The sequence below is a fragment of the Somniosus microcephalus genome, chromosome 1 (genome assembly GCF_052327205.1).
Source record: "Somniosus microcephalus isolate GS21.2 chromosome 1, FLI_Smic_1.0, whole genome shotgun sequence".
Taxonomy (NCBI): Eukaryota; Metazoa; Chordata; class Chondrichthyes; order Squaliformes; family Somniosidae; genus Somniosus; species Somniosus microcephalus.
The window spans coordinates 60,960,633-61,193,584 of record NC_140987.1 but is presented as its reverse complement, the minus strand read 5'-3'; the positions used below and the strand labels follow the sequence as shown (position 1 = coordinate 61,193,584).

General features: G+C 46.1%; 1 protein-coding gene across 1 annotated transcript; it reads right to left on the bottom strand.

Moving 5' to 3' along the window:
- Positions 1-110,627: 110,627 nt before the first annotated feature.
- On the bottom strand, positions 110,628-232,678 carry arsb (arylsulfatase B). The gene is made up of 8 exons (XM_085982326.1): positions 232,369-232,678; positions 212,144-212,330; positions 210,435-210,625; positions 206,701-206,908; positions 169,658-169,901; positions 162,441-162,511; positions 115,788-115,916; positions 110,628-115,021 (listed from the first exon to the last, which is right to left on the bottom strand). Exons 1-8 carry the CDS (start codon positions 232,615-232,617, stop codon positions 114,756-114,758), a joined length of 1,545 nt encoding a protein of 514 aa, XP_085838452.1. The 5' UTR covers positions 232,618-232,678; the 3' UTR covers positions 110,628-114,755.
- Between the last annotated feature and the right edge of the window lie 274 nt (positions 232,679-232,952).

Sequence of the window (232,952 nt, the reverse complement as noted above, 5' to 3'; positions counted from 1 at the left end):
AGCGGGGGCAGGTGCTAGCAGGCGGCCAGCAACAAAAATGGCCGCCCGGCACCTTCCCTTTAATTTGCGCCCCGGCCGCAGGTAGGTCCCCCTGACCCCATCGGACATAGCGTCCGGCAGTAAGTTAGGGGGCGCTACCGAAGATCCCGACGGGGTCGCGAGCGGGACGCTGCGCACGGCGATGACGTCATTGCTTGCAGCGCAGCGCCGCGGGGCGCTAAGGGTTACCGCCGCCACTAACCCCCAATGAATTTCACAGGAGGCATTGGCAGCACCGTGCCCAGGCGCTAATTGCTTTGTGCCCCATTAACGCCCTCTTTGGGTGCTAATGGGAGGCGCAAAGCAACCGAATTTTTAGGCCATAGAGTTATACAGCACAGAAAGAGGCCCTTTGGCCCATCGTGTCCGCGCCGGCCATCAAGCCCTGTCTATTCTAATCCCATTTTCCAGCACTGGGTCCGTAGCCTTGTATGCTATGGCATTTCAAGTGCTCATCTAAATGCTTCTTGAATGTTGTGAGGGTTCCTGCCTCTACCACCCTTTCAGGCAGTGAGTTCCAGATTCCAACCACCCTCTGAGTGAAAAAGTTTTTCCTCAAATCCCCTCTAAACCTCCTGCCCCTTACCTTGAAACTATGCCCCCTGGTTATTGACCCCTCTACTAAGGGGAAAAGTTCCTTTCTATCTACCCTATCTATGCCCCTCATAATTTTGTACACCTCAATCAGGTCCCCCTTCAGCCTTCTCTGCTCTAAGGAAAACAACTCCAGCTTGTCCAGTCTCTCTTCATAGCTGAAGCGCTCCAGCCCAGGTAACATCCTGGTGAATCTCCTCTGCACCCTCTCCAATGCAATCACATCCTTCCTATAGTGTGGCGACCAGAACTGCACACAGTATTCCAGCTGTGGCCTAACTAACGTTTTGTACAGCTCCATCATAACCTCCCTGCTCTTATATTCTATGCCTCGGCTAATGAAGGCAAGTATCCCATATGCCTTTTTAACCACCTTATCTACCTGTCCTGCTGCCTTCACCAAGGTCCCTCTGATCCTCTGCCCTTCCTAGGGTCCTACCATTCATTGTGTATTCCCTTGCCTTGTTAGTCCTCCCAAAATGCATCACCTCACACTTTTCAGGGTTAAATTTCATTTGCCACTGTTCTGCCCATCTGACCAACCGTCTATATCGTCCTGTAGCCTGAGGCTTCCCTCTTCGCTATTTACCACTCCACCAATTTGCGTGTCATCTGCGAACTTACTGATCATACCTCCTACGTTCATATCTAAATCATTAATGTACACTACAAACAGCAAAGGACCCAGCACCGATCCCTGCGGTACACCACTGGACACAGGCTTCCAGTTACAAAAACAACCTTTGACCATCACCCTCTGCCTCCTGTCACTAAGCCAATTTTGGATCCAATGTGCCAAATTGCCCTGGATCCCATGGGCTCTTACCTTCTTGACCAGTCTCCCATGCGGGACTACATCAAATGCACTACCCTCATCCACACACCTAGTCACCCCCTCGAAAAATTCAATCAAATTGGTTAGACATGCTCTCACCCTGACAAAGCCATGCTGACTATCCTTGATTAACCCTTGCCTCTCCAAGTGAAGACTAATTCTGTCCCTCAGAATTTTTTCAAATAATTTCCCTACCACTGATGTTAGGCTCACTGGCCTGTAATTCCCTGGTTTATCCCTACTACCCTTCTTGAATGATGGTACTACGTTAGCTGTTCTCCAGTCCTCTGGCACCTCCCCTGTGGCCAGAGAGGTTCTGAAAATTTGTGTTAGAGCCCCTGCAATCACCTCCCTTGCCTCACAGCAGACTGGGATACATCCAGTCAGGGCCTGGGGATTTATCCACTTTTAAGCCCGCTAAAACCGCTAGTACCTTTGTGCTAGGCATGACTCCAGCCAGTCGAGTGTTCCCCCCCACCCCGCCCTGATTTCCATTGTGTTGTGTATGTAACCTGTTCCACCTTAAGAGAGCTTAAGCCTGTTCCACCTTAAGAGATGTACTACTTTCTCAGGCTGCTGTAGACGTAATACCGGGGGTGAACACACCGGTACATAAGCACTGTGCAGTAATCTTGTATTCAGTGTAGTCCCTACCTCCAACCAGTAAAGACCTGTTTTATTGTTACTGATTAAGTCTGAGTATTAATTACTTGAACAACTCACAGACTTAACACTGGCGACGAGTCAGGTTCTTACCCTGCGGCAGTTATTCCACGGCGGCTTCGTCCACAGACAGGACGTTGAAGAGAGGTTTCAAATCTCACCACCCCACTGGAAGCGACAGGCATTAGGACCCTGAAGCCTCCATCAGCGACTGAAAAACTGGAGGACAGAAGACATCCTGCAGCTTCTTTTTCAACCTCGGTGGTGGGTAAGCCAAGCAGCGTTGGCTGCAAAGACAGGGCTGGGGGAAGTCGGAGGTATAAGGGCCATCGATCGAAATCCCTGATAAGGGCCGCACTCGGGCTGAAAGGCGCAGCATCGGCAGACACTGAAGGCGCGAGAGCCGCGGTGAAAAGCGCGGGCCATCGATCGCGGCGGAGATAAGGGCCGCACTCGGGCGTCGGGGGACGGGTGAAGACCGCCAAGCGCGGGAAAACCGCCATTTTGTGGGCGGAGGACGACGGCAAGAGCGGGAAGCCGCCATCTTGGATAGCAGTAAAAAAAAAAAAATCTGAGAAATTGCAAATCTGATAAAGTACTACAATGCCTAAACACGGGAATATTAGCAACTTTGATAGTGACATCGAAGATTGGGCCATATATGTTGAACGAGTTAAAAATTATTGTAAGGCCAATAAAATTCGTGAGGCTGATAAAGCACTAACATTATTAAATTTAATGGGTGCGAAGACATACGGGCAATTGAAACACCTGTTATCACCAGATGAACCGGCGGATAAGACGTTCGATGAGATTGTTACTGTCCTGAAAGATCATCTAAACCCCACGCCGCTGATGCTAGCAGAACGATTTAAATTTTACGACAGAAGGCAGCTACAGCATGAAAGCAATGCTGAATATTTGCTGGAATTGCGTAAATTAGCGAAATATTGCCAGTTTGGAACGGGACTGACAGATGCACTACGAGACAAATTTGTGTGTGGTTTATTTAAACAGGATACACAAAAGCGACTGTTCGAGGAGAATGAGCTGACGCTTGAGAAGGCGGTCACTATGGCAGCAGCACACGAAGCCGCAGCGAGAGGCACGGCAGTAATGCAGCTACGGTCACCGGAGCTCAGTGCACACAAATTGGGTGTGAGTTTTGGCAAATGTTATCGTTGTGGAAAGACAACGCATGATCAGAACCAGTGTTGGTTTAAAAACCAAGAATGTAGAACTTGTGGTAGGCTTGGACATATAGCTAGAGTATGCAGGTCAGGGAAGAAGACCAGCAACAAGAAGTCACCGCAAGGAAAATACGCAAAAGTACACAAGGTGGCCGAACAGGAGTCCGATTCAGACGCTAGCAGTAATGAACTGGCTGGCTTAAGCAGTATTGAACTGGCTAGCTTAAGGGTACTCAACGTTGGTAAGGGTGCAGACCTCCAGACAATTTGGGTTACTCTTCAGATAGAAGGAGTCCAAGTAAAAATGGAATTGGACACTGGATCGGCATTGTCGGTCATGAATAAGAAAGATTACAGAAGGTTATTCCAACATATTCCCCTACAGGATACGGAGATTATATTGACAACCTACACGGGGCAGAGAGTGTACCCCATCGGGACAATAAAGGTTGCAGTGGCCAACAAGGGCGAAGGAAGTCAAATAATGGACTTATATGTGCTACCGGAGGGAGGTCCACCACTACTAGGCCGGGAGTGGTTTAGAAACATAAATATGGACTGGCATTCGCTAAAAGCCATAAAGAGTGAGAACTCGGTGCAGATAATCAGCCCAGACTCTAGAACTGATGATGATAAGACCAACCCATGTGCAAAAGACAAAGTTTCAGCACAGAATTCCACTGAGCAACAACAACATAGTTTAACAGAGAATTCTGAGTCTGTCAAGTCTACTGATATGCACATTCTTGAGGGACACTGGGCTCGAACTCAACTCCATTTCAAACTACAACAGCAATTAGAACAAATGATTCGCCGTTTTGAGCAAGAGATGAATGAAATAAAAAAGTTCTTTGTTACAGAGTGGGAGAATCTGGAAAGGCAACAGAAGCAACTGATGGAGAAAATGGAGCAGGAGCACACCAACCATCTGCGCGAGGAGGCCGAACGAATCAAAGCTGATTCAGGTTCTGAAGGTGCGTGCCATAATCTGGTGTCAGAAGAGTTAACGGTCAGCCAACTCCTTCATATGCTGAGGGACAAGACTCTGAAATGGGAAAAACTTGAACACGAGCTGCGATCTTCAAAGGAAAAGGGTTCGGAGCTCTCAAAAGTCATTGAGATGGCTGATGTGACGACACAGACTGAAACGACTGCAACAGAGCAGCCATTGGATGCCAAAAGTACGCTGACTCATGTCAATGTAGAACAACAGACCGCTGAAACAGCTGCTCCGGTAGAGGGATTGCATAGTCCGATCAATCAATCTCCAAAGGAAGTTGAAGTATTAAAATCACAAATGAGGTCACTAGTAAACGACTTGCTGAAAGCCCAGAAAAAGCTGGATGCAGAGGTACACATGAAGAAGTCTCTTCAGGAAAGATGTCTGGATTTGGAACAAGAGCTGGCTAACGTCCAGCTGGGTATGGAGGAAATAGACGACCCTCTCGCTGACCTGTCGGACGACTCCGAATATTACTATGTCCTGTCCTGCCCAACTTGTAACTTCGACTCCCACCATACAGAAATCATGGAGGAGCACCGAAAGTCTACGGAACATCGGGAGAAGGTGGCTCTACTACGAAAAAAGGAGGAAGAGAAGGAGGAACTGCGCATGCAGCTGGCAGCTGTGGCAGCTGACAATGGAGCCCAGAGAGTCTCCAAGAAGCAGAAAAGGAAAAGTAAAAACAGAAGATGACCCATCTGAACCATTATCACCTCTACCAGATCACACACGTGGTCCCTCCGAACGGAGCCAAATCAGTTCGGAAGTTCAAGCTGTTAAATCCATGAAAGGACTATTGAATGAGTAACGTGAACCGACTACACCACAGAGATTGAATCTGTGAACTGTTTTCCGCAGAGACTGAATCTGTGATATGTTACGTTAAACATGAAGTTATATACGGGGGAATATATAATGGGAAATAAGGAAATGGCAGATCAACTAAATGCATACTTTGGGTCAGTCTTTACGAAGGAAGACACAAAAAACCTCCCTGGGATATCGGGAAAAATAGGGACATTGGCAAAGGAGGAACTGACGCAAATCAATATCTCTAAGGATATGGTGTTAAGGAAGCTAAAGGGATTGAAGGTGGACAAATCCCCAGGGCCTGATAACATGCATCCTAGGGTACTGAAGGAGGTGGCCCTAGAGATAGCGGATGCACTAAGGATGATTTTTCAGAATTCATTAGACTCGGGAACAGTGCCGATGGATTGGAGGGTAGCTAACGTTACCCCACTATTCAAAAAGGGGGGTAGGGAAAAAGCAGGTAATTACAGACCTGTAAGCCTTACATCAGTTGTGGGCAAAATGCTGGAGTCCATCATTAAGGATGAAATAGCGGAGCACTTAGCAAATGGGGACAGGATAGGACAGAGTCAACATGGATTTACAAAGGGTAAATCGTGCTTGACTAATCTATTGGAATTTTTTGAGGGAGTAACTGGTAGAATAGATGGGGGAGAGCCAGTAGATGTGGTGTACCTGGACTTCCAAAAGGCCTTCGATAAGGTCCCACATAAAAGATTAGCATGGAAAATTGAGGCTCATGGGATAAAGGGGAAAGTTTTGGCGTGGATAGGGAACTGGCTGTCAGATAGAAAACAGAGAGTTGGAATAAACGGCTCATTTTCTGAATGGCAGGCAGTAACAAGTGGGGTACCACAGGGATCTGTCCTGGGCCCCCAGCTGTTCACAATTTACATTAATGACCTGGATCAGGGAGTCGGATGCAGCATTTCCAAATTTGCAGACGACACTAAACTAGGAGGTGGGGTGGGCTCAGAGGAAGAGACCAGGAAGCTCCAGAGCGATTTGGACAGACTGGGCGATTGGGCGGATAAATGGCAGATGCACTATAATGTGGACAAGTGCGAAGTTATCCACCTTGGGTGCAGGAACGGGAGGGCAAATTATTATTTAAATGGCAATAGATTGGGAGAGGGGGAAGTACAGAGAGACCTGGGTGTTCTTGTACACCAGTCACTGAAGGCGAGCATGCAGGTGCAACAGGCGGTCAAGAAGGCAAACGGTATGCTGGCCTTCATAGCAAAAGGGTTAGAATACAGGAACAGGGATACCTTGCTGCAGCTGTACAGGGCACTGGTGAGACCACACCTCGAGTACTGTGTACAGTTTTGGTCGCCTCATCTGAGGAAGGATGTTCTTGCCATGGAGGGGGTGCAGCGGCGATTCACCAGGCTGATACCAGGAATGGCGGGAATGACCTATGAGGAGAGACTATGTAGTTTAGGGATGTACACACTGGAGTTTAGAAGATTGAGAGGGGACCTCATAGAAGTGTATAAAATTCTGACAGGTCTAGACAGACTGGATGCAGAAGGAATGTTTCCCTTGGTGGGTGAGAACAGAACTAGAGGACATAATTTAAGGATAAGGGCTAAACCATTTAGGACAGAGATGAGGGGGAATTTCTTCACTCAGAGAGTGGTGAACCTGTGGAACTCATTGCCACAGAGGGCAGTGTACGCCAGCTCATTAAATATATTTAAGAGGGAATTAGATATATTTCTACGGGCAAAAGGGGTTAAGGGTTACGGAGAGAAGGCGGGGACGGGATACTGAATTAAAGGATCAGCCATGATCTCATTAAATGGCGGAGCAGGCACGAAGGGCCGAATGGCCTACTCCTGCTCCTATCTTCTATGTATCTATGTATCTATGTATATATGTATATATGTTATTACGCTATGTTAAATGGGGGGGTGACTATAAAGCTAAGAAGGGAGGAGTGTTGTGTATGTAACCTGTTCCACCTTAAGAGAGCTTAAGCCTGTTCCACCTTAAGAGATGTACTACTTTCTCAGGCTGCTGTAGACGTAATACCGGGGGTGAACGCACCGGTATATAAGCACTGTGCAGTAATCTTGTATTCAGTGTAGTCCCTACCTCCAACCAGTAAAGACCTGTTTTATTGTTACTGATTAAGTCTGAGTATTAATTACTTGAACAACTCACAGACTTAACACATTGACTTCAGTTTTACTAGGGCTCCTTCATGCCACGTTCGGTCAAATGTTGCCTTAATGTCAAGGGCAGTCACTCTCGCCTCACCTCTGGAATTCAGCTCCTTTGTCCATGTTTGGACCAAGGCTGTAATGAGGTCGGGAGCCGAGTGGTCTTCGCGGAACCTAAACTGAGCATCAGTGAGCAGGTTATTGGTGAGTCAGTGCCGCTTGATAGCACTGTCGATGACACCTTCCATCACTTTGCTGATGATTGAAAGTAGACTGATGGGGCGGTAATTGGACTGATTGGATTTGTCCTGCTTTTTGTGGACAGGACACACTGGGCAGTTTTTCACATTGTCGGATAGATGCCAGTGTTGTAGCTGTACTGGAACAATTGGGCCGAATGGCCTGCTGTTAATTCTATGTGTTGTGCAATGTCCTGTCTATACATGTATCAAATGCCAGTCAGCATGGTTGGCACTTTCATTTCTTTTCCTGCTGAAAAGCATGACATGTCCTCCAATGGCATTGCAATGCACCATTTCCCAAAGTACAGGGTGCCATTGATGGCTGCTACGTGTCCTACCTGAAGCCTATCCTACGTGTCAGTAAACAACCATGGCTGGCAATTTCCTGGGAGCTGCTCCCACTCCACTGCTGTGAATTCACCAGAAGTATGGTGGGAAGTCCACTTACACGCGTAAACTGGGTCATGGTGACAGAGCGGGAGCAGCCCCTTGGGAAATTTAATCCCAATGTTTTTGTTGCAATAGTTAAATATTTGAAGTCCTTGGAAAGTGTGAGTGCAGCAAAGCTTTTAATTGTATGTTGCCCCTTCACTGTGTCCGCTAATGAGGTATGTGTGAGAAGCCAATGAAAAAAAGAGAAGTTGTGCGAGAGCTTGGCACGGGAAACAGTGAACCTGGAACAGGATGGCAGGCAACTCTTTGTGACAGGGAATCTCAGATCATCTACTTGATACGTGGTACAGTTGGACAGTCTTGCTGGATTCTTTAAAGTGGGTCACCTTCTCCCACATCTGTTCTCAGGCCCTGCAAGTACCACAGGCGGTATTGAAATAAAAAACAGAAAATGCTGGAAATACTCAGCAGGTCAGGCACCATCTGTGGAGAGAGAAACAGAGTTAAGATTTCAGGTCGATGACCTTTCATCAGAACTGGAAAAGGTTTTAAAGCAAGTACAGAGGCAGGAAAAGGGGGGTGGAGGGGAAGAAATAAAAGGGAAGGTCTGTGATAGGATTGGCTAAATGACAAAAGGGATGATGGTGCAAGGCAAATGACGGTGGTAATGGGACAAGTAAAGAAACAATTCAATTCAATTCAATTCAAATCGCTTTATTGGCATGATAAGGTACATCTTATGTTGCCAAAGCATCGAAAAACATTTATGGTTGAACACATAAACGCAGATCTATTCATACAGTGTATAAACAGATATATCCCTGAGTGTATAAATATACATTCGTATAATTTGTATATACTCTTTTCTTAGGTTTACTGGTTGTCCCTCTGTTTATGGCAAGCTGTAACATAGTGTGCCGCTAAGGTTACACAGTTTCTCTGTTCCCCTAGTAGGTATGGGAGTTTTTGGCCGTCATTCAAATTTCTGAATTCAGGGCATATTTGTGAGAATTTTTGGTAGAAATTCTCCCTGATGCCCTGATATTTTCCACAAGCTGTGAGGAAGTGCATCTCTGTCTCCACCACTCCCTGACTGCAGTGAGAGCATATCCTGTCCTCTCTTGACAGCCTGGTCTGTCTGTGTCTGCCTTTTTCGATCGCCAGGCTATGTTCACTAAGTCTGTACCTTGTCAAGGTTTTTCTCAGTTTGCTATCCTTTACCATGGTCAGGTATTCAGCCATGTTGTATTGTCTGTTTAGGGCCAAGTAGCAATTGAGTTTGTTTTGGGTTTTTGTTGTTTCTGCCCAATATGACAGGTATTTTTCCTTTTGCTTAGTGACAATTGTGTTGGGTCGAATTCTCAGTGCTACGATGTCACTGTCCTGGGGCTGGTTATTGTTAGTAGTGTTAGTGGTTGCTTCACTGAGTCCCAGGACTAGTTGACTGAGGGTATTCTTCTTTATGGTCCTCTCTTGGCATTTCAAGGCTTCGTAATGATAGCAGTGGGGGTTGCTCATTTTTAGGTGTTTCCAAAATTTGGTGGCTCTTTTTTGGATAGTAATTATTAGTGGATATTGGCCTAGTTCTGCCCTGCATGCATTGTTTACAGTTTTCCTTTGAGTCCGGAGGATACTTTTACAGAATTCTGAGGAGCTGAAAATGGAAAAAAAGCAGAACCATTACAAGCAACTGCTGTCCGAAAAAATGGAAGCAGTGGTTATGATCTGAAATTGTTGAACTCAATGTTAAGTCCGGAAGGTTGTGAAGTGTCTAATTGAGCCTGGCCACCACTTCCTGCCAGGCATCATGCACTGCCATCTTGTGGGAGGAATGCAGAACAGGGTAATCCTCCATGCACTCACTTCAAACAGCAGCTCGGCCACCTTGCCAACCAAAGAACAAAAGGCTGCCACTCTGTCACTTGCCCACCGGCTTCATTTCCTGCCTCTGCATTGGGGTTTTCACCCTTTCATTCTTGCCTGTTACTTCTTCTCCTTCCCCCATTCAGCCTTTGCAAAGGCCAAAAACCTTTCAACATTCTTAATGAGTCTTTAAAAAGCTGCAAAAATTGTGAACCATATTGTCTGCAACCCTTGCATCCTATTCAATCTTCTCCATCACATAGACTGCCTACTTCCACTTCCGTAACATCGTCTGCCTCCGTCCCTACCTCGGCCCATCCACTGCTGAAACCCTCATCCATACATTTGTCCCCTTGGATGATGTTGCTGTTGTGGAAGAGCATTCCCTATTATTACATAGACAATTACAGTGACCAATTTGTGCACAAGTCCCACACACTGTAATAAGATGAATGACCAGTTAATCTGTTTTGGTGGTGTTTCAATTAAATTAAATTAAATTAAATACCTTTACTGCCCAATAGATAGCAATAGTGTGACTTGGAGATTGTAACAGAGACCCCTTGTTGCATCGACTGGATACTTTGATTTCTCATGTGCTGCCACATGCATTCTTCTGTCTTTTGGCAGGCGATATCATAATCTTGACCATGCTTGTGTAACCTGAATTTCCTCTGTATCCATTCACATGTGCTGCTCCGGACCTGAGTCCATTACTTCTAGCTCCCTTTTTTTCCTCTTGGGCTCTTTTCTCCTGTCTCCTACCTTTTCTACTGCCCAGTCATGCCACAGGTACTTTGCCCTCCCAATCCTCACCCCCAACCTATCTCTACTCCTCTGCCTTCCTACTCTCCTGCTGCCATCCCAGGTATGCAACTGCTTTGAATAAGCCCATAGCTACCCTCTGTGCTCACCTTTACCCACTATTGTTCCCTTGGACTCTGTCAGTGCATCAATAATCACCACCACTTTCCACATTTCCCTCCAGAATGTTCATTCACTCATGAACAAGGCCCTCGCCATCCATGATCTGATTGTGGACAATTGCATTGACATCATGGCTTTGATTGAAACCTTCCCTCATGGCTATACTTTCTACCACCTGCCACAGTGGCAGTGTGGTCATTATCACCAAATCTCAGCTTGGTCTGTCCCAGTGCTCCTCTGTTACCTTCTCCTCCTCACCTTATATACTGAGGACACCCATCTCTACCTCTGCACCATCTCTCTCAACCTCTCGACTGCCTCTGTGTTTCAGACTGTTTGCCGACATCCTGTCTTGGAAGAGTCACAAGTCATACATTGGGAAGAGCGATGTTATTGTGTTCAGCCCCTAACACAAACTCTGTACCATTGCCACCAATTCCATACCCCCTCCCTGGCCACTGTCTCCAGTTGAATCAGACTGTTTACAACCTTGGTGTCCTAGTTGACTCTGAGCTGAGCTTCCAACCCTAAATTGTCTCCATCACATAGATTGCCTAGTTCAATCTCTGCAACATTACCCACTCCCACTCCAACCTCAGCCAGCCTGCTCCTTACACTCTTACCTGTGCCTTTGTCACCTCCATACTCGACTATTCCAATGCTCACCTGACTAGCCTGCAATTGGCAACACTCTGTAAACTTCAGCTCATCCAAAATTCTTCTGCCCGTATCCTATCCTGGACTAAGTCCCATTAACCCATCACTCTTGTTTTTGCTGACCTACATTGGCACCCAGTCCCCCAACATCTCCAATTTAAAATTCGCATCCTCAAGTTTAATTCTTTTCAATGACTTGTTCCTCTCTATCTCTGTAAGCTTCTACAACCCTCAACCACCCCACCCCCCAGAATTCTCCATTCCTACTTTTCTGGCCTCTTGTGCAACCCCTCTCCCTTCACCACACTATTAGTGGCCGAGCCTTCAGTCATCTAGGAACCACGCTTTGGATTCCCCCCCTAAATCTTTCTGCCTCTCTCCTCTCTTTTAAGACACTCCTATAAACCCACCTCCTTGACCATACATTTGGCCACCTCTCTTAATAGCATCCATTCTTGTCTGCTGTCGCCTCTGTGAAGCACCTTGGGATGTTTTTCTACTTTAAAAGCGCTATAAATATCTCAGTGCCAGCACTAATTATATTGCTGTACCCACAAGTTAGCTGTCTCTTAATTAACTGGTATTAACTATGGTTCCAAGCGGTATGGATTCATGCTGCTATTTTTGTGCCTGTGTGTGTGTTTCTGACCGACTCACACTGACTGCCCAGAGAGATCTCTCTGTCTCTGTGTGTTTCAGACTGCCTCTCCAGGGGAAGAGAGAGAGACCAAAGACTGGCCCCATTCCTCAATGCTGTGTATCAAAGATTTGTCCGCAGCGCTACCAATTAAAGTTTACACTTTGGAAAAAAAGCCATCCCCTTGGTGTGAAAACTTGCAGCACCTGTTTGTCTCATTCAGCCAAGTTGCCTGCTGGGCAGATTCCGTCTACCACAATAATTAGAAATACCTAGGTCAAAACATTAACGAGCCAAGTGATCTTAAAGCTAATGTAGCATGCAAAAGTAAACAAAGTAACTTCTATGCTGAAATAACAACAGAAAATGCTGGAAAAACTTAGCAGGCCAGGCAACATCCGTGGAGAGAAAATAAAGTCAACGTTTCGGGTGAAAACCCTTTGTCAAGAAGCACAGGAAATGAAATTTCTATGCTGACTGGTCTTGTAAGAGGTTTTAACCCTCGAACTTAATGATTCAGACGTGACTCCATATTGGTACAGCAGATGTTTGATTGGTATACAGTAGAAGTTAATACAGCCGCCACAAACTAATATTAAGGGACAGTCATTTACAGTTCCGAAGTCTATTACCAAATTCAGTTACTGGACAGCCTAGTATGCTATGTCTCCGTTGTTTCTTTAATCCGGTCCGGTGATTGTCTTACTAGCAAAGAACAGCATTAGGCGTTGGACTGCTCCTCAATACCAGCGTACCAGAGAGACGTTAAGCACATTTGGCTAGCATGGATCTGTCTCTACAGGTACCGTCAGCCTTCTCGCTACATCTGTGCATCTCAGGTTAAACAATCTCTTCTTATCCCTCTCTGCTGAGGTCAGTTGACGCCTCTTATCCAATCATCTGGGGCTGATGCAAGACTTCTAGAAGTCAGAAAACATATTTGAAAGTTCTTTATCTGAATGCACGCAGCATTCGTAACAAAATTGATGAGTTGACGGTACAAATAACTACACATGGGTATGATCTGGTGGCCATTACGGAAACATGGCTGCAAGATAATCATGACTGGGAACTAAACATACAAGGGTATTTGACAATTAGGAAGGACAGACAGGAAGGAAAGGGAGATGGGGTTGCTATGTTAATCAAGGATGGAATCACTGCAATAGTCAGAAATGATATTGGGTCAAAGGATCAGGATAGTGAAATAGTTTGGGTGGAGATAAGGAATAATAAGGGGAAAAAGTCACTAGTGGGCGTAGTCTATAGGCCTCCTAACAGTTGCAACTCTGTTGGTCGGAGTATAAATCAGGAAATAGTTGGGGCTTGTAATAAGGGAACAGCTATAATCATGGAGGATTTTAACTTTCATATTGACTGGACTAATCAAATTGGGCATGGCAGCCGTGAGGAAGAGTTCATAGAGTGTATTAGGGATGGGTTCCTTGAGCAGTATGTAACTGAACCAACCAGGGGGCAGGCAATCTTAGATCTGGTCCTGTGTAATGAGACAGGATTAATAAAAAATGTCCAATAAAGGATCCCCTTGGAATGAGTGACCATAATATGGTTGAATTCCAAATTCAGTTTGAGGATGAGAGAGTTGGATCTGAAACCAGCGTACTGAGCTTAAATAAAGGAGACTATGAAGGTATGAGAGTAGAATTGACTAAAGTGGACTGGGAAAACAGATTAAAGTGTAAGATGGTACAAGAGCAGTGGTCTACATTCAAGGAGATATTTCACATCTTTCAAGATAAATATATTCCACTGAGGAAAAAGGGGAATAAAAGAAAAGACAGCCATCCGTGGCTTAGTAAAGTAATAAAGGATAGTATCCGACTGAAAACAAGGGCATATAAAGTAGCCAAATCTAGTGGGAGGATAGAAGATTGGGAAGCATTTAAAAGCCAGCAAACAATAACTAAAAGATTAATTAAGAAAGGGAAGATAGATTATGAAAGTAAACTAGCAAAAAATATAAAAACAGATAGCAAGAGTTTCTACAGCTATATAAAAAGAAAAAGGGTGGCTAAAGTGAACGTTGGTCCCTTAGAGGATGGGACCGGGAAACTAGTGGTGGGGAACATGGAGATGGCAAAGACGCTGAACAAATATTTTGTATCAGTCTTTACAGTAGAGGACACTAAAAATATCCCAACACTGGACAAACAGGGGGCAATGGGGGGGGGGGGGGAGGAGCTAAACACGATTAAAATCACTAAGGAGATGGTACTCAGTAAAATAATGGGACTTAAGGTGGATAAATCCCCCGGACCTGATGGCCTACATCCTAGGGTCTGGAGAGAAGTGGCGGTAGGGATTGTGGATGCATTGGTGATTATTTTCCAGAACTCCCTGGACTCAGGAAAGGTCCCGACAGATTGGAAAACTGCTAATGTAACACCCTTATTTAAGAAGGGAAGTAGACAAAAAGCTGGAAACTATAGACCAGTTAGCCTAACATCTGTGGTTGGCAAAATGTTGGAGTCCATTATTAAGGAAACAGTAACAGAGCATTTGGATAAACATAATTTAATAGGACAGAGTCAGCATGGTTTTATGAAGGGGAAGTCATGTTTGACAAATTTGCTCGAATTCTTTGAGGGTGGATAAAGGGGAACCAGTGGATTTAGTGTATTTGGACTTCCAAAAGGCATTTGACAAGGTTCCACACAAAAGATTACTGATCAAGATAAGAAATCACGGGATTGGGGGTAATATACTGGCATGGGTGGAAGATTGGCTATCTAACAGAAAACAAAGAGTTGGGATAAATGGTTCATTCTCGGGCTGGCAATCAGTAACTAGTGGTGTTCCGCAGGGGTCAGTGCTGGGACCCCAACTCTTTACAATCTATATTAACGATTTGGAGGAAGGGACCGAGTGCAACATATCCAAGTTTGCCAACGATACAAAGATGGGAGGGAAAGCAGTGAGTGAGGAGGACATAAAAAACCTGCAAAAGGACATAGACAGGCTAAGTGAGTGGGCAGAGATTTGGCAGATGCAATATAATGTTGGAAAGTGTGAGGTGTGGTAAACCACTTTTATCGTTCACTATCGTTACACTATAGTTATCACTGTTATATCGTTACTCTATGGTTATCACTGTTCACACTGTTGTATCACTATACGAGGTCGCCTCTTGTCACGCTGTTATACCTGGGCTGACCACTGCTGACTCCGCCCATGGCTCCACCTACCTGCCCAGGTATAAAGGTGGTCGACTGGCTGGCATTCCTCCTTGTTGGATCCGATCACCCACGAAGGTGGGCTCTGTTATTTAGCCAATAAAAACCTATAGTTACTTTCTTAACTCGTCGCTTTTCATTGGATGAATTGATAGGTATATCAATTTTATTGGCTAAATTTTAAAATGTCGTTACTTGAGCAGCCAAACGACCAGCCAAACGACCAGCCAGACGCCCAGCTACAACAGCCACAGCAGCCGGCCTGTCTGCGAGCCCTCCGACCACCGTACCTGGATTTAAACCCACAGGCAGCAAACTCAGCCCTCGACTTCGAACACTGGCTGAGCTGTTTCGAATCCTATCTGGGAGAATCCGGCGTGCCTCAGAAATCCAAGCTAAGAGTTCTGACCGCCCAAGTGAGCCCTAAAGTATTCGCACTCATCCGGGACCTTACTACATATGAGGCCGCCATCAACCTGCTGAAACAACAGTACCAGAGCCCGGTAAATTCCATGTATGCCAGACATCTCCTAAGATCCCGCCCGCAACAGCCAGGAGAGTCTGTAGATGAATTTTTACGGGCACTACAAACACTCGGCAGGGACTGTGACTTTAAAGCGGTAACGGCGGCAGAAAATACTGAAGATAATATCCGCGATGCCTTCGTGAAAGGCCTGCGGTCCGACTACTCACGGCAAAGACTGCTTGAAGCAAAGGACCTCGACCTGAACACAGCTGCAGCCCTCGCTCGCTCCCTAGAAGTGGCCCATCGGGACCTCGAGGCGTACTCCAGGTACTGTAATTCGCGACCCTGGGACTCGGGACCGACCCCGACCGCAATACCCCTCGCAGCGCCGCCCCTGGGACCTACCTCAGCGTCGGCGTCCCGGACCCGATCGGGACCGCCACCCCCGGTACCGGCTGCAACATCGGAGCCCCGCGATCGGGCCGCCGGCTGCTTCTTCTGCGGCCAGGCGAAACACCCGAAGGTGCGCTGCCCAGCGAGAAATGCGACGTGCTCAAGCTGCCTGAAGAAAGGCCACTTTGCTAAGGCCTGCAGAGGGAGATCAACAGAGGCCAGCAGTGCCTCATGCGAGTTGTGGGGGCGGCCATCTTCCATCAAGGCCACAGATGCCAGCATCCCCACGTGTGAGTTATGGGGGCGGCCATCTTTGATCCAGGCAACCGACACCAGCAGTGCCTCATGTGAGTTGTGGGGGCAGCCATCTTCTCCGCCATTTTGTCCAACCTCGTGGGCGCCGCCATTTTACCCACCACACTCGACCGCCACCTTGCCTCCAGACCCGACCACCGCCTCACCCGCAGACTACAGCAGCTCGCTCAGCCATACACTAGCCTCCGTCACACTGGACCAAGCCCGCCCGCATCACCTGTCCAAGTCCATGATGGACATCAAAGTAAACGGCCGCGCCACGACCTGCCTGTTCGACAGCGGAAGCACGGAGAGTTTCATCCACCCAGACACGGTGAGCCACTACTCCCTCACTGTCCGGCCAACGCGCAACCGGATCTCGATGGCATCGAGGTCCCACGCCACAGACATCAGCGGTTACTGTGTTGTGACCCTGTCGGTTAAGGGCACGGAGTATAAAAATTTTAAACTCCTCGTCCTGCCCCAGCTCAGTGCTGCCGTCCTACTAGGGCTGGACTTCCAATCCCACCTCCAAAGTGTCACTCTAGCATACGGTGGACCCCTCCCCCCACTCACAGTCGACAACCAGCAGCTTTTAAACCGCCCACCGCGTAACACCTGCGGCCTATCCACCCTCAAGATCCCGCCACCTTCCCTGTTCGCTAACCTCACCCCCGACTGCAAACCCGTCGCTACCAAGAGCAGGCGGTACAGCGCCGGGGACAGAGCTTTCATTAGCTCTGAGGTGCAGCGTCTCCTGAAGGAGGGCATCATCGAGGGGAGCACCAGCCCCTGGCGTGCCCAGGTCGTAGTCGTTAAGACCGGCAATAAAAACCGCCTGGTCATTGACTGCAGCCAAACCATAAACCGGTACACCCAGCTGGACGCATACCCCCTTCCCCGCATATCTGATATGGTCAATCAGATTGCACAATACCGAGTATTCTCTACCATCGACCTTAAGTCGGCCTACCACCAACTCCCTATCCGCCCTGAGGACCGCCAGTATACCGCCTTCGAGGCGAATGGCCGCCTCTACCACTTCCTTAGGGTTCCCTTCGGCGTCACCAACGGGGTTTCGGTCTTCCAAAGGGAGATGGACCGGATGGTTGACCAGAACGGGCTGCACGCCACGTTCCCCTATCTAGATAACGTCACCATCTGCGGCCGCGACCGGCAGGACCATGATGTTAATCTGGAAAGATTCCTCCGTACGGCCCAACGGCTGAACCTCACCTACAATAAGGAGAAATGTGTGTTTAACACCTCGCGCCTTGCCATCCTCGGCTGCGTAGTAGAGAACGGAGTCATTGGCCCCGATCCCGAAAGAATGCGACCCCTCATGGAGTTACCCCTCCCCCACTGTCCAAAGGCGCTGAAGAGAACCCTGGGGCTCTTCGCCTACTATGCCCAATGGGTGCCCAATTATGCGGACAAAGCCAGACCCCTCATGAAGTCCACATCCTTCCCCCTTACGGAGGAAGCGTGCGCAGCCTTCTCCCTCATTAAGGGAGACATTGCTAAGGCCACAATGCACGCGGTGGATGAGTCCATCCCTTTCCAAGTGGAGAGCGATGCATCCGACTTCGCCCTAGCCGCTACCCTTAACCAGGAGGGGAGACCGGTGGCCTTCTTCTCAAGGACCCTACAGGGCCCTGAGATCCGACACTCGTCGGTCGAGAAGGAGGCCCAGGCGATCGTGGAGGCTGTACGACGCTGGAGGCATTACCTGGCAGGCAAACGATTTACCCTCCTCACCGACCAGCGTTCGGTCGCTTTTATGTTTAATAACAAGCTGAGGGGCAAAATCAAGAACGACAAGATTTTGAGGTGGAGAATCGAGCTCTCCACCTACGATTATGATATCTTGTACCGGCCAGGTAAGCTGAACGAACCCCCTGATGCTCTATCACGAATTACATGCGCCAACGCGCAAATTGATAGACTTCAGACCCTCCACAACGACCTCTGCCACCCCGGGGTCACCAGACTTTACCACTTCATTAAGGCCCGCAACCTGCCCTACTCCATCGAGGAGGTCAGGACCATGACCAGGAACTGCCAGACCTGTGCCGAGTGCAAACCGCATTTCTTTAGGCCGGACAGAGCAAGCCTGATCAAGGCCACCCGCCCCTTCGAGCGCTTGAGCATCGATTTTAAGGGGCCCCTCCCGTCCTCTGACCGTAATGTGTACTTCCTCAACATTGTTGATGAGTACTCCTGTTTCCCCTTTGCCTTCCCCTGCCCAGACATGACCAGTACCACGGTCATTAAATGCCTGAACGACCTCTTCGCCTTGTTCGGGTTCCCAAACTATATACATAGCGACCGGGGCTCCTCCTTCATGAGCGAGGAACTCCATCAGTTCCTACTAGCGAGAGGTATTGCTGCAAGCAGGACCACCAGCTACAACCCCCGAGGGAACGGCCAGGTGGAAAGAGAGAATGCGACTGTATGGAAGGCCGTCCTCTTAGCCTTAAAGTCTAAGGGCCTCCCAACCTCCCGCTGGCAGGAAGTCCTCCCGGCAGCGCTGCATTCCATCCGGTCACTACTTTGCACTGCCATTAACGCCACCCCCCATGAACGAATGTTTGTTTTCCCCAGGAAGTCAACTACGGGAACCACGCTACCAACCTGGCTGACCTCTCCGGGGCCCGTCTTGCTGCGAAAGCACGTGAGGGCCCATAAAATGGACCCCCTGGTCGAGAGGGTGAACCTCCTGCACGCCAACCCCCAGTACACCTATGTGGCATACCCAGACGGGCGGGAGGACACAGTCTCCTTACGAGACCTCGCACCCTCGGGCATTCCGGAGACACCACCTTTACACCCCCCCACCACCCCCCCAATTCCAGCCCAGATAGGCGGCATGCCAGAACCCCACGAGCCTTCGCCGACCACGCAGACACCAGCATTAACACCGGATAACGCAACACCGCCGCTGCGACGATCAGAAAGGCTTACGAGGCCTCCGGACAGACTGACATACCAGAACTGGTAGTACACTTCACCCCGCCGGACTCAAATCTAAACAAGGGGTGAATGTGGTAAACCACTTTTATCGTTCACTATCGTTACACTATAGTTATCACTGTTATATCGTTACTCTATGGTTATCACTGGTCACACTGTTGTATCACTATACAAGGTCGCCTCTTGTCACGCTGTTATACCTGGGCTGACCACTGCTGACTCCGCCCATGGCTCCACCTACCTGCCCACGTATAAAGGTGGTCGACTGGCTGGCATTCCTCCTTGTTGGATCCGATCACCCACGAAGGTGGGCTCTGTTATTTAGCCAATAAAAACCTATAGTTACTTTCTTAACTCGTCGCTTTTCATTGGATGAATTGATAGGTATATCATGAGGTTATGCACTTCGGCAGAAAAAATCAAAGAGCAAGTTATTATCTAAATGGAGAGAAACTGCAAAGTGGTACAGTACAAAGGGATCTGGGGGTCCTGGTGCAAGAAACACAAAATGTTAGTATGCAGGTGCAGCAGGTGATCAGGAAGGCCAATGGAATCTTGGCTTTTATTGCGAGGGGGATGGAGTATAAAAACAGGGAAGTATTGCTGCAGTTATACAGGGTATTGGTGAGGCCACACCTGGAATACTGCGTGCAGTTTTGGTTTCCATATTTAAGAAAAGATATACTTGCTCTCGAGGCGGTTCAGAGAAGGTTCACTCGGTTGATTCCGGAGATGAGGGGGTTGACGTATGAGGAAAGGTTGAGTAGGTTGGGACTCTACTCATTGGAGTTCAGAAGAATGAAAGGCGATCTTATCGAAACATATAAGATTGTGAGGGGGCTTGATCGGGTGGATGCGGTGAGGATGTTTCCACTGATGGGTGAGACTAGAACTAGGGGGCATAATCTAAGAATAAGGGGCTGCCCTTTCAAAACTCAGATGAGGAGAAACTTCTTCACTCAGAGGGTAGTAAATCTATGGAATTTGCTACCCCAGAGAGCTGCGGAAGCTGCAACATTAAATAAATTTAAAATGGAGATAGACAGTTTCCTAGCAGATAAGGGAATTAGGGGTTACGGGGAGAGGGCAGGGAAGTGGACGTGAGTCTAGATTCGGATCAGCTATGATCCTATTGAATGGCGGAGCAGGCCCGAGGGGCCGTATGGCCTACTCCTGCTCCTACTTCTTATGTTCTTATGTTCTCTTATCACGGGGACAGTTCCATATTGGGTTAATCCAAAAGGGGTCTCTCTTATGTTGTCTTTGCAGGTTCAATTACGTGGCCATTACCTCATCTTGACCTGTGACATTTCTTTACAATAACAGGACACATCTGTAGGCCTAACCTTTGCAAAGTCTCATTCCCACTTGTCCAAAAAACCAGTTGAACCTTGCACAGTTTCACGATTCTATAAAAACTTGTCTTAAAGCCTTACTCAGTCTGACCACTTCCGTAAACCTTGTCTGGACTTTGCACAAGCTGGTAACCAGCAACAGTAATGTCTCCTCAGTAAGAAGGGTGATCTTACAATTCAAAAGGAATACTTATACGGCATGATATATTTTATAATCTCACAATAGCAAGGTTCACAAACCTTAATACATTTTATAATCTCACAATCCCCACCTTGAGACGGAGGAATCCTTTCCGACTCCTCAAAATTACACAATTATTTCTTAATTAATGCAGCAAGCTCTAAATGATTTGCTCTTCTATTTAAGCATTTTGTTGAGCATAGAAAATGTTATGTTTGACACGCATTTGACACAGATTTGGTGGCATGTGTACTGCTGACAAATTGTTTATCACAGCAACAAGTAATCATAGACTCAAAAGGTTCTCCAGCCCTCCTTACCATTAACATCTTGTGGATGTTCTTGCAAAGTATCATTTCCCACTAGCTTTTAGTTATTCCAATTCCATTGTGATCTCCACCCTGAATTTTAGAAATCCAAATTCGATGGCCCCGATTTTCGGCTTGTGTGGGGAATGGGCGGATTTCCCCGAATGTGGGGTTTCTGACACACATAAAAAAGTGTCAGCCAGCCCCACGCAATTTTCCCTCAATTGGCCAATTAATTCCCAGCATGTGGGAAGCCTTGCTAATTGTCTAAATCGAGTCAGAAATCCCCACAGTATGATGTCATCATTCGTGGTGCTTTCAAGGTCCATGGCAAGCAATGCATCCTCTGAAGGCTTCCAAATGAACCATACAGGATGGCAGAGGAGCCTGCAGCAGCTGTGGACAGTGCCAGACCCCGAGCTGCCTTCAAATTCGACGAGGCTTCACTGCAGGCATTATTGGATGGGGTTAGGGCCCACAGGGAGGTCCTCTTCCCTAGGTCAGGGAGGAAGAGGCCTCCCACTGAGACCAATGCTGCATGGATGCAGGTGTCAGCAGATGCCAACTCGCTGGGAGTCTCCAGAGGAACCTTGGCAATACATCTGTAACTCCTTCCTTTACTCCCCCACAGTACCATCCAGAGCCCCCGTCCTCACTGTGGAGGAGGAAGAGGCTGTGCAGCCAGACTCCTCAGAGGAAGCTCCAACCTCTGAGGGCGCAGCGTCAGCAGAAGTAAGCGCACCCAGCACCAGCGCAGACACTCACACCTCGGGGGGACCTTCGGGACATAGAGTAGTGTTGTCACCTGGTGTTTCACAGCTGACAAGTGAGCCTCAGCAGATTCTGGAGACGGGACAGCAGTGGAGAGTCCTCGTCGGAGGGCGCAGGGCTCTGCCAGCTCAGCTCAGCTGCGCTGCATGTCGACCCTCTACCTCTGGGTCCATCCGCAAGAGAAGAGGTGATGGATCTCCATGCACAGATGCAGGAGTCTCTGGCAGGTTTTGTCTCCATGGTCGCTGCGAGTGTGGAGCGAATGGAGGAGTCCATAGCGACCATGAGCAGAGCCTTTGTGGAGTCATTGGTGCATGAACGCAGCACCATGGAAAGGTTGGCAACCTCCATGGAGGAGATAACTCGCCAGCATACGGAAAACATGGTGAGTGCTCATAAGAGAATGACATCTCTTGAGGAGCGTTGGCCATCTGTTGAACAGAGAAACCAGATCTTCATGGAAGTCCTTCTGAGTAGGACTGCCAGTGCAGAAACGGGTCCCACTGGCCCCCTAAAGCGCAGCAAGGTGCTCTCAAGCCACTTCCAAACGTTGGCCCCTTCTGGCCTGTGCAGCTTCAGGTGAGTGAGCAGCAGCCTGGTGCTCCTGGTAATCATCCTGCTGTTCCTGGTTCTGCTGCTGCCACCTCTGCTGTTGGAGATCCTCTAATGCCAGGAAGGGAAGGTGCCAAAGGCCTCCCATGCTTCTGGCAGATGCCTCGGTTGAGGAGGTCCTGAGTTAGGGTAGTGAGAGGGGCTTCTCAGGAGCTCACACTGAAGAAGTGTGTGAGGCTCCAACTTTCTGCAGCTGCTCCTAAGGCTTCAAATAGTTCCCCCAAGTCTTGATCAACAAGGTCCTGCAGCCTGCAAATGCTGCCTCTTTAAATCGCTTCAGCCCTCAGCGACCTGCTGCTGCAAGCAAGCAAGCCAGCTGTTTTCACGCCAGCTCTCATCGGCGGGGTTCCCCGCAGGCGGGTTTCAGGTGGGGAAAGCCCCAAAGTCGCAACGGCACGGGAAAATTGTCCTTAACAAGGTGATCATTGGTGATTAGTGCTCCGACGAGCAGTCCTGCCAGCGGCGGGCGGGACTGAAGCGGGGCGCGTGGAAACGGCGGTCCGAAAGTCGGACGGGGTGGGGAATCAGGCGGGGGGGGGGGGTCCCGACCCGCTTTTTCCGCGATTTTCGGACCACGGCCGCATGAAAAGCCGCCCGACAGCTGCCCGAAAATCGGGGCCGATGTCCCTCTTTACTTTAATTTCAATCCCTCTGGTAGGTACCAGTGCGTTTAACCGTAAATTGTTTCATTAAAAGTCTGTCAGTTTCGCTATGGAGTATGCCAGCGCCTTGAATAAAGGTTGCCTCACTCTCCTGAGCCATATTACCCATTTCATGTCAGGCCGTGGTCAAGCAACTGAGCATGCCTGAGACCTGTTCTTTAGTGCATCTTCATCATGCATTGCCGCATGCTAGTTGCCTCATGCGCAACATATCACATTTGCACACACGTATCCCAATATCGTACCACACTTGACATCAGATACAAGCCATTCCTGGGCTTTTAAATTACCTTATGAAAAGATCGAAGGCCTTTTCTCATCTTTCTCGGCATGGTCCCAATGTCTAGGGTAGTGGCCAGGCTATCAAATACATTTTCCTCATTGTTCAGTATAAGCAAAGACACAAACATCGCCAAGAGAAACATATCAATCTAATGATTCTCACCTACACTTTCCTGACTTTCTACTTAAACTCTTATTGGACTTTTTATTCCTCAAAATATGCCAGAGAGGAATTTAGTCTGCAGATGAGGGATGTTAGTTACCTTTAATACAAGAGTCGTCACCCCCCACCCCCCCGCAAACTTTTTTTAACACACAGTTTGGACGGAACCACGTAGACTGGACCTTTTCAAAAACAAAATTTGATTATCCCCTTAATTTTAGATAAATTTTCCTTCTCGAGTGCTTGAACAATAAGTCGTATCAATTTATCTAATCGGTTTTAATTTCGCAAACAAATTATAGAAAACATAGAAAACATAGAAAAATAGGAGCAGGAGTAGGCCATTCGGCCCTTCGAGCCTGCTCTGCCATTCAATATGATCATGGTTGATCCTCTATCTCAATACCATGTTCCCGCTCTCTCCCCATACCCCTTGATGCCTTTTGTGTCTAGAAATCTATCTATCTCCTTCTTAAATATATTCAGTGACTTGGCCTCCACAGCCTTCTGTGGTAGAGAATTCCACAGGTTCACCACCCTCTGAGTGAAGAAATGTCTCCTCATCTCAGTCCTAAATGTCCTACCCCGTATCCTGAGACTGTGACCCCTCGTTCTAGACCCCCCAGCCAGAGGAAACATCCTCCCCGCATCCAGTCTGTCTAGCCCTGTCAGAATTTTATACGTTTCAATGAGATTTCCTCCCATTCTTCTAAACTCTAGAGAATACAGGCCTAATCGACCCAATCGACAGTCCTGCCATCCCAGGAATCAGTCTGGTGAACCTTCGCTGCACTCCTCTATGGCAAGTATATCCTTTCTTAGGCAAAGATTATGTCCAGGCTTGTGATTTTACAAAAGAAAACAAAAATAACAATTGTGTTTGGATACATGTCGTTTATCTTCCCCTCGAGCAATGTGTCTTGGAAGATATCAATTGGAAAGGCAAAGTCTTAAGTTCAATTTTGTTGTCACACGTTGAAGTAATTTCTATACCAAAGAACCCCTCTTTGTAATCTTGCACCATCACAACTCATATGGGCCTCTACTTAAAAGAAAAACAGAAAATCCATTGTGGCTTTCCTGCGAGCCCAATGGGTTAATTTGTCATTTGTCAATTTCTGATTCCCTTCCGTCAGTGTGAGGAAACATTCATTCAAATTAAAAACTCAAAATTTAAAAATGTCCACAAAACACACAACTGCTTGTGGAGTTAACTTCCCTTTTTTCAAAAGAAGACAAACCCACACATTAATGTTAGCTTGTGTTACACAACTTCTTACAAACTCTCAAAACCTTTCATGATTTTAAAGACCTCTATTAGGTCACCTTCTTATTTCAAGAGAAAAAAGACCCAGCCTGTTCATCCTTTCCTGATATGTATACCCTCGCATTTCTGGTATCATCCTTGTAAATCTTCTCTGCACCCTCTCCAGTACCTCTATATCCTTTTTATAATATGGCGACCAGAATTGCACACAGTCTCCAAGTGTGGTCTAACCAAGGTTCAATACAGGTTTAGCATAACTTCCCTAATTTTCAATTCTATCCCTCTAGAAATAAACCCTAGTGCTTGGTTTGCTTTTTTTATGGCCTTGCTAACCTGTGTCGCAACTTTAGTGATTTGTGTATTTGTACTCCTAGATCCTGTAAGGGGTCGTTTTAACGAGCTTATGGTGTGCTAGATCAGTTTTGATTTCGCACTGCTCGTGAGCGGTTCCGAAGCGCTCCCCCCTCACTGGTTCTAGCACTGGGCTTATTGCCAGACAACCTTGATGTGTGGCCCAACTTGTGACTCGGAAGACAAATGGATCAGGTGAGACAAGGTGAGTTTTAAATCAGAAATATCTTTATTTTCAAGGAGAATAAACACAGAGAATGCAAGAATCAATTTAGACAAAAATCATTAGCACGTCTCCCAATGGGAACTAAAATTTAACACACAAGGAATAACTTTGACTATCTTAAATCATACAACAATTCTTAATCAGCGGTATACTAAAACGGGGGTGGGAAAAGCGCACGGACACATCGAGGGATAAATCACACTCCTGAATTACAAACCCTTAATGTTACAAACCCTCCCGTTGCTAAAATATACCTCAACTATGTCAGTTAGGTAGAGTTGGGCCTTTATGCTCACCAGAGTTTTAAAACCGTCCTTAATCTTGGTACTCCTGTGATGTCCGGGATCTCCGATCTTCCTCATGGGACCGGCTCCTGAACCCGCTCTCCTGCACAATCTTGAAAGTCCTCCGAACTCCTCGAACCGTCTCCTCTCCACTCGGCCTTCGAACTCCTGATGGTCTTGGATCTGGACTGAACTTCTGAATCTGCTCTCCTGCACAATCTTGAAAGTCCTCCAAACTCCTCGAACCGTCTCCTCTCCACTCGGCCTTCGAACTCCTGATGGTCTTGGATCTGGACTGAACTTCTGAATCTGCTCTCCTGCACAATCTTGAAAGTCCTCCGAACTCCTCGAATCGTCTCCTCTCCACTCGGCCTTCGAACTCCTGATGGTCTCTGGACTTGGACTTCACTGCTTCTGGTGAATCTTGTGGATCTGTCTGAGTCTGGCTGAATCTCTCCTCCTGCACAATCTTGTGGGTCCTCCTCGCTCTGTCCTTGACCTTGTGTCTGTGTGAATCTGTGATGGATCTGTCTGAATCTCACTGAATGAATCTCTCTCCTGCACAAACTTGTAGGCCCTCCGTGCTCCTCGAACCTCACCAGGGTTTTTAAAACTGTCCTTGACCTTGGTGCTCCTGTATGAAACTGTTTTTTTCTTTCAACAGTTATACTGTTTTCTTGCTCTTACCTTGGCGCCAAATCAGGGGTTTTCTTTTGTTAAAGTAATGGGCAGGCTGCTTTGACAAAAGCGGGTACTTTATTTTAATGTCTTGTAAATGAAACTAATGGGATCTGTCCTGTGTCCCTCTGAGTTTGGTACAGATAATGGGTCTTGTCTGTGCTCTGTGATTTCAGTGATGGGTTTACGTTTAGCTAGCAATTAACACACCTTGAGGTGTAAATACTTTTGTTTTGACTTCGTTACTACTGTAACCATTTTTATCATATCAATTGCAGTCAGTTCTGGAATCTTCTAATCGGTGGCGACTCAGGTTTCTTTAAGATACTGCAGTGGTATGTCCTTCTGAAATGAGTCATGTGATCTGCCAACTCCATCTTGTGTTCATAAAATGTGGCCATTTCAGGGGTTTTACAATGTAGACTGTATTTTCCTGGATTTTTGCGAATCCTACAGTCCGCCCTGTGATACAATGGACATCTCAAATCGTCTTTTGTATCATGAATGTTTGTGGGTGAGCATAAATCCATTCCCTCCCCAACTGACCTTCCCCGTAGTTTACCTTACTATGGAGTGTACCTCGCCCACGCACTTTCCTCATTCCGACAATGAAGTTGAGTAAACATCTCCTGTCGGAGAAAACATTCAAACAATGTACAGACTCGCCTAGAGTCGTAACATAATCTTATTTCAATAATACAAAACCATCCAATGTACAAAACAATCCAATGGAATACCTTATACATTCATTCTAAAATAACAATAACTAAACCTTATTCTCCAAAACTATATATATCTATGTACATCTGCCGCCCGTCTCCGGACGGCCAGCTTATAATCTGCGGGGACTGTCGCAGGCCTCCCCCTGCGGCGTTCCCACATCAGTCTCAGCTGCTAGTCCCAGGCAGCCCGTGGCTGCTGGCTGTGGACTGTTTAAACTTCCCGCAGCTTTCTTACAGGGGTTTCCTTTTGCGAAAACCGGTGACCAGACCTTCTTCGGTTGCGGTTTTCTATCTGACCGTCTGACGGTCACCACATATGAGGTTTCCTCATGGGTCGGACCCTTGGCTGGAGTTTCAGCCCTGGCTGCAGTCCGTGGCTTCCCCACGACTGCCGGTTGTGGGCTTCCTCCCGCAGGCTCCGCCTCCCTAGGCTCTGGGTCAGCGGCAGGCACCTCCCCGCTACCTGGGACTCCAGGTTGAGAGTCTCCGCCCCCAGACGCCACCTCTCTAATGCTGCACTCAGGGGCAAGACCTAAGACCTCCGGCTCCTCCCCTTCACCGCAGTCGGGGGCGGGACCTTCGTCCTCCGACTCGGCTTCATTATGACTAGGGACAGGACCTGGGACTTTCGGCTCCTCCCCTTCTGGGTGATCGGGGACAGGACCTGGGACCTCCGGCTCCTCCCCTTCTGGGTAACCAGGGACAGGACCTAAGACCTCCGGCTCCTCCCCTTCTGGGTCCCAGAACAATGGGGGAGTCTCCCGTTTAGATGAGACCACTCCTCCCCTCACGCAGGCTGCACGTCCAGCCTGTGTGACCTGTGGCTGCAGCTCCCCTACAGCGTTTAACTCTTTACTGGCCTTTTCAGCCCCTGCTGTCTGTTTCCCTGCCTCCGGCTTAAACAGCTTGCACTGTTTAATATACCTGGCAGCTAGCCAGTAATCTAGTTTTATCTCCTCTTCCCTACCCACTCCTGTACTGGGGGCAGCTATCCCCTCACCACCCGCTGCTGGTGGCTGAAAATCTTCATGAACCATTTAAAAAACCTTTAGCTGACCCTCTAAACTGCCAGCCCTCGCTGTTAACCTAGCGTTCTCCTCCCTTAAAGCCTGCTCAACTAACTTAGCCTCCGCAACCTGGCACCGCAGGTATTCCTCCATTTTACTGGAGGTCTTTTCCTGTGCATGTCTTTCTGGGGGACACAGGTCGACAGGCTGCGCTGGCTCTAGTCATTGTGGGGGGGCAGAGGTGGGGGAGGGAACTACAGCAGCTGTACTTCCCTGGCCAGTCAGAAGAGACCGCATGGCCTCTAAAAATGACTCGATCCCAGCGGGAGCAATTTCTGTCTCTGCCTTTTGGACTGGGGCTGTGGGAACCTTTTCCCTTGTGTCCTTCCAGGGATTCTTACAGTCCCTTTGCCAATGCCCCTCCTTCCCGCAGCCGTAGCACGTTTGTCGGCTTTGGTTGGGACGGCGCCCTTCCTGGCGCCACTCTTTACGGGGCTGGTCACCAGGCCTGACCTCACAAACCTTCCCGTTTTGCTGGGGTGTCTCACTATCCCTCCCATTTCTAAAGGTGACAGTGAGTTGGCGGATTACCATCGCCTCCGTGGTCAGAGGGTTTCGGGGGTCGAACCAGGCCATTGCCTGCATTCGAACGCGGGGCAGGGAGTTGTTCATAAGGCACCTTAGCCAGTGAACTAACTGTTCCCCGTTCAGGCGCGCTCGCACCGGCATTCCCGGGCACGCATCCTGATAGACTGGCCACAGCCTGTCCGCGAACGCCTGCGGGAATTCCCCGGGGAGCTGGACTGTTTTCTCTACCCGGGAGAATGGACTCCCCTCGTTCATCCCCATGGCCTCCAGGATCTCTTCCTTGAGCTTGCCATAATTCTCCTGACCCCTCTTACACTCATCGGGTAGCGTCTGGAGGAGATCGCTACCCAGGGAGAACAGCATCATTTTGGCCTTTTCTGCCTCGTTGCAGTCATTCACACAGGCCGCCTGCTCTATCTCCCTAAAGTGCAGAGAAGGGTCCCCCTTCATGGTGAGCTTGGGGATGTAGCTCACCATGGAACGCAATTGTTGCGTACCGTGTGGCACCAGGAATTGGTTCTGGATGTCCCCAGGTTCCCCGTCGTCACCGGGTGGTCCGTACCTCCGTTGTGTCACGGGGTACACCGGTCCCGGTCCCTGATTCTCTCTCGGGCTACCCTGGTCTACCTTGGGTTCTTCATCCTCCACCCCCTCCTGGTCCCAGACCTCTGGAAAACTAGGGGCTAGGGGTGGTGGCTGTGAAAACTCTGGTTCCCTAACTCGTTTTGTTCTGGGGGCTGCCTGCGGGACTTCCCTGCTTGGGTTACCGTTGAACTCAGCCTGGCCGACCTTGGGGCTAATGAGGCATATCATCCCCTTTGCCCTGGCCAATGCCAGATTCAGGCTTTCTATTTCCTGCCTACAGGGGCCGTGGTCTGCCTCCTCAAACCCTTGAGCGCAGGCCAGCTTATAGGCTGCTTTTACTTCGCCTACCTTTTCCTCCTGTGCCTTCAGTTCCCCTGTAAGGTGGCTAATCTCTGTTTTTAATCTCCTCTCTTTCTCCCTGGATTCTCTTGCCTGATACTCTACGTGTTCTACCCTGAACCTAGCGCTCCCCTCCAGCTCAGCTATCTTGCCCTCCAAACTTTCTACCTTCCCCCGATGGTCCCGGACCATCGCTGCCCTCTCTTGGCTTATGGCCTCCAGAGCCACTAACACTTTCCCTTCCGCTGCAACCTTTTCCTGCAGCTCTTGGGACAAATGCTTAATCTTGGTTTCTTCACTGGCCACCGCGTGGTCCAGTACCAGAACCTGCTTTTTATAGCACATAAGCCACACCGCTTTCTCAATGCCCTTGCGGTGCTCTTTACTAGCCGTCCACTGGGCGGCTGCCTTTAGGGGACGCTCGGCTCCTAACAGGTCATACACCCATTTTTTCGCGACATTTACTTTACCACACACGTAGGAGGCTAACCTATCTTCCATAACATCTGTCTCACCCGAGTCTTTGTCCACCACACAAGGTTTCTGTAGCCAGTGTCCCATTTGGGTCGCCATTCTGTAAGGGGTCGTTTTAACGAGCTTATGGTGTGCTAGATCGGTTTTGATTTCGCACTGCTCGTGAGCGGTTCCGAAGCGCTCCCCCCTCACCGGTTCTATACACTGGGCTTATTGCCAGACAACCTTGATGTGTGGCCCAACTTGTGACTCGGAAGACAAATGGATCAGGTGAGACAAGGTGAGTTTTAAATCAGAAATATCTTTATTTTCAAGGAGAATAAACACAGAGAATGCAAGAATCAATTTAGACAAAAATCATTAGCACGTCTCCCAATGGGAACTAAAATTTAACACACAAGGAATAACTTTGACTATCTTAAATCATACAACAATTCTTAATCAGCGGTATACTAAAACGGGGGTGGGAAAAGCGCACAGACACATCGAGGGATAAATCACACTCCTGAATTACAAACCCTTAATGTTACAAACCCTCCCGTTGCTAAAATATACCTCAACTATGTCAGTTAGGTAGAGTTGGGCCTTTATGCTCACCAGAGTTTTAAAACCGTCCTTAATCTTGGTACTCCTGTGATGTCCGGGATCTCCGATCTTCCTCATGGGACCGGCTCCTGAACCCGCTCTCCTGCACAATCTTGAAAGTCCTCCGAACTCCTCGAACCGTCTCCTCTCCACTCGGCCTTCGAACTCCTGATGGTCTTGGATCTGGACTGAACTTCTGAATCTGCTCTCCTGCACAATCTTGAAAGTCCTCCAAACTCCTCGAACCGTCTCCTCTCCACTCGGCCTTCGAACTCCTGATGGTCTTGGATCTGGACTGAACTTCTGAATCTGCTCTCCTGCACAATCTTGAAAGTCCTCCGAACTCCTCGAATCGTCTCCACTCCACTCGGCCTTCGAACTCCTGATGGTCTCTGGACTTGGACTTCACTGCTTCTGGTGAATCTTGTGGATCTGTCTGAGTCTGGCTGAATCTCTCCTCCTGCACAATCTTGTGGGTCCTCCTCGCTCTGTCCTTGACCTTGTGTCTGTGTGAATCTGTGATGGATCTGTCTGAATCTCACTGAATGAATCTCTCTCCTGCACAAACTTGTAGGCCCTCCGTGCTCCTCGAACCTCACCAGGGTTTTTAAAACTGTCCTTGACCTTGGTGCTCCTGTATGAAACTGTTTTTTTCTTTCAACAGTTATACTGTTTTCTTGCTCTTATCTTGGCGCCAAATCAGGGGTTTTCTTTTGTTAAAGTAATGGGCAGGCTGCTTTGACAAAAGCGGGTACTTTATTTTAATGTCTTGTAAATGAAACTAATGGGATCTGTCCTGTGTCCCTCTGAGTTTGGTACAGATAATGGGTCTTGTCTGTGCTCTGTGATTTCAGTGATGGGTTTACGTTTAGCTAGCAATTAACACACCTTGAGGTGTAAATACTTTTGTTTTGACTTCGTTACTACTGTAACCATTTTATCATATCAATTGCAGTCAGTTCTGGAATCTAATCGGTGGCGACTCAGGTTTCTTTAAGATACTGCAGTGGTATGTCCTTCTGAAATGAGTCATGTGATCTGCCAACTCCATCTTGTGTTCATAAAATGTGGCCATTTCAGGGGTTTTACAATGTAGACTGTATTTTCCTGGATTTTTGCGAATCCTACAATCCCTTTATTCTTCTACCCCACCTAGACTCGCACCGTCCAAGTGATAAGTGTCCTCCCTATTCTTCCTACCAAAATGTAATACCTCACATTTATCTGTGTTGAACTTCATTTGCCCATATGCCCATTCTACAAGGTAATGTCCTCCTGTAATTTGTTGCAGTCCTCCTCAGTATTGACTATCCCCCCCAAATTGGTGTCATCTGCAAATTTAGAAATTGTGTTTTTGATTCCAAAGTCTAAATCGTTAATGTAAATTGTGAACAACAGTGGCCCAGCACTTATCCTTGTGGAACACCACTACCCACCTTCTGCCACTGAATAGCTACCCTTTACCCCTACTCTCTGCTTTCTGTCTTGAAGCCAGCCAGCTATCCATTCTGCTACTTGTCTCCTGACTCCGTATTCTCTGACCTTGTTCTTCAGTCTATTATGAGGTACCTTATTGAAGGCCTTTGGAAAATCTAGATAAATTACATCTACTGCATTACCATTGTCTACTCTCTCTGTTACCTTTTCAAAAAATTCAATGAGATTGGTCAAGCAAGACTTTCCCTTTTGAAATCCATGCTGACTATTCCTTATTATATTTTTCGTTTCTAGATGTTCTTCTATTTTCTCCTTTAGTAGGGATTCCATTATTTTTCCTACCACCGATGTTAAGCTGACTGGCCTATAATTCCCTGGACATGTTCTATCCCCCTACTTGAATATAGGTATTACATTAGCTATCCGCCAGTCTTCTGGCATGACACCTTTTTCTAACAAATTATTACATTTAATTTTGCTTTCAACCCAATTGACAATTTCTGGTTATTTCTTGTCAAAATCTTAGAGGGTGGGGGTCTCGGACTTTCAGTCACCAAATTAAGAAAACAGTGCGTTGTCCACAGCAGCGTCTTTAACTTAAAATGTAGATTACAAAGTTTTCATCACTTCCAGGTGTACAATCTTAAATTGAAATGAACATACTCGACATATTCACACTTTCTTAAAACTTCCAACATTCAAGACAAGGCAAGAAAGGGTTAAACGGCTTTTAGTTCCATGCACAGAAAAGTGGGTGGAACTAAAACAAACATAACAGACACTTTCTCCCAAAGACAAACTTTCAGACAAAAGGAATACTGTCATTTCTTAATCATTCATAGTCAGGAAAACTTTTACACTTGAACACACTCTTCTGCACAAACTGAAATTCCATCATCCTTTAAGGTTCGTTTCACTCTGCAAACTTGAGTTTTATTTTACTCAGTACAGAAGTTGGTAACTCCAGTGTCAGTTTCAACTTTAAATTTCTTTTTTTGACTTTTAAATTGTCGACTCAGCAGCTTTTCCTGCCTCCCCTATTTTTTTCTTTCCTTTGCTGAGTTTTCATGTGGGTTAGCCTGCATCTTAGATCTTTTTCCCTCTTTATCTCCCAGTCTCTCCTGCTCTTTATACTTCTTCTCTCTCAGTTCACTTTTACTACAACGTTCATCTACACCTTGTGGTGATTATTCTTGTTTTATAAGAAGCATTGTAATTGGTTGCCTGTTTTCCTGCCTTGAGATATATGCTGTAAACTTATTGGTTAGTTGATTCCATGTGACCTGTGGTGGCCATCTTAAATTCAGTTTTCTACAGTTTGGTTGAGACTGGGTGCTCAACATGTACTTGCTGGTTTTTTTAAGGTTAATAAAGCCTAGCTTTTGAAAGGCAATCTACTCTTTATTTCAATTTATTAACCTTTTGCTATAATGGAACGATATCTTCGACCGGAACGATTTAATGCTGACCCTAATTCTGCAGGAGTGGATGATCAATGGAAACATTGGTATCGTACATTTAAAAACTTTTTGGGTGTGTTGGATCAGCAATCTCTAAATAAGTTGGATATACTAATCAACTACATTGCTCCGGATGTGTATAAGTATATTTTGGACTGTGAAACTTATGAATTGGCTATTGCTACGTTGGAAATTTTTTTTGTTAAACCCAAAAATGAGGTATTTGCACGTCACCTTTTATCTGCCCGTAGGCAGCAGGCGGGAGAGTCCTTGGATGCTTATTTACAAGCACTCCGGCGCCTTGGTGCTAACTGTAATTATAAGGCCGTGTCTGCAGAAGAACATAGGGAAGAGTCGGTACGGGATGCATTTATTAATGGATTACTGTCTAGATCAATTTGTCAGCGGTTATTAGAAAATAAGATCTTGGATCTTAAGAGTGCTTTCGAGCAAGCCTCTACATTGGATTTGGCTCAGAGAAGTTCGGATTCTTATGCTCTTTTTGATCGGCCTGCGACCGTGGTTTCGGCAGTTCCGGATGAAAGGGAGTTACGTGGATTTAATAGGAGTGGTTTGCCAGATTCTGAAACAGTTTCTACTTCAGCAGCTGTTGCCTCTAGGATTCAGAAGTGTTATTTTTGCGGGAACGCCCGGCACCCCCGTCTGAAGTGCCCTGCCCGGGAGGCTGTGTGTAGTAAATGCGGCAAGGGAGGTCATTACGCACGTGTTTGCAAATCGGTTGCCTCCTCTGCGACCATTCAGCCTTTAGATAGGGTGTTTATTGCATCAGTTCCTGCTGCCTTTTCCCATGGCCTAAACAAAGCTATAGTTATGGCCCAAGTTAATGGGTTAGAAGTGAAGGCCCTTATAGATACGGGCAGTACTGAGAGCTTTATAAGTCTTCAGTTTGTGAGGGAGAAGTGTTTGAAAATTTCACCTGTTTCCTATCAGGTGTGTATGGCTCAGACGACTCTCACCTCACAAGTAGCTGGTTGTTGCCTTGTGAAATTAATTCTCCTAGGTAATACGTATACTGATATACGCCTATCCGTTCTGCCTAATCTCTGTGCGGACATTTTGATTGGTCATGATGTGCTTCAATTACATGAGTCCCTCAGTCTTTCTTTCGGAGGAACCAAGCCACCTTTGTCTATTTGTGGATTAACTTCTTTATTCACCCCTCCTTTTAAAATATTGATAGCTTCCCTGCAGAAGATATTTCTGTGTCTCCTGGTGTGGGAGGGCAAGGAACTCCACCAAGGCTAAGAAGGTCGACACGAACAAGATATCCGGTCGACCGATTAAAAATGGACTTTTAAAATAATTAATAATTTAATAGTAAAATTTTAAAATTGTTGAAGGCATTATACATGTATTGCTCTAGTCATAAATAACTAATTGTAAACTGTAAAGGCTACCTAGGTTGAAGTATATTTTAAAAGGAGGGGTGAATGTGGTGATTATTCTTGTTTTATAAGAAGCATTGTAATTGGTTGCCTGTTTTCCTGCCTTGAGATATATGCTGTAAACTTATTGGTTAGTTGATTCCATGTGACCTGTGGTGGCCATCTTAAATTCAGTTTTCTACAGTTTGGTTGAGACTGGGTGCTCAACATGTACTGCTGGTTTTTTAAGGTTAATAAAGCCTAGCTTTTGAAAGGCAATCTATTCTTTATTTCACACCTCTTGCGCAGAACTGGGGCACATAAACAAATAATCTCTTTACTCTCTCTAACTTAATTTTCTTCTCGTCTACTTGTCCCTGAATATACTTCATTGCCTCTTCATAAGACAGTGTCTCACTCATCAGACACACTGACACTAACGTTTGAGTATCCTTAACACTCCACTTACTTAACTCTTGGTCTAATGCTTCTTGAACGCTAACCCTTTTTGACATCTTTATGCACCTTTGATTACTGGTGGGTGATTAGATCTCCCACGCTCCCATTAGGTACCTCCTTTAATAAGATCTGTGGTTGAATCTCCTGACAGACAAAGGTCTACTGTACACCAAAATAACCATTAGTCACGTCCCATCTGGGTCACCAAATTCTGTAAGAGGTTTTAACTCTCAAACTTAATGATTTGGACGTGACTCCATATTGGCACGGTAGATGTTTTATTGGTATATAGTAGAAGTTAATACAGCCGCCACAGACTAATATTAAGGGACAGTAATGGTATTCCAGCTAGGAACTATCCTAATCAACATACTAAATGATTGTGGGGTTAACCCTTTGAAAACTGGTTCTGACCTAACAACATGAATTAAAACAAAATCCCTTCAAGACCATATAGGTAAACTTCCCATAATGTTAATACAGCTCAACATGTCACAATGTAACATCAGTGTCACAAAGCAAAGCACACGTGCTTCAGCATAATTCCAACTAAAGTTGACATCGCCCACTATTGATCATTCCTTGGACTTTCAGGATATAATTCGTCAGGGGCTAAATTAGGCTGTACAGCACCTGTTTTTAGGCGCTGCGCGGCCACCTAAATATCAAAAATGGGGTATAGGCTGCGCACACACAGGAAGTGTGCAGGATGGCATCTTGGTTAAAGGGGTTTGCGCACGCGCACCTAATGCTCGCCGGCAGCATGCAGAGCAGCTAGATCATGATGCGCATCATGATTTGACACCAGCGTTGCCATTTTCCTCCCACCAGCGCTATTTAAAGGGATCATGAACTACTTACAACATCTCACAGTTTGCAGTGGACTACTGCATAAGGGACATCACGGATGCTCTCTATACACAGAGAAACAGTTTACTCTCATTCTGTCTTGCCAGGGACAAGTAGACGGAGTGAGCATGAGGATTTGCATGGATTGCAGGCTTTCCCATGGTGCAGGGTGCTATTGATTGCATGCACACTGCCTTGTGTGCGCCTCATGTGAACTCGCCATTTTCATGAACCGAAAGGGATTCCACTCCCTCAATGTGCAGCTGGTGTGCGACCACAGGCAGCGCATCATGCAGGTGAATGCCCGGTATCCTGGCAGCAGTCATGATTCCTTGATTCTGAGGCAGTCTTCTGTGCCAGCTATATTTGACCCACCACGGCGAGTCAAAGGCTGGCTACTGGGTGACGAGTGTTATCTACTCATGACATGGCTCATGACTCCGGTCCGGACCCCACACGCATGTGCACAGCAGGACTACAATGAGAGCCATGCTGCACACCATCTGTGTCCTCAAGCAATGCTTCCGCTGCCTGGACTGCTCTGAAAGAGCCCTACAGTATACAGCTGAGAGGGTATCAAGATTTGTAGAAGTTTGCTGCATGCTGCACAACCTGGCCGTTATGAGGGAACAGCCCTTGTCACCACCTATCAGGCAAGACGCTGAGGAGCAGAAGCACGTGGAAGAGGAGAAAGTGGAGGTTGAGGAAGTGCAAAAGGAAGTGTAGGAACAGGAAGAGAAAGGGAGGCTACAGCGTAGATAGCCCCCTTCTGCCTGGGGTCTGCATGATCAAATAATTCAAGAACGATATCAGTAACCTTAACCACACCTCCCCATTCAACAACAGTCCCACACTCCTTACCTTTCCTCTACCACTGACCATCACATCATGCTCTTTCCACCAGAAAATGCATATTCCATCAAAGGTCTGAATGCTGTAGTGAATTAAATAGTGGATGAGGCTAATGGTGCAATTGGTTGGATATGCCAACTTGTGTCAAATCGTTAAACTTCTGCCTGCACTGCATCCATGTTCTTGAAGCTACTCTCCTAGCATTGACCTCTGCTGCTATCTGTTCCCACTGCCTCATGAGCATATGTCTGGAGGGCCTCCTGATCTCTTGTGGATACAGGACATCTCTCCTTCTCTCCACGTCTTGTACCAAGACCTCCAGTGCATTGTCTGAAAACCTTGGTGCTTGGTCTCTCGCATATTCAGCCATTGCTCAAAGTATTACAGCCCAGATTTACTTTTCAAAACACTTCCACCACTTCTTGCAGCCGCAATACACCTCCCCTTTAAGATGTGCAGGCTGCTTTTAAGTAGCGTTAGCCACTCGCTATATCGGGCTCCCTGCTGATGCCTGCAGCGGGTAGCACTGGCTGCATGTGGCAATCATGTAAAACAGCAGCAAGAATTTAATGTACTGCCTACAATGCAATGAACAGGAAGGGTTAATCACGTACAGCGATCCCCACGCCCATTTTTGGGTGTTAGCCAATTTAACCGCTGTCAGGTCTGAAATCTTCTATAGTGTAACAGTTCCTATGTTGCTATGCAGCAGTCCTTCGACTTTTAGTTCAGTGCTACCCAGAAACAGTTACACTGGAGTCATCTTGAGTACTAAAGATATAAATCACACTAAGTTGTCACATTAATTTCACATCATTGGTAATATCCACTTTTGGCCAGAATGTTGTAATGCCTTGATTTTCATCAATGAACCTGAGCCAAAACTAATTTGTCACCTGAATAGCTGGAAAAGATTGAATGACTTCAGAGAAGAGCTTTAATAATTATCCTTCCAAACAGCTCCTATCAATATGCCCTACAGCGCAATACTTACCCTCAGCTGGCAATTCTTTGAGCAGACATGTCCCCTCACATAAATTACACCATAGTGTAATTACAGCAGTGATGTTTGGCATAGTTCTTCATGCCACAAATTGGGATATAATTAGTGCTGGCACTGAGATATTTATTTATTTTTTGCCCTGGTGTTTGAACAGCTATTAGTGCGTTGATGTAATGTTGTGCCTTTCTCCACTCTTCTTCTTTATAGAATCATAGAAACTTACAGCACAGATGGAGTCCATTCGGCCCGTCGTGCCTGTGCTGTCGAGTTTAGTCCCACAACCCTGCTTTTTGTCTGTAACCCTTTAAGTTCCTCATCCTCAAGCACAATGTTCCCGCTAATTTTTTTGGGTGCGCAGCCCATTCAAATTATAATTTCTCCCATTTTAAAGCCATTGAGTGGCATGCACAGGACCTCCAGATCGCTACACGGCCGCGCAGCTTAATGGAACCATTGCTCAAGGACTTGTCCAACTCCCTTTTAAAATGATTTATGGAATCAGCTTCCACCACCTTTTCAGGTAGAGCGTTCCAGATCCCGACAACTCTGAGTGAAAACATTTCTCCTCATCTCCCCTCTAGATCTTTTGCCAATGATTTTAAATCTATGACCTCTGGTTATTGAGCCACTCGCCAGAAGAAACAGTTTTTCTCTACCTACTCTATCAAAACCTCTCAACATCTTGAAAACCTCTATTAGGTCAGCTCTTAACCTTCTCTGTTCCAAGGAGAACAGTCCTAACTTTTCCAACCTCTCCTCATATCTGAAGTCCCTCATCCCTGGTAACATCCTGGTAAACCTCCTCTGCACCCTTTCTAAGGCCTTTACATCTTTCCTGAAGTGTGGTGCCCAGAATTGTCCATAATACTCCAGCTTATCTATCAGTTTTCTCCTCTCTGCATTTAAAAACCACAATCTTCCGCATATCTCTTGCTTATTTGCATTGCACTGCAGTTTTTTACAGCATTTCTGGAACAATAAGTGCACTTTTTCCTCTCTTCCCCTCCTGAAAATGGTGACGATTAGATTTTGAGATATTTCCCTTACGCTCAGCACAAACATGCCAACGTACAGAACTCGGCAACATTGACGAGCAGCTTCAAAAACCCCACAATTAAAGAAAAAGAATGTGCAGCTGAGAAACAGCCCTGCATAAAGACCAATGACCAAGAATGCTGTTCCAAGGCAACTGAAAAAGTTCAATGCTGTATATTTTCACTGCATTGGATTTCAGGATTTTTATTAGTATTTTGTGTCACATTCCACAATTCAGTTGTTGTTTTCTGTGGAAACTGAAACCCAATAGACTCACTTATGATATATGTAAAAGAAATAGATATAATGAGTAAGGTAGTGTAATAGTAATAGACTTTCAACCTAGTGGTGGTAAGTTCAAATCCCAACTTGCCAAGCTATGAGATTAAATTTAATAAGTCTGGCAATTTGTGGGCTGATACTAGAAACGATAACCATGAAAGCTGTTTTGTTCTAAAAACCCAACTGATCCATGAATGTCTTTCAGGAAAGGGAACCTGCCACTCCTGTCTGGTCTGGCCTACATGTGACTCCAATCCTGCACCACATGGTTGACTCTTAATGGCCTTTTGAAGCAAGTCATTTAGTTGTAACAATAATTGCTACTACAAGATCCACAGCCACCTTCTCAGTGTAACTAGAACCGGGCAGTAAACGCAGCCTAGCCAGCATTAGCCAACATCCCGACAGCACATTTTTAAACAGTACATGGGATTTTCAAACTCTGCGCAAAATGGGCGTGAAGTCGTTGGAATGACTGCACCACCTGCCCAAAGCCAGTGTCAAGAGGCCTGAACCATTTCCAGGTTTGGACCTCATTGGCATAATTCAGGTGAACTGCCAAGGGCTTACTGAGCACTAGTGAGCAGCGTGGCAGGGATAGTGAATGACGGACGCAGAGCGAGAATCACAGAGACTGAGTTAGAGAGACAGAGAAAAACAGACTGAGACAGTCACAAAAAATGACATGGACTGACACAGAGAGAAAATGATAGGAACTGAGATAGACACCTTGACAAAATATGATAAAGACTGTGATAGGCACATAGACAGGGAATGATAGAATGAAAAAAAAAGCCGAAATATAGACAGAGAGAATGACAGTGATAGTGAATGACAGAGGCAAAGACAAAGACAGAATAACAGGACAAAGATAACAATTGAAGGGCAGACACAGAAAAAGACAGAGACAAAGAATGACAGAGACAGGCTTAAGAATGACAGGGCTAGGGCAGACACAGAGAATGGTAGAGACTGGTATAGGCAATAGTAGGGACCGGTATAGGCAATGGTAAGGACAGACACAGAGAATGGTAGAGACTGGTATAGGCAATGGTAGGGACAGGTATAGGCAATGGTAAGGGCAGACACAGAGAATGGTAGGGACTGGTATAGGCAATGGTAGGGACAGGTATAGGCAATGGTAAGGGCAGACACAGAGAATGGTAGGGACTGGTATAGGCAATGGTAGGGACTGGTATAGGCAATGGTAGGGACAGGGCTAGGCAATGGTAAGGACAGATACAGAGAATGGTAGGGACTGGTATAGGCAATGGTAGGGACTGGTATAGGCAATGGTAGGGACAGGGCTAGGCAATGGTAAGGACAGATAGAGAGAATGGTAGGGACAGGTATAGGCAATGGTAAGGGCAGACACCGAGAATGGCAAGGACCAGTATAGGCAATGGTAAGGGCAGACACCGAGAATGGCAAGGACCGGTATAGGCAATGGTAAGGGCAGACACCGAGAATGGCAAGGACCAGTATAGGCAATGGTAAGGGCAGACACCGAGAATGGCAAGGACCGGTATAGGCAATGGTAAGGACAGACACCGAGAATGGCAAGGACCGGTATAGGCAATGGTAAGGGCAGACACCGAGAATGGCAAGGACCGGTATAGGCAATGGTAAGAGCAGACACCGAGAATGGCAAGGATCGGTATAGGCAATGGTAAGAGCAGACACCGAGAATGGCAAGGACCGGTATAGGCAATGGTAAGGGCAGACACCGAGAATGGCAAGGACCGGTATAGGCAATGGTAAGGGCAGACACCGAGAATGGCAAGGACCGGTATAGGCAATGGTAAGGGCAGACACCGAGAATGGCAAGGACCGGTATAGGCAATGGTAAGGGCAGACACCGAGAATGGCAAGGACCAGTATAGGCAATGGTAAGGGCAGACACCGAGAATGGCAATTACAGGTATAGGCAATGGTAAGGGCAGACACCAAGAATGGCAAGGACCGGTATAGGCAATGGTAAGGGCAGACACCGAGAATGGCAAGGACCGGTATAGGCAATGGTAAGGGCAGACACCGAGAATGGCAATTACAGGTATAGGCAATGGTAAGAGCAGACACCGAGACTGGCAGTGTCAGGTATAGGCAATGGTAAGGGCAGACACCGAGAATGGCAAGGACCGGTATAGGCAATGGTAAGGGCAGACACCGAGAATGGCAAGGACCGGTATAGGCAATGGTAAGGGCAGACACCGAGAATGGCAAGGACCGGTATAGGCAATGGTAAGGGCAGACACCGAGAATGGCAAGGACCGGTATAGGCAATGGTAAGAGCAGACACCGAGAATGGCAAGGACCGGTATAGGCAATGGTAAGGGCAGACACCGAGAATGGCAAGGACCGGTATAGGCAATGGTAAGGGCAGACACCGAGAATGGCAAGGACCGGTATAGGCAATGGTAAGGGCAGACACCGAGAATGGCATGGACCGGTATAGGCAATGGTAAGGGCAGACACCGAGAATGGCAAGGACCAGTATAGGCAATGGTAAGGGCAGACACCGAGAATGGCAATTACAGGTATAGGCAATGGTAAGGGCAGACACCGAGAATGGCAAGGACCAGTATAGGCAATGGTAAGGGCAGACACCGAGAATGGCAAGGACCAGTATAGGCAATGGTAAGGGCAGACACCGAGAATGGCAAGGACTGGTATAGGCAATGGCAAGGGCAGACACCGAGAATGGCAAGGACTGGTACAGGCAATGGTAAGAGCAGACACCGAGAATGGCAAGGACCGGTACAGGCAATGGTTGGAGCAGACACCGAGAATGGCAAGGACCAGTATAGGCAATGGTTAGGGCAGACACCGAGAATGGCAAGGACCAGTATAGGCAATGGTAAGGGCAGACACCGAGAATGGCAAGGACCGGTATAGGCAATGGTAAGGGCAGACACCGAGAATGGCAAGGACCGGTATAGGCAATGGTAAGGGCAGACACAGAGAATGGCAAGGACCGGTATAGGCAATGGTAAGGGCAGACACCGAGAATGGCAAGGACCGGTATAGGCAATGGTAAGGGCAGACACCGAGAATGGCAAGGACCGGTGTAGGCAATGGTAAGGGCAGACACCGAGAATGGCAGTGTCAGCTGTGGCTCAGTTGGTAGCACTCTCGCCTCTGAGTCATAAGGTTGTGGGTTCCTCAGAGACACGAGCACAAAAGTCTAGACTGACACTCCAGTGCACTACTGAAGGAGTGCTGCACTGTTGGAGGCGCTGTCTTTCGGATGAGACATTAAACCGAGGCCGAACCTGCTCTCTCAGGTGGACATAAAAGATCCCATGGCACTATTTTGAAGAAGAGCAGGCGAGTTCGCCCCGGTTTCCTGGCCAATATTTATCCCTCAATCAGCATCACTAAAAAACAGATAATCTGGTCATTATCACATTGCTGTGTGTGGGAACTCGCTGAGCGCAAATTGGCTGTTGCGTTTCCTACATTACAACAATGACTACACTTCAAAAAGTACTTCATTGGCTGTAAAGCGCTTTGGGACGTCTGGTGGTCATGAAAGGCGCTATATAAATGCAAGTCTTTCTTTCTGTCTTTCTATTGCAGAGACTGATATAGGCAATGGTAGGGACAGGAAAAGGCAATGATAAGGGCCGACACAGAGAATGACAGGGATGATGGAGCTGTACAAAATGCTAGTTTGGCCACAGCTGGAAGACTGTGTGCAGTTCTGATCATCACACTATCGGAAGGATGTGATTGCATTGGAGAGGGTGCAGAGGAGATTCACCAGAATGTTACCTGGGCTGGCGCGCTTCAGCTATGAAGAGAGGCTGGACAGGCTGGGGTTGTTTTCCTTGGAGCAGAGAAGGCTGAGGGGGGACCTGATTGAGACGTACAAAATTATGAGGGGCATAGATAGGGTAGCTGGAAAGGAACTTTTCCCCTTAGTAGAGGGGTCATAGTTTCAAGATAAGAGGCAGGAGGTTTAGAGGGGATTTGAGGAAAACCTTTTTCACCCAGAGGGTGGTTGGAATCTGGAACTCACTGCCTGAAAGAGTGGTAGAGGCAGGAACCCTCACAACATTCAAGAAGCATTTAGATGAGCACTTGAAACGCCATAGCATACAAGGCTACGAACCAAGTGCTGGAAAATGGGATTAGAATAGACAGGGCTTGATGACTGGCGTGGACACGATGGGCCGAAGGGCCTCTTTCTGTGCTGTATAACTCTATGACTCTAAGACAGAACACGACAGGCGTAGTGTTAAAGGGCAATGGCCAGAAGCTACAAAATATTTAAGGTGAGGCAATCGCACTGGCAGCTGGGCAAGCCGACCACCAGCGTGGAAAGAGGGAATGAATGAGAATAAACAAGCAGTGCTGGGCTGCCGGGAAAGCAGCACAGTCCCGGGACCCTGCAGCGTGGAGCCTGCCTGCAAAACTGCCCTGAGCCCAGAGCTGGGACTGCTCTTTCTGCAGCTACAGCAACAAAGCATCAGAAGGGTCTGAGCTCAACCAAATTAATGCCAACTCAGCAATCTGCAGATACAAAGCAGCAGTTTTATAGAATCATTTTTTTCCTACTTTCTTTTCTGACATTGATTTACTGAAAAATCCAGATTTGCTACTTAGTCAAGTGGTGCTTTACCATTGCATTGTTGGATTGAAGATGTCCCAAAATAAGCTGATTTTTGGGCCCCTTCGTGAACCACGCAAACAGAGGGCAGAAAATTGAATTCCGCACGAAAAGCAGATGGTCGGAAACAATGGATCACCTTAGCCCTTGTTCCCTGCATGACACCGTTCCCTGTTCCCAGCTTTTCCTACGCCACCGAGCAGGGATTCCATTCAGGGTCATAACCCTATCTGCCTCTTTAAAGTTCACACCAGGGCAAAGGAAGTCAAAATGTTACTTTCCACAATTAAGCAAAGCTGTCATAGAATGCTAGAAATTTACGGCACAGAAGGAGGCCAATCGGCCCATCGTGTCTGTGCCGGCCGAAAAAGAGCGATCCAGCCTAGTCCTACTTTCCAGCTCTTGGTCCATAGCCCTTTAGGTTAGGGCACTTCAAGTACATATCCAAGTACTTTTTAAATGCGATGAGGGATTCTGCCTCTACCACCCTTTCAGGCAGTGAGTTCCAGACCCCCACCACCCTCTGGGTGAAGAAAGTTCACCTCTTCTCCCTGTCAATCATCTGAAGGATTTTAAAAGACAAGAGATCGCAGGTTGTCATGGATTCACAACTGTTAGTGTGTCAGCAGACTCAAAATTGATTTTCTTTGTCTCCTTCCTGCGATCATATACAACTGTTTCTAACATCTGGATGGACTATGAGACGTTGCCTCATTTGCTGGGCAATTACTTTAAGTGACTAGTTTCAGACAAAGCAGGCAGCCTACCTTCACAGAATCTATAGGAAGGCTAAATTCTGCTTGTAGGAATCAATGTTAAAGTGACTATCGACCTCCTGGAAAAAGATATTGGGCAACTTTGACTTGAGAATGAGGTCTGCAGCTGTAATTGAAACTACAGTATACTGTATTGTGTAAAGCTTAACTTTCGAACAGTGAGCTCATGTTTCCCGCCCCCCACCCCCCGGTGTGTCCGAGTCAGCTGAATTAAGATAGTTCAGTTCTCAGTCTGCACTCCCTCCAGTGTACACCCACACATTCTATTAGCAGCTTTCAAAGATCAGCAGGAATCCCCCAGTCAATACTATAAACGTCTTTCAAGCTCACTAATCTGTGTCCAAGTACTGAGTAATAACCCCTGATGTCTGCATTAAAATATTATATCAACTCTTAAGGAAGTAGCGGTCCTTGTATATGCAGATGAAAATATTCCCAAGTGGATCTATCACACAGGAGGCAGTCATTTACTGTCTGACAAAATTCTGAGCAATTTCTATCCACCTCGAACTAAAGACTACAGGGTCCATTTTCAAATGTGCTGGGCATTTTGCTCACATATCAGGAATATTCACTGGGACATCTTTGCCCATACTGTGGAATTTGTGTTCATGCTGTCCAACTTTGGGGTGGTGGGGGGAAATATCAACTCCAGCGGGAGTTCAAAACAGGTGGTAGAAGATCGCCTGCCCGTTATACACCACGCCTGATTTTTCTTTCCATTGAAGTCAATGTAGAGGCAAATCGTGCAGGGTGTATAGCGGGTGGGCGATCCACTATCGCCTGTTTTTCTCCTCCGCCAAAGTTGAATTTTACTCCCATTTGGTTTTAGAAATGTACAAAACCAGCATTGTCACAAATTTTTCAACATTTTAAAAATTGTACAGTTATGATACTGTTCCTACTGACTCACATTATGCCTATTCCTAGTAAAACATTTCTTGGCAAATGAATTATGCATTTTTCTGTGTTCAGCTATATAATGGGGGAAGATTCCTCTCCCCCATTTATACCAAACCATAACAAGTGGTTTAAGATCTCATTTATTATTTCATTACAAATAGCAAACAGAGGAATCTGTTTCCTACTGCGTGGCTCTCCAACATTTAGCAGGTCATTTATATTTTGGGAGTCGGAATGGCAGGTGTGGATTCTATGTGCTGTGTGGATAAAGCAGCCTGGTTTTCATTTTTTTCCATGGAGCAATTTGGCAAAGTAAGTGGTGTCATTTCTCAGTTTTTGTTAGCTGCACCCGTATGTGTAATTCGAATTTGGACACCAAAGATTCCTACATCAGAATTGTTGTGCGTGATCTTGACACACACTGAATTCTATGGTGAGAGACTCACCTGGTCAGACTCATAGGGGTCGATTTTAACTCAGGTGCGGGGAATTGTCGGGTTCCCCGAATTTGGTGTTTCCCACACGAATCCAAATGGGTGTGTGAGATTGATGCAATTTTAACTCAATTGGCCAATTGATTTCCAACGTGTGGGAACCCTTGGCAAATGAGTATTTCCAGTCAGAAAGTCGCATAATATGACGTCATTATTCCTGCTGCATTTAGGGTCTGCAACAAGCCTTGCTTCTTCTGCAGGCTGCCAACCTTTTGGCATTTGCTGATTCACTGAGCTGGAAGCAGAATGGCAAGAGAAAGACCGAGGTCTGCACCCCGTTTTGACGACGTTGCCCTGCAGGCTTTAGTGGAGGGAGCAAGAGCTCACAAGGAGGTGCTCTTCCCTTCATCAGGGAGGAAGATGTCTCCCCAGCAGACAAAGGCTGCGTGGCTGCAAGTGGCAGAGGAGGTCAACTCCTTATCGGCTACCCGCAGAACCTGGATACAGTGCAGGAAGAGATTTCATGACCTTCAGCACACTGGAAAAGTGAGTATGAAGTTCCCATCACTCTCAATCTGATCTCCATTGCCTCTCCTCAACCAGCACTCAGCTTTAGCAATCTCTTCCTCCACATCCCACTTGACACTGACATCCATGCACCCTTACCCATTCCCTCTCTCTCTATGCTCACATTCACCTAACTATTCGACTATGCAGCCCTCACACTCCCTATCACTGTGATGCTATGAAAACAACTGACAACACACAGGGAGGGTCCTTGGTCTTGCCACCTCACTCCATCTTTGTCTCCTTCTAAGCATCTATGCTATGGATTCTCTACACTCACTCCTTCATTCTCACTCAAACTCCACTTGTCTCCCTCATTGCAGGAAAAGAGAGCTCACAATAAAAGAGAATGAGCGAGGACAGGAGGAGGGCCACCATCAGTAGCCCACCTCACCCCCTGGGAGGAGGCGGTCCTGGAGATCGTAGGACTGGAGGATGAGGCGCAAGTGGGGGACGGACAGATGGGTGCATCACAGCAAGCTGGTGACAGAATAGTTTTCCATCTCTCTCATTGACATTGCATGAGTCGCTGATAATGATTCTGAAGCTATAACAGATGGACCTATGATCATCTGCAATATGCAATGTGCATGTAACCTTGGCCTCACATCTCTGACTCTTTCCTTCACTCCCCCACAGGATCATCGAGAGGCCCCATCCCCACTGTCCAGGAGGAAGAGCCTGAGCTTCCAGACTCCTCAGAGGAATCTGCAACCTCTGAGGGCGCAGCGTCAGCAGAATTCAGCGCACCCAGCACCAGTGCAGACACTCACACCTCGGTGGGACCTTCGGGACATAGAGTAGTGTTGTCACCTGGTGTATCACAGCTCACAAGTGAGCATCAGCAGATTGTGGAGACGGGGACAGCAGTGGAGAGTGCTAGTCGGAGGGCGCAGGACTCTGCCAGCTCGGCTTAGCTGCATGTCGACCCTCTGCCTCTGGGTCCATCCATAAGATCAGCGGGGCTGGAACTCCAGGAACAGATGCAGGAGTCTCTGGCAGGTTTTGTCTCCAGGGTCGATGTGAGTGTGGAGCGAATGGAGCAGTCCATAGCGAACATGAGCAGAGCCTTTGTGGAGTCATTGGCACATGGATGCATCACCATGGCAAGGATCGCAACCTCCATGGAGGAGATAAGTCACCAGGGTATGGAAAACATGGTGAGTGTTCATAATAGAATGACATTTCTTGAGGAGCGATGGGCATCTATTGAACAGAGAAACCAGACCTTCATGGAAGTCCTTCTGAGTAGGACTGCCAGTGCAGATACGGGTCCCCATGGCCCCCTGATGTGCAGCAAGGTGCTCTCAAGCCACTTCCAAGCGCTGGCCCCTTCTGGCCTGTGCAGCTTCAGGTGGGTGAGCAGCAGCCTTGTGCTCCTGTTGCTGCTGCTGTTGTTCCTGGTTCTGCTGGTGCCACGGCTGGTGTAAGAGCTCATCTAATGCCCAGAAGGGAAGAAAATAAATGGCTCCTATGCTTCTGGTATATGTCTCCGTTGAGGAAGTTCTGAGTGAAGGTGGCGAGCGGGGTTTCCCAGGAGGTCACACTGGAGATGTGTGTGAGGCTCCAACTTTCCACAGGTGTGGTTAAGCCTGGTAAAAGTTGCCCCAGGCCTGAAACAACAAAGTCCTGCCACCTGCAAATGATGACTGATCAAATCTCCTCTTTAATGGTTGACCTGCAGCTGATAGTCAGCAAGCCAATAGTGCTCACGCCAGGTTTCACAGGCATGATCCCCACCAGGTGTCTTTTACATGGGAAAAGGCTTAAAAATGCAAGGGCCTGTTAAAATGGGATTATAAAGGCCAATTATTGCTGATTAAGGGCCTTAAAGACCAGTCCCGCCTGTTGGAGGCGGGACTGATTCGGGACCATCAGACACACCTGGGTTAAAATGGCTCCGGGTCGGGAACCAGGCCGGGGGGGGGGGGGGGGGCCCGACCCCCAGTTTTTGCGATTTTTAACCCCCCACACGCCTTAAAGCCCGCCTCATGGCTGAGTTAAAATCGAGGCCATAATTTCCACATTTTTACTGTTCACATTTCGCAGCTACAATTGTCATTTTATGTCGCTATGGTTATCGTGAGACAGCATCATTGTCATAATTTCCAGTATTGAATTAGCTTCGTTTGAAAGGACGTATGGAGAAGCTTTATTATTTCGGCCCTTTCACCTGCTGTTCAAGCAATTGAACATCCACTTCTCTTTGATAGTGGCCAAATGTATGAATTGTGGCCACATACAAACATATAACAGTATCAGATAGGAAAAGACCAGCTGCTCCATCTAGCTTGTCCCATGCGATCGTGATGCCTTATGCATCATGATTCCGACTCTCCCTGCCTATCAGGTGCCAGGGAATCGCCTGGGAGAGGCACAAAGATGGAGGGAAGGTCATTAATGAAATGGCTGAAGGTGGCTGGGCTGAGGACACTTCTCTGAGGAACTCCTGTAGTGATATCCGAGGGCTGTGAAACTCTGACAAACATGACTCTCTTCAAAACAATGAAGATGCAGAGAGGAGGATGGCATACTTGCCACTTAGGAAGAACAAGAGCAATAATTCAGAGAGGCACTAACCATAGTTGTATCAAATAAATAGAGAGAAGCAGAGCTGCGGGATAAAGGGATAATTGTGAATATCAAGAAATCTTTTAAAGCAAATATATATGAAAATGTTCCAAGCCACCAATCAAATATTTAACAAAGTTATTTTCTGAGCCTTGTGGGATTGTGGTTGCTCTTATAGAACATAAGAATTAGGAGCAGGAGTAGGCCATACGAGCCCTTGAGCCTGCTCCGTCATTCAATAAGATCATGACTGATCTTCGACCTCAACTCCACTTTCCTGCCCTATCCCCATTTCCCTTAATTCCTCTGGAGTCCAAAAATCTATCTATCTCAACCTTGAATATACTCAACGACTGAATAATCACCTTAACCTTCAGGTCCCACCTTAACCTTCTCTACTCTAAGGAGAATAATCCCAGCTTCTCCAATCTCTTCACATAACTGAAATCCGTCATCCCTGGTATCATCCTGTTAAACATCCTCTGTACCCTCTCCAAGGCCTTGACATCCTTCCTAAAATTTGGTGCCCAGAATTGTCACAATACTCCAGCTGCGGCCTACCCAGTGACTTGTAAAGGTTTAGCATGACTTCCTTATTTTACAAAGCCAAGTATCCCATATACTTTCTTAACCGTCTTATCAACTTGCCCGGCTACCTTCAAAGATTTGTGAATATGCACCCCTGGGTCCCTCTGCACTTGCACCCCCCTTCCCCTCAAAATAGTACCATTTAGATTATACTGCCTCTCCATGTTGTCTCCCAAAGTGCATCACTTCACACTTATCCACATTAAATTGCATCGGCCATGAGTCTGCCCATTTCACCGATCTATGTACTCCTGAAGTCTGCTACTACCCTGCTCACTATTTACTACGTTGCCAAGTTTTGTATCATCCACAAACTTTGAAATTATACTCCTTATACCCAAGTCCAGGTCATTATATATAACAAGAAAAGCAATGGTCCTAATACTGACCCCTGGGGGACTCCACTGCATAATTCTCTCCATTCAGAAAAACATCCATTCACCACTACTCTGCCTCCTGTCCCTTAGCCAATTATGTACCCAAGTTACCGCTGTCCTTTAATCCCATCTGCTTCTATTTTCCGAATAAGTCTGTTATGTGGAACTTTATCAAATGCCTTTTGAAAGTCCATATATACATCTACTGCACTATCTTCATTAACCCTTTCTGTTACTTCATCAAAGAACTCAATCAGGTTAGTCAGACACAATTTGCCTTTAACAAATCCATGCTGCCTGTCCTTTATTAGCCCATGCTTAGAGTCATAGAGTCATAGAGTTATACAGCACGGATAGAGGCCCTTCGGCCCATCGTGTCCGCGCCGGCCATCAAGCCCTGTCTGATCTAATCCCATATTCCAGCATTTGGTCTGTAGCCTTGTATGCTATGGCATTTCAAGTGCTCATCCAAATGCTTCTTAAATGTTGTGAGGGTTCCTGCCTCCATAACCCTTTCAGGCAGTGAGTTCCAGACTCCAACCACCCTCTGGGTGAAAAAGTTCTTCCTCAAATCCCCTCTAAACCTCCCGCCCTTTACCTTGAATCTATGCCCCCTAGTTATTGACCCCTCTACTAAGGGAAAAAGCTCCTCAGCATCCATCCTATCTATGCCCCTCATAATTTTGTACACCTCAATCATGTCCCCCCTCAGCCTCCTCTGCTCCAAGGAAAACAAACCCAATCTGCCCAGTCTCTCTTCATAGCTGAAGCGCTCCAGCCCCGGTAACATCCTGGTGAACCTCCTCTGCACCCTCTCCAACGCGATCACATCCTTCCTGTAGTGTGGCGACCAGAACTGCACACAGTATTCCAGCTGTGGCCTAACCAGTGTTTTATACAGTTTCATCATAACCTCCTTGCTCTTATATTCAATGCCTCGGCTAATGAAGGCAAGTATCCCATATGCCTTTTTTACCACCTTATCCACCTGTTCCGCCGCCTTCAGGGATCTGTGTACTTGCACACCCAGATCCCTCTGACCCTCCGTCTTGCCTAGGGTCTTACCATTCATTGTGTATTCCCTTGCCTTGTTAGTCCCCCCAAAGTGCATCACCTCGCACTTTTCCGGGTTAAATTCCATTTGCCACTGTTCCGCCCATCTGACCAACCCATCTATATCGTCCTGCAGACTGAGGCTACCCTCCTCGCTATTTACCACCCTACCAATTTTTGTATCATCCGCGAACTTACTGATCATACCTTTTACATTCATATCCAAGTCATTAATGTAGACCACAAACAGCAAGGGACCCAGCACCGATCCCTGTGGTACCCCACTGGCCACAGGCTTCCAGTCACAAAAACAACCTTCGACCATCACCCTCTGCCTTCTGTCACTAAGCCAGTTTTGTATCCAATGTGCCAAGGCACCCTGGATTCCATGGGCTCTTACCTTCTTGACCAGTCTCCTGTGCGGGACGTTATCGAAGGCCTTACTGAAATCCATATATACCACATCCACTGCGTTACCCTCATCCACACACCTAGTCACCCCCTCAAAAAATTCAATCAAATTAGTCAGACATGATCTTCCCTTGACAAAGCCATGTTGACTATCCCTGATTAATCCTTGCCTCTCCAAGTGGAGACTGATTTTGTCCCTCAGAATTTTTTCCAATAATTTTCCTACCACTGATGTTAGGCTCACTGGCCTGTAGTTCCCCGGTTTTTCCCTACTTCCCTTCTTGAATAATGGTACTACATTAGCGGTTCTCCAGTCCTCTGGCACATCCCCTGTGGCCAGAGAGGTCCTGAATATATGTGTTAGAGCCCCCGCAATCTCTTCCTTTGCCTCACACAGCAGCCTGGGATACATTTCATCCGGGCCTGGGGATTTATCCATTTTTAGGCCAGCTAAAACCGCCAATACCTCCTCCCTCTCGATGTGAATATGTTCGAGCATATCACAGTCCCCCCGCCCTATTTCTATGTCTACATTGTCCTTCTCCATAGTGAAAACAGATGCAAAAAATTCATTTAGAACCCCTCCTACATCTTCCGGCTCCACACAGATTGCCACTTTTGTCCCTAATGGGCCCTATTTTTTCCCTAGTTATCCTCTTACCCTTAATATACTTATAAAACATCTTAGGATTTTCCTTTATTTTGCTCGCCAGTGTTATTTCATGGCCCCTCCTTGATCTCCTAATTTCTTTTTTAAGTATCCCCCTGCACTTTTTGTACTCCTCTAGGGCTTCCTCCGTCTTTAGCCTTTTGTATCTGCCAAAAGCCCTCCTTTTTTTCCTAATCCATTCTCGTATATCCCCTGACATCCAAGGTTCCCTGTGGTTTTTGGAACCACCCTTGACCTTTACGGGAACATGTTGCCATTGTATGATCCCAATCTCCCTTCTGAAAGCCTCCCATTGCTCTGATGCGGATTTTCCTACAAGTAGCTGATCCCAGTCCATTTTGGCCAGATCCTGCCTTATCCTATTAAAATCGGCCTTCCCCCAATTTAGAACCTTTATTTCCGGCCCATCCCTGTCCTTTTCCATGACCACCTTAAATCTTACCATATTATGGTCACTGTCACCAAAGTGCTCACCTACTAGCACTTTTTCCACTTGGCCGGCCACATTCCCTAGAATTAGGTCCAGTACCGCCCCCTCTCTTGTAGGACTTTCTACATGCTGGCTCAAAAAGCTCTCCTGGATGCACTTTAAGAATTCTACACCCTCTGAGCCTTTCACACTCTGACTATCCCAGTTAATATTGGGGAAGTTGAAATCCCCCATTATTATTACCCTATTTTTTGCACATTCCTCTTAGATTTGCCTACATATCTGTTCCTCTATCTCCCCCTGACTGTTTGGAGGCCTATAGTACACTCCCAGCAAAGTGCTTGCCCCCTTTTTGTTTTTAAGCTCCACCCATATGGCCTCATTAGAGGAACCTGCTAATATATCATCCCTCCTTACTGCAGTAATTGACTCCTTAATTAATATTGCGACACCCCCTCCTCTTATACCTCCCCCTCTGTCTCGCCTGAAGATTCTGTACCCCGGAATATTGAGCTGCCAGTCTTGCCCCTCCCTCAACCATGTCTCCGTGATAGCAACAATATCATACTCCCATGTGTTTATCAACACCTTCAGTTCATCCACCTTACTTGCAAGACTCCTTGCATTAAAATAGATGCCATCCAGCCTTGCCCTTATATATTTGCCCTGTCTACCAAGCTGACTTGTTTTTTTCTCTATAATTGGCAGCACATCACCCCCTATTTCAGCTCCCCTCTGTATCCCATCCCCCTGCCAAGTTAGTTTAAACCCCCCCCAACAGTGCTAGCAAACCTCCCCGCAAGGATATTTGTCCCACTCTGGTTCAGGTGCAACCCGTCCGACTTGTACAAGTCCCACCTTTCCCAGAAGCAGGCCCAGTGATCCAGGAAAGTAAAACCCTCCCCCCTACACCAACTCTTTAGCCACGCATTCATCTGCTCTATCCTCCCATTCCTATACTCACTAGCACATGGCACTGGGAGTAATCCAGAGATTACAACCTTTGAGGTCCTGCTCTTTAATCTGTTACCTAGCTCCCTAAATTCTTGATGCAGGACCTCATCCCCCTTCCTACCTATGTCGTTGGTCCCAATGTGGACCACGACCTCTGCCTGCTCACCCTCCCCCTTAAGAATGCCCTGTAGCCGCTCAGTGACATCCCTGACCCTGGCCCCAGGGAAGCAAAAAAACCATCCTGGAGTCACGTTTGCGGCCACAGAAACGCCTATCTGTTCCCCTTACGATAGAATCCCCTACCACTATTGCTCTCCCACTCTTTTTCCTCCCTTCCTGAGCAGCAGAAGCGTCCCTGGTGCCAGGAAGCTGGCTGCTGCTGCCTTCCCCTGGTGAGTCATCCCCCTCAACAGTATCCAACTTGGTATACCTGTTTGAAAGGGGGATGTCCGCAGGGGTTCCCTGCACTACCTGCCTGCCTTTGTTGCTCTGCCTGATGGTCACCCCCTGTGCTGCCCTACCCTGAGGCGTGAACAACTCGCTAAACGTGCTATCCACGACCCTCTCAGCATCGCGCATGCTCCAAAATTCATCCACCCGCAGCTCGAGCGCCGCAATGCGGTCTACAAGTAGCTGCAGCTGGATGCATTTCCCGCACACATGGTCGTCAGGGACACTGGCAGCGTCCCTGACTTCCCACATGGAGCAAGAGGAGCAGAACACTGGTCTGAACTCTCCTGCCATGACTTACTCCTTTAATTAATTAAAAAATTTATTCAATACCCCAGTTACAGGTATACTCTAGGGCGCTTTATTTACCAACTATCCCCACTACACCACAGAAATTTAACACCACAGAATTCAAGCTTGTATTGAAAAGAGAGAAATACTCACCAACCAATCACTTACCTGCTCCCTGGTGACGTCATACTTGGATTACTTTTTACCTCTCTCCTGGAACCTGGATTGGTATGCCTCTGACTGCTCCCTTTTAACCTCCGCCGCCTCGGGCTGCTCCCACGCAGGTCCGCTGCTTCTCCGGTCTCGGGGCTGTGGGCCTCGGTGCCTCTGACTGCTCCCTTTTAACCTCCGCCGCCTCGGGCTGCTCCCGCGCAGGTCCGCTGCTTCTCCGGTCTCGGGGCTGTGGGCCTCGGTGCCTCTGACTGCTCCCTTTTAAGCCTTCAAGCTCTCCCGCCTCGGGCTGCTCCCGCGCAGGTCCGCTGCTTCTCCGGTCTCGGGGCTGTGGGCCTCGGTGCCTCTGACTGCTCCCTTTTAAGCCTTTAAGCTCTCCCGCCTCGGGCTGCTCCCGCGCAGGTCCGCTGCTTCTCCGGTCTCGGGGCTGTGGGCCTCGGTGCCTCTGACTGCTCCCTTTTAAGCCTTCAAGCTCTCCCGCCTCGGGCTGCTCCCGCGCAGGTCCGCTGCTTCTCCGGTCTCGGGGCTTCTCCAAGTAAGAATTAATTTTGACCATGACAATGGTCTTTAGTAGTTTTCCCACCACTGATATTAGACGGACTGGCCTGTAGTTACCAGGTTTATCCCTCTCCCTGTTTTTGAACAGGGGTGTAACATTTGCAATCCTCCAGTCCTCTGGCACCACTCCTATATCCAAGATTGCGGTCAGAGATTCTGCTATCTCCACCCTTCCTTCCCTTAGCAATTTAGGATGAATCCCATCTGGACTGGGTGACTTGTTAACTTTGAGTGATGCCAACCTATTTAGCACCTCCTCTCTATCTATTTTTATCCAATCCAATTTCTCTACTCCCCTCTCCTCTACTGCAATATTAACTTCCATCCTCTCCTTTTGTGAAGACGGATGCAAAGTACTCATTCAATACCTTAGTCATGCCCTCTGCTTCCACAAGAAGATTTCATTTTTTGCCCCTAATCAGCCTCACCATTCCTTTAACTACCCTTTTACTTTTTAGATGTTTATAAAAGATTTTCAGGTTCCCTTTTATGTTACCTGCTAATCTTTTCTCATACTCTCTCTTTACCCTTCTTATATTCTTTTTGAATTTCCTCCTGCACTCTCTGTATTCTGCCTGGTTTTTCCTGTATTCTGTCCCTGACAGTTGTCATGGACCTCCTTTGCTGTTTTATTTTAATCTCTATTTCCTTTGTCATCCAGGGAGCTTCAGCTTTGGATGCCCCATCTTTCCTCCTCATGGGAATATGTTTGGTTTGTACCCAAACTATCTCCACTTTGAATCATAGAATCATAGAATGGTTACAGCACAGAAGGAGGCCACCCCTTTTCTTTTTCCCTTTTCTATCCTTCCTGAATACTTTTTTTCCTGGACAATCTTTGTTTCCAGTCCACCTGTGCTAAATCCCTTCTTAAATCACTGAAATTGTCTCTCTTTCAAATGTAGAAGAAAAATTGTAGCCAGGAATGTTTAATTCCCATTCCTGTCCACGTTAAAGCCAGATCTCCGTTATAGCCACAATACCATAACCATTCAGGACCCATGTGGCAACTTGTGCCTGCAGCTGATCAACCTTATTTGTAACACTCCTCGCATTAACACATATGCATTCCAACACCATGCTAATCGGCTTTGCTTTTCTCCTCCATCTAATTCCTGCTCTTTCTGCACTATTCTTTATTCTGTTGCTGTTTGTCCCTCCTAGTTTTCTATGCACCTCGTCTCTCCTCTCTGCTGCTATGTCCTGGTTTCCCTCCCCCTGCCAAATTAGTTTAAATCCTCCCCCACAACACTAGCTAATTTTCCCATGAGGACTTTGGTCCCAGCTCTGTTCTGGTGCAACCCATCCAGTTAGTACAGGTCCCTCCTGCCCCAGAACTGGTCCCAATGCCCCAGGAATCTGAAGCCCTCCCTCATGCACCACTTCTTCAGCCACACAGTCACCTGCATTATCTTTCTGTTTCTATACTCACTCACACGTGATGCTGGGAGTAATCCAGAGATTACCACGTATGAGGTCCTGTTCTTTAATCTTTTTTCCTAGCTCCTGAAACTGCCTGTAGGACCTCAACCCTTTTCCTACCTATGTCATTGAGTCCAATGTGGACCACAACTTCTGGCTGTTCCCCTCGCAGAATGTCCTGCACCCGTTCAGTGATATCCTTTAACCTGGGACTCACGCCTGAGGTTGTAGAAACACCTGTCTATCCCCCTGTCTATCGAATCCCCTATACCAACTGCAGATTCATTTGTTATCAATCTGCTCGTGTTTTCTGCCACTGGAATCTAATCAAACAAATGCTTCACAAATTACCCATGGTGTTTTGAACCCGTAAAATGGTTAGAACTACTCTCAGAGAATTGTTGTTGTCAAGCTGTATAAAGTTAGTGAAAGCACAGCCTTAAATTGGCTTAATGCATGTGCCCTGCGGTACTTAATTATTCAGACATGAAGCAGGAGAAAAACACATCAGCCTGATGTAATATGCTCAAGAAAGGAGAAAATGCTGGAAAAATTCAGCAGGTCAGCCAGCATCTGTGGTGACAACAGCTGTTCCTGGTGTGCACCCTTCATCAAAATTGGTGGTTATTATAGATGAAAAGAATTTTAAAATGAATAGAACAAAGAGCAGGGAGAGGGAAAAACCACACACACACACACACAAGAAGAAATAGAACAATCTGCCGCTCCGGACCCGAGCCATTCCACTTTTTCCCCCTATTTTCCTTTTCTCTCTATCCCTCCCTGACCGCACTCTCCTGTCGTCAGGCCTCCATTCATCTCTCCTCTCTCAGATACTCAACCCTCCCAAATCCCTACCCCAATCCTTCATTATTCGTCGACGTTCCTACTCTCCTGCCGCCATCCCAGGCTTGACTCCCTCTTAGATAAGCCCACAGCTTCTCTCTGGGCATCCTACGAAGGGCCCATCGAGGCACTCGTCGCTGCCACCTTACAAGCTGTAACTGTCCCATCATACTCTCTCGCCGACCTTCCCGCCCAGCGCACCCACTGGGGGCAAATCTTGCCAGTCTCCTCCCCATCCAACTCATCCCCCCCAATGCTGGCAGTGGGGCAGCCATCACCAACCCTCTCCGCATTTCCCTCCAGAATGTCCGTTCACTTGCGAACAAGGCCCTTGCCAACCATGAGCTTATCGTGGATGACTGCATTGATATCATAGCCCTGACGGAAACTTGGTTGAGAGGTGATAACACCTTACCCTTAAATGAAGCCCCCCCACCTGGCTATACCTTCCACCACTTGCCCCGCACAGACCACCGTGGGGGTGGTGTAGCTCTCATCACCAAATCACACCTTGGTCTGTCCCCCTATTCCTCCAGCAGTTTCTCCTCCTTTGAGCATCTCACCTTATTCCACCCCTCTCACCTCTCATTTAAAATTCTTGTTCTCTACCACCCACCCAAGTACCATAAACATTTTATTACTGAAATATCTTCACTGTTCTCCTCCCTCAGCCTCTGCACTGAATGACTTCTCATCCTCGGTGATTTCAAACTCCATCTCATTTCATCATGCTCTCTCTCCTCTGAGTTCACTAACCTCCTATCCTCCCTTAATAAGAACATAAGAACATAAGAACATAAGAAATAGGAGCAGGAGTAGGCCAATCGGCCCCTCGAGCCTGCTCCACCATTCAATAAGATCATGGCTGATCTGATCCTAACCTCAAATCTTCTATCACTCTGCATCCACCCGAACCCATGTGATCTCCCGGGAGAGGCGAAAAACCAGATAAAGACCCAATGGCCAATTTGGGAGAAAAAAATCTGGGAAATTCCTCTCCGACCCATCTAGGCGATCGAAATTCTTCCAGGAGATCACTCTGTCCCTATATTTTCTACAGTACTTACCTTCTGTAAAGGCGATCTCCACCCCAGCCAGGAACAGGAATAAAACCATCTCCTGAAATCTAACAGAATTAGAACACAGTAGGAGCAGAACAAGGCTACACGGCCCCTGGGCCCGCTCCACTACCCACAGGGCCATGACCATTCCGAACCCAGACTCATGTCCAATTTCCTGCCCGCTCCCCGTAACCCTTTATTCCCTTTACTTCTAGGAAACTCTCTATTTCTGTTTTAAATTTATTTAATGATGTAGCTTCCACAGCTTTCTGGGGCAGCAAATTCCACAAACCTACCACCCTCTGAGTGAAGAAGTTTCTCCTCATCTCAGTTTTGAATGAGCAGCCCCTTATTTTAAGATTATGCCCCCTAGTTCTAGTTTCACCCATCATTGGGAACATCCTCACCGCATCCACCCGATCAAGCCCCTTCACAATCTTATATGTTTCAATAAGATCGCCTCTCATTCTTCTGAACTCCAATGAGTAGAGTCCCAATCTACTCAACCTCTCCTCATATGACCACCCCCTCATCCCCGGGATTAACCGAGTGAACCTTCTTTGTACTGACTCGAGAGCAAGTATGTCTTTTCTTAAGTATGGACACCAAAACTGTATGCAGTATTCCAGGTGCGGCCTCACCAATACCTTGTACAACTGCAGCAATACCTCCCTGTTTTTATATTCCAACCCCCTAGCAATAAAAGCCAACATTCCATTGGCCTTCTTGATCACTTGCTGCACCTGCATACTAACTTTTTGAGTTTCGTGCACCAGGACCCCCAGATCCCTTTGTACTACAGTACTTTCCAGTTTCTTGCCATTAAGATAATAACTTGCTCTATGATTTTTCCTGCCAAAGTGCATAACTTCACACTTTCCAGTATTGTATTCCATCTGCCAAATCTCTGCCCACTTACTTAGCCTGTCTATGTCCCTTTGCAGGTTTTTTATGTCCTCCTCACTCACTACTTTCCGTCCCATCTTTGTATCATCTGCAAACTTTGATATGTTACACTCGGTCCCCTCCTCCAAATCGTTAATATAGATTGTAAAGAGTTGGGGACCCAGCACTGACCCCTGCGGAACACCACTAGTTACTGGTTGCCAATCTGAGAACGAACCATTTATCCCAACTCTCTGCTTTCTGTTAGAGAGCCAATCCTCCACCCATGCCAGAATATTACCCCCAATCCCGTGATTTTTTATCTTGAGCAATAATCTTTTGTGTGGCACCTTGTCAAATGCCTTTTGGAAGTCTAAATACACTACGTCCACTGGTTCCCCTTTATCCACCCTGTATGTTACTTCCTCAAAAAACTCAAGCAAATTTGTTAAACATGACTTCCCCTTCATGAAACCATGCTGAGTTTGCCCTATTAAATTGTGTTTATCCAAATGTCCCGTTACTGTCTCCTTAATAATGGACTCTAACATTTTACCAACCACAGATGTTAGGCTAACAGGTCTATAGTTTCCAGCCTTCTGCCTACTACCCTTTTTAAATAATGGTGTTACATTAGCAGTTTTCCAATCTGCCGGGACCTTTGCCGAGTCCAGGGAGTTTTGGAAAATTATTACCAATGCATCCACAATCCCTACCGCTACTTCCCTCAAGACCCTGGGATGCAAGCCATCAGGTCCAGGGGATTTATCCGCCTTGAGTCCCATTATTTTACCAAGTACCACTTCCTTAGTGATTTTAATTGTATTTAGTTCCTCCCCCCCTAGAGCCCCCTGTTTGTCCAGTGTTGGGATATTCTTAGTGTCCTCTACTGTAAAGACTGATACAAAATAATTGTTCAGTGTTTTTGCCATCTCCATGTTTCCCACCATTAATTTCCCGGTCTCATCCTCTAAGGGACCAACATTTACTTTAGCCACCCTTTTTCTTTTTATATAACTATAGAAACTTTTACTGTCTGTTTTTATATTTTTTGCTAATTTACTTTCATAATCTATCTTCCCTTTCTTAATCAATCTTTTTGTTATTTTTTGCTGTCTTTTAAAGACTTCCCAATCTTCCATCCTCCCACTAGATTTGGCTACCTTATATGCCCTTGTTTTTAGTCGGATACTATCCTTAATTACTTTACTTAGCCACGGATGGCTATCTTTTCTTTTACACCCTTTTTTCCTCAGTGGAATATATTTTTTTTGGAAGTTGTAAAATAACTCCTTAAATGTACACCACTGGTCATGTACCGTCTTACCCTTTAATCTATTTTCCCAGTCCACTCTCATTAATTCCGCTCTCATACCTTCATAGTCTCCTTTATTCAAGCTCAGCACGCTTGTTTGAGATCCAACCTTCTCACCCTCTAATTGAATATGGAACTCAACCATGTTATGGTCACTCATTCCAAGGGGATCCTTTACTAGGACATTTTTAATTAATCCTGTCTCATTACACAGGACCAAATCTAAGGTTGCTTGCCCCCTGGTCGGTTCAGTTACATACTGCTCAAGAAACCCATCCCTAATACACTCAATGAACTCTTCCTCAAGGCTGCTCTGCCCAATTTGATTTGTCCAGTTAATATGATAATTAAAATCCCCCATAATTATAGCTGTTCCCTTATTACAAGCCTCAACTATTTCCTGATTAATACTCCGTCCAACAGAGTTGCAACTGTTCGGAGGCCTATAGACTACACCCACTAGTGTTTTTTTCCCCTTATTATTCCTTACCTCCACCCAAACTGTTTCACTATCGTGCTCCTTTGACCCAATATCATTTCTCTGTATTATAGTGATTCCTTCCTTTATTAACATAGCCACCCCACCTCCTCTCCCTTCCTGCCTGTCCTTCCTGATTGTTAAATAACCTGGTATGTTTAATTCCCAGTCATGGTCACCCTGCAGCCATGTTTCTGTAATGGCCACAAGATCATACCCATATGTCATTATTTGTGCCGTTAACTCATTCATTTTGTTACGAATGCTACGTGCATTCAGATAAAGAACTTTCAAATATGTTTTGTAACACTTAGTTCCTGTTTTTTCCCTTTTTAGTACTTTACTTTTTACTCCATACCTTCTGTCCCTTCCTGACACATTCTGTTTTTTAATTCCCCCACTGCTACCTAAGTCTATGACCTTCTCTGTTGTCATTTCTATGATTTGCTCTCTAGAAACCTCCCCCCCACTAATTAGTTTAAAGCCCTCTCTACAGCCCTAGTTATATGATTCGCCAGGACTCTAGTCCCAGCACTGGCCAAGTGGAGTCCGTCCCAACAGAACAGCTCCCTCCTGTCCCAGTACTGGTGCCAGTGTCCCAAGAAGCAAAACCCATTTCTCCCACACCAGTCTTTGAGCCACGCATTTAACTCTTTAATTTTATTTATCCTAGCCAAATTCGCTCGTGGCTCAGGTAATAACCCAGAGATTATTACCCTTGAGGTTCTGTTTTTTAATTTGACCCCTAGCTGCTCATACTCCTTTAACAGAACCGTCTTCCTTGTCCTATCTACGTCGTTTGTACCAACATGGACCACGACAACTGGATCCTCCCCCTCCCACTGCAAGTTTCTTTCCAGCCCAGAAGAGATGTCCTTAACCCTGGCACCAGGCAGGCAACACAGCCTTCGGGACTCCCGCTCTTGACTGCAGAGAACCCTATCTATCCCCCTAATGATACTATCCCCTACCACTACAACATTTCTTTTTACTCCCTCCACTTGAATGGCCCCCTGTACCACGGTGCTGTGGCCAGGTTGCTCATCCTCCCTGCAGTCCCCGCTCCCGCCCTCACAGGGAGTAAGAACCTCGATCCTGCTGGACAAGAACAAGGGCTGCCTCTCCCTCCATGTAAACTCCCCAACCTATATTCACTGCCACCTCCTTGACCTTGCCATCTCTCGTGGCCTCGCTACTCCCATCATGTCAATTGCAGATAAAGCCATTGTGCTGTCTCTCTGTAGCAATTTATGTTAGTTTTCCAGTTAATTCAGGGGTTTGAGTAAGTTGGGTCGATTCCCATTGTGTGCTGCCACCTAGTGGCTATTTGGTACCTAGCAACTGCAGTAAAAGTGCAGTAAAGCACAGTAAGTGCAGTAAAGTAAACTACTGTATACTACAGACCTACAGCGGCACATGCTCTGGGAAGTTATATTGTTCCCACGCCTGAGTCTTGGATATTATTTGTCTGTAAGTACTTGAGAATGTTATAGATGATTAGTGTACACTGTATGTTGCAGAAAATGTTTAGTTTGTAACTTTTCTCTGTAAGCAAACTTACACAGCTAGCTGTGAAGTGCTTGCTCTCTGTCTAGCTGGTTAACTAGTAGCTGTATTTTGATGCACTATGTACAGGGCTAATTTAAAGAGAATGCCTTCCAGTTTGCTAAATGTATATTCACAGTAAGCTGTGTTTCCACGTGTTTGGTAATTTACATGCCAAATGTACTGTGTTGCTCAGGCGTACCTAAATTTGTGTATGCATATCAGTTATGCGCTTGTATACTAATGTGTGCTTCCATTTCTGTGTTGTATTTCAGTTTTACAATAAGAATCTTTCAGTAAAGCTTTACAAGAAAAGTCAAGCCTTGTGATTTTTATGGGAAGATATCAAGTTGTTAGCTACCTGTCTAGCTCTGCATAGGAACGCGCTGCCAGGGCAGAAAAGCCATCTCTGGCCATTTCCTCATATCGCTCTCCAACCACATCCCCCTTCCACCCGCCTCCCCCAGCCCTACTTCCTTCTGTGTCCGCCTCTGGAAAAAACTCTCTCCCAACTCTCTTTCTTCTTCTTCTTCTTAGGCAGTTCCTCGGAACTGAGGATGACTTGCTTCCACACTAAAAATGAGTTCTCAGGTGACTGATGAGTCCAATGCGGGACCTGCAGTCTCTGTCACAGGTGGGGCAGACGATGGTTGAAGGGGTGGGTGGGTGGGGTGCTTGGGTTGACGTGCGCTCCTTCTGCTGTTTGCGCTTGGCTTCCGCTTGCTCCCGGCGAAGAGACTCAAGGAGTTTGGCGCCTTCCCGGATGCTTCTCCTCCACTTACAACTGCACCGATGAAATCCCAACTGCCCAGCCTCTGGCCCTCCATTCACCATGACATTTCTGCAGCTACCAATCTGCTCAACCACACCCTCACCCCCACCTTTGATGCCCTAGTCCCTACTAAGACAATTACCCTCTCTCACCCAGGCTGTTCCCCCTGGTACGACTCTCATCTTTGCTCTCTTAAGTCCAAGGGACGCAGACTCGAATGGATATGGCAGACAACTGGTTTAGCCATTCACCACCAGATCTGGCTGGACCACATAAAGCATTATCGGGTCCTGCTCTCGTCTGCTAAAATTGCTCACTATTCCAGAATCATTCTGGAATGTAAAGATAAATCCCAGCTCCTATTCTCTACTGCTAACCGTCTTCTTAAACCCCTCTCCCCCGTCTCCTCCACCCTCACCTCCAACAGCAAGTGTGAGGAGCTCATGGACCTCTTTGTCTCTAAGATTGAGGCCATCCGTTCAGCTGCCTCTGCCACTTCCCTTCCTTCCCCTAGCCCATCGGGCCAAACTTTCTCTAAGGTTTCCCCCTGCCCTAGCCCTGAACTCACATCTTTCTCCAGTTTCTCTCTGATATCCCCTCATGACATCTCTGCACTCATCTTATCCATGAGACCCACTTCCTGCTCCCTTGACACTATTTCCACCAAACTGCTGACCACCCAACTTCCTTTTCTGGCTCCCATGTTAGCTGATATTGTTAACGGTTCTCTCTCCTCAGGTACTGTCCCCCTCTCCCTCAAATCTGCCGTCATCACCCCTTGATCCCTCCGTCCTTGCAAACTACCGCCCCATCTCCAACATCCCTTTCCCCTCCAAAGTCCTTGAACATGTTGTTGCCTCCCAAATCCGTGCCCATCTTTCCCGCAATTCGATGTTTGAATCCCTCCAAACAGGTTTCCGCCCTTGCCACAGTACCGAAATGGCTCTCATCAAAGTCACAAATGACATCCTTTGTGACTGTGACAAAGGTAAACTATCCCTCCTCGTCCTTCTTGACTTGTTTGCAGCCTTTGACACGGTTGACCACTCCATCCTCCTCCAACGCCTCTCCACCGTCGTCCAGCTGGGTGGGACTGCACTTGCCTGGTTCCATTCTTAGCTATCTAATCGTAACCAGGGAATCACCTGCAACGGCTTCTCTTCCCGCTCCTGCGTCGTTACCTCTGGTGTCCCCCAAGGATCTATCCTTGGACCCCTGCTACATGTTTCCCCTTGGCGACACCATCCGAAAACACAGTGTCAGTTTCCACAGGTACACTGACGACACCCAGCTCTACCTCACTACTTCTTCTCTCGACCCCGCCACAGCATCTAAATTGTCAGACTGCTTGTCCGACATACAGTTCTGGATGAGAAAATATTTTCTCCAATTAAATATTGGGAAGACTGAAGCCATTGTTTTCGGTCCCCACCACAAACTCCGTTCCCTAACCACTGACTCTGTCCCTCTCCCTAACATCTGTCTGAGGCTGAACCACACTGTTCGCAACCTTGGTGTTATATTTGACCCTGAAATGAGCTTCCGACCACATATCCACAGCATAACAAAGACCGCATACTTCCACCTCCGTAACGTCGCCCGTCTCCACCCTTGCCTCAGCTCATCCACTGCTGAAACCCTCATCCATGCCTTTGTTACCTCTAGACTTGACTATTCCAACGCACTCCTGGCTGGCCTCCCACATTCCACCCTACGTAAACTTAAGGTCATCGAAAACTCGGCTGCCCGTGTCGTAACTCACACCAAGTCCCATTCACCCATCTCCCCTTTGCTCGCTGAACTACATTGGCTCCCGGTTAAGCAGCGCCTCGATTTCAAAATTCTCATCCTTGTTTTCAAATCCCTCCATGGCCTCGCCACTTCCTATCTCTGTAATCTCCTTCAGCCCCACAACCCCCCGAGATATCTGCGCTCCTCTAATTCTGGCCTCTTGAGCATCCCTGATCATAATTGCTCAACCTTTGGTGGCTGTGCCTTCTGTTGCCTAGGCCCTAAGCTCTGGAATTCCCTGTCTAAACCTGTCCACCTCGCTACCTCTCTTTCCTTCTTTAAGACGCTCCTTTAAACCTACCTCTTTGACCAAGCTTTTGGTCACCTCCCCTAATTTATCCTTATGTGGCTCGGTGTCAAATATTTTGTCTTAAAATACTCCTGTGAAGCACCTTGGGACGTTTTACTACGTTAAAGGCACTATATAAATACAAGTGGTTGTTGTTGTTTAAGTGCTTAAATTGAAAACAGGCGATAGTGAAATTACTGAAGCAATATTAGCATGAGATAACAGGAGGCATAATGAATCAAATGAAAGAAATCAAGGACATTTACGAGATGCACAGAATGTGTGAATTGCTGAGGCTGTAGTGGGTAAGGCAAGTAGAAATGGAGATGCAAAAAAAATGGCAAAGCGGAGCAGGCTTCAGCAGCCCAGGAACTAGAGTAGGCCATCTCTACCATCTCGAGAATGCAGCCGTGCCAGGGAATGCCAAATGTAATCAACTCCTGGCCAGGGCCAGACAGGTTGTGAGTGATTCCCAGCCTGCACAGACCACCTTCAGCCACCAGCAGACAGAAATGAAAGTCATAATTATGACTTTCAAACTGCACGCACAAACATGCGCTTGCGTAGTTACTCTGTTCCTGCCGATGCTGTGGAATTCATCCTACAATGTAAATGGGGCATATCTTATATCAGGAAAAACCACAGCATCTTAAAAGAACTCAAATATAAATGGGGCATGAGCCTAGTGTGTGGCCAATTTGGCCTGGATTTTCCAGCCTGGAGGGTTTGGAGATTATCTGTAGTATAGTGTAGTAAGCAGCCTGTTGAAATTTAAGAACATAAGAATTAGGAGCTGGAGTAGGCCATTCGGCCCTTCGCACCTGCTCCACCATTTAATAAGATCATGGCTGATCTTTGACCTCAACTTCACCTTCCCACACTATCCCCATATCCCTTGATTTGCTTAATATCCAAAAATCTATCAATCTCTGTCTTGAATATACTCAACGACTGAGCCTCCACAGCCCTCTGGGGTAGAGAATTCCAAAGATTCACCACCCTCTGAGTGAAGAAATTTCTCCTCATCTCAGTCCTAAATGGCCGACCCCTTATTCTGAGACTGTGACCCCTGGTTCTAGACATCCCAGCCAGGGAAAACATCCTTGCAGCATCTACCCTGTCAAGCCCTGTAAGAATTTTATATGTTTCAATGAGATCACCTCTCATTCTTCTAAATTTTGGGAATATAGGCCTAGTCTCCTCAATCTCTCCTCATAAAACAATCCCCTCATCCCAGGAATCAGTCTGGTGAACCTTCGTTGTACCCCCTCTAAGGCAAGTATATCCTTCCTTAGGTAAGGAGACCAAGACTGTACCCAGTACCCCAGGTGTGGTCTCACCAAGGCCCTGTATAATTGCAGTAAGACTCCATTTGCAATTTTTTTTAATAAAACAATGCCATCAATCTATGCTCTGTGAACAATCTTCCCTTGTGCCCTGCATTGCTATAGTAAAGATGATGGGAAATGTATGCATTTCCATCATTTGTATGCAATTAAAATATGCCCACCCCTATCTGGGTTCTGCACTATATGCCCAATTTTACAGCTCCCAGAAAATACTGGAAATGGTGTGGTGAGTGGGGAGACAGAACAAACTTCTCACCTATGTCCACTTGAATGCAACTCAAGCAGAAAATCTGGATTCTGACATTTAGGATATGAGGTAAGAGGCATGATTATCAGCAAGATGGCCTGCCTTTCTCACCCCACTCTCTCTGTTTTTGAGGTATTGGTCTCACAATTTCTACCAAAAGCACCCAGATGCATTTTCCCTTTACATATTTTTTTAAATAAAAATTAAACCTTGCACCAGCTTCTTTTTGTTTGTTCCGAGGATGTGTGTGTCTTATCTAGAATTATCTGTACGCATTCCATGTGTTTCTCTAATCTGACACAGATTCTGACTTCTAACTCGCATACTTTCACATCTCACTTTATCACAATTCACAGCAGATTTTAGCCAGCTGCTATGATGCCTGACTCTTGTCAAGCTATGCCCTGCACTTTCTCTAGGAGATGGTTTCCAAACAGGTTTCAACACACACACTTCACTGCATGGGAAATGGCTTGGATTTTGTCACAGTAAATTGTATATCTCCCAGCAAATCTGAAAACTAGTGTAAACAGCATCAGGATTGATCGCACCTCTTATCCTTACTATGTGGCGGAGCCACTGAATGACTCTGGGCAACTGTACATAATTCCCTTTAACGATGTTCTAACACCAGCCTAAGCCTGTACCATTGTGTTAGACATTACTTCGTTTTGTATATAGTGTTTGTATGCACGGGGCGTGGCCCCTTTAAGAGCATGGGAAAACGCGGGTAAACGCGATGACATCATGTCGCAAACCACGTGACTGCCCAGGCAGTCCTCGTGGAAGCTCCATCTTGTTAAGACCTGTTTTGTGGTTCTCCTGTATCGATCTCATCAAACTGTTTGAACTAGTTTAGTTTTACATTAAAGACCTGTTTGATTTGATCTCCTGAGTCGACCTCAGTTATTAGTTAGGAATTCATCAGTTTGTGAACGTTTTTCGCAAAAAGGACACTGTATTGATTTCTTTGTGGGTTCAATGACGAGACATTTATGAAAGAGAATGTCTTTTAATCTAAAGCTTGTTCAACTCTTTATACAGCATTTACAGGAGACATCATGCTAGTGATGCATCTAGAACGAAACTGAAACTAAACTAAACTGCCTTGCTTGTCTCGGTCACATGCCCTCTGCTGGTCAGGCACAAGCAATCAATACATGCAAACATGCTGTTAAGGCATCATAATCGAACAGGCAAATACCATCTCTATTTGCTGATATCATTACATCTCCTTTTCTTAAAACAAAAGTATTTTACTTTTAACTAACAACATGTTTTCTTTGTATTAATCTGCATTTTAACTGTAACACTTAATGAACTTACATTATCATTATCATGATCAAGGTTTTTTAACCTTGCTTTGTGTGTTCACATGAAATATGTTAATACACTAGAACTTGAAGAAAGAATAAGATAACATTACTTCCTTCTATAACAATAGTCCTTAAATTTGCTCAATGAGTCTCTCAGGAGGCTTCACGTGTCTTGAGGATTTTCTGATTGATTGTCCTTGAATCTGAGTTGTTGCCTCAGATGATTGGTTCTCAGCTGTGTGATCAGGTTGTTCAACAGTATCAGTCTCTTGACCTGCTGTGGCTGGTCCCATGAGAAGATCTCGACGATTTCTTCTCAGAACAGCACCCTCATCTGTCTGAATGGTGTATGATCTTGGTTGAACTTCACTCAGGACAGTTCCCTTCTGAGTCCATGTGTTTGTTTTGTCTTTCAACCTTACTTGGTCACCAGTGTGGAGTTCAGGTAGGTTTTGTGTTCCTCTGTCATAGTAGTACTTTTGCTTTTCTTTCTGTTGTTCTTTGAACTTCCTCACTTTCTCCCCCTCTTTTGTTTTCAGGAGGTTCTCCGGGATGGGTAGGTTTGACCTTAGCCGACGTCCCATCAGGAGTTGGGCTGGTGACTTACCACACTCGAGCGGCGTTGTGCGGTATACAAGCATGCTTTGGTAGAAGTCAGTTCCACTGTCGTTTGCCTTGTACATCAGTCTTTTCACTGTCTGGACCGATTTTTCCACTAATCCATTGGACTGTGGATAGTGAGGACTTGACGTTGTGTGGACAAAGTCCCACTCTTTGGCAAAGTGTCGGAAACTTGCATTGTAAAACTGGGGTCCGTTGTCTGTGAAGACCTCGCTTGCAACGCCATGTCTGGAGAATATGGCTTTCATACATGTTATCACAGCATCTGCAGTGGTGGTGTACAGTCTACAAACCTCTGGATACAGGGAGTAATAGTCTGTGACTACAAGATAGTCCTTCCCTTGACCTACGAATAGGTCAGCGCCTACCTTCTGGTAAGGTCTGTCTGGTGCTGGGTGCGGCTTTAGTGGTTCTACCGGATTGCTTGCTCGATATTTCAGGCATATTGTGCAGTTTGACACCTCATTTGTCACATCTTGGTTGATTCGTGGCCAGTACATCACCTCTCGTGCTCTTTTCTTACACTTTTCGATTCCCAGATGTCCTCCATGGATCTTTTTTAACATCTCTTTTCTCAGACTCTTTGGGATAACTATTTTACTTCCTTTGTAGATGATGTCTTCGACCACTGATAGTTCCGCCCTGCAGTTCCAGTACTCTGCCATGTCAGGTGAGCAGTCTTGCTTCATGTTGGGCCATCCATCCAAGATGCTTTTCCTCAGTCGTCTCATTGTTTCATCTTTGTTTGTCTCAGTCTTTATGAGCTCCATTTTTGCATCTGCTATGGGCAGTGCACTTGTGATCATGTCCACGTAGGCGTTCACTTTTTCATCCATTGTGGTGTTTGCGGGCTCACTTGGGTCAACAGCTCTGGACAACGTGTCTGCTGTATACATCAGCTTACCCGGTGTGTACGCAACATTCAGTGTATAGCGTTGCAGCCTGATCATCATTCTTTGTATTCTAAGCGGACAGCTATTTAGTGGCTTTTGGAACAATGCAATCAGGGGCTTATGGTCAGTCTCTACACTGATTGCTTGTCCTGCCACAAACTGGTGAAATCTTTCACAGGCGTATGTGATGCTGAGCAGCTCCTTTTCTATTTGAGCATATCGCGTCTCCGCGTCTGTCATTGAGCGCGATGCATATGCAATAGGTTGCCAGTAGTCACATTTTTGCAGAAGAACGGCACCGAGCCCACTCTGTGATGCATCTGATGATATCTTGATGGGTCTCGCTGGGTCATAAAACCTCAGAACTGGTTCCTCTGTGAGCAGTTTCTTTAGATCGCTCCATGACTTCTCATGATTCCATTCCCATTCTATGTTCTTTTTAGTTAGTCTTCTCAGTGGCGCCATCTTTTCTGAGAGGTTGGATATGAATTTCCCCATGTAGTTGATCATTCCATTAAACCTCTGCACGTCCTTTTTGCATTGTGGCTTTGGCATATTCTCAATGGCGGACACCTTTCTGGGATCTGGTCTGATGCCCTCACTGCTAAGGATATCTCCCACGAATGTCAGTTCTGTCACCCCGAGCTGGCATTTCTCTCTATTCAGCTACAGGTTTGTTTTCCTTGTTGCTTCCAGCACTTTTTTCAGTCTCTCGTCATGCTCAGTTCTCGTGGTTCCCCATACTATGATGTCATCCATTGATGTATCAACTCCCTCCAGGTGCTCATAGATCATATGGATAGTCTTGTGATACACTTCAGGAGCTGAGGCAATGCCAAATGGTAACCTTAGGAATCTGTATCTGCCAAATGGACTGTTGAATGTGCACAGTCTTGAACTTGCTTCGTCCAGCTTCATCTGCCAAAATCCTGATGATGCATCTAACTTGCTGAAATATTTTGCATTTGCAAACTGTGCCATGATTTCCTCACGTGTAGGAAGCCTGAAGTGCTCTTGCTTTATTGCTCTGTTTAGATCTCTTGGATCCAGGCAAATTCTGAGCTTTCCATTCTTTTTGTCCACTACGACGAGGGAACTCACCCACTCAGTTGGCTCATCTATCTTCTGAATCACGTTCAGGCTTTCCATCCTGTCCAACTCTGCCTTCAGTTGCTTTTGAAGAGCAAACGGAACTTTTCTGCATGGATGTATGACCGGTGTCATACTTTTATCTACTCTGATCGTGTGTTCTCCTGGAATGCAGCCTAGACCCTTAAATAGGTCTTTGTACTCTTTCATGAGTTCATCATAGACTGTCTCTCCTTTGCTTTCCACAACGAGGACTCTCTTTACCAGGTTCAGTCTCTCACAGGCTTTTAAACCTAGTATGGCTTGCACATCCTTTGGTACCACGATTAATGCTAGCGTGTGCTCTCTGTCCTTGTGTGTTACTTTGACAATGCATCTTCCTTTCACTGGTATATCAGTACCTGAGTATCCTGTCACTTTCACTTTTATTCCATGTATCTTTGGTCTGGGTCTAATTTTCTTAAAATCAGTCTCTGATATCACATTAACTTGTGCTCCAGTATCCAATTTAAATGGAATGTGTATGTCATTCACTTTTAGTGTCAACATCCAGTCTCTTTCTTCTTTTTTGTTTTCAGACACAACATCTACATAGAACTCCTCTATGTCGCTTTCATCTACTGCATGGACCTTGCTTTGTTGCACTTGGTTCTTGCAGCAACGGGCATAATGGTTGTTTTTGTTGCAACTATTGCATGTTTTACCATATGCTGGACACTTTTTTGGTGGATGCTGTGTACCGCATCGACTACATGTCTTTCGATTGTCCCTTTCATTTTCGTTCGCTGGCCACGCCTCTTTTTTCACATTGGCGCTCTTTTTGTTAAACGGTTTATGTCCGTTCATTCTCACTGCATCCACGTTGCAGCTATTGTCACTGAACAGCTCCTTTGCCTGCAACTTCACAGTCTCTGTAGCCCTACACAGTGCTATGGCTTTTCCCAGGTCTAGATCTTGCTCTCTTAGCAGTCTTTTCCTTAGACCATTATTCGGAATACCACACACCATAGATACATAGATACATAGAAGATAGGAGCAGGAGTAGGCCATTCGGCCCTTCGTGCCTGCTCCGCCATTCGATGAGATCATGGCTGATCCTTTAATTCAGTATCCCGTCCCCGCCTTCTCTCCGTAACCCTTAACCCCTTTTGCCCGTAGAAATATATCTAATTCCCTCTTAAATATATTTAATGAGCTGGCGTACACTGCCCTCTGTGGCAATGAGTTCCACAGGTTCACCACTCTCTGAGTGAAGAAATTCCCCCTCATCTCTGTCCTAAATGGTTTAGCCCTTATCCTTAAATTATGTCCTCTAGTTCTGTTCTCACCCGCCAAGGGAAACATTCCTTCTGCATCCAGTCTGTCTAGACCTGTCAGAATTTTATACACTTCTATGAGGTCCCCTCTCAATCTTCTAAACTCCAGTGTGTACATCCCTAAACTACATAGTCTCTCCTCATAGGTCATTCCCGCCATTCCTGGTATCAGCCTGGTGAATCGCCGCTGCACCCCCTCCATGGCAAGAACATCCTTCCTCAGATGAGGCGACCAAAACTGTACACAGTACTCGAGGTGTGGTCTCACCAGTGCCCTGTACAGCTGCAGCAAGGTATCCCTGTTCCTGTATTCTAACCCTTTTGCTATGAAGGCCAGCATACCGTTTGCCTTCTTGACCGCCTGTTGCACCTGCATGCTCGCCTTCAGTGACTGGTGTACAAGAACACCCAGGTCTCTCTGTACTTCCCCCTCTCCCAATCTATTGCCATTTAAATAATAATTTGCCCTCCCGTTCCTGCACCCAAGGTGGATAACTTCGCACTTGTCCACATTATAGTGCATCTGCCATTTATCCGCCCAATCGCCCAGTCTGTCCAAATCGCTCTGGAGCTTCCTGGTCTCTTCCTCTGAGCCCACCCCCCCTCCTAGTTTAGTGTCGTCTGCAAATTTGGAAATGCTGCATCCGACTCCCTGATCCAGGTCATTAATGTAAATTGTGAACAGCTGGGGGCCCAGGACAGATCCCTGTGGTACCCCACTTGTTACTGCCTGCCATTCAGAAAATGAGCCGTTTATTCCAACTCTCTGTTTTCTATCTGACAGCCAGTTCCCTATCCACGCCAAAACTTTCCCCTTTATCCCATGAGCCTCAATTTTCCATGCTAATCTTTTATGTGGGACCTTATCGAAGGCCTTTTGGAAGTCCAGGTACACCACATCTACTGGCTCTCCCCCATCTATTCTACCAGTTACTCCCTCAAAAAATTCCAATAGATTAGTCAAGCACGATTTACCCTTTGTAAATCCATGTTGACTCTGTCCTATCCTGTCCCCATTTGCTAAGTGCTCCGCTATTTCATCCTTAATGATGGACTCCAGCATTTTGCCCACAACTGATGTAAGGCTTACAGGTCTGTAATTACCTGCTTTTTCCCTACCCCCCTTTTTGAATAGTGGGGTAACGTTAGCTACCCTCCAATCCATCGGTACTGTTCCCGAGTCTAATGAATTCTGAAAAATCATCCTTAGTGCATCCGCTATCTCTAGGGCCACCTCCTTCAGTACCCTAGGATGCATGTTATCAGGCCCTGGGGATTTGTCCACCTTCAATCCCTTTAGCTTCCTTAACACCATATCCTTAGAGATATTGATTTGCGTCAGTTCCTCCTTTGCCAATGTCTCTATTTTTCCCGATATCCCAGGGAGGTTTTTTGTGTCTTCCTTCGTAAAGACTGACCCAAAGTATGCATTTAGTTGATCTGCCATTTCCTTATTTCCCATTATATATTCCCCCGTATCTGACTGCAATGGACCAACTTTGGTTTTCACCAGTCTTTTCCTTTTGATATACTTATAAAAGCTTTTGGAGTTAGTTTTTATATTTTCCGCCAGCTTGTTTTCGTAAGCTATTTTGCCCCTCTTGATTATGCCCTTTGCCCTCCTTTGCTCTATCTTAAACTGTTCCCAATCTTCCGCTCTGGCGCTTTTTTTGGCTATTTTATACGCCCTATCTTTGGATTTTATGCTGTCTCTAATTTCCCCTGTTATCCACGGTTGAGTCACCTTTTTAGATTTCCTTTTATGCCAGATTGGTATAAACAATTTTTGCAATTTTGTCATTCTATCTTTAAATGTTTGCCATTGTTTATCTACCTCCAGTCCTCCCAGGAACGTTGTCCACTCAGACCTACTCAGTTCCCGTCTCATGGCATCATAATTCCCCTTGTTTAAATTCAGGACCTTAGTCTCTGAGTCAATTTCTTCGCTCTCCATTTCGAGTGAGAAATCGATCATGTTATGATCGCTCTGACCCAAGGGTCCCCGTACAACAAGATTACTGATTAGTCCCTTCTCATTGCACAGTACCCAGTCCAATATAGCCTGTTCCCGAGTTGGTTCCTCGACATATTGATCCAGATAACCATCCCTCAAACACTCAAGGAATTCCTCCTCCTCATTATTTTTACTGATTAGGCTAGTCCAATCTATATGTAAGTTAAAGTCACCTATGATGACAGCTGTGCTCTTATTGCACGCTTCTCTAATTTCCCTCGTGATGCCCTCCCTAACCTCTATTTTACTATTTGGAGGCCTATATACCACTCCTATTAATGTTTTTCGCCCCTCGCTATTTCTTAGCTCCACCCATATAGATTCTGTATTAACTGAGTTAATATCCTTCCTTTCAATTGCATTTATCCCCTCTTTTACTAGCAATGCTACCCCTCCTCCCTTTCTTTTTTGTCGATCCTTCCTAAATACTGAATACCCCTGTATGTTAAGCTCCCAGCCCTGCTCACCCTGCAACCATGTTTCCGTAATCCCAATTAGATCATAATTATTAACCTCTATTTCCACAGCTAATTCATCTACCTTGTTCCTGATGCTTCTCGCATTAAGGTATAAAACCCTCAGGCTTTTTTTATGCTCACATTTTTTATGAATTAGTTTGGCCCTTTGTTTTTTGTTCCTCACCCTTTTATCTGTCTTTTATCAGCGAGTCTGTCAGTCCCCCAATTCACACGATTTGCTTCTGTTTCTCAGTTCAGTCACATACTGATCAATAGTCTCACCCGTTTTCTGAACACATGTGAAAAATCTGTGCCTCTCAAATGTCACGTTACGTTTAGGTATGCAGTAGGCCTCAAACTGTTCCATTATTTTATCTAGCTTCATTTTGTCTCCATCAGCAGCGAATGTGAAGTTATTATACACCTCCAGCGCTTCATCACCCACGACATGTAAGAACAGTGACGATTTCCTTTTATTTCTTTTCTCATCAACTCCGATTGCTGATAAATACAACCCCACGCGTTGTTTGAATCTCCTCCAATTTTCAGCCCCATTACCCGTCAACTGAAGCATCGCCGGTGGGAGTAAACCTTCCATTTTTCACTTCGTTAGCTATTCTCTACTGGTAAGTAACGATGTTCTCTTTTGGCTTGCTAATCTGTGGAGAGCTGTTTTAACTTCAGATTTTTCCTCTTCATCTCTTTCAATCACTTCTGACACCATGTATTGATTTCTTTGTGGGTTCAATGACGAGGCATTTATGAAAGAGAATGTCTTTTAATCTAAAGCTTGTTCAACTCTTTATACAGCATTTACAGGAGACATCATGCTAGTGATGCATCTAGAACGAAACTGAAACTAAACTAAACTGCCTTGCTTGTCTCGGTCACATGCCCTCTGCTGGTCAGGCACAAGCAATCAATACATGCAAACATGCTGTTAAGGCATCATAATCGAACAGGCAAATACCATCTCTATTTGCTGATATCATTACAGACACAGCATGGAGGCCAACGCCGTTTCGCTGAAGCTACCACAGTTCTGGGAGCAGCAAGTGACTTCGTGGTTCAGTCAGGTTGAAGCCCAATTCGCCCTGAGGGACTTCGTTGCGGATCAGACCAAATATCTCTATGTGGTCTCCGTGCTCGACGGCTCTACCGCCTCGCAGATCGTCAGCCTCCTCGAGAACCCTGCGGCAGAGCGCAAGTATGAAACCCTCAAGGCGCGCTTGCTGCAAGTTTTCGGGCTCACTATGGCAGAACGCGCCCGTCGATTGCTCGCTATGCCTGGGCTCGGGGACTCCAAGCCTTCGGAGTTAATGAGCCAAATGCTCACACTCCTTGGGTCCAAACCGGAATGCTTCCTATTCCGGGAAATTTTCCTCAGCCAGCTACCGGAGCAGGTGCAAGCCGCCCTGGCCAGATCCGAAGTTGAGGACTGCGCAGCACTCGCGGCAGAGGCGGACAAAATTTTCGCGGTTACTCAGCAGCACTGCGCCGCCACGAGGCGCCCATCCCCCACAGTTACATCACCCCTTAATCTTCTATACTCAAGGAAATACAAGCTTGGTCTATGCAGCGCGGTGGCATAGTGGTTAGCACTGTTGCCTCACAGCGCCAGGGACCCGGGTTCGAATCTGGCCTCGGGCGACTGTCTGTGTGGAGTTTGCACATTCTCCCCGTGTTTGCGTGGGTTTCCTCCGGGTGCTCCGGTTTCCTCCCACAGTCCAAAGATGTGCGGGTTAGGTTGATTGGCTATGATAAATTGACCCTTAGTGTTAGGGGGATTAAATACGCGGGGATAGGGTGGGATGTGTCGGGGTTATGGGGATCGGGTGGGATATGTGTCGGTGCAGGCTCGATGGGCTGAAATGGCCTCTATCTGCACTGTGGGGTTTCTGTGATTTCTGTGAACCTGTCCTCATAATTGAACCTTTTTAGCCTCAGTATCATTCTGGTGAATCTGCACTGCATTCCCTCCAAGGCCAATATACACTTCCTGAGGTGCGGTGTCCAGGATCCTCCAGCTGGGGTCTAACCAGAACTCTGTACAGCTGTAACATAACTTCCAGTCTCTTGAGATAAAGACCAACATTCCATTAGGCTTTTTAATTATTTTTTGTACCTGTTCACTAGCTTTTAGTGATTTCTGCACTTGGACCCCTAAATCTACCTGCTCCTCCACAGTTCCTAGCATCTCGCCATTTAGAAAATACTCTGATCTACCTTTCCTAGGTCCAAAGTGAGTGACCTCACACTTTCCCACATCAAATTCCATCTGGCACAGTTTTGCTCACTCACTTAATCCATCAATGTCCATTTCCAACTTTATGCTCCCGTGTACACTATTTAGTGTCGTCAGCAAACTTAGATATATGGCTCTTTATTACTTCATCCAAGTCATTTATAAATATAGTGAAAGCTGAGGCCCCAGGGCAGATCCCTGGGGGACACTACTAGTCACATCCTGCCATCGGGTGCACGACTTCACTCGCATGCTGCAGTTCGGCTGGAGAAAGGAGACCATGCCACTGACATGCGGGGGCCTTATTTGCATTGAATTTTTATTCAAACAAGCCTCATGCTGAACCCTGCAACTGCGTGCTCAAGAAGCCTATTTAGAGGCAGCTAACACTTCCAGGTGCAGGTCATTATTTTGTGTGTTTTCTATTACATTTTGGTACATTTGGTTGCATGCATTAATTTATTTTGTAGGGTAGTTCACCATTTTTGTTTTATTTCACTACAATACCTTCATTATTCCAGGCTCCTTTTGGTATTTAAAATGCACTGTGATGTAGCTAATACAGATGATAGTTAGAGCTAGGTCATTTAGGAGTCCACGAGGTTTCAGTGGAAAAGGGGCAGGGACAGACAATGTTGCAGAGGTGGAAATAAACAATCCTTATCGTGGACATAGAAACATAGAAGATAGGAGCAGGAGTAGGCCATTCGGCCCCTCGTGCCTGCTCCGCCATTCAATGAGATCATGGCTGATCATCCAAATTCAGGACCCTGTCCCTGCCTTCTCCCCATATCCTTCCAATGTTGGGAGGACTCGTAAAAATCAACATTTCATTGTGCAGTACACATGTCTGCTGCATATATGACAAATAAAATTGAATTGAATTGAATTGAATATCCCTTGATCCCTTTAGCCTTAAGAAATATATCTAACTCCTTCTTGAATATATTTAATGAATTGGCCTCTACTGCCTTCTGTGGAGAGGTTAGGTGGTCTGAAACTAAGCTAAGTGTCAAACAGGACACTAAGGTTGGGGGCGGTCTGGTTGAGCCTGAGACAGTGGCCAGAGAGGGGAAGGGATCGGAGGCAAGGGTGAAGATTGCGGCAGGGGCCATAGATGATAGCTTCACTCTTTTGGATGTTTGGCTGTGACTCCTCCAAGGTGGATGCTGCATAGAGACAATTGAGGGATCAAAGCAGGTGGTGGAGACAGAGAGAGAGTGAGCTGGATCCATTTGGCACACATGGAAGCCAACCCCATGCCTGTGGATAATGTCACCAAGGGACAGCACGTGGACAAGGTCGAGGAGGGGCAAGGATAAATCTTTGGGGGAACTCTGGTCTGGAGGTGACAGTGCAGGGGAGAGAAGAGAAGCCATCGCTGGAGATATGTGGGCCTCATTTGGAGAGGTAGGAATGGAACCAAGTCAGAGCAGCTGGTTGGCAGAGGAGTGGCGTTACATTATAAAACAGATTAAGATCTTAATGCTGTTAGTCGTGATCTACTTCATAAATTAGTAAATGGGGGGGGGGGGGAGGGCTATAAATAATAGTTCAACAACAAACAAAAGGGAAGAGATTAGAGTAACAGTCAGAAATTGTGCTTTAGGCACTACAGGTAAAGGGAAAACTAAAAGATGTAAAGTGATTAAACCAGGAGAGAGAAATAAGAAACCTGTGAATAAAACATTAGAGCTGAAGGACAGGCTAGGGTGTATGGCCCAAATAAGGGTTCTTTATACAAATGCACAGATTAGAAGGAATAAATTGAATGAACTGCAGGCGCATATTCAACTTGGAGAGTATGACATGGTAGCCATTACTGAGACATGGCTGCAAGATGGTCAGGACTGGGAACTAAATATACCAGGTTATAAGGTCTACAGGAAAGATAGGGAAAATGATAGAAGGGAAGGGTAACCTTAGTGATTAAAGATGAAATCACTTCAATGATAAAAGAGGATATAACGAGAGGTAAGCAGGCAGTGGAGACATTATAGGTCGAATTAAGAAATAGGAACGGATTGAAGACTGTAGTGGGAGTTGTGTATAGGCCCTCTGGTAGCAGCTGCGAAGTGCTAGATTGTATAAATTCAGAGATTAGACAAGCGTGTAGTAAAAGCGGTGTGGTTTTAATAGGGCATTTAAAATTTCATATAGATTGGGATAAGCAGACTAGCACATGTCAGAAAGGTTGAGTGTATCCAGGATACCTTTCTTCAACAATATGTCCTAGAACCATATTAGATTTACTAATGAGTATTGAGCCAGATTTAGCTAACAGCCTAACGGTGTGTGAACATTTATCTACTAGCAATCATAACATGATCGAGTTCAACGTAGTGTTTGAAAGGGAAAAATGCAAAACAACTACAGTACTAAGATTTTAGTTTTAGGTAAGGCTGACTTCAATGTGATGAGACAAAGACTGTTCACAGTAAACTGGGCAAATCTGTTAATGGGTAAAATGACAGATGATCAGTGGGAAGTGTTCAAAAAGAATTTAATGTGATACAGAATCAGTTTATACCTCTATGGGGCAAGAGCTCTACTTGTCAAAAAGAAACAGCCATGGATGACTAAAGACGTAATGAACAACATAAAACTAAAAGAAAAAGTATATAAAAATACTTGATTGAATTTTTTGAAGAGGTGACTAAAGTAGTGGACGGGGGAATGTCTATGGCTGTTATTTATATGGCCTTCCAGAGGCAGTTGATAAAGTCCTTCATAAAAGACTGTTAGCTAAGGTTGAAGCCCATGGAATTGAAGGCAAATTATTGATCTGGTTAGGAAATTGGTTGAGCGGTAGGAGACTGAAAGTAGGGATAATGGGTAGGTACTTTAATTGGCAGGATGTGACTATTGATGTCCCGCAGGGATCTGTGTTGGGGCCTCAACTATTCACTGTATTTATTAATGACTTAGATGATGAGATAGAGAGCCACATATCCAAATTTGCCAATGACACAAAGATAGGTGGCATTGTAGGCAGTGTAGATGAAAGCATAAAATTACAAAGGTATTGATAGATTAAGTGAATGGGCAAAACTGTGGCAAATGGATTTCAATGTAGGCAAATGTGAGGTCATCTACTTTGGACCTAAAAAGGATAGAACAGGGTACTTTCTAAATGGTGAAAAGCTGAAAACAGTGGAGGCCCAAAGAGACTTGGGGGTTCGGGTACATAGATCATTAAAATATCATGGACAGGTACAGAAAATAATGAAAAGGCTACTGGAATGCTGGCCTTTATATCTAGAGGACCAGAATACTAGGGGCTAGAAGTTATGCTGCAGCTATACTAAGCCCTGGTTAGCCCACACCCAGAGAACTGTGAGCAGTTCTGGGCACCACACTTTAGGAAGGATATATTGGCCTTGGAGGGAGTGCAGCCTATGTTTACCAGAATGATACCTGGACTCCAGAGGTTAAATTACAAGGAGAAATTACATAAACTAGGGTTGTATTCCCTGGAATTTAGGTTAAGGGGTGATTTGTTTGAAGTTTTCAAGATATTAAGGAGAACAGATAGGGTAGAGAGAAACTATTTCCACTGGGTGGGGAGTCTAGGACTAGGGGGCATCGTCTAAAAATTAGAGCCAGACCTTTCAGGAGTGAAATTAGGAAACATTTCTACACACAAAGGGTGGTAGAAGTTTGGAACTCTCTTCCGCAAATGGCAATTGATGCTAGATCAATTGTTAATTTTAAATCTGAGATTGATAGATTTTTGTTAACCAAAGTTATTAAGGGATATGGGGCAAAGGCGGGTATATGCAGTTAGGTTGCAGACTAGCCAGGATCTCATTGAATGGCGGAACAGGCTCAAGGGGCTAAATGGCCTACTCCTGTTCCTATGTTCCTATAAAGAGATAGTGAAGAATATTTTCTGTTTAAACTGATGAACTAGTTACTGAATACAAAAGGATCAGAGTGGATACAATTTAGAGGGAACTTCCAGCCATATACAAGATACTTAACTGGATAAAGTAAAATGGGAACAATTCTTATGGGTATAGCAAGTCAGCAGGCCGAGAGGGCACAGGCTCAGGGATGTGAAATTAAGATTTAAGACAGATAATGGGGAGCATTTCTTTACACAAAGTGTGATCAACAACAAGGAAGGATGATTAAGGCTAGCACGCTGGGTACATTTAAGAAACCGTTAGATGTTGTAATGGGAAGATTGTTAAGTCTGTGTGTTATATTGCAAATTACTACACAGACCACAAAAGTAAACTTTAACAGGACTTTACTAGTTGAAGGTCAGGGCGGAACTGCCCAATAAATCATTACACAGCACTTATATACCGGTGTGGTCACCACCGGTATTACAGTATACAGCAGCCAAGATAAAGTAGTGCAACCCTTAAAATAGTTCTCTTAAAGGTGGAACGGTTACATACACTACAATCCTCCCTTTTTAGGTTAACAGTATATCTTCCCATTAAACATAACATCATAACATATATACACAACTTAATGTAAAAACAGTTCACAGATTCAGTCTCTCTGGAGGCTTCCTGACTCGGTCCGGATAACGCCTCGGTTGTGTGGTAGTTTTCGGTGGTGTAGTAGGTTCTTTTGGCAAAGTCGATTCGGCTTGAATGTCAGTGTCGGGTTCATCTGGTTCCAGTATCACCGGATCGGGGGTAGATACTATGGGTATCTCTGCTTCATCATTAGGCGTATAGGGTTGTGGTGTAGGTTGTCCCTTTTCGGATGACGCTATGATCTGGTCAGCATGGCGCTTTATTATGCTTTCACCAATGTCCACGGTATACATCAGTGGTCCTAGTCGTGTGCAAATAGTTCCAGGCTGCCATTTCTCGGTACGGTAGTCCCGGGCCAAAACTTGTTGACCTATCTGGAAGGTTCTAGTTGGCCTTTCATTCATGCCTTGAAATTGCCGGTTCTCTACGTCCCTTCTGATGTTTGGCTTGATCAAATCCAGCCGGCATCTTAGTCTTCTATTGAAAAACATCATGGCGGGAGTTTGGTTTGTGACCGCATGTGTTGCATTCCTGTACGCCAACAAGAAGTTATCTACCTTATGTTGTAGATTTATGTCTTCATTACCCATGGCCTTTATGGCCTTCTTGAAGGTCTGGACAAACCTTTCAGCTAATCCATTGGTGGCGGGATGGTATGGGGCAGACGTGTAGTGCTTAACCCCATTGTTTTTTAAGAACTTTCTGAATTCTTCGGACACAAATTGCGGTCCATTATCAGAACAGATCTGTTCCGGCAGCCCATTCCTGGCAAATATGGTCCTTAATACTGTGATGGTTTTTTCCGTGGTGGTGGAGGACATCTTTATTACCTCCGGCCACTTGGAGTGTGCATCCACCGCGATTAAGAACATTGAGTCCATAAATGGACCGGCAAAGTCGATATGTACCCTTTGCCATGGAGATGAGGGCCACTCCCATGGATGCAGAGGAGCTTGTGGGGGGGCGTTTTGGACCTTCTGGCATCCTAAACAGCTCTTGGTCATTTCTTCGATGTCTCCATCGATACCTGGCCACCACACGAACGCTCTGGCTAGGTTCTTCATTTTCACTCCACCCAGGTGCCCCTCGTGGAGCTCCTTTAGCACTTTTTGCTGGAGTTTGGGTGGAATCACCACTCTGGATCCACACATCAAAGTTCCCCGGCACACTGACAGCTGTTCTCTTCTTTGCGAAAATGCTGGCAACAGTGGTTCGCCATGTGCTGGCCATCCCTTCACCGTTAAATCGTAGACTCGTGAGAGAGTCGGGTCATTTCTTGTTTCCTTTTCGATCGTAGAATTTGTTACTGGTAGACATTCCACTATGGTTGAGTGGAACATCTCCACTGGGTCCACTGTAGGCGCCTCTTCTACCGTTGGCAACGGTAGGCGTGATAAACCGTCAGCATTCCCATGCTGTTTTGATCCTTTGTATTCTATGTCATACTGGTGTGCCCCTAGGAAAAGGGGCCACCTCTGTAGCCTTTGCGCTGTCATAGTGGAAACGCCCTTTTTAGGGTTGAATATGGATACCAACGGCTGGTGGTCTGTCAGCAGTGTAAACTTCTGGCCCTGCAGGTAATGATGAAACTTCTTTACTCCCCACACCAGGCTGAGAGCCCCCCTATCTATCTGAGCATAGTTGCGCTCAGCGGAGGTCAATGATCTGGATGCAAATGCGACTGGCCTTTCCGAGCCATTTGGCAACTTGTGTGAGAGTACTGCTCCAATACCATAAGGAGAAGCATCACAAGCTAAACGAATAGGTAACGTTGGGTTGAAGTGAGCCAACACTTCCTCTGAGGTGATCAATGTCTTGCTTTTGCGAAAGGCCTTCTTACAGTCCTCGCTCCACTTCCATGGTACTTCTTTCTGCAAAAGAGCATTCAGCGGGTGCAGCACCGTGGATAGATTTGGCAGAAACTTATGGTAATAGTTAATCAACCCTAGGAACGATCTCAACTGGGATACATTTTCCGGAGCGGGAGCCTTCACAACCGCTTCGATCTTGTCAGGTGACTTGTGCAGCCCCTCCTGGTCAATGATATGACCACAGTACGAGATCCGTTCCTGAAAGAACTCACATTTCTGGCGATTAACTCGAAGGCCATATTCCTTCAACCTGGTGAGCACCAGTTTCAAATTTGCAAGGTGTTCCTCATCGTCATCTCCTGTAATCAGGATATCATCCAAGTAACATTGAGTGCTTGGAATTCCCTGTAATACCTGCTCCATGGCCCTCTGCCAAATTGCCGGAGCCGAAGCCACTCCAAAAACCAGTCTATTATATCGATACAAGCCTCTGTGCGTACTGATTGTGAGATACTGGCGCGACTCTTCCTCAACTTCCATCTGCAAGTACGCTTGCGCCAGGTCTATCTTGCTGAAGCGTTTCCCGCCAGACAATGAAGCAAAGATATCCTCAATCCGCGGAAGCGGATATTGCACCGTGTGAAGCACCGGATTAACTGTGATCTTGAAGTCTCCACAGATGCGGACTTTCCCCGGTTCCCCTGGCTTGTTACTCAATGAACGCTTCATGACGGGCACAATGGGCGTGGCCCACTCACTCCAGTCCACCTTAGACAGTACTCCTGAACGTTCCAGCCCTTCCAGCTCAGCTTCCACAGCAGGTCGTATCGCACACGGTACCGGTCTGGCTTTGAAAAATTTTGGGTTTGCATGTTCTGCAATCTTGATTTTTGCCTTAATTCCTCTCAGTGTTCCCAGTCCCTGTTGGAACACCTCTTTAGCCTCATCCAATATTCTGGACAATCGTTCAGGTTTGACATCTTTTTTTCCGGAATCTACCGTTATTGCGTTTAGGGAGTGCCAGTCCATATTTATTTTCCTGATCCACTCCCGTCCCAGAAGTGGTGGACCTCCCTCAGGTAGTACATATAAGTCCATTCCTTGGTGTTCTTTGCCCTTGTGTATCACCTTGACTTTTATCTTTCCGATGGGGTATACTTTTTGCCCCGTGTATGTCTGCAATACTATCTCCGTATCCCGTAGGGGAATATGTTTGAATAACTTTTTGTAATCTTGCTTATTCATGACCGTCAACGCCGATCCGGTGTCCAATTCCATCTTCAGTTGGACTCCTGCTATCTGCAGTGTGACCCAGATAGTTTGTCGGTCAGCTTCCTTACTCACGTTGTGAATTCTCAGACTACCCAGTTCCTTGCTGTTGGAGTCTGAATCCGAATTCTGTTCATCCGAACTCTTCTCAGCCACCTTATGTACCTTTCTGCACTTTTCCTGTGGTGACTTTTTGTTGCTGGTCTTCTTTCCTGACCGGCATACTTTAGCTATGTGACCAAGCTTGCCACATTTTCTACATTCCTGGTTTTTAAACCGGCATTGGTTCTGATCGTGTGTTTTCTTCCCACAACGATAACATTTCGTTGTACCCGAAGCCATTTGATCTACGCTGAGTACCGCTGCCTTCAGCTGCATTTCCGTGGTGCCTCTCGCTGCGGCTTCGTGCGATGCTGCAATAGTGACAGCCTTATCAAGTGTAAGATCATTCTCTTCAAGCAACCGCTTTTGTGTTCCTTCTTTCGACAATCCACACACGAATTTGTCTCTCAGTGCCTCTGTCAGGCTTTCCCCAAACTGACAGTGTTTCGCTAGCTTGCGCAGTTCAATTAAATACTCCGCGTTGCTTTCCTCATTCCGTTGCGTTCTCGCATAAAATTTAAATCGTTCCGCTAACATCAGCGGTGTGGGGTTCAAATGATTCTTCAGGACAGCAACAATATTAGCGAAAGTCTGATCCGCCGGTTTAGCTGGTGATAGAAGATGCTTCAATAGCCCGTATGTCTTCGCACCCATTGAGTTTAGTAAGGTTAGTGCTTTATCTTCATCTGATATTTTATTTGCCTTACAATATATCTCTATGCGTTCTACATACGTGGCCCAATCTTCAACATCGGGATCGAAATCGTTGATGTTACCACGCTTAGGCATCCTCGCGATCTTCTTGAGAAACAAAAGAATTATTCTTTTTTTTCTTTTTTTTTACAAAATGGCGGTTTCCCGCGCTCGTCTTCTTCCCCCGCCTCCGAAAATGGCGGCTTCCCGCGTTTGCCTCTCTCCCCCGCTGGCTGTAATGGCGATTGCCGATTTGCTGCGTTCGCCCTCCCCCAGCGGTTTCAAATCGTGCCTCCCAGCCCCTCTTGCAGTCCGGTCCTTTCCCCCCCCGGCTGCGGCTGAGTTCTCCGCGGTTTTTTTATTTTCTCCCGCGCCTTACGATCCCGGTCGCTGCACCTCGCGGCCTCGGTAGCTGCCCGGCCTTTTTCACCGGTCGCGGTCAAGCTCTCTCTCTCGACGCTGTTGCGTCTCCCAGCCCGTTATTTTCTCCCGCGCCTTACGCTGTCCCGGTCGCTGCGCCTCGCAGCCTCGGTAGCTGCCCGGCCTTTTTCACCGGTCGCGGTCGAGCTGTCTCTCGACGCTGTTGCGTCTCCCAGCCCGCTTGTAGCCCGGTCTCTCACACCGGCTGCGTTCCCGCTTGTAGCCCGGTCTCTCACACCGGCTGCGTTCCCGCTTTCACCGCGGCTTCCGTGCCCTACGCTGCCCCAGTCTCAGCGCCTCTGGCCCCGACTTCTGTCCGGATCTTTTCCCCGGCCGTGGTCGAGTTCTCCGCCCTTATATCCTCCGTTTTTTTTGTTTTATTTTCTCCCCTACTCACAGTCAACGTGGCCGACTTGCTGCTCGTCGCTGATCGGCTTACCATCACCGTGATAGAGGGATGATCACTGCCTGTTGCTGATGGAAGGCTTCATGTCAGAATTCTTCCTTCTTCCTTTGCTCTGCAGACCCGAGTCTTTTCTCAGCAGAATGATGAGGGCGGATGCCTCCTCTCGACGCCCGTTAAGCTGCCTTGGATGTATCTCTGCCGCAGGGTAAGATCGAACTCGTCGCCATTGTTAAGTCTGTGTGTTATATTGCGAATTACTACACAGACCACAAAAGTAAACTTTAACAGGACTTTACTAGTTGAAGGTTAGGGCGGATCTGCCCAATAAATCATTACACAGCACTTATATACCGGTGTGGTCACCACCGGTATTACAGTATACAGCAGCCAAGATAAAGTAGTGCAACCCTTAAAATAGTTCTCTTAAAGGTGGAACGGTTACATACACTACAAAGATAGTAGGGTTCATGGAGACGAGATCAAATGGGCTTAGTAATCCTTTTCAAATGAAGCTTTGTGATCAAGGCTGTGCATGTTTTATGCCCTCACACAGTGGATGCTTGGGAAAAGATTTTGTAGCATCACAAAGGTACAGTACAAGTAAAGCATGATGATGCAGTTTTGCTAATGAAAACATGATACAAGTTAAGTTAAAACCACTGCTCTGCTCAACTCAATTGCCATGAACTCCATCCCTTCACTAGCCATTCACTCAGGCTATACCAGACTGTGTGAAACCCCGCCGTCTTGTTCAATCCAGAGCCAAGCTTCAAACCCTACACCTGTCCATCATCAAGACATTTTATTTCCACCTCTGCAACATTGCTTGCCTTTGCCCTTAACTCATCCCTGTAGTGTATGTACCTTTAAGAGAGAACTACTTTTACAGCTCCTGTATACTGTAGTACCGGCACTGACCACACCTGTATATAAGCCTTGCGCATGCCTCTGTACCCCAGTCTTGAGACTACCCTACTCCAGTAAATACCTGTTGATTGTAAAGTTACAGCATCCGTGTGGTTATTGAAAAACATCATACTCTCAGAATCACGGATCTAACAGTGGCGACGAGTGTCGATTCGAATCTACCTGCAACTCTGCATTTCCCTTCGAGGATTCGCGCCGGGAGGGCGGTGGAAGAAAGTTGAGGCCAGAAACACGGGCGTCGACCACGAGCAACCGCCCAGTCGTCCGGCAGAGAGTGAACATCGCAGGGGAGGCTGTGGAGAGCCGGGCTTGGTTCCCCAGCCATGACGATCAGCAATAGACTGACGACAGGTACAGCGCAGACCCTTCCCGGACAGCGGCAGCTGGAGCCGACCGACAGCGGCGAGAAAGCCGAGCAGCGTCGATGGGGTAAGACAGAGGGTGAAGCGCACAGGGCGCAGCCGGGGGTTGAAAACCGAGCAGCGCCGAGGAAAAACAAAATGGAGAGAGAGAGGGTAAAGCAACAGCCGGGTTCAGGACCGAGCGGCGGAAACAGGAAAGACGCACAAAAAAAAAGAACGCGCAGAGCACAGCCAGGGCTCAAGGGCTGAACAGTGTCCGCGGGGAGAAGAAGGGAGAGCGCGGGAGACGCCATTTTTAGAAGCCGCAGCGGAGAAGAAGGGCGAGTGCGGGAAGGAAGGAAAGTGCGGGAGACGCCATTTTGTGCCAGCAGAGAAGAAGGGGAAGCGCGGGAGACGCCATTTTTGACAGTTAAATCACACCCAGGGATGCAGAAGAGTGGCAGTATCTCTACATTCGACAATGAAGTCGAAGATTGGGCGACATATGTGGAACATATTGAGGTGTACTGCAGGGCGAATGCTGTGACAGATGCTAGGAAAGCACTGGTTTTGTTAAATTCCATGGGTGCAAAAACTTATGGCTTACTGCGAAACCTAAGAGAAGCCTGTGAACAAGAATTACGAAAGCATAGTAGAAATCCTACAGGACCACTTAAACCCCACACTGCTGCTGATAGCAGAATGATTTAAGTTCCATAAAAGGAACCAACACAAAGACGAAAGCAATGCTGAGTACCTAACGGAACTGCGCAAGCTATCGAAACACTGCCAGTTTGGAGCGGGACTAGCAGATACGTTAAGGGACAAGTTTGTGTGTGGGCTGCAAAGTGAAGGAACCCAGAAACGGCTTCTATCAGAAAAGGATCTTACGCTGGACAAGGTTTTCAGTATGGCAGTATCACACGAAGCAGCCGCAAGGGGCGCTGCAGAGATACAACGGAGACCGCAAGAATATGGCACCAATGAAATGTCCTATGGAACAGGGAAGTGCTATCACTGTGGCAGAACAACACATGACCAGAAGGATTGTTGGTTCAAGGACCAAGTGTGCAGACAGTGTGCAAAAACAGGACACATAGCAAGAGTCTGCAGGTCTGGGAAGAAAACCAACAGTAAGAAATCTCCACAGGAGAAGTACAAAAAGGTACACAAGGTGATGGACAGTAGTTCAGACGAACAGAAAAGTGACACAGACTCCGGAAGCAAGGAGCTGGGTTGTCTGAAACTACAGAAGGTAACCAAAATGGAGGATCACCAGACTATCTGGGTTACACTCAAGATAGACGGAGTCCAAGTGAAAATGGAATTGGACACAGGATCAGCCCTAACAGTCATAAACCAAAGGGACTACAAGCGGCTATTTTCACATATACCCTTGAAAGCTACAGAGATTGTCTTGAAGACGTACACGGGGCAAAAAGTCTACCCCAAAGGAAAAATAAGGGTGAAAGTGATATATAAAGGCCAGGAAATACCTAAAATGGACATATATGTATTGCCAGATGGAGGACCACCACTGCTAGGACGTGAATGGATCCGGAAGGTACAATTAGATTGGCATTCCATACAGGCACTGAAGGTTGAGGCCAAAAAGGATGATGACGTCACACCTGGACGACTGTCAAAAATGCTAACTGACGCAAAAGAAGTGTTCCAGGAGGGATTCGGAACACTAAAAGGCATAACAGCAACGATTAAAATAGAGGAAAATGCAAGCCCAAAGTTTCTTAAGGCCAGACCAGTGCCTTATGCGATCAGACCAGCTGTCGAAGCAGAGCTGGAAGGGTTGGAACGTTCAGGAGTACTGTCCAAAGTAGACTGGAGCGAGTGGGCTACACCCATCGTTCCTGTAATGAAGAGGTCGTTGAGTAATACGCCAGGGGAACCAAAGAAGGTCCGCATCTGTGGGGATTTTAAGGTGACAGTGAACCCAGTCCTTCACACGGTACAATATCCGCTTCCATGAATTGAGGATATTTTCACCTCGCTATCTGGAGGTAAACGCTTCACCAAAATTGATCTAGCCCAGGCGTACTTGCAAATGGAGGTAGAAGAAGCCTCGAAACAATACCTTACGATTAACACTCATAAAGGTCTTTATCAATACAACCGGCTGGTGTTCGGGGTAGCATCAGCTCCGGCTATTTGGCAAAGGGCGATGGATCAAGTCCTGCAAGGGATTCCAGGGACCCAGTGTTATTTGGACGACATCCTGGTCACGGGCAAAAATGACAGTGATCACCTCGCCAACTTGGAGAAGGTGCTCACCAGATTAAAGGAATATGGGCTACAAGCTAATCGCCACAAGTGCGAGTTTTTCCAGAAGCAGATCTCGTATTGTGGCCGCGTCATCGATGAAGAGGGGTTACATAAGTCCCCTGAAAAGATTGAGGCAGTAGTCAAGGCTCCAGCACCGGAAAATGTGTCACAACTGAGGTCGTTCCTCGGGCTGGTAAACTACTACCATAAGTTCTTACCAAATTTGTCCACGGTATTACACCCACTGAACACCCTACTGCAAACAGGGGTACCATGGAAGTGGAATGACGAACGTAGACGAGCTTTCCAGAAGTGTAAAGAATTGATCACATCAAAAGAGGTGTTGGCCCATTTCAACCCAGCACTACCAATTCGGTTGGCATGTGATGCATCACCCTTTGGTATTGGAGCGGTGCTGTCGCACAAATTCCCAGACGGATTGGAGAGGCCAGTAGCCTTTGCGTCTCGGTCCCTAACCTCAGCCGAGCGCAACTACGCCCAGATTGACAGGGAGGCCCTCAGCCTAGTGTGGGGAGTGAAAAAGTTCAATCACTATCTGCACGGGCAGAAGTTCACCTTGCTGACTGACCACCAACCACTTGTCTCCATCTTTAATCCTAAGAAGGGCGTTCCAGTGATGACTGCACAACAGTTACAAAGATGGTCCCTGTTTCTAGGGGCGAATCAATATGAAATAGAATATAAAGGCACGAAACAGCATGGAAACGCTGATGGGCTATCGCGCCTGCCACTGCCTATGGCGGAGGAAGCACCAGCAGTGGACCCTGTCGAAATATTTTATTCATCCATAATTGAACACTTGCCAGTAACGAACGTGGATATAGAGAAGGAGACCCGCAATGATCCGATGCTGTCTCGGGTATATGATTTGACGGTGAGGGGACGGCCAACACATGGCGACTCACTGTTGCCAGCATTCTCATCCAGAAGAGAACAGCTGTCAGTATGCCAGGGGACAGTGATGTGTGGATCCAGAGTAGTGATTCCACCCAAGTTAAGGGAGAGAGTGCTAAATGAGCTACATGAAGGTCATCTGGGGGGAGTGAAAATGAAAAGCCTTGCTAGGGCTTATGTGTGGTGGCCAGGAATCGATCAACAAATCGAAGACCTAACCAAGACCTGCTCAGGATGCCAGAAGGTCCAAAATGCACCACCACATGCCCCTCTACACCCATGGGAGAGGCCCTCCTCTCCATGGCAACGGGTGCATATTGATTTTGCTGGTCCATTCATGGACTCAATGTTCTTAATAGCAGTGGATGCTCATTCGAAGTGGCCTGAGGTGATAAAAATGTCCTCAACCACTACAGAGAAAACGATTGCAGTCCTACGGACCATATTTGCCAGAAACGGCTTGCCAGAGCAGATTTGCTCTGATAATGGACCACAGTTTGTGTCCGAAGAGTTTCGAAAATTTATGAGAAGGAATGGGGTAAGGCATTACACATCCGCCCCATATCATCCAGCCACAAATGGATTGGCTGAGAGGTTCGTACAAACCTTTAAGAAGGCGATAAAGGCCATGTGCGACAATGAAATTCCACTACAGCATAAGGCGGACAATTTCTTATTAGCCTACCGAAACGCGACACATGCAGTTACCAACCAGACCCCGGCCATGGTGTTCTTTAACCGAAGGTTGAGATCTCGTCTGGACTTGCTCAGACCAAATGTGCGAAGAAATGTTGAGGATAAACAATTCCAGCACATCAATGAGAAGCCGACAAGGAGCTTCAATGTAGGACAACCAGTCTTGGTCCGTGACTACCGAACAGAGAAATGGCAACCCGGAACGATATGCACAAGGCAGGGGCCATTAATGTACACAGTGGATGTCGGGGAGAACATTGTGAGACGCCACGTCGATCAGATCTTAGCGTCACAGGAAGGCGTCAACCCCATGTCCCGAGTACCTGGGGATGAACCCGACATACCGGTAGCATCTACCTCAGAAGCAGTAGCAATGGAAACCGATGAACTAACCGATGAAAAGGGGCCAGAATCACCTCCGCACCAAGAACAAGAACCTCAGGAAAGGCGCTATCCCGAAAGGATCAGGAAGCCGCCCCAAAGACTGAATCTATAAATGGACCATTGTTGTTTAATGTACATGTTAAAGTGTTAATTGTTATTTCAATATTATGGGTACTACTAATCTAAAAGGGGAGGAATTGTAGTGTATGTACCTTTAGAGAGAACTACTTTTACAGCTCCTGTATACTGTAGTACCGGCAGTGACCACACCTTTATATAAGCCTTGCGCATGCCTCTGTACCCCAGTCTTGAGACTACCCTACTCCAGTAAATACCTGTTGATTGTTAAGTTACAGCATTCGTGTGGTTATTGATAAACATCATACTCTCAGAATCACGGATCTAACAATCTCCACTACTGCTGAAACCTTTAATCACACTTTTGTCACCTCTACGCTCAGTTTCTTCAATGACCTCCTCGCCAGCCTCGTCCTTCCCCCTCCATAAACTGAGTTCAAATATCAGCCACCCGTATCCTGCCTGCACTAAATCTCACTTGCCCATCACCCACAGCCATACTGATTTAAATTGGCATTAAGCTTAGAACCCCGTCATCATCTTCAAATCCCTTGATGGTCTTTCCCCATTTTATCTCTCCAACCTTTTCTAGCCTTTATATCACCTACACTCTTCAGTTATCATACTCTGGCCATTTGTGTGCCCTCCATCACTTGTTATTAGTGAAAGAGCCTTATCTCTCCACCTTCAAAAATGTTCCCAAAAAAACATCTTTTCAGACAAATGTTTAGTTGTCCAATTCCAGCTTTTTTATCTGTTCCTTTATTCCTTTGATCCATTGTGTTATTTTCTTCTGTCCCTCCCTCTGTGAAGTGCCTTGGTACATTTTCTGCATTAGAGGCAATATATAAGGGCAAATGGTTTTTACATAATCTCAGGGCTCAGATATTTATAAGCCACTCAATGATCCCTTTGGGTATACGGTATCATCTAAGCCCCATGATTGTTGTGTATGTACCTTTAAGAGAATAACTGGTCTCAGACTGCAGTACCGGCAGTGACCACCCCTGTATAAAAGGCGCTAGCAAGCCTCTGTAGTTTCAGTTTCCCGATTGACTCCATTCTGTAAAGACTTGTTTTGTTCAACTCCCGCTGTCCGTGTCTCAATCATACACGGACATAATACTGGCGACGAGCAGATACGAACTTACCTACAGTCTGCACCACCTCCTGGGATCCATTCCTGAAGCGAAGTGAGCAGAGGTCGAGGCCAGAAGGAAGAAAGAAGCAGTAGAAACGGGCGTCGACCATGGGCATCCGCCCCTGAGTTAGCGGAGTTGAAGATTGCTGGAGAAGCTGTCGAAAGACGGGCCTGGTTCCTGTCGATGGTGCTTCAGCTCATCGGGCTGGTGGCAGGTAGTACAGTGATCCTTCCTGGGCTGCGGCGGTCGCGAACTCGAGCGGGTGGCTTGCAACGGGGCCGAGCAGCATTGTCGGGAAGAGGAGAGAGAGAGGGTGGAGCACACAGGGCGCGGCCGGTGCTACGAAGCCGGGCTGCGTACAGACCCAAGAAGAGGGAGGCAAGAGTCCCACAGGGTTGTTCCACGATGGGAAAATAATAAAAAAAAGAAATATTAAACGCGCAGGAAACCGCGAGGAGCTGCAGGTTACAACGGAAACCGCGGAAAGCAGCGCTAGCAACAGCAGGGAAGAAGGCAAAGCGCGGGAGGCGCCATCTTAATCAGCGGGGAAGAAGGCAAAGCGCGGGAGGCGCCATTTTGTTAAATCGGGGAAGAAGGCAAAGCGCTGGAGGCGCCATTTTAGATTTTCAAGATGCCGAAGACTGGCTGTATCACTGCCTTTGATAATACAATAGAGGACTGGACCACGTATGTGGAAAGAGTCGAGGTATATTGCGAGGCAAACGAAATAGCCGATGAGAAAAAGGCATCGGTATTGCTAAACTTAATGGGCGCTAGAACGTACGGCCTATTGCGGGACCTGATTACTCCAGCCAAACCGAAGGCGAAGAGTTTTAACGAAATTGTTGCTGTCCTACAGGAACACCTAAACCCTACACCGCTGCTGATAGCAGAAAGATTTAAATTCCACAGGAGAACTCAGCATAAAGATGAGAGCAATGCTGAGTACCTTACGGAACTACGCAAGCTATCAAAGCACTGCCAGTTCGGAGCAGGACTGGCAGATACCCTACGGGACAAATTTGTCTGTGGACTCCTGAGTGAAGGAACACAGAAGAAGTTACTCTCAGAGAAAGAGCTGACGCTAGATAAGGCTTTCAGCGTGGCAGTATCGTACGAAGCAGCAGCCAGGGGAGCTGCGGAAATACAACAAAAGCCACAGGAATACGGCACCCACGAAATGACATGGGGATTTGCAAAATGTTATCGCTGCGGCAGAACTAACCATGACCAGAAGGACTGCTGGTCCAAGGGCAAAATATGCAGGCAATGCGGAAAGATGGGACACATTGCACGAGTTTGCAGGTCTGGGAAGAAGACCAGCGACAACAAAAAGGCTACTAAGGAACCATACAAGAAAGTACAAAAGATGACGGACAGTAGTTCCGAAGACCAGATGAGCGATAGTGAATCCGGGAACAAGAGACTAAGCTGTCTCAAACTTCACAATGTAATCGCAAAAGAGGATCACCGAACCATTTGGGTCACCCTCACGATAGCAGGGTCCCAAGTTAAAATGGAATTGGATACAGGATCAGCGCTAACCATCATGAATCGACGAGACTACGAGCGGCTATTCTCACACATACCCTTGAGAGAGACATCCATCGTCTTGACGACGTATACGGGGCAAAAAGTATTCCCCAGAGGAAAAATAAGGGTGCCTGTCGAATACAACGGCAAGAAAATACGGAAATTGTATCTCTACATACTGCAAAATGGTGGACCACCATTATTGGGATGTGAATGGATCAGGAAGATAAGCTTAGATTGGCACTCCATTCATGCAATGATGGTGGATGGTAAAAAAGATGAAGACGTCACTCCTGGACGATTGTCAACAATCTTAGCTAACGCCAAAGAGGTATTTCAACAAGAACTGGGCACTCTTAAAGGCGTAACTGCCTCGATAAAAATAGAAGAGAATGCAATTCCCAAGTTTTTCAAAGCAAGACCGGTACCATATGCAATTCACCCAGCCGTCGAGGCAGAGCTGGAGAATCTGGAGAAGGCAGGCGTGTTGTCTAAGGTCGACTGGAGCGAATGGGCGACACCCATCGTTCTTGTCATGAAGAAAACGTTAAGCAATAAGTCTGAGGAGCCAAGGAAGGTTCGCATCTGTGGGGACTTCAAGGTGACGGTGAACCCAGTCCTTCACACAGTACAATATCCTCTTCCAAGGATAGATGACATCTTTGCCTCACTATCTGGAGGGAAGCATTTTACAAAAATTGACCTAGCACAAGCATATTTGCAGATGGAGGTTGAAGAATCCTCGAGGAAGTATCTCACGATAAACACTCACAAAGGTCTTTACCAGTATCATCGATTGGTATTCGGAGTAGCATCGGCTCCGGCGATATGGCAAAGAGCGATGGAACAAGTCCTGCAAGGGATTCCGGGGACTCAGTGTTACTTGGACGACATCCTTGTGACAGGTGAAGATGACAGTGAACACCTTAACAACCTAGAACAGGTGCTCACTAGACTACGGGAACATGGGCTACGAGCCAACCGCCCCAAGTGCGAGTTTTTTAAGAAACAGATATTGTATTGTGGCCACGTGATTGATGAAGAGGGGTTACATAAGTCCCCTGACAGAATTGAAGCGGTTGTTAAGGCCCCAGCGCCTGAAAATGTGTCACAACTGAGGTCATTCCTCGGATTGGTGAATTACTACCATAAGTTTTTGCCGAAATTGTCCACAATTCTGCACCCACTGAACGCCCTACTACGAACGGGAGTAGCATGGAAATGGAGCAATGACTGTAAGCGGGCCTTTCAGAAGAGTAAGGACTTAATCACTTCAAGAGAAGTATTGGCTCACTACAACCCAGCACTGCCAATCAGACTGGCGTGTGATGCGTCTCCCTACGGCATTGGGGCGGTACTGTCACATAAATTCCTTGATGGTTTAGAGAGGCTGATAGCTTTTGCGTCACGCTCGTTAACTTCTGCCGAGCGTAACTACGCCCAGATTGACAGAGAGGCCCTCAGCCTAGTGTGGGGGGTGAAGAAGTTCAATCACTACCTGCACGGTCAAAAATTTACTCTACTAACCGATCATCAACCTCTTGTCTCCATTTTCAACCCTCAGAAGGGCGTACCGATAATGACAGCGCAACGGCTGCAGAGGTGGTCCCTTTTCCTAGGGGCACACCAATATGACATCGAGTACAAAGGAACTAAACAGCATGGGAATGCTGATGGATTGTCGCGCCTACCGTTGCCGACGGTGGAAGAAGAAGACCTTGCAGTGGATCCAATGGAGATATTCCACTCGACCATAGTCGAATGTCTCCCTGTGACGAATGCAAACATAGAAAAGGAAACACGGAATGACCCGACACTATCCCGGGTCTATGATTTAGCGGTGAAGGGATGGCCAGCACATGGCGAACCACTGCTGCCAGCATTCTCGCCGAGAAGAGAACAGCTGTCAGTGTGCAGAGGAACCTTGATGTGTGGATCCAGAGTAGTAATTCCACCTAAGTTGACGGATAGCGTGCTCAATGAGCTTCATGAGGGTCATCTGGGTGGGGTAAAAATGAAGAACTTAGCCAGAGCGTTTGTGTGGTGGCTGGGAATCGATAGAGAAATCGAAGAGATGACCAAGAGCTGTGCAGGATGCCAGAAGGTCCAAAACGCCCCACCACAAGCTGCTCTACATCCATGGGAATGGCCCTCATCTCCATGGCAAAGGGCGCACATTGATTTTGCTGGTCCCTTCATGGACTCGATGTTTTTAATTGCGGTGGATGCACACTCAAAGTGGCCAGAGGTAATAAAAATGTCCTCAACCACCACAGAAAAAACTATCACAGTTTTACAAACCATATTCGCCAGGAATGGGCTGCCTGAACAGATTTGCTCTGACAATGGACCACAGTTTGTGTCTGAAGAGTTCCAGAGGTTCTTAAAGAACAATGGTGTTAAGCATTACACATCTGCCCCATATCATCCAGCCACTAATGGATTGGCCGAGAGGTTTGTTCAAACATTCAAGAAGGCTATCAAGGCAATGTGTAATGAAGATATACCCCTACAACACAAGGTGGACAACTTCTTGTTTGCCTACCGGAATGCGACACATGCGGTTACCAACCAAACTCCAGCCATGATATTCTTCAACCGAAGACTACGATGCCGCTTGGATTTGGTTAAGCCAAACATCCGAAGAGATGTGGAGAACAGGCAGTTTCAGAATATGAATGAAAGGCCGACCAGGAGTTTTAAGATAGGTCAACCAGTTTTGGCCCGGGACTACCGCACTGAGAAATGGCAGCCAGGAACGATTTGTACACGGCAAGGACCTCTCATGTATACCATGGACATTGGAGAGAGCATTGTAAGACGCCATGCTGACCAGATTCTAGAGTCACTGGAAAACTTCACACCACGATCTGATACACCTGGCAATGAAATCAACGTACCAATTGCAGCTACCGCAGAATCGGTGATATTGGAAGCAGATGAACCAAACAACAACATTGATCCCGACTCAACCTTGCCAGAAGAACCTGATACCCCAAAGAGACGTTATCCAGACAGAATCAGGAAGCCTCCTCAAAGACTGAACTTATAATTGCTTAAACTCAACCAATGTATCTAGCAACCGTAATTGTGATGGTAATTAGTTATCATTTAGTTGTTAAATGAATGTTATGTACTGTTTATCTAAAAGGGGAGGAATTGTTGTGTATGTACCTTTAAGAGAATAACTGGTCTCAGACTGCAGTACCGGCAGTGACCACCCCTGTATAAAAGGCGCTAGCAAGCCTCTGTAGTTTCAGTTTCCCGATTGACTCCATTCAGTAAAGACTTGTTTTGTTCAACTCCTGCTGTCCGTGTCTCAATCATACACAGACATAATAATGATTATACAATTAATTCATACCTTATCATGCACGCTACATGAGATTAACCAAAGGATGTATTGGCAAAACATATCCTAGTGGAAATATTGCTGTGGTGATTTTTGAGGTGAGAATTTGAAAGTGACAACTCTTTGTTGAGCATAGTAAAATATAACTAAGCTCATGGTCTACAGGGCAGCAGTGATACTTGCCCTGCTGTATGCCTCAGAGACATGGACCATGTACAGCAGGCACCTCAAAGCACTGGAGAGGTACCACCAACGCTGCCTCCGCAAGATCCTGCAAATCCACAGGCGCACCAACGTCAGTGTTCTTGCTCAGGCCAACATCCTCAGCATCGAAGCTCTGACCACGCTCGATCAGCTCCGATGGACGGGTCACATTGTCCGCATGCCCGATACGAGACTCCCAAGACAAGAGCTCTATTCGGAGCTCCGGCACGGCAAGAGAGCCCCAGGTGGGCAGAGGAAATGCTTCAAGGACACCCTCAAAGCCGCCTTGAAAAAGTGTAACATCCCCACCGACACCTGGGAATCCCTGGCCCAAGACCGCACAAAGTGGAGGAGAAGCATCCGGGAAGGCGCCGAAATCCTCGAGTCTCTTCGCCGGGAGCAAGCGGAAGCCAAGCGCAAGGAGCGCACATCAACCCAAGCACCCCACCCACCCGCCCCTTCAACCACCATCTGCCCCACCTGTGACAGAGACTGTAGGTCCCGCATTGGACTCATCAGTCACCTGCAAACTCATTTTTAATGTGGAAGCAAGTGATCCTTGGTTCCGAGGGACTGCCCAAGAAGAGAAGAAGAAAATATAACTAATCAAATTAAATCATACAGTATTTTTAGTTTTTCAGACTGGATAAAATAAACGGTAAAAAAAAAATCCTAAATAGACTGGGATCGTAAAAGTGTAAAGGGCAGAGAAGGGGAAGAATTTCTGAAGTGTGTTCAGAAGAACTTTCTTGATCAGTATGTTTCCAGCCAGACGAGGGAGGAGGCATTGCTGGATCTGGTTCTGGGGAATGAAGTTGGTCAAATGGAGCGAGTGTCAGTAGGTGAACATTTAGGGAACAGTGATCATAGTATCATAAAGTTTAGATTAGCTATGGAAAAGGACAGGGAGCAATCTAGAGTAAAAATGTTTAACTGGGGGAAGGCCAATTTCAGTGGGATGAGAACGGATCTGGCCCGGGTAAACTGGAATCAAAGATTGGCAGGCAAAACTGTAATGGAACAATGGGCTGCCTTTAAAGAGGAAATAGTTCAGGTACAGTTGAGGTACATTCCCACTGGGGGGAAAGGCAGGGCAACTAAAGTCAGCACTCCCTGGATGAAGACAGAGAGAGAATATGATGAAGCAGAAAAAGGGCGCGTATGACAGATATCAAGTTGCAAATACATCTGAGAATCAGGCTATATATATAGAAAGTTCAGAGGAGAAGTGAAAAAGAAAATAAGAGGGGCAAAGAGACGGTATAAGAATAAAATGGCAGCCAACATAAAACATAATCCAAAAGTTTTCTATAGGCATATAAATAGTAAATGGGTAGTAAGAGGAGGGGTGGGGCCGATGAGGGACCAAAAAGGAGACCTATGCATGGAGGCAGAGGGCATGGCTAAGGTACTAAATGAATACTTTGCATCTGCCTTCACCAAGGAAGAAGATGCTGCCATAGACATAGTGAAGGAGGAGGTAGTGGCGACACTTGATAGGATAAAAACTGTTAAAGAGATATTAGAAAGGCTGACTCTACTTAAAGTAGATAAATCACCAGGAGCGGATGGGATGCATCCAAGGATACTGAGGGAATTGAGGACGGAAATCGTGGAGGTACTGGCCATAATATTCCAATCCTCCATAGATACGGGGTGGGGGGGTGGGTGCCAGAGGACTGGAGAATTGCAAATGTTACACCATTGTTCAAAAAAGGGTGTAAAGATAAACCCATCAACTACAGGCCAGTCAGTTTAACCTCAGTAGTGGGGAAGCTTTTAGAAACAGTAATCAGGGACAAAATTAACTGTCACTTGGATAGGTGTGGATTAATTATGGAAAGCCAGCACAGATTTGTTAAAGACAAATCATGTTTAACCAACTTGATCGAGTTTTTGGATGAGGTAACAGAGTGGGTTGATGAGGGCAATGCAGTTGATGTAGTGTACATCGATTTACAAAAGGTGTTCGACAAAGTGTCACAGAATAGGCTTACCAGCAAAGTTGAAGCCCATGGAATAAAAGGGACAGTGGCAGCATGGATATGAAATTGGCTAAGTGACAGGAAACAGAGAGTAGTGGTGAACAGTTGTTCTTCAGACTGGAGGAAGGTATACAATGGTGTTCCCAGGGGTCGGTTCTAGGATCACTGCTTTTCTTGATATTTATTAATGACTTGGACGTGGGTGTACAGGGTACAATTTCAAAATTTGCAGATGACATAAAACTTGGAAGTACAGTGAGGAGGAGAGTGATAGGCTTCAGGAAGACATAGACAGGCTGGTGAAATGGGCGGACACGTGGCAGATGAAATTTAACGCAGAAAAGAGTGAAGTGATACATTTTGGTAGAAAGAATGGGGAGAGGACATATACACTAAATGGTACAATCGTAAAGGGGATGCATGGACAGAGAGACCTGGGGGTATGTGTGCATAAATCGTTGAAGGTGGCAGGGCAGGTTGAGAAAGCAGTTAAAAAGGCTTATGGGATCCTGGGCTTCATAAATAGAGGCATAGAATACAAAAGTGTGGAAATTGTGATGAACCTGTATAAAACACTGGTTCGGCCCCAACTGGAGTACTGTGTCCAATTCAGGGCACCACACTTTAGGAAGGATGTGAAGGTCTTAGAGAAGATGCAGAAAAGATTTACTAGAATGATTCCAGGGATGAGGGATTTCAGTTACGTTGAGAGACTGGAGAAGCTGGGGTTGTTCTCCTTGGAGCAGAGAAGATTGAGAGGAGATTTGATAGAGGTGTTCAAAATCATGAGGGGTTTGGACAGAGTAGATAGAGAGAAACTGTTACCATTTGCAGAAGGGTTGAGAACCAGAGGACACAGATTTAAGGTGATTGGCAAAAGAACCAAAGGCGACGCAAGAAAAACCTTTTTTACGCAGCGAGTGGTTAAGATCTGGAATGTACTGCCTGAAGGGGCGGTGGAGGCAGACTCAATCGTGGCTTTCAAAAGGGAGTTGGATAAGTATCTGAAGGAAAAAAATTTGCAGGGCTACGGGGAAAGGGCGGGGGAGTGGGACTAGCTGAGGTGCTCTTGCAGAGAGCCGGCACGGACTTGACGGGCCGAATGGCCTTCTGTGCTATAACCGTTCTATGATTCTATGATTTCTTTGTTCAGAATCCTCCAAGGTTAAAATGCTGAATTTTATTGCTGTAACATGGACCACGATTTTCTTTGAGGAGGTGGGTCGGAGCCGGGTTGCCTGGTGGGCGGGTTTCGGTCCCGCTGCCGGTTTTAGCCGCTCCCAATTCACAATTTTAAATTAAGTGGGTTCATTAAGGCCGCTGTGCGCGCTACCCAGCCCAATGAGTGGGAGCGGGTCTGCTGCTCGCCTCTGATGATGTCATTCCTTCAGTTGTTTTTAAGGGGCCCATGTAGTCTTAGCTTCTCATTTTGTTTGTGCTGCTCTGGAAATCGGCCCAGGTGACCATGACTGCTGCCAAAGCCAAGGCTGCTCCACGCTTTCACGAGGACTCTCTCCAAGCTCTTGTGGAGGGAGTAAGAGGGCGCAGGTAGATTCTGTTCCCTCCCGATGGCCTGGCTGCAAATTGCTGAGGAGGTCCTTGTGCTCACGCACCTGGGCGCAGTGCCGAAAAAGGTACAATGTATAACATCACACTTACCTTCAATCTGCTTCCCTTCTCTTCTCATCACCGACACTCTGCATTGTCCGCCTGCTCCTCCACATCCCACCTTACCTTTACTTCCCTTGCACCCTTACCTATCCCTCTCTCTCTATGTACTGAATCACCTCACCATCCTACTATGCACCCCTCACACTGTTATGCAATGACAACAACTAACAACGCACAGGGAGGCACTTTCCTCTTGGCACCTCACTCCATCTTGGTCTCCTCCTAAGCTTCTATATTATGGATTCTTCACAGTCACTCCATCACTCTCGCTGAAACTCCACTTGTGTCCCTCCTTGCAGGAAAAAAATAGCTCACAATAAGAGGGAGGGAGCGATGACAGGAGGAAGGCCACCATCCCTTGCAAGTTTTACAAGCGCTGAGGAGGCTGCTCACGACATCGTGGGAGGTGGCGAGGAGCTGGGGGCAGGAGACAGAATAGATTTTCAACCCTCTCATTTAGATTTCATGATTGTCTGAAATGGCATATGATGTTCATAGAGATTGACTTTTGATCATCTGCACAATAGGATGTGTCTGCTACCTAAATATCACATGTCTAACTCATACCCTTACTCTCCCACAGGACCATCGAGCGCCCCCCTCCCCACTGTCCAGGAGGAAGAGCCAGACAACTCCTCAGAGGGACCTGCAGCCTCTGAGGGAGCAGCGTCACCAGGACTCAGCGCACCCAGCACCAGCGCAGATACGCACACCTCGGCAGGTCCTTCGCGACATAGATTAGTGTTGTTACCTGGTGTATCTCAGCTCACAAGTGAGCACGAGCAGATGGTGGAGACAGCAACAGCAGTGGAGAGTCCTCGTCGGAGGGCGCTGGACGCTCCTAGAAACATAGAAACATAGAAGATAGGAGCAGGAGTAGGCCATTCGGCCCCTCGAGCCTGTTCCGCCATTTAATGAGATCATGGCTGATCATCCAAATTCAGTACCCTGTCCCTGCTTTCTCCCCATATCCCTTGATCCCTTTAGCCTTAAGAAATATATCTAACTGCTTCTTGAATATATATTTAATAAGTTGGCCTCAACTGCCATCTGTGGTAGAGAATTCCACAGGTTCACCACTCTCTGGGTGAAGAAATTCCTCCTCATCTCAGTCCTAAATGGCTTACCCTTTATCCTTAGCCTGTGACCCCTGGTTCTGGACTCCCCTGCCATTGGGAAATTCCTTCCTGCATCTAGTCTGTCTAGTCCTGTTAGAATTTTATAAGTTTCAATGAGATCCCCTCTCATTCTTCTAAACTCTAGCGAATCCTAGCTCTGCTCAGCTGCATGTGGACACTATGCCTTTGGGTCCATCCAGAAAGAGAGCAGTGCTGGAACTTCAACAACAAGTGCAGGAGGCTCTGACAGGGTTTGAATCCACGGTAACTGCGAGTGTGCAGAAAATGAAGGAGTCCATCATGAGCACTGCCTTGGTGGAGGCAATGGCGCATGAACATGCTGCCATGGAGAGGGTGGCAACCTCCTTGGAGGACATAAGTCGCCAGACTCAACAGAGCATGGTGACTCTTCTAAATAGATGGTCTGCTATGGAGGATAGATGGGCATCTATTGAGGAGAGACAGCAGAGGTACATGGACGTCCCCGTTATAAGGACTGTCAGTACAGAGACGGGTCCTCATGGCCCCACTGATGTGCAGCAAGGTGCTCTCCAGCCACTTGCTAGCAGTGAAGTGCGGGTGACCCATGAGAAGGATGTTGATGGCCGACAACCAGGAAGTGTGGGCTCCTCGCCAAGTGCTCACACTCCCATGCCACTGCAGAGCCCTCGGTCAGAGCCCCAGATTCCGCACCCAATTGAGATGGCTGTTTCAGCCCCTGCACAGCCGCAGGAGGAGCAGGCTGTTGCGGAGACCTCCCAGGCTCCCAAACCCAGAGGACGCCCGCCAAAGGCATCTAAGCAGGTGCAGCATCAAAGTGAGCAAGGTGCCTCTACATCTGCTGAAGCCACAGGGGAAGCACCATGTAGAACTGCGCGTAAGAGAAAGTTAACACACAAATAGTCACAAAGGTAGTCACTTGGGTGTTTTCTTGTGTAACAAAGTAGCGATTGTCATCCTGATTGTCAAGAATTGAAGATTTGGCCTGTGTATGCTGAGAAATGAAAGTTGCACAGTGAGGGCTCAGGGTGACTTGCATTTGTAATGATGGTGTGGAGATGCCGGTGTTGGACTGGGGTGGACAAATGTAAGAAGTCACACAACACCAGGTTATAGTCCAACAGTTTTATTTGAAATCACAAGCTTTCGGAGCGCTGCTCCTTCGTCAGGTGAAGTGGAGAGATGCATAAAGACACAACTTATATAGTCAGAGAATAATGCCAGATGATTACAGGTAATCTTTCTAACTGCCATTTATCACACCTCGGCAGAGAGATAATCACAGCAATCAAAGGTGTGGCTGGTGTCCAAACGGGTTAGTCAGGAAAACATTACATCAAAGAACAATGAGGTGGGGTCACAAGGGGTCAAATGTTGCAGATGCTGGGGTCTGTATGAAAAACAAAAAAGACAAAAAACATTTTTTTTGTGTGCTGGAAATCACAGCAGGTCCGGTCGCATCTGTGTAGAGAGAACAAGCCAACGACGACTCGAGTCTGGGTGACCCTACGTCAGGTGGGGTTACATGTAGCGTGACATGAACCCAAGATCCCGGTTGAGGCCGTCCTCATGAGTGCGGAACTTGGCTATCAGTTTTCTGCTCTACGATTTTGCGTTGTCGTGTGTCTCGAAGGCCGCTTGGAGAATGCTTACCCGAAGATCGGAGGCTGAATGTCCTTGACTGCTGAAGTGTTCCCCGACTGGGAGGGAACACTCCTGCCTGGCGATTGTTGTGCGGTGTCCGTCCATCCGTTGTCGCAGTGTCTGCATGGTCTTGCTGGCGTACCATGCTCCGGGGCATCCTTTCCTGCAACGTATGAGGTAGACAACGTTGTCCGAGTCACATGAGTATATACCATGTACCTGGTGGGTGGTGTCCTCACATGTGATGATGGTATCTGTGTTGATGATTTGGCATGTCTTGCAGAGGTTGCCGTGGCAGGGTTGTGTGGTGTCGTGGTCGCTGTTCTCCTGAAAACTGGGTAATTTGCTGCGAACGATGGTCTGTTTGAGGTTAGGCGGCTGTTTGAAGGCGAGTAGTGGAGGTGTGGGGATGGCTTTAGCAAGGTGTTCATCGTCATCGATGACATGTTGAAGGCTGTGAAGAACATGGCGTAGTTTCTCCGCTCCGGGGGGTCGCTGCCCTAAGCTTGACATGTATGCTCAAGCTGTCAGGAGATGCGTCAACGCCAGATTCATCAGCCGCATTCACAAGACAGTCCAGAATGTCACCCGAGCACAATGCAATGCCATCCACACTCTCAAGACCAACTGCAACATTGTCATCAAACCAGCAGACAAAGGAGGAGCCATCATCATACAGAACAGATTGCAAAGAAGCATACCGACAACTGGACAACCAGGAACACTACAGACAGTTACCCGCAGATCCGACCAAAGAACACACCCGCCAACTCAACAGATTGATCAAGACCTTCGATCCAGACCTTCAAAGCATCCTACGCGCTCTCATCCCACGTACTCCCCGCGTGGGAGACTTCTACTGCCTCCCAAAGATACACAAAGCCAACACACCTGGACGTCCTATCGTATCAGGCAACGGAACCCTGTGAGAGAACCTCTCTGGATACGTCGAGGGCATCCTGAAACCCATCGTACAGGGAACCCCCAGCTTCTGTCACGACACTACAGACTTCTTACAGAAACTCAGCACCCACGGACCAGTTGAACCAGGAACACTCCTTGCCACAATGGATGTCTCGGCACTCTACACCAGTATCCCCCACGATGACGGCATCGCTGCGACAGCCTCAGTACTCAACACCAAAAACAGCCAATCTCCAGACGCCATCCTACAACTCATCTGTTTCATCCTTGACCACAATGTCTTCACCTTCGACAAACAGTTCTTTACCCAAACACACGGAACAGTCATGGGGACCAAATTCGCACGCCAATACGCCAATATCTTCATGCACAAGTTCGAGCAAGACTTCTTCGCTGCACAGGACCTCCAACCAACGCTATACACCAGATACATCAACGACATTTTCTTCCTATGGACCCACGGCGAAGAATCACTGAAAAGACTACACGATAACATCAACAAGTTCCATCCCACCATCAAACTCACCATGGACTACTCCTCAGAATCGGTTTCATTCTTGGACACACGAATCTCCATCAAAGGCGGACACCTCAGCACTTCACTCTACCGCAAGCCCACGGACAACCTCAGGATGCTCCACTTCTCCAGCTTTCACCCTAACCACGTTAAAGAAGCCATCCCCTATGGACAAGCCCTGTGAATACACAGGATCTGCTCAGACGAGGAGGAACGCGATGGACACCTACAGACGCTGAAAGACGCCCTCGTAAGAACGGGATATGATGCTCAACTCGTCGATCGACAGTTCCGATGGGCCACAGCAAAAAATTGCATAGACCTCCTCAGAAGACAAACACGGGACACAACCAACAGAGTACCCTTTGTTGTCCAGTACTTCCCCGGAGCGGAGAAACTACGCCATGTTCTTCGCCGCTTGCAACGTCATCGATGACGATGAACACCTCGCTAAGGCCATCCCCACGCCTCCACTACTCGCCTTCAAACAGCCGCCTAACCTCAAACAGACCATCGTTCGCAGCAAATTACCCAGCTTTCAGGAGAACAGCGACCACAACACCACACAACCCTGCCACGGCAACCTCTGCAAGATATGCCAAATCATCAACACAGATAACATCATCACACGAGGACACCACCCACCAGGTACATGGTACATACTCATGTGACTCGGCCAACGTTGTCTACCTCATACATTGCAGGAAAGGATGCCCCGGAGCATGGTACATCGGTGAGACCATGCAGACACTGCGACAACGGATGAACGGACACCGCACAACAATCGCCAGGCAGGAGTGTTCCTTCCCAGTCGGGGAACACTTCAGCAGTCAAGGACATTCAGCCTCCGATCTTCGGGTAAGCATTCTCCAAGGCAGCCTTCGAGACACACGCCAACGCAAAATCGTAGAGCAGAAACTGAGCCAAGTTCCGCACTTATGAGGACGGCCTCAACCGGGATCTTGGGATCATGTCACGCTACATGTAACCCCACCTGACGTAGGGTCACCCAGACTAGAGTTGTCGTTGGCTTGTTCTCTCTACAGAGATGCGGCCGCACCTGCTGTGATTTCCAGCACAAAAAAAATGTTTTTTTGTCTGTTTTTTGTTTTTCATACAGACCCCAGCATCTGCAACATCTGACCCCTTGTGACCCCACCTCATTGTTCTTTGATGTAATGTTTTCCTGACTAACCCGTTTGGACACCATCCACACCTTTGATTGCTGTGATTATCTCTCTGCCGAGGTGTGATAAATGGCAGTTAGAAAGATTACCTGTAATCATCTGGCATTATTCTCTGATTATATAAGCTATGTCTTTATGCATCTCTCCACTTCACCTGACGAAGGAGCAGCGCTCCGAAAGCTTGTGATTTCAAATAAAACTGTTGGACTATAACCTGGTGTTGTGTGACTTCTTATATTTGTAATGATGGTGGGGAGAGTGATAGGAAAGCACCGTTTATTGGACAGATGATGTATGGCATGTTAAGAAGATCATCCATTCATCTCCATCTGCCAGCCACCTGTGGTTGAAGCGTGAGCTTACGCAAATCTGGCATGGATGAGTGCATCCCTTGCCTGATGGCCAGCAATGTAGTCGCGTGCTGATGGAATTGACACATCCGGCCCCGCAAGATGTCCCTCATCTGCCGCCTCCTCCTCCTCTTCTTCCGAGGAGGCTGTGCACTGAGCCATTTGTTCCTCAGGCAGCGCTAAGCTATGCTGCTGTGTGATGTTGTGCAGGGCACAGCAGACCACAATGATTCTGGAGACCCTGGCTGGCGCGTACTGCAGGGCTCCACCAGATCTGTCAAGGCCTCGGAATCACATTTTCAGCAAGCCGATGGTTTGCTCTATGATGCTTCTGGTGGAAATGTGGCTCACATTGTACCACTCCTCAGCCTCTTTTGATGGCCTCCTCATTGGTGTCATGAGCCACTTTTTCAAGGGATAGCGCTTGTCGCCAAGTAGCCATCCAGAAAGTTGGGTTGGCAGATTGAAGAGCTGAGGCACAGTAGACTGCCGCAGGAACAAGGAGTCATGGCAACTGCCAGGGAACTTGGTGCAAACATGCATGATGTTCTTCCTGTGGTTACACACCAGCTGGACATTAAGGGAGTGGAAGCCCTTGCGGTTGACAAATACAGCTGGCTTGTGATGGGCTGCCCTTAAGGCCACATGTGCAGTCTACGACATCTGCATCCTTGGGAAGCCTGCCATATTTGCAAAGCCAACCGCACGCGTGGTTACACTTGCTTCATCCGTGGAGAAGTAGATGTAATTGTGCGACTTTGCAAAGAGGGCATCGGTAACCTGCGTGATGCAGCCGACTGGAAGGTGTCACTGATGTCTGATGCTGTTCCTGGAAGGAGCCCGAAGAAAAGTTGTGACTTTAACAGCCATTGGTAAGGAGTGTCCACCCGCTCCTCTGGGCTGCAGGTGTTGGTGCAGCATTGTGCAGATGACTGCGACTACCTCTTGCAAAAGTCTCAGCCTCCTTTGGCACTGCTGCTCACTCGTGTTGAGGAAGCTCATCAATCAGCTTGTAAACCCTGTGGTGGGGGTATCTCCGGCAGCGAGGTGCAGCCCTGCGCTGATGCCCTCTGCATCATCATCATATGGCTGAGGAGAAGGTTGGCACTCTTGTTGTTGGTGCTGCTGTTGTGCCTGGCTGTGTTGCTGCCGCAGCTGCTCTTCCTCCAAATCTGACGACCAGGATAAGAGGATATAAATGGTTCCCATTCCGCTGGTGAATATCTCAGTTGAGCAATAGAGGTTGCAAGCGCTCAGTCAAAGTGGCCAGAGGGTCTTCCAAAGAGGTCAAACTGCAGATGGATCTCAACTTGAACACTCACCAGATCAGTAGAGCTGCAAAATGTTACTCAAAACCTCAAAGCACTAACTTGTGCCATCTCAAACTTAGCCATGGTGTAGGATTGCTTTTAAGCTGCCGGAGCAGCTGCTAACAATTCAACTCTTTGCTAAACCTGGCACAATGCAACTGGCGTGTTTGTCCGACAATGGGCAACACGCAGAAAAACCTCAAAAATCGGAACAGGCAGTTAAAATAAGATTAGCAAGACAGTTGACAAGCTGTTAAACTGCCCCAAGTGCCTCTGCCGCCGTTTGGTGTCAGATCTGATCGGGATTCGTAGACCCGACACTTGGCAAAGTAGCGTGGAGGTGGGATGGGGGTGGGTTCACAACCCACCGTCAATCATTTAGATTTTTACTCCCGACCTGCCCTCTGAGCACCAGCAAATTCACAGCCATGGTGGGTGGGGAAGTGGTTCAGGCCAGGCCCCCCCAATGGCTCTGTGGCATCGCATCAGTACTGAGCCCCATACCATAAGGTCCGAGATTCAGTTCCTGTTAAGTGTTGATTTAGCTGATCTTGTTTGAACTGGCAGGAGACTAGGGAGAAGGAAAATAATCAGGGTTCCTGACCATTATCCTGCAACCTCTGTAGAAATAGTATGAGTGTGTACATTGGACAAAGACAGAATTGGGCTTAGCTGCCCATGATGGAATCTCTTGCTAAGACTCACAGTCTGGGTCTAGGCATGAAGAATGGGTACTGAGAGCAGGTACTGGAGAACTGGCATTGCCTGTGGAACTATACTCCAGCCTAGGACAACTCCTTCAGGACAGGAAGGGGAAAAGAGAGGACAAAATTGAAAGGAAAAACAAAACAAAGAAAATACATAGATGAATGGCTACCTCAAGTAACCATTCAGTAGCTGTTCAGTGTGGGGAAGGAAGAACACAGTACTGTTTTAGCACAACTTTCATGTTTTGAAAGTTGAAAAAGTATCAATCTCAGCATTTTGTCTAACCATATAATACTGATGTGCTTATACAATGTTTGTATTGCTGCAGGCAGAAAATCATGGGCATCCACAGCTTGTACTTCACATTAGCAAAAACTTAGTATTCATTGTATGTGCTTGTGAGGTAATAGTGTTGGGCTCAATAGATGTGAGAAGTCACACAACACCAGGTTATAGTCCAACAGCTTTATTTGAAATCACAAGCTTTCGGAGCGCTGCTCCTTCGTCAGGTGAAGTCTGACGAAGGAGCAGCGCTCCAAAAGCTTGCGATTTCAAATAAAGCTGTTGGACTATAACCTGGTGTTGTGTGACTTCTCACATTTGTCCACCCCAGTCCAACACCGGCATCTCCACATCAGGGCTCAATAGACGCAACGCTATCATATCGCACCATCAAGGTATCTAGCTCTGGAGAGTGTACTTAAATATTTCCAGTCATGAGGTGATAGATCAGACAGCGCTCCCAAATCATTACCAGGCTTTTCCTACACATAGTGCAGTTTCCCATGGTATCTTTTATCCAAGTCCTTCTTCATTTTCCTATGTAGTCATAAACAAAAATGCATCAAAGTAACTTTGCAAATAAATAGTTTATTACAAAATACATGGACATTTTATATTTTGGTAAAAGGAGGCAGCTATGTTGGAATCAGCAAACAAACAGCTTATAATACAATCACAGTGGATGCCAGTTTTAATACATTATGTTCAGCCTGAGTGCACACTTCCTCTCCGGTGAGGAGTGCGTTGAGATTTTTTACATTCACTAGGAGGTCTCCTGTACTGTTGTCCATGGTAAATGGGAGGATGAGAGATTTTATAAGTGTAAGGGCATTATACTGTGTGATGCACAATGTGTTATCCCGTCACTAAAGAGACAACTGTGTGTTCATTGGAAGCTACAAGGTCCAATTGCTGTAACATCCAGATGTGAACTAGAAACTAACTGTTCTTAGGAACATCCAGAGTCATCAGCTCAATTAAAAAGGTATTTCAGTTGCTAGAATAGTTTCTATTGACTGGAAAGAAATGAATTTCTTTCTCCTTTTTATATGTGGTGCGACAAGAAATTTGCATGTGTGGCATCTCAAGTGTGGACAGATTGAAAAATGTTGTTTTCTATACACTAGCAGATCTGTTATAAATCAGACAATAAGCTATAAGGACAGGAGTGTTATGCTCTAAAATGCGCAAAGTATTATTCTGCTGCTAACATGAAGCGGTGTCCCTTTCAGTTCACGAAGCCTAATTTATGTTAAGTAAACACTGATTGAGTTGATTCCGATTTCAAATGCTATTTAGGCTGCAGGTCAGAACAACCAAGTTATTTATCTTTCTTTTAACTATAAAGTCAATTATGAGGTTGCAGACATTCTACCTCTGATATTACTTTTCCTGGACCTTCCAAATGATGGCTTCTGTTCCTTTATTTTTTTTTAAAAAAAACCTTGAATATGCACTTGAAATGTGACAGACATGAACAGAACACTAGACATCCCTTTCTATATATTATTTGCAGATCTCCTATAATATTGTTCACAGCAAGTCAAAGGATACACCATTTAGTAAAGACTCGGTTATATCACGTAATGCAAAATGTATTATTCTGATGTTAAGGTGAATCTGGGTCCTGTTATAGCAGTGAAGTCCAATGGGTATGTAAACACTCCACATCATTTAATTTTTGTTCATACTGCAGGTTACAAACCGAGATTCCACTTTAAAAAAAGTGATTGATTAGGATGCTTCGAAGTTACCGATATTCTGGCTTCTGTGACAAATGACTGCCTTTGTTTCTTTATACTATTCCTTTGGATGTGCGATAGAAATTTGAATGCAACATTTGACGTACAACAGACAGGAATTGCGCACCACCTAAACAAGGCAGTATTTTTCGTGTTCCCTGCTGCAACTGCCGCAGGCACAGCAGTAAGTTCAGTGGGAATCTGTTCTGCTGGCTCACCATGGGCCCAAGTCACTTCAGGGATTTCCCCCTCCCCCACACCACCAAAACATCAAGGGGCGTAGAAGACATCTGGCCGAATATTATAAAATAGGTAAATGATGGGAATATGTCATGCAACGTATATTGAGTCATTTGTGTCATGGCACCAGTGAGCATCCAGGGTTGCTATGTGGACGGAGGGGGCAGACATAACGTTTGAAAGGTTAACTTCCTCATGCAATTGATTGCTTTGCCCAATGCAGGTTTTTTAAAAAAATCTCCAACCAGCTACAAGCTATCTATGCTGTGTAGGCACCTGAGGTTTTCCACAGCCATTTCCTCATTTTTCCCCCCACCCAGATAGGAGGTGGAAATCCTGCCAGGGGCCTGCAAAAAAAATGTGAAAAATAGCAGGGGCCAGGAGGATGGGCATGGGGTAGGTGCAATGGGTGCCACCCCCTCCTCCTCCTCAGTTTATACTGGGATTCTGCCAGAGTGGAAAATCCTGCCTACAGTTTTAATATCAATAGAAAGATCGGTCGGTGAAAAAGAGCACAAGAGCTCACTTGTGCCTATTGCACTCCAGGCTCATGGATACTCAACATCAGTGGTTAAAGTGCAATTTGCTATTAAGAAGGGGTACTCATCCCCTGGACCTGTGTAACTTTGACCCTACTTAGAATCTTTGGTACTATACTGGTAACATTTAGTGCTGCCAGCAGTTCTGAGAGAGGTGCATCGTGACCAACTCCAAACCTTATTGATGAAAGCTGCCAAAAAAGATTAGAGCCAGGCTTGGCAGCTTGGGAAATAAGTCCAGAATCAGGCTTTGGCAAATTTAGACATTTGAGATTCCTTACCTAGGGACCATCTGTAGGTAATGCTGCCCTTCCCTTCATAAAACAGGCATCAACATTTTTTTTTTGACTTGGCAGGGTAGATGCAGGGAGGATGTTTCCCCTGGCTAGGGGGTCTAGAACCAGGGGTCACAGTCTCAGAATAAGGGGTCAGCTATTTAGGACTGAAATGAGGAGAAATTTCTTCACTCAGAAGGTGGTGAATCGTTGGAATTTTCTAGCCCAGAGGGCTGTGGAGGCTCAGTCGTTGAGTATATTCAAGACAGAGATCGATAGATTTTTGAATATTAAGGGAATCAAGGGATATGGGGATAGTGCAGGAAAGTGGAGATGAGGTAGAAGATCAGCCCTGATCTTATTGAATGGAGGAGCAGGCTCAAAGGACCAAATGGCCGACTCCTGCTCCTATTTCTTATGTTCTTATGTTGTGTCATTCTTTCACTTGGTCATTTATTTGCCAATATTCCTTTCCTATATCAATAATCAGTAATCTCTTGGAACTTTCTGCCCAATTCCTTTTTAACTGTCGTTTGTTGTTCCTGTACTTGAGTAGGTCTTGTTCAAGAAGAGCACCAAAAAAATATTATCCCCGAGTTTTCAATGCTTGCATTCAGTCTTCTCAAATACTGCCATTATCTCAAGATCTGTAATTTCCTTAATCTTCAAATTAGGCTTCCAAGAATTTTTTAAGTTCCTAAGGTCTATTTCTGTTCTGAACTTTTCACCCACTTGTAGCGTGTACTCTAAAACCTTTAGCTTGCCATTCTCCTGTTGGAGCCTTATAATTTCCTTGCTCAAGAGTTCAGACACACTTCCTTCATTTAATGGTGGATGTTTTGGTTTACTGATTTTTGAGCTGGTTTTTATTTCTTGATGAAGTAAATGTTGCCTTTGCTCCAAACAGTTTCTATTTTTTAGCTTGGAGGTGACAATCTGCAACTTTAGGTATCATTTCTTACCCTGAAAGAGCAGGTAAGCTAGAAATTACATGTAACCTGCACCTCTCCCCAACTCTGATCTCCTAGCAACCTCCCCAGCCTACTGGCATATTATACAGCTGACATTTCATTCAGCTGGGAGTTCCAGCTTGTCTATCACTGCCCAAATAGAGCCGAGTTTCACAGCTGATGAAATGCTGGTTGGCTGGCGAGATGTGGGGCAAAAACCGAACTGCTCTACCAGTGCCCAAACAGAGCTTTAAAAGCAAAAAAAAACCCCCCAACATTTTATTAATACTCAGCTTTGTTTGCGAGCCAGTACAACATTGCATTTCACAACTGTGTGAAATGCTGTAGGATGGAGAGATTCTTGAATTGAGGAGACAAACAGGCAACTGTGATACTTCGGTTCCCTGGATCTGTGATTTGGCTGCATTTCATTCCACTCTGAGACTCAGCTGTTTGATTGCTGCTCAAACAGAACCAAGTCTCACAGCTGAATGCTCAACTGCACGTGTGTCCCCCCCCCCTCCGAGTCTCCGTTGGCCCAGAATTTCAGACACTGGAGGGCTGAAAGATAGTGACATTATTAAAACCTGAAGCGGTAATCTTCCCCTGGCTGTGAGGGGCACTAGCAAGCAGCACTGTCCCAACAACAAGCAGCAGCGCTATGAAGTACATATTGGAACAGCATACGTTAATCTCTACTCCACATTGGTGAAACAGCCATGGCACCATTGCCACAAATGATACTCATATTGCCAAAGAAAAATATACAGCACAGATCTGGCATTTCAGTTTAAGGAGGGCTGGCTTGGGATGCGCAGAATTTGTCAAAGCATCAAAAGGCAGGGTTGGGAAATCAAATCTAGTGCTTCAGCTCAAACGCCATTACCTGCCATTGAGTGGCAGACCCCAGTGATAAAATAGACATTATTAGCTTTAAACAACCTTGGCTCCTAAGCCCATGGCCCCCAGGCCCCAGTCTTGCCAGGATCACACTTTGGGTCGTTATCTGGGTAAAAAATTGGCACCGCGCTGTCCTGATAGTATTGAAGTCTTGACAGCAGCTTCTCAACAATGCTGGGGAAGTGGTCTGAAAGGTCAACTCTCTCCTCTGGATCAGTCGCAATGTTAAAAAGCCAAAGATTTTTCTTTGGCGAGTCAGACGACAGTGGTTGCATTTGCTTGGACACGGATGGTGGTGGAAACCAGTAACTGCAGCCTACAGTAAACAAAACATTTCCTATTAGTTCAATCTAAACTTTCACTCTCATCACAGGACAATTTACCAATAATCTGGTGCAGTGCAAAGACTAATTCAAAACACTGGTGGTATGCATTATACAAACAAGGGCAGCTGCTGAGGAAAAAAAACATTACCCAGATGCTAAGGACTGCATAAGTTAATTTGTTATAACACAGAATTTCCACTGTAATGAACTACAGATTTTTGTCTCTGCTCACTAAACTAATGATGACATTATAATTGTTAATCCTCTTTAATAAATGTCATGACGTTCTAAGATATAGAATGCTTCAACTGATGCGAATGGGAAAACCTGAACCAAAAGTACGTACATGTGCATGGACATGGACATGCACTCACATACAGGCCCGATTTTAACAGGATGTCCCAAAGCACTTTACAGCCAATGAAGTACAGTGAAGATACATCTATTTGAAAACAAAGTTGACGCATCCCAATCTTCTAAACTGTAATAACTGATCAGAGATTTATTCAGGAGGAGGTCGTGTGCTGGCCAACGTCCAGAAAAGCCTTTGGGATATATAAAAAAAAGTTGCCCAACTTTGTGCCAGATGCTTTTTTAAACCAAAGAGGGCAGTTACTAGTTTCTTCAACTGTAAAGTGATTTTGTTGCCCTCTAAACAGAATTGATTAATAAGTAAATTAATATAATTGTAGTACCTCATACAGTCCTAGCAGAAAAGCTAATAAATTACACAGTGCAAATGAATGTTATCCATACCAGGATATCCAGTTAACAGCTTCCAGTTCCCAGATCGGATTGCGGAATGGATTGACACATTAAAGGTTGAATTCTGCCACTTAGTCAGTTGTACACTAGATGCAGCATTTTGATTGGGCAAGACGGGACCTACAGGAAGAACAGAAGAGCTGAGACACAGTGTGGGATGAAGAGATCAAACAGAACAGAAACTCGTAGGAACTTCTGTTACCAATATTTAAGATTTGTGGTTTAATACCAACCAAATAAACCACTCCAGGGCAATAAATGTACAGAGGGGATGACCACTGGAAAGAACACCAGTGACACACAACGTAATTCATGAATGCCACCAGCAAGAATGAGTTATACTAGCTGCAGCATGAGCGATTCATTTTATTTTTCCACTATCTTGGCATGTATTCTGTTTAGAACACATCTTAGAGTTGTTTCTTTAAAATAATAAAATTAATTGATATTTTCCTTTTGCGTGTACTATACCATGCAGTTTAGTGACAATCAATGGTTGATAAGCATCTCTGCTGTGACTCACACCATTGCATATGAATATAAAGGTTATGGCACAAGGCATATTTATACAATTGAGCTTGCTCCTTCCAACAGATCCCATGCAATTTTCATTGTACTGGACTCTCTGCAACTTATCTCCTGAAAAGGTACAATAACCAGAGATAAAACTTCTGAAGATCCCAGGAATTGTGACATTTCTCACTGGCCTTTGAAAGACCAACATTATTTCATTGCCACATGCAAATTTTCTTTCCCCCTTTCTCTCCCTTCAACCCCCACCCCCCCAAAAAAAAAACTAATTTTCTCCAGAAGGACTTGCTAGGAGCCCTGGGTGGCTTTCACTCAAATGACTTCCCGTCCTCACTGTTGAGTCTGTGCTTTCAAATGTAGTTATGCTGAATAACTGGACACAGACTACAGAATACTTAAACAGGTCTTTAGTAACTGAGGGTCAGGGCTGAACTGAAATACACTTTGCTCCACAGGGTTTATAGACCGGTGTGGTCACCACCGGTACTACAATGTACAGGAGCCATCAGAAAGTAGTCCATCACCTTAAAGTATCCTCTTAAGGTGGTACAGGTTACATACACTACAATTCCTCCACTTTTAGCTTAACAGTGTACACCCCAATTTAAACATATCATGGATAACATATATACAACTTTCACACAAAACTGTTCAAAGATTCAGTCTCTGAGGAGGCCTCCTGATCCGGGCCGGATAACGCCTTTCAGGGGTCTCTGGTTCTCATTGCTGGGGTGACTCATCCATTTGATCTCCTATGGATTGAACATCATCATGTACGTTCGAGTCTGAGGTAGATACTACAGGCTCAATAACCTCTTCAACTGGTGTCTCTGCCGTAGACATGGGGTCGACCCTTGTTCTCGATTCCACAAGTTGGTCAGCATGACGTCGTATTACGTTCTCACCAACGTCTACCGTGTACATCAAGGGTCCTTGTCGGGCACAAATTGTTCCGGATTGCCATTTATCATTCCTATAGTCCCTGGCCAACACTGGTTGTCCTATTTCGAAACTCCGAGTGGCCTTGTTATTTACGTGCTGGAATTGCTTGTTTTCGACTTCCCTACGCGCATTGGGTTTTAACAAATCCAACCGGGACCGCAACCTCCTGTTATAGAACATTATGGCAGGGCTTTGATTTGTCACTGCATGCGTGGCGTTTCGATATGCCATCAGGAAATTGTCCACCTTGTGTTGTAGTGGAATATGGTCTTCGCTCATGGCCTTTATCGCCTTTTTGAACGTTTGTACAAATCTCTCGGCCAACCCATTGGTAGCCGGATGATATGGGGCAGATGTATAGTGTTTCACCCCATTCTTTTTCATGAATTTCTGGAATTCTTCTGACACTAACTGTGGTCCGTTGTCTGAACATATTTGTTCCGGCAACCCATTTCTTGCAAATATGGTTCTTAGAACTGCGATCGTCTTTTCAGAGGTAGTGGTCGACATCTTAATCACTTCTGGCCATTTAGAATGTGCGTCTACCGCTATCAAAAACATGGAATCCATGAATGGACCTGCAAAGTCGATATGCACACGTTGCCATGGGGTTGAAGGCCATTCCCACGGATGCAGCAGTGCAATTGGAGGTGCGTTTTGAACTTTTTGGCACCCTGAGCAGCTTTTAGTCAGATCCTCTATTTGTTTGTCGATACCTGGCCACCACACATAAGCCCTAGCAAGGCTTTTCATCTTGACTCCCCCCAGATGACCTTCATGCAGTTCCTTCAGAACTCTCTCCCTTAATTTAGGAGGAATAATCACCCTTGTTCCATACATCAGTGTTCCTTGACAGACGGACAGCTGTTCTCGTCTGGCTGAGAATGCAGGTAACAGTGGTTCGCCATGTGCTGGCCATCCCATCACTGTCAAATCGGAGACCCGAGACAGTGTCGGGTCGTTTCGGGTCTCTCTCGATACTCGCATTGGTGACTGGTAAGCATTCGATGATGGTCGAGTGAAATATCTCGACAGGGTCAACTGCCGGTGCCTCTTCCGCTGTAGGTAGTGGCAGGCGCGACAGCCCATCAGCATTACCATGTTGCTTTGTACCTTTGAATTCGATATCATATTGATGTGCCCCTAGGAAAAGGGACCATCTCTGAAGCCTCTGCGCCATCATAACCGGAACACCCTTAGGGTTAAAAATGGAAACCAACGGCTGGTGATCTGTCAGCAGCGTAAACTTTTGGCCTTGCAGGTAATGGTTAAATTTCTTAACTCCCCACACGAGGCTGAGAGCCTCCCTATCTATCCGAGCATAGTTGCGCTCTGCGGAGGTCAATGATCTGGATGCGAACACGACTGGCCTTTCCAAGCCATTTGGCAACTTATGTGAGAGCACTGCCCCGATACCATATGGAGAAGCATCACAAGCTAAGCGAATAGGCAGCGTTGGGTTAAAGTGAGCCAACACTTCCTTAGAGGTGATCAGTGCCTTGCTTTTTTGAAAAGCCCGCTTACAGTCCTCGCTCCACTTCCATGGTACTCCCATTTGCAAAAGAGCGTTCAGCGGGTGTAACACCGTGGATAAATTTGGAAGAAACTTGTGGTAATAGTTAATCAACCCAAGGAACGACCTCAACTGGGATACATTTTCCGGAGCGGGAGCTTTCACAACAGCTTCGATCTTGTCAGGTGACTTATGAAGCCCCTCCTGGTCAATGACGTGGCCGCAGTACGAGATTCGCTTCTGAAAGAACTCACATTTCTGGCGATTAACTCCGAGTCCATATTCTTTCAATCTGGTGAGCACCTGCTCCAAATTCGCGAGGTGTTCCTTATCATCATCTCCTGTAATCAGAATGTCGTCCAGGTAGCATTGAGTGCTTGGAATTCCCTGCAATACCTGCTCCATGGCCCTTTGCCAAATCGCTGGAGCCGATGCCACTCCAAAAACCAGTCTATTATACCGATATAAGCCCTTATGTGTGTTGATCGTGAGATACTGGCGTGACGCTTCATCAACTTCCATCTGTAGGTACGCCTGCGCCAGGTCTATCTTGAAGTGTTTCCCGCCAGACAGCGAAGCGAAGATATCCTCAATCCGTGGAAGCGGATATTGCATCGTGTGAAAAACCGGATTAACAGTGATCTTGAAATCGCCACAGATGCGAACCTTCCCAGGTTCCCCCGGCTTGTTGCTCAACGAACGCTTCATGACGGGAACAATGGGTGTGGCCCATTCGCTCCAGTCCACCTTTGACAGTACTCCTGAACGTTCTAGCCCTTCCAGCTCTGCTTCCACAGCAGGTCGTATCACATAAGGTACCGGTCTGGCTTTGAAAAATTTTGGGTTTGCATGTTCTTCAACCTTGATGTTTGCCGTAATTCCTTTCAGTGTTCCAAGTCCCTGTTGGAACACCTCCTTAGCATCGTCCAATATTTTGGACAGTCGTTTAGGTTTGACGTCGTCCTCTTTACAGGAATCTACAGTTAGTGCTTGTAAGGAATGCCAGTCCACATTTATTCTCCGGATCCATTCCCGTCCCAGTAGTGGCGGACCTCCCTCAGGTAACACATACAAGTCCATTTCCTGACTTTCTTTACCATTGTAGACCACCTTTACCTTTATCTTTCCGATGGGGTATACTCTTTGCCCCGTGTATGTTTTCAATACAATCTCCGTATCCCTCAGGGGAATGTGTGAGAATAACCTTTTGTAATCTTGCTTATTCATGACCGTCAATGCCGATCCAGTGTCCAATTCCATCTTCATTTGGACTCCTGCTATCCGAAGCATGACCCAGATAGTTTGGTGGTCTGCTGTGTTACCCACATTATGTATTTTTAGACAACCCAGTTCCTTACTGCTGGAGTCTGAATCCGTCTTCTGTTCATCCGAACTGTTCTCTGTCATCTTGTGTACTTTTTTGTACTTCTCCTGCGGCGACTTTTTGCTGCTGGTCTTCTTTCCTGACCGGCATACTCTCGCTATGTGACCAAGTTTGCCACATTGCCTGCATTCTTTATCTTTGAACCAGCACTGGTTCTGGTCATGCGTTGTCCTTCCGCAACGATAGCACTTTACTGCGCCCAATGCCATTTCATTGGTGCTGAATTCCAATGGCCTTTGCAGCATTTCTGCAGTGCCTCGTGCTGCTGCTTCGTGCGATGCTGCAATGCTGAAAGCTTTGTCCAGCGTAAGATCCTTTTCCTCTAGCAGTCGCTTCTGGGTTCCTTCCCTTAGTAGCCCACACACAAACTTATCTCTCGGAGCATCTGCTAGTCCTGTACTGAACTGACAGTACTTTGATAACTTGCGCAGTTCGATTAAGAATTCAGCATTGCTTTCCTCTTTAAATTGAATTCTTTTGTAAAATTTAAATCGTTCCGCTATCAGCGGCAGCGTGGGGTTTAAATGCTCTTGCAGGATAGTAACAATATCCGCGAAACTCTTTCCTACCGGTTTATCTGGTGTTACAAGGTGCCTTAATAGCCCGTATGTCTTCGCACCCATCGAGTTTAATAGGGTTAGTGCTTTCTTATCCACCGGTACCTCATTCGCTGTACAGTAAACTTCAACGCGTTCCACATAAGTGGCCCAATCTTCCACATCGCTATCAAAAGCAGTGATGTTACCCGTTTTTGGCATCCTTGTCGAGTTTCCTTTATTTTATTTTATTTTTCAAAATGGCGGCTTCCCGCGCTTGGTGGCTTTTCCCGCGCTTGTCTTCTTCCCCCGCCGACTAAAAATGGCGATTACCGCGCTGTTGCCGTTCTCGCCTCCCAGCGGTCCTTTATTTCCCCCGACGCTGCTGCTCTTGTTCCGCCGCTCCCGCGGTCCTCGTGGACATCAACGCTTTTCTGGCTGCTGCGCGTCTCTGCCCCGATTGCAGTCCGGCGCCTGACACCGGCTGCGGTCGTGTTCTCCGCCCTTTTCTTCGTTTTCCCCTCCCCTTCTCCCACTGACAACTCGGCCGACTTCCCCTCCGTGCCGCTCGATCGGGCTTACCCGCAGCTGTTGTAGAAGGGATGATCACTGCCTGCTGATGGTGGACTTCGTGGTCAGCAAACCAACCCGGGTTCCCGATGGCCTCCCGTGCGATGCAGTGCTCAGCAGGATGTTGAGGGCGGATGCCCCTTTTCGACGCCCGTTCTGAGGACGAAGCTTCCTTGGATGCAAAACTGCCGCTAGGTATGATCAGACTCGTCGCCACTGTTTAGTCTGTGCTTTCAAATGTAGTTATGCTGAATAACTGGACACAGAATACTTAAACAGGTCTTTAGTAACCGAGGGTCAGGGCTGAACTGAAATACACTTTGCTCCACAGGGTTTATATACCGGTGTGGTCACCACCGGTACTACAATGTACAGGAGCCATCAGAAAGTAGTCCATCACCTTAAGGTATCCTCTTAAGGTGGTACAGGTTACATACACTACACTCACCTTGACCAGCAGCATCCCACCGCAATTGGCATTTCCATAGATGCAGTGGGACTGGGAATATAAAATTCCATACAATGTTTGATTAGCTAAACTCTTCCTTCGAATAGGTCCCATTCTTAACCAGATATTTATCCAGTTTTTTTCTAAAAAAAAGTTAACTAACAGCATTAATTGCTGTTGATGGGACTCTGGTTAACAATTCAGTTGCTCTACAAAAAGGTGGAAAAAGCATTCTTTCCAGTCTCGGTTAATCCTACCAATTTTGTACTTATGTTCTCTAATCCTGTAACCATTACATTTGCATGATCCACAAAATTCCACATTTTAGATACCTAGATCATGACTCAATGCTCTTTTGGAAGGAGAGCCAGGGAGAAGCAGGCCCCAGGCCGTCGGTACCACGGCAGCTGAAGATTGTCGGGCAGGAGTGCGGGAAAGGCGGAGCGAGGCGAGAGCGGACCCTATTGTGATGGCGCCGATGAAGATGGCTGCCGTCCTTGCGGGCTCCGTGCGTACCAGGCAGCTAAGTGTCCTTTGCTGCTTGGTGCGCTCGGCTCGTTAAGAAAAAAGCATTTCACTGACTGGATTTCACTTGTTGTATTTGGTTATGTGACAAATAAAATTTAAATTGAAATTGAAATTTTGTCCAATGAGAAGATGTATGATGCCTGAAGGTTAGAACTTTGATGGGCTAGTGGATGTGCTGGAGAGATTATGAGGGGACGCGTATATCAAGACTGCCTGTTTCAACCTGGCCCACATCTGCCCCCATCAGCACCTGCACCCATGTCCAGACTACTCTATGGCTCTTCTTGCTGGCTATCATACATAGAAACATAGAAGATAGGAGCAGGAGTAGGCCATTCGGCCCTTCGAGCCTGCTCCGCCATTCAATGAGATCATGGCTGATCATCCAAATTCAGTACCCGGTCCCTGCCTTCTCCCCATACCCCTGGATCCCTTTAGCCTTAAGAAATATATCCAACTCCTTCTTGAATATATTTAATGAACTGGCCTCCACCGCCCTCTGTGGCAGAGAATTCCACAGGTTCACCACTCTCTGGGTGAAGAAATTCCTCCTCATTTCAGTCCTAAATGGCTTACCTCTTATCCTTAGACTATGACCCCTGGTTCTGGACTCCCCGGCCATCAGGAACATCCTTCCTGCATCTAAACAAACTCATCCATATCTTCTCCACCTGCATCCCATCTGCTTAAATTACATCTTTCTTCCAATAAGTACCTCAGGGCAGTATCCTAGGCCCAACCATTTTCAGCTGCTTCATCAATGACCTTCCCTCCATCATAAGGTCAGAAGTGGGGATATTCGCTGCTAATTGCAGTGTTCAGTTCCATTCACAACTCCTCAGATTCCCTTTCACTCCTGAAGCAGTCCATGCCCACATGCAGCAAGACCTGGATGACATTCAGGCTTTGACTGACAAGTAACATTCACACCACACAGGCAATGACTATCTCCAACAAGAAAGAGTCTAACCACCGTCCCAGACATTCAACGGCATTACCTTCGCCGAATCCCCCACCATCAACATCCTTGGGGGTCACCATTGACCAGAAAATTAACTGGACCAGCCACATAAATACTGTGGCAACAAGAGCAGGTCAGAGGCTGGGAATTCTGCGGTGAGTGTCTCACCTCCTGACTCCCCAAATCCTTTCCACCATCTACAAGGCACAAGTCAGGAGTGTGATAGAATACTCTCCACTTGCCTGGATGAGTGCAGCTCCAACAACACAAGAAGCTCCACACCATCCAGGACAAAGCAGCCCCATCCACCACCTTAAACATTCATTCCCTCCAGCACCGGCGTACCATGGCTGCAGTGTGTACCATCTACAAGATGCACTGCAGCAACTCACCATGGCTTCTTCGACAGCACCTCCCAAACCCGCGACCTCTATTATCTAGAAGGATAAGGGCAGCAGGCGCATGGGAACACCATCACCTGCAAGCTCCCTACAAGGTACACACCATCGTGACTTGGAAATATGTCGCCATTCCTTCATCGTCACTGGGTCAAAAACCTGAAACTCCCTCCCTAATAGCACTGTAGAAACACCTTCACCACACGGACTGCAGCGGTTCAAGGTGGCGGCCCTCACCACCACCTTCTCAAGGGCAATTAGGGATGGGTAATAAATGCTGGCCTTGCCCACATCCCAGGAACGAAAACAAAATTCCTACATTACAACAGTGACTATACTTCAACAGTACTTCATTGGCTGTAAAGCACTTTAGGACGTCCTGTGGTTGTGACGGGCGCTATTTGAATGCAAGGCTTTTTTTTCTTTCTTTCCATCAAGTCTGGGTCTCCTATCACCCGTTTCCATCTTCCACTGGCCTCTTGCCCCTAGTGTATCCAATGCAAAATCATTGTGTACTAGTAGTCCCATTGCTGTGCCCATTCCCATCTCTGCAAGCTAGCATATCCTCCAGCATATGCCGTCTACTCTTCTGACTTTGTGTTAAGTTACATTCCATCGTTGGTGGCAGAGCCTTCAGTTATCTTAGCCCATCGAACACGCAACCTCAATCCCTCCATTTTGCTGCCTCTCTCCCATCCTTCAAAATCCTCCTCGGACTATGCCTTTTGGTCCCAAACCCTACTCCTATCACTTCTGTGAAGTGCCTTGACATGATGCTGCCTGACCTGATGAGTGTTTCCAGCATTTTCTGCTTTTATTTCCAAGAGCAGCAACGTTGTGGGAACACCATCACCTCCAAGTTCCCCTTCAAGTCACACACCATCCTGACTTAGACATATCCTGCCATTCCTTCATGGACTCTGGGTCAATATCCTGGGATTCCCAACCAAACACCATTGTGGGAGCACCATTGCCACAAAGACTGCAGTGTTTAAGGAAATAAAAAGCTGCTATCAGTAAAAATGACATGAACCCAACTGGTTCACTAATGTCCTTTAGGGACAGAAACCTGCAGCCTTACCCGGTCGGCCTTATACATGACTCCTGTCCCACACCAGCATGGTTGACTCCAAACTGCTCTCTGAAGTGACCGAGCAAGCCACTTGATCGTCAGAGCTACATGGATGGGCAATAAAATGTGGCCTTGCCATCCGCATCCCATGAACAAATAAAAGGGCAATACCCCAAAGTGGTCAGACCAGAATAATTACAAATTAAGAGTAAAGTAGAGAAAATTTCAGAGGTGATCAGTGACTACTGCTTAACACAAGATGGGAAGCAGTATCCTAGGAGGGATATGATGTTAGGTTTAATATTGGGCACAGGAGAACATTAGTAACCTTGGAAAAAAGTGGACGAAGAGGTTGGACTCAACTGACTATAACAGTCAGATGAATATTGCAAGGCCAAAAAAAACAATCCCTTACTTTGGAAGAGAAAACATTGGAGCTATGAAAAGGGTACTAGGGAAGATTAGGCAGGAGACAAGAGATGGAATGTATGAAAAGCGGAAAAGATGTAGAATGGAATGCAATCGTTATGGGAAAAATAACTAGCAATGTCACAGTGGCTCAATGAGGATATCAAGAACAACATCTGGGTGAGTTTCTAGAAGTGTGTAAAGTCGTACTGTTTGAAACAAACACACACACACAACTGCAGAGTCCTGAAAAATGCTGACCGTGTCTACATTTTATTGTTTCTACACGTTTCAGACAGCCCAGGTTTTTCCTTCACCAGTAATGCTCCCTAAGGCGTCTTCAAACTGATCTGTTTAAGATATTAGCTGTTGAAAGCTGTGAGGTCAATACCTTGGGAAAAGGGAAGTTACATTATGGAACACATTATCCAGTGTGTGACTGTTGTAAGAATCATCTTACAGTAAGTGTTTTGGCAGCTTGCAAAATAGAGCATGATGATTTCAATCATACAGTACTTCACCAAATGGGAATTTGCCTTATTACTGCAACAAAGATTAAATGACAATAAAAAGCAGAACATTTGGAACATTTCATTCTGGTGTTCATTAGAGAGACAGATGATATATTCTGGAAAGTGCTACGTATCTTTTTTTAAAATTTGCACCCACAAATTATTTAGCATTCCACAACCATAAAATTCATTTGAGCTCTTCAAATCTGTTTAAAATTAAAATCCTTTGCATCATGGAACACTGAAGGCTACAGACAAAGTTTGATCCCAGCTCTGTGCCAAGTTAACTGATCTTGCCCTGGATAGCAGTATAACTGGCCTCAGCACCTCTGTGCTAGGAGGGGGAAAAGTATCTGCCAGTGGTTCCCATTCCGGATTGTTGTCCAATGATCCTAGCTGTAAAGTGCACATGTGGTTGTCAGGTGAATACCGGATCAAGTTCAACTGTGAAGCTCCCATAGCCAAATAACTTGTCGACATTAACTGAACTGGACTCAAATACAAAACTCCCGATTTTAACTCTGGGCGCATATAGGACGATGGGTGGCCGGGGGGGGTGGGGGGGGGGGGGGAAGAATGGGAGGAGGATGGGGCCAACAGACAGCCCACATGGCATCACCAGCATGCAGCCTGGGCAATTTTAACTTCCAAGCTTCATTTCAATAATGAATGACAGGCTGCCGACTTGATCGTTTTGGGAAATAGGTAGCTTAAAGACTTGCATTTAAATAGCTCCTTTAGCATAGTAAAACATCCCAAAGCATTTCACAGGAGCGCCATCAGAAAAAAATGACACTGCTCTCTTTTTTCCTCCTCCCCTCCAACTCTGCAATTCACTCCCCCCCCCCCCATCCCACCCTTCAGAATACAATCACAAGGCATACTGCACCACCACACTCTCTCATTCCAAGCACACCCATCTCTTCCTTTGCTCTCTTCATACCCCACACTAACATCTTCTCACGTTCACAACCAACAACTGCTCCCTGCACTCCTTCCTCACTTCATATTGCACACACTTGGCTGTACATTCATCACCTCCCCATCCTCAATCCATCTCGATTCTTCTCCAGCTCTCACCACATGTACAAGCATCTGTACTGACCTTTTCAACAGCCACTCTCTTTCTCACCAAGCTACACAACATCAAGCTGCATTCTCAAGACTGCCACCTACTAAATGTCCAGGTTTCAGTGCCATCCTCTCTCTTTGTCCCTTTTCACTTCCCTCTAAGTTTTTTCTTCAGGAAGCTGCTGCTGCTGCGAAGACATCTCAGTTAAGGACAATCCTCCTCAGGCTGCACTGCCACACATTCCAACCCTCCCAAGCACCAGCACAGACATGGGCACTCTGCGTGGGTTAGTGAGACAAAGGGAGCTGCACGCGGTGAAACAACCAGCACGCGTGAGGAGCAGCAGCAGGTACTGATGGTAGGGGCATCCCAGAAAGAGGGGTCGCGGGCAGGCAAAATCCTCTTCCAGCTTTGCTGAGCAGGACAGAGACGAGGACTTCAGAATCCCAGCTATGAAAAGAAAACTGCTTGCCTTACCCAAGCTGTCACACCAGGTATTGGAAGGCCTGCCAAGAAGTTTCAGCGCTCTGCAGTCTACCCTGGAGAGTGTGACCACCTCCAGGGACACTGCATCTGGGCTTAATGCAGCTGTGAACTGGGTGATGGTTCCCTGCAACAGACTGGAAGGAGCAAATGGCAAAGTGAAGGGCTGTGGTAACTGTGACAGCCCCTGGCAAAGCATGATCCCCCCCCCTGGTCCAGCAGGTAAGCAGCAGGTCCTGTTGCAGGAGGCTGAAGAGGTCTGCAACTGCCTGACTGGAGAAGTGCAGCCTCCTGATGCACTGCTCCTCAGATAGATCCAAGAAAGTGTACACCCTGTGTGCTGGGTATTACCTGCTACGAGCAGCCACCATCCCCCAGCTGCTGTTGCTACTGTTCCTCCAAGTCTAACTGAAATTGGCATGGACTTGTTGGGGCGAATGGCCTGTTTCTGTGCTGTAAATACTATGTAAATAGCACCCATGACAATTAGATAAGATTTATTAAGAGTAAGTTCAAAAAAAAATCAGGAAGGAGACGATCTGGAAGCGGGGAAACTCTCCTCGAAATCTAAATAGTAGAAAGATCCTATATTCCAACGATCTGGAGATGACTGCCCCATTAGATACTGCTTCAGTGGCTCAAAGAGATCAATCCTGCTAGGTTTTACAGGCAGGTTTGTCACGGGCCAGGATTTCCATGATTTTGCATAAAAATGGCGAGGGGGTCCTAATTGCATCATAAGACCTCGATTTACATGTATTCACAAGGCCCCTGCTGCTAATTTATACAACCAACAAAGCAAGCAGGCGGAGTTAAAATTGGTCCTAAAGAACAGGCATTTGGAACAAGTACTGGTTGTTGGTGCTAGAGGAACCTCATGCCCTAGTATAGCTACCATCTTCAGGCAGAGGGGTAAAGAAAATTAAAAACAATATTTCAAATGTTCTGTTAATTACTCAGCCTTCGCAAAAATAGACTTAGAACCTGCTAAATGAAAATGAATTTTCAGTAGGACATAAAGCAAACATGATACAAGCCCTAATAAATGTGAAAAGGTAGAATGCAGATAGAATACTGGCTACACAGTAAAACAGAATATTCTTACAAAGATGGGTCACATTCTAATGAGTGTTCTGCAACAATAGGTGATATACCTATCAACGGTCATTGAGGCACTTAATGACCGTGCTACTGGTCATGTCGGGGCAGGGGAAGGCAAAGGGGAAACGGGAGTACTCATCAACGATGTTGAGGAAGTACACATTACGGTCAGAGGACGGGAGGGGCCCCTTAAAGTCGATGCTCAGGCGCTCGAAGGGGCGGGTGGCCTTGATCAGGCTTGCTCGGTCCGGCCTATAGAAGTGCGGTTTGCACTCCGCACAGGTCTGGCAGTTCCTGGTCATGGTCCTGACCTCCTCGATGGAGGTGGTCAGGTTGCGGGCCTTAATGAAATGGTAGAGTCTGGTGACTCCGGGGTGGCAGAGCTGGTCGTGGAGGGTCTGAAGCCTATCGATATGCGCGCTGGCGCATGTCATTCGTGAAAGGGCATCAGGGGATTCGTTCAGCTTGCCTGGCCGGTACAAGATCTCATAATCGTAGGTGGAGAGCTCGATTCTCCATCTCAAAATCTTGTCATTCTTGATTTTGCCCTTCAGCTTGTTATTAAACATGAAAGCCACCGAACGCTGGTCGGTGAGGAGGGTAAATCGTTTGCCTGCCAGGTAGTGCCTCCAGCGCCGTACTGCCTCCACGATCGCCTGGGCCTCTTTCTCGACCGACGAATGTCGGATCTCGGGGCCCTGTAGGGTCCTTGAGAAGAAGGCCACTGGCCTCCCCTCCTGGTTTAGGGTGGCGGCTAAGGCGAAGTCGGATGCGTCGCTCTCCACCTGAAAGGGGATGGACTCGTCCACTGCGTGCATCGTGGCCTTGGCTATGTCTCCCTTAATGAGGGAGAAGGCCGCGCACGCCTCCTCCGTGAGGGGGAAGGAAGTGGCTTTCAGGAGGGGTCTGGCTTTGTCCGCGTAATTGGGTACCCATTGGGCATAGTAGGCGAAAAGCCCCAGGGTTCTCCTAAGTGCTTTAGGGCAGTGGGGGAGGGGTAGCTCCATGAGGGGGCGCATTCTTTCTGGGTCGGGGCCGATGATTCCGTTCTCCACTACGCAGCCGAGGATGGCAAGGCGCGTGGTGTTAAACACGCATTTCTCCTTATTGTAGGTGAGGTTCAGCCGTTGGGCCGTACGGAGGAATTTCTCCAGATTCGCGTCATGTTCCTGCCGGTCGCGGCCGCAGATAGTGACGTTATCTAGGTAGGGGAATGTAGCCTGCAGTTCGTTCTGGTCAACCATCTGGTCCATCTCCCTTTGGAAGACCGAGACCCCATTAGTGACACCGAAGGGGACCCTAAGGAAGTGGTATAGGCGCCCATTCGCCTCGAAGGCGGTATACTGGCGGTCCTCAGGGTGGATAGGGAGTTGGTGGTAGGCCGACTTCAGGTCGATGGTCGAGAATACTTTATACTGTGCAATCTGATTGACCATGTCAGATATGCGGGGGAGGGGGTATGCGTCCAGCTGGGTATATCTGTTTATGGTCTGGCTGTAGTCGATGACCAGGCGGTTTTTATCGCCGGTCTTTACGACTACGACCTGGGCACGCCAGGGGCTGCTGCTCCCCTCGATAATGCCCTCTTTCAGGAGGCGCCGCACCTCAGAGCTAATGAAGGCTCTGTCCCCGGCGCTATACCGCCTGCTCTTGGTAGCGACGGGTTTGCAGTCAGGGGTAAGGTTAGCAAACAGAGAGGGTGGCGGGACCTTGAGGGTGGAGAGGCTGCAGGTGTTACGCGGTGGGCGGTTTAACGTTTGCTGGTTGTTGACTGTGAGCGGGGGGAGGGGTCCACCGTATGCTAGGGTTACGCTTTGGAGGTGGGATTGGAAGTCCAGCCCTAGTAGGACGGCAGCGCAGAGATGGGGGAGGACGAGGAGTTTAAAGTTTTTATACTCCGTGCCCTTAACCGACAGGGTCACGACACAGTAGCCGCTGATGTCCGTGGCGTGGGACCTCGATGCCATCGAGATTCGGCTGCGCGTTGGTAGGACAGAGAGGGAGTAGTGGCTCACCGTGTCTGGGTGGATGAAGCTCTCCGTGCTTCCGCTGTCGAACAGGCAGGTCGTGGCGTGGCCGTTCACTTTGATGTCCATCATTGACTTGGACAGATGGTGCGGGCGGGCTTGGTCCAGGGTGACGGAAGCTAGTGTGTAGCTGAGCGAGTCGTTGTCATCTGCGGGCGAGGCGGTCGGGCGTGGTGAGTAAAATGGCGTCTCCCACGAGGTAGGGCCCCATGAGGCACTATTGGGGTCGGTTGCCTTAATCAAAGATGGCCGCCCCCATGACTCATGTGGGGATGCTGGCCTCAGTTGCCCTAAACAAAGATGGCCGCCCCCATGACTCATGTGTGGGGATGCTGGCCTCAGTTGCCCTAAACAAAGATGGCCGCCCCCATAGTTCGCATGCGGCACTGCTGGCCTCTGAGGATCCGCTCCTGCAGGCCTTGGAGAAGTGGCCTTTCTTCAGGCAGGTTTTACATATGGAGTTCTTGGCTGGGCAGCGCGACCTCGGGTGCTTCTCCTGGCCACAAAAAAAAGCCGGCGGCCCGATCGCGGATGCCCGATGTCGGGGTCGGTGCCGGGGGTGGCGGGGCCGGTCGGGTCCGGGACGCCGACGCAGAGGTAGGTCCCGGGGGCGGCGCTGGGAAGGGTGCTGTGGTAGGGGTCGGGCCCGAGTCCCAGGGTCGCGAGCAGTACCTGGTGAATGCTTCCTGATCTTGGTGGGCCACTTCCAGGGAGATAGCGAGGGCTTCAGCTTTTTCCATGCTGAGGTCTTTAGCTTCCAGCAGTCTTTGCCGTGAGTACTCGGACCGTAGGCCTTTCAGGAATGCGTCGCGGATATTATCTTCAGTATTTTCGGCTGCCGACACCGATTTAAAGTCACAGTTCCTGGCGAGTGCATATAGCGCCTGTGAGAATTCGGCTACTGATTCTCCTGGCTGTTGCGGCCGTGATCTTAGGAGGTGCCTAGCGTACATGTAGTTTACCGGGGTCCGGTACTTCTGTTTCAGCAGGTTGATGGCGGTCTCGTAGGTAGTCATGTCCTCGATGAGAGTGTATACTCTCGGGCTCAGTTGTGCCTGCAGGACACTTAGTTTGGATGCCTGAGGGACGCTGGATTCTCTCAGGTATGATTCGAAGCAGACCAGCCAGTGTTTAAAGTCTGCGGCTGAGTTTGCTGCTCGTGGGTTCAGGTCCAGGTACGGCGGTCTGAGGGCTCGCAGCCAAGCTGGCTGGTGTGGCTGTGCTCCTGGGAGCTGCGCTGGTGGCTCCTCCGCCGGTTGTGACTCGTTGTCGGACATCATTAAATTTAGTCAATAAAATTGATATACCTATCAATTCCTCCAATAAAAGGCGAAGAGTTACGAAGGTGACTAAAGGTTTTTATTGACTAAATAACAGAGCCCACTCTCGTGGGTGATCCGATCCAAGCAGGAGGAATACCAGCCAGTCGCTCACCTTTATACCTGGCCTGGTGGGTGGAGCCAAGGCGGAGTCGGCAGTGGTCATCCCAGGTATAGCAGTGTGGCAAGAGGCGACCTCGTACCGTGATACAATAGTGGTCAGTGATACAGTTATAACGAACAGTGGTGAACAGTGCTAACTACTAACAGTGATACGATAGTGAACGTGGTTTACCACAATAGGGTGTAACTGTAGACAACTGTAACAAGGACAAAGGTATCATGAATTTGACCCTGGCATCTACTGGGGGCGGGGTGTGTAGCACAGAAAATTTGGGAGAAAATGGTACTGAGGCAGCAAAGACAACATCGATTTCCTACAGTCTAATGCAAATTCCAGCAACCCTGGATCAGGAAGTGATGGCTAACTCTGCAGCTGAACATTTCCACAGAAAGAACAGGGTTCCACAACACTAGGAGACAGTTACAAGGTCAAGAAACCTTGGCTGCACTGCCACACATTCCAAACCTCCCAAGCACCAGCACAGACATTGGCACTCTGCGTGGGTTAGTGAGACAAAGGGAGCTGCACGCGGTGAAACACCCAGCACGCGTGAGGAGCAGCAGCAGGTACTGATGGCCGGGACATCCCAGAAAGAGGGGTCGCGGGCAGGCGAGATCCTCTTCCAGCTTTGCTGAGCAGGGCAGAGACGTTTATGAACAGCCTTGGTCCAAACACGGACAAAGGAGCTGAATTCCAGAGGTGAAGTGAGAATGACTGCCCTTGACATCAAGGCAGCATTTGACCGAGTGTGGCATCAAGGAGCCCTAGTAAAACTGAAGTCAATGGGAATCGGTGGGGGGGGTGGGGGACTCTCCACTGGCTGGAGTCATACCTAGCACAAAGGAAGATGGCTGTGGTGGTTGAAGGTCAATCATCACAGCTCCAGGACATCGCTGCAGGAGTTCCTCAGAGCAGTGTCCTAGGCCCAACCATCTTCAGCTGCTTCATCAATGACCTTCCCTCCAACATAAGGTCAGAAATGGGGATATTCGCTGATGACTGAAGTGTGTTCAGTGCCATTCACAACTCCTCAGATAATGAAGCAGGCCATGCCCGCATGTAAGAAGACCTGGATGACGTTCAGGCTTGGGCTGATAAGTGGCAGGTAACATTCGCGCCACAGAAGTGCCAGAGAATGACTATCACCAACAAGCAAGAGTCTAACCATCGCCCCGTGACATTCAACGGCATTACCTTCACCGAATCCCCCAACTTCAACATCCTAGGGGTCACCAGAAACTTAACTGGACCAGCCACATAAATACTGTGGCAACAAGAGCGGATCAGAGGCTAGATATTCTGCGGTGAGTGTCTCACCTCCTGACTCCCCAAAGCCTTTCCACCATCTACAAGGCACAAGTAAGGAGTGTGATGGAATACTCTCCACTTGCCTGGATGAGTGCAGCTCCAACAACACTCGAAGCTCGACGCCATACAGGACAAAGCAGCCCGCTTGATTGGCACCCCATCCACCACCTTAAACAGTCACTCCCTCCACCACCAGCGTACCGTGGCTGCAGTGTGTACCATCTACAAGATGCACTGCAGCAATTCGCCAAGGCTTCTTCAGCAGCGCCTCACAAACTCATGACCTCTTCCACCTAGAAGGACAAGGGCAGCAGGCGCATGGGAACACCACCACCTCCAAGTCACACACCATCCTGACTTAGACGTATATCGCCGATCCTTCATCGTCACTGGGTCAAAATCCTGGAACTCCCTACCTAACACCACTGTGGGAGTACCTTCACCATTCGGACTGCAGTGGTTCAAGGCGGCAGCTCACCACCACCTTCTCCAGCGCAATTAGGGACGGGCAATAAATGCTGGCCTTGCCAGTGACGCCCACATCCCATAAATGAATTTTAAAAAATGAAGTTCTGTTGCTGGCATTCCAAGTTTTTGGATGGCTATAGAATCTTGAGCTACAAAGAAAACAGGCAATCGAAGTGTGTCTGCCTGAAAGACATCAACATACGTGTTGCCATAAGATTGAGGAAGTGACGAATTCAGTGCAGCACCTCACCAGACCTGCCACAATCCACTCAATGAGGCTGGGATACCATACTAGTTTTGGAAATATATTGGCAGTGTGGTGTTGTACAGCACAGTAGCATTCCTTCAGTTTAAAGTTTAATGATCTAAAACAACCTGGCAGCAAACTTAAACTCAGCTGGAGCCATATATTACATGCCAAAAAAAACAGCAGCGTATGGAGGGACGGAAAGAACGATCATTACGAATACATTAACTGTCACTTGCGTGTTCCACTGATGGGTTACACGATGACATTCGCAAGACCAGACAGTGGGTTGCTGACCTTTGCACATCCTCTGTGGTCAGCATGTGCTGAACAAGGACAGAGTAGAGAAAAGTTAAAATTTTTCTTAAAAAAAATATAGATTTAGCAGTTTAACAATATTATCTGGACATGTGCAAATAATGTTTTTAAACTACAAAATAATGTATTTTACAGAAGGTTACACGAAATACAAATTTGTATTTTGGAGGTGATGTTGCGTTTTCCACTGCCTAACCTGCACTGTAGAGTTCCTAAACTCCGCCTGAAGTGCAATTTTCATTCTCTTCTATACTTTAACCGTGTGTTAGTGTAGAACTACAGAGAAATTAGCAGCAACTCAATCACCAACTACAACCAGCAGTGAAGCACAAGATTTCACATTTAGGTTACATTTTAACCATTGTTCTGCCTATTCCATAAATCGCCTTGTAACAGAGATTACATTTCGAAAGTAATTAATTAAATGGAAGCACTTTAGGACATCCCAAAGATGTGATAAGGTATAATATAAATGTAAGTCTGTTTGTTCTTTCTTTCCAGTATCTACCCACCCCCCTTTCAGTATTAGATTTTTTTTTACATATGCAAGTTTCTAATAACATCTGGAAAAATGTAATACAAATCTCATGTGATGAAATACTGCTACAGAAATATATGGAATCATTTCTGCAACCACAGTATTTTGGATTAAACAAATAAAACCTCAACTTAAAAAAAAAAAAAAAAATTGGTATGGAAAGTTTTCACAGAGCTTAAAATAACCCATTGGTTAGGAAATAAAATGGCTAGTGTAGTGCGATTCTCAATCACGAGACCTCAAGAAAAAGGAGTCGGCCATACGGTCCCTCAAGCCTCCGCCATTCAATAAGATCATGGCTGATCTTTGACCTCAACTCCACTTTCCCACCCTATCCCCTTCATGTCCAAAAATCTATCGCTCTCAGTCTTGAATATACTCAATGACGGAGCATCCACAGCCCTGTGGGTAGAGAATTCCAAAGATTCACAACCCTCTGAGTGAAGAAAGTTCTTCATCTCAGTCCTAAATGGCCAATTCCTTATCCTGAGACTATGGCCTAGAAATTCAGTGGGCTGCGCCACCCGTTAGCGCCTTAAGAGGGCGCTAAGTGGGTCGGAAGCCACTGGCCACGCCTCCCGCTAAATTCAGTGGGATGCTAATGGCGGCGCTAGCCGTTAGCGCTGCGCCACCGATGGAGTCATCGGTGTGCGCAGCACCCCGCTAACGCCCCGATCGCGATATTTAGATGCGCCCCCTGCTTTAACGCCGGGCACTATTTGCGACCGGTTCAGGGGGGCCTACCTGCAGCAGTAAAGGCGCTAATTAAAGGAGAGGTGTGGGGCGGCCATTTTTTTTGCTGGCCGCCTGCCAGCTCCTCTCCGCGCTGCCGTCCCCGGCCTCCTGAGCTCCCCCCCGTGGAATGCCGACTGCGTTCCAAGAGCCCGGCACTTCTCGGTGCCGGGCTCTTTTGCTGGCACTCGCGATCCTTGATCGCGCTGCACAAGGCCCCTCCCCTTTTAGAAGGGGAGGAAGGCCTGCAGTACCGCAGCGCGCCGTGCTGCAGCACGTGGTGCTGCGGCACGTTGCGCAGCGATATTCAGCTGCAGCGCCCCAAGAGGGATGCGGGGCGCCTCCAGTAGCGTCGCGCTTCCCTCTGGGGCGCGCGCAAACTGAATTTCCGGTGGGCGGCCGCGACTGCTTCCGGGGCACTACTTTTAGCACCCTGGCGAGGCTCGCGCCCCAAACGGGGCTATAGCGAATTTCTAGGCCTATGTTCCCTAGTTCTAGATTCTCCAGACTGGGGAAACAGCCTCTCAGCATCTACCCTGTCAAGCCCTGAGAGTTGTATACATTTCAATGAGATCACCTCATTCTTCTAAATGCCAGACAGTATGTAGGCCCAACCTACTCAATCTCTCCTCATAGGACAGCCCCCTCATCCCAGGAATCAATCTAGTTAGACTTGTATGTGTTTGAACATTGGATGTTGCAAGTTCAGCTGTGTGACTCCCTGCAGTCAAACAGACTACTGACATTCACTGTCACTGCGAAGGGGATCTAGCACATGTGGAACTGTACTCCAGTATCAAGGAAGAGAGAAAAATCACAAAAGAATCACAGAATTTACAGCACAGGAGGCGGCCATTCGGCCCATTGTGTCTGTGCAGGCCAAAAAAGAGCTATCTGGCCTAATCCCACTTTCCAGCTCTTGGTCCGTAGCCTTGTAGCTTACGGCACTTCAAGTGCCTATCCAAGTACTTCTTAAATGCGATGAGGGTTTCTGCCTCTACCACCCTTTCAAAAGAAAGATCAAGTAGAATGGGCCAAGAAAGACAGAACAAAATTAGCTGGCTATAGAAATTTGTTTTTATTTGAACTATTGACATTTTTCACACAATTTTCTCCTCTCATCTCACGAAGGCTGCGACCCAAGGTTTGGTACAGTTCCATAGATGCTAGTGCCAAAGTGGATAGTCTTCATGGGTAAGCTCAGTCAGCAAGTGTAAAAGGGCTTTGCAACCATGGGGTGGGGGTGGGGGTGGAATATACCAAAATCAAGCTTGATTCAGTTCTCATCTACATACATCCATAATGCCCACATACATACACTTTTCATGAGTCAACGATAGTGATTAGGAGCAGCAACCATTGCTGATTCTTCCTTTCCCCAGCCCAGGGACAGATTTCCATGTTTGATTTTTCTCCATTTGTACACTAATGGCAGTTGGGTAGTATTAAATCCGTGAATCTTAAGGTATGTTGTTCTTCAATAAATAGACAGAGACTGCAGATCAACAATCAACAGGTGTTTACTGGATGAGGGTAGTCTAATAACTAACAGTACAGATGCCTGCTCAGGGCTTATATACAGGTGTGGTCACTGCCGGTACTACAGTATACAGGAGCTGTAAAAGTAGTTCTCTCAAAAAGGTACATACACTACAATTCCTCCCCTTTTAGATTAACAGTACCATAACATTCAAATAACAGTTAACACTTAACATGCACAGTAACTGAAATAGTCCATTTATAGATTCAGTCTTTGGGGCGGCTTCCTGATCCTTTCTGGATAGCGCCTTTCCTGAGTGTCTTGTTCTTGGTGCGGAGGCGATTCTGGCCCCCTGTCGTCGGTTAGTTCATCAGTTTCCGATGCTACTGTTTCTGGGGTAGATGCTACCGGTATGTTGGGTTCATCACCAGGTACGCTAGACATGGGGTTGACTCGTTCCTGTGACGCTAGGATCTGGTCGACATGGCGTCTCACAATGTTCTCCCCGACATCCACTGTGTACATTAGTGGCCCCTGCCGTGTGCATATCGTTCCGGGTTGCCATTTCTCTGTTCGGTAGTCGTGGGCCAAGACTGGTTGTCCTACATTGAAGCTCCTTGTCGGCTTCTCATTGATGTGCTGGAATTGCTTATTCTCAACATTTCTTCGCACATTTGGTCTGAGCAAATCCAGACGAGATCTCAACCTTCACTTAAAGAACATCATGGCCGGGGTCCGGTTGGTAACTGCATGTGTCGCATTTTTGTAGGCCAACAGGAAATTGTCCACCTTGTGCTGCAGTGGAATGTCGTCATCGCACATGGCCCTTACAGCCTTTTTAAAGGTTTGAACGAACCTCTCAGCCAATCCATTTGTGGCTGGATGATACGGGGCGGATGTGTAATGCCATACCCCATTTCTTCTCATAAATTTCCGAAACTCTTCGGACACAAACTGTGGTCCGTTATCAGAGCAAACCTGCTCTGGCAAGCCATTCCTGGCAAATATGGTCCGTAGGACTGCAATCGTTTTCTCCGTAGTGGTGGAGGACATTTTGATCACCTCAGGCCATTTCGAGTGCGCATCCACTGCTATTAAGAACATTGAGTCCATGAATGGACCAGCAAAATCAATATGCACCCGTTGCCATGGAGAGGAGGGCCACTCCCATGGGTGTAGAGGGGCATGTGGTGGTGCATTTTGGACCTTCTGGCATCCTGAGCAGCTCTTGGTTAGGTCCTCGATTTGTTGATCGATTCCCGGCCACCACACATAAGCCCTAGCAAGGCTTTTCATTTTCACCCCTCCCAGATGGCCTTCGTGAAGCTCATTGAGCACTCTCTCCCTTAACTTGGGTGGAATTACCACTCGGGATCCACACACCACTGTCCCCTGGCATACTGACAGCTGTTCTCTTCTGGATGAGAATGCTGGCAACAGTGAGTCGCCATGTGTTGGCCATCCCTTCACCGTCAAATCATATAACCGAGACAGTGTCGGATCATTTCGGGTCTCCTTCTCTATATCCGCGTTAGTTACGGGCAAGCGTTCAATTATCGACGAATAAAATATTTCGACAGGGTCCACTGCTGGCGTTTCCTCCGCAGTAGACAGTGGCAGGCGTGATAGCCCATCAGCGCTTCCATGCTGTTTCGTGCCCTTATACTCTATTTCATATTGGTTCGCCCCTAGAAAAAGGGACCATCTTTGTAGTCGTTGCGCAGTCATCACCAGAACGCCCTTCTTTGGATTAAAGATGGAGACAAGTGGTTGGTGGTCAGTCAGCAAGGTGAACTTCTGCCCGTGCAGATAATGGTTGAACTTTTTTACTCCCCATACTACGCCGAGGGCCTCACTGTCAATCTGGGCGTAGTTGCGCTCGGCTGAGGTTAGTGACCGAGATGCAAAGGCTACTGGTCTCTCCAACCCGTCTGGGAATTTGTGCGACAGCACCGCTCCAATATCATAGGGTGATGCATCACACGCCAACCGAATTGATAGTGCTGGGTTGAAATGGGCCAACACCTCTTTTGATGTGATCAATTCTTTGCACTTCTGGAAAGCTCGTTTACATTTGTCATTCCACTTCCATGGTACCCCCGTCTGCAGTAGGGTGTTCAGTGGGTGTAATACTGTAGACAAATTTGGTAAGAACTTATGGTAGTAGTTCACCAGCCCGAGGAACGACCTCAGTTGTGACACATTTTCCAGTGCTGGAGCCTTGGCTACTGCCTCAATCTTTTCAGGGGACTTATGTAACCCCTCTTCATCAATAACGTGGCCACAATACGAGATCTGCTTCTGGAAAAACTCGCATTTGTGGCGATTAGTTCGTAGCCCATATTCCTTCAATCTAGTGAGCAACCTGCTCCAGGTTGGCGAGGTGATCACTGTCATTTTTGCCCGTGACCAGGATGTCGTCCAAATAACACTGGGTCCCTGGAATCCCTTGCAGGACTTGATCCATTGCCCTTTGCCAAATAGCCGGAGCCGATGCTACCCCGAACACTAGCCGGTTGTATTGGTAGAGACCTTTGAGAGTGTTGATCGTGAGGTATTGTTTCGAGGCTTCTTCTACCTCCATTTGCAGGTACGCCTGGGCCAGATCAATCTTAGTGAAGCGTTTTCCTCCAGATAGCGAGGCGAAAATATCTTCAATCCGCGGAAGCGGATATTGTACCGTGTGAAGGACTGGGTTCACTGTCACCTTAAAGTCCCCACAGATGCGAACCACCTTTGGTTCCCCAGGCGTATTACTCAACGACCTCTTCATTACAGGAACGATGGGTGTAGCCCACTCGCTCCAGTCCACTTTGGACAGTACTCCTGAACATTCCAAACCTTCCAGCTCTGCTTCGACGGCTGGGCGGATCACATAAGGCACTGGTCTGGCCTTAAAAAACTTTGGGCTTGCATTTTCCTCTCTTTTAATCGTCGCTGTTATGCCTTTTAGTGTTCCGAGTCCCTCCTGGAACACTTCTTTTGCGTCAGTTAGCATTTTTGACAGTCGTCCAGGTGTGACGTCGTCATCCTTTTTGGCCTCTACCGTCAGTGCCTGTATGGAATGCCAATCTAATTGTATCTTCCGGATTCATTCATGTCCTAGTAGTGGTGGTCCTCCATCTGGCAATACATATAGGTCCACGTTTGGTATTTCCTGGCCGTTGTAGATCACGTTCACCCTTATTTTTCCTTTGGGGTAGACTTTTTGCCCCGTGTACGTCTTCAAGACAATCTCTGTAGCTCTCAAGGGTATATGTGAGAATAGCCGCTTGTAGTCCCTTCGGTTTATGACTGTTAGGGCTGATCCTGTGTCCAATTCCATTTTTACTTGGACTCCGTCTATCTTGAGCGTGACCCAGATAGTCTGGTGATCCTCCATTTTGATTACATTATGTAGTTTCAGACAACCCAGCTCCTTGCTTCCGGAGTCTGTATCACTTTTCTGTTCGTCTGAACTACTCTCCGTCACCTTATGTACCTTTTTGTACTTCTCTTGAGATTTCTTGCTGCTGGTTTTCTTCCCCGACCTGCAGACTCTTGCTATGTGTCCTGCTTTTCCACACTGTCTGCACACTTGGTCCTTGAGCCAACAATCCTTCTGGTCGTGTGTTGTTCTGCCGCAGCGATAACACTTCCCTGCTCCATATGACATTTCATTGGTGCCATATTCTTGCGGTCTCCATTGTATCTCTGCAGCGCCCCGTGCGGCTGCTTCGTGTGATACTGCTATGCTGAAAGCTTTGTCCAGCGTAAGATCCTTTTCTGATAGAAGCCGTTTCTGGGTTCCTTCACTTTGAAGCCCACACACAAACTTGTCCCTTAACGTATCTGCTAGTCCCATTCCAAACTGGCAGTGTTTCGATAGCTTGAGCAGTTCCGTTAAATACTCAGTATTACTTTCGTCTTTATGCTGGTTCCTTTTGTGAAACTTACATCTTTCTGCTATCAGCAGCGGTGTGGGGTTTAAGTGGTCCTGTAGGATTTCCACTATGTTTTCGAAATCCTTATCCACTGGCTTCTCTGGGGTCATTAGGTTTCGCAGTAAGCCATACGTTTTTGCACCCATGGAATTCAACAAAACCAGTGCTTTCCTGGCATCTGGCACTTCATTCGCCTTGCAGTACACCTCAATGCATTCCACATGTCGCCCAATCTTCGACTTCATTGTCGAACGCTGTGACACTGCCACTCTTCGGCATCCCTGGGTGTGGTTAGACTGGCTAAAATGGCGTCTCCCGCGCTCTCCCTTCTTCTCCACTGGCTCAAAATGGCGTCTCCCGCGTTTCCCTTTCTTCCCGCGCTCGCCCTTCTTCTCCGCTGCGGCTTCAAAAATGGCGTCTCCCGCGCTCTCCCTTCTCTGCGGCTCAAATGGCGTTTCCCGTGCTTCCTTTCTTCCCCCGCGGACGCTGCTCAGCCCTTGAGCCCTGGCTGCGCTCTGCACGTTTTCCTGTGCGCCTCTCTCGTTGCCGCCGCTCGGTCCTGAACCCCGGCTGTGCTTTACCCTCTCTCTCTTTGGTTTCCATCGACGCCACTCGGTCTTCAACCCCCGGCTGCGCCCTGTACCCTCTCTCTTACCCAGTCGACGCTGCTCGGCCTTTTCTGTGCCGTCGGTCGGCTCCAGCCGCCGCTGTCCGGGAAGGGTCTGCGCTGTACTTGTTGCCAGCCTGTTGCTGGATCGTCGTGACTGGAGAACCAAGCCCAGCTCTCAACAGCCTCCCCTGCGATGCTCACTCTCTGCCGGATGACTGGGCGGTTGCTCGTGGTCGATGCCCGTGCTTCTGGCCTCTACTTTCTTCCACTATCCTCCAGGAGCGAATCCTTGGGAGGAAATGCAGAGTTGCAGGTAGGTTCGAATCGACCTCGTCGCCACTATTAAATCCGTGAATCTTAAGGTATGGTGTTCTTCAATAAATAGACGGAGACTGCAGATCAACAATCAACAGGTGTTTACTGGATGAGGGTAGTCTAATAACTAACAGTACAGATGCCTGCTCAGGGCTTATATACAGGTGTGGTCACTGCCGGTACTACAGTATACAGGAGCTGTAAAAGTAGTTCTCTCTTAAAGGTACATACACTACAGGTAGGTCAAATTATTTCTTACTCTTCCAAAGGCTGTAATTGCAAATGAAATGGCAGAAGTCCTTTCTCACTAGTTGTACTCACTACCTTTACCCAGCCTGATCCATACTACTATCTGGCAATGCTAGACGCAAGTGCCTGTTCCCAATTTCGGATAGGGGTGCCACTCAGTTCCAGTTCCTCTTACCCCTTTGATGGATGTTTACACACTGATGATCATCTGGAAATATCCAGAACAACTAGATCTAACATGATTGTACATTTCATCTCCTGAAATTTCTTGCCCACTTAGGCCAAATGAAATAATCTTCAAAAGTCCCATCAGCCAGGAAGAGAGTGTTACAAAAATAATGTTACGGCAGAAATAATCGTGAATTTATCAACGGGGTCAAAATTAACACTTTGCTCCATTCCAGTTATTACTTTTTGAATCCCTATTTTCCTTAATTGTACTTCAAAACCGCCTCTCCACTAATGGATTTTGGAGCAAAACCAATCTTGAATCAGAGACCTTCATCTTTCACAAAGACCCTGAAGCCTGGCTTTGCCCCAGCATTTTCCAATTATAAAGGTTTTTGCGGTTAGATCCAGAATCCAGTTTTCTGAAGGTCCTTCTCAGCTTTTCCTCACTCAGACACAGTTGTACCAAGTGTTTGGAGGTCTATTTGCATAGAAATGGAGGCAGCCATTTGGCCCTCAATGCCTGCACTGGTGCCAGCTCTTCAGCTCAAACTATTTACTCTAATCCCATTTCCCTGTATCCTTTTATTTATTTTTTTGCTTTTAAATCAAAGGCCGTTAGTACTGAGGAATGAAACACTTCCACATGGTGTCAGCACTCCCAGGTGGTCAGGTATAGCAGAGCTAGATGCAAAATATAGCTCCCTTTACTCAACCCTAAACAAAAGCTCCAATCTCAGAAAAGCACCACATACTGCACCATTTTTCCCCACTTTCCACATCAGCCATCCTTGGGTCTATCTGAGAGATACTGCCAATGACTGTTAATTAGAGGCAGTTTTGTGCTATACGCCCCATACTCACCAAGGGCTGGATCAGCTGTGTTGAAACTCATTTCACATAGGATCCTTACAATCTGCAGATAGAATTGAACTTCATCAATCCGTCTGGGCTAGATTTAAACCCAGGTCCCAGAGATGAAAGGCCTCTAACCCACTTGGCCACCTACTTTCCATTCCAATTCTCTTTTTAAAATTATGTTTTAGTCTCTGCCTCAATAATTACTTGTAGGGCAACATTTGACATTCTGACCTCTGAAGATATCTTCCAACTTCCCACTTTATTCCTTTTGATCATTCCGCTCTGGTGAGATTCTCCTGTGTGCATGCGAGTGCACACGGGCTTGCTAGAGGGCCAATGCACCATACCGATTTGAAAACCTTTGGTGCAAGGATGAAGTCTAGGATACTGGAGGCTGGTACAACGCGGCAACGCTGTTGTTTATCTTGGGCCTAGATCTCTTCACTATTTAGGAGAACTGCACTCTTCTAGTTCACATACTTTCTAATCGCTTACAGTTCCTAACCAAACATTTGAGAGAATCGTGCTGAAATGTACTTGGGGGGTCCCATTTTTTAAAATGCTGCCACAGCACAAATATCTTCTGTTCCAAGCAAATCAGATCTAAAATTGATCTTTTCTGCAACAGATTTCGGTACGAGATTTGAAGTTCTCAAAAAGCACTGGACAAATTTGTGGACCTGAAGTCACATTTATTGATTTTAAAGTTTAAAATATCAGTGCAAATCTGTACCCATTTTATAATTATTGCAATAGTGCTGAAAATAGTAAGCTTATACCTTGAGACAAATGAGGGGGCAGTTTTCCCCCTGAAGTTGGCACCTTTTCTGCACAACCGGGCTTCGTGAGCGCACCTACTACTGACCCTGCTGGAACATCCAGGATCTGCTCTAATTAATATACATAGTGGTCCCCCAGCTGAGAGCTATATTCTGGCTCTGTTGCAATTCAGAGTGCTACACCAGGCATTTAAAGGGATAAATACAAGTGCTTGCATGAGTGCAAGTGTTTGTTGGGTGGGGTGGGGGGGTGGGGGGTGGGGGGTGGGCGGTTTGGTGGTGGCGGATAGGTAGGCAGAGGCAACCAATGATTTTTCCTGGCCATCAATAAGCTGCAATCAGCAAAAGAAATGGCTGGCAAAAACCAGTGTGTGGCAAAAGGACACATTCTTTACTATGAAGCATTTCCACCATGATACACTGTTATGTGGGGCACCTTAGAAGCAACCCCCATTAATTTTACAATAGCAAAAGACTGCGGATGCTGGAAATCTGAAATAACAAAGTGCTGGAAATACTCAGCCGGTCAGGCAGCAGAGGAGAGAGAAACAGAGTTAACGTTTCGGGTTGAACCCTTCGTCAGAGCGTCGGACGAAGGGTTCGGCCCGAAACTCTGACTCTGTTTCTCTCTCCTCGATGCTGCCTGACCTGCTGAGTGTTTCCAGCACTTTGTGTTGTTATTCCCCATTAATTTTATATTGACTCGACAACTGCACAAGACTCTGTAGCTTGCCATTAGATGCCTTGTGTCTCCGAGCTGCAGTTAAAGTCTGCATTCTAAAATCCCCTTTTATAAGCCCTCTTCTTTTGAAATCTTACTACTCTTTTGAACTTTTGCAAGTACCTTAAATTTTTTTCTTAATGTTAAAATCGCAGGAATTTAAGAAAATAACAGTCAAGTCTGACACCCTAACATTCCCTGTTCTGATGTTTTAACTATATTTAACAAAAAAAAATCCCCCACCCCATTAACAGTTCTTTGCACTTCCCTTCACTCCCGCCCCAGAAAGGCAGGTCAAAAAATGCACGTGATCCAGAGCATCTATTTACACCACTGTGTCAGCCAATGAGTTGGCAGCGGGGGCAGGACTCACGGCAAACAGTCTATTTACTCAGCAAAGTCTATTTAAAAACAGCATACTACAGCAAACTGTCTACAGTGTCAATTTAAAGAGAGTCTCTACAAAACATAGAAGATAGGAGCAGGAGTAGGCCATTCGAGCCTGCTCCGCCATTCAATGAGATCATGGCTGATCATCCAAATTCAGTACCCGGTCCCTCCCTTCTCCCTATATCCCTTTAGCCTTAAGAAATATATCCAACTCTTTCTTGAATATACTTAATGAACTGGCCTCCACCGCTCTCTGTGGCAGAGAATTCCACAGGTTCACCACTCTCTGGGTGAAGAAATTCCTCCTCATTTCAGCCCTAAATGGCTTACCCCTTATCCTTAGACTATGACCCCTGGTTCTGGACTCCCTGGCCATCAGAAACATCCTTCCTGCATCTAGTCTGTCCAGGCCTGACAGAATTTTATAGGTTTCGATGAGATCCCCTCTCAATCTTCTAAACTCCAGTGAGTATAAGCCCAATCGACAATCTCTCCTCATACGTCATTCCTGCCATCCCAGGTATCAGCCTGGTGAATCTTCGCTGCACTCCTTCCATGGCAAGAACGTCCTTCCTCAGGTAAGGCGACCAAAACTGCACACAATACTCAAGGTGTGGTCTCACCAAGGCCCTGTACAACTGCAGCAGGACATCCTTGTTCTTGTACTCGAACCCTCTTGCTACGAAGGCCAACATACCATTTGCCTTCTTAACCGCCTGCTCCACCTGCATGCTTACCTTCAGCGACTGGTGCACAAGAACACCCAGGTCTCTGCAATTCCCCTTCTCCCAATCTATTACCATTCAAATAATAATCTGCCTTCCTGTTTTTGCCACCAAAGTGGATAACCTCACATTTATCCACATTATAGTGCATTTGCCATGTTTCTGCCCAATCACCCAACCTGTCCAAATCGTGCTGGAGTTTCACGACATCCTCCTCACAGCATACCCTCCCACCCAGCTTTGTGTCGTCTGCAAATTTGGAGATATTACATCCAATTCCCTCGTCCAGATCATTAATATATATTGTGAACAGCTGGGGTCCTAGGACCGATCCTTGCGGTACCCCACTAGTCACTGCCTGCCACTCGGAAAACGACCCGCCAACCAGTTCTCTATCCAAGTCAATACCTTGCCCCCAATCCCATGTGCCTTAATTTTGCACGCTAATCTCTTATGCGGGACCTTATCGAAAGCCTTCTGAAAGTCCAAATACCCCACATCCACTGGCTCTCCCTTATCTATTTTACCACTTTTTAGGCAAGTTGGAAAATCTACCCTTTTGCATCCAGGAAGCCAGAATCTATTTAAAAATTGAGCCCCAGACTACGGATAGCAAACAGAACTCCTGACCGAAGCAGAGCGATTATGTCTCCTGAAAGAAGCAGGGCGATTTCGCCAGAAAAGTGCAATACAAATTACGTGTACATGTGCAAATTGACTCTTGCTCTGCGGCACTGAATCCGTAGTCTGGGGCTCAATTTTTAAATAGATTCTGGCTTCCTGGATGCAAAAGGGTAGATTTTCCAACTTGCCTAAAGAGTGCCCCCATTCTGTGTGAGGGTGTCTTTTTAATAAGGAGGAAATTGTTTGAGAAATAAGAAAATCAATCCCAGGCACATACAGCAGTGATTGACAGGGGAATTACCCAATCATTTCCATTCTGGCTGGGAACAGTGGCGTCACTAAAACAACTGGAAATTGCCCAAGGAGTCATTTCAAACAATTTCCTTATGATAAAGACACACTCACACAGGATGGGGACACACTTTAGGCAAGTTGGAAAATCCACCCTTTTGTATCCATGAACCAAGAGTCTATTTAAAAATTGAGCCCTGGGCTCTGAATTCAGTGCAGCAGAGTAAGAGCCAATCAATTTCACTTACAGAAGACCTGGTTTGCTCTTATTGATGTTAACCTCATCTGAGCCAGGAATGAAGACGGTTTAGCACTTCAGTGTGACCTTCTTGCATATTTTTAAAAAAATATTATTCGTTCATGGGATCTGGGCATCGCTGGCAAGGCCAGCATTTATTGTCCATCCCTAGCTGCCCTCGAGAAGGTGGTGGTGAGCTGCCTTCTTGAACCGCTGCAGTCCGAGCGGTGAAGGTACTCCCATAGTGCTGTTAGGGAGGGAGTTCCAGGATTTTGACCCAGCGACGATGAAGGATCGGCGATATACTTCTAAGTCAGGATGGTGTGTGACTTGGAGGGGAACATAGATTCATAGAAGATAGGAGCAAGAGTAGGCCATTCGGCCCTTCGAGCCTGCTCCGCCATTCAATGAGATCATGGCTGATCATCCAATTTCAGTGCCCTGTCCCTGCCTTCTCCCCATATCCCTTGATCCCTTTAGCCTTAGGAAATATATCCAACTCTTTCTTGAATATATTTAATGAACTGGCCTCCACCGCCCTCTGTGGCAGAGAATTCCACAGGTTCACCACTCTCTGGGTGAAGAAATTCCTCCTCATTTCAGTCCTAAATGGCTTACCCCTTATCCTTAGACTATGACCCCTGGTTCTGGATTCCCCAGCCATCAGAAACATCCTTCCTACATCTAGTCTGTCCAGACCTGCCAGAATTTTATAGGTTTCAATGAGATCCCCTCTCAATCTTCTAAACTCCAGTGAGTATAAACCCAATCGACACAATCTCTCCTCATACGTCATTCCTGCCATCCCAGGTATCAGCCTGGTGAATCTTCGCTGCACTCCTTCCATGGCAAGAACGTCCTTCCTCAGGTAAGGCGACCAAAACTGCACACAATACTCAAGGTGCGGTCTCACCAAGGCCCTGTACAACTGTAGCAAGACATCCTTGTTCCTGTACTCGAACCCTCTTGCTACGAAGGCCAACATACCATTTGCCTTCTTAACCGCCTGCTGCACCTGCATGCTTACCTTCAGCGACTGGTGCACAAGAACACCCAGGTCTCTTTGCACTTCCCCTTCTCCCAATCTATTGCCATTCAAATAATAATCTGCCTTCCTGTTTTTGCCACCAAAGTGGATAACCTCACATTTATCCACATTGTAGTGCATTTGCCATGTTTCTGCCCAATCACCCAATCTGTCCACATCATACTGGAGTTCCTCGACATCCTCCTCACAGCTTACCCTCCCACCCAGCTTTGTGTCCCAATAAGATCATGGCTGATCTTCTACATCAACGCCCCTTTCCCACCCTATCCCATATCACTTGATTCTGTTAGTGCCCAAAAATCTATTGATCTCAGTCTTGATTATACTCAACGACTGAGCATCCACAGCCCTCTGGGGTAGAGAATTCTAAAGATTCACAACCCTTGGAGTGAAGAAATTTCTCCTCATCTCAATCCTAAATATCATGAGACTATAAGACCTAGTTCTAGACTCTCCAGCCAGGGGAAACAGCCTCTCAAGCATCTACCCGGTCTAGCCCTCTAAATATGTATAATTGTTCTCATTCTTCTAAATTCTAGAGAATATAGGCCCATTCTACTCAATCTCTCCCCATAGGACAGCCCTCTCATCCCAGGAATCAATCTAGTGAACCCGCGTTGCACTTCCTCCAAGGCAAGTATATCCATCCTTAGCTAAGGAGACCAATATCTTACACAGTACTCCAGGTGTGGTCTCACCAAAGCCCTATATAACTGCAGCAAGACTTCCTTACTCTTATACTCCAACCCTCTTGCAAAGGAGGCCAACATACCATTTGCCTCAGTATATTGGTATAAACATGTTTAAAAATATCGAAAACTGAAATCAGGAAATTTCTCATTCTGTAATAGTAAGAGGATTAGAACTTCTGGACCCACTTAGAAAGAAAGAAATCATTATGTAAACACTCCTGAAGGGCTGTTACAGTGTACACTTGTCTAAAAAAAGATTACCCCTATTGTGCAACACTCCGATCAGCTGCACTTGACACTTGATGGTACTACACCTGTATCACACCCACAACTCCCCATACAACTACTTCCCAATCCCCAAGGCTTTCCTAAAGGGAGGAAATTGCAGTCCTCAAGGCCTACTCCTACACACCTCCACGCAGCCTCCCAAAAGTACCAATAGAAGGAGTTTGGGAGTAGATCACTCTTGTGGATAATGAAAGCTGTAGGTGCTATGGAGATCTAAAATGTGGTGGGGAGGGGGGGGGGATTCTAACTGAAAGATCAACTATGCAGGCAAATTAAGACCTTGGATTCAGAAGTGTCAACATTCAAATCCCCTCACTCTTAATTTATAAACATTTAAGCCACAAATATTTATGACAAACTGGTGCTCTGCCAGATTATCCCCAGCAAAGGACTGCATTATGAAGAAAGACTGGAAAAATCTATCTTGTTCGGCCTTGAAAGGAAGCAACTGAGGGATATCACTGAGGAATACGAGAGAGTAAATGGTATAAAAAGGTAAAATTGGGATATCGCTTCCAAGTTAAACCAGAAACAAGGGGTCACAGATTCAATGGCGAAAAATCTAATTTAGAACTCATTAGGAAATTATTCTTCACACAAAGAAATCAATGTGCAAAATGGACCTCTCGGTAGGTCAACAAAGAAAATAACCATGGAACAAAGGATGTTTCCCCTGGCTGGGGAGTCTAGAACCAGGGGTCACAGTCTCAGAATAAGGGGTCGGCCATTTAGGACTGAGATGAGGAGAAATTTCTTCACTCAGAGGGTGGTGAATCTTTGGAATTCTCTACCCCAGAGGGCTGTGGAGGCTCAGTCGTTGAGTATATTCAAGACAGAGATCGATAGATTTTTGGATATTAAGGGAATCAAGGGATATGGGGATGGTGCAGGGAAGTGGAGAGGAGGTAGAAGATCAGCCCTGATCTTATTGAATGGCGGAGCAGGCTTGAGGGCCAAGATGGCCTGCTCCAGCTCCTGCTCCTATTTCTTATGTTCTTAGGTTTTGTTGGTTTATCCTGAATGGGTGAGTTTGGATGGACTCAATGACATTCACCCAAAGCTATTTTATGCAAACAGAAAATGCTGGAAATACTCAGCATCTGTGGAGAGAGAAACAGAGTTAACATTTCAGGTCGATAACCCTTCGTCAGAACTGGAAAAAGTTAGAGATGTAACAGACAAGTTAAGAAACAAAAGATGAGTCAAGTTAAGGTGTAAATGGGAATGGCAGAATCATCATCAGCTGCCATGTGGAAAAAAAATGGGGGCAGAGATCCCATGGTCTGAAATTGTTGAACTCTATGTTGAGTCCAGAAGGCTGTAAAGTGTCTAAATCGAAAGATGAGGTGCTGTTCCTCGAGCTTTGTTGGAACAGTGCAAGAGGCCAAGGACAGAGGTCAAAGTGGGAGTGGAGCAGAGAATTAAAGTGACAGGAAGCTCGGGGTCACCCTTACAGACTGAACGGAGGTGTTCCACAAAGCGGTCACCCAATCTGCGTTTGGTCTCCCCAATGTAGAGGAGACCGCATCGTGAGCAGGGAATACAGGATACTAAATTGCAAGAAGTACAAGTAAATCAATTTCACCTGGAAGGAGCGTTTGGGGTCCTGGACAGTGAGAAGGGAGGAGGTAAAAGGACAGGTGTTGCATCTCCTGCACTTGCACAGGAAGGGATGTTGGGGTTAATTGAGGAGTGGACCAGGGTGTTGCGGAGGGAGTGGTCCCTTCGGAATGCTGAAAGGGGCAGATGTGTTTGGTGGTGGGATCACGCTGGAGGTGGCGGAAATGGCAGAGGATGATACGTTGAATGTGGAGGCTGGTGGGATGAAAGGCAAGGGCATGTTATTGACCTGAAATGTTAACTCTTTCTCCACAGAAGCTGCCTGACCTGCTGAGTATTTCCAGCATTCTGTTTTTATTTCAGATTTCCAGCATCCGCAGTATTTTATTTTTGGATTGCTATTTTATGCGATCTTGTCTGGGACTTCGACACACACAATTTCCTCTGTACGAGAGCTGGACTTATTCTGACAGGGACAGAACACCAGATGGGAAGCGATCAGATATACAAACATCCCCACATTCTCCTGAACAAATGGACCAGAACATGACTGTAGTCATAGATCTCCAACCCAACATGGAAAGATGCCATTAGTGGGAAAGCCCCATTTTATGTATGTCAAACACACACACAGTTTTAGGGAATACGAATCCAAACTGAGGCAAATCTGGAATTTTCCAGAATGAATAAAATTGGTTGTATTTAGTCCAGTTCGAGATTGACATTCTCACCATACGTAAACTTCAACTACCTTAAGAGTCATTTCAAATCAATGGGCCAGTAATTCTGGTCCCAACGCACGAGTACGGACGGTGTACTCACGCGTGGGCCCGATGGAAGTGCCGGTTTTCAGGATGCACAGCGCATGTGCTGAAAACCGGCATTTCCTGTCCTCTGAACCAAGGGGCTAAGAGGCGGAACGCATACGATGTATCAGGCAGCGCGTGTGCGCTGAATTTCCTTTTTTGGTAAAGAGTTGCCCGTGCGTAAAGGCCTCCGGTTTTTACGCTTGAAAAAAACCAGACGTAAGTACTTAGTTTTACAGGTAAGTGGTCTATTAATACAATTTAGAATTTTTTTTCCACAGGTTTATTATTTTTAAAGAATTTACAGTAAGGTTTTTAGACCCTATTTGTTAAAAAATTATTTTTTTAAATTTGATTAATTGTTTAAAATAGTTTTTTTTTTTTTTTTAAAAACAGTTATTCATAGTTCATTTATTTAGTGGGATTTTTTTTAACTTTTATTTGTAGTTTAAGTGTTGTTTTGGGCGCCCTGAGTTTTCATGAGTTTGCCAGTTCTTACTATCAAACTCATGAATGAACTTTTGCAACCTCCCATTGGTTGCCTAGTGCCCACGTGATCCCAGCCAGCTCATCAAAATAACTACGCTTTAATTCTGTTTAAAACTACTTTACATTCTTCAAAATAATTTAAAAGTATTTAAAACTTTATAAAAGTTACCTAAAGATTAATAAAAATACAAAAAATGTCTTTAAAATGCTGCTCTGCATGTAGAATTGCTTTGCAGCTTGTGTTAAAAATTGGGGGCGTGGCCTATGTTAAGGAGACCTCAAGGGGCGTGTCTAACTTAGACTCCGCGCTCGAGGCTTCGCGCTGGCTGCACTCCTGGGCGGCGTGACGTCAGACGCTGCCCGGGAGTAATCAACTGAAAACAGGAATTGCAAGCGTCCCGGGAGCCGAACGGCAGGCGCTCATCGGGGGCTTGCACGCGCAGCAAGCCCCCGAGCCTAATTTCTGGGCCAATAAATACATATACTGTTAAGTCTGTGTGTTCCAGTTATGGTTAATATGAATCACTGCACACAGACCACAAGAATAACTAACAGGTCTTTACTAGTCGAAGGTCAGGGCTGAACTACTCAGCAAATTACTACACAGCACTTATATACCGGTGTGGTCACCACCGGTATTACCGTATACAGCAGCCAGAGAAAGTAGTACATCTCTTAAGGTGGAACAGGTTTAAGTTCTCTTAAGGTGGAACAAGTTACATACACCACAATCCTCCCTTTTTAGCTTAACAGTTATATCCCCATTTAACATAACATAATAACATATATACATATACAACTTCATGTAGAAACAGTTCAAAGGTTCAGTCTCTCAGGAGGCCTCCTGATTCGAGTTGGATAACGCCTTTCAGGGGTCTCTGATTCTTGTTGCTGAGGTGACTCCTCTAGTTGGTCTCTTATGTCTTGGACATCATCATCAGGTACATTTACTGCCGAGGTAGATGCTTCAGGTTCACTAACTTCTTCCACGGTTGTCTCTGTCGTAACCCTTGTTCTCGATTCCACCAGTTGGTCAGCATGACGCCGTATTACATTTTTACCAACATCTACCGTGTACATCAGGGGTCCTAGTCTGGCCCGAATTGTTCCGGATTGCCATTTCTCGTTTCCATAGTCCCTGGCCAACACTGGTTGTCCTACCTCGAAACTCCGAGTGGTCTTGTTATTTATATGCTGGAACTGTTTGTTTTCAACTTCCCTCCGCACATTTGGTTTTAACAAGTCCAACCTGGACCGCAGCCTCCTGTTATAAAACATCATGGCAGGACTTTGGTTTGTCACTGCATGAGCGGCGTTTCGATATGCCAGTAGAAACTTGTCCACCTTATGTTGTAGTGGAATCTGATCCTCGCTCATGGCCTTTATTGCCTTTTTGAATGTTTGTACAAATCTCTCGGCCAACCCATTTGTAGCCGGATGATATGGGGCAGAGGTATAATGTTTCACCCCATTCTTCTTTAAGAATTTTTGGAATTCTTCTGACACGAACTGTGGTCCGTTGTCGGAACATATTTGTTCTGGCAATCCGTTCCTTGCGAATATCGTTCTTAACACCGCAATTGTCTTTTCTGAAGTAGTGGTAGTCATCTTGATCACTTCTGGCCATTTAGAATGTGCGTCCACCGCAATTAGAACATGGAGTCCATGAATGGACCAGCAAAGTCAATATGTACGCGTTGCCATGGGGCTGAAGGCCATTCCCATGGATGCAGCGGTGCAATCGGAGGTGCATTTTGCACTTTTTGGCACCCTGAGCAGCTTTTCGTCAGCTCCTCTATCTGTTGGTCGATACCTGGCCACCACACAAGCCCTAGCAAGGCTTTTCATCTTGACTCCCCCCAGATGACCTTCATGCAGTTCCTTTAGAACTCTTTCCCTTAACTTAGGAGGAATAATCACTCTCGTTCCATACATCAATGTTCCTTGACAGACGGACAGCTGGTCTCGTCTTGCCGAGAATGCCGGTAACAGAGAATCACCATGTGCTGGCCATCCCTTCACTGTCACCTCGTAGACTTGGGACAGTGTCGGGTCGTTCCTGGTTTCTCTTTCAATACTTGCATTGGTGACTGGTAAACACTCGATGATGGTCGAGTGAAATAACTCAACAGGGTCAACCTTCATTGTCTCCTCTTCAGGTAGTGGCAGGCGCGACAGCCCATCAGCATTACCATGCTGCTTTGTACCTTTGAATTCTATCTGATATTGATGTGCCCCTAGGAAAAGGGACCATCTCTGGAGTCTCTGTGCTGTCATCACCGACACACCCTTCTTAGGGTTAAAAATGGATACCAACGGCTGATGGTCTGTCAGAAGCGTAAACTTTTGGCCCTGCAGATAATGATTAAACTTCTTTACTCCCCACACAAGGCTGAGAGCCTCCCTATCTATGAGCATAGTTGCGCTCAGCGGAGGTCAATGATTTGGATGCGAACGCGACTGGCCTTTCCGTGCCATTTGGCAACTTGTGTGAGAGTACTGCCCCAATACCATATGGAGAAGCATCACAAGCCAAACGAATAGGCAGTGTTGGGTTGAAGTGAGCCAACACTTCCTGAGGTTATCAATTCCTTGCTTTTGCGAAAGGCCCTCTTACAGTCCTCGCTCCACTCCCATGGTACTCCCTTCTGCAAAAGAGCGTTCAGCGGGTGCAGTACCGTGGATAAATTTGGCAGAAACTTATGGTAATAGTTAATCAATCCTAGGAACGACCTCAACTGAGATACATTAACCAGAGCGGGAGCCTTCACAACCGCTTCGATCTTGTCAGGAGACTTATGAAGTCCCTCCTGGTCAATGACATGGCCACAGTACGAGATCCGCTTCTGAAAGAACTCACATTTCTGCCGATTAACTTGAAGTCCATATTCTTTCAATCTGATGAGCACCAGTTCCAAATTTGCGAGGTGCTCCTCATCACCCTCTCCTGTAATCAGAATATCGTCCAGGTAACATTGTGTGCCTGGAATTCCCTGTAATACCTGCTCCATGGCCCTCTGCCAAATTGCTGGAGCCGATGCCACTCCAAAAACCAGTCTATTATACCGGTACAAGCCTCTATGCATGTTGATCGTGAGGTACTGGCGTGACTCTTCCTCAACTTCCATCTGTAAGTACGCCTGCGCCAGGTCTATCTTGGTGAAGTGTTTCCCGCCCGACAATGAAGCGAAGATATCCTCAATCCGCGGAAGCGGATACTGCACCGTGTGAAGCACCGGATTAACAGTGATCTTGAAATCTCCACAGATGCGAACCTTCCCTGGTTCTCCCGGCTTGTTGCTCGAAGGACGTTTCATCACGGGAACAATGGGCGTAGCCCACTCACTCCAGTCTACCTTAGACAGTACTCCTGAACGTTCTAGCGCTTCCAGCTCCGCTTCCACAGCAGGTCGTATCGCATAGGGTACCGGTCTGGCTTTGAAAAATTTTGGTTGTGCATGTTCTTCAATCTTGATGTTTGCCGTAATTCCTCTGTGTTCCCAGTCCCTGCTGGAACACCTCTTTAGCATCGTCCAATATTCTGGACAATCGTTTAGGTTTGACATCTGTTTCCCTGGCATCTACCATTAGTGCTTTTAAGGAATGCCAGTCCATATTCATTTTTCTAATCCACTCCCGTCCCAGTAGTGGTGGACCTCCTTCAGGTAGCACATATAAGTCCATTCCTCGGCTTTCTTTGCCCTTATGGACCACCTTTACCTCTATCTTTCCGATGGGGTATACTCTTTGCCCCGTGTATGTTTTTAATACAATCTCCGTATTCCGTAGGGGAATATGTTGGAATAACCTTTTGTAATCTTTCTTATTCATGACGTCAATGCCGATCCAGTGTCCAATTCCATCTTCACTTGGACTCTTGCTATCTGAAGTGTGACCCAAATTGTCTGGAGGTCTGCTTCCTTACCAACGTTGTGTACTCTTAAGCAACCCAGTTCATTACTGCTGGCGTCTGAATCTGACTTCTGTTCGTTCGAACTGTTCTCTGTCACCTTGTGTACCATTCTGTACTTTCCCTGCGGTGACTTTTTGTTGCTGGTCTTCTCTCCTGACCGGCATACTTTAGCTATGTGACCAAGCCTGCCACATTTTCTGCATTCCTTATTTTTGAACCAGCACTGGTTCTGATCATGCGTTGTCTTTCCACAACGATAACATTTTACTGTACCCAAGACCATTTGATTTGTGCTGAGTTCCGGTGACCGTAGCTGCATTACCGCCGTGCCTCTCGCTGCGGCTTCGTGCGATGCTGCCATAGCGACAGCTTTATCAAGCGTCAGCTCATTCTCCTCAAGCAGTCGCTTGTGTCTCTTCTTTTAACAATCCACACACAAATTTATCTCTTAGCGCGTCTGTCAGTCCTGTTCCAAACTGACAGTACTTTGCTAGCTTATGCAATTCAATTAAAAATTCAGCATTGCTTTCATCTTTCAGCTGCTTTCTGCTGTAAAATTTAAATCGTTCCGCTAGCATCAGCGGCGTGGGGCTTAAATGATTTTTCAGGACGGTAACAATATCCTCGAAAGTCTTATCCGCCGGTTTCTCTGGTGATAGAAGGTGTTTCAATTGCCCGTATGTCTTCGCACCCATTAAGTTTAATAAGGTTAGTGCTTTATCCTCATCTGATATCTTATTTGCTTTACAATAAACTTCTATGCGTTCTACATACGTGGCCCAATCTTCAACATCGGCATCGAAATCGTTGATGTTACCACGCTTAGGCATCCTTGCAAACTTCTTGAGAAACAAAAAAAATTCTCTTTTATTTTTTTTTCTTTTATTTTAAAATGGCGGTTTCCCGCACTTGTCTTCTTCCCCCGCCTACGAAAATGGCGGCTTCCCGCGTTTGCCTTTCTCCCCCGCTGGCTGTAATGGCGATTGCCGTATTGCTGCCGTTCGCGCCTCCCCAGCGGTTCTCAATTCGTGCCTCCCAGCCCCTCTTGCAGTCCGGTCCTTTCCACCGGCTGCGGCTGAGTTCTCCGCGGTTTTTTAAATTTTCTCCCGCGCCTTACGCTGTCCCGGTCGCTGCGCCTCGCGGCCTCGGTAGCTGCCCGGCCTTTTTCACCGGTCGCGCTCTCTCTCGACGCTGTTGCGTCTCCCAGCCCGCTTGCAGCCCGGTCTTTTACACCGGCTGCGTTTGCATTCACCGCGGCTCCCGTGCCTTACGCTGCCCCAGTCTCAGCGCCTCTGGCCCAGACTTCTGTCCGGCTCTTTTCCCCGGCCGTGGTCGAGTTCTCCGCCCTTATATCCTCCGTTTTCCCTCCCCTACTCCACAGCCAATGTGGCCGACTTGCTGCTCGTCGCTGATCGGCTTACCCACCACCGTGGTAGAAGGGATGATCACTGCCTGTCGCTGATGGAAGGCTTCGTGTCAGGATTCTTCCTTTGCTCTTCAGACCCGAGTCTTTTCTCAGCAGGATGATGAGGGCGGATGCCTCTTCTCAACGCCCGTTAAACTGCCTTGGATGTATCTCTGCCGCAGGGTAAGATCGTACTCGTCGCCACTGTTAAGTCTGTGTGTTCCAGTTATGGTTAATATGAATCACTGCACACAGACCACAAGAATAACTTTAACAGGTCTTTACTAGTCGAAGGTCAGGGCTGAACTACTCAGCAAATTACTACACAGCACTTATATACCGGTGTGGTCACCACTGGTATTACCGTATACAGCAGCCAGAGAAAGTAGTACATCGCTTAAGGTGGAACAGGTTTAAGTTCTCTTAAGGTGGAACAAGTTACATACACCACATATACCAGAACTGGAATGTAGTTTATTTTGAGAAACCAAGGTAAAGGACCACTCGCCAAGATTGAAAAGTGGACGAGGTAAATGAAGTGATGCCAACCTAATGTTGCAAAAGCCCACATACTGTAGGAGGAAGGGAAGACTGAAGTTCCATATTTCTGTGGTGCTGGGAAAGAATGAGTAGAAGGCAGTGCATATATGATTTGTAAAATTAATTCACAGAATGTGGGCGTTGCTGGCAAGACCAGTATTTATTGCCCATCCCTAATTGCCTTCAAGGAGGTGGTGAGCTGCCATTTCAGAGGGCAGTTCAGAGTCAACTACATTGCTGTGGGTCTGGAGTCACATATAGGCTAAAACAGGTAAGGGTGGCAAATTTCCTTCGCTGAAGGACATTAGTGAACCAGATGGGTTTTTATGACAATCCGGTAGTTTCATGGTCACCATTACTAATACTAGCTTTTTTTTTTTTTAATTCCAGATTTATTTAATTAACTGAATTTAAATTCCCCAACTGCCATGGTGGGATTTGAACTCATGTCCCTGGATCATTAGTCCAGTCCTCTGGATTACTAGTCCAGTAACATAACCACTACGCTACAGTACCTGTGAACCGAGGATATATGTGCAGCAGTAGTAGACAGTGCATATATCTGAACAGGGGATAAATGTGCAGCTTAATTTCTAAAGACTTGCGTTTTAAATGAAATACGACACTTCCTACAATCCTTTAGATACTTGTGGGAGGTGGGGCGGGGTAGTTTCAAAGCCAGAAACTGAAATCATTAGGCACCTTTTAGATCCAAATTGAACAACCTATAAACTCTCCTTAAATGAGTCCTGTAGGGAATAGAAATTTGTAATAGTTTCTTTGGTGTCATCACTCCCATCGCTAACTGCAAAGCTATCAGAATTAATTTATCAGCTCTTCAGTAACTATGCCCAGAAGAGGTGACTCATCCAAAGCCAGCTCATTTAGACGGCAAGAGGCGGCCCCAGAAACAGAGGTAATTTCAGCCCTGTGCCATCTCTATGTAGACACCCATTCTTTTTGCAGCTTGTCTATATTCATCAATTAGAAAATTGCTGCAGCATTCTGCTGCTTATTAACCAAACCCTGTTTATTGTTCACACGAGTCAGAGTGGTATAATTAATTCCAGCTAGCAAATATGTCAGTGTTTTAGGCACTGTTATTCATTGAAGTGATCCCATTAACTTGGTTGGGCTCTTTGGACATGCCTGTAATCAAAAATTACAGTCACTCAATCCAAACAACGTATAGAGACAATAATGAAACAAACGGTATGAAAAGTCCAACACTGATTGGGACTCTGCTAGCTTTGGTTACAGGATCCAACACGAGCCAATTGGACCTCTGCACACCAGCAGATTTCAATTAAATTGAACATTCCTGTATAATGGATTATAAATTGGCACACTCAAGTAATGGAACTTGCCTCTTTGCTTGGGGGGCAGGCAGGAAACTATATGTACTGTACATGTAAAATATACGTGGGATGAGAAGGAGTGAGAGAGAATGAACATCTCTGACGAGTGCAAGAAGCTGTAAAGGGGGAGGGATGGGGGGGGGGGGGCGGTGGAAATAGGGGAAGTTTGCATGTGCATGTGCCCACATGGGTTTCTGGGCAAGAGGTGTATTGGGAAGATGAAGTGATGGGGATTTTGAAACGGAGGGTTGTGCATGTGTGCTCTTTTCCAGGGCTGAGGGGTGATAATTAACCTATTTTGAAAGCTACAGATATTCTTACTTCTTCAGTGGTTGTCCTACCATTTGTAGCATGATGGATGTAGGTGAAAACCAAGCAGGATGTAATTAAGCACCTGCTTGATATCTGTTACATCTCCAGCTTTTTCCAGTTCTGATGAAGGGTCCCAGACCTGAAACGTTAACTCTTTCTCTCTACGGATGCTGCCTGGCCTGCTGAGTATTTCCAGCATTTTCTGTTGTTATTTCAGATTTCCAGCATCCGCAGTATTTTGCTATTGTATTAGTGTTTGGTTCACTGCCACCCGCTTTCTAAATTCTCGTTCTACTTGGACCCCTCCCTCTGGCCTCTTGCCCTCTCTAGATCTTTTCATTGCTAACTGCCGACGTGACATCGGCCATCTCAATTTCTCTGCTCCCCTCTCACTCCAACCTACCTCCCTCTGAATTTGCAGCACTCCGTTCTCTCTGATCCAACCCTAACATTATCATTAAACCTGCTGACAAGGGTGGTGCTGTTGTTGTTTGGCGAACCCACCTCTACCGTGCGGAAGCTGAACGCCAACTCCCCAACACCTCCTCCTAACTCCGCCTGGACCATGACCCCACTAGCAAACATCAAGCCATTGTTTCCAAGATGGTCAATGACCTCATCTCCTCTGGAGATCTTCCCTCCATGGCCACCAACCTCAGTCCCCCAACCCCACACAGCCCGCTTCTACCTCCTTCCCAAGATCCACAAACAGGACTGCCCTGGTAGACCCATCATTTCAGCCTGTTCTTGCCCCACAGAACTGATCTCTATCTATCTCGACTATTTTTTCTCCCCTTGTCCAGTATCTCTCCACCTACATTCGCGACTCTTCCGACACCCTCCATCACTTTAACAGTTTCCAGTTTCCAGGTCCCAACCATCTCCTTTTCACTATGGATGTCCAATCCCTCTACACCGCCACCCCCACCAGGATGGCCTGAGGGTGCTCCGTTTCTTCCTTGAACAGAGGCCCAACCAGTCCCCATCCACCACCACCCTCCTCCGCCTGGCTGAACTTGTGTTCTCATTGAACAACTCCTCTGACTCCACTCACTTCCTCCAAATTAAAGGCGTTGCTATGGGAACCTGCATGGGCCCTAGCTATGCCTACCTGTTCATGGGATATGTGGAACATTCTTTGTTCCAGTTGTACTCAGGTCCCCTCCCTCACCTCTTTTTCTGGTACATCGATGACTATCGGTGCCGTTTCCTGCTCTCGCCTTGAACTAGATAAGTTCATTCACTTTACTTGCAATTTCCACCCTTCCCTCACCTTCACATGGTCCATCTCTGACTCTTCCCTTCCCTAACTTCTCTGTCTCCATTTCTGCCGATCAGCTTTCGACAAACATCAAGTCCACTGACTCTCACAGCTACCTGGACTACACTTCCTCCCACCCTGCTTCCTGTAAGAACTCTATTCCATTCTCCCAGTTTCTCTGTCTCCGCCGCGTCTGTTCTGACGATGCCACCTTCCATACCAGTGCTTCCGACATGTCTTTCTTTTTCCTCAACCGAGGATTCCCCTCTACGGTGGTCGACATGGCCCTTGACCGTTACATTTCCCACACTTCTGCTCTCACCCCTTCCCCTCCCTCCCAGAACCACGATAGGGTTCTCCTTGTCCTCACCTTTCACCCCACCAGCCTCCACATTCAACGTATCATCCTCCGCCATCTCCAACGTGATCCCACCACCAAACGCATCTTCCCCTCACCTCCCCTTTCAGCATTCCGAAGGGACTGCTCCCTCCGCGACACCCTGGTCCACTCAAGCACCCCTAACAGCCCTTCTCCTTCGCCCGGCACCTTCCCGTGCAAGCGCAGGAGATGCAACACCTGCCCTTTTACCTCCTCCCCACTGTCCAGAGCCCCAAACACGCCTTCCAGGTGAAAGAGATTTACTTGTACTTCTTGCAATTTAGTATACTGTATTCGCTGCTCACGATGTGGTCTCCTCTACATTGGGGAGACCAAACACAGATTGGGTGACCGCTTTGCGGAACACCTCTGTTCAGTCCGTAAGGGTGACACGGAGCTTCCGGTCGCCTGTCACTTTAATTCTCCGCTTCACTCCCACGCTGATCTCTCTGTCCTCGGCCTATTACATTGTTCCAACGAAGCTCAACATAAGCTCGAGGAACAGCACCTCGGGGGAGAAATTGGGTGAGTAGCGCCACCTGTTAGCGCCTAACGAGGCAGTCAGTGGCTGTAGCGCCACTGGCTGCGTCTCCCGTGATATTCAGCAGGGGCGCTAATGGTGGCGTTAGGCATTTGCGCTGCACTGCCACCGATGACGTCATTGGTGTGCGCAGCGCCCCATTCGCGATATTTGGTAGCGAACGCCGCAGTTGCGCCGTTCGCTACCCGCACCCGGTTCACGGGGCCTTACTGTGCCGGTAGCGGCGCAAGTTAAGGTGGAGGTGCGGGGCGGCCGTCTGCCAGCACCTCCGTCCCCGGCCTACTAACCACCCCCCCGCGGTATTGCCGGCTGTTTCCTGAGAGCCCGGCACTTCTCCTTGGTGCCGGGCTCATTTGCCGGCACTCGCGAGCAGGGATCGCGCTGTTGCAGGCACCTCCCCCTTAACAGTGGGAGGAAGGCCTGCAGTACCGCAGCGTGCCGTGCTGCGTGTGGCGCTGCGGCACGTTGCGCTGCGATATTCAGTTTCAGCGCCCTAAGAGGGACGCGGAGCGCCTCGAGCCTCGCCCCGTGTCCCTCGAGGAGCAATGAAACTGAATATCTGACGATCGCTAAAGCCTCGAACGCTGCGCTAAATCCTGCGCTCAGGCGACTTTTGTGCCACTTTGGCGCCCCAACCCAATTTCTAGGCCCTCATCTTTCGATTAGGCACTTTACAGCCTTTTGGACTCAACATGGAGTTCAACAATTTCAGATAATAATTGCTGCCCCTATTTTTCATGCTGTATGATTTTGCCATTCCATCTTTCCTGCCTCTTACATAAGCACAGTATGTTCTTTCAATTCCTTCCTCCCCTCCTAAACCCTACCCCCCCCACCCTTGTCTCTGCACCTGTTTAATATCTGTTACATCTCCAGCTTTTTCCAGTTCTGATGAAGGGTCCCAGACCTGAAACGTTAACTCTGTTTCTCTCTCCACAGATGCTGCCTGGCCTGCTGAGTATTTCCAGCATTTTCTGTTATTATTTCAGATTTCCAGCATCCGCAGTATTTTGCTATTGTAGTAGAATGACATTATTCAGTGCAAGTCTCTTACAGTTAAGGACACTGCATGAGAACTGATAGGCACACTCATTAACTTAGGAAGAATCAGTAAATATCTTCAGATTGTTGCACTTACATGGAGCATCATCAACAAACAGCGGGTCGATGTTGTGAAGCAGTTCAATTCTGGGTGAGGGATGTCCTTCACTGAAAGAGAGACGAGTGAAGTTTACTTTTTAAAACCTCCGGCACAACTGAACGTCATACAGGCCAATACTCCAAATTGCATTAGCTCCAAGTTGTTTATTCACAATTTAAGGGAAGGGAATATTTATCTGAGCAATAAACTCCATTAATATAGAATTGCAATTTAAACAAATGTGGTCACTGGCCTCCATCTAGACATTGTATCAGAAGGCCAATTCTTTAGAAAGCAGTAACAACCAGTACTCAAACTGTTAGAGATGGCTATGTCCACAGTTCCTTCTAAGTAAACATGTTGGGTACTGCCTATGCCTTCTGTCTCAGTTCTATGGAAAAGGAGATTCCTAGGTGCCTTCCATGACTAGGTAATTTAGCTGAGCTATCTTGGAATGGTGGTGCTCTGTCAATACTTAAGGTCACCTAGACTTTTTCACTTTGGGACACTTGGAGGATGTGAAAGCCACTGTATAAATGCAAGATCTTTCTTTTCTATGTTGGCCATGCTAGCAAGTGATGGGGTGCAGGTCCGCCGTACTCAACGGGTTTACTTAGAAGGAACTGTGGACATAACTGTCTAACAGTTTGAGTAACGGCTGTTACTGTTTTCTAAAGAATTGGCCTTCTGATACAATGTCTAGACAGAGGCCAGTGACCACATTTGTTTAAAATTGCAATTCTATATTAAATGGAGTTTATTGCTCAGATAAATATCTTCTCACCCCCCCCTTTCATTTCTGGTGTGGAATGATCAGCTTTCATAATTATAGATTTTATACCATGTAACAATAGCTATTGGTCAGCTCAATAATATTGTTTTGTTCCTTTTATCCTTCTCATGTATCACTGTCATAAAAAAAAAAATCAATAAAATGTATGCTTACATACACACATTAAAATGCTCCCTTGCACCACCTTCACAGCAGTGAAGGTCACTGGTGTATTTGGTACAGATACCAGGAGGTTTATGGTATGTTTCCATGGTCAAGCCCAGTCCTTAATGAGTGTCGGATTCTGTAGACTGGCTCGCTAGCTACAGCAGCGAGGCCTGTTACTGCCCGTTAAGTGTATACAGTTGATATTAGATTACTGCATTTGGAGAGCTTCGGGAGCGAGGAGAAGATTACACTCCACTTTATTTTAGCTGTGTTGGGAGGGGGGAAGAGGGAAAAAGGAGGAAAAAAAAAGAGGGCTGTAGCTCATTGCAGGATAACAATTTGCCTTCCAATTCCTCCCCCACCTCATTTGTCCCTACTCTGTTCTCCCTGGGCCACGCATCATCCCTCAATTCAAGGGGGCGATTGGATCATTTGTTCCCAGAACCCTGCTAATGCTGCTCTAAACTGGAGCCCCAGAGGTGCACAATGGCGTCCCGGACAGGACTGTCCTGGAGATGAAAGTCCTTCCAATTTTCTCTCCATGTGTTGAGTTGCCTCCTACTGTGTTATGACTGAGATCAGGGATTCAGTGAAGGGGGGGGGGGGGGGGGGGACAAACCTGCACCCCATCAATTGCTAGCATGGCTAACATAGAAAAAAAGATCTTGCATTTATACAGTGGCTTTCACATCCTCCAAGTGTCCCAAAGTGAAAGAAAGGCTTGTATTTATATAGTGCCTTTCACAATCTTAGGACTTCCCAATGCACTTTACAGCCAATTAAGTACTTTTGAAGCGTAGTCACTGTTGTAATATAGGAGACGCGGCAGCCAATTTGCACACAGCAAGATCCCACAAACAGCAATGTGCTAATGACCAGATAATGTGTTTAGTGTTGCTGGTTGAGTGATAAATATTGGCCAGGACAATAGTGCTATGGGATCTTTTATATCCACGTGAGAGAGCAGACACGGCCTCGGTTTAATGTCTTATCCGCAAGACGGCACCTCCAAAAGTGCAGCACTCCCTTCATTGGATGCAAAAGTGATTCACATTCAATGAATTACTTCAAAGTAAGATAAAATACAGTTTTTAAATTGGGAGGAAAAAAAGTTTAAAATATAGTTTTCTATATTTCAACTTCATAACCAGAATGAAAGAGTCACATTTTAAATTACTGTTGAAAATAACATTCACTATAAATCAACAGATGCCCAAAACCTACCTAAGCAAGCATATCTAATCTTGCCGAGAAACAAACCCAGCATTGTTCACCCAACAGGTCATTTACAGCACAACAGCCAACACTACTGTAACAAGGTTAATTCACACATTCCTAGATCACTGCGAAACTCAGATATCACAAGAGAGGGGATGCCTTAAAACCCACACTTACACGTCACCACATACCAATTCAGACTCTAATTTTGCAGAGAGAGGCACCGAGTTAATAAATAACATAAGTTGTTAATGCAGTGACCCACCATCCCCATTACAACATTCTCACATACCAGGTGCAGCATTTCAGTGGCCATCTTTGTAACCCAGTGCAGAAGGAAAAAAAGTAAAATTAACAACCTCAACTCAATGACTGTGCAGAAATTAGTAAATTGAGTTTCAAGTCGCCTCCAAAGTAATTGTTTGTTTACCCTGTGTGTATTAAAATAGGCCAGGGTTTGAAATAGTATCAGGCCCTTTGAGAGAAACCTAGTAGTTAACAGGGTATAAAATAGATGTGCCGGTCTCCTGCTTCCCCCGACCCTGCTTTTAGTGTGGGTCGCTCCTGTTCTCACAATGCTTCCCAGCCGAAGGGGCTAGGCAAGTGACCTGCTTTCAGGCCTTCAGTAATGCTGTTCTTGAGTTGAATGCATGGAGGTGCAATTGGCAAAATAAAAACAGGCAATGAAACCAGGAAGGACAGGAAAGGGACCGTCAAAGTCTCATAATTTTTTCATAGCCATTGATCTTGAATTAAAAGATTTATTTTTGCCCAGCTTTATACTATTTGTTGAAACAGCCTTCCATGGCAACATATTCCATGCATCTATTACCCTTTTTGTCAAGTAGTTCTGCCTCAATTTCCTATTTATTTTTAAATTACAGAATAATATTGATTAGAACACCTCCTCTAATAAGAAAAAAACCTCACAAACACTCCACAACACATATCTGGCTATTATGTGCATTATAAGAATATAAAGAAATAGGAGCAGGAATAGGCCATAGGCCTCTCGAGCCTGCTCTGCCATTCAATAAGACCATGGCTAAACTTCTACATCAACTCTACTTTCCTGCCCTAATCCCATATTCCTTGATTCCCTTAGTGCCCAAAAATCTATCGATCTCAGTCTTGAATATACTCATCAACTGAGCCTCCAAAGATTCACAACCATCTGAGTGAAGAAATTTCTCATCTCAGTCCTAAATGGCTGACCCCTTATCCTGAGACTATGACCCCTAGTTCTAGACTCTCCAGCCAGGGGAAACAGCCTCTCAGCAACTACCCTGTCAAGCCCTGTAAGAATTTTATACATTGCAATGAGATCACCTCATTCTTCTAAAAGTCAGAAAATATAGGCCCATTCTACCCAATCTCTCCTCAAAGGACAGCCCTCACATCCCAGAAATCAATCTCGTGAACCTTTGTTGCACTCCTTCCAAGGCAAGTATATTCTTTCTTGGGTAACGAGACTAAAACTGTACACAGTACTCCAGGTGTGGTCTCGCCAAAGCCCGATATAACTGCAGCAAGACTTCCTTACTCTTGTACTCCAACCCCCTTGCAATAAAGGTTGATATACCATTTACCTTCCTAATTGCTTGCTGTACCTGCATGTTAACTTTGTGATTCGTGTACAAGGACCCCTAAATCCCTCTGAATACCAACATTTACTAGCATCTCACCTTTTAAAAAATATTTTGCTTTTCCATTCTTCCTACCCAAGTGGATAATTTTACACTTCCCCACATTATACTCCATCTTGTCACCTGTTTACCCAATCACTTAACAGATCTATATTCCTTTGCAGCCACTCTGAGTCTTCCTCACAGCTTACTTTCTAACCTAGCTTTTGTATCATCAGCAATCTGGGATATATTACACTCGGTCCCCTCCTCATTTAAGCCATTGATACTAAATAGATGAGGCCCAAGCACTGATCCTTGTGGCACTCCACTAGTTACACCCGGCCATCCCAAAAATCACCCGATTATTCCAACTCTGTTTGCTGTCCGTTAACCAATCCTCAATTCATGCCAATATATTACCCCCAATCCCATGAGCCCTAACTGGTGTAACAACTTCATGGCACCTTATCGAATGTCTTCTGAAAATCCAAATATACTACATCCACTGGTTCCTCTTTATCCACCCTGCTAGTTACATCCTAAAAATAGATTTGTCAAACACAATTTCCTTTTCATAAAGTAGTGTTACTCTGCCTAATCATAGTGATTTTCCAAGGGCACTGTTGCCTTGTCCTTAATAGATACTTGCAATTTCCTACTACTGATGTCAGGCTAACTGGCCTATAGTTCCCTGTTTTCTCTCCCTCTTCTTGAGCAGTGGGGTTACATTTACTACCTTCCAATCTACAGGGACCGTTTTAGAATCTATGGAATTCTGGAAGATCAAAACCAATGCATCCACTATCTCTGCAGCCACTTTTTAAAACCCTAGGATGTAGACCAGCAGGTCAAGGGGATTTGTCAGCTTTTAGTCCCATTAATTTCTCCAGTACTTATTCTTCACTAATATTAATTACTTTAAGTTCCTCACTCTCATTAGACCCTTGGTTCCCCACAATTTTGTTAGGTTCTGTCTTCTACAGCCGAGGCATAGAATATAAGAGCAGGGAGGTTATGATGGAGCGGTACAAAATGCTAGTTAGGCCACAGCTGGAATACTGTATGTAGTTTTGGTCGCCACACTATAGGAAGGATGTGATTGCATTGGAGAGAGTGCAGAGGAGATTCACCAGGATGTTACCTGGGCTGGAGCGCTTCAGCTATGAAGAAAGACTGGACAGGCTGGGGTTGTTTTCCTTAGAGCAGAGAAGGCTGAGGGGGGACCTGATTGAGACGTACAAAATTATGAGGGGCATAGATAGGGTAGATAGAAAGGAACTTTTCCCCTTAGTAGAGGGGTCAATAACCAGGGGGCATAGTTTCAAGGTAAGGGGCAGGAGGTTTAGAGGGGTTTTGAGGAAAAACTTTTTCACCCAAAGGGTGGTTGGAATCTGGAACTCACTGCCTGAAAGGGTGGTAGAGGCAGGAACCCTCACAACATTCAAGAAGCATTTAGATGAGCACTTGAAACGCCATAGCATACAAGGCTACGGACCAAGTTCTAGAAAATGGGATTAGAATAGATAGGGCTTGATGGCCAGCACAGACACGATAGACCGAAAGGCCTCGTTCTGTGCTGTATAACTCTATGACTATAACTCAATAGGAAATTCAATTATATTATGATCACTCTTCCCCAGAGGATCTTTACTGCAAGGCTACTAATTAACCCTGTCTCGTTACACAATACTAGATCTAAAATAGCCTGTCCCCTAGTTGGTTCCTCAGTGTGTCCAACACCTAAAGGCAGCCAGACCAAGGGTCTTATATTCTATACAGTAAAGATCTTAATACCGGTATATTGTTTTGAAGTAGATCTTGTGATTTCTAATCAGGAGACATTCTAGATTTTCGTCTTTTAATATGAATTTTAGCTAGGTTTAGTTTCCATTATTGCTTGCTGAGAATAGAATAGTCTGTGTAAGATGGAATATACATCAAGTTGTCTAGGTTAGGGCTCCAGTAATCTCTGACCCATGACTATTCAAAAAGTTTAACTTTTGAAAGTAAAATGGATTTCTTCTGATAACTCCAATTACTTGTATATGTGTATGACTTTGAACTAACTTTATTTGCCATCAGGATGTGGGCAACACCGGCAAGGCTGTATTTATGCACCCCTTAGTGGTACAGGTCAAGAACAGCATTGTCAGGGGAACACCATCACCTCCAAGTCACAAACCATCCTAACTTGGACATATATTGTTGTTCCTTCATTGTTGCTGGAATTCCCTATCTAACACAAATGTGGCAGCACCATGACCACAAGGACTGCAATGGCTCAAGGTGAAGGCCCACCACCATCTCAAGGCAATAAATGTGGCTTTGCCAGTGTCTCCCACATTCAAAGAAACAAAAATAAAACACGACCTTGGGAAGTCCTAAAGCGTTTCACAGCCGATTAAGTACTTTTGAAGTGTAGTCTCTATTGTAACACAGGCAAATGCACAGCCAACCTGTGCAAAAATAAGCACAAGAGGAAAAGGAACAGAAGGGTATGCCGATAGGGTTAGATGAAGAGGGGTGGGAGGATGCTCGTGTGGACCAGAATGGCTTGTTTCTGTGCTGTAGACTTGATGGAACAGCAAAGTCCCACAAACAGCAATGACCAGATAATCTGTCATACAGCTATTAGTTGAGAGATAAATATTAGCTGGTCCCCAGAATTCTTCATCTCTTCAAACAATGCCACAGGATCTTTTCCATCCACCAAAGATGGCAGATGGGGCCTTGGTTTAAAGTTTCATCTGAAAGACAGCCCCTGTGATGGTGCAGCATTTGCTCAATACTGCAACGTCAGTCTAGGTTAAGTTCTGAAGTGTCTGGAGTGGTGCTTGGAACCCATGATGTTCTGATGCACAGACAAGAGTACTACCATTGAGCCAAGGCCAACATCAAGTTAAACTTTTTGAACAGACGTAGGCCAGATATTACTGGAAGCCTAACCTACAAACCATTGGAGTTTGACAGAGTGTCAACTGCAAAACTCAGATCACAAAATTGACAACCTTACCCAGAGGTCTAAGGATGGCTACTGCCGTGAGGTGGAAATGTTGATACTTCAGTACAGAATGGTGCGGTACAGAATGGTGAGGTACAGAATGCTCTCCCACTAATCTTACTCCCTCAAAAGAGTACCGACATGAATCTTCTCATTCATGTTTAAATGACTTATGAAATAACACTGGGCGGCCTGCTGGCGGCGCTGTCCAGGGAGAGTATAAATACTTGGGCATGGGCCCAGCTTGCTCAGGACATTCTTTAACAGGAACTAGTGAAGGACACAACTAGACTTCCATGTTGTAAAACAGTTGATTAAAGCTTTGTTTAACGCTTAGACCAAGTGCCTAGTAGTTTTCTTACGTCAAGTACTAAATATTTTTACTGAACATTTTATTTTTTGCTCTGCAATTCTGGATACACGGTACCTGATGGTCTTCCACACGTCAAAGCCATCCAGTGGTTTGGTGCCATTAGTGGATCCTTCAGCCAGAGACACTAAAGTAGGGAGCCAGTCAGAGATGTGAATGAGTTCTCGGTTAACTCTGCGCTTCTGCTTTAGCAGGGGGCTGGTGACGAAACCCACTCCGCGGACACCTCCTTCCCACAGCGTCCACTTCCTTCCTCGCAGGGGCCAGTTGTTTCCACCCGCCAAGGTCTGTCCTCCGTTGTCTGAAAGAGAGTTGGAAAAAGAAACACTGTTGAAGTCCTGGAGATGCCCTGATGCAGATTAATTCACTCCCTTTGTCAGAATCATCCCACAAAAGCACAAATTTAAATAAGAAAACATGCAAGAAAGAAAAAAAGTGATGGACTTGCTGAAACATCTATTCTTAATTCAAAGTTACTTAATTCAAATGCTCTTGATTCAAAATTTTGCTGCACTAAATCTACTGTGATATTTACATTGCTTAATTCGAATTATTGGATAATTTAAATGTCTTGGCGCATAAAAAGTGCCTTTGAATTAACATTCAAAGTCTGCCTATAACGCCCTTCACACCCTCAGGGGATCCCAAAGCACTCTGCATCCAAGGATTACTTTTGAAGTGTAGTCATGGTTATGTCGGCAAGTGTGGTATCCAATTTGCACACAGCTAGACCCCCACAAAAATCAAAATGAGAGACACGACCAATTAATCTGTTTCTTGGTGGTGTGTGGTGTTGGTTGAGGGAAGAATGTTAGCCACCACAGTGGGAGAACTTTGTGCTCTTCTTCGAACACCATGGCATCTTTAATGTCCACCAGAGCAAGCAGATAGACCTCAGTTAAACATCCCATTTGAAAGCTCACCACCACCTCTCAACCCTTCCACTGCCTCTGTGTTGTCAGACTGCTTAATCATCATTCAGTCCTGCATAAGCCACAATTTCCTCCATTTCAATATTGGGAGACATCGTCTTCGGCCTCTGCCACGAACTCCGTTCTCTCGCCACCGATTCCATTCCCCTCCCTGGCCGCTGTCTCGGGCTGAACCAGACCGTTTGTAATCTCGTCTTTCGATTTGATGCCAAGTAGAGCTTCCAACCCCAAATCCTCTCCATTATAAAGACCACCTACTTCCACCTCTAATATTGCCCGTCTCTGCCCTTGCCACAGCTTATCTGCTGCTGAAACACCTCATCCATGCTTGTTACCTCCAGACTCAACCATTCCAACGCTCATCTGGCCGGCCTCCCATCTTCCACCCTCCATAAACCTGAGCTCATCCAAAACTCTGCTGCCCACGTGCTAACCGGCACCAAGTCCTGTTCACACATCACCCCTGTGCTCGCTGACCTACAATGGCTCCTGGTCCACCAACACCTCAATTTAAAAATTTTCTCATGTTCAAATCCCTCCATGGCCTTGCCTCTCCTCATTTCTGTAACCTCCTTCAGCCCTACCAGAGGCCTGACCAGAGCGGACCTGCGAGCGAGCAGCTGAGGAGTTTCAAAAACCGGCGGCAGTTGGGGAGTGGCAGCTGATTCAGCGAACGAGACCCGACCAGAGCGGGCCTGCGAGCGAGCAGCTGAGAGGAGTTTCAAAAACCGGCGGCAGTTGGGGAGCGGCGGCTGATTCAGTGAACGAGGCCCGACCAATTCAACAGCAGGGGAGAGAGGTAAAAAGTAATAAGTGTGACGTCACCAGGAAGCAGGTAAGTGATTGGTTGGTGAGTATTTCTCTCTTTTAAACTTTAACTCTGGTTTATAGTTTCTAAGGTCTCTCTAGTGTAGCAGGGATTGTTGGTAAACCAGTTAACTGTAGTGCAATTAGTGGGATTGATTAATTAATTGAATTTAAATTAAATCAAAGGGTAAGTCATGGCAGGACAGCCGGGCCCCGTGATCTGCTCCTCCTGCGATATGTGGGAACTCAGGGACACTTCCTGTGTCCGACAACTACATGTGCAGGAAGTGCGTCCAGCTGCAGCTACTGACAGACCGCATTGCGGCGCTGGAGCTGCGATTGGATACATACTGGAGCGTTCACGATGCTCAGGACATCGTGAATAGCACATTTACGGAGTTGGACACACCGCAGGTAGAGGTTGGACAGGAAGAAAGGGAATGGGTGACCAACAGGCAGAGTACTAGGCGCAGGCAGGGGTTCTCTGTGGCCATCCCGCTCTCCAACGGATACACCACTTTGAGTACTGTTGGGGGGATGGCTCATCAGAGGAAGGCAGCAGCAGCCAACTTCCTGGCACCAGGGGTGGCTCTGCTGCACAGAATGGGAGGAAAAAGAGGGGTAGAGCTATAGTAATAGGGGATTCAATTGTAAGGGGAATAGATAGGCATTTCTGCGGCCGCAAGCGAGACTCCAGGATGGTGTGTTGCCTCCCTGGTGCAAGGGTCAAGGATGTCTCCGAGCGGCTGCAGAACATCTTGGAAGGGGAGGGTGAACAGACAGTTGTCGTGGTGCATATAGGCACCAACGATATCGGTAAAAAGCGGGATGAGGTCCTAAAAGCGGAATATAGGGAGTTAGGAGATAAATTAAAAAACAGGACCTCAAAAAGGTAGTAATCTCAGGGTTGCTACCAGTGCCACGTGCTAGTCAGAGTAGAAATAGAAGGATACTTCAGATGAATACGTGGCTAGAGGAATGGTGCCAGGGGGAGGGATTCAAGTTCCTGGGACATTGGAACCGGTTCTGGGGGAGGTGGGACCAGTTCAAACCAGACGGTTTGCACCTGGGCAGGGCTGGAACCAATGTCCTAGGGGAAATGTTTGCTAGTGCTGTGGGGGAGGGTTTAAACTAAAATGGCAGGGGGTTGGGAACCTGAGCAGGGAGACAGAGGAAAGGGAAACAAGGATAAAAGCAAAAGATAGGAAGGAGAAAAACAAAAGTGTCAGTCAGAGAAATCAACGGTTTAAATCAAACATGGCCACAGTAAATAATAATTCTAATAGGTCTAAGAGCGTTAAAAAAACAAGCCTGAAGGCTTTGTGTCCTAATGCGAGGAGCATTTGTAATAAGGTGGATGAATTGGCTGCGCAAATAGAAGTAAACAAATACGATTTGGTTGGGATTACGGAAACGTGGCTCAAGGATGGCCAAGACTGGGAACTCAACATCCAGGGGTATTCGATATTCAGGAAAGATAGGCAAAAAGGAAAGGCAGGTGGGGTAGCATTACTGGTTAAACAAGAGATTAACACAATTGGAATGAAGGATATTAGCTCTGATGAGGTGGAATCTGTATGGGTAGAATTGAGAAATACTAAGGGGAAAAAAATGTTAGTGGGAGTGGTTTATAGACCTCCAAACAGTAAGGCGGAGGTTGGGGATGGCATTAAAAGGGAAATTAAAGAAGCGTGCAATAAGGGCACAGCAGTCATCATGGGTGACTTTAATCTACATATAGATTGGGCCAACCAAATTAGTAACAATACTGTGGAGAAGGAATTCCTGGAGTGTTTATGGGATGGTTTTCTGGACCAATATGTCGAGGAACCAACCAGAGATCAGGCCATCTTAGACTGGGTATTATGTAATGAGAAAGGATTAATTAGCAATCTTGTTGTACGAGGGCCCTTGGGTCGGAGCGATCATATGATCGAATTCTTCATTAAGATGGAGAATGAAGTAGTTGACTCGGAGACTAGGGTCCTCAATTTAAATAAAGGAAACTACGATGGTCTGAGGAGCGAGTTGGGTAGGATTGATTGGGGAATGGCACTCAAAGGGCTGACGGTGGATAGGCAATGGCAAACATTCAAAGACCGCATGGATGAACTACAGAATTTGTTCATTCCAGTTTGCCATAAAAATAAAACAAAAAAGGTGACCCAACCGTGGCTAACAAGGGAAATTAGGGATAGCATAAGGTCCAAGGAGAGGGCATATAAATTGGCCAGAAAAAGCAATAATCCTGAGGACTGGGAGCAATTTAGGATTCAACAAAGGAGGACAAAGGGATTAATTAAGAAAAGGGAAAATAGAATAGGAGTAAGCTTGCAGGGAACATAAAAACTGACTGTAAAAGATTCTATAGATATGTGAAGAGAAAAAGATTGGTGAAGTCAAGCGTAGGTCCCTTGCAGTCAGAATCGGGGGAATTTATAATGGGGAACAAAGAAATGGCAGACCAACTAAATACATATTTTGGTTCTGTCTTCACAAAGGCGGACACAAATAACCTCCCAGGGATGCCGGGGAACATAGGGTCTGATGAAAGGGTGGAACTGAAAGAAATCAGTATTTGTAGGGGAATGGTGTTAGGAACATTGATGGGACTGAAGGCCGATAAATCCCCAGGGCCTGATAATCTACATCCCAGGGTACTTAAGGAAGTGGCCCTAGAAATAGTAGATGCATTGCTGGTCATCTTCCAGAACTCGATAGACTCTGGAACGGTACCCATGGATTGGCGGGTAGCTAATGTTACCCCACTATTCAAAAAAGGTGGTAGAGAAAAGGCGGGGAATTATAGACCGGTAAGCTTGACATCGGTAGAGGGGGAAATGCTAGAGTCCATTATAAAAGATGTAATAGCAGAGCACTTGGAAAGCAGTGACTGGATCGGACAAAGTCAACATGGATTTACAAAAGGTAAATCATGCTTGACTAATCTACTGGAATTTTTTGAGGATGTAACTGGTAAAATAGATAAGGGAGAACCAGTGGATGTGGTGTATTTGGACTTTCAGAAGGCTTTCGATATGGTCCCACATAAGAGATTAGCGTGCAAAATTAAGGCACATGGGATTGGGGGCAAGGTATTGACTTGGATAGAGAACTGGTTGGCGGACGGAAAGCAAAGAGTTGGAATAAACGGGTCGTTTTCCGAGTGGCAGGCAGTGGCTAGTGGGGTACCGCAAGGATCGGTCCTAGGACCCCAGCTGTTCACAATATATATTAATGATCTGGACGAGGGAATTGGATGTAATATCTCCAAATTTGCAGACGACACAAAGCTGGGTGGGAGGGTATGCTGTGAGGAGGATGTCGTGAAACTCCAGTACGATTTGGACAGGTTGGGTGATTGGGCAGAAACATGGCAAATGCACTATAATGTGGGTAAATGTGAGGTTATCCACTTTGGTGGCAAAAACAGATTATTATTTGAATGGCAATAGATTGGGAGAAGGGGAATGTGCAGAGAGACCTGGGTGTTCTTGTGCACCAGTCGCTGAAGGTAAGCATGCAGGTGCAGCAGGCGGTTAAGAAGGCAAATGGTATGTTGGCCTTCGTAGCAAGAGGGTTCGAGTACAAGAACAAGGATGTCTTGCTGCAGTTGTACAGGGCCTTGGTGAGACCACACCTTGAGTATTGTGCACAGTTTTGGTCGCCTTACCTGAGGAAGGACGTTCTTGCCATGGAAGGAGTGCAGCGAAGATTCACCAGGCTGATACCTGGGATGGCAGGAATGACGCGAGGAGAGATTGTGTCGATTGGGCTTATACTCACTGGAGTTTAGAAGATTGAGGGGGGATCTCATCAAAACCTATAAAATTCTGTCAGGTCTGGACAGACTAGATGCAGGAAGGATGTTTCTGATGGCCGGGGAGTCCAGAACCAGGGGTCATAGTCTAAGGATAAGGGGTAAGCCATTTAGGACTGAAATGAGGAGGAATTTCTTCACCCAGAGAGTGGTGAACCTGTGGAATTCTCTGCCACAGAGGGCGGTGGAGGCCAGTTCATTAAATATATTCAAGAAAGAGTTGGATATATTTCTTGAGGCTGAAGGGATCAAGGGATATGGGGAGAAGGCAGGGACAGGGTACTGAATTTGGATGATCAGCCATGATCTCATTGAATGGCGGAGCAGGCTCGAAGGACCTATCTTCTATGTTTCTATGTATAACCCCTCAAGAACTCTGCATTGCTACAACTACCGCCCACCCCCAGCTGATGAATCAGTACTCCATGTTGAACACCACTTGGAAGAAGCACCGAGGGTAGCAAGCGCACAGAATGTACTCTGGGTGGTGGACTTCAATGTCCATCACCAAGAGTGGCTTGGTAGCACCACTACTGACCGAGCCCTGAAGGACATACCTGCCAGACTAGGACAGCGGCAGGTGGCGAGAGAACCAACACAAGGGGAAAAACCTACTAGATCTCATCCTCGCCAATCTATCTGTCACAAATGCATCTGTCCATGACAGTATTGATCGCAGTGACCACCGCACAATCCTTGGAGACAAAGTCTCATCTTCACACTGAAGACACCCTCCATTCGTGTTGTGTGGCACTATCATCGTGCTAAATGGGATAGATTCAGAACAGATCTAGTAGCTCAAAACTGGGCATCCATGAGGCACTGTGGGCCATCGGCAGCAGCAGAATTGTATTCCACCACAATATATAACCTCATGGCCCGACATATCCCTCACTCTACCATTACCATCAAGCCAGGGGACCAACCCTTGAGGAGACGGCACTTACTCTCCAATAACCTGCTCACTGATGCTCAGTTTAGGTTCTGCCAGGACCATTCAGCTCCAGACCTCATTGCAGCCTTGGTCCAAACATGGACAAAAGAGCTGAATTTAGAGGGGAAGTGAGCGTGACTGCCCATGACATCAAGGCAGCATTTGACCAAGTGTGGCATCAAGGAGCCCTAGTAAAATTGAAGTCAATGGGAATCGGGGAAAACTCTCCACTGGCTGGAGTCATACCTAGCACAAAGGAAGATGGTTGTAGTTATTAGAGGTCAATCATCTCAGCCCCAGGAGTTACTCAGGGCAGTATCCTAGGCCCAACCATCTTCATCCGCTTTATGAATGACCTTCCCTCCATCATAAGGTCAGAAGTGGGGATGTTCGCTGATGATTGCAGAGTGTTCAGTTCCATTCACAACTCCTCAGATAAATGAAGCCGTCCATGCCCGCATGCAACAAGACCTGGATGACATTCAGGCTTGGGCTGATAAGTGGCAAGTAACATTCGTGCCACACAAGTGCCAGGCAATGACCAACTCCAACAAGAGTCTAACCACCGCCCCTTGACATTCAATGCCATTGCTATCACAGAATCCCCCACCAACAACATCCTGGGGGTCATCATTGACCAGAAACTTAACTGGACCAGCCATATAAATACTGTGGCAACAAGAGCAGGTCAGAGGCTGGGTATTCTGCGGCGAGTGTCTCACCTCCCGACACCCCAAAGCCTCTCCACACCATCTATAAAAGGCACAAGTCAGAAATTTGATGGAATACTCTCCACTTGCCTGGATGAGTGCAGCTCTAACACCACAAGAAGCTCGACACCATCTAGGACAAAGCAGCCACAATTGCATTGAGTTTAAGCAGACTTTGGTAAGTGGCAGAAAAAGTCTTTTAAGTGCATTTACTGAATTTTAGTGAGTAGAAATGTGAATTATTTGAAGTAAGTTTAATTTTTTTTAAATTTTTATAAAGAGTAAATTAAGCTGTTGGGGAGTTGAAACCGGAAGTAGAATCCGGGTATAAAAAGGAACGGCCTTAGTGCGGTAGCACTGAGTGCGGTCGCATTGAGTGTAAGTAGAGTTTGGTAAGTGGCAGAGTTCGGGCAAGTGGGAGGTGAGGGGGTGCTTGCTCTGTTTTGCTTCCCTCTCTCAAGCTAATCCAACACTGCGGACGTGGAGCAGAGAGACAATTCAACCGGACAGGTCCCCCAGACAGCACCCACGAGGGAGGTTGGTGATCAGCTGGTTGGTAGGTTCTCTTCCTTCTCTTCTATACCTTTAAGTTGGTAAGTCCTATTAAATAGTGGTGTAATATTATCATTTATATTGGGGCAGAGGGTCTTCATAACTAATAATAAGAAATTTAATTAATTTACACAGATATGGGTGAACAAGTGATGTGTCACTGTTGCGAAATGTGGGAGCTGGTGGACCCCATTGAGGCTCACGGTGATTACATTTGCGATAAGTGTTTGCTGCTAGAGGAACTCAAGCTCCATGTTAAAGAGCTTGAGACCGAGCTTCAGGCACTGCGACACATGAGGGAGGGGGAGAAGTTCCTGGACTCTGTTTCAGGAGGTGGTCACACCTATGAAATTAATTACTGCAGATGTAGTCCGTGGGCAGGGACAGGACGGTGTGACTACGAGTGAGGAAGGTACAGGGATCCAGGATGTAGTGTTGAAGGAGCCGCAGCCCTTGCTCTTGTCAAGCAGGATCGAGGTTCTTACTCCCTGTGAGGGCGGGAGCAGGGACTGCAGGTAGGATGAGCAACCTGGCCACAGCACCGTGGTACAGGGGGCCATTCAAGTGGAGGGAGTAAAAAGAAATGTTGTAGTGGTAGGGGATAGTATCATTAGGGGAATAGATAGGGTTTTCTGCAGTCAAGAGCGGGAGTCCCGAAGGCTGTGTTGCCTGCCCGGTGCCAGGGTTAAGGACATCTCTTCTGGGCTGGAAAGAAACTTGGAGTGGGAGGGGGAGGATCCAGTTGTCATGGTCCATGTTGGTACAAATGACAGATAGGACAAGGAAGAAGGTTCTGTTAAAGGAGTATGAGCAGCTAGGGGTCAAATTAAAAAACAGAACCTCAAGGGTAATAATCTCTGGGTTATTACCTGAGCCACGAGCGAATTTGGCTAGGATAAATAAAATTAAAAAGAGTTAAATGCGTGGCTCAAAGACTGGTGTGGGAGAAATGGGTTTTGCTTCTTGGGACACTGGCACCAGTACTGGGACAGGAGGGAGCTGTTCCGTTGGGACAGACTCCACTTGGCCAGTGCTGGGACTAGAGTCCTGGCAAATCATATAACTAGGGCTGTAGAGAGGGCTTTAAACTAATTAGTGGGGGGGGGGGGGGGGGGAGGTTTCTAGAGCGCAAATAACAGAAATGACAACAGAGAAGGTCATAGACTTAGGTAGCAGTGGGGAAATTAAAAAACAGAACATGTCAGGAAGGGACAGAAAGTATGGAGTAAAAGGTAAAGCAGTAAAAGGGGAAAAAACAGGAACTAAGCGTCACAAAACGTATTTGAAAGTTCTTTATCTGAATGCACATAGCATTCGTAACAAAATGAATGAGTTAACGGCACAAATAACTACATATGGGTATGATCTTGTGGCCATTACAGAAACATGGCTGCAGGGTGACCATGACTGGGAATTAAACATACCAGGTTATTTAACAATCAGGAAGGACAGGCAGGAAGGGAGGGGAGGTGGGGTGGCTATGTTAATAAAGGAAGGAATCACTATAATACAGAGAAATGATATTGGGTCAAAGGAGCAGGATAGTGAAACAGTTTGGGTGGAGGCAAGGAATAATAAGGGGAAAAAAACACTAGTGGGTGTAGTCTATAGGCCTCCGAACAGTTGCAACTCTGTTGGACGGAGTATTAATCAGGAAATAGTTGACGCATGTAATAAGGGAACAGCTATAATTATGGGGGATTTTAACTATCATATTAACTGGACAAATCAAATTGGGCAGCGCAGCCTTGAGGATGAGTTCATCTAAGTGTATTAGGGATGGGTTTCTAGAGCAGTATGTAACTGAACCGACCAGGGGGCAAGCAACCTTAGATTTGGTCCTGTGTAATGAGACAGGATTAATTAAAAATGTCCTAGTAAAGGATCCCCTTGGAATGAGTGACCATAACATGGTTGAATTCCATATTCAAGTAGAGGGTGAGAAGGTTGGATCTCAAACAAGCGTGCTGAGCTTGAATAAAGGAGACTACGAAGGTATGAGAGTGGAATTGATTAGAGTGGACTGGGAAAATAGATTAAAGGGTAAGACGGTACATGATCAGTGGTGTACATTTAAGGAGTTATTTTACAACTTCCAAAAAGTATATATTCCACTGAGGAAAAAAGGGTGTTAAAAAAAAGATAGCCATCCGTGGCTAAGTAAAGTAATTAAGGATAGTGTCCAACTAAAAACAAGGGCATATAAGGTAGCCAAATCTAGAGGGAGGATAGAAGATTGGGAAGTCTTTAAAAGACAGCAAAAAATAACTAAAAGATTGATTAAGAAAGGGAAGATAGATTATGAAAGTAAATTAGCAAAAAATATAAAAACAGATAGCAAAAGTTTCTATAGTTATATAAAAAGAAAAAGGGTGCCTAAAGTAAATGTTGGTCCCTTAGAGGATGAGACTGGGAAATTAATGGTGGGAAACATGGAGATGGCAAAAACGCTGAACAAATATTTTGTATCAGTCTTTACGGTAGAGGACACTAAGAGTATCCCAACACTGGACAAACAGGGGGCTCTAGGGGGAGAGGAGCTAAATACGATTAAAATCACTAAGGAAGTGGTACTTGGTAAAATAATGGGACTTAAGCCGGATAAATCCCCTGGACCTGATGGCTTACATCCTAGGGTCTTGAGGGAAGTGGCGGTAGGGATTGTGGATGCATTGGTAATAATTTTCCAAAACTCCCTGGACTCGGCAAAGGTCCCGGCAGACTGGAAAACTGCTAATGTAACACCCTTATTTAAAAAGGGCAGTAGACAGAAGGCTGGAAACTATAGACCTGTTAGCCTAACATCTGTGGTTGGTAAAATGTTAGAGTCCATTATTAAGGAGACAGTAACGGGACATTTGGATAAACATAATTTAATAGGACAAACTCAGCATGGTTTCATGAAGGGGAAGTCATGTTTGACACATTTGCTCGAGTTCTTTGAGGAAGTAACATACAGGGTGGATAAAGGAGAACCAGTGGACGTAGTGTATTTAGACTTCCAAAAGGCATTTGACAAGGTGCCACACAAAAGATTATTGCTTAAGATAAAAAATCACGGGATTGGGGGTAATATTCTGGCGTGGGTGGGGAATTGGCTCTCTAACAGAAAGCAGAGAGTTGGAATAAATGGTTCGTTCTCAGACTGGCAATCAGTAACTAGTGGTGTTCCGCAGGGGTCAGTGCTGGGTCCCCAACTCTTTACAATCTATATTAACGATTTGGAGGAGGGGACCGAGTGTAACATATCAAAGTTTGCAGATGATACAAAGATGGGAGGGAAAGTAGTGAGTGAGGAGGACATAAAAAAACCTGCAAAATGACATAGACAGGCTAAGTAAGTGGGCAGAGATTTGGCAGATGGAATACAATACTGGAAAGTGTGAGGTTATGCACTTTGGCAGGAAAAATCATAGAGCAAGTTATTATCTTAATGGCAAGAAACTGGAAAGTACTGTAGTACAAAGGGATCTGGGGGCCCTGGTGCACAAAACTCAAAAAGTTAGTATGCAGGTGCAGCAAGTGATCAAGAAGGCCAATGGAATGTTGGCTTTTATTGCTAGGGGGATAGAATATAAAAACAGGGAGGTATTGCTGCAGTTATACAAGGTTTTGGTGAGACCGCACCTGGAATACTGCATACAGTTTTGGTGTCCATACTTAAGAAAAGACCTACTTGCTCTCGAGTCAGTACAAAGAAGGTTCACTCGGTTAATCGAGGGGATGGACATATGAGGAGAGGTTGAGTAGATTGGGACTCTACTCATTGGAGTTCAGAAGAATGAGGCGCGATCTTATTGAAACATATAAGATTGTGAAGGGGCTTGATCGGGTGGATGCGGTGAGGATGTTCCCAATGATGGGTGAAACTAGAACTAGGGGGCATAATCTTAAAATAAGGGGCTGCTCTTTCAAAACTGAGATGAGGAGAAACTTCTTCACTGAGGGTGGTAGGTTTGTGGAATTTGCTGCCCCAGAAAGCTGTGGAAGCTACATCATTAAATAAATTTAAAACAGAAATAGATAGTAGAAGTAAAGGGAATTAAGGGTTACGGGGAGCGGGCAAGAAATTGGAGTTTAGGTTCGGAATGGTCATGGCCCTGTGGGTAGTGGAGCGGGCCCAGGGGCCGTGTAGCCTGGTTCTGTTCCTACTTCTTGTGTTCTAATTCGGTGTTAGATTTCAGGAGATGGTTTTATTCCTGTTCCTGGCTGGGGTGGAGATCGCTTTTACAGAAGGTAAGTACTGTAGAAAATATAGGGACAGAGTGATCTCCTGGAAGAGTTTCGATCGCCTAGATGGGTCGGAGAGGAATTTCCCAGATTTTTTCTCCCAAATTGGCCATTGGGTTTTTTAACTGGTTTTTCGCCTCTCCCGGGAGATCACATGGGTTCGGGTGGGATGGAGAGTGATAGAAGATTTGAGGTTAGGATCAGATCAGCCATGATCTTATTGAATGGTGGAGCAGGCTCGAGGGGCCGATTGGCCTACTCCTGCTCCTATTTCTTATGTTCTTATGTTCTTATGATTGGCACCCCATCCACCAACTTAAACATTCACTCCCTCCACCACCGGCACAGCATGTCTGCAGTGTGTACCATCTACAAGATGCACTGCAGCAACTCGCCAAGGCTTCTTCGACCGCACCTCCCAAACCAGTGACCTCTACCACCTAGAAGGACAGGGGCAGCCGGTGCATGGGAATACCATCACCTGCAAGTTCCCTCCAAGTCACACACCATCCTGACTTGGAACTATTGCCGATCCTTCATCGTCACTGGGTGAAAATCCTGAGACCCCCCCTCCGTAACAGCACTGTGGGAGTACCTTCACCACACTGACTGTAGCGGTTCAAGGCAGCTCACCACCAATTTCTGAAGGGCAATTAGGGATGGGCAATAAATACTGGCCTTGCCAGCAATGCCCACATCCCAGGAACGAATAAAAAAAAACTCAGGACTTGTGCATCTCCCAATCCCTTCGCCCCACCATTGGCGGCCGTGCCTTCCGGCCCTAAGCTCTAATTCCCCCCTTAAACCCCTCTCTCACCTCGTTCTGCTCCTTTAAGATCTGCCTGAAAATTTACCTCTGACCGAACTTTTAGTCAGGAAGGATTGCAAACCTGTAACTGGGCTGATCCAATTTTCCATCTAGTTAGTATGGGTAGACTCCTATGGATGTATGATCATCCTGCCCAATTTTCTTCTATGTGCTCCGCCCAACCAACAGCAAAAGAATTATGTGCCCCTCTGCCTTCAACTGATGTGTGCATGCACACAGACACACCTTCCGGCAGGCGTCAGTGGATAGCGATCAGGAGCATGCACCTCCGTTGCTTTTTTTTTTTTTTTTAAAACCTCCTTTGTAGCTCGGGACAGAGTTGGATTGTAATACACCTACTGTTGTCCTGGTCATGATCAGCTGACTCAGGACAGAAGAGCGATCAAGCTTAGAATCCTCTACCTGCATGGCTGAATACCACAATGCATCTACGCATTGAGCAATTGGGCTTGTGTTTTTTTTAAAAAATAAAACGCCAATTTATTTTATTGTGTTTTATTTGGATCTATAGCTTTCCCATCTCCAGACTGGAGATCTCCTGTTACAGGCTACTCCCAATCATGAATTCGCTGTGTGAGAATAATTGCAGGTGTGAGGCTGTTAACACTGTGTTGCAATAGATTGTGTTACCATCAACGCAATGAGGATTGTACCACAAAAATGAAGCATTTTTGTCTATACCAGATTATTTATTGGTTTCTTACTTGCTGATCACAGTACACATGGGTTAAAGCGAGGTAGGACTTTAACACGGTCAGCTGATTCATCACGCTGCAGGGAGTATAATTATGGTCTGGTATGTCAAATGCATTAATGTGACTAGAGTTTGTTCCTGTCAAGCAAAAGGGGGTTTAACATGTTAATATGTGTTACGTGCAGGGCTTTGGTGCTATTCTGTCCAAAGTGAGAGTCTCACATAGCCGACTGGAGAAGTGAATATCCTGTAACCGCAGATTGATCAAAGTATTGGGAAATGATTAATGGGTCAAGTCATTCCATTCAATCCAAACATCCTCTATGATTGACATCCCAGGGGATCTTTTAAAGGATTTTGTTTTGATTGGCAGCAGAGTTGGACAAATATATGGTTTTAATGTCCTTTGTTCCAGGATTTCTTCCTAAGAATTTGTGGTAAATCTATGCCTAATTGCAGGCAGAGTGTAAATCTGGAGCCAGTGGAGATACAGGGCTCGTCAGAGACTCCAAGGTAGCATTTTGCTATCCAAGTGTGTGGCCATGATTTAAGGGTCATTTTGTTTTGAGGGTTAGCACAGAAGAAGGGTCTTTGCCAGTGACAGAATAGTAAAGATTGTAATTACTACAAATATACTGCTTGTACTGAATACTGTTCATTTGCCCAAGCTTAAGAAATTTGCCCAGTGGTTTATAGTTTGAGCCTCAGTCTGAGAGCACATTCTTCTGCTTGCCAAAGATGAAAAGATCATGCGGCGTCACAGTTATCTTAAGGATTCTCTGACACCAGAGTCTCACTACATTTATCTGGGGGCAGATAAAAGCATGCTGGCTCGATGGAGACATGAGGTCCGCTTATAGGAGTGTCTGGCAACGCCAAATCCAAGGAGAATATCTAGTGTAAAAATCCAAAAAAGCAATAGACTGCAGTGCCTCCACTCCTACCCGCACCCCCTCCCCCACCCCCACCCCCAACCAACCCAAGTGTCAGGGGATATTGTTCTTGATTGATTATAGCATCACATGACCAGCAGAAAGGTTCTTTTAACCTAGTACAGGCTGGATTATTCACTGTCCAATTTCTTACGAGAATCCAGTTCGGAGTACTTTGGACACATGGATTCTGCATTGGTCCCCTTTATACAGAAGCAGGTTTCAACATGTGCTGAAATATCCAGACAAAACTTAATAAAATTCCACAATGGTGATGTCCATGCTGCCAACATACAATGTGATAAAAGGCACGATATCAATTACAGAGCTGATCAAAGGATATTACCAGGCTGTAATATATAACTGCAAAATAACCAGTCATCCTGTACATGTCATTACAACAAGAATAACTGTCATTTATATCACACCTTTAACGTGGCAAAATGTCCCAAGGTGATTCACACCAAACTACACAAGATATTCGGACAGGTGACCATAAACTTGGTCGAAGAGGTCGGTTTTAAGGAGCGTCTTAAAAAGGAGAAGAGAGGTGTGTAGAGGGGCGGAGAGGCTTAGGAAGGGTATTCTATAGCATAGGGCGAAGGCAGCTGACGGCACGGCCGCCAATGGTGGATCGATTAAAATCGGGGATGCGCAAGAGGCCAGAATTGGAGGAGCGCAGAGATCACCAAGGGTTGTAGGGCTGGAGGAGGTTACAGAGACAGAGGGGCGAGGCCATGGAGGGATTTGAAAACAAGGATAAGAATTTTAAAATCGAAATTTACTTCCATACTAAACCATCTTGTTTGTCAAGAATAGGAAATGCTTTGTATCATGCTTTCACAGCAGTGGAAAATAATATTATAATTGAAGCAGTATGAGTGAGTACAGGGGGCCTGGCTGCCTTGTGATATTGGATTTTTGTTGAAGAAACAGTGAAGATATTACCGTCCTCCCACCATGCAATGGATTTGTGCATAGCCACCGTCTCACTGCTGGCAACAGTTGCAGACAGCGTTGTGCCAAGAGCTTGAACGAGAACAGTACAGCTTTTGTGGAAGCAGCGTTACAATCTGCAATTATACAGGAACCATGGAGAAACCCCCCAGGCCCCTGTTTTACCATGACTTGCCAGTTAGTAAAATGCAGCATAAAGGAGCTATAATCGTTGTGTCATGAAGCATAGCAATGGGCCAGTAACCATGAAATTACTATGGCACTGGCCAAAAATAGATCACGTATACACTGTACAACTCATGCAAAAGCCCTTTTTCGTACAAATGGGAACCTTGATCTGAACAGATATCCACAGCTTAGTAATGGGGAACATAAGAGCACCACTTCATGCCACCAGATGTCATAAGTTCACTCAGTAACTACTTCTTTGTAGAACATTTTCACAGTATGCTCAAGACACCTAGTGGCAGCCAATGGGTGCTGCACCAGGGGTGTTACATCAAAATCACTAAGGGTATGTTTTCCTCCTAATGTTAGTGACATAAGTACATGGAAGTGGTGTTCCCTGTTTTATACTCATGTCTACTTTCTTTTTTGGCTAAAGATAAGGAAAATGCAGCCCTAATGAGCAAGTGACCAATTAAACCATGCAATGCGAGAAATTTTCAGTTTAGCAGCATGGTAGACAACACATCTATTTTACAAACAAATTTAATCTAATGCTCAGACACTGCCGATTTACAGGAAGGGATGACTCACCAGAAGGCATTTAGGTACGCTGTTTGAACTAATTTTCTAGGACAAAGTTCAAAGCAAAAATGAGATTTACATGAAGAAAAATTATTTTGATTCATTTTTGCAGGGTTGAAGCACTTCTCACTGGTTCTTCAGCACACGTCTAGACAGTCTTTCACAATTCAGGTGTACTAATCACTACAACACGCCTTTTACTGCCGTCTAGAAACCCAGTCTCATCATCTTTCACGCTTCAAGTCTGTTATTAATCATGAATAAGTTCCTCGATAATGATTAACATGAGAGAGATCAATTGTTAAATTACAAGGCAGTTGAGGCCAATTCATTAAATATATTCAAGAAGGAGTTAGATATATTTCTTAAGGCTAAAGGGATCAAGGGATATGGAGAGAAGGCAGGGACAGGGTACTGAATTTGGATGATCAGCCATGATCTCATTAAATGGTGGAACAGGCTCGAGGGGCCAAATGGCCTACTCCTGCTCCTATCTTCTATGTTTCTATGCTTCTAAAATTATTGCACAGGAATAGTGATCGGGACAAAATTCTCAAGATACAAGATTATCTTACATTGTAGTGTAATCAGGGCCTTTATACAGCCCAGGGGGATTTTTTGCGCAGAATGCCAAAAAATCTGTGGGTTTTGGTGCCGTGATATTTTACATCAACACTTTACACCTCGAACACACCAGTGATAAGGTCAGGCAGGGAAGATGTAGTAATGTACCAGGTCAGAACCAAACAAACAATAAATCAGGAGCAGTTTATCAGCAGCAAATGGCGCTCTGAGCGTCACTCGTTGGGAATGACAGCTGCTCATTATAACTTAAAAATGTGAATTAGAAGGACTTCTGGTGTCTGAGTAAATTAACCAGTGTGTCACCGAGCCATACAAAGCAGGAAAGTCACTGATTTGCTCCAAGTCTGTGCTGACTTCGTTGTGGGGGTGCTACAACTGATCTCACTAGGAGGAATAAAAATAATTAGCCAGGCTCTTGCTCCCGATTATTCACCAACCCTTGCTTAGTTTGCGTGCGCGTCAGTTACAAATTTCAGGTCTGCGATAAATATGCTCTTGGGTTCAGTGTAACCGATCACGCCTGTAAACATCCCCTACGATCAGGAGTCTGCTTTTACAGCCGAATATTTAGTTATATGACCCAGGGATTGTTGCAATAAGGCTCCTTGTAGGTACTGGATTCTTCACACATGCCCCAACGTCCGTTATCCTATTGTTTGGAAGACAAATTGAGGAGCACTCTAATGAGATGAGAGAGTAGTAAGATATTTCACAGTGAAATTTATCCATTTCCTATTAGCCGGCACAGGCACGACACACCAAATGGCCTCCTTCTGTGCTGCAAGATTCTAAAATTCTATTGTTTCTTGTAAAATAAAATTATGCAAACTTTGTCCTTGATGTAGGCACACCTCATTTTATAAGTCAGTATCATTGATTGACTAGTGTTTAGGTAAAGAGGGAGCTTGCTGCCTCTCACTCTGAATGTACCAGACACAAACCTCCTGCAGTGTGGCCTAGATGTGACTCCAGTCCCACTCTGTGATTAACTCTGTCTGCCCCTGCCACACAGTACTGCCCCCCCCGATTATCAAAATCCACGACAAGGCCTTGGACAACGTGGACCACTTTCCATACCTCGGGAGCTTACTGTCAACAAGGGCAGACGTCGACGACGAAGTCCAACACCGCCTTCAGTGTGCCAGTGCAGCCTTCGGTCACCTGAGAGAGAGTGTTTGAAGACCAGGACCTCAAACCCGGCACTAAGCTCATGGTCTACAGAGCAGCAGTGATTACCGCCCTGCTGTATGCCTCAGAGACATGGACCACGTACAGCAGGCACCTCAAAGCACTGGAGAAGTACCACCAACGCTGCCTCCGCAAGATCCTGCAAATCCATTGGCAGGATAGGCGCACCAACGTCAGTGTTCTTGCTCAGGCCAACATCCCCAGCATCGAAGCTTTGACCATGCTCAATCAGCTCCGATGGATGGGTCACATTGTCCGCATGCCTGATGTGAGACTCCCAAAACAAGCACTCTACTCGGAACTCCGGCACGGCAAGAGAGCCCCAGGTGGGCAGAGGAAACACTTCAAGGACACCCTCAAAGCCTCCTTGAAAAAGTGTAACATCCCCATCGACACCTGGGAATCCCTGGCCCAAGACCGCACAAAGTGGAGGAGAAGCATCCGGGAAGGCGCCGAACACCTCGAGTCTCTTCCTGGGCAGCAGGAGCACCCCCAGTGCCAGGAAGTTGGCTGCTGCTGCCTTCCTCTGGTAAGTCATCTCCCTCAACAGTATCCAAAGCAGTATACCTGGTTGAAAGGGGGATGGCCACAGGGGTCTCCTGCACTACCTGCCTGCTTCTATTGTTCCGCCTGGTGGTCACCCATTTCCCTTCTGCCTGTGCAGCCCTACCCTGCGGTGTGACCAACTCAGTGTACGAGTAATTCGCGACCCTCTCAGCATCGCGAATGCACCACAACCCATCCACCCGCAGCTCCAGCGCCGCAAGACGGCCCGTTAGTAGCTGCAGCTGGATGCATTTCTGGCACACGTGTTGGTCAGGGACACTGGCAGCATCCCTGAATTCCCACATAGAGCAAGAGGAGCACATCACGGGGCTGGGCTCTCCTGGCATGACCTACCCCTTTAATCAATTTAAATTAACTTAGTTCAATACCACCAGTAAAGTAAGCCTTACCTGGTCTCTGGAGCCCTTTGTAGGCCCGCTCTGCCGATGAAGCACCCGCCGAAGCTCTGAGGCCCTGCCTCACCTAACTCCCTGACTCACCCAACTCTCAGCACTCTGTTGAAAATCGCATTAGTGCAAAGTCGCACTTCAAAGCCTGTTTTTATAGGCCCTGAAACAAAGACTTGCTGAGCTGAGCCCAGCTACAGGAGAACCAGGTTAACCAGATTACTCCAGTTTCCCTTGTTAACTGCCTTCCAAAATTCTATAGATTCTGGAACAGTACCCATGGATTGGAGAATAGCTAATGTAACCCCACTATTTAAAAAAGGTGGTAGAGAGAAAACGGGGAATTATACACCGGTAAGCCTGACATCGGTAGTGGGGAAAATGCTAGAGTCCATTATAAAAGATGTAATAGCAGAGCACTTGGAAAACAGTGACGGGATCGGACAAAGTCAACATGGATTTACAAAAGGTAAATCATGCTTGACTAATCTACTGGAATTTTTTGAGGATGTAACTGGTAGAATAGATAAGGGAGAACCAGTGGATGTGGTATATTTGGACTTTCAGAAGGCTTTCGATAAGGTCCCGCATAAGAGATTAGCGTGCAAAGTTAAAGCACGAGATTGGGGGTAAGGTACTGTCTTGGATAGAGAACTGGTTGGCAGACAGAAAGCAAAGAGTTGGAATAAACAGGTCTTTTTCCGAGTGGCAGGCAGTGACTAGTGGGGTACCGCAGGGATCGGTGCTAGGACCCCAGCTATTCACAATATATATAAATGATCTAGATGATGGAGCTAGATGTAATATCTCCAAGTTTGCAGATGACACAAAGCTGGGTGGGCGTGTGTGCTGTGAGGAGGATGCAGAGAAACTCCAGTATGATTTGGACAGGTTGGGTGATTATACTGCATTTGCCATGCATCTGCCCAATGTGGATAAATGCGAGGTTATCCACTTCGGTGGCAAAAAGAGGAAGACAGATTATTATCTGAACGGCAATAGATTGGGAAAAGGGGAAGTGCAACGAGACCTGGTGTCCTTGTGCACCAGTCGCTGAAGGTAAGCATGCAGGTGCAGCAGGCGGTTAAGGCGGCAAATGGTATGTTGGTCTTCATAGCGAGAGGATTCGAGTACAGGAACAAGGATGTCTTGCTGCAGTTGTACAGGGCCTTGGTGAGACCACACCTCGAGTATTGTGTGCAGTTTTGGTCGCCTTTATCTGAGGAAGGATGTTCTTGCCATGGAGAGAGTGCAGCGAAGATTCACCAGACTGATACCTGGGATGGCAGGAATGAGGTATGAGGAGAGATTGGGTCAATTAGGCTTGTATTCGCTGGAGTTTAGAAGAATGAGAGGGGATCTCATTGAAACTTATAAAATTCTAACAGGACTAGACAGACTAGATGCAGGAAGGATGTTCCCAATGGCGAGGGAGTCCAGAACCAGGGGTCACAGTCTAAGGATAAGGGGTAAGCCATTTAGGGCAGAGATGAGGAGGAATTTCTTCACCCAGAGAGTGGTGAACCTGTGGAATTCTCTACCACACAAGGCAGTTGGGGCCAATTCATTAAATATATTCAAGAAGGAGTTAGATATATTTCTTAAGGCTAAAGGGATCTAGGGATATAGGGAGAAAGCTGGGACAGGGTACTGAATTTGGATGATCAGCTATGATCTCATTAAATGGCGGAACAGGCTGGAGGGGCTGAATGGCCTACTCCTGCTCCTATCTTCTATGTTTCTATACAAGTTTAACGTAACTTCTCTGCTTCTCAATTCTATCCCTCTAGAAATGAACCCTAGTGCTTTGTGTTTTTTTTTTAATGGCCTTATTAAACTGCGAAGACATTAATAAACTTGCAGAATGGGCATGTAATTGGCAAATTAATTCTAATATAGACAAGTGTCAGGTGGTACATTCTGGTAGGATGAAAGGGAGGCCACATACTCCTTAGAAAATAAGCGTCTAAATGGGGTAGAGGAGCAGAGGGATCTGGGAGTACAGATACACAAATCACTAAAAATAGTGATGCATTTTGGGAGGACAAACAAGGCAAGGGAATACACAATGAATGGTAGGATCCTAGTAAGGACAGAGGATCAGAGGGACCTTGGTGTGCATGTACATAGATCCCTGAAGGCAGCAGGACAGGTAGATAAGGTGGTTAAAAAGGCATATGGGATACTTGCCTTCATTAGCCGAGGCATAGAATATAAGAGCAGGGAGGTTATGATGGAGCTGTACAAAACGCTGGTAAGGTCACAGCTGGAGTACTGTGTGCAGTTCTGTTCGCCTCACTATAGGAAGGATGTGATTGCTTTGGAGAGGGTGCAGAGAAGATTCACCAGGATGTTACCTGGGATGGAGCGCCTCAGCTATGAAGAAAGACTAAACAGGCTGGGGTTGTTTTCCTTGGAGCAAAGAAGGCTGAGGGGGGACCTGATTGAAGTGTACAAAATGATGAGGGGCATAGATAGGGTAGATAAAGAGGAACTTTTCCCCTTAGTAGGGGGGTCAATAACAAGGGGGCATAGATTCAAGGTAAGGGGCAGGAGGTTTAGAGGGGATTTGAGGAGGAACTTTTTCACCCAGAGGGTGGTTGGAGTCTGGAACTCACTGCCTGAAAGGGTGGTAGAGGCAGGAACCCTCACAACATTCAAGAAGCATTTGGATGAGCACTTGAAATGCCATTGCATACAAGGCTATGGACCAAATGCTGGAAAATGGGATTAGATTGGACAGGGCTTGATGGACGGCGCAGACACGATGGGCCGAAGGGCCTCTTTCTGTGCTGTATAACTCTATGACTCTAAGATGACCAGCAATGCATCCACTATTTCTAGGGCCACTTCCTTAAGTACCCTAGGATGTAGATCATCAGGCCCTGGGGATTTATCGGCCTTCAATCCCATCAATTTCCCCAACACCATTTCCCTACAAATACTGATTTCATTCAATTTCTCCCTCTCATTAGACCCTATGTTACCCGACATCTCTGGGAGGTTATTTGTGTCCTCCTTTGTGAAGACAGAACCAAAGTATGTATTTAATTGGTCTGCCATTTCTTTGTTTCCCATTATAAATTCCCCTGATTCTGACTGCAAGGGACCTATGCATGACTTCACCAATCTTTTTCACTTTACATATCTATAGAAGCTTTGAGTCAGTTTTTATGTTCCCTGCAAGCTTACTCTCGTACTCTATTTTCCCCCTCTTAATTAATCCCTTTGTCCTCCTTTGCTGAATCCTAAACTACTCCCAATCCTCAGGTTTGCTGCTTTTTCTGGCCAAATTATATGTCCTCTCCTTGGATCTTATGCTATCCCTAATTTCCCTCGTTAGCCACGGTTGAGTCACTTTTTTTGTTTTATTTTTATGCCAAACAGGGATGAACAAATTCTGTAGTTCATCCATGCAAACTTTAAATGTTTGCCATTGCCTATCCACCGTCAACCCTTTAAGTAGCATTCCCCAATCCATCCTAGCCAACTCATGCCTCATACCATCGTAGTTTCATTTATTTAAATTCAGGACCCTAGTCTCTGAATCAACTACTTCACTCTCCATCTTAATGAAGAATTCTATCATATTATGATCGCTCCTCCCCAAGGGGCCTCGCACAACAAGATTGCTAATTAATCCTTTCTCATTACATAATACCCAGTCTAAGATGGCCTGATCTCTAGTTGGTTCCTCGACATATTGGTCCAGGAAACCATCCCGTATACACTCTAGGAATTCCTCCTCCACAGTATTGTTACTAATTTGGTTAGCCCAATCTATATGTAGATTAAAGTCACCCATGATAACTGCTGTGCCCTTATTGCACGCGTCTCTAATTTCCCATTTAATGCCATCCCCAACCTCAGCATTACTGTTTGGGTGTCTGTACACAACTCCCACTAACGTTTTCTGCCCCTTGGTATTTCTCAGCTTTGCCCATACAGATTCCACATCATCAAAGCCAATATCCTTCCTTACTACTGTGTTAATCTCCTCTTTAAGCAGCAATGCTACCCCACCTCCTTTTCCTTTTTTCCTGTCCTTCCTGAACCTTGGTTAGACCACACGTGGAGTACTGGGCATATTTCTGCTCTCCGTATTATAAAAAGGATATAGAGATACTGGAGAAGGTGCAAAAAAGATTTACTAGGATGATACCCATCAGGAAAGGTTGAACAGGCTGGGGCTCTTTTCTCTAGAAAGGAGAAGATGGAGGGGTGATCTGATAGAGGTCTTTAAGATTATGAAGGGGTTTGATAGGGAAGACATAGAGAAGATGTTTCCACTTGGGGGAAGAGACCAGAACTAGGAGACATAAATATAAGTTAATCACTAATAAATCCAACAGGGAATTCAGGAGAAAATTCTTTATGCAGAGTGTGGTTAGAATGTGCAACTCGCCGCCATAAGGAGTCGATGAGGCGACTAGCATAGATGCATTTAAGGGAAAGCTAGAGGGAGAAAGGAATAGAAGGATATGTTTATGGGATTAGACGAAGAAGGGTGGGAGGAGGCTGGTGTGGAGCATAAACACCAGCATGGACCTGTTGGGCCGAATGGCCCGTTTCTGTGCTGTAAATACTTTGTAATATTATTTAGTACAGTGATGAAAGTTCTCATCAATAATGCCACAAAGTGACTCCTACTCACCCATAACCTGCTCAGAGACACTCCGTTTACCGTCCGCCAGAACACTTGGCTCCAGCCCATGCCACAACCTTGATCCAGATATGAATGCAATAGTTGTTCTCAACAATAATTGGGACAGACAGCCAGCTGATAAATGAAAAGTACTACACATAGGTTGGAAAAAATGTGGGGTGTGCAAGTATTCAACAACTGGAAGTAAAGTCGCACAAGTAAACTGTGAAAACAATGTGTCGAAGTTTGCTCCCAGGTCCCTTCGATGTTCAGTGTGGAGAAGCAGTTAAAAGGCTAGAAGAATGCTGGGGCACATAGTTGGAACAGTAGAATATTAAGTTTATAGAAGTTATGCGAGGCTTTACAGTCCACTAAACAGATTACACTCGCGAATGTACAATTCAAGATTCTTAAAAAGGTATCGGCAAATTGAACCCCAAGAAAGTATTTACCATGGCCCCACAAACAACTGATGGGAAGGGGAGTGGGGTGGCGGCATGGGACAAAGCTCAGAAAAGGGGAAGTGAATGGACTAATCAGGTACAACTATTATCTATAGAATGTGGTGAATGTTTGGAATGGACTGGCCAGGGGGACAACTGGGGCTGATAACATCATTAACATTCAGAGGGAGTTGGAGAAACATTTGGCAAGAAACTCACTTGAGAATAGGTAATAAACTATGTATTCTGATCTTAGGCTCTGTTTTTTCAGTCCCCTACATTCCTATGCCCCTATTACATAATTTTTCATTACCATACCACAAGAGAAAAAAACAAACGAGATATATTTGCATTAGAAAGGGGATTGAAAAGAGCAACAAAACAGATTTCAAAAAAGGTGGGGGGGGGGGGGGGGGGAAAAGGAGGGTTGAGCTGAGGAAACATTTGAGAAGCCTAAACTGCATAGCCTAGGGAGAAAACAGCAGCAAAGGGACTGACAACAACTTGCATTTATATAGCGCCTTTAATGTAACAAAACATCCCAAGGCGCTTCACAGGAATGGTTATCAAACAAAATTTAACACTGAACCAAATAAGGAGATATTAGGGCAGATGGAGGCAGGTCTTAAAAGGAGGAGAGAGAGAGGTAGCGAGGCAGAGAGGCTTAAGGAGGGAATTCCAGAGCTTAGGGCCTAGTCAACAGAAGGCATGGCCACCAATAGTAGTGCGATTAAAATCCGCACCGACCAACAAAGAGCTATCCAGCCTAATCCCACTTCCCAGCTCTTGGTCTGTAGCCCTGCAGGTTAGAGCATCCCAAATGCACATCCAAGTACTTTTTAAATGTGGTTAGGGTTTCTGCCTCTACCACCCTTTCAGGCAGCGAGTTCCAGACCCCACAACACTGAAGAAATTTCCCCTCAAATCCCCTCTAAACCTTCCCCCAATTACTTTAAATCTGTGCCCCCTGGTTTTTGACCCCTCTGCTAAGAGAAATAGGTCCTTTCTATCCACTTTATCTATGCCCCTCAATTTTATACACCTCAATAAGGTCTCCCCTCAGCCTCCTCTGTTCCAAGTAAAACAAACCCAGTCTATCCAGTCTTTCCTCATAGCTAAGATTCTCTACTCCTGGCAACATCCTTGTAAATCTCCTCTGAACCCTCTCTAGTGCAATCACATCTTTCCTGTAATGTGGTGACCAGAACTGCACACAGTACTCTAGCTGAGGCCTAACTAGTGTTTTATACAGTTGAAGCATAACCCTCCTGCTCTTGTATTCTATGCCACGGCTAATAAAGGCAAGCTAAAAAAGGTATGCCTTCTTAACCACCTTATCTACCTGGCCTGCTACCTTCAGGGATCTGTGGAGATTCAATGCGATCATGGCTGATCATCCAAATTCAGTACTGTGTCCCTGCTTTCTCCCCATATCCCTTGATCCCTTTAGCCTTAAGAAATATATCTAACTCCTTCTTGAATATATTTAATTAATTGGCCTCAACTGCCTTCTGTGGTAGAGAATTCCACAGGTTCACCACTCTCTGGGTGAAGAAATTCCTCATCAGTCCTAAATGGCTTACCCCTTATCCTTAGATTGGTCCCTTTGTTCCTCTACACTACTCGGTGTCTTACCATTTAATGTGTATTCCCTTTCCTTGTTAGCCCTCCCCAAATGCATTACCTCACACTTCTCCGGATTGAATTCCATTTGCCACTGTTCTGCCCACCTGATCAATTTATTGATATCTTCTTGCAGTCTACAGCTTCCTTCTTCAGCATCAACCACACAGCTGATTTTAGTTTCATCTGCAAACTTCTTAATCATACCCCCTATATTCAAGTCTAGATCATTGATATATACCACAAAAAGCAAGGGACCTAGTACTGAGCCCTGCGGAACCCCAATGGAAACAGCCTTCTAGTCACAAAAACACCCATCAACCATTACCCTCTGCTTCTTGTCTCCGAGCCAGTTTTGAATCCAACTTGACACTTTGCCCTGGATCCCATGGCTTTTAACTTCGTGACCAGTCTACCATGTGGAACCTTATCAAAAGCCTTGCTAAAGTCCATATACACTACATCAAACACACTGCCCCTCATCTAGCCTCCTTGTTATCCCCTCAAAAGATTCAATCAAGTTTGTCAGACACGACCTTCCCTTAACAAATCAGTGCTGTCTATCCTTGATTAATCCGTGTCTTTCTAAATGAAGATTTATCCTGTCCTTCAGAATTCTTTCCAATAATTTTCCCACCACCGAGGTTAGGCTGACTGGCCTGTAATTACTCGGTCTATCCTTTTCTCCCTTTTTAAACAAGGGTACCACATTAGCAGTCCTCCAGCACCACACCTGAAACCAGAGAGGATTGAAAAATGATGGTCAGAGCCTCTGCCATTTCCTCTTTTGCTTCACTTAACAGCCGGGATACATTTCATCCGGGCCTGGGGATTTATCCACTTTTAAAGCTGCTAAACCCCTTAATACTTCCTCTCTCACTATGTTTATTTCATCTAATATTTCGCACTCCTCCCCCCCGATAGCAATGTCTGCTTCGCCCCTCTCCTTTGTGAAAACAGACACAAAGTATTCATTAAGAACCCTACCGACGTCTCCCGCCTCCACACACAGATTACCCTCATGATCTCTAATAGGCCCTACCCTTTCTTTAGTTATCCTCTTGCTCTTAATATATTTATAAAACATCTTTGGGTTTTCCTTGATTTTACTTGCCAAGAATTTTTCATGCTCTCTCTTTGCTTTCCTAATACCCTTTTTAATTACACCCCTGCACTTCTCTAAAGATTCTGCAGTATTTAGCCCTCGGTATCTGTCATACACCTCCCTTTTTTTCCTTTAACCTACCCTGCATGTTCCTAGACATCCAGGGGGCTCTAGATTTGTTAGTCCCACCTTTTTCTTTAAGGACACATATTTGGTCTGAACCCTCCGGATCTCCTCCTTGAATGCCCCCCACTGCTGACACTGATTTACCTTCAAGTAGCTGTTTCCAGTCCACTACGGCTAACTCCCCTCTGAGCTTAGCAAAATTTGCTTTTCCCCCAATTTAGAATTTTTATTCCTGGTCTATCCTTGTCCTTTTCAATAACTACCTGTCATTTAACCAACTCCTATTTGCCCTTTCCAATTCATTCTTTCCCCCCCCCCCCCCCCCACCCCCACTTCTGTATGTGGTCTTCCCCTTTCCTTTCGCTTGCTCTGTTCCTGCTTATAAGCTGGCCATCTGTAATATCTTCCAGTTATGGCAAAATACTGCAGTTGCTGGAAATCTGAAATAAAAACAGAAAATACTGGAAACACTCAGCCGGTCGGGCAGCATTTGTGAAGAGGGGGAAAAAGTTATGGTTCCAGGTATTAGAGATTATTTAAATATAGTTAGATGCCAACGAGGGAGAGTTAATGTGCTCGAGACTTGAGCTCTAATGGGCTGAATGGCCTTTTCACATGACTTTCCTTGCGTTATACATACATATAGAATCATACACGTTTACAACACAGGAGGGTATTCTGCCCGTCGCGCCTGCTCTTAGCACGACTCGTGCTTAGTCCCACATCCCTGCTTTTTGTCCATAACGCTGTAAGTTCCTGCTCCTGATGTACCTGTCCAACTCCCTTTTAAAATTATTTATGGAATCAGCTTTCACCACCTTTTCAGGTCAGGTGTCAGGGCCCCTTTGCTATTTAGACCAGTGTCAGGGCCCCTTTGCTATTTAGACCAGTGTCAGGGCCCCTTTCCCTTCCAGACCAGCCTCGGCATTTGTTCAGCAGCTGTTTCATTTCATTTTTGAAAACACATGCAAATAAAGCAGCCACTGTATTCTGCTGGCTTTTGGCGTCTCCCCACTTGTCCACAGTGTCTGTGAGCCACCATTCAGTGGTATGCAAGAAGCTGTTTGAAGCATTTGCGGCCACAGTGCTGTGAAGCTTCCTGTGAAACGTTTGGCGAGTGCCGTCTACCTTGAACTCAGCGGCAAGCGCACCCGGGGGAGGGGGGTTAGTGAAGAGAGGGGCACTCGGATGTTGTACCTCTGAACCATTTACTGAAAAATACAAATAAAATGAAGCTAATATAAGCAAGTTTCAGATCAGGATACAGATGGGAAAGATTTTAAGAAAGGACGTGTGAACAATAGCTTCTGCAGCAAAACAGCAGAGAGTACAGGAAGAGTGCACAGACAGAATGGCAGCCCGCTCCTGGTCTCTAAAATAACAACGCATTCATCCAATGAAAATCCTGCTCTCTGTCTAGGACTCCTGCCAACATGGGAACACAAACTATATAAACATAGGATTAAAAGTTCAGAATTCCTAAAGCAGGAAGATTGAAAAAAAAAAGGTCCTGGTTAAAAAATCCCCGTTGTATATTTTGGGAGCCCATTGTCATCTCCTTCTGTATTTAGCCACCAGGACAACCAAAACAGCTGCTGTATTTGTGCCCTCCACATAAATCTCAAGAAACTACTATGCAATCGAACAGGGACAACATTCGCTGGTCTCAGGAATGATGGGATCGCAGTCAATGTCATCATCGAGGAACAAAGTATGTTACAGGGAGGAATTCTGGGTCAGAAGAACAAGTTGTGTCGCTGGTTTAAAACAACAACAAAGGCGCCACACGATATGGGAGAAGTATCAGATCCACAAGAGGACAGTCTTCTCATGTAACTTCGTAACAAGCAGATAAATATTCTAGCATTAAGCTGGCAAAATAATTTTAAATACCATTAATTTAGTTACAACAAGGTAGGCAAACAAAGATGAAAGACGCGGGACATTTGGTGCTAGACATAGGCGAGGCCTGATGAGATGGTCGTGCTCTTGTGCATTGTTTACGGGGCTAATGTCATCATCAGAACACCAACGTGCTCACAAAAAAGTGCTTGGGAATTGAAGGGAACCATGCTTTATTCATGGCATGATGGAGTAACATGTAAGTGACACGATAATGAAGTAAGTCCCATTAATGCACTAGGTTGTCAATTACATTAGGGAGTTAAGTTTGTGAAGAAACAAAAAAGTTTGCCAAACACTTTCTGCATAAAAGCAAGTTACCAAGAATTGTTATTAATGTTAACATATTTTGGTCTATTCCTGCCTTTGGTAGCTGCTTTAAACAAGTGCTGAGAATATCATCAAGACCCCAACTATTCACAATATATATCAATGATTTGGATGAGGGAACCAAATGTAATATTTCCAAGTTTGCTGATGACACGAAACTAGGTGGGATTGTGAGTTGTGAAGAGGTTGCAAAGAGGCTTCAAGGCCATTTAGGCAAGTTGAGTGAGTGGGCAAATACATGGCAGATGCAGTATAACGTGGATAAATGTGAAGTTATCCACTTCGGTAGGAAAAACAGAAAGGTAGAGTATTATTTAAATGGTGATAGATTGGGAAATGCTGATGTACAAAGGGACCTGGGTGTCCTTGTACACCAGTCACAGAAAGCAAACATGCAGGTGCAGCAAGTAGTTAGGAAGGCAAATGGTATGTTGGCCTTCATTGCAAGAGGATTTGAGTACAGGAGCAAGGATGTCTTACTACAGTTATACAGGGCCTTGGTGAGACCACACCTGGAGTACTGTGTGCAGTTTTGGTCTCCTTACCTAAGAAACGATATACTTGCCATAGAGGGAGCGCAGTGAAGGTTCACCAGACTGATTCCTGGGATGGCAGGACTGTCGTATGAGGAGAGATTGGGTCGACGCGGCCTGTATTCACTAGAGTTTAGAAAAATGAGAGGGGATCTCATTGAAACATATAAAATTCTGACAGGGCTAGACAGACTGGATGCAGGGAGGATGTTTCCCCTGGCTGGGGGGTCTAAAATGTGGGGTCACAGTCTCAGGATACGATATTTAGGACTGAGTTGAGGAGAAATTTCTTCACTCAGGAGGGTAGTGAACCTGTGGAATTCTCTACCACAGAGGGCTGTGGAGGCCAAGTCAATGAATATATTTAAGAAGGAGATAGATAGATTTCTAGACACAAAAGGCATCAAAGGATATGGGGAGAGAGTAGGAATACGGTATTGAGATAGAGGATCAACCATGATCATATTGAATGGTGGAGCAGGCGCGAAGGGCCGAATGGCCTACTCCTGCTCCTATTTTTCGATGTTTCGATGAAGACTGGCTGGAAGGAGTAACAGAGTCTAACATTGTCAGGAATGAATCAGCATGAGCAGAGGTAGAAGCCATTAACCCTGGGGCAGAAGGCCGATAAATCCCCAGGGCCTGATAATCTACATCCCAGGGTACTTAAGGAAGTGGCCCTAGAAATAGTAGATGCATTGCTGGTCATCTTCCAGAACTCGATAGACTCTGGAACGGTACCCATGGATTGGCGGGTAGCTAAGGTTATCCCACTATTCAAAAAAGGTGGTAGAGAAAAGGCGGGGAATTATAGACCGGTAAGCTTGACATCGGTAGTGGGGAAAATGCTAGAGTCCATTATAAAAGATGTAATAGCAGAGCACTTGGAAAGCAGTGACTGGATCGGACAAAGTCAACATGGATTTACAAAAGGTAAATCATGCTTGACTAATCTACTGGAATTTTTTGAGGATGTAACTGGTAAAATAGATAAGGGAGAACCAGTGGATGTGGTGTATTTGGACTTTCAGAAGGCTTTCGATAAGGTCCCGCGTAAGAGATTAGCGTGCAAAATTAAGGCACATGGGATTGGGGGCAAGGTATTGACTTGGATAGAGAACTGGTTGGCGGACAGAAAGCAAAGAGTTGGAATAAACGGGTCGTTTTCCGAGTGGCAGGCAGTGACTAGTGGGGTACCGCAAGGATCGGTCCTAGGACCCCAGCTATTCACAATATATATTAATGATCTGGACGAGGGAATTGGATGTAATATCTCCAAATTTGCAGACGACACAAAGCTGGGGGGGAGGGTATGCTGTGAGGAGGATGTCGTGAAACTCCAGTACGATTTGGACAGGTTGGGTGATTGGGCAGAAACATGGCAAATGCACTATAATGTGGATAAATGTGAGGTTATCCACTTTGGTGGCAAAAACAGGAAGGCAGATTATTATTTGAATGGTAATAGATTGGGAGAAGGGGAAGTGCAAAGAGACCTGGGTGTTCTTGTACACCAGTCGCTGAAGGTAAGCATGCAGGTGCAGCAGGCGGTTAAGAAGGCAAATGGTATGTTGGCCTTCGTAGCAAGAGGGTTCGAGTACAAGAACAAGGATGTCTTGCTGCAGTTGTACAAGGCCTTGGTGAGACCGCACCTTGAGTATTGTGTGCAGTTTTGGTCGCCTTACCTGAGGAAGGACGTTCTTGCCATGGAAGGAGTGCAGCGAAGATTCACCAGGCTGATACCTGGGATGGCAGGAATGACGTATGAGGAGAGATTGTGTCGATTGGGCTTATACTCACTGGAGTTTAGAAGATTGAGAGGGGATCTCATCGAAACCTATAAAATTCTGTCAGGCCTGGACAGACTAGATACAGGAAGGGTGTTTCTGATGGCCGGGGAGTCCGGAACCAGGGATCATAGTCTAAGGATAAGGGGTAAGCCATTTAGGACTGAAATGAGGAGGAATTTCTTCACCCAGAGAGTGGTGAACCTGTGGAATTCTCTGCCAGAGGGCGGTGGAGGCCAGTTCATTAAGTATATTCAAGAAAGAGTTGGATATATTTCTTAAGGCTAAAGGGATCAAGGGATATGGGGAGAAGGCAGGGACAGGGTACTGAATTTGGATGATCAGCCATGATCACATTGAATGGCGGAGCAGGCTCGAAGGGCCGAATGGCCTACTCCTGCTCCTATCTTCTATGTATCTATGTATCTATGCAAGTTCAGCTGTTCACATTACCTCAGCTCACTCACACTAGCTACAACACAATTCCCAGACTTTTGATTGGTCATCAACATTCTCTGTTTTGACAGACATGCCGAAAAACACCACAAGCAGATGGATTGATGTAATCAGAAGAATTTAAGTGATTGTTTTTGTAAACCATTTAATTTTTTGGACTCCTTTCAGTTGCTCGATCTCTCGTCAACTGATGGTGTTTTTTTTTTTTTTTTAAAAACAAGAGTACAAACTCAAAGCACCTTCCCCATGATGGCGATGGAAGTACAGAACTGAACATGCCTCCTCCTCTTTCTGGCCCTTCCCCCACCCAATCCTACCACTCCATTCAGAAGCACTTGGAACTCCAAAACACATCTCACCACTCGGGAACTGAATCCTTTACCTCACACCCTACGAGAAGGCTGGTAAATCGCGTACATCAAGCCCGTGAGCATATCTATCCCTTCTCAGAGAGTTGCGGTAAACCAGGACAGCCCAGGGTGGACTGCACAGTACAGGAGTTAATCAGAGAATCAGATTTTTTAACAGCACAGAAGGAGGCCATTCAGCCCATCATGCCTGTGAAAGAGCCATGCAATTAGCCCCACTCCCCTGCTCTCTCCACGTAGCCCTGCAAATGTTGCCTTTTCCAGTATATATCCAATTCCCTTTTGAAAGTTACTACCAAATCTGCTTCCACCACCCCTTCAGGCAGTGCATCCCAGGTCACAACAACTCGCGGAGTAAAAAAAAAAAAAAAAAAAAAAAAAAAATTCTCATCCTCCCCGATTCTTTTGCCAATTATCTACGCATAATGTAACCAGGATAAAAGTAAATGTTTGAGTGGTTTTCCTCAGCCAATTAAGGACTGTATACACCATTTAGTGATAATACACTGCAGCTGGGAGGAGTATTATATCATAAGTTAAAGACTGCCAAGACTGCACATCATGCTACAGAACTGCTGTGTACCAGAACCATGTGGGCCTCCCTCATCCACATAAACAATGAGAACTCAGCTGCATTAAACAGCCAGCATACGACTAACCGAGAGAAACCACCGTACTCAACGACTGGACTGACAGCGGCCATCATTTCAAACTCCGCGATTGCCAGCACAGGCAGCGAATCCGGCGCACCGACTTTACTTACCACAGATTGCTACTTCAGCCTCTTCATCTGCACTGCTACAGTTAACTCCTGTTAACAGGCCCGCTGCTGGAAGCAGCAAGCTAGAATTCTGATTACGCTCCAAACATTTGTGGTTTAAACTAGAACTGTTCACATCTGTAGGGCATTCCATGAATAAACTACACACACGCCACATGTAATTCAACATTCATTTTTCCAATATCATTTCAAAATTGAACAGAAAAAGCAAGACTGTATAGGAACTTTACAATAATTGGAAGTCAGCGCTCCACCGAGAGCTTCCTCTGGGTCTGTATGCACTGCGCAGCACTATGGGACTAAGGCACAGAAAGGTCCATTCTGCTGATGTCACCCTTCAGATTAGTATGTGAGGAAACAAAAGTGATCTTTAGGGTTCAGTCAGTCAGTCAGCCTACCACAAAGCAGAGGGTCTAGCAAATGTGGAAAGTCAATGCAGTCTACACAACCTGATGCACTTGCAGGGACAAAGGGCTGACTCTTAACTCCCCAAAACAGGTGGGGGTTGGGGTTGCGTCACAGGTTAAAATGCAAAAAATCTGGAACAGCAACCGAACCCGCCCACTTCCGGTTTTAACAGAGGCAGGATGAGGGGCGAGTGATAAATCTGCTTGTGGGAAGTGGGTTGGACATTTAAATATGATATTGAGGCTGCCTGCCTTCATTTTAACAGTGATTCTATTTTTAACTACGGGCGACTGGGTTTCCCCAAGCCTCTGGAAACCCGGCAGCTGAAAGCATGAGGTAAGTGTCTTTACAGCACTGCTTATGGGCCAGGAGGAGCAGGAGTCCTTCATCCTGGGCCAACAAGCTAGCCAGTAAACCCACCCCCCAGGTTAAAATCCAGGCCAAAGTGTCAGATTTGGAAGAAGAAATGTGCTGAAGTTAGCAGTGAGGGTCAGTTATGTCACAGGTATAGTTGTCATCTTCATGCTGCTATATATGGATACAAGTGCCAATAAATGGTAGTCGTCAGCCAGTTTTGCCTGCAGTTTCACACAAGAGCATGGTTAACTGATATTTAGCCAGCACCTTGCTGGAAGCAAATCACACAAGAAAATTAATGGCTATTTTTGAACACATCAATCATATCAAGCTAGAAAAGACAGACCTGCTTTACTAGTAGCCGAAAAAGATTATTCATTAACTCTAATTCACAGCCTCAATCTAGAAGTTAGAAATTGCCTTCACCTACCAGACAGTGGCTACGTAGAACAAACTCAGAGAAAGTAATTGATTCGGGCTCAATTGGCACCGTTACAAAAAGGAGCTGGATTGATATCTGTTGAGAAGAGGGATTGAGGATCAGACATATTTAACAATGTCCCTCAATTATCCACCCACCCCCAAAAGAGATTTTTCAGGGAAGGAAATTAGTGTTCAGTGGAGTAGATCAACAGGTTCTGCTGATTCCCTTACAGAAAGGAAGTCCATGAATAATTATACATGGGCTCTGGATGAATGGGGTGAATGCTTTCTCTCAGCTTGGATTTTCTGATGTAATTATCCATGTACACAGATAAAGTTGACAGCACAGGACTCACTCAGATTTCCCACCTTTAATTAGCAAAAAGTTTAACGCAAGCAATGCATACTGCTAAAGAGAGCCTTCAACAGTGGCCAGCTGGTAAGCTGCAGGTAAAACCTCTTGCACAGTAAAAGTTGTCCATTTTGGATACCACACAGCTGGGACATTGAACTTTGAAGAGACACACACACAAACGTTCTTGGGTCGTCAAATCATTGAAAATAACTGCTTATGTTCACTGTGGCAATGTTTACGTTTGTTAGATACGGTAGCATTGTGGTTATGTCACTGGATCAGCAATCCAGAGAATGAGTCCAAATCCCACCATGGCAGTTTGTGAATTTAAATTCAGTTTAAAAATTTAAAAATCTGGTATCCAGAGAGGAGTGCAACAAAGGTTCACCAGTCTGGTTCCTGGGATGGGGGGGGATTGAGTAGACTAGGCCTATATTCTCTAGAGTTTAGAAGGAGAGGTGATCTCATTGAAACATACAAAATTCACAGGGCTTGACAGGGTAGATGCAGGGAGGATGTTTCCCCCTGGCTGGGGAGTCTAGAACCAGGGGTCACAGTCTCAGAATAAGGGGCTGGTCATTTAGGACTGAGATGAGGAGAAATTCCTTCACTCAGAGGGTGGTGAATCTTTGGAATTCTCCACCCCAGAGGGCTGTGGAGGCTCAGTCGTTGAGTATGTTCAAGACAGAGATCGATAGATTTTTGGATATTAAGGGAATCAAGGGATATGGGGATAGTGCAGGAAAGTGGAGTTGAGATGGAAGGGCCCAATGGCCTACTCCTGCTCCTATTTCTTATGTTAAAGTGACCAGGAAGGTATCAGATTGTCATTAAAAAAAAAAACTGGTCACTAATGTCCTTTAGGGAAGCAAACCTGCCCTCCTTATCTGTCTGACCTATATGTGACTCCAGACCACTTAACTGCCCTCTGAAGTGGCCTAGCAAGGCCACACAAGAAAGCCCACTGCTACCTTCTCAGGAAATCTAGGGACGGGAAAAAAATGCTGACCATACCAGTGATGCCCACATACGAGAATTATTTTTTTTAAAAAGCTTGTACTCTCAGTACAACAATATACACAACAGTACCAAGCAGAAAGGCTTCAAGCCCAGGAGGAAGAAATCAGAACTGTAGGACTGACACCCACATCACTAACCAACCCAGATACACACCTTTTGGAGGTTAGTAATGAGTTGGTGAGGCAACAAGACAAATCATGATTACAGTTGAGAAATGAGAAGGGTTAGCTGTGCGTAGGCACAACATAGCCACCGGCTCCGATGAATTGCTCCACAATTCAAACTTCATGGTGCCACTGATGAAAGAGAATCCTTTGTGAACTGATGAGCACGTCACCTGCTTCACTACACAAGACAATACGAACGAGTTTGGGCAGAGTGCTACATTCTACCTTCCAGTTGGCCGCGGTCATGAAGCAAGGGTTATCTGCTAGCAGAGCACCACGGAGAAGTTTATCGCCACAGTGGTGTCTGCAGGGGAGACTTCGGCCATGCAGGTGCCAAATGTTGTTGGCGCATTGGTCAGGAATGAAGATATGATGGAGTTGAGGCCCACAGTCCAAGACATAATAAAAAAAGGGCAGATTCTGCTGCGATTGGAACACACTTGGGACAAACATCAAAGGAGGGATTCAAGACCCTGCAACAGTGCAGTGGTCTCTGCACACAGATTAGTAGCAACAGGCATGCAGCAGCACAGCTACCCAAGTTGTGGCTCTCAAGTTGTCACCAGTACTTTCCAGCTTCTGCTTCCTGGCAAGTGACAGGGGAAGCACCCCAAGTATGCAGGTCCAATAGCCAGAATAGGACAGGCTATGCCCAGCACATAGGCAGGAGTGTCTGGATCTGCAGCATAGAGGTAGCAGCCAACAGAATTGCAAACAGCAGATCTCCACTCCTTCCAACAGATTATCATTTCGGAGCGGTGTACAAGAACGAACAAGGCACACTAAGCTCATGAACCATAAGGGGACAAAACAGTCAGATTGAACATGATATATGCATGCACTCTTAATTTGCTAAAAGCAAATGTTGAACAGTACAAAGTTCACAGTTAGTCTAACAGGACAGGGCAGAAAAATTAGCAGAGGGACAAAGCGCTCTCTGTTGCAAAACAGACAGTAGCCAGGCAACCTTCCCACTGAATTCATAACTCCCATGTGACTACCACAATAGACAACTCTGTACCATGAAGCAGACAGCAGTCTTCCTCCATGGAAAGTTCATAAAATTATAAAGCCACAGAAGTCAGGGTGTGAAAATTTCCTACTCCAATATTTTCACTCTAACGGCCAACTAATTACTTTAAACTGGCCATCATGCCAGTTCACACCAAGATAGTAAAGCTTTAATTTGGGAAACTAAATTAGTGTCCAGTACAAATGTTGTGCACATTTGATGGCTTACCTCACAAACGCCTTTAGTAGAGGCCTGGAAACAGGTGGTCCACCTGTGCACTTAATGGTAGAATGCTGAGTGGCAAAGGAACTGAAATGACCCACAGTTCTTTAGCAGTCAATGTAAGCTGTCACAGGATGAAGTGTTACCCAAGTCACTTGGCCTACCTGTGGAGAAGATTAAGACAGTATTGTTCCAGAATCCATACTGCTGCAGAGCGTCAGTGATGTTCCCCACAGCTTCATCCATCACCGACACCATCCCTGCATAGTGGCGCCGATGCACATCGTGGATTAAACTATACGGCTTCATGTACTTCTCAGGCACCTGAAGTGGTTCGTGAACCGACTGGAAGGCCAGGTACAGAAACAGAGGCTGCAACAGAGCACACAGAGTGCGGAAAGATTACTTGGGCTTGTGAAGGATTATTCAAGTGATAATTACAGATCATGTGGTTTGAGGCCACTGAAGTTCCTGTGTTCCAGAGTCAAGCTGCCCATCGTTCCAGCCTGTCCACTCAGTGGCTGTTCCTGGTCAGTCCTTGGAAGCAGGATGGACTATTTTTACCAAGGCTAAAACAAGACAGGAGGTAGGACAGGCAGATTTATGACGGGGGTCTGTTGTTTACTTAGCAGTTGACAACATCTGTTGAAATCCTTCATAACAAATTTTTCCACATAGAATCACACAGCATAGAAGGGGGCCGTTTGGCCCATCCTGCCTCTGCCGGCTCTTTGTAAAGAGCTGTCCAATCAGTTCTAGTCAATCTCATTGAAACGTACAAAGTTCTGACAGGGCTAGACAGACTAGATGCAGGGAGGATGTTTCCCCTGGCTGGGGGGTCTAGAACGAGGGGTCACAATCTCAGAATACGGGATAGGACATTTAGGACTGAGACGAGGAGAAATGTCTTCACCCAGAGGGTGGTGAACCTGTGGAATTCTCTACCACAGAAGGCTGTGGAGGCCAAGTCACTGAATATATTTAAGCAGGAGATAGATCGATTTCTAGACACAAAAGGCATCAAGGGGTATGGGGAGAGAGCGGGAATATGGTAGAGATAGAGGATCAGCCATGATTATATTGAATGGTGAAGCAGGCTTGAACGACCGAATGGCCTACTCCTGCTCCTATTTTTCTATTCCTCTGCTCTTTCCCCATGGCCCTGCTAATTTTCCCTTTTCTAGTATATCCAATTCACTTTTGAAAGTTTTATTGAATCTGCTTCCACCACCCTTTCAAGGTAGTGCATTCCAGACTTGCTGCGTAAAAAAAAAATTCTCATTTCCCTTCTAGTTCTTTTGCCAATTATCTTAAATCTGTGTCCTCTGGTTACCGACCCTCCTACCAGTGGAAAGAGTTTCTTATCTACTCCATCAAAACCCTTCATAATTTTGAACACCTCTAGTAAATCTCCCCTTAACCTTCTGTGCTCTAAGGAGAGCAAGCCGAGCTTCTCCAACTTCTCCACATAACTGAAGTCCCGCATCCCTGGTATCATTCTGGTAAATCTCCTCTGCATCCTCTCCAAGGCCTTCACATCCTTCCTAAAGTGTGGTGCCCAGAATTGGACACAGTACTCCAGCGGAGGCCTAACCAGTGTTTTATAAAAGTTTAACATAACTTCCTTGCTTTTGTACTGTATGCCTCTATTTATAAAGCCCAGGATCCCATATGCTTTTTTAAACAGCCTTATCAACTTGTCCTGCCATGTTCAAAGATTTGTATCTGAACCTCCAGGTCTCTGTTGTTGAGCTCCCTTTAAAATAGTACCATTTAGTGTTTATTGCCACATCATAAGAGTAGAAAAAAATGGATTTCTGTATTTAAAAATAGACAGACTTCTGCTTTACATTTTAGCAATGCTACTTGGAAGGAATACCACACACAGGCGAGAGAGAGAGAAGTTAAGGAAAGGATGCTTTAAGGTATTAAAATGTGATATATCTATAATAGAAATATCCATAAACATCAACCCATTGGCAAATTTTAAAATTCCAAGTACCTTTTGCTAATACACCAATAAATATTGCTAATACAAGTCAAAATGCCAGAAATCAAATTTGCATGGACTGTTAAACCACAGATAAACTGTATCGGCTGCCTAGTCTGAATGTACTTTTTCCTCCCATTTCCTAAACAAATTTTAAAATAAAGAACAAACATTGTGTGGGGAACAGAAAGGACAGAAGAGCAATTTACTGCCTCAATAGTTTTTACTTGAGCTAATATTGTTTAAAGAAATGAAAATCAGTATCTGAGCTTTCAGATAATTGGAGACGTTTTTGATGGATTAAATCAGAGGTCACTTTCATCCCAGGGAATTAAAATTAAAACCTTCTAGCTCCGAAGTACCTTACTCACAGCTCTGCGGGCAGAAGCTAGGCAGGTGCACTACACGTGAACAATGCACATGTCCACATGCTTTAGAAATTTGCCTCCCTGTAATTCCATCAAGGTTTCAGAGCTTTGTGAGATCATACTTTTTTTTTTTTTTTTTTGCATGATGTTTATCTGCAAGAAGCACTTAAACTAAAACAAAAATTACAGCCAATCCTAGTTGGACATGATTGTGCTGTTTTTCTCTGAAATCCTTTGTTCCCTGGTTCCATACAGTCACCCTGACCTCTCCGTTACTGACGCAGGTACAATAATCAACTCATCAGGGTCAGTTATTTCAGTACTTAGGTTATATTACCTCAAATATCTAGCCTGCCACTACACTTTATTTCAATCCCTTCCTTCTGTATTTTTCTTTCACAACTTCCTTCTGTCATATTCCTTAATGGCTTCTTTCCTCCCTGTGCACATCAGTTAAAAAAAAAAATGAATAAACCTATTGTTTAACACATTGTGGGAAAAATTTGGTTGCTTTGCACCTCCTGTTAGTGCCCTAAGAGGGTGCTAATGGGGTGCAAAGCAACTAGCGCCCAGGCACGCCGATATTTGTGCCTCTCGTGAAATTGACCAGACATTTTGCAGCGGCGCTAAACACTACCACCATGATTGCCTGCGCCCGCAGATTGTGACATCAGTCGAGCGTGCAATGCCCCGGTAGCGCCCCGGACCGGATATTGAGTGGCGCCCCCTGCCTTACCGCCTGCTGCTAGCAACGACAGGTTGAGGGGAGCGTTTTGCAGTCGGGAAGGGACTGGGGGACCGCTAGTTAAAGGTGACCGCTTCCTGCCTTTTTTTGTCGGTGACATTTTTGCACCACGCATTCTGAGACACACACTTCTGGAGAGATTCAACACTGTGTGAAGGAGTTTTGGGTACTGAGGAGCACTTTGCAGGTTCATTTTGATTTGACCTTCCTTGCATCGATTTAGAAGAGACTATGGGGGCTGCACTCGGAGCTCTTTCCCTGGGCCTCTCCATTGTTCTTTCCAGCAGATTTGATGTACAGGTCTCTCCAGGCCAAGATTCAAGGCTGCAACGAACAGGGTGTGGATGGAGAGCAAGATCAACCCTTCCCTTTAAGAACTGGCCGGCGCAGCATGTCTGTGTTCCATTGCTGACTGACATCATATGAGCTTCGCCAGCGCTGATGTGGCGCCTCGCTCCTCGGTGTTAGCGCTGAGAGATGTGTAGCGCCTGATTTAGCACTCCAATCACCTCCAGGGGCGACAGAAGCCAAGTTTGCAGTCGGAGGCAATAATTAGTGCCAGGCGATAATTGCGCCCCAAACGGGGCGATACTGAATTTCTCCCCCATTGTGTTTGTGTCCATTTCTCCCCTTGCTTTAGAAATGAGAGCTTGACAAGTGAAGTACAAAAATGGACAACCTTAGCAGTTACACTAGTTTCTAGAAAATTTGGCTGCACAGTCTCGTTGCTGGCGACCATAAAATGGCAGCTCCATTAACAAAACTGGCCAGTTAAAGTCTATGGTGTGTAGCTACCTGCGCAGGGTCATGCTTGGATAGAAGGTCAGTAGTTCTCTGCGTAAATAAATGCGTCGAATACATGTCTGTAAATCCAGTAGCAACTTCTTCTCCGTCACGCAAGTCCAATGCACAGCGAGTGACGTTTAGTGGCGCAATGAAATAACAGCGCTCGTGAGTGTAATAATCCTCGCTGCCCAACAGGTAACCTAAAATGTAAAAGGAACACTTATTAAAGCAATACAACACTTGCACCCCTGAAGCAAAGATGTGGAAAAATGATACACTGGTACAGAAGATTATTGGCTTGCATGATAACTTTTAAATCCAAGGGTAGATTATCAAGGTGCATCAGCCAAGGTTCCAAAAAAACCGCACACTATTTAACACATTCCTTTCAAAAAACAGAAACACATTTTGCATGAATACATTGAAAAATTACAAACTGCCATGCTCAATCGAATAACTTATTGGAAAGGGAAAGGCCATCTCTAATTGATGGCATACTCGATGGCTGAATGAATAAGCATACCCATGAGCCACACAGCTCAGGAAAGTCACCAGCTTCAGTCCCTGGTCTGTGCGGAGTTAATCTCAGATCTTGAGCTGAGCTGATCTCAGCCAAAGTGGACGTCAGTGCCCCGAGGTTGGGTGGGCTGTGAGTTTGGGGGGGGGGGGGGGGGGCGGGGGCGCAGCGGGTGGTGGAAAGAAGCGGATAGACAACAAGGGATATTGCTCCTGATTCAGTGACATACTGGAGAGTGCACAGGTGTGGGTCACCGGTGCTGGCAGGATTGAGATCAGCTGTAATGTTGCCATGGCCTCACGTGAAGAGTGACCACTTGGGTGAGGTACCAGAGGGCTGCCGACACCAGCAGAGCTGTACCCCCAGCAAAAGTCTTGAGGTCTGGGAGGGGAAACAGACAGAAGAAAAAGGGGAAAAAAAATTGAAAGCAAAACCTCAGTGTGCAGAAATGATATGATTAAACTCAAACCCTACCATCCCCTGGTACAGCGTAGTGGGGTTCTAGCACACAATGTAACCATGCTACCATAAATCACAGTTTCTCCAAGCGAGTACAGCTGAAGTGAGGTTCTTTCTAGTGTTTAAAAATGGGATTTGGCATATTGGAAATAATATTGCAAAACACCAAACTGGTGCAGCCAACAGGCAACGTGCAGGTTCCCCTCCAAGTCACACACCATCCTGACTTGGAAATATATCGCCGATCCTTCATCGTCGCTGGGTCAAAATCCTGGAACCTAACAGCACTGTGGGAGTACCCTCACCACACGGACTGCAGCGGTTCAAGAAGGCGGCTCGCCACCACCTTCTCAAGGGCAATTAGGGATGGGCAATAAATGCTGGTTTTGCCGGCGAAGCCCACATCCCATGAACAAATAAAAAAGAGAAAAAAATATATACTTCTTGGGAGGTGGTTGTTGAGGTGGCATTTCAGTGCACCATTTCTGGTGAAACTGTCCCCATTTGAGGTCTAGGATAATCACTGCAGGGATACATTGTCCTGCATTACAACAGTGACTCCACTTCAAAAGTACTTCATTAGCTGTGAAACGCTTCGAGGCGTCCGGTGGTCGTGAAAGGCACTATATAAATGCAAGTCTTTCTTTTGCATGTGTAAAGTTACAAAAATGAACTGACTTCACAGGAAGAATTCGGTCACTCACGATTAAAACTGTACAGTGAACTGAAAGAATGTAGTTACCAAAATAGGAATCAAATCCTCTCCGCGTCGGGAGGCACTCCTTCTTGTACATGCCCAGGTGCCATTTCCCCACCATGTGAGTACTATAACCAGCCTCCTTGAGCAGTTGAGGCAGCAGCTTTTCATCTAATGGGAGGCAGTGTGGTTGACAGGGCCAGATGATTTCATGTTGAAAACCTGTGCGGATCTGGAGAGAAACCATGAATAATTGAGCTGGAGATGGCTAGATGTGAAAGCACAGTTGCTATGCAACACATAAGAAATAGGAGCAGGAGTAGGCCAATTGGCCCCTCGAGCCTGCTCCGCCATTCAATAAGATCATGGCTGATCTGATCCTAACCGCCAATCCACTATGACAGGACTATCTCCTGAATCTAACAGAATTAGACACACAAAATAGCAGCAGGATCAGGCTACACGGCCCCTGGGCCTGCTCCGCTACCCACAGGGCCATGACTGATCCGAACCTAGACTTATGTCCAAATTCCTGCCCGCTCCCCGTAACCCTTAATTCCCTTTTCTTCTAGGAAACTGTCTATTTCTGTTTTAAATTTATGTAATGATGTAGCTTCGACAGCTTTTTGGGGCAGCGTATTCCATGGACCTACCACCCTCTGAGTGAAGTAGTTCCTCCTCATCTCAGTTTTGAAAGAGCAGCCCCTTATTCTAAGACTATGCCCCCTAGTTCTAGTTTCACCCATCATCGGGAACATCTTCCCCACATCCACCCGATCCAACCCCTTCACAATCTTATATGTTTCAATAAGATCGCCTCTCATTCTTCTGAACTCCAATGAGTAGAGTCCCAATCTACTCAACCTCTCCTCATATGTCCATCCCCTCGATTAACCGAGTGAACCTTCTTTGTACTGACTCGAGAGCAAGTAGGTCTTTTCTTAAGTATGGACACCAAAACTGTATGCAGTATTCCAGGTGCGGTCTCACCAATGCCTTGTACAACTGAAGCAATACCTCCCTATTTTTATATTCTATCCCCTTAGCAATGAAAGCCAACATCCCATTGGCCTTCTTAATCACTTGCTGCACCTGCATACTAACCTTTTGAGTTTCGTGCACCAGGACCCCCAGATCCCTTTGTACTTCAGTACTTTCCAGTTTCTTGCCATTAAGATAATAACTTGCTCTACGATTTTTCCTGCCAAAGTGCATAACCTCACACTTTCCAGTATTGTATTCCATCTGCCAAATCTCTGCCCACTTACTTAGCCTGTCTATGTCCCCTTGCAGGTTTTTTATGTCCTCCTCACTCACTACTTTCCCTCCCATCTTAGTATCATCTGCAAACTTTGATATGTTACACTCGGTCCCCTCCTCCAAATCGTTAATATAGATTGTAAAGAGTTGGGGACCCAGCACTGACCCCTGCGGAACACCACTAGTTACTGATTGCCAGTCTGAGAATGAACCATTTATCCCAACTCTCTGCCTTCTGTTAGATAGCCAATCCTCTATCCATGCCAGAATATTACCCCCAATCCCGTGATTTTTTATCTTGAGCAATAATCTTTTGTGTGGCACCTTGTCAAATGCCTTTTGGAAGTCTAAATACACTACGTCCACTGGTTCACCTTTATCCACCCTATATGTTACTTCCTCAAAGAACTCCAGCAAATTTGTCAAACATGACTTCCCCTTCATAAAACCATGCTGACTTTGTCTTATTAAATTATGATTATCCAAATGTCCTGTTACTGTCTCCTTAATAATGGACTCCAAAATTTTACCTACCACAGATGTTAGGCTAACCAGTCTATAGTTTCCAGCCTTCTGTCTACTGCCCTTTTTAAATAAGGGTGTTACATTAGCAGTTTTCCAGTCTGCCGGGACCTTTGCTGAGTCCAGGGAGTTTTGGAAGATTATTACCAATGCATCCACAATCCCTACCGCCACTTCCCTCAAGACCCTAGGATGTAAGCCATCAGGTCCAGGCGATTTATCCGCCTCGAGTCCCATTATTTTACCGAGTACCACTTCTTTAGTGATTTTGATCGTGTTTATCTCCTCCCTCCCCTATAGCCCCCTGCTTGTCCAGTGTTGGGATATTCTTGGTGTCCTGTTGTACCATTATTAGTGCTTTAAAATTATTTGTACACATTGACTGCTTTTGCAGGGGTCCATTTTCTTCTTCACGCTGCACAAAAATTGCTGGAGGATGTAACAACATTTTAATGGCGCTCCTTAAAACCTAACCACTGAGCAAGCTTTTGGTCATCTGTCCTAATACCGCCTTATGTGACTCGGTGTCAAATTTTGTTCGATAACCTTCCTGTGAAGTGCCTTGGAACAATTTACTACGTTAAAGGTGCTATATAAATGCAAGTAATTGTTGTTTAATGCTGTAATATTTATTGCAGTTTAAGATGTACAAAATCAAGCAGGATGAGCGAGCTTCTCGTGTGGCATTTTAATTTAGATGTGAGCATGGATGGTTAAAACACATTAGTAACAAACTGCTGATGTCACATTGTTCTAGGCATTGAAGAGCAAAGTCATTTTATTCAGTTCCTTCCAAAAACTCTACACTTCCCCACAACTCAGTTCCACCCCCCCTAAAACTCTGTGCCCCAGTTCTATTCCCCTCCTCGGTTTGACCCCGAGATGAGCTTCAAACCCCATATTCTGTGCATCACCAAGGCTACCTCTGCCCATACCTCGCTCCCACTGCTACTGAAACTCTTGTCCATACTTTGCCTATCTCCAGAATTGACTTCACCAATGCCCCTCCTTGCCAATTTCCCAAGCTGTACCCGAGAGAAACGCCAACCTATTCCAAACTATGCCATCTATATCCTGTCTTGCTCACTTCCTGCCTCTGCCCCATACATCAAATTGAAAAATCTTTATTTACAAGTCTTTACATGCTCTCACCACACCCGACCTGTGGAAGCTTCTTCAGTCCTACACCCCAGTCCTCCTTCTATGATCTTCTGACTTAGTCTTACTTTCTATCTCCCCTCCCTCTGCTCCACCAGACTTGGCAAAGTCTTAAACTATCGGCCCTATTCTCTGGAACTCTTATCTAAACCTCTCCCTTTATACAATCATAGAATCTTACAGCAAAGGCAGCCATTCGGCCTGTTGTGCCTGTGCTGGCTCTTTGAAAGAGCTGTCCAATTTAGTCGCATAACCTGGCAAATGAGTCCTCTTCAAGTACATGATCATGTTACTTCTCTCCCACCTCAACGCCTTCTCAAAATCGCTCCCAACTCTTCCACTACTGCTCTGTGAAACACCGTGGTACCCACTTACATACCTCAAATGAGCATTGATACTAAAACACAGCAGCCCGAGAGAAAGAAATTGAAAATGCCACTTGGTGCCCTGACGTTTGGTTAAAAATAATTTTGTTATGCAAGAAAAAATGTCTATTGTAATTTTATCTTTGTGCAAGTCTTCCGTTTTCCTGTTGCTGTGTCCCCCTAGTATCTTTTGTTTATTTGTCTGTCACTAGTCTATTTTCTTTTTAGTGCCTTTTGACATTCTGCACAAAGGCTGTGTGTCCTGGAAACTGTTTTTCTGTAGCTCATGATTAGTTATCTAGTGTTACTGAAAGCCTTGATCCCACATCACTGACTGCTTACAGAGATAGAGTTTCTGCACATCGCATCTTCTGCAGCCTCTAGTAGGCAATCTACCCAAGCATTGCGTTAGCCGATTGGAAAAAATCAATGAATGCTGCTGGCATGTTAGAGTGTTAAAGGGGCACTTTGTGATTTGGAGGAGTTTCGGACAGGTTCAAGTTCTAGTTCTAGAAACTTCAACTCCAAAAACTCTTCAGAGCTGGGAAAGTTTGCAGACAAAATTGTTTTAGCAGCACACACACACACACACACACACACACACACACACACACACACAGTGATTAAATGACAGGCCTGATGTGCCTCAATAATCCCGAGACTCGATGTTAGCGGAACAAAACAAGGCTTTTATTAACTTAGAAGATAACACGCAGTGGAGAGAGGTATCTTCCATCTGGAGCTCTGCAGTACTGGATATGAGGCCAGACTGAGCTGGCTTACATAGAGGCCAGGTATGGGCGGAGCCCTACACACAACACATTCCATACATTCCAATATACAATGGTGAGGAGAAACCTGAAACCAACCACAGTCACAGGCAATACAATGGTGAGGGGGAACCTGAAACCAACCACAGTCACAGGCAGTGATGAATGGAATATTTCATCACAAGACCCACCCAATCTCACTTATTTTCAGTGAGACTCATTGTTCACCTTAACCAGCTTAGCCTACCACAGCCACTCCATTAATTTCCATTGGTTTTCAGGCCACTGCGCCCATGCTCTTGTACTTCCTTCAATTTATTAAAGACTTCTTTTGTGTAAATTGTAAACCCTTTAGATGTAGCCTACACATTTTTCTGCCTAATCTGGGTTATTACTGCACATCTGAGAGGAAACATTACAAGAGGCCCCTTGGGGCAGATAAGGATGATCTAACTGTGCTCACAGAAATCACAGAAACCCCACAGTGCAGATAGAGGCCATTTCGGCCCATCGAGCCTGCACCGACACATATCCCACCCGATCCCCGTAACCCCTACACCAACACATATCCCACCCTATCTCCGTAACCCCACACATTTTAATCCCCCTAACACTAAGGGTCAATTTATCATAGCCAATCAACCTAACCTGCACATCTAGTCTCCCAGATAACCCTGCTCTGATAAGCTCATGTTAGCAGATATACAAACAACATCAAACAGCACGTTCTCTCCTGGCAATACCATTCTTGTAGCTGACTTTTCCTAATGTTAACTATTTAAAGCAGTCCCGTTGGCTTGCTAACCATCTGCAGTTCTACTTTATTCAGCAGAGAAAAGAACAAAGTAGTACAGCAGAACAGTGGATGTGTGGCACCGTACTTTAGAACTGTTTTTTTTCACCTTTAGGATTTAAAATCTCCTCTTTTTAACCAGATAATCAAGGAAATAATTTTGGATAGTCTCAAACGTAATTCAAATCCAAAACAGCGAACTGGGAACAATTCAATACAAATAATCACCAAATTACCGATTTCATTCAGGGTGGCCATAAGGAAGACTGGACTGAGAAATGGAAAGATTCACACTGGTGCAGCAGTGATCTTCTGCAGTTGGGACATTGCTGGGTCAGAGTAAAGGGAACTTTATTCTGCATATGCCTCGTGCTACAGCTGACACACTAGAGCATTAAAAAGACACTGCATACAAACAGTGGAGAATTGTGCAGGAGCAGCACCACCTAGTGTTTCTATTTTTAAAATGATGCTGCCATTGTCGTGGGAACCAAACGCGATCGCCACACCTGGAATAAATTACACCATTACCATAGCAAAATACTGCAGATGCTGGAAATCCAAAACAACAACAGAAAATGCTGGAAAAACTCAGCAGGCCAGGCAACATCCGTGGAGAGAGAAATAGAGTCAACGTTTCAGGTCGAAGCCCTTTGTCAAGAGTTCTACTACACCAGAAGCATTGTAAAATGTTCTTAAAAACAAAATCAAAACACCACCATGATTGATGTGAACCTAAACAAACAGCTTATAAGCAGTGATCTTTCCTTGTTTTGAATTTTGTCTCCCCCACTTTCCCCAGAGTCTAACTCTAATTACCTCCTCATTCCATGTGTTATTTCTCCCAGGTCATCTCTCAACTCCATTATTTCCCTAGACTATTCCCTGCTTTTTTTTTTTGCAGGCCGATAACTAACTGAAGATTCATATCCAGTGTAGCTTTCATTCCCGGTCAGGCCTCGACTAACACTCTCGGGCTCCCCCCCCCCCCCCCCGCCCCACCCACCATCACTAATGGTCCAGCTGCTCACTGTCCTATCACCCTCTAAATAGGCAAGCAGATTTTGGGCCTTGGCAGTCAGGGCATCAAGTCCAAATAAATCACGTAAAACAACTTGCATGTTCGCTCATGCTTCTCTTCCTCGTACAAACTACAAGCTTGGCATGACTGAATTTTTACTTTTGATCTACTTCATCTTTTCTGCTACTTTTTTCAAACTTGGCGATATCCTGTACTACAAGCCTCAAAAGTACAAGAAACAAAAAGTCCCAGCGCTGTAGAATCTGTGGTCAGCACATAGAAAAAGCCAACGGCTGATTTGTGGAGCAGCTCCACTTATACTTGGAATGTTCAGCGAGTCGCTTCGCACAGAACTCTTTTTGTAAGCCTTTTTTTTGTTTGAAATATCACTTTCATTTACAGCAGGGCTGCACCAGCTGACTAGTGAATGCCGATGCTACATCATATGGTAGGAGAGGGTACAACAGGAGGAACAGAGATTTGGCACAAAGTCCCCCCAAATGATTAGTGACAAAAAGTCAACTCTCGAGTCAAGTGTGCTCGACAGCAGCACTGATTTGGCACCTGCCACTCCAGTACAATTGCAAAGCTATTCAAATAAAACAAGTACCAACTGGATGGTTAATTTAGGTAAAGAAGGGGAAAAAAACACATTAAAACAGTCAATAAAGTACAAAGGCCTATAAATAAAAGGAAAACTATACTCAAAACAATCAAACCGAGCGTAATGTAAAATGGAGAAGGAGTTAGGTGACCTGGTAAACGGCCTTTTAAATGGTTGTAAACTAGCACACGGTCACTACAGAGGTTACTGTCAATTGGTCTTGCAGTTTAACCCTGCAGCAGACATCAGCTGTGGCTGAATTACTGCCGGCACAAGCTAAGCTACAGGCTAAGTGCATGGGCATTCCCCAAAATTGCTCACTAGTAATAATCTGCAAAGATTTTGAAATAAAAACAAAAAAAATGCTGCAAATACACAGCAGTTCTGCCACTACCCATCCAGCTGCTGTGTATTTCCAGTATTCACTGTCTTTATTCAAGAATTCCAGCATCTTCCCAGTTCCTACCAAGAGATTTTGTCTAAATTAACCTTCCCTTTTACCCCCCGCCAATCAGTCTGAGTAGGGTTGTCACCTTTAGTCAACTCTAAAATTTGATTGGCGGCACAATCATATTTTGCTGCTGAGGAAAATTTACTGAAAACTTAAACTGATTCTTTCATCAGAAACAGAAGAGTGCAGTAAATTCTGAAAATATCACTTCTGGATTAGAAGAGAATATTGTATATGTGATACAGACAGACACTAATAAAATACTTCCCTCCAGCTACAATGAAATACATCCCAATATCACTAATTTTGACACTATTTCGGTTCAAGTCAATGATTCGATCTGTCTATCTATACCTGGCTGTCATGACAACGTTATGATTGTATATATTGGAAAATAACACAACACAGTGGGAGTTCTCAAAACCAGCAACATACTTTGGGAGGAGGGCGTTAATGAGGTCACCTCAATCCCCTAATGCTTGTGGGTTCAAATTCCACTCCAGGATTTGAGCACATAATCTAGGCTGACACTTCAGTGCAGTACCAAGGGAGTTGTGCATAGTTAGAGGTGTCATACCGGAGATGAGATGTCAGGTCCCGTCTGCCTGTTCAGGTGGGCAGTAAAGATCCCATAGCACTATTCAAAGGGCAGGGAATTCTCCCGCCCAGTGATCTGGCCAAGATTTTTCTCTAAACCAATATCAATTAGATCATTGAAGAAGGGTCAAACCCGAAACGTCAACTCAAATTTCTCTCCACGGATGTTGCCTGACTTGCTGAGTTTTTCCAGCATTTTCTGTTGTTATTTCAATTAGATCAACTGATCATTCATCTCACTGCTGTTTATGGGACCTTTCTGTGTAAAAATGGCTGCCATGTTCACCTACATAACAGCACCTAAAAGTAATTCATTTTCATTCTGGGATATCCTCAGATACTTAAAGACACAATATAAATGCAAGTTTGTTCATTCTTAAAACACTGCTGTCTGTGCATTATCCCATGAAAAATGATGCCGTCTTAAGACTTAAATATACACACACACACATTTTTATCTATATTACATAGTAGTTGCCCCACTATGAAAACTAGTTTATCACGAAAATTCATTTACCTACACCATAATCATTCAAAAGCCTTGGCTGCCACTTTGGAGGCTCTCAATTATGGTTAGTTTGGTTCTTAAGTACTTTAATATCCAGAAGCTATGATGCAGAGCAGATATATGCCTTTCACGACCTCAGGATGTTCCAAAGCGCTTTACAGCAAATGAAGTACTTCTCAAATGTAGTCGCTGGGGTAGAAATTAGACCGAGCTCGTTTTTTGGGCCTATTTTCAGTGCTGTGTGAGCGCGTGCCCATTCTGAGAGGCGCAAGGCCAGCCCGAAATTGAGCTTCGGCCCCCATCTAAATATTCTGGACAAACTGCTGGCACTTGATGCGTCTCCACAGGCAGCTCGCACTTCAGAATGAATGAATTTTGGGCTACTTGCCTCACCGACAGCAGCCTTAGAGAAGTCCTGCAGAGGGGGAGAAGTGGGGTGGGGGGGGGGGGGGGGGGGGGGCGGCAATCACAGCCGGCAGGAGTACTGTGGAGCTGGGAGGAGCAATCATGCTCTCACCACATTAAGAACATTAAAAACATTATTTTTATTTACCTTTTTGGTGGCGGTCTCTTGATGGGTTTTGCTGGCGTGGATGCGGCCTGAGTAGGCCTGGCATCGGCTCCGCTCAGGGCAGCCGTCTTTCCCCAGAGGGGTCCTAAAACAGGCTTTATGCCCTTCATTAGGATAAGCAAGGGGCCCAATGCCAGTTTTAGGCAGCTGCCTAGAAGGCTGCAAATCGTCAGAAGACAATATGGCGCCGGACCTTTTTTTTTAAAAAAGCATCTTGGGGCACAGAACAGAGCACTGCAAAAAATTTTGACCCCATTTTCTGCCCAGAAAACAGACCAATATTTCAATGTAGGGAAATGGGGCAGCCAATTTACACACAGCAAGGTCCCACAAACAGCAATGAGATAAATGACCAGATAATCTGTTTTAATGATGGCTAGGACACCATGAGAATTCCACGCTCTTCTTCGTACAGTGGCATCTAATCTTTTACATCCAGATAGGGTGCTTTAACATCTCATCAGAAATATGGCACCTCCGACAGTGTGGCACGCCCTCAGTGCTGTATGGAATTGTCAGCCTAGATTATGGGCTCAAGTCTCTCGAATAGAGCTTGAACCCATGATTTTCCAACTCAGGTGAGAATGCTGCCACTGAGCTACATGCAATTCCAGTTACCTGCTCCCCACCATGATGGCAGATATAAATGCCAATTTTGCAGCAATCGCCTTTAGGCACCAGATTTACATGGACGCGACTCGCATGAGGCTTGAGCCCACGAACTTCTGACTCAGCGGTTAGTGGCTGCCACTGAGCCAAGGCTGACACCTTACATGACTGCAATGTTCTATTTTTTTTAAATTTTTTTATTTAAAGTGGTTATGTGACATTCTGTCACTATCCTTTTGTCCCTAAAGAAAGAAAAAAACTTGCATTTATATAAAAACATAAAATGCTGGAAATACTCAGCGGGTCAGGCAGCATCCATGGAGAGAGAAACAGAGTTAACGTTTCAGGTCGATGACCTTTCATCAGAACTGGAAAAGGTTAGAGATGAAACAGGTTTTAAGCAAGTAGAGAGGGGCAGGGAAAGGGGGGAGGGGAGGAAAGAATAAAAGGGAAGATCTGTGATAGGAGGGAAGGCATAGAAGATAGGAGCAGGAGTAGGCCATTCAGCCCCTCGAGCCTGCTCCGCCATTCAATGAGATCATGGCTGATCATCCAAACTCAGTAACCGGTCCCTGCCTTCGCCCCATATCACTTGATCCCTTTAGCCTTAAGAAATATATCTAACTCCTCCTTGAATATATTTAATGAATTGGCCTCAACTGCCTTCTGTGGTAGAGAATTGCACAGGTTCACCACTCTCTGGGAGAAGAAATTCCTCCTCATCTCTGTCCTAAATGGCTTACCCCTTATCCTTAGACTGTGACCCCTGGTTCTGGAATCCATGACCATCGGGAACATCCTTCCTACATTTAGTCTGTCTAGTCCTGTTAGAATTTTATAAGTTTCAATGAGATCCCCTCTCATTCTTCGAAACTCCAGCGCGTATAAGCCCAATCGACCCAATCTCTCCTCATACGTCATTCCTGCCATCCCAGGTATCAGTCTGGTGAATCTTCGCTGCACTCTCTCCATGGCAAGAACATCCTTCCTCAGATAAGGCAACCAAAACTGCACACAATACTCGAGGTGTCGGCTCACCAAGGCCCTGTACAACTGCAGCAAGACATCCGTGTTCCTGTACTCGAAACCTCTCGCAACGAAGGCCAACATACCATTTGCCTTCTTAACCGCCTGCTGCGCCTGCATGCTTACCTTCAGCGACTGGTGCACAAGGACACCCAGGTCTCGTTGCACTTCCCCTTCTCCCAATCTATTACTATTCAGATAATAATCTGCCTTCCTGTTTTTGCCACCAAAGTGGATAACCTCACATTTATCCACATTATAGTGCATTTGCCATGTTTCTGCCCAATCACCCAACCTGTCCAAATCGTACTGGAGTTTCACGACATCCTCCTCACAGCATACCCTCCCCCCCAGCTTTGTGTCGTCTGCAAATTTGGAGATATTACATCTAGTTCCCTCGTCTAGATCATTAATATATATTGTGAATAGCTGGGGTCCTAGGACCAATCCCTGCAGTACCCCACTAGTTACTGCCTGCCACTCGGAAAAAGACCCGTTTATTCCAACTCTTTGCTTCCGGTCTGCCAACCAGTTCTCTATCCAAGTCAGTACCTTGCCCCCAATCCAATGTGCCTTAACTTTACACGCTAATCTCTTATGCGGGACCTTATCGAAAGCCTTCTGAAAGTCCAAATACACCACATCCACTGGTTCTCCCTTATCTATTCTACCAGTTACATCCTCAAAAAATTCCAGCAGATTAGTCAAGCACAATTTACCTTTTGTAAATCCATGCTGACTTTGTCCGATCCGGTCACTGTTTTCCAAGTGCTCTGCTATTACATCTTTTATAATGAACTCTACTGATGTCAGGCTTACAGGTCTGTAATTCCCCGTTTTCTCTCTACCACCTTTTTTGAATAGTGGGGTAACATTAGCTACCCTCCAATCCATGGGAACTGTTCCAGGGTCTATAGAATTTTGGAAGACGACCAGCAATGCATCTACTATTTCTAGGCCCACTTCCTTAAGTACCCTAGGATGTAGATTATCAGGCCCTGGGGATTTATCAGCCTTCAATCCCGTCAATTTCCCTAACACCACTTCCCTACAAATACTGATTTCATTCAGTTCCTCCCTCTCATCAGAGCCTATGTTCCCCGACATCTCTGGGAGGTTATTTGTGTCCTCCTTTGTGAAGACAGAACCAAAGTATGTATTTAAATTGGTCTGCCATTTCTTTGTTCTCCATTATAAATTCCCCTGATTCTGATTGCAAGGGACCTACGCTTGACTTCACCAATCTTTTTCTCTTCACATATTTATAGAAGCGTTTACAGTCAATTTTTATGTTCCCTGCAAGCTTACTCTCATAATCTATTTTCCCCCTCTTAATTAATCCCTTTGTCCTCCTTTGCTGAATCCTAAACTGCTCCCAATCCTCAGGTTTGCTGCTTTTTCTGGCCAATTTATATGTCCTCTCCTTGGATCTTATGCTATCCCTAATTTCCCTTGTCAGCCACAGTTGAGTCACCCTGTTTTATTTTTATGCCAAACAGGGATGAACAAGTTCTGTAGTTCATCCATGTGATCTTTAAATGTTTGCCATTGCCTATCCACCGTCAACCCTTTGAGTAATATTCCCCAATCAATCCTACCCAACTCACGCCTCATACCATCGTAGTTTCCTTTATTTAAATTCAGGACCCTAGTCTCAGAGTCAAATACTTCACTCTCCATCTTAATGAAGAATTCTATCATATTACGATCGCTCCGCCCCAAGGGGCCTTGCACAACAAGAATGCTAATTATTCCTTTCTCATTACAGAATATCCAGTCTAAGATGGCCTGATCTCTAGTTGGTTCCTCAACATATTGGTCCAGGAAACCATCCCATATACACTCCAGGAATTCCTCCTCCACAGTATTGTTACTAATTTGGTTAGCCCAATCTATATGTAGATTAAAGTCACCCATGATAACTGCTGTGCCCTTATTGCACACGTCTCTACTTTCCCATTTAATGCCATCCCCAACCTCTGCATTACTGTTTGGGGGTCTGTATACAACTCCCACTAACATTTTCTGCCCCTTGGTATTTCTCAGTTCTACCCATACAGATTCCACATCAGAGCGAATATCCTTCCTTACAATTGTGTTAATCTCCTCTTTAACCAGCTACCCCACCTCCTTTTCCTTTTTGCCTGTCTTTCCTGAATATTGAATACCCCTGGATGTTGAGTTCCCAGCCTTCGTCACCCTGGAGCCATGTTTCCGTAATCCCAATCATATCCTATCCATTTACATCTATTTGCGCAGCCAATTCATCCACCTTATTATGAATGCTCCTCGCATTAAGACACAAAGCCTTCAGGCTTGTATTTTTAACACTCTTAGACCTTTTAGAATCATTATTTACTGTGGCCATGTTTGATTTAAACCCTTGATTTCTCTGACTGCCACTTTTGCTTTTCTCCTTCCGGTCTTCTGCTTCTATCCTTGTTTCCCTTTCCTCTCTCTCCCTGCACAGGTTCCCAACCCCCTGCCATTTTAGTTTAAACCCTCCCCCACAGCAAAGGGGCGGGGGGGGGGGGGGAAGGCAGGAGAGATTAAATGACAAAAGGGATGATGGTGCAAGGCAAAAGACGATGGTACTGGGATGAGTAAAGAAACAAAAAGATGGGTTTAGAGGAGGCATGAATGGAAATAGCAGAATCATTACCAAAAGCTGCTGTCCGAAAAAATGGGAGCAGTGGTTATGATTTGAAATTGTTGAACTCAATGTGGAGTCCAGAAGGGTGTAAAGTGCCTCATTGAAAGATGAGGTGCTGTTCATTGAGCTTCTGTTGAGCTTCATTGGAACAGTGTAGGAAGCCAAGGGCAGAGAGCTCAGAGTGGGAGTGGGGCAGAGAATTAAAATGATAGGTGACCCAAAGCTCAGGGTCACATTTGCGGACTGAATGGAGGTGTTCCGCAAAGCAGTCACCCAATCTGCATTTGGATTCCCCAATGTAGAGGAGACCGCATCATAAGCAACGAATACAGTATACTAAATTGCAAGTACAACAAGTAAATCATTGTTTCACCTGGAAGGAGTGTTTAAGGCTCTGGACAGTGGGAAGGAAGGTGGTAAAAGGGCAGGTGTTTCATGTCCTGCGCTTGCACGGGAAGGTGCTGTGGGAAGGGGAGGGGGTGACAGAAGAGTGGACCAGGGTGTAGAAACAGAAAAATAGGAGCAGGAGTAGGCCATTCGGCCCTTCGAGCCTGCTCCGCCATTCAATATCATGGCTGATCCTCTATCTCAATACCATATTCCCGCTCTCTCCCCATTCCCCTTGATGCCTTTTGTGTCTAGAAATCTATCTATCTTCTTCTTAAATATATTCAGTGACTTGGTCTCCACAGCCTTCTGTGGTAGAGAATTCCACAGGTTCACCACCCTCTGAGTGAAGAAATTTCTCCTCATCTCAGTCCTAAATGTCCTACCCCGTATCCTGTGACTGTGACCCCTCGGCCAGGGGAAACATCCTCCCTGCATCCAGTCTGTCTAGCCCGGTCAGAATTTTATACATTTCAATGAGATCCCCTCTCATTCTTCTAAACTCTAGTGAATACAGGCCGCGTCGACCCAATCTCTCCTCATACGACAGTCCTGCCATCCCAGGAATCAGTCTGGTGAACCTTCGCTGCACTCCCTCTATGGCAAGTATATCCTTTCTTAGGTAAGGAGACCAAAACCACACACAGTACTCCAGGTATGGTCTCACCAAGGCCCTGTATAACTGTAGTGAGACATCCTTGCTCTTGTACTCAAACCCTCTTGCAATGAAGGCCAACATATTATTTGCCTTCCTAACTGCTTGCTGCACCTGCATGTTTGCTTTCAATGACTGGTGTACAAGGACACCCAGGTCCCTTTGTACATCAGCATTTCCCAATCTATCACCATTTAAATAATACTCTGCCTTTCTGTTTTTCCTAGTAAAGTGGATAACTTCATATTTATTCACATTATACTGCATCTGCCATGTATTTGCCCACACACTCAACTTGTCTAAATCACCTTGAAGCCTCTTTGCATTCTCCTCACAACCCCACCTAGTTTTGTGTCGTCAGCAAACTTGGAAATATTACATTTGGTTCCCTCATCCAAATCATTGATATATATTGTGAATAGCTGGGGCCCAAGCACTGATCTGTGCGGTACCCCACTAGTCACCGCCTGCCACCCCGAAAAAGACCCATTTATTCCTACTCTGTTTCCTGTCTGTTAGCCAATTTTCAATCTATGCCAGTATATTACCCCCAATCCCATGTGCTTTAATTTTGCACACTAACCTATTATGTGGGACTTTATCAAAGGCCTTCTGAAAATCCAAATACACTACAGCTGCTGGTTTTCCCTTATCTATTCTACCAGTTACATCCTCAAAAAACTCCAGTAGGTTTGTCAAACACGATTGCCCTTTCATAAATCCATGTTGACTTTGTCTAATCCCATTGATATTTCTAAGTGTCCTGTTATCACATCCTTTATAATAGACTCCAGCATTTTCCCTACTACTGACGTTAGGCTAACCGGTCTGTAGTTCCCGGTTTTCTCTCTCCCTCCTTTTTTAAATAGTGGGGTTACATTTGCCACCCTCCAATCTATAGAATTTTGGAAGAGGACAACCAATGCATCCACTATTTCCACGGCTGCCTCTTTTAGTACTCTGGGATGCAGATTATCAGGCCCTGGGGATTTATCAGCTTTCAGTCCCATTAAATTCTACAGCGCTATTTTTTTTACTAATACTAATTTCCTTTAATTCCTCCTTCTCACTAGATCCTTGGTTCCCTAGCATTTCTGGGAAGTTATTTGTGTCCTCTTCCGTGAAGACAGAACCAAAGTATTTGCTCTGCCATTTCCTTGTTCCCCATTATAAATTCTCCCGTTTCTGACTGTAAGGGACCTACATTTGTCTTCACTAATCTTTTTCTTTTTACAGACGTGTAGAAGCTTTTACAATCCGCTTTTATTTTCCCTGCAAGTTTACTCTCATACTCTATTTGTCCTCTCAATCAATCTCTTGGTCCTTTTTTGCTGAACTCTAAACTGCTCCCAATCCTGAGGCATGCTACTTTTTCTGGCAACTTTATAGGACTTCTCTTTGGATCTAATACTATCCTTAATTTCTTTTGTTAGCCATGGTTGGGCTGCTTTTCCTTTTGTGTTTTTGCACCAGAAAGGAATGTATAACTGTTGCAACTCATGCATTCGTTCCTTAAATGTTAGCCATCCACCGTCATGCCTTTTAAAGAAGCTCCCCAACCTATCATAGCCAACTCACTCCTCATACCTTCGTAGTTTCCTTTGTTTAGATTTAGGACCCTAGTTGCGGAGGGAACGGTCCCTTCAGAATGCTGAAAGGGGAGGGGACGACGCGTTTGGTGGTGGCATCAGTCTGGAGGTGCCGGAAATGGCGTAGGATGATCTGTTGAATGTGGAGGCTGGTGGGGTGGAAGGCGAGGACAGCATTTATAATCGAACCTTTCACAACCTCACGGTGTCCCAAAGCACTTTACAGCCAATGAGGCACTATTATACTAACCAGATCTTATTCAGCTCAATGTGCCCTCTATGTTGCTTTATTGTAAAACTTCACACCATACTTCCATTGGTTGGAATCATACCTAGCACAAAGGAAGTTGGCTGTGGTTGTTGGAGGTCATTCATCTCAATCACATGACATCACAGCAGGAGTTCCTCAGGGCAGTGTCCTAGGCCCAACCACCTTCAGCTGTTTCATCAATGACCTTCCCTCCATCATAAGGTCAGAAGTGGGGATGTTCGCTGATGATTGCACACTGTTCAGCACCATTCGAGACTCGTCAGATACTGACGCAGTCCGTGTCCATATGCAGCAAGACCTGGACAACATTCAGACTTGGGCTGACAAGTAACATTCGCACCACACAAGTGCCAGGCAATGACCATCTCCAACAAGCGAGACTCTAACCATCTCCCCATGACATTCAATGGCATTACCATCGCTGAATCCCCCACTATCAACATCCTGGGGGTTACCATTGATCAGAAACTGAACTGGACCAGCCATATAAATACTGTGGCTACAAGAGCAGGCCAGAGGCTGGGAATTCTGCAGTGAGTGTCTCACCTCCTGACTCCCCAAAGCCTTTCCACCATCTACAAGGCACAAGTCAGGAGTGTGATGGAATACTCTCCACTTGCCTGGATGAGTGCAGCTCCAACAACACTCAAGAAGCTCGACACCATTCAAGATAAAGCAGCCCGCTTGATTGGCACTCCATCCACCACCTTCAACATTCACTCCCTCCACCACCGGCGCACTGTGGCTGTAGTGTGTACCATTTACAAGATGCACTGCAGCAACTCGGCAAAGCTCCTTCAACAGCACCTTCCAAACCCGCGACCTCTACCACTTAAAAGGACAAGGGCAGCAGACGCATGGGAACATCACCACCTACAAGTTCCTCTCCAAGCCACACACCATCCTGACTTGGACCTGTATCGCCGTTCCTTCACTGTCACTGGGCCAAAATCCTGGAACTCCCTTCCTAACAGCATTGCGGGTGTACCTACACCATATGGACTGCAGCGGTTCAAGGCGGTGGCTCACCACCATCTTCTCAAGGGCAATTAGGGATGGGCACTAAATGCAGGCCTAGCCAGCGACGCCCACATCCCACCAATGAATTAAAAAAAAGTAACATTCATTTTCCTTCAATTTGTTTCCTACATTCCTCTACCATCAGATATGTGAAGAGAAAAAGATATATGTTATAGATACGTGAAGAGAAAAAGATTGGTGGAGTCAAGCGTAGGTCCCTTGCAGTCAGAATCGGGGGAATTTATAATGGGGAACAAAGAAATGGTAGACCAACTAAATACATATTTTGGTTCTGTCTTCACAAAGGAGGACACAAATAACCTCCCAGAGATGCCAGGGAACATAGGGTCTGATGAAAGGGTGGAACTGAAAGAAATCAGTATTTGTAGGGAAATGGTGTTAGGAAAATTGATGGGATTGAAGGCCGATAAATCCCCAGGGCCTGATAATCTACATCCCAGGGTACTTAAGGAAGTGGCCCTAGAATTAGTAGATGCATTGCTGGTCATCTTCCAGAACTCGATAGACTCTGGAACGGTACCCATGGATTGGCGGGTAGCTAATGTTACCCCACTATTTAAAAAAGGTGGTAGAGAAAAGGCGGGGAATTATAGACCGGTAAGCTTGACATCGGTAGTGGGGAAAATGCTAGAGTCCATTATAAAAGATGTAATAGCAGAGCACTTGGAAAGCAGTGACTGGATCGGACAAAGTCAACATGGATTTACAAAAGGTAAATCATGCTTGACTAATCTACTGGAATTTTTTGAGGATGTAACTGGTAAAATAGATAAGGGAGAACCAGTGGATGTGGTGTATTTGGACTTTCAGAAGGCTTTCGATAAGGTCCCGCATAAGAGATTAGCGTGTAAAGTTAAGGCACATGGGATTGGGGGTAAGGTATTGACTTGGATAGAGAACTGGTTGGCAGACAGAAAGCAGAGTTGGAATAAACGGGTCGTTTTCCAAGTGGCAGGCAGTGACTAGTGGGGTACCGCAAGGACCGGTCCTAGGACCCCAGCTGTTCACAATATATATTAATGATCTGGACGAGGGAATTGGATGGAATATCTCCAAATTTGCAGACGACACAAAGCTGGGGGGGCCGGTATGCTGTGAGGAGGATGTCGTGAAACTCCAGCACGATTTGGACAGGTTGGGTGATTGGGCAGAAACATGGCAAATGCACTATAATGTGGATAAATGTGAGGTTATGCACTTTGGTGGCAAAAACAGGAAGGCAGATTATTATTTGAATAGCAATAGTTTGGGAGAAGGGGAAGTGCAAAGAGACCTGGGTGTTCTTGTACACCAGTTGCTGAAGGTAAGCATGCAGGTGCAGCAGGCGGTTAAGAAGGCAAATGGTATGTTGGCCTTCGTAGCAAGAGGGTTCGAGTACAAGAACAAGGATGTCTTGCTACAGTTGTACAGGGCCTTGGTGAGACCACACCTTGAGTATTGTGTGCAGTTTTGGTCGCCTTACCTGAGGAAGGACGTTCTTGCCATGGAAGGAGTGCAGCGAAGATTCACCAGGCTGATACCTGGGATGGCAGGAATGACGTATGAGGAGAGATTGTGTCGATTGGGCTTATACTCACTGGAGTTTAGAAGATTGAGAGGGGATCTCATCGAAACCTATAAAATTCTGTCAGGCCTGGACAGACTAGATGCAGGAAGGATGTTTCTGATGGCCGGGGAGTCCGGAACCAGGGGTCATAGTCTAAGGATAAGCCATTTAGGACTGAAATGAGGAGGAATTTCTTCACCCAGAGAGTGGTGAACCTGTGGAATTCTCTGCCACAGAGGGCGGTGGAGGCCAGTTCATTAAGTATATTCAAGAAAGAGTTGGATATATTTCTTAAGGCTAAAGGGATCAAGGGATATGGGGAGAAGGCAGGGACAGGGTACTGAATTTGGATGATCAGCCATGATCTCATTGAATGGCGGAGCAGGCTCAAAGGGCCAAATGGCCTACTCCTGCTCCTATCTTCTATGTATCTATGTATCAGGACTACTCTACTGGACATCACCAAGATTCAGCTGCCGTGACTCTGCTCCGCTACTCTGTTGCTTCAAGTTTTATGGTAACCTGTTCTAGTCTACGGTGCACATCCCCCACCTGCTGAGCTTTAGGCCTGTACTGTAATACACTGTTGGCATCTCAGCTTTACTCTGTTGCTGTGTAGGATTCTGGACAGAAAACCACTTTCTCCTGGACCAAAATCCATTTCTCTGCTGTTTTCTGGACCTTGTAGTAACCTCCACTGCCGCACTGCTTCCTACAGGGACAGCCAGCTCCACCTCTCCATGTCGTCAGTCAGCTTGTGCAACATCCAGTCCTGGAAGTGCTGCAATTTCCTCTAACCATTGGGAAAACCAAAGCCGCTGTCTTCGGCCCCACCACGAACGTTTGTACCACTGCCACCGATTCCATCCCCCTCCCCTGCCGGTGTCGCAGGCTGAACCAGATTATTCACAAACTTGGCAGCCTGTTCAATCCTGAGCTGAACTGAGCTTCCAATTCCATATTCTCTCTAGCACAAAAAGCACCTGCTTCCACCTCCAGAAAATTACCCGTCTCTGCTCCTGCCTCAGCCCATCTGCAGCCGTAACCCTCAACCTTCAACCATGCCTTTGTCACCTCCAGACTCAACTATTCCAATACTCTCCTGGCCAGCCTCTCATTCACCACCTTCTGTGAACTTAAGCTCATCTAAACCTCTTCCGCCTGTACTCTATCCCGTACTAAGTCTAGGTCATCCATCATCCGCTGACCTACATTAACTTCTGGTCCCCCAAACATCTCAAATTTAGAATTCTCAACCCGTTAAAATCCCTCTGTGGCCTCACCCCGCTCCATCCCTATAACTTTCTCCAGCCCTACCACCCTCCAGGAACTCTCAGTTCCTCTATCTCTGGCTTCTTGTGCATCCCCCACTCCCTTGCCTTCAGCCATTTAATCCCTAAACTCTGGAATTCCCTCCTTAAACCTCTGCATCATTAAGACTTAAAAAAATAAGTCCTGCACACACCAGTCACTCTATTCCACCAACCTTCAATTGCTTCCCATCCCCTAGAATACTCTCATACTCATTTTTAAATCCCTCTATTCGCTTGCACTACATCCCAACTTTACTCTTCCAACTCAGATGTATGTTGTAGCTTCCCCTCTCCAAAATTGGTAGCAGAGCCTTCAGTATATCACAGCCTTGCAACCAAATTCTCCCCCTAAAGCACTCCATCTTATCATGTCTCTCCCCACGATCAATAGTGTCTTCAAAATTATCTCAATCATACTTTCCTCCATCATCCCCCAACCTTCCTCACAAACTTGGTATTACTGTTTTTAAAAAAAATTAAAAGTGCTAGGTTAAAGGCGCTGTGTAATTGCAAGATGCTGCTGTTGTTGACAGTGTTGCCCGTCACTGCCATTACCCTACCTGGTACCTGCCGCTCAGGAGCTGGCTGCGGGACGGCGTGCACAGGGGCTGCACATAGTAATTCTCCAGTCTGACCCCCTCGGCCGACAGCTTGTCCAGGACCGGGGTTCGGATCTGGGAGCCGTGATATCCGATGTCATTCCAGCCATAATCGTCGGCCAGAATGAAGACAATGTGCGGCTGGGAACCGTCGGAAACAGAAAACAGCAATAAAAAGTAAAGCAAACGGAGCGCAGACTCCAGCCTCATCCTCGCAGCCCCGAACTTGAGCCCGTCCTCCCAGCAAGAACAAAAAAACCACCCGGAAGACAGCTTCCAGCCACGCTGTCACATGATTGGTCCCGTGATCATTAAATATCCACTTTGCGGAGCATAGTACACTTAGTGTTGCATTTTTCACAGTGCGACCAAAGTCCATATTTGGCCACATCAAAAATATATTTATTTTAATAGCATGTAGCTCATCCTTTGCTTAATGCACTAACCTTTGCTGTAATTAGGTCGAAGGTGGAATAAAAGGCACCCTCATTTAGTTTTATATAACTACATAATATATGTAAAGATATAAACAATTGCAAAGTTTT

Bases quoted from the DNA above. Each gene is read 5' to 3' on its own strand.
- arsb (XM_085982326.1), bottom strand. From the start codon at position 232,617: ATGAGGCTGGAGTCTGCGCTCCGTTTGCTTTACTTTTTATTGCTGTTT. The intron at 212,331-232,368 runs GTAGGGTAATGG...GTTTCTCTCCAG, and splicing joins TCCTGAGCGGCAGGTACCAG to ATCCGCACAGGTTTTCAACA. The intron at 206,909-210,434 runs GTAGCTACACAC...GCTCTGTTGCAG, and splicing joins CCAAGCATGACCCTGCGCAG to CCTCTGTTTCTGTACCTGGC.